Below are 288358 nucleotides of genomic sequence, written 5' to 3'. Positions count from 1 at the left end.
CAAAAGAAGAGCAGGAGCTCCTGCCTCCTTCCTGAACACTTGCACTGCTGTGAGATCTTTTTCATTCAATACTGATCAGTGGAAGGAGGTGCAAGCAGAGTAAAGCAGAGCCCAAGTCAAAAAATAAATTCATAGAATAGGGGCTGTGATGAGATCTTTCATGGAAATTGTCAGTATTGTTCCACTAGAAAATTTAAAATGCCACCAATAACTCAGTCCCTTGCACCCTGCTGCACTTCCACCACAGATAAGAGGAGTGCTGCTTCTTCATAGCATATTCAAAACTTCATCCACATGTCCGTGAAGAAGCATGAAAAGAGCAGGACACAAGAAGGGACCATGGCAAGTCCCCCTTCTGATTCTGCTAATTGTGTTCCAGGAGTAGCCCCTGGAGCTCAGGCTCAGGCCAGAGCGTGGCCTCACTGCATTGCTTCACACGGTCCAGGTAGTCAGATCCCATTGACATCCCTTGTGTCTCCATGCCTGGCTTGCCAGCTTCCTCGGAAACATTGCAAAGGAGAGTTAATTAATTCTGATCACTCCTAATAGTCTTCTAGGTCACAAATTGGTGATCCAGCTTCATTAATTTGATTTCTAACATTTCATCCTTTGCACTCTCTGCCCGATTAGCTGCTTGAAATTTAGTTTCAGTAAATGGGATGAGCAAGGCAGAAACTTCCAAAGAGATTTTCCTCACTGGCGTTTGGAGGACAAGCTACAGCACAAAACTCCAGGACTTGCAGCCATGCTGCGGTCACCTCAATTTTGCAAACTTCTGGATGATGGGGCAGCTTGGCCAGGCTGCAGTCAGAGCAGCAGAAGAGCTGATTCTCCTTTCACTCAGACAGGCCTAAACCAAGAAAAGCACCAGTGCAGACTGCACTGGAGTAAGACTGGTGCAGGCAGAGAATCAGACCACAGAATATTGGAAAAGAATGAAGAGTTATTTTCTCTGATAATATTTTTAAATAAAAACGTTAAATCAAAGCTTTAAATAAAATCCATTTGTAGGTGTGTGCAGAGATTATATATACTGAAAAGTTCTCTTTCAGGTATCTATAGATGCAATGTCAGGAAACAAAGCAAATCATGTCAGCTGTGCTCTAGGGCAGTAAGAATCTGTGTGCCACTGAATGCTGTGCCTTTGTCTCTCATCATTTTTAGACAGGTCAGCGCTGTAAGACCCCCTAAAAAGTTGATGTTGCTGGTGGAGGAAGTGAATACATTATCCTATACTTGGGATGTGAGTGAGGTTTAAAACCTAAAAGACGTTTTTTGAAGTGACCCAAAGATCATTATGGCTTTGTTTATGCTTTTTGGATGAGAAGGTTGTAACATGACATGTTTGTATTTGTCTCTCTGAGATAAGTCTTTATTGTATTCCAATGTACAGCATACATTTTCTAATGGGAGACCAAACTCAATTCTTCCTTGGTAGGACCTGGTCCTTCTTCCCAATGAATAAAAGCTTCAGTGTACTTACACATGCCTGCAAATCAATCCTGTACTCACAAACATCATTATTTCAGCTGAGGAGGGAAGAGAAAAGGAGTAGTATCAGTCATATTCAAAATACAGCCAGAAATCTGTGATGCTGAGAAGGTCAGAGGAAAACTAGAAAATATTCTGTGGTCCCTGGTGGTCCCAGCTGAAAAACTGCCTCCATATGGATTCCTGAGGAACATCTTCTAGCAGAATTAACCCCAAAATTCATTGTGAACCTCAGCCCAAGCCATTTTCAGCCAGGTTTGAATCAGAGAGGTGCATGTGGCTTTGCCACAAAACCACAAGACTGTACAAGTTTGGGGATATTTTAGCAAACCTAAGCCAAAGTTTATCACAGCAGAGAAATGTGAAAGCATGCTGGTCCCACCTGGCTTGTGGGTTTCACTGCAAACACATCACAGAGCTCAAGCTGCAAAAGGAAACAGAGTTCTAAGGCCAAAGGAAATCTTGGGGTGAAAATAGTTTCTAGGAAATGAGTTGAAACATGCAGATGTACACCCAGAGCAGCGCAACCTGAGAGAGAAAACAAACCCACAGCTGTGGCTGGAAAATAAACCTGCCCTGTCGGCAGCACAGCTTTTCACATCACAGGAGCCAATGAAAAAGTGCTCGAGTGTTCTCACTGCTCAGACATGTGCAACCTGGACCCTTCGCTGGGCTTATTGTTCCCTTGCAAAAGGCCCATTTACAGCAAGCCCAGCAAGCCTGAGAAGGGAAGGAGGACAATGGCAATCTCACCCATTCAGCAACAGAGGCCTAGGAAATATTTGCTACTCCAGGAGAGCAGCAGAGGCGCCTTTTCAAAGCTCCCTTTGCTGGGAGCTGAGTGACAGCTGAATCACAGTGCCGCTTTCCAAGAGCCAGACCTCAGTAGCACTGCCAAGAGTGGCCCGTTGTATTCAGAGCCCTGACACAGCTGCAGTTACTGGGAGGTCCTGCCATTGTCCTCCCCCAGCAGAAAGATGTTTCTGTCCCCCCTTTACAGACCTCCATCGCTGCCCAGTACAGGCAAGCTGAATGAAAATGTCAGCAGCAAGCATCGAGCAGATGTGAGCGGACCATGCTCTCTGACCTGGATTCACCCATCACGTGGGCTAACGTGGCTAGAGTGAGAATAGCTTTATCAGACAACTTCAGGGGGATGGGATGCTGCCATTTGAAACAGTGTGAATGTGGGGTGCAGATCTCACTGCCTCAGGAATGGTGCTTCAAGGGAGGCTGAGAGAAATTCTTCCAGGAAGATGTCCAGGAAGAGAGCAGCGCTGTAAGACTGGAGCAGGATTTGTGCACTCAGAGGACATTGGAAACTCTCTCCATCTAATTCCACACTTCTCTGCCACACAGTGCACATTGCTCACAACACAGACCCCACTTTTGGATGGTGGCTGTAGGCTTCAAGTCCAAGTTTTTTCAGAAATAAACCTCAAAAAGTGAAAGTTCTAGAAAGCATTAATAATACAGTATCTCCAGGAAGTACAGAAAACAGTCTGTGGTATAATTCTGTCTGCAGAATAATAAAATTAAATTTATTCAACACAAAAATAAGTGAAAATAACTAGTTTCACAGTCCAAAGTAAATAAGATGCAGAAAAAAACAGTACTGAGTAAGAGGAAAATATCATACATGTTCAAAACAAATTTTAAGCAAATTTTGTCCCCATTATGTTGGCAACATTTCTGCAGTGAATGCTGGAACTGCAATTCATTAGCCCAGTGCTCATGTCGAGATCTTAAATATTCATCTGAAGTGCATCCAACTGTCTGATTATCCAGAGATGCAGAACCTGCCCCATCTCCATGCACGTGCTGCCCCACCAGCACAACACACCCCCCTGTGACTCAGTGACTACCCGCGGCTGCTGCGAGCATATGGGTACAGATTTTCAGCAGCTGAAGAAAGGACCAAACAGCACGATTCATAGTTGGGCAAGAAAAGGAAAGGAAGGGGAAAAGACTTGGGAGGTCTGTCAACAGGGCAAGCAGTGTGGTCCAGGGGGGATTTTACTTCATTTGGGAAACAACAGGACACCTATGGAAGGGACTGTGCTCCTGGGGATAGTACAGGAGAGCAGCTGCTTTACACTGTCAGCCAGATCAGAGACAATTCTGCATCCAAGGGCTGGATGTGAGCCAGGTGTACTGAATGACTACAGAGATACCTAAAATACAGGGACGGTAATCTCTCACCAGGTTTGAAATGCAGATGAGGGTCTGCAGAAAGGGCAGCAACACAAATATCTTGAAGCTGAGAAAAGCCAACTTTGAAGGGAAATGAGACAGAGCCAAAGGAAATGGTAGGATTTAATAAAGCCTGAGAAAGCACAATGGAGAGCATTTAATGCAGTCAGAAAGCAATTCCATTAGAATAATTCTACATTACAGAATCTTGCGCATGATTGGGATTTTTTAATGTTCTCTCTCAAGCAGTGGCAGAACCCAACATTTTGCAAGGTGACAGTGTGGAAAGAAATCTCATGTGCCAACGTACTAAAGACATGGGATCCACGGGATCCACAGGATCCAGGCTTCCTCTCAGCCAAGAAAGAAGCACCAGAGTCAGGCCCAGCAGGTGCAGGCGCTGGTGGGACTGCAGGAAAGCTCTGTGGCAGTTTGTACCTGAAACTAAGCGCTGTCAGGTGTACAGGCAGGAGGAATAGCCACTCCATTCAAAGAGCTCCTGGGTAGAAGGTCAGTGCTGTGAGTGACAGAATAAAACTAGAGGGACGAAGCAACTTCTTACCCACACTTCAAAGCAAACAAAGTGCCAGTACAGGCAGCACAATGGGGCCATTGAAACCAGAGAGTGATAATGGGAGAGGAGGCGGCACCATACAGCTTAAAACCAAAGCAGATTCTTCCCAGAACTCACTCCCAGAGGCCTTACAAACTGAAGGGAAAAACAAGAGGGTAAAAATAGATTCAACTCTGATCCGCACTAATTGCACAACAGGGATAACAGGGATCTCAGAGGTGGAGATCATAAAGTGGCAGAGATTTAAAAGTTAAAACTGTAGCACCAAGAATTAAAACAGATGTTGATGAATCTGGGAACTACAACCTACAACGCTGCTTCTGGGCTGGCTGGGAACTTTCTCCGAATCCAAGAAGGGTTCTCCAAGGATTCCTGCCACCCTGACAAATGGACCCCTTGTGAGGAAAGGAGGGCATGTGCAGCCTATGCAGCCACTAAACCCGAAGGAGAGGGAGAAGCATTCTGTTGCTGACCCTGGCTGTAAACAGAGCAGTATGAAGCCTCCACCTCCGTCTTCTCACCATCTGTGTAGTTATCCTGATGAACTACAGTGCTTTCCAGCCCAGCAGGATTTTCCTATCTCTCAATTCAAGGGAGAGCTTATACTGAACAAACGACTTGCGCTCTAACTTTAAAAGCTTGCTCTTCCCATGTATCTGTCTTTGTTCTGATTTTATCTGCCTCAGAAGGCAAGATAATTTAGACTAACACAGAATAATTAAAATGAGAGACCAGAGTCTTAGACTACTGACACTAAAATTTCTTCCAAGTTACTGACTCCTAAATAGGTTGGACACATTGACGAGGAGACTTGAAAAATGAGCATGACCAACCCATGGGGTTTGGTGTGTGCACAAGGAGGCACATGGGGGGGACAGAGAATGATCACACCGTTCCATGGATGGGGAGTGCCCATCTAACTCCAGTCACAGCCAGTGCAGTTCCTGGTCACTTTCTCTCTCCTCTCACCAAAAATTGCCAATGTCTTCAGCCTCCCAGTAGAGGAGAGACCAGTGCCACAGAGCTTGGGCAAGTGCTCCATGTAGCCTTTTAGCTGTGCATATAAGCAGGCTTGGAACAGGAGTAACCACAGCATGCATTGACAATTTCATGTACTAAAAAAACAGTGACTCATTCTTCCTGCCCAAACCGATCACATGATAAAGAGGAGAGATAGACTTTGGTTTCTCTTTCTTTGCTTTCTGTTTTCTGATCCATTAGGCTGCATTAATTTCATGCATGAATTTTGCTCCCCTGAGACCTCACTTGGAGTATTGTGTAAAGTTCTGGTGTCCTCAGCATAAGAGGGACATGGAACTGTTGGAACAAGTCCAGAGGAGGGACATGAGGATGATCAGGGGCTGGAGCACCTCCCGTATGAAGACAGGCTGAGAAAGTTGGGGCTGTTCAGCCTGGAGAAGAGAAGGCTTCATGGAGACCTCATAGCTGCCTTCCAGTATCTGAAGGGGGGCTAAAAGGATGCTGGGGAGGCACTCTTAATTAGGGACTGTAGTGATAGGACAAGGGGTAACAGGTTAAAACTTAAGGGAAGCTTTGATTGGATATAAGGAGGAAGTTCTTTACAGTGAGGGTGTTGAGGCACTGGAATGGGCTGCCCAAGGAAGTTGTGAATGCTCCATCCCTGGCAGTGTTCATGGCCAGGCTGGACAAAGCCTTGGGTGGCATGGTTTAGTGTGAGGTGTCCCTGCTCATGGCAGGGGGGTTGGAACTAGATGATTTAAGGTCCCTTCCAATCCTAACTATTCTATGATTCTATGTCTTTAAAACTTGTCTCATAACCACAAAGATCAGAAATATCTTTTCTAAAATGAGAGCTCAAACTGCACAAAACTCCATTACTTTCAGCATTTGGAAGAAAAAATCCCACCAAAACCTGTGGGACTTAGTCCACTACCAATAGGACACCAGTGCCCTCTTCCAGCAGTCACTGCCTGATCTGAGCCCCTTCTTCCCAAGAACAGTTCTGCCTCAGGAATAACTAGGCAAAGTCAGAGAGCAAACCTTCCTCTTGCTGCCACTGCTGCCTCTACCCAAAGCCCTTAAGAACAGAAGCATGTCTGCTCAAGACTGATAGTTTTCTTGCACCTATAAGGAAATATTTCAAATACTACAAATATTACATGTAATTGTACCAACTGGTGATGCCTTCTATAATAAATAGTCCAATAGAGCAACCACACTTCAGGGACACCTTAGAAAACTTCTTTCTAACATCACTCTTCCTCTTGTCAGGGGAAAAATGAAAGTTAACCTTCCTAACAGAAGTATTAACTGTTATTTTCACATAACAAAGCCAAGTAAGAAAAACTGAACAACCACTAATGTGACAGCTATAGTGCTGGGAAACAAAGCTGGCCATTGCTGGAGATCATCACCAGAGTCCTGGTAATTAAAGAGAAGCTCAGATCTCCCCACATTTACAGCAAAGCACAGGCCTTCTGCTGAAGAATGGAGCATTGGGTCTCTCCCAGAGTCACACTAAGTGTGTACCTCAGAGTAGAGGCCTATGCCATTTTTCCATGATTAACACATTTCTAATATGATCCAGAGAAGTCTGACGAGGAGACAGGGTTTGGAGGGAAATGAGGTGGTTTTCATTCAAGCTCTGGCTTCCATCAGAATGCTGCGGTCTGCTTAGAATGTCTGTGGACATTACTTTACAACACACACACAGAAAAAAAATCCCTGGGGGGTTTAAACCCTGCTTTGTAGCAGGACCCAAACAAGAAATGTGTGCAACCAGACTGCCAGGGACAAGTAGGCATCTCTGCAATGACACTTTTAATGGCTGAACAAGACAGGACAGAGGGGTGACACTGGAATTCCACCCCCTCTCACAGTCACAGCTTTCAGGGGGCTTCGTCCTTGGTGTCCTGGGAAGTTGCACAAAGCAGAAATGGCCAAGCCACGTCCTCAGTCACAGTTGCTACTGCCTGCACAAGCTAAATGTCTTGGAAGCCTCCCACTTCAGTGCTAACCCTGGTCAGCCATCAGCCTTGCCTCGCTGCCATCTGAGGGCTCCCAGTTTCGCGTAGATTGGCTGTTGCCACAAGCACAACCATAAAGACAGTAAGCTGTGTGCACAGACACACAGTTTTTTTCATATCCACCAGATTATAACTAAAAATATTTCAACAGCTGTTTCTTTTTGCTGTAAGGGAACGCAGGGAAAGGGAAGCATGTGGCCCTAGTCATTAACTTAAGGGTACTTGCCTTAATGTTGTTATTAAAAGGAACAAACATAGTAAAAATTCTGTGTCCTGCTGCGGGCTGAAGACTGGCAACTTTCCCCTTTCACCTACGAGTAATTCTCAAGCAGCCATCTCATGACAGAGACTTTGAGGGCACCTCAACAGTAGTTCAGCTGTCCAGCACAGGTGAATCAGTAGTTCATGGCAGATTCTTTTCTCATTCTCCAAAGCACAGCTGTTACTGAAAAGGCACAATCAGAGCAGGCCCAGAGCCTTCAACTGTGGCTTAAGGAGCCACTGTTCCACCTTTCAGAAGGTGTTGAGATCAAGTGGTCCCTCACACCACGCAGGCTCCTGGCAAGACCAGGCAGGCACTGACATCTCTGTGCCCAGAGGTACCCTTTGGGCCTCTGCACTCACTCCACAAAGCCCATGCTGCCTCAGATCAGATGACGGGTATTGCTTTCAAGAGATTTTACAAGTGCTTTAGGACAAGTCTCCCTTAAACAAATCCTCAGCCTTGCTGCTTGCTTTAGGCTCCACTGCTGCTGCCCTGAAGGAGATGTTTCCTTCATGCTGGTTCCTGGTGTGATGCCTGAGAAAGCAAGGCAGCATCCCCTGAATTTTAAATGTCTAGTAAATATTTCAAATGCTTCTGGCTTACAGTGTAAGCACTAGAACCAGTCTTGTCCCAAGATAAGAAGCTACCCCAATCTATAAAGAACAATGGCTTTCTATCAGAGCACATGAGAGAACAGTAACGGAATGTCACCATTCTTAGCTAATTTGGCACTTCAAGCGGCAACAGGGCTTTTATCTCTTCATTATAACATGGTGAGACAAAAATTATATATCAATAAGTAACTAAGCTGGCTACAGAGGACAAAAAAATGATTGCAGGCGGTTGCTTGGTAAGTGATAAGCCTTTCTGGGCTTGATCACCACCTGTAGGAAAGCTCTGATTCACACACAAGATTATGGAAGAGAAAGCCTGGTAGAAAGCAGACATGTACAAGGGAGTAGCACCTGATGTCCTTGGTACCTGGGGCAGCAAACACAAGCAAGTGCACCTCCTGTAACGCCCCAGTGGGGCAGGAGGCAGAGGGGATTACACCAATGGTTTTCTTTTTTTCTACCCAAATTAATACATATTCTTTGCACATGTGCTCCTCCCTATTCTTACCCAGGTATACATGTATCTCCAATGCAATGGACCAAAACACCAGCCTCAGAAGCATTACCTTAGGGCAGGAAAATTAGGTAGTGGCAGCAATACAACAGCCTTACTGCTATTCACAGAGCCAGGTCAAAAAGAACCTGAACCAGAACCTGCTGAATATGTACAATGTGGAGAACACGGTTCAGCTTCAGGGAAGTGCAGCCAGGCTGAGATGCTTCTAAGGCCAGGAAGGAAACCTCGGTGCTTCAGCCCTTGCACAGCAGGACTGTTTATGGAACTGGCTCCTACTTCTAGAGGACTGAACCGGACACAAATTATTCCAAACTCCAGACTTCAGCCTCAGACCTCTTTGGCCTGACAGCATGCTTCACTTTTAAGCAGTGCTTAAATGTCAGATGGCTGCTAAGTCGGAGGGCAGCAGAGCTGTGAGCTGCACCCAGCGCAGCAGAAGGTGAAGTCAGGGAGAGGGCTGTCAACTTTTACTACTGCTGTCTTCTGTCTAGCGTGAGCAACAGAACCTAAACCAGCCAGTTTTAACAAGGGGGTTTTTCGGACTTTATTAACAAACATAGTAGCCACTAGATGGCAAACTCACTGCCAAAACTGAATACCGACTGCAACAGACTCAAATGCTGTAAAATTAAGGGTGCAAGAAGTCAATGGGAACGGGGAGATGGGGGGGAGAATGTCACACACCAAACACGGCAGGTTCCTTCACCAGGTTCAGCTTCTTTGTGTGCTTCTGTCCCATCACTACACTGCATAAAGATGAGCCATAAACAGTGTGCTGTCAACTGTGTAACCCTTCTCCTGCTATTAATGTGGAATTTCAAACATCCCTGGCACAGTTATGGCAGAAGGGACAAAACAAAATTCCAACACATCCACTAAAAAACATATTGCTTCAGCCAGAAAAAACCTGCAGCCTGCAAATAACATCGCTAAGGGAGCCCAGATTGCAGATTATGTATTATTCATTGCTACATCACTGCAAGCCTCCAGCCAATCTTGCTTTTCAGTGTGGGCTGCAGGGAAGGTGGGGCCACTATGTAAATCAGAAATATCTTACAAATGACTCTTACATATTAGCTGCATGTCTATGAAAAGAAATGAGTTGCATGGTAGCCAAAGCTCTACACAAGTAATCATCTTTGTCTTGCAAAGTGGCCATTTGTATTTTATGTCAGCCTGTTATTACCCTGAATCAGTTCTTGAGCAAAGATCAAAGCTGCTCTGAGTAAAGCAGTCTCACTCATGACATGCTGATAATTTTGTGAAGCAGGAGTCCTTTCCAGGAGCTGGAGGCTCAGCAATGGACACTGTTGTGTGCATGGATTCTGCACTAAAGCTGGGTCACACTGAGCCAAAATTTCAGCAAAGACACTGAGGGCAGCTCCTGCCTCCACATCTAGGGAGAATGGATGTTCAAAACTGCTGTGCATCTGTAAAAATACCAGGGCAGCAGTGACATAGTAATTTTACAGAAAGCTCTATGCTTCTTATTTAGCTACAAGGGAAAACATCCCTTACTTCAAGAATAACAGGAAACAGATATATTTTTAAGTAGCGCCAAAATGTACAAATTGCAGTGATTTTAACATGCTATTGCACAGGGCAGGATAAACTCTCGGCCAGTTCACTCTTCCCTTGAATGACTATAAAAAAGACTTGATCAAAACAGTTTTTATTTTAACACCAATTTCAGGAGCTCATTTTCCCAATAGTGGGGTTGTTTGCTACACTCAAAGTAGCAGCAGTGCTGAGTACCTAGACTCAAATAGTCCTTTCATCCACAATTACTTCAGGAATATCAGGAAATCATAAGCACACAATCCTGCAGCATTACTGAAAATATTTGCCTCACCTGATGATACTATTTCATGCCCCTCAGCAAATTCAGCCTAAATATGTAACTGTAGTTGATCCTACTGATTTCTGGGTTTGTATGTGCAAAGCCATTCAACAGAAGAATTAATTTCCTCAATTACAGTTTCATACAATTTATCGATAAATTGGGCACCATCAGGTCTGAATTACAGTAACTCCATTAGATCTGTGGAGCACCAAACTCAGGGTTTGTCTTGACCATAAAACTCACAATAAGCATCTGCTCCTTGCAGCTGTGAACCTCAGTTCCAGAAAAAGGTATTTTCATTGACCTACATTCCAAGAGTCCAAAATGAAGTACTCTGAGGTCCCCTCACATGGCTCATCCATAGATACCCTCTCAGCTTTGCCTTATTCAATTTCACAGATTTACATGAGCTGAACAAATTTCTCCTGAAAGGGAACTGTGCAACCTTAAGCAACAGCACATTGCTCCTTTTTGCTGTTCTGGTTCTGCTGTTTTCCTGCTTTTGCCCTCACTGCTTTAAACTGTTGACATATCTCAGAACCGTGTTCATTATGACCAGCATATTTGATCAGTTTGTTTCAAACCTGAGCATTGCACTTGACCATCTAATGAGCAATATTTTAGACATTTTCCAAACTTCCTGGCACCAGCATTAGCTAACACACGAGTGATCCAGACAGACTCTTTTGTTCTGAGCAGCTGTGCTGTAAAACAGGCTGAGGATCTTTGCGGCCACAAACTGCTCTCTAAGGTCTCCCCATCCCCAGGCTGCCATATGTTGCCCTAAAGTTTGTACAAACTCTTTCATTTCCTCTCTACCCTGTTGCATTTCATCAGGTTAAACTGAAAGCACACACCAACGTTCCAAAGCCCACCTGTTTGTGTTCTGTGTGCTCTGCTTGGTTTGCAAAGGGCACACAGCCTTTTAGGGAAGTTCCTTAGATGGCCTCTCACTGAGATCTCTGATTTTGAGTTTTCTCAGCCTTGAAGCTCTTCTACTTTCAAGAAACACTTTTGTGAGCATCAGAACCCACTCCTGTGGAGCACTGGAACACTGGAGGTGTCACATTCAAAGCCATCCATAGTAAGGACAGTGTTAGGTGGTTGTGCTGTGGTGGGGCTATCTCAGGTCAAAATCAATAAGCCAAAGAGATTTAGCTAAGGAAAACAAGCACAAAATTTTGAACCGTCCACTGAGGTTGGGGAGAGACAGAGCACTGGGAGCAGGCTGCGCTCACTGGTATTCTGCTGACATGCTGCACAGCCTGGAGTTCATCATGACTTCCTATCTGCTTCTGCTCCCCCTCCATCCCACTATGAATTGTTCCCAACTCTGGGGACAATTAATCAAATGAACACTGGTGCCACTAAAGATAAAAAGCAAATAAAAGATGAAGGGTTGATTAAAATGAAATGCTGATTAAAATACAATCCTTTGATCCCTGGTTGGGACTCCAAGTTTCAAGAATCCAAAACCCCAACATGATGAACAGCCAAAACTGGCACTGGATGCGGCTCCACAGTGAATCGGGTGAAGGAGATCTCTTCCGAATTCCCATGTGGGAGCCAGGTGACAGAGGCATGCATCACAGACAGGCCCATGATGTGGGCTCCTGCCAGGGATGGAGCCATTAAATGTCTTCCCTCTGCACCCAACAAATGTTGTCTCTGCCTCTGCTGAGTACCAACAAGGCTGTGTTCCCTCTTCTCATGCAGTCTGCTACACAAAGTGTAGCAACAAGACCAGTTACAGATACACACAGAAGGCATTGTCCTGATTTGGACAGAAGGAAGTAACTTCTGATGATCCCAGCAATAGTAAAAGAGCTATGTCATGCCACACTATCAGGCTTCTAGACAAACACAGCTCATCCATAACTACTGAGATAAAGGCTTGTGTCAACAGCACATTTTGAGAAAAGCAGAGAACTATAGGTAGCAAGCAGCCACTTGGAAAGGCAGAGGCTGTGCTCTACAAGGACATATGTTATTCACAAGGGGAGAGTTTGTGTCCTCAGTGCTTTACTGGAGGAGCCAGTGGGGCCTCGCAAACATGACAAGTAGCAATGGTGAGAGTGAAGAAATAGTCACAATCTCTTGAGCTCTGAATATGAAGAGCAGCCTCTTCAGTTCTTCTCAGTTTCAACTTTGGAGGCCAACAAGACATCAATACGTGTCAAGCTGAGTGTCAGAAGAATGCTAATGTGTATGTATAACCCGGTCTGACAGGCAGCCCTACTATCAGCAGATTTTCTCAACTCTGAACAGGCTCTTGCCATCCAGAAATCCTGCACCAACAGTCGCTGTAGTAAGCTCACTGCAGAGGCACAGGGCATTTGATTGGCAGCACTGCACTTTCTGCACCTGCATTGTGCAGCACATGCACATGTATTTCTGTTCGGATGGGGCCATACCCTCAGCCATGACCCAGCTGGCTGCACCCTGCACTAACTGGAATTTAGGAAACACCGTCCCTGCTCCAGGAGACACTGCCACACTGAAATCAGCAGAACTAGATCAAAATGCCATTTCAGTGATCACAGGGACTCACACCCCCTCCCACTGTGGGACAGCATATTTCCTATTTCTCCGAACAGTCCTACCAAGCTCTAAAGCATCAGCAGCACTAAATTCTGCTCTCTTTTGGGATGGAGCCAAAGCTGCGAATGTAAAGCACAGGATGTGATTTCCTGCCCTTTTTGGAAAAGGAAGCTACAGTCCAAAAGGTAGAGAAAGAACCATTTTAATGTTGATGGTCACATGATGCAGCTGCAGAAATACCAGTTCAATTCAAACAGAACTTGTAATGTGCTAAACATGGGGGACTGATGCTACAGAAAAGGAGACAGCAGATCTGTGTGCTAAAACGAAGAATTACTATTCACAAACCCCTGAGGAAAGATGCCTCTAGGACCGTTGCTCTTCTGACAGAACTCTTTAATCAAGACAATACTAGAAAACCATAAAAAACTAATGGCAGATTCTCTACAGAATCTTCTACAGTTCTACTTTATATTGTATATATGAGCTGATTAGATGAGGAGTCATGGCCAAGCTCATCTGAGGCCCTGCCCCCAAGCCCAAAGCCCAGACCCCACCTTTTTATATTCAATTTAATACATCAGCAAGGTGATGGATTCTTGGAAAAGGAACAGCTTATGGAGTGAAAAGAAAACTAACGTACAACTCCAGCAGGTTTATTTTTGCACAGGCTTTAAAAAGGGATGGAGAAGCTAGCAGTGCTATTGAGTTAGGGGCTGTACAATTCCAGTAGCTATTGCCAGTTTAAGCACAGCGAAACAGGATGAACAGAGGCCCTAATGTGGCTGACTCACGCTCATTCCCCAACAGCCTAAAGTGGTGTCTTCTGAGGAGATCAGAAAACGTATTTTTAGGTGTCTTAAGGTGTGATTCGGTACAGATTACACAGCCCAAGCCACAAGTGCCTGTTGTTTTCCATCTGTAAGACGCTAAGAACTCTCCCGTGTGCAGAGCTCAGCAACTACTTTTGTTTTCAGAGTGTCTCCAACCACTTTCAAAAGACTGACAGACATGCATGCACAGACACACACACTGTCATGGGGACTTGCCTTCTGTTCTTTCTCACTGTGGTTTTCCTCAGCCTAAAATAAAAGCATGTTATGCTGTGCCCTTTGTGCATGAAAACATAACACAGGGGTGTTTATTTGCCTATGAACACTGTAATCTTCATAGATCAATATTAAAACCCTTCACACTTATTTTCACTGCCTAGTTCAATTGAACTTAGAAACTCCAGTGTATCTTGAGAGAGTGCTGAACAGCTGCAAACTAGCCAAGGGATCACATTCCCACAGATGGTATTAGAGCCCAAAGCCCTTCATGTTTGACTGTGGGATATGTACAGGTCAAATGAGAAGTTACACTGTCTGGGAAGAAAGTTTCACAATCCTTAAGACACTGTTAGTTGTTTTTACAGTTCTTTGATTTAATACCGTTCACTTGGAAAATGCTGTTTTACACCAGAGGTTCTGTAGAGGTAATTCAAGGTCAATTAGCTTTCACCAGAGGCCATCTTCTATGTAAATTCTGGTATGTCCAAAATTTGTAGCTTCTCCACTGAGTGAACAAACACAAGGTTTGACATAGTGTTTTCAGCACTAATCTGACAGGTTTCTCAAGAAATGCATTAGGTGACCTAGTGGTCAAAGGAGGGGACCCTTAAACTCCAGTTCTGCTCAGTATTGTTAATTATGCTTTACCACATTTCCTACTCTCATTTACAATCTGTCAGAGTCATGCAGTGAATGTACTGGATGGGGAAGAAGGAGGACGTACATGATTGTTTGCCTCTTGCAGGCATTATCTGTATGGCCTTTGCCCAGCATCATGGAGTAAAGGTCAGACTGTCACCCTACCTCCAACTCACAGCTCGGGGCTGGTGTGAGTGACCCATGCAAGAATGGCCAGTAAAGGCAGAGTTTGCCCATGATAAGGCAAATGGATCATGATGAATATAGCAACTTGCTCTTGCTTGTTATTAGAAGTACCACAAAGGATGCTACCAAGTCCAGAAAGACAAAAAATCATAAAAAACACAGCATCTGTCTGACCAGAAACTGCTTCCATGTACTTACTGCTATACTCAGTAATCAAGCAATATTCTAGAGTGTCGGAACATGCATTTCTGAGGTAGTGACCTTCCAAATGCTGCAGTCAGAAGCAGGACAAAACTCAGAAAAAGCAGATCTTTTCATGATGGCTATTTCAGAAAGCTGGTGAGCAAGAAGACCCCAGGTGCCCAGACCCTGGGCAGCGCAGGAACAATTCTATGTTCTGAAGCAGTAGCAGCTTGTTCAAAACCTGCCGGAAGAGATGAACCCAGGAGTCATTTTTCATTACTTTTAAGTAAAGCTCAAGAGCTGCTTGGCAGACACAAGCTCTGGACTGCTAGGCAAGTGCAAGGTTTCATTGTCTGCTTGTGACTGAGATCTTTGCCTGACTCCCATAGGATCTTTGTTTCCCAACCTCATGTATTCAGCAGGGGCACAATGGTCAACGTGGCAGTCTATTTGCAACAGCCAGGGCAATAGGCAATTATGCTTTGGAGACAAAGCGATTGTATATGTGAGAGTAAAAGAAAGAGAGAAACAAGGGAAAAAGAACAGATGGGAGTACCAGGTAATTTCTCAAATCCCCGTTTTCCAGAGACAGAGCAGTGGGCCACCCCCTTCCTCAAACTACCCAAAGCAGTCATGGCCTTCAATGAAAGTGCCACCTTCAAAACTGAAGGAAAGAGGTAAGCACAGATGCAGAATAAGATCTGCTGTTGATTGGGTTCTACAGCCTTCCTTGACACTTGCAACCCACCCATTTTATGCTGGTGTGTCCTGAACACGTACTGTTCAGAGCCCATCTGAGCGTATTCCCACTTAGGGCTATCCCCAGGATGCAGAAAGACAAGAATTACCTAATCACATCTGGATAGAATATCTGCACTGCAGCAGAATGGGCAATCTCAGAGCTTTCCAGTGGTATTCACAGTGTCTTTCCTCATGTGAGCTTCCAGAATTAATCACCAGTGTATGAATTTGGCTTCCCATCCCTTTCCCCAGCTGACAGGAATTGATGGCACCAACTGCCGTCACCATGAGAAATAAGTGATTCCTTCACTAGCATGGCAGACATATGCCAGCTAGGAAGAGAAGATCTGATCATCAGACTTGCTTGTTTTGGCTTTTCAATGCACAAAAGGCTGTTTTTCTCAGAATTAGGGTGACTGCGACAATCTGTTTTTAGACAGAGTTAGAACCACAAGATAAAAGAGGCAGAAATCTTCTCATCTGCATATTTATCATCAAAATGCAGCAACTGCATAATTTAAGCTTAGCGTTAAAAATATTGTATGTATATTTTAAGGTTTTCCTACTCAGGTGAAAAGGAGACATGCTTTCACTAAGGAGGTTAATTATTTCCTAATGGTGTGAAAACAACAGAAAAAAAAAAGGAATCAAAAGGAATTTTCTTACCCTTCCCCCTACCCTGAGGCACAGCAAAGAGGCATCTCCATCCATATCCTTCCCAGACACATACAGAAAAATGACTCAGAACAATAGAGCAGAGGCATGTGTTGGTAATGGGGTCCTGCTGAGCCCCACAAGGGTCTGGACACTTGCACAAAGGTGCAAGTTCCAGGGGATTTGTAGAGAACAGAAGCATCCTCATTCACCTGAGAAGGGAAGTACTCCCATAGGCAGGGGATGGGCGCAGATACCAGCTGCCTGGCAGGCTCTGCCAGAGGGGAGAAGGTTCTCTGATACCAGGGCCAATGGTGTCACCCAACTGGGTGAGCACTGCACACAGCCCTCTCCAGCAGCGAGATGCCAAAGCTGCCTCCATTGTGGTCCTGAGCAGAGCAGAGCCAGGCTCTGACTGCCCTGTGCCATCTGCCCCCACCCTCAGGGGGAAGACAGAGGTGTTATTCACTAGGCCAGGCTCTGTAGGGAAGAATGAACTAAATACATGCTGCCTTTGCAGTACTCAGTCACAACTGAGCTCTCCCAGTGGTGCCATGGAGGTTTCCTCATTGTTCCTATTTCTGCTGTACATATGGAGCCTTTATATTCTGCAGAGCTGAAGCAACTAGCTAGCTGCACATGAGATCAAACTTCTCAGCAAGAGGACTTCTTCACCCAGAGTTGTCCTGGTTTATTGTTGTTTTTCCCACTGGCTGCTTCCTTAACAGAGATGTTTTTATGTGGCCTCTACTGCTGTCCACATAAACATGTGATGTCCCCAGACAGGACCTTGCTTTTAGACTAGGAAGCATCCTTTCCTCTCCAGCACTGCCCAGGCACCCTGCGGCACAATCTGTGACTGCTCAGACATGTCTCTGAGAACCTGGCATGCAGAGTGGGCTGGTCATGGACAGCTGGTGGTCCCCCAGCTGACACAGCTTTCCCATGCTCTCTGCTGGCTGCCTTTGCATCCTCACATGGCCACACAATGCATTCTGCTTTGACAGCCTCATCCCTCCAAATCTTGTCCCTATAACTACCTGATAGGCACATGAGCTTCTGTTTCAAGAGACAAGTTAGAAGGGCAATGTGTGACAACACACCACAATCTGAAGACAGCCAATCAAACCAATAAATCCCCACTCGCTCCCCAACAGCTGTAGCCCAATTAAACTCAACAGTTCACAGGTGTTCATGTAATGACTTTAACACAAAAAAGCACCGCTCCCTTTAGGGGCCTTTAAAAAAATTTAGAGCTCTTTAAATTTTATATACCAACAACATCAAACCAAAGTAGGAAATAATAAAGAAGTAAAGGAGATAGAGCACAGAAAATACACACAGTGTCAGCATCAGCAACAGCCTAATTAAACAATAGCCAACAGGAAAATGCACATTCTGCTCACTCAGCCACAGCCCTTCCTGAGCTCTGTGTGCTGGATGCAAAAGCAGTTTTCTGTGCAGCCTTTTCAGCACCGTCGCACCAGCCACACTTTCATTCATGAAGTCCCTGTGCCTCCCCAGAACAAAGCTGTGAATGAACTCATGCTAGCAAAGCAAAGGCCTGCATCTAGCATTTCTCTCCAACTCTTTGACTCCCTCCTTCACACAAGGTCAAGACTGGGCTGCTCTCCATGGTGTGCTGGGCAGGCAGAGCTGCACATCTCTGGAAGTGACTAATGACCCCTTGATTTTCTATGGCCTTGCACCACATGTTAGTTGATCCAGGGAGCCCTGGTGAAGCTGACACTCTTGCTGCTCAGGTTGTCTGCACCATCTGTTTTCTCTGTGCCAGCAGCAAGCTCTTGCTAGGTGCCTCCTTACTCCTGGGTTTTGTTGCCAGCAGTTCTGACCACATCACCATTATTTTCTTTTGTAGTTTTCCCATAGGTTGCAGGTGTTCCCTCTCCTTCTAACTCGCCTTCATCCCTCTCATTCCCACAGAGCTGCATACATGAGCCCCTACCAATGTCAGGATCAGAGCTAGGAGCTGCCACGTCTACTAATTGTGGGAGGGGTGGACAGAAAACAAGTCTCATGAACCTAGAGAAAGAGGCATCAGGCTGGAGAAGAACAGCTATTTTGGGGAACCTACATGGCCCTGAAGAGGCAAAGGATTTGCAATACCTTGACTTTGGGGGAAACTCAGTCCAAGACTTCTTTGTTGCTGCCCTTGGCTTGATTATGTGGCTGCTCTGTTGTAAGTCAGATGGTCCCGGGAGGGACCAGAAGGTCCTGGGAGGGGAAATCAGTTTCTCTCCATCTTACTACAAACCAAGAGCTTAAGAAACTGTAATATTTTGAGGCTTCAAAAACCCAGCTACAATGCTAAAATAATCAAAAGAATGTAATCTCCCTACAAAAGGCAGATTTACAGAGCAGTATGGAGGTCTTCACAGCTATGTATCTTATTCATGCACGTACAGCACCTAGCACACTGGGCCCCAACCTGGGAGATTCCCCTAGGAATTACCCTAATATAAATAGTAAATAAATATGAATAATTATCTGAGGATGATAACCAGTGATTTAGATACGAAAAGGCCCCAGGATGCAACTGCTAATCTCCCGAGATACTCAACCATCCTTTCAAGATGCATGAAGACATATAAGTAGGCTAATTACAAAGGAAAATGTCTCTTGTATATAAATCTCATCTATATTCAGAAGTGATGCAAAACCAAATTGAGAAGATACCCAGGAAAAGTTGAATGATGTTGCTGGGAAAGGTTAATTTTTAAAGATTTTTTTAAGATAACCCAAAAGAGCCTTAAATATAAAAATACTTTAACCTTAAATAGCAACTACAAGTGTCACAGCAGAAAGGCACTCTAAAAATGAATAGAACCATTGAACTGTGGAAGCATCACAGCAAAAAACACAATTTCATTTTCTTAGTTTAGTTTCAATTTATAATTCACACAAGTAGCTTAAACACGTCGATTTGAGATCAAAACAGAACTGCAGGTTACATAGCATCTGTTCTATAGGAGGGTGCTGTGTGCACTGAGATAATTTTAGATGAATGTGTTATAAACAAGATCTGTGGAACATTGCAGAGTAGCAAGTTTTCAGAGAGAAAAACATACAGTTTAAATGCATAAATTGTTTAGAATGTTTCGCATGTGGTTGTAAAGCAATCAACCAAGTAACCTGCTTCCCAGAGCAGGACAGCTCGCACAGATGAAACAGTAGCTTCCTCTGTATTTACTCTAAGACTGTTAGACTGTTCAGCTTTCAAAGAAACATCTTCTTACTCTGCGCAAACTTGGTGATCATAGAGATCATAAAGATCACTGCTTTTTTTCTTTTCCAACACCTCCCCGAGCTAATCCTGCAGTACCAGGCCTGACATATTCTGGCTGGAAAAGGCCCACTGAGGCCTCTCCTGGGACATACTGGTCAGTGCAGACACACACTTTGATACAGTTATTTTGGGATATGGTCACTTTTGCTGGGAAATACTAAGGTTACAGTTGTGTAAAGAAATAAACAATTCCTTCTTGGGAAGGGCAGTTTTGGAGAGACCCAGGAACCAAGCTACACCACTGGGGTGCCCTTCCAGATTCATTTATCCACACATTCTAAGGGCATCAGGTTGCTTGTTCTGCCTACAGCAAGGCAAACGCTTTTGGATACCACACTCACAGGACTGGTTTCTAACAGGTCTTCCTATTCTAGTCCTAGACTGAACATCCCTCCAGTACTCCAGTGCTGGGTCATCCCTGAGCACACCTTATCAATCCAACAAGCCTTATATAAACTCAGAGGAGACTAAAAAATTTGAAACTAGAAATGTAAATTAGATAAATACTGTATATTTCTTTCACAGTTCTTTTTTTCAGCTATATGAAAAAGAACAGGGGTGTGTGTAACACAGGAATTCCTGATATAATAAGCATCAAACCTAAAAGAGAGTTCATGATAATGATGTAGTTCAGGTCAGAAAAAGGCATTTCATATGTGAATGCAAATGAAGATGCGCTAAAAAGGCTTTTCCTTTTAGAGAAAAAAAAATAAAATAGCATGAAACAACCTACACAGTGTAAGACAAAAATCACCCCAGTTGGTTGATAATCCTCCTCAGGCTGCAGTGGAACCTCTCCCTGAAACATTTCCTCCTTTGCTGGGTTATTTATGGTTTGCTTTTAACCTGACTGCAGCAACTGACACCCTGCAAAGCATCAGTAAGAAGGGAAAGCAGCAAGCACCAGTTCCCTGTGAGATACTCTAACCTGGCTCCAAAGCAGATGCATCTATTATCAAGCCAACATCACAACTCACTACAGAAGCAATGTACTGTTGCAATACTCATGACTGACTCCATACTCACACTGCACTGCTGAACACAGAGCATGCAGGCACTCAAACTGCAGGGAGAAGGATGCAGGGTAGACTAGCTCAGCTCAACATCAATGCTTAGATGGCCCACTCTGGAGGTGTACTGAGGTCTCCAGTGCTGTATGAGTTCTCACCTGTGTGAAACCTATGCTGAACTGTAGTATTTTCCATCATCTATAACAAGGCTTAAGTATAACCTGCTGCATTACTAACAGCCCACTCTCACTAAAGCGCAAGAGCAGCCAAGCTCTTTCTTCTTCTACATGAACTTTTCCTGACATCCCTGAGCCTTCTGGACTGAAGCCAGACACAACCACATCAGGCACACTCCATTCAGTGAATGAAGCTGGCTCTGTTTTGCTGCTACAAAGACCAGCAAGAGATTGCAGCAGCTCTATTCTGCCCTATGGAATGGAGACACATAGGAGACACATAGGTCTGACTGTCTCTGTAGCATGGTCTCCCTCTCACTGTGACCTCTGAAAATTCCCTGCTGCAACTACACAAGAAAGCAGAGTGCAAGGGAGCATCAGACATCAGTACAGAGCCTGAGCAGCATTAACAGGAACACATACTCTTGCTTCAGCCAAGTACAACTACCGAGTGGGAGCACCTCCCAGTGGAAAATGCAGCAGCCTTGCTTCAGCAGAGCTCTTCTGCAGAGACCAGAGGTGGAAGGGAGATAGGTCACTGCGTGTGATGTGAACATACACCTCTTCTCAGCCAGCACTGGTCTCCTGCAGTGCTCTGCACAGGGAAAAATTACATCTATGCTCCAAACCAACAAAAAATTGCAAGTAGACTACCAGAACAGATCATCCATGAGGACAAGGCTCTGGGTATGGGCTAGAGCAGGGCAGTGGTGTTTCTTGGCTAGACAGACTCTCCACTCTGCTCATGTGTTTGCAGCCACCCACTGGCTCAAAGATCAGGCTGTAGAGAGGGTAAGATGCCCATCTGCTGTTTGCACCGGCTGCTCACAGGGCATGCTGTGACCTCCTCCCACCCTTCTCCAGACACCAGCCGCTTCCATGCATTCATCTCCTTGCATACTGAGCCAATGCGCTGTCACTCACAAAGTTTATATTTAAATAAGCCCTTCTGTTGAACTCAAATTAAATATAGCCTGTTTGAATCTGATACCATGAGAGAACCAAGGCTGGAGGCAAGAGGGAGAACGAGGAGGAGATCACAACTGAACAAATACATTTAAAGCTGCTAAGTTAACACCAGGCTGCACATCTGACTCTGGTACATGCTGGGTTTGTTTCTTTTCAGCTCAGCTATAGTATTAGTTGCAGTGAGGTCGCCCTCGCATGTCCTTCTGCTTTATATCTCTTACTAGACAGACACACACAAATCTTCACATTTTACAGACAGAATGAAAATTCAGACAAACATTTGTCTCCCTGACCTGTCAGCACTTACAGCAGTGCCTGACTGACAGAAGCACGAGTGGGGAAGTCAAGACCTCTGCAAAGGCAGGTATCTCAGGACTAATTTTAGAGTCTATTGACAATAATAACAATCAGCTCTTAGCTAATGTCACAGTGCAACAACAAAGCCTGCGGCAGCTTGTGCTTCCAATTCAGACCAAGGACTCATTCTGGGCTCTCTCCTGATGTGGGTTGCCCTTACAGGCATTTTTCAAGTAGTGCTTAAAAGCTGGTTGGGGAGAGGGGCCTGGGTGGCTGGATCTACGAAGGGATCAGCACTGAATGTGCATAACGACAAAGATGGAATTCAGGAGCCCAGGCATAAAACAAACAAACAAAACAAAAACATAAGTGTGAGCATTGCAGTAAGGGAGGAAAGTTGTACCACTGTGGTAAGAGAGTTCATAAGAAGTAACACAATAAAGTTAAAAAAAGGCCTGTGGGACTCAGGTGTTCAAATCCCCTGAGCTGGGTGCATAGAACGCTAAAACTTCTCATTAGACTTCAGGATGAAGAGCTTCTAGCAGCGGAACAGATTTCATCCAGCTCAGTCAGCCACGAAAAGCCTCATCAGTCATCACATGATAACCTTGATTGAACAATTCACATATATTTAAGAAACCAGTCCCATTAACTGAATTGTAAGGAACTAAGCCAAGCTGTTCTGTTTCTGTCCCAGTTTCCTATAAACTAATCCTAAAAGCTAGTCCAGATCTACTTTGCTCTGGCTGGCTGACTTCCTTAATGGTTAATATGTTTAGTTACAAGCTGGGCCAGGGCAAGGAGAAGCAGAGGAAAACAGGGAAAAACATGCTAAGCAAACTTCCAGGCCTTGAAAGGGTTAAAGATGCTGTGTGTGCCAGTGCCTGTAGCCTGTCTCCAGTCCTTATAAAACAGTGTGCGCTGAAACCCTGCTTTGTCCCTCTGCAATCTCTTCAATTATTTTTTGTTTTGTGTATTTTACAAAGGATAAATCAGGGAACATTTCAAGAAATGTTTTCTCATTCTAAAACTTATCAAAATATTGCTGACACTGATCCATGGCTGGGAATGTCATTCCTGAATAAACATGATGTCATTCTCATTCCATTCATACTTCTCCTGGACAGCTGCTGTCAGCCTCAGTGAAGAAAAATGCCACCTCACGGGTGACAGCTGCCAGTTGAGGTACTTTGTGTATCAGCCACCATAGGAAAGGGAAAAAAAAAGAGCCAGTCATGCACATGCTATTTAAAGTATGTTGCATCTTGATGCGAAATGCAAAAGTTAATATGGGGCAGGTTGCTCTGTGTCAAAAGTCTGGACAATGAAGAATAAGGAACTTTCCTGGTCTCACCTTTCTAAGAAGCAAGGTTCAGACAAGGCCATCCCTCCTGCACTGGATTTGCTTTAAAAACAAAACCAGTGCTTGTTAAGATGTGCTTTGGTTGCTTTACTCTTCCTTATTTTAATTTAGGCCTGAGAAGTCTTCTAGAGCTGACGACTTAGAGGGGACAAAGAAGCGCATGAGCAGACCCAGTATGGATGCTCACCATGACTTACACCATGTTCCAGAAAATACCCTAGAGGTGACAGTTCCAGTATGGTATCATCTGCAAACTTTCTAAGAGCATATCTTGGTAAGAGCTTGTCACTTGGCAAACCAGATAACCCTCAGGGAGCAGAGCTGGCCCTCCACACCCAGCCATATTTAGAGGAGACTGTTCATGTCAAGGGCATAGTCAGATTCCAAAGGGAAAGCACCAGCGCACCAGCAAAGCTGTGGTCCAGTCTGCAATGGACAGGCACATGCAATACTTTGCAACCACACTTAGAAGGCTTCCAGGACACAGGCAAATGACAAATCAGAGCAGACCAAAGAATGAATTCCAATGACAGGTTTTGTTAAGCTCCTAGGCCACAGACTCAAAACCTAATACTTTAATTTCCTCCTCCACCAGTAGGGAAGAAAATGAAGAATTTAAACACCATAAAGCCTGATATTTCCTGATGGAAATTGTTTTGAGGCAGATCTAATTGCAACCCTTGCACCAACTTATTTTGCCTCACTCTGTGAATGCATGACATGCACTTCTGATCAGTTTACTTGTCATGCAGTGATAGCACAACATGCAGATTTATAATAAATCATTGCTTTTTTCCAGTACCTCAATTACAACTTACAATTTTCTGGCAGCCACATCTCCTGCAGTTGCTCTAGGAATTGTTCTGAGCTGGTGTAGCTCTTCAGTTGCTCTCCAAGCATGGAGACAGACAATCCTTGCCCCAAAGAACAGCACAGACTAAATCTGTGTTCTGTTCCTTCTGGCCTCCAATTTGCACTGCAACTTCAGTGTCAAAGGGGCAGATGTATAATCTGGGAAGCTTTCCAGATGCATCTTGAGCAAAGCAAAGCAAAGCATTGTGAATCACTGGTACTAAGCAGGATCTTTCAATCTGTCACAGTACCACTGGCAGCACTCAGTACATGCTCACAGTACACCCAGGATAGAAAGCACCTCATGGAGAGGACACCAGTATTCACCAGATTCTCAAAGAACAAATAAGTAAGTTATCTTCTCTTGCATGCTGTGGGGTTTCATCATGCAGGCTGTGCCCCAGCAGCCCTGCTCTATTCCTGCTTGCCACAAGACCATGCTAGGCATAATTTGCTCTGCAGCCATAAATGTTGCATTAATAGGTTTCTTGCTATTACTGGGCCATCACTTTAACTTTTATCGCTTCTCCACTCCCATAAATGCTTTCAGGTGTTCTTCCAAGGAGTCTGTGCAGATTGCCAAAGAGTGGAGAAGAATGACAATGACACGGCCTCTGGCTCTCCCCTGAAACAGCAGCCTTTCTGTCATCCCCTGGAAGTGCTCCAGTTTCTTCACAGCTCTGGAAAAATGGCTCAAGCAAGGTTGCCAACACATGTTCCTCTGTGCGAGACATTACTCTGATTCTGGAGCCTGCGAGGAGCCTGTCAGCTATCATTCTGCTAGGAATTCCCTACCCCTGGCTCCTCTGCTTTCAAACTCAGTCTGTGTTAGGCTGAGTGAGAGGAGCTGTCAGGTACCTGGAAAACAATAGCAGCTTTTGCTCTAATTTACATGCCCAGTATTGAAATCCGTTGTCACTAACTCAAGTGGGCAGTGGATAAAAACTAAGTGAAATATAATGATGCAATTCACACAAATGTGTGAAGGGAGCATCTCTGCATCCAACCTCATGCTCACCAATGTTCTGGTGCAGATTCGTTGTGTCAAAGCATCAGAAAATAAACGGATATCCAGCACACTGGACTCTCCTGATCCAAATGACATTTATCAAGTCTCCTCATGGGCTGTTCAAGTGGCAAGTTAACAGTTCTTTCTTTAACCTGCTTTCCTCCAACACCTCAGTACGCCAACCTTCTGCTGGGACTGGCCTCCAGGCATGTCCCATGCCAGTTGCTCTAGCATTTGGAAGAGAGAAAGACAACCTCCATGCAGGCTTTATGGATGTTGTCTTTAACTGGCTGTTCTGACACAGACACCCTCTGCTTATCTCCATTTCCGCCTGTTACCCTGTGTATGCAGCCTTATTCCCTTCCCAGGTTTCCTCTATGGTCTGCACAGCAGATAAGCACCTCACACCTTGGGCAGCTGAAACACCCAGAACCTTCCAGGACTCTCAGCCCCTCATGCTGTGAGGCAAGAGGAGAACAAGGGAGCTCAGGGACTTAAAGAAAGCCAAAGCGCAGAGCACCCGTACTTTCACAACACTTTGTTTTAAATCAGCATTAGCAGGAGTAAAGCTAAACTTTCCTGCATGTGAAAGCCCTCTCCTGTCTCACAGAAGTGCTCCCCGCTGCTGTTTGTCCCACTGGCAGCAACAGATCTCCACGGTGACACACACCAAAGCCCCAGTCTCACTTTTAATTACAGACCATGCCCCTGCAGCCTGGTTTTCAGCAGCCCAAGCACTCCACACAGAGAGCCCCAGGCAGCACCCACGCCTCCACGGCCTTAGCCTGCTCTGTGCAGGGATGTAGCCCTCAGGCCAGTCACCCACTGATGCAGTCACCACACACAGTTTATAACAGAGGGGATACCACAGAGGGAACCAGGTGCCACACTTTAAGCACTAGTGTGCATGCACTAGCATGGCATCATTCAACTGGCATGATCCTGCTGCAAGCATCTCCTGAGGGGGATAATGGCGGCTCCATCTGCTCCAAGCCCCAAACGCCCCAGACTCCCCTTCAGCCTTACCTGGTGCCGTCTTCTGGGTGATGTTTCCTCACATGGCGCCCACAGGAGACCTCCTGCTCCGCAGAGTCCTCAGCCAGCACCATCTGCCCTTGTCTTCATGGGGAATGAGAATTCACCTCAGGCGACTCAGCAGCAAAACGCCGGTGCCTCAGCACGGCTCCCGCCATTCCCAGCAGTGGAGCCCCTTGGGTGAGAAGTCACTGTCCTCAACTGAATCCTGGGATTTCCTCCACTTCTGAGGTAAAACATTCCCTTTACAGAGGCATCACCTCACCAAAAGCACCTGAGGAACGTCCTGGCTTCCCCCCAGCAGCCTCTGAGGTACCCGAACATCTCAGCCCTCCGAAACACTGTTACTCGGAACATGGCTACCTCATAAAACTCAGTGGTTGCCCTAGGAACGGCTCCTATGGACACCTGGTGCACTGTGGTCAGCTCTGTGGTGGGTTGGCAGCTGCCGGCCCAGGCTGTGACTCCTCCGAGCAGGAGCCCCCCGGTGCAGCTCCAGAACCTTCCAGAGCTTTACCTCAGGAGGCAGCGGGGCCCTGCTGGGCCGTGCCGGGGGGGGCAACACCGACCGCAAAGGAACCCCCGTGCTCAGGAGGCTGGGGTGGGGCTCTCTGAGGAGGGGGCACCACCACTCACTCCTCTTGTCCTGAAGTACCAAAGATGGACGCTGTGGGAGGCAGGAGGGGACGGGAGCTCCCGCCATAGCTGAGCTAACGGTAGCACAGTGCTGTGAGGCAGCACCAACCTCCCCGAAGCCCAAAATGGCCATCCCAGAGTGCCGGCACCAAGTCCCGCCGAAGGGACAGGGTTTCCTCCATCAATAAGGCATGACAGAGCCTGCAAACCTTAACAAAGAAAAGCTCTAGAAAGGAGTTAATTAAAGAGTTCCAGTTCCCTTCAACACAGACCCCGGTCCTTTGTGAGCACAAACCTAAACCCAAGCATTCCCACTGCTAATTATGAATAAGTTGAGGCGCCCTTTGATAGGGCTCCTGTGGTTCAGGCTGCTGCCACATAGTGCAGACAACACCCAGATAAAGCCACCAGTGTGATGGCTGCAGGCTCACCCCTCCCTTGCTCTGTTCATTCCCATTGCTTGCAAGCTTTAGCAGCAGTCGGTGCATCTCCAGAAATAAAGCTGCAAGCACTTTCTCCAGGGAATTCCCCAGATTGTGCCCAGCCCTGCGATGCTGACAGGGACATTGGTGAGAGTTTTGTCCTATGAAAGGTTCCTGTACTGTTCTCCTAAACAAGCGAGTCCACAGGTGGAAATACAGAGCACCCAAACACGTGTACAGACGGGGCATGTGCTCCCTCTTTGCCAGGATCGTCTCACAGCTCCTGGCTGTTTCAGCACGCACTTGGGTTTTGCAAGGAGCTCCCACAAGGAATACATCATTCCTTGACCATACTCCAGAGACCACCTCTGCTCGAGGGCTGGCTGAGGGATGTGCCAAGTGCTGAAATACGTGGTCACCTATTGTGGAAATGGTGAGAAGGTGATGGCAGTCCCCAGATGAATGCTTCCTCTCACTGCTCACTGCCAGGTCATCCAGCATTGCTTGCTAACGCCAGGTCCATACGGGATGTTGAATGAGGACACGGTGTCAGTGGCCTGAGCTGGCAGCACGGCTTTCTGCTGGAGGTGCAGCTCAGTACACAGTTGCTATCACAAAAAGTAGAATTCTGGACTTTGGTTCAGTTTCTGGACTTGATGCAAATACACAATAGCCATCAGCTTCTCTGCAGACTGCGTGGATCAGCATGAAATAAAACAAAGCATGTCACAGATGTGAAAACCTGGAGCTGTTTTCTCCTGTACTATTGAACTCAAGGACTCTCTTTGCAAACAGACTCTTGCCAGCACATTACAGTAAGAGATCTCCTTACACCATTTGATCAGGTTAAGCATAGGTACCAGCGTGTAGTTGTGTCTGGCATTGATTCTCCCCCAAAAAACCCTGTAAGAACACTAAGAGCAGTTGTAAGATATTCCCTTGGGTTTGTTCCAGAGAGGTGGTACTGTCTATCTGTCCAGTCCAATAGACAACACTGGACTTGGCCTTCCAAGCTCAGCTAACCATGGCCATCTGCCAAGAAACCCTAATCTGAGGATCTCACTGGAGCATTACTGGGAAGCAGACAGCATTATCTGTGCAAGGGAACGACTGCTTCAAAGAAGAACAAAAGCAGAAAGCAGAAAATTAGAGCTTCAACCATAAAGTTCAAAGAACACGGGGAAAAAGCATGAAAAATAATTTTGACACTTTGAAGTAGAACTCAATTGTTCCATTAAACTGTATTTTTAATAAAAAATAACAATAACAGCATTCCAAATATCTATTTTATAAGCTTTACTAATGTATATTTTTTTTAATACATGTCAGAAATTCTTACTTGAGGCAAATGCAATATTTATAGAAAGCAAGAGACTTCAAAACAGCTCCAGAGACTTTAAGCTCTCGATTTATTCACAGATTTAGAATAACTCAGGAATACAAAATGACAAAATGTACATTTTTTATATTGTTTACTAATGTATTGTCTCTTGTCCCTGATCCGTCATTTTCCTGACTGGAGGAAACACATTCAGCTTCTTCACTGCCTTTAATGCTACACACTTCTGGAGGGAAATATTCCCATTTGGTGAAAATCTATCACAATTCTGTCTTGCAGAATATCACTCCCAGAGAATTATGTGAAGATCATTAATAAATACACTTTTGCAATGACAGTCATTTCTTCTTTGCTCATGATTCGTATCTATTATTTGCCTCAGCCTCTCCAGTTCCCAGAGAAGCTGCTGGTGAGAGTGAGGACCAGAAGAGGCAGTGCAGCTTCAGACCAAAGCCAGAATGAAGGCTGGCCAGTGGCTATAAAGGTTAACAAGATGTCAGAAGTCAGTTAACCCTAGTTAGACACGTCACTGGTTGTGGAAAGAAGCTCTCCCTGTCTGTCAAAGGCCACTTCCACAATATGTTGGCTGTGTTTGGAAGTGAGGAACACGCTTTCTGGAGGATGGCTTTGGGAGCCAGCAGGTCCATGTCTCTCCTCCAAGCTCAAACACTGTCTGGCTGTGTGGCCTCATGCAGGCCACAGAACCACATCACTCCTGAGGCTGATCCTAGGTGGAAGAAAAGCCCATCCTGTGCAGAGCCCGCTCATAGCCCCTGCACCCAACCCAGTCAGACACCCCTGAGGGATGCCACAAGCTGCCAACCAGCAGAAAATGGGTAAGAAGATGAGAAAGCAGTCAAAATATTCTTTCCGTTACCATTGCAAATCTTTAATTTTTCAAAAACAACAATTCTAGACTCACAAAAGCACATTGTTTAAAAAATACCAGATATTGGCTTATTTTGTCTATTCACTCTGTGTGATGCTCTTCAGTCTGGAGGCATCACTGAAACTGCAGCATTTCCACCGTTTCTTCCTTCCTCTTCAGTCAGCAGGTGGGCAGGTGAGCGTGTTTCCCTTTTCCTGTCAGTTTCACTTCCATTCTCATGTGGTTTTTCATTATATTACAGTGCAGCTATATTTTTACAGCCATACCCAAACACTGCTATAACAGAACACCAAGAAGTTTCGGAGCAGCCAGTCTATGACACCCTACCTGTGGCACAGGCACAACATCACTCCAAGAAGGATGAAGGGGCAACAGTGAGAAGCCTAAGAGAGCCCTGCCGCATGACCTCAAGTCTGCTGTCCTGGGCTCTGGTGGAACAAAGGTGTGATATTCAGTTGCAAATATCTCAGCACAATAGTGGAATTTTCAAACCAATACATTTTGCGAAGGAACCATAAACACTTTTGAACTTCTCCTTTTTATTTCAGCACCATGTTAAGTTTTAGCGTGAAAATTGTTTGATGTTCTTCTACAAAGTAATCTAGCCTCTGATTTTGGGGTGTGAATTTATTCCACATACTTCACTAAGTGCCTAGCAGAGGTCACTGGGAAGCAAAGGAATTTGTAACCCACATACACAAATAACTATACGCGCAGCATGATACAGATCTGGGCAGGCACGGGGTTATTTTTCTTTTCCAAGAAAATCCTGGATCAGAATTAGTCAAAAAGACAAGTTACCCTGGCAAAAGATAAGTCCAGAGCTCTCCCAAGTGTACTGCTGCTGAATCAACAGCTAGAGCTCTCAGCCAGCTCAGAGCTGCGCTAGACAGACAGCAATAAAGGATGTATTTTAGCTCCCCAAATTGCAGCAGCAAAAATAAGCCGTGAAATGAGTAACTGTTGAAAGATGATTAGCACACCAGTTCAGTGCACTGCTACAGGGTGTTTCTTTTCTCCTTAGACTTCCCCTGATGTTTTGAACTTCTGCCCAAGTCCTGCTCAACCAAAAGATTTTAGGACCTGATGAAAGACCACGAATTTTGCCTACTCCATAACCTAACAACTTTAAGGTTACACTTCCAGTTGGACCCACATGGGCTCTGCAAAGGCACAGTGTCTGCCCAGGATTGCCCGGGAACTACAGACCTCAACTGTAGTACATTGAACCACAGGTGTCATCACGGCTGCATTTCCTGTAGGAAAAACCTGCTCCCCCAGTGATGGCTACTGATGTTCAGAGAAACAGTTACAGTGTTCTGGCAAAAATCATTTTGCAAACTACAGTAAATGAACACTGCTGGGCTCAGCTGGAATCCACAGGAGTGGATGCGTTCACAGTCATTTCAGTCAGTACCATCCAAAAGTGTAACTCGGGGACTAAAGATCAACAATTTAAAAGTGAAAGTAAGTGCTAGGATCTTTATTTTCCTGGTGTCTCAAGTTCAGACTCTGACTCCTCACACAGGGCCTTGACTCCAGCAGCTGGGCTTTAAGAAAAAACAGAGACTGTTCAAAGGCATGTGACAAAATCATGCAAGTTGGTAAAAGCAGAGCCGGAGGGGTGGAAGAAACTGGTGAGTCAGCTTGTCACAGAAACGCATTTAGAATTTAACTGGCTGTAAATCTCAATAGGGACTATGTGTTCTGGGGCACTAGGCCAAAATATGCCCAAGAGCCTCCAGCTCCATATGACAGCAGTAGCTCTATCACGCAAACAAACACTTTTCTGAGCAAAGGATTTTAGTTGAGAGAGCAAACAGGCCTTTGTGAGCCTTTCACCACAAATGGCTGATGTCCAGTTTGGGATATTTTCTTAAATGTAAATAAGGAAATATATGCCATTAAGAATTCTGGTTAAACTGCACAATAAAAATAATGGGCATTTGTTCGTATGGAAACCATCTGGGGTCATAATGTCTAGGGCAAAATGACAACTGCCTCGGTATCTAGAAAAGTGGTTACCAGTGTTCCCCATGCCCACCTGCTGCCTGGGTAAAACAGAACTGATGCCACTCTACCAGACCCTGCAGAATCCCAGAGAGCTACTTCCCAAAGCATTTGAGCCGGTGCTTTTCACCAGAGCCAAACTCCTTCAGCTCCCGTGCAAGGGATGACAGGATGTGGGCTTTGGATCCTGGGGAAAGCTGTGCAAAACCCTATCCATTCCCCTCCCGTCTGTGACCAGGCCTGGCTGCTGCTGCTGCTAAGGTCTGTGCCTTGAAGTACTGCAGGGCCTTGGATTAACTCAGTTCCATCATTTCCTGACATTTCCATGTTCACAGCTGCTGAAGGAGCAAGGCTGTCATCAGGGCCCAGCGCAGCAACCGCGTCGGGGACACAAGGGAAGGCTGCTCATGCTTTGGACATGCTGGGTGAGCAGGACCCACAAGCTCCTGTGCCAAGGGAGCTCCTTTTCTCTCTGATACTTTGTCTTAGCAGGACCTCACATATTCGCATCTTGCTCCAGTGCTCATTCACAAGGCTGACATGTATGGCTGTACCCTGTGTGGCCCCTGCTAATTCATGACAACACTAGTGACTGACAAGAGCTGGCACCTTCCCCATCAACACACACTGTGGGCCAGCATGAGCAGCAAATCTACAGTCGAGGAATCTCTTAAAGTAAACACTGAAGTGAGTGCCTGTGGCTGTATCTTGCAAGCACTGCTCAACAGACTTGGCTCCTGGGGTTGGAGTATATCATCTCCAGTGTGAGCCTCACTGAAGTTAATATTAATGCTACAGCTAACCCAGCCAGCTGCTGCACAAGGCAAAGAGCAGTTTATAGCAGAAAAGTCCCTGCAGCCTATTAGTTCTCTGCAAGACAGCAGTCTCATCCTTCCAGATGTGCACTCTGGCACTGAGCTCCAGAGCATCTGAGCACTGCAGAGCTGGCAAGCTCTACACATGCCAAACATGTGTCAGAAACACTTCAGAGGAGCTTTGCTCTTGCTACTCATCCCGCGCAGCCTCGTGCTGTTCCTGACATGACCGCAAACAGCACTGTGGCACACCAGGGTTCTCGCTGTCAGGAGTGACAGTTTGAAGCCACCCTGACAGTGCTCAGTGCTGGCCCTGCTGAGCCCTGCACAAGCTCAGGCTGACGGTTCTGGCTGTGCTGAGGCTGAGCAGGGGGTGCTGGCTGCAGCATGCTCCACATCCCATCACCCAGGCAGGGATATGGTGCAGGGGGACCTGGCTCCCTTCCATGCTGCTTTCCCTCCCCACAAGCGAGGGCTGAAGTATGCTGCTGTGCACTGGGGTTTTGTGGAGTTGTGCAGCCCAGGTACAGCCCCAGACTGGGAGCCTGCTTTCCTGGGCTGGGCTTACAGATTCTGTCATCTCCTTGGTTCACAGGTATGTATCAGCCTATGCGCACTCCACTAACCATGGGTGTTATAACCATGGGTGTTATAACCATGGGTGTTATCCCCACCACCACTTGGTGGGTTATGTATTAGTCTGGTGTCACTGCCTCTAAAAGACCAGTATTTCCCACTCTTCCTCTCTTTCCACAGAAAGTTTTATGTGACATCTACATAGATGGAGAACAAGTTTTGTTCCACCAAGTTCTGGCACATTAAACCTAACAAACATACAAGAGATGCAAGAGCAGCTAATGCTGTGTGCTCATTGCCTTTGTGATACATCACTACTAAGGAGAGTGTAGAGGGGGCCAGCCCAGAGCAAAACTATTGTTTGCAATTGCCTTTTCCTTTTGACATTTTCATTGTATCTTCTTTTAGGATTGTAAATCTCCCATGATGTCTTTACAACACAGCTGCGAAGAGGCAATATCTAAAAGGCTGAGGAAGAAAATGTCCTGCCACCTGGGAGCAGCACTCTTTATCTCCCCAGTAACGTGCAGGTGTCTTGGGCTGGTCTGGCTCTCTTCTCTTCCACTGTGATATTTTTCAGTCAATGCATGCCTGATTCTTTTTTTGTTCTTTCCTGAATTGCAGGTAGCTTTGAAAAAACACGCATGAACCAGCCCTGCCAGGTGAAAAATAAAGGCTCCTGATTGCTATCATTATTGTTATACCACTAGACATTTTATTAACACTAAAGTGTGACATTTCCCTCCAAAGAAAGGCCTTCTTCTGCCCTTCTGCATGGCTACTTTATTGAATCCAAACTCCGTTTCCGAGGATCTTCACCTGTTTAAACGCTGCTGTGTTTCTAAAAGCAATTTAACCTTTCATCTTTTATGGATGGATCCTTTTTTAACAAAAATCCTATAGGGCCATTTTTCTCCTCATCTCCTTGTGATCTCAGTGATATTACGTGATGTAGCTTTTGAAGAAGAAATGCCGAAACAGCAGCTTCACCACCTGCAGTTAATGCAGCAGGAAGACGGAAAAGGCAACCTGGAAAATTCCCTTTTCAACATTTCTCTCACAAGCTCCTGGTAAGAATCCCCCAAACCGACAATGTCTCTTGCATAAAAATGAAGGGCAAGTGCTGAGGAAGGAGAGAATGACCCGGAGATTTTGCCCATGTAAAAGCCATCAGCTTGTTTTCCAGCCTCGCAGCCGCTCATTGCATCAATGACTCAAGCACCACCCAGCTTTAAGTATTTATTTTTGGCAGTGGCTCTGTGCTGTCCAAGGTAACTCAGTCTCCTGGGATGAAGAAAGCCGTTCTGAACACAGCCAGTGCCCGAGAGATGCAGTGTTTAGAGACAGAACTGTTTTCAAGGCATTGTTGGATGATTTTACTGCTTACTTACCTCATGGCTCACAGGGGATTCTTGGTTCAATAAAAACCAGACAACTACAGACACTAGTATGTATTTTCCTTTACTAAATCCTCTAATCCCAGTTCAGTCCAGACTACTCGGAGAAATTCAGCCTCTCTCCATGACAATACACGTTTCTCCTTCTCCTTCCTCAGCCCAGGCATCTCTCTGGGGAAGGCAGATCTGTTTGCACGGCAAGTCTAGAGCATCCTGACCCTTGCACGTCACCCAGGCAGGGAGTTACCACCAGGGACAGTGGAGCCAACAAGGCTGCACTGGTACGGGCCACAGCAGGTCCCTTTCTCCTTCTCCCATCTGCCTTTGGCACCAAAGCTGAATGATGGCTGGAGCCCACAGGGTCTTTGGAAAGACCTACTGCAAATCCTGCCCAGTTGTGATTACCCAGTACCACCAGGCAGGGGGAGCACAGGGAGGATGGGGGCTGTGGGAAATGTGTGGGGAAGGATGGGTGTCCACAGAGGACCCCAATGACCTTTACCCTCTACTGACCCTACTTTTGCACAGCAGCAGTTGATGTTTCCTCACCTAATGGCTCTTGGAGGCTGCACAGCTTCCCCAGCTCAAAGTACCAAGGTCTCCCAGGAGGCCTGATGCTGCAACAAGAGACTGAATTGGCTGAGCAACATAAACAGTGACAGCCACAGCCATAACAAGGTGCTCTGGCGCCTGCAGACTTAGGCCACAGGCTCACAAATGGCACCTGGTGCGAGGACAGTCCAGACGTCTCTGTGAGCAAGCCCTACCACGAAAACCCCATCACAGCCTGCTTTCCTGAGTCCCTGAGAAGTTTTAGGAGTTTTTTAAGCCATCTTGAACCAATGACAAGTAGAGAACATGGGTCTTCTCTTCATAAGGTCTCTAATTTGAGGATTGTCTGACAACTACAGATAGGGACTGCTGAGTGCTGTAAAAGGAGGTTTCCTTGGTGTGGGCAGCTGAGTGCACAGGAGCAGAGCTCAGTGACCCTGAATACAAGTTAGTTTGCAGATCTGCTTCCCTTTCCTCTCCCTTTCCCTCTCCCTCTGTATATCAGGTGTCAGTTTTTAGTTTTGGAGCTTTTGCCCCTGTAAAGCTTCTCCCATTCACACCTGCGAACATCCTCTTGCTGTGGAAGATGTTAATTGTGCGTTTCACCCAATGAAAGACTGTGAAGTCTCACAGATTTGCCTTCTCGAAGCTGTAGTTAAAATATACATTTATCTGTAATTTACTTCATAAAACACATTAACAGAAAGAATGAAAGCCGCATAGCCAGAGCATCCACCAGCCAAAGAGACATCATTAACATTCCCTGCACCTGAATAACAAGCAAGGAAAAACAACACAGGGATTTAGAGTTCAACTTGCAAAAGATAACACCATGCATTAGAAGCGAATGAGCCTCCCAATGGGAGCAGCACTAGAGAATGGAAAGAAAATAAAGTAGGGCAGTGTGCCAAATTCAGGAGGTTTAAAAAAAATAAGCAGCACAGCCATCACAAAAGAATCCCCGTTTCAGCCCAGCATGGGAGGAAGTATGAACTGAAACCCAACGAGGATTTCCATGTTACTGTCTTAATTTGTAAAGGCTTTGAAAAATAACACAATGCTGAGCTGGTCTTTCTTTTTTGGGAAGAGGGGAGAGGGTCAAAGGGAACTGTATTGGTTATCAAATAATGACAGAAAAAGCTATTCTCTCTGGCTCTCCTAAACTCCCAAGTGACTTGAAGGGACACAAAACACATCCAAAGAAACCCTTGCACAGGAAGGCAAAGCAAAGCCTGCACCTTTCTCCAGCACACTGCTCTTGTGTAGCTGTTCCCTGCCTCCTTGCTGTGCACTGACACATGGCTGCTGTCCCCCAGAGGGACGGGAACTGCACCTTGAAACGGAGACTGATGCCTTTCCTCACACAGGAAGACGAGCTTTGGTGACTATAAAGCATATGGCAATAATAGCAGGATCAGATGCTGTGCATTCAGTGACAGGCCTGGGCACACACCACCACGAAGGGCTCATACCTTACAATTTCTGGTCCAAGCTGGATGGAGGTTATGCTAATAATGTCTACAGGTACTGGACACAGAGCCCTTTTATCCATGTTGTTGGGGGATGCTTCATTCAGATCCACCTTTTCCTTTGCCCCCTGTTTCCAAACCTGTTCGGGATTTTTGCTTTCTCCCATTCTTATTCTGGCAGTTTTAATTGTAGAAATCCAGCTTTACCCCTTTTGTTGCTCAGTGGATACAGGAGAAGGTGAAAGGCAGGTAGAACACCACAAAAGCAAAAGGCAGGTGAGCTTTGAAGGAAAAGGGGTCTAGGAAAGGGATAAAAAAGGAGCACAGAAATGGAGGGTTGATCTCTGTTGTACTCACAGCATGTAGTAAGCCAAGCAACAGCTACTGTACCTTAACTAGGCAACCGGTAGAAAATCAAACCTTCCCTGTGATCAATAGGATAATGGTGAGAGTTTGATTAGCCTTGGAAAAATTACAATAAGGAGAGAATTTTTTCTCTCCATGGGCTGGGTGATTTCCCTGTGAAAGTTTTTACAAGAATGAGGCTGCAGATAATGCGTCTTGTTAACCCAAATTACATGCACTCGAATTCCCTCTCTTTCCCCAAAGAAATCAGAGAAGAAATCAGGCGTGAAATGGCATGTGGGTGGGGCGAGCAGAGCCAGCACCGCACTGTAATTAAATGAGACTCGCCGAGCCCCCTCGCTCAGAGCCCTTCAGTTCTTGTTCTGGGCTCTACTCACTACCCAGAAACACGGGGATACACTGCGTGTAAGGGTATATGCACTCTGTGCAAGACAAAGCTGCTGCAGGAAAAGGGGGGGGGGGGGGGGGGGGCTCCTGCCTTTCCCTAGGTCAGGAAATCCTCAGGCCTGAACCACTGCAGCCCAAGAGCAGAGCTGCCTGATGGAAATGTGGCTTCTACTGATTTATCAGGTCCACTCTCAAACAGATCTCAAACAGAAGGGCTTCTGTCCTATTCACTAGAGAGGACTGGACGGGATGGTGCATTGCAATTTAATTTCTCCTATCCTGGTCATAGTTTCTGCTACCAGATAATGTTCAAACTCCTCCAGCAGACCCACTGGGAGCTCCTTCTGTGCGATCCTCTCTTAGTGAGAGCCCACACTCTTGTGCTGCCATTTGCTCCGGGTGAAATTCCCTGCTGAGTGGCACCACTTTACAGCAGGTCATTTGCTAACTGCATTTCACTGATCAGGAGGCTTGAGAGTCTTTTGAGACTTAATATTGGGGTGAGGTTACAGTTTGCTCCTAGGAAGTTCTGCAGGAGCCGCTGCCGGCGCTGGCAGAGGACACGGAGGTGTCACTGCGGCTACCAGGGTGCCTCCCAGCAGGGTCTCTATTGCCACGGCATATTCAGAACTTCCCTGCGTGGCGTTTCTCTCTCACAGCCTTGTGCAACGAGGCTGCAGAAGCTCTGTGATTTGGAGAGAAGCAACTGGCCTAGCCCCTGATAGAAAACCAGACGTGTTTTCAGCTCCAGGAGGTTCCTGCAAAGCAGAGAGGGGCTTGCGCACAACTCTTCAGCCCTGGATGGAGGAGCGATGGCCCCGTCTGAGCTTCCTGCTCCGAAACTTCCTCTGCCGAGCGCAGCCGCTGTGTGTGCTGTTCCCCCGGTAACCCCCGCCGCCAGGAACCCAAACCCGGGCGGGTCTGCAGCACCCGGTGGGACCAGCGAGGGCGCAGCGCCACCGCCAGGGACCGGCCCGGGGACCCGGCATCGCTGGAGCCCCCGCGCCGGGGCCGGGCGAGGAACGGCCCGGCCGGGCTCCTGCCCTGGGGACGGGGCGCCAGGAGCGGCTGCAGCCGCTCTGCTGCCCGAATGTGTTTCCGAAGCTGCCGTTATTGTGCTGGTTTCTGATGGTCTGTAATGAAGGGTGAGACCGGCCTGCGCAATGGTGCGGAAGGGGGGCAGCCGGCGCCTGGAGACACCCAAGACTCAGCCCTACTGCAAACCCCTTCGGGGATCAAGGGATGAAAGAAAGAAGCCATACCAGGGATGGAGATAAGAGGCTGTACCAGTGATGCAATGCTCCTCCTGTACCCACTAGCTCTGGAGATGCGCACTGAGCACAGGAATGCTCAGGGGGATTTTGTGTGAGTTTGGTGCCAGATCTTGTTTCACATGAAGATACAGCCATGCCCAGCCCAGTCCCCAGGCCAAACCCAGTGAAGGCACCCATTTAATACCACGTTGATGCTCTGGTCTGAAATGCCTGATTTGATGCAGTTTATTATGGCTCAAACAGCAATCTTGTGCACATGAGAACTGTAATTCCTTATCCCTGTCATAAAATACATAGGAATGGAATCCCTGTTTCCCAGACAGCACAGAAAACAGTGTATTAGGTTGCTAGTATTATTAACAACAGGACTAGAAGTACTAATAATGTCGATACTAATAATTTGCACAGTAGCGGTGCTGAGTCTCTGTCTTGCAGTTGTGCCAAAGCATGAACCATACCCAGAAGATCTCACAATCCAAAGATGCTCAACAAAGCATAGGTGAAAGGAGCACTTGAGCCCCACTTTTCCAGCTGAAGACTGAGCTGCAAATGGAATTTAACAGCAAGATGGATGTTTGATTATGAAAAAAAAAAGATGTTGTGACTCTCCCTAACTTCTGCTTTGCTGTATGTTTCCCTCTGTAGGGGTAGAACCTGCCTCTGCTTCCAGGCTCTCTGGCTGTGGTTGTCCTTGAAGCCCACCATCTCCTCCTTGACTTGTGTCCCTCTTTCTGCTCTGGTGCCGGTGTGCTGGCACCCTGCCTGCTGGGTTCCTTGCTTCTCCCCTTAGTTTCTGGCTTTGTTTTCATCAGTGGTCCTGGTGATGCAAGGGAAGGCTGTGGTTGCAGTAATGAGCTGGGTAAGTAAGCCTTAGGGGGAGCAACCTGGGACTATGTGCTCATGGTGCTGCCTTCCTCCAGGGAGCAGAAACAAAGGAGACTAAGTGAGGAGAGGCGAGCAGGTGGCACTGGGGAGGCAGCAGGTGGGAGCGAGGCAGCCACATACAAAAGATGAAAAGAGGAACGTAAGGAGAAAATGAAGCTGAAAGAGATGCTCGATTTGGGGCAAGAGAATGCTGAAGAAGGCACGGTTTAGGCCTTTGCAACAATAGGTGGTGAGGAGGTCTGCTTAAGAGAGGATCAGCTCTCCTTCTTGACTGACAGCTGCTAAATGTGTCAGTAGCTCAACAGGAGGTGTTTTCAGTGCACGCACCTCAGGCTGCCTCTGCTGATCCGCTGCCTCAGGTCAGGCGTATTTTATACACTATAAAATAGCAGCATCCTCACCAGTTCCTGCAAATCTCCCCTCCTCTGCAGTCATCAAAATGCACTTCTCATTCACAGTCTCCTTCTGACACTGGGAATATCTCAACCCTGAGCAACAGGTGATGACAGGGCATGACATGTTATATCAGTGTTTCAGTCTCCAGAAGATTAAGATTAGATTTCTCCCGCTTTTGCATTAATGTCCTGTGAGATGCACAGGGCTCAGCTTGCAAGCGAAGTATCATGTTTGCTGCACACGGATGTACACTGAGCTCTGCAAAAAAACACTCACATATTGGTAATCCTTTTATCATCTTCTTTTCTTTTTCATTCAGACCAGGGGTGAGCTCTTCAATAACGCCTAAAATTAAACTATTTTTTCCTTAGCACCTCCTCATAAACAGCAGAGGCAAAGCTGAGTGATCTTAAAAGATGCTTTGTGCAACTGAGTTTACTACAGGCTGGAATCTGGGGCTGATGGCCCCATTTGGCTTAGTTTGGTGAGGAAACTGCCCAGGCTTTTTGGAAGTGCCTGCACTGCACAGTGTGAGGTGTGGGCTGCTTGGTCAGCAGTCATCTGGAGATGCGCTTTGGCTCCCTGACAAAGCTGATGAGGGAGTCACCTAATAAAAGCCCTGGAATTATGTGTGGAGACCAGTGCCTTTAGTCTTGATCAATGTCCAAAAGCAGTGAGAAGAATAAAGCAGAGGGACTCTGATGTTATTTATGTATTTACTTCTTGTTCTTACTATAGCCAAATGTTTTTGGAAACAGGAAACCTGAGCATCGGCCTGCTTCCAGGTACTGTGCCTCTGTGGAAGGAAAGACTGTAAGCCCCAAACTGGAGCTCTGGGGAAGGCTCTGTTCAGTAGAGGGAGAACTGGGGGAAATACAGTGTTAATCCACAGAACTTGTTGCAGGTTGGCCACATCAGTCCGTTTTCACAAGTTAATAAAAGTGTAGGGACAGAGAGGTTTGGCACTTGGGAGCCAAGTGGGGCAGTTCTGTGTGTGTCCAACCAAGGGCTATGACAGCTACAGACACACGCACTGCATTCCCCAGCACCCCGGATCATGTGCTGTGTAACAGTGAGCCTCCTTCAGCCTCCCTAAAGAATCCTGCTAACTGGATCAGTAACGATGATCAGCTATGTGAACGGCAAAAAAGGTAACCGGTTATGAACAGAGGACTCTGTCTCCAAAAATACTCCTGTGCAGCTAGGTGTTTTCTTGTTCTCTGTGCACACATTAAAAAGAAACTGCAGAGCAATAAACATTAGTATTTAAAAACACCCAACTTAAGAAGGGCACATTTACTATAACTTTCCTCTTTATGGAGGAATAACAAAGGATCCCTAAGCTTCTATGGTTCTACAGAGACTATAAAATGATTGTGAGTTTAACTGGATCTTTCCTGGTTTTGAAGGTATAAGATTAGTGTATATCAAGGGAATATGCTTTGTTAATACTTGAGGTTCAGTCCAGCTGCATTTTTCCTGCCTTTTATGGCATCTGTTTTTGTCACTTTCGACAGTTAGGTAACACACCAAGATAAGAAACATACCCCAAATTAAACTCTGTAAAAGGAGAGACTGGCCTTACAGTTTCCTGTTACGGGCTTTGTAGAGCTGGAAACTCAGGCAGCCAGAACCATGCAGCACTAGTGCAGTAAGTGACATCTTTCCTTGTTAATTATTCATACATAACAACAGTTCTACTGCTAAGTAAATACAGTTAATGAGGAGAGCCAGCTTACAGTAGCAAAGAGCAGTTTGGGATACAAAGGCAGCAAGTGTAATAGGCTGGGTTTGTCTCCTTCAAGACTGAAAGCTTGGAAGTGTGAAAGAGGACACTAAACCCTCCGATGTACTCTTGCCATCTTTTACCTGCTGTGATCAGCGAGGGCTGGGACGCTGAGCTGTTGCTGAGTGTTCAATGTCTAAGCGTTGTTACACACACTATAGATTGTTTTCTCCCTGACCTATGCAGCACGAAGCTGAAATCGTTCCTCACACCAAAAGCCTTCCCAGTGACTGGGGATGGCATCACCTTTAACACAGTAAAACATCTCCTTATCCCAGCAATCCTGCGTTCCTGACCTCCGGGCCTGGTGTTCTTCCCAGATTCCCTTACAGTGATTTTTATATAGAAACGCAGCTTTACCTTCTTTCAGTTGTAAAGTGCCTAGGGCTTTTACTGTCTCACAGGAAAGGAGAAAGGATAGACTTCTCATGCTCTCAGCCTTACCTGTTTTGACTGTGTTCAGTTTTCCACATCCCTGCTTCATAGGCCCGTGCTTTCTCATCTGCAGTTACCGAATGATATGATCTAGTGTCTCCTTTATGGAAAAGGAAGATTTCCTTTAGTACCAGCCACTACAAATTCCTCTGAGTTGGTTGCATGTAATTGATTTGTGCATTTTCTTATACCTTGCAAATCCCTAAATGGATATGCAATAGTTCCTGGTTTCCATTTTCCAAAATAACATAAATCATCTCCTTCTGTCTTCAGCACAGCCTGGCCATGGAGCAGTTAGGACTTGGAAGGTGTGACTGGAGCTACACACACATGGTGACACTCATCTGCTGCTGTTTCATTTTCTCATGGCTTCCCATGTGAAATGTAATGACTTCCACTTTGCAATGACATGTGTTTCGCTCTGTTTTGTTCACTCAAGAACATCAAAGCATTTTCTCACAATAATGTTAACTAACCTCTGGACAGCCTCACTGTGCTGGCCATGGAGTAAACTAGTGCCCGTGGTGGAAACAGGAGGTAGGAGTCTGGCCTTGATCTCTGCTCCAACCAATAGGCAGGAAAAGAAAGAACAGAAATAGCTGGAGTCCTGCCAGAAGCACATTCTTCCCTTTAATACCTGGCATCACCTCCAGTATAAATCTGGAATTAAACTGGATTATGTTTTTATGCAGATCCTGTAAAAGCCGTTTAGCTTTTGGTCCTGTCTGAGCCACCTGTTAACGGTGGTATCTGCATGTAAGTGGTAGCAACACACCTTACACTCCCCACACAGATCCCCAGGAACTGGAGCTGGTTTTTAGGGAGAAAGTAGTTCTACAAATAGCTGCCAATGCCTTTTCCGAGACTCCTCTATTGTTCTGGAATAGCCAGAAGGGACTTAAGAATCCCTTCAGTGCCAGCGGTGTGTGCAAGCTGTAACCTCTGGGGCAAAACAGAAAGGCAGAAAAAGAGTACGAACATGAAACATGGGTAGGAATTGCCTGCACTTGGGGAGCTAAAGAGTAAAGAATCACAAAGAGCATTGTATAGCTTTTATATTAATCTAAAGTGGATTCCTGAATTCTGTAGGCACAATAGGGGTAGAAGTGGAAAAGACATAAAGGTAAATGAAGGGCACAAATGGCCTTTATTACGTTAAAAAAGCCTTTCAGAGCGCATGTGGTTAGGCTTATTTCTGTAACACGAATGACACTGGCTGCAGTGTAACTTCTGCTGTCATTTAGCATGTTGGGTGAAGTGTGAGGAGTCAGTGCCAGTGTATATGAAATGGAGAAAGCCTGGGTCTGCATTAATTAGAGTTGACTGAAAAAGATGGTAGGAACATCCGAGATTGATTCCTTTAAGCATGGTATCAGCTCCAAAAGGCATCAGCAGCTGGCCAGGGCTGCAGCCCGATCCAAGAATTCTCTTATGAACCTTGCCCAGATGAAAGTGAGCACTGCAGACAGCGCTGGAGGGGAACAGCCACCTTTCAAAGAGCAGCGCAAGCTCATGGATGTGAAACATCCCATCTCCTGAGTCCACGGGTAGCTCATGCTTGTCTGCCGGCTTCTCCAGAAAAGGCCAGATCATACCGTAACACAAATGGATATAAAAGCTTTTTGAGCTACATGTAAGGGATCTATGCATGTGAACAAATCACGGCAGGTCTGTGGTCAGCAGGGTTAAATCCACGAGACAACAGTCTGCACTCCAGCAGAGAGCGTGCAGGGGATCTACAGCTGAAAAGGCTGGAACTGTCTGTCTGTAAGCAATGATAAATAAAGCGTACTTCCTGCCTCAGAGGATTTCATCGGATGGTTCACAAACTCTCGGAACCTCTGGGTGCAGGAGATGAGGTGTCTTTGGGGACTTGGTCCAGGCAATGCCATCTGTTCACCCTCGTGTCTGTCACAGGGTGACAGACCTGGCCTTTCAGAAATTGTTCTTCCCTGTGTTCCCAGAATCCTTGCCCAGCCTAGCCTGGCATCAGCTTCTTCCTCGATCACAGCCTGCAAAGCCACATTGCAGAGGATCTCTTTTGTCAGTCTTCATTTCAGGACAGCAAAAAATGACTGATCAAACACGTGGAAATGATGTGAGAAGGCAAATGAAATAGTTGCTGGAGAAACAGTTTCTGTAGGCTGTTACTTTTTCTTTTATTCCCATAGGTGCTGGGCTGAGCTCTGCAGGGACACAACAGGTTTCTCTCTTTAATGAAAAGCTTCATTATTTCTTTTTTCCTAGAGGTTGTTGCAAAACTTTAACTTCCTGTGAAGTGCTGGCTTTCACAAACTACCAAACTGATACCGTGGCATGTAAACAAGCTGTGTAAATGCCTAGGCAGAGCCATGCCATAGCGTTATTATCATTTAAACCACAACAGCACGCTAAATGATATTGCAAGGTCGGAATTCACTGTCAGCAGCTTGCATATTTGAAGTACTGTGCTTTGCTCAAAACACACCTCCCAAAATATTTACTGACCTTTGTTGCTACAAAAATCCAGTTGTTCGGCCAGAAAGAGCTGCTAACATCTCATGAATCTGATCAGAAAGCTATTAAATGTCCAGGATAGCTTTCTATGGAAATAGCTTTCTATTTCTATTTCTTTTTGAAAAGAAAATTGTCAAATTGATAAATGCCATTCATGGCCCTGATCCAGCACAGCTCCATTTTTACCAGGCTGAACAGTGAGAGGGAGCACATGGTAAATTAGTAGAAAAGGTGAGGGGGGAGAGTACAATTGTGGCAGCAATGGTAGTAATATAAATTTCTATCTATTAGGCCTGGCAAAATTTGCTGCTTCAGTGGAAATAATTTGAGAGGCTGGGTTCTAACTTCCTCAATATGGAGAACTTGTGCACTGGGTGAACTCATTCTGTGCCTGCTCACTGCCGCCTGTGGCCAGGCAAAACCCGGACGCGACTCTATGGCAGCTCAAATCACCTTTCAGCTGCACATCACTCCACGTAAAGAGTGAAGGCTCCCTATGAAACAGTCAAAAGTGCAACTAAACCCAGCTGACAATTCAGCCTTTTCTATAATGGCAATTTCACAGCTGATGTTTTTTTAACTGCAGATAGTAATATATGATGACTGATGCAACTCAATACTTCCTCCCATTCCTGGCACAAAGCCAAAAGTTTGGTAAAAGAACCTAAAAATGACTCTGTACACCCTGAGTGCTAAAAAGACTAACTTTGGATGGAGTTTTCAAACTAAGAAATGCGAGCAAAATGAGACATGGATCTTGACTGTGGTTATAAATTATTACAGTTAATTCAAATATCCATTCTGAGTTTCTCTGCTGCTCCCCAGGAGGTCAGCTTGCTTACTGAACATGTTTAAGGAAGTCGATGGGGTCCATCAAGCACATGGAGACTGTGAAGATGCCTTCCAGCAGCAGAATGAGGGGTGGACACTTGCGCACAGACCACTCTGCTCTTAGGTGCAGCAGCCTTTCTTCCCCCAGAGACTTTTCAAATTGCTGATAACTCATCAAATGTCATGAAAGAGTCAAACTTGATTCTTCACTTCCCACGTCACCTTAAGCATCCCAGCTAAAGCCTGCAATGAATTAAAGACCATCACCCCACTAAGAGGAGTGAAAACATGGGCACTCCTAGTCCAGCTGCTTTGCTGCGTGTCTTCATACCCACAGCAGCTCCTGTGTGTCAAAAACATGCCCTCTTTATTCCTTCTTTGTATCCTAAGGTACTCTTAAATCACTTCTTTTATTCACTGTAAATCAAGAATCTAATATTTAATCTTTTGCTTCTCTTCAATTAAAATGGTAGCAGACAAGGATCCGTATCACCCCTGTTGCTTACAGGGTAGTGATGTATGGTACTGGAGGCTCTGAGCAGCCTGAAATGCAGTGTATGGGAGGGTGCGGACAGTGTTTGTGGTTTGCTATACTTAGCTTTTCAAGCAAAGATACTGCAGACTCAGGCAAAATCATTTAAAGTATAGGATTACACAGAGTTCCAATCAAGGCACAAGCAGGACAAGACAAAAAAGGACTTGAAGGTCTGGGAAGGGAAATGTAATATTATAACCCTGGAAAGCAGAAATGCAGATAGCTAGCAACTGCATAATTATGTGCACCAAAGAGTGGATACAGAAGCGTTTCACACACATCCACTCTGGCTGCTAATGTGCACTGGACATGTTGCACTTAATTTCACCTGCAGTCTTTGCAAATGTAGGTAAAATTGATGTCATAAATGCACAGGCTGTTTATTACACAGATCCTTATTTTAGCTATGGATAAATTAATTGCTACCATGAATGGTTTAAATCCTTCTTATTCAGGGGGGGATAAATCCTGCAGAGGTAAGAAGGAACTCCGCCAAAGCCTTCAGCTGGTTGGAGGACTCACACTGTAGAAGCTGTGGACAGTCAAACTGTGGAAGGTAAATGAGAAGGGTTTGGCAGCGGCAGAATGAAGACTGGACATAAGCAGGAGGGTATAAACTGTGTGGCAGGAAGATGATCTACCCTTCATTAAAGTAAATGAGCCTATTGTCGGCAGTTCATGATGTGCTCTGGGGAAGAACCTGGGTTAAAAAGATGGAAAGAAAAGGGGAAAAAACCCTGAAAATACCTAGGCTTATCTCTTCACACTATAGTTGATGTTATGACCCTTTCCAATGGCAACTGAGATCAGATTTCATTTTAAGGAACAGCAGCAGAGCTGTGTCATTAGTCCTGGCTTCCTGAAGTAAACAAAAAATAAATGAAAAATTCATTAATCCTGTACTTGCAATTAAACTCTCTCCTTCCAAGCAGTATTAAGTCACTGTGAAGACCATAAGCACGTACACATGGAACTTCCTTTAGTCACTTGGATATCTCTGCTATCATCGTGCCTCAGTATGAAGCCTGACTCTTATTTGATTTGTGGTTTTTTATTCCTTTTGCTTTAGATGAAGATTATTATCTTCTGTCTAAGCTTTAGTCTTTACATTCCAACAAACAAGAAATAACTGTTACAGGAAAGTGCTCTAAATATGCTGGGTTTTTTAACAGCGAGGAAGAGAACATAGTTTGGAAACTGCAATATTCTGGAGGCACTTTCTCCATCCATTATATATTTCCTAAATTGACTTTTGCTTCCCGGGCAGGCATTCAGCTTCTTCATTAGTATAACGATCCTTACTCTTCTCTTCCCAAACTTTGATAATTTGAACGAAAAATAAGTTTTACACAATGTAGCAATTAATAGCGTCAATACATTTTGCATTTCGATTGCCTTACAGTAATGCTTACATCACTTACAGCAATGCTATCCCTGTCTACTGTGGATCAAAATGTTCAGCATTCTTTAACTCAAATATCCTTTCTCTTTGCTTGACAAGAACCATCCTGTGTGCTGTTGAGTACCAAGATGACTTGCAAGTTTTTCTAGTGTGTAATCCCCTTTTATATTCTGTATTATGTACGTACTCAAAGACAAAATATCTGCATTCTCCTAAATAAACTAGGTAAAATGTATTTCAAAAAGCTTCTTGAGTCAAAAAGTAGCAAATCATTGTATGTATTTTCCATAGTTGTATAGTTTCATTATATTCTCATTCTAAGTTACTCTTCAGTCTCTTTCATATTTAAAAAATGAACTACACACCTATCATGCAAAATGTAAAGAAGTATGTTCAACTAGTTCAAATTAGATATACAGTAAAAATACACTTCCAAAGAAATATCATTTCCATTTTTGTTCATGTTTTTAACAGAATTCCAGACTAATACATCAAATGTGGAACTGTACAAGTATGTGAAGAAACATTAGGATTGCAGTAGTAAAAAAATGTACAGCATTCAAAACCAACAAGCTCTAAACAACCAAACAATACCACAGGATTGAAACAGTCATGGGGATAACATAGGTCATCGGAGCCAGAGAGTGAATCCTAATGCACCTACATAAAGACCCTACATAGAATATTGTCTCTTATTTATATGCAAAATCCCTGATTTGATTAAACCAGACAATTTCTCTAATTGTCTCTTATAGGTTTTAGATAAGATTAACACCAGAGTATTCCCCTTCATAAACGTCAGTTATTTGAAAAGGCAATATTGAGAATTGATTTGAAAGGTATTTCCATCCGTGAGGATTCAGGTAGTTAAAACACAAGATCACAAATAATAGCACTGCAGTTTTAAAGAACATTTCAGTTGTTATCCGCTACATTTGCCGTAACACTTAGGAATTCAGGATTCATTTCTTTTGGAAACCGTTGACAACTTAATACACAGGTTTTTTAATTATGGGCTGTATCCATTTAACAGTGGACCAACATTGCCTTTTACATCAAGAAAAGATCCAGCTAAGCATGTAAAAAAATATAAAGTCTCCAAGGTAATCGACAGTGAACGAAACATTACATACAGCAGAATCTCAGTGTCCGAGTATCTCTGAAAGGCGCATACGTAGTCTTTTACAGTCCACTAACCAGCACAATTTCCTTATTAGACATTTATCTTATGAGGAAAAATGTCTTGGACAAACCTGTAACAGTTATTAATTCAACCCAAATTATCCTTTTTCATGGTGCATCATTGTGCATAAACTTAATGAACTACGCCAAGTCTATTGGTTTAAGTGACCAGAACATAATCCTTTCCACACATCTTAGTTGGTTAGGATTTTTTGAGGACTATCTTGCTTTTCAGATAACTCACCTGTGGGTTTTTTTTTTAAGATGAAGTGTGAAGGTTAATAAATGGCCTAATTATGCCAGCATTTCTATCCCACAGTGCTCATGCTCTGTGATCTCTCACTGATCTCGATAGGAATTTGGTGTGCACAAGAATGGCAAATTTTCAGCTGAGAAAGCTGAATAAACGTAGAGCTTTTTAAACCAAAACATTGTGACCAACGAGTCTGGTCTACTGAATCATCTTTGATGCACTGAAGAGGGCAAAGAACACGAATCTTGGCACCTATGTTGCTGTTTATTTGCATTAATCTTTTTGCAATTTTGTTCCAATGGGAATGATGGATTAGTTTTAGAGAGCCAGACACATACAAGCAAACGTCTGACTGAAATCCACTGATCATAACAGGTTTGAAAAGGAATAACCATATGCATCTTATGTACCACTCAAAATCTATAAAACTACTGGGCAAACAGCATGGTGTATACTCATTCTTGTACATATTCAAACTTTGCTGAGGTATTTCTTTAATTACAGAAAAGCATCTTTAAAAACAATAGAAAAAAAACTCAAAATATGAGTTATATTCTGCACAGATTTGGGGGGAAGAAGGAGTTCAATTGTATTGAAAGGTCCTTAATCATTAAAGGAATAACCACTTTCATTAGTATCCTTCATGTCATATTTTTCCTTGGTTTTTTATTCTTTCAAAGCATTACAAAAAATGTAAGGCTGTGACTTTATAAAACATAATTTTGCCTCGACTTTGCCCACCAGTGTTGTAAAATAACCTGAAACATTCTGCCTTTTTCCTAGGGAAAATTGTACCCAGTGTCTACCTCATAAGCGGCTGACTGTGGCCACAGAGCTGTTGGGTACCCTCATGCTTGCCTCCCCCATGAAGTGTCTTGCATAAAAGCAAGACTGTTCTCGTAAATGCCAGCTGAAGACAGATTTGTTTCACACAGCAAAATTAAGTATAGATTTTCTGCTTGATTTTTAACATTATCTGGTAAGTTCTACCTGCAACTAACAGTTATTTCTCTAGGCTGAGGATAACTACACTGTTGCACAAGGTGGACTTCTCACCCATATATGGGAACAGGAGGAATGCACACAGCATATTTAGAGTTTATCCTAGGCAGATACTGTGTTTGTAGAGCAGTTTTCTAATCTTTTTAAATACAATCAGCCTATCTTGATTGTGACACTAGTGTTAAATGTAACTGCAGCCATTACAAAGTAGTTTCCATAAGTGGTTTTATTACTGGTTAGATTTTACAAATTCTGGTATTCGAACAGACTTCGACCTTAAAATTCTAAAACAACAAAGCAACCAATGAAAGGCTTAGGACTATTCAAAGTAACAAACTCTTAACATTTTTGCCCTGGTCATAAATATACAGAGAGAAAAAGAGAGAAGTGGACATGGAACCCAAAGAATGTAGATAAAACAGTATATAAGGCACATGGCAGTCTTTGAAAATACAGAAGCTTTAGCCAACTTAAATTAATTGCTGTTTCCCTTGCTCAGTCCACAAAACTGTACAGTTACACAAATGTTGTGTTGCAATAGATCTTCCAAGTTATTCTTCAGTCCATACTCCGCAATACCAGAACACTACATTTCCTTCTGTTTTTTTTTAGGAGAGATCCTAATTGTGGTTAGTCAGTTGCTCAAAGCCTCTATTAAAATACACTTGGAATTTCAGCTAAGAATAATTTCTTTTTTAAAGAAATTATTAAGAAAGAGTCATCAGAAAAGATTCGTAAGAGTCGTCTGTGAAGGACTTCGAGATTCATGAACCTCAAGACTTCCGGGCACTGATGTCAAGACAGATGTCACAGTAGGCATAGTAGGATTAGTCAAGTCCGTTAAAGTAGTGGGAGTGCTGGATGGACTCATGGAGGCATTGGATATTTCTGAGGCAGGACCTGATGGGGTCCCTGCTTGGAGTGTTGAGTCTGAAGTCTTATCCACCCCTGTGTTTTCTTGACGTAAGAGGTTCCGTCTGAATTTGGCTCGAGCATTTTGAAACCAAACCTGAAATAGTTTAATATAACAGGGTAGCATTTAAAGAGCTGCAGCGTTTAAAAAAGCAAAAGCATATTCACAAATTCACCAGTGCTGGAATTGGAGAAGATGTTTTCACTGGTAACATGTTAGAAAAATAGCCCCAGTCATGAGAAATATCCTCTGCCTGCCTGCAAAGCATTCCTCTTTGTCTCTCCTACAATCCTGTATAAATGGTCTGCCTGGGACAGGAGCGGATTGAGGATGGAGGAGGGGAGTTTTTCTGTGCTTAGAAATTTGGCAGCCTGCACAAATCCTTAATTTCCCTCAATCCCAGAAGTATTTGTCTGGATTGGGCAGATATCGAGCATCAGATGGATATAAAAGAATGAGTTTCGGCACCCTCGTATCTCAAGTCCATCTCCCATCGTAGCAGCAGGCGACACAGACCACAGCACCCTGCCTTTCTGTGGGCCCCGAGCACTCTCCCAGGAACCTTCTCATCCCTCAGTGTCTGCAATGGTCTCACTTCTCTAAAAGGACTGTCCCTCTTTCCTACTCTTCTCTTACTCTTCTTTCTCAAATGCTTCAGCTCCATTCACCTAAGCCAGTCCCCCTTTTCAAATGTTTTCAGTGCTGGAATGATGTCATGAAAAGAAGCTTCAATGGTATTAAAGACCCACGTTGCATTAAAAATCGTCATTTCAGTAGAAATCATATCCACATACAAATTTTTTCCAACATTGCTAGTTCTTCCATTATTTGATTATTATCTAAGAGTGAAGGCCAAAAGCTACGACTTCACCTTTCTCAGTTAAATTTCAGTGTTTAGGTCCAAGATAAAAGCCTTCCACTCTCTGCAGGATTTCTTTAATGATAAAATATCTTTCTGACCTATTTGAAAACAGATAAAATAAAATGGATTTGTGAACTGGCATGAAACCGACATAAAGCAGATCCTTGTGTTCAACCTGATACATGTTGCTACCAGGCAATTTTACTGCTACAAACTAGCTGAAATTTCACTGTTCTTATTTATCAGAAGGCCTCTGTCAATCTTACATTCTTTACAATGGACTCAGTCTTGATGCTACTGTCCTCACTTTGACCTGCCAGAAGGAATAGGACCGAGTCTTTGCATTCCAGATGCAATGAGCCTCATCATCTCTTTATCTGTCAGAGAAAAGAACTGAATGAGTGAAGGGGTCTGCTTCATTGTACGGTATCTCCATCAGATTTCTCTCCTGAGGTCTGTAGAGGGAAACTGAGTGTGTGGAACTCTCAAGACCACACTGACCTGTGCAGAAAGTCTGACTGCGAAACAGCACGGCCCTGCCATGGGATCCGCTTTAAGTCACTGACAGAGGAGTGATATGTAAGTACGAGCAGTCCTGTGAGGTGTTCTCCTTGTGCTCTCTGCGTGCCAGCCATGGGTGGAACTGATGAAGTGGTCTGATCTGGCTTTCCTCTGACTGATTTTCTTCTCATCTGCGGATGCTCCAGCCCCAAATTGCCCCCAGTGAGTACTCCTACTTATTCTCTGGAAAGCTTTCTCCTCCAACCAAGGGTCTTTCATATGCACAGCGTCTCCTTTACACTCTATCCAGGGAATGCCGTAAGGAAATAATCCTCAGGCACAAATTCTAGCAATGGCCATGGGAGCTGCATCCATCGGCCATGCATAAATGACATCCCTACAGGTCCTCTTCTCTGAAAGCTTGGTAATTTAAAACAGTATGTTGGCATTCCCTTAGTTAAAACACTTGGTTTAAAGACTACTTATCAGTTTCATATATGACAAGAAAACAAGAATCTCCTAAACTAACATGGATAAAAATAGATTTGTGATTTTAAAACACAGTCCACAGTAAATGGGTAAACCCATTAAAGGCCAGTGATGTGTTTTACGTTAGGCAAAGCCCAATGTGGTATTTTTGCCCGACACCTTCACAACCAGCATCCTCTCCCGTGACTGTTCATTCAGAGCCTTCCACACAGGAAGGGAAGCATGCAAGGGTTCTGAGCAAGGCAGGGAGCCTCGGTGCAGTAGGTGCAGGTGAAGCAAATCTGCTCTGCTTGTTCAAGCCACAAAGTCTCAAGCACCAAGTAGTTAGGAATAGTGGAAAAAAACCCCGCAGTTTGGACATTTGTGGGATATTTTTACCTCTCATTAAGAGATCATTTATATTTGGCCCACAAAGTAATTTGCGTTTGATGTTTCTAATATACCTGCCAGTGATTGTAAAAACAGTAATACATACGGAGGTGAAATGGAAGTTTAAAGCCTGCCACTGTTGATCTGTATGTGTACCACAGTTACATAGTAATCAGAACAGGCAAAACCACTAGTCCAGTTGCATATACACATACTTATGCATAATTTCACACTTCTGCTCATTAAAAATACACATTTCTATAAGCAATAGTCTCAAATACGAGCAACATTTCCATCCCTGTTCCCCAATTTTCTTATTTGAAGTGTGTAAAACTGTAGAAGGCACCATAAGTATTTTACATTGTTCCTAAACATCCAACTCTTCCTTAACCTTAAAAGGGTGATAGATCAAATAGTATTTTTTCTGTTTGTGATTTGAAACATGTAGTATGTAAGGAAAAGTGGGCAAGACTATTAGTGTTTATGCATTCCCCTTTATCTTCCATTAAATATGAAAATCCATGCTCAGATGCCCTTGCCTATGACCATTCATGCTGCTTTCAGGAGCTGCACATATAACATGGTTCTCTCTTTAATAGTGGCGATTCATGTAGACACAGAAAATACTACAGTCTTGTAAGTCTTATTCAAAAATAGAGATTATATGACTACTTTCACTTCCTTCCTTGCTCTTTAAAATTGCCCAATAATAACCACGGAATTATTACTGAAAAGGCATCTAAATATTTAACTGAACTTCTGGGAATACTTTGCCTTATGATAGGGCTAACACAATTATCGCAATAGTGATCTTTGTTACACATGTATGATATGAAAGACTTTACATTGAAGAATAGTGAAGGAATTAAAACTACTGTTGTCTGAGTTATGGGAATGTGAGCCTGCTGCTCTGCTGCCCCATGTTGTTACCCAGAGCTGTGCACAGCAGCATGCAGGAACTGGCAAGTGAGGGCTGCCCATGCGTAACGGCGGTAGCGCCGTGTGCTCCCGCTCAGGCCCTGCACCTGTAACGGTATTCCAGTAAAGCAAAGAAAGAACAATCCAAACATACATAACTGAAAGAATTGTTCCAGAAGGACTTATCTCACATCAATTACACAATCAGGAATCGGGTCTTCAGTACTGAGGAATAAACAAAATCATTGGGAAGTATTTAGTGGTTTGCTGTCCAAATGTATCATCATAAGGCTGAGCTATTTCAAATCAAAGGGGAAAATATAGACCAAAACTCCTGCTGGAAAATAAAAGCAGCTGCAAGGCCCACCACTGCTGCTACCACATTCTGGCTGGCGGGGCTGGATGCTTGTAGCTGGGCAACTCAGCGGCGAGGGGGAATAACATCTACCATAGTTAAAATACTACACTATCTTTTCAGTGATCTGTGTAACTGTCTCCATCAAGTAAAACAGGAATAAAATAACATCTCCATATGACAGGGAAGGACTGGAAATAAACACACAAAGTATTGTACGAGGATTTGGCTACTGCACTGAATGGGATCATCTAATCACCTTAGGTAACTTTAGATTCTTGTTTGTAACACTCCCATTGTTGCAACTGTTACGTATTAGTTGTATGAATAGCTTGTGCTAGAACAAGTATTCACACAGCTACCTGGAGCCATTTATGTTACTGAATTTTACTAACTAGCAAGTAGAGAAACAAAAAATAACAGATGTTGCACCACAAAGCAAACTATGTTCACTCTTTGCACACACATTCTGACTACTCTGACGTAATTAGTAAACATCCATTCAAAGGGGAAGGATGGGATGTTTTAGGAATAGGAGCTTGGTGCAGTGTGCTAGCCCAAAGCAAATCTTCAGCATAAGGTAGTGCAGGGTACCCATGTGTGACTGTGGAGATCTTTATGCCTGTGGGCTACTGGAAACTGAATTAGCCAAGTCCAAACACATGCAGTAATCTTTGTGGGGTTTTCATAGCAACTGTACTGGGGAGCAATTCAAGAAAGAATAGGCAGTGTACATGATACCCACTGAAAAATAATGCTTTGTGTTCCTAAACTGCTTTTGCCATGGATAATCGCATCCCAGACTCCTGGGAGAGAAGAGGTACATTCCTATAGCCAGCAAACCAGAGCTTCTCAGGGCTACCTACTTCCAACTTCCCTTTCTGAACAAAAGGAAATATCAGTTCCCAAAAGAGGAACATTTGTGCCAGTTAGTTATCTCACAATTACCTGGTCACTTTAGTTATGAATGATAGCTTACAATAATGGGCTGGTGTTCCCCAGTTGCAGTACAGGAGGCATATGAATTAAATTGCAAATATAAAGCTAAATTGGAATGAAAATAAATAAAAGTAGGGGTTAAAACTTTAAATAGTCTTACTGTGATTCTATTGTGGCTACTTACAGAAAGTGGCCTGCATTACAAAGCCACTGAAGGAAATATAATTTATGAAGCAGTATGTTACATTTCTATGCCATTCCACTTCTGGGCATGTGTAGCTAATGACTATAATACAAAGCAAAGACAGAAGTCAGGTCTTCCAGATCTGATATCACAGATCATTAAGAATATGGCTAAATTCTCTGCTCATCTACAGACAAAGTACCCCCATTACATGTTATGTGGGACTGCCTATACAGTAAGGGCACTACAGCTGTCTCTAAATCCCTAGGAACTCTACTACTTGTGTTTAGGAAGTACACTGATTTCAGAACAAGAGAGTTTGTTTCTCCTTATCTGCTGCCTTGCATTTTCTATCAAAATATATTCTATGAAATATGCAAAGACCACAATCCTCCATCAGCTGAACTGGGATCTGAACATACAGAAAATACAGCAGCTTACAAATGTGCCTAATAACAACACGGGGAATGTGGAAGATGCCATACTACTGCCACGTGTGCACGTACGTCTGGGAGTCCATGCGCCTTCGGTGTATAAGACAGACTAATGCTAATGATGCCTGTTTAGATCAATAGTGTCAGTGAATTACCTTGTGTTCAATAAGTGATACAGACAGAATGCCAACGTTTCTGGCTCTAAAGAATTAACAAGTGACGCTGTCTCAGTAACCAACCCCAGGAAGAGTTTTCCCCAGCAAAGAGCAACCCTGAAACTCATATAGATGAACTTCAGTGTTTGAAAATTTGCCTCTCACAGATTAGAGATAAACCACTTGGGCACAAAGGTTCTAAAATAAAAAAAAAAAAAAGCTTGTTTTTTCATGGCCCAAATTAATTTTCAAACAAAAACTCCAAGAGTACAGAGAGTGCTCCTAACAGACAGAAAAACTTCAGTGACACTAGACAAAGTATCACTCTGAGCCATTGTCTTGAATTGCCTCCAGCAGCTGGGTACAACCCTCACCGCCAGCTATTAACCTTCCATCACTCTTCAGCTAAAGGAGCTAAAGGAGTGTTTAACTGTGAAAGTAAAAGTGAAACACAAAAATGATACAAAAAGTTTTGTAAGGGTCTGCCACCAAAAAAAGAGGAACCATTAAGCACCTTAAAACTGCATAATGTGGTATGTTTCATATGGAAACAGAAGCAGTGAAGAAACTGAAAGAGGAACTGAAGCGTAATGGAGGTGTGGAGTCCAATTTTGCAGAGAAGTAAATACATTCTGGAAAGGAAGGAAGAAATAGAGACAGTAACTTAGGAAAAAGGTGGAAGGAAAGAGCCAATAGGTGAAAAGAGAAGAGAGATGGAAGTCAAAGTTGGTGTGGAATGAGGAGAGAGAGCACAAAGATGATCAAGAGAAAGAGACTTTCTAGACACTGATCTCATTTCTTAAGGCACTATGTGAGATTTCTCAGATAATTCAGGTGTGAGTACACCGTAATGGACAGAACAGGTATTACTGAAGGGTCTAAACTCTGAGGGTAAAATAAAGAAGTGTCAAAATAAGCATAGACAAATGCACTAAATTACTTCACCCGTGTGTGTGGATAAAGGAGAGCTGCTGTAAGAGCCACTGTTTCAAGTGTTTGGATGTGCCCTGGCTGTATTGGAGGAATCTGCCACCACTGCAAAGCAGCCTCACAAAAACACCCCAAAAAATCCAGCTATGGAGGATGTAGCCAAGAGGAGTGGTGATGTATGGATTTTCATTAGTAGTTTTTACTGGGAAACCTACAAATCTTTTACTCCTTTTTCTATTGGGTATTAACACTGTAAGGTTCGGAATCTCTCCAGGGAAATCAGTTTTTCCCAATATATTTTGTCTATTGCCCTCCACTTGCCTGTGGATTTATGGGAGCTGCCCATGATGCTTTCCCAGGAGCCTGTCTCTGTGCCTACCTGTCTCTATGAAGCTCACACACTATTTTTCTGCAACTAAGACCTGTTTAAAAATGTCAGCAATAGATCCCAGCATGCCACAGTTCCTGTACGCTCAGATTTGTCTCTAGATGTAATTAGCTGGATAAGTTCCCATTAAAACTGACTTCTTGAATCAGAACTATAAATGAAAATGGAGCTGAATCAACTAATATTCTCACCTTTGCTTCCAGTAATAGTTCAAATGGAATGCATATCCGTGAAGCAAAAGAAATCCAGCTCTCAGAGAAAAAGTACTTTTAAAACGCAGTATCCTTTCATTCTAAGTTACTAAACTGTGAGTTAGTTGTTAAACTATGAGTTAATCTTTAAGAAAACAAATTTATATTCACTTCAATTATGAAAGAAAATATATCCTCCTTGTCCTGATCAAATGAACTCAAACTGCTGACTAAATTCTTATGAAGGTAAACGTTCACAGTAAGTTCTAAATTAAGAGCTCTCTGTATTTACAGTGAACACACTAATTAAAATAATTCACTTTTTCTTACAGCAGACTGGAAGCTAAACATGCACCAGAATTAACTACAGGAGAACAATCTGAGTAGCAAACCTTCCCAACTGCCATTAAAAATTAGACCCCAAGTGAACTGCTTGGGTTCTGAAAAGAAATCACTTTTCTCATACTTTCTAGGATTTACCTGAAGCTTCACAGAAGATATGAACAATTAAGAAAAGCTTGGAAATCAGCAAATCCCATGGCAGTTTAAATATAAAATTGATCTCTTATTTATTTTTCAAGACAAAAGACTGCTTTTCTTACCTGAAGAACTCTTTTGGTCAGGCCGGTTTTCTGAGCTAGCTGTTTCAAGTCCTTGGCATCAGGATTGTGGTTAATAGCAAAGTATGACTTCATTGTCCGCAACTGGTGGTGTTTGAATGATGTCCTCATCCGCTTTGTTTTTTGATTGCTGGGGTATTGCTGGTCTCTATCCAGGTGGTCACCATCGTTTTCATTGCAGCTTAAAGCTTAAGGTAACAAGAGGAAAAAGCAGTAAATACATTGTTTTGTGGCCAACACTGTTTGCAGTCTATCTGAGTGCAGCACTTAAAATAACACACCATGGCATGTATTGTGCTGGTACAAATCCTGCTTGTCTTCCCCTCCATTTCATAGAATCACAGAATCATTTATGTTGGAAAACACCTTCAAGAACATAGAGTCCAACCATTAACCCAGCACTGCCAAGGGCACCACTAAACCGTGACCCTGTGCACCACATGTCTGTATCTTATAAATGCCTCCAGGGATGGTGACTCCACCGCTTCCCTGGTCACTGTTCCAGTGCTTGACAGCCCTTTTGGGGAAGAAATTTTTCCTAATACCCAGTCTAAAGCTCCCCTAATGCAAGTATCACTTATTACTTGGGAGAAGAGACATCCCTCACCTCACTCCATCCTCCTTTCAGGTAGCTTCCGAGAAGCCTCATTTCTCCAGGCTAAACCCCCCAGACCTTCAGCTGTCTGTGTTCCAAACCCTTCACCAGCTCTGTTGTCCTTCTCTGGACATGCTCCAGCACCTCAATGCCTGTCTTGTAGTGAGGGGCCCAAAACCAAACACAGTATTCAAGGTGTGGCCTCCTCAGTGCCAAGTACAGGCAGATGGACACTGCCCTGGTCACCCTACTGCTGATACAAGCTAGGAAGCTGTTGGCCTTCTTGGCAACCTGCGCATATTTCTGGCTCGTATCTCTGCATCTTCTACATTTCCCTTACAATAACCAACCTGAAAGGACCCTGGCGTGCCTCTTTATGGCTTTTAAAATTCAGGTCCATTTCCTTTCTTCTACCCTGCATCTCCACACAGCCTTTCCTCCACTTTCTGCTTGTAGGACAGTAGCTGTCCTCAACCCCATAAAGTGTTCAGTGTACTTTATCATTATAAATTGTATTGAAGTTACAAAGCAAGCTGTACAATACAGTCCACTTAAATCTCAATGGAACAGACCAGTTAAAATTATAATTATTTCCTCCATCAAACTAAACCCTGTAGAGTACAAGAGAGACCATTAAATGAAACACTAGAAAAGAAATAAAGTTTGTGGGTACCAGACAGCAAATTATGACTATAATTTGACTAGCTAAAGGAATAAAGCTGCTAATACAATGTATCACTGCCAAATGAAAAAGATCTTTTTCCTTATTTATGTGTTTGGATTTCCTTTTTAAAATATAACTATTTGCAAATAGTAGTTTGAATGATCAATTCTGTTACAGCCTTTGAAATCATTGAATGACTCCGACAGATACATGTGCAAAAATCAACCGTCAAGCCTGTAAAGAAGGTCTATGAGCAAGAAACACTACAATAATTATCAAGTAGTGTTAAGTGTTGAGTGCCAAGTAAAATAATCTCATAGACCAAAAGTAGTTTATTTTTGCATAGAGTAAACCATAGAAAATCTCTTAAAACAACAGGAAGGACCAAGCTAAAATCCACTAAAAAAAAAAATCAGGGATATAACTGAAAATTAGCTCTGACAAACTGACATCAATTTGCTTTTCCTGTCTAACATCAATGTAGTTTTAATTGTGAATTATTGGTGAATTCCTTAAACAGAAAAACAGATTTCAGTTGTACTGGTTCCTTACAACTAAGTACATCTCATCGTCATGTCTTTATAGTCTCCCTTTAAATTCATGCTTTCCATCAAAGGTTTTCAGCCCTATTGGAAACATGCACACGTTCTGAAAGGCATGCATTAAAAACAGTTTTAAAAATAAATACATAAAAGACATGTACTCATCAGTAAAAATGCACACAGATTCCATAAACAGCAGGTCTGCAGCATGTCCAGGAGCTGCTTTGCAAACTTCAGCTTTTCAAACCCTTCTAGAAACATGCAGCACAGCATAGAGCAAAAATCCAACTCTAAGACCAAAGCCATGTTTGTTTCATAGAGCAAGAAAGTGTCAGAAAGCTCAAACTTTTCTGTGTGTTTCTGTACTCCTATAATTTAAAAAACAGCTTAACCCCCCCTGTGCTGTGCATAGAAATGTGTGTATGTGCGTGTGTGCATGCATCTGTGTACACTTGTATAAATCCTTTCCAGACCTAAGCAGCTCGTGCCAGATTCTAGCAGTAAGAAGTATTTCTGCTTGTTTTCCTGCGGCGTGGAAAGACTGGAAGCACCTGAATTTAAAAGGTGTAAGATGCTTAAAAGGAGATAGTAAAAATGTGGCATTAATGGAGCTGGGTGGAATGCAGCAAAACCTTTCCTGGTTTAAGAACTAGTTGCCAAACTGGGGTCATGGCATGTAGTCCAGTCTCCTTCACAGCTCCAATTCCTGATGGAAAGAATACTGGGATGAATAACTGAAACTATATTGCTCATAGCAAATTCTATTATGGAAATGTAAAACCGAGCAGTGCTTGGTTTTAAAATGTACTCACGCAATCTCAGGTATTAGTAATGGAAAAGACCTCTGTGTATTATCTGAAATACTTTCAAACCCTCCCAGAAATAACAAGACAGAGATTTAGGAGGAAATGCATCAAAATATCTGTCTGAAGGATGGAGATCTGTTCATGTTAACATGCAACAAAACAAGACCTAAGGCTGCAAGTAGTGGGATTTTAACCAGTTCTATAAAGAATGAGATACATCCAGGATCCAAGGAAATAAAAGTGATTTAAACCCTCCCAAAATGGAATGAGGGCATCAGCTTTCCATCAAGCCTTGATAGAACAACAAACAAGTTACTCCTTGAATTTCTCATAATTTTACCTCCTCATCTGCCAAATAAAAAGAGTAATAAACCAATAGTAAATAGGCACCATTTTAGACTGGAAAATAGTGTCTTTTCTATGCAGGAAGTTATAGAACAGATTTTGAAAGCACACAAGGGTGCTGCTGCTTGTTGTCTTGTGCAAGTGGTTTACCCCCAGGCATCACCTGGTATGACATAAATATCCCATGTCAGTGCCAATTCCCCTCCTGTAATTTGGTTCTCGTGCCTGGCACCACCTCCAAAAGTCGATTCTATCCGTGCTAATACTATATGTGTCTCCAACAGAGTCGGAAATGCCTATGAGCATTGCAGGCCCAGAGATACAGAACAGGCCAAGGCTGTATGCATGGGGAGGTTTTAAGAGCTGAGGAGTTTCTGCAAAAGTCATCCTGGTGGAAGACTAACACTGCACACACCCCTCATGCAACCCTCTGTTTTTCAGGCACTTCTTTCCTGCGCCTCTGTGGTGTCCCTGCGTATCTCCCAAAGGAACTGTTGCGCTATCCGTACGTAAGGTTTCCATTCAACTGCAGTATCTAAGGGCTCCTGCTGGGGGTTCAGAAACACAATTGATAAAATTCCAGTTGAATAGAGGAATCTTACATTAACTAATGTTTCATTCCTATTTCATGACAAAACAAATTCTGAAGGGCTAAGTCTCTTTTTTGACCCTAAAACATTTCCCAAGGCCCTTGTGCCCTTCCCCGGCCCCACGTGCAGGTCATTGCTCTCCTCGTCTCACCAGCCACCAGCTCTTCCATCCTCCTCCACCAGCATCACGACACAAATGGCCACTCAGCCACAAGATGGTGATGTCCAGGGAGAACATCACTGGAAACTGAGATTAAAACATTGTATTTTGACACCGGTGACCAAAATAGCCTCTGCAGAATACCACATAATACTGCCTCTAAAAACAGTGACAAGAGTGTAAAGCAGGATGTGCTGTTATCCTTGTGACAAACACTGTTTGAAGAAGAAAACTTGGGAGCACTGTTTCAAGCTCATCCCCACATGTTGGGATTTGTGGCGAAGCATGTGCTTAGGAGTTAGTAGGTCACTAAGTAAATGGCACATAGAGAAGATGGGAAAGAGGAATTTCCTCTGGGGGAACTTTTGTTCTTAGTAGTTTGTGTTTGACATGTTACATTACCAAAACCAAAAAAGCAAACTAATCCTGATTCTAGAAGAATGATGAAATGAGACATTTGGTGCATGCATCAGCTCTCCATATTCAGTGGCTGAGGAACATACACCCCTTTCCTTCTGTAATAAGAGACAAGGGGGTGTTTTAACCTCCTGCTGCCTGGAGAGGGAACTTGCGATTAACCAGACCGTGCAGGGGTGCAGCCTGAGTTGTTGTCTGCAGGAGATTTAAAGGACTTCGTGGTACCCGCATCCCTGAAGGGGACAAAAGTAAGACAGAGCCCTCTGAATGGTACCTGAGACAAGAAAAGAGAGAGTCTTTCTCCCTGGTAGAAGGAGAAGACACTTGGAGAAAGCAGATGCCCAAACTCCTTCCCACAACTGAGATCAAAAGGGGTGAAGCTGTGTCGCTTGGAGCAGACAGGGAGATATCCTCGCTGCTCCTGGGGCAGCACTGAAAAGAGGGTGCCTCTGCCAAGCCTTGGGAGTGACAGACACGGAAAGCGCTGCCTCAACCTTGAAATTTCGAGAGTGTTTCTAGGAAAAGGAAGATAAAGCCTGTCCTAAGGAGTGCCTGTCTCCCAGGCTGAGCATCACAAGGCCACGAGAGAGCAGAGCTGGGACTAGAAACCCTCTTTCCCTCCGGCCTTCCCCATACGTCTCGCACAAAGGCGCTGCGTGTCCCGCCGCCTCCCGGAGCTGCTGCAGGCCCGCCCCGGTGCCTCCAGGGACAGAGAGCTGCCCGGGCCGGGGACAAAGGGGCCGGAGCGGGGCCGCGCCGAGCACCGGCGGCGCGGGGGGAGCCGGCCGCGAAGGGCTTTTCCCCTCAATTAAGCCAACTGAATGGCGCTGAATAGCCGGTGCGAGTGCGCGGTAATTCCCTGAGCTCCACGATTAACCCGGGCAGCCCCAGCCGGGCCGGGGGAAGGGGCTGGCTGCAGGGCCGGGGCGGGCTCCTCCCGAGGGACCCCAACTCCACGGCAGCCTCCCCGGGGAGCGGGGTTAGGGTCCCGTTCACCCCTCGCGGAGCTGGCACTGTCCCGGCCCTGACCCCAGCCCCCGGGGAGGGGCCGGATGCACCGCGCCGCGGAGCGGGCAGAGAGAACTCTCATTTCTCGCAGGAAACCGCTGCAAACACCCCTTATTAAGCTGCAACTCCCGTTACTCGCTCTCTATCTGCAGTCACAGGAAAGCTTATTCTAAGCTTTTAGTCCCAGGGGAAAGAAGGAGAGAAAGAGAGAGTCCCTCTCCCAGACTTTCCAGGCTTTTCCCAGTTTTTGTCAGGATAAAATCAGCCCCACACTCTCGTGAAAGCCCGTTTGGAGGCCAGCTCCGGAGGATCCTGTGGGGCGAACCGAGCCAGCGGCCCCCGGGGAGGCAAACCCAGGCCGGAGCCGCGGCCACCCGCTCACTGGAACGCTCCGAGCCTTCCCGCTAGCAACGGAAGGAAATCGTTGTTATTATCGTCCCTGTTTGCACGGATTATGGGTACTTCATCAGCCCATCGTGCCCCAAATTTGTGTCACTTCGGAGGATATTTTAGTGTCTTCATGTTAAAGACAGACTAGATACAAATGAATAAAAAGCAGCCACTGGGGGAGGTTCGGGGTCTAACCACAAAGGGAGTATTCACAATTCTTTACAGGTGCTTCTGTGTTCAGCAAGCTTTCAGCCATTGATTTACTGACCTAAAAAAAGAAAATACCCCATCAAACTCCATTCCAACAAGTGAAAGAAGAAATTATGATCACAGGAACACGCTAAAAAAAAAAAAAAAAGACAGAAGAAAGAAAGAAAAAGAAGTCTTTTTGAAGTTTCTGCATCCTTCTAAGCTATTTTCCACTTGTCAGGCTCTATCCACATCTAAAAGCCATCATCCCCGTGCAAACGGGGTCTCGTTTAAGTAGGAGGGGGGTGGGGGGAAGAAAAAAGTGCGTCCCATCCGTGTTGCAGATGAATACTTGCTGCAGTTCACCAAATAATTCCAGCCTCTGCCGAAGTTTACGGTTCCCCTTTTCCCACCACCTCTGGGTGTAGGTTTATTTACACATAAACTATTCTACAGGAATTAACCAGCAACAGATCCCCTCAGAGGACAATATTGCGCCTTTCTGGGAAAGGAATTACAAGTTTCATTAAAAAGAAAAACTGTCCCACTTGAGAACGGTTTCCCTCTAAAAGGCACAAAATCGAAAGCTTTGCAATAATTTATTAGTTTGTGAATTTCTGCATCTACAAGCAACCCGGTCGCATTTCCAAGATCAATGGCACTTCTTATCTTTTAAAACAGTCGATTATTGGTTTAGTAAATAGTTAAGTAGATAAATAGTTTAAGCTCAGAAGCCAAAGGTTCCTCAAGGAAGGTCTCGCAAACTCCAGCTCTAAACACAAATGAAAAGACCAAAAATCGGAGGGCAAATATTTTGGAAACGAATTTGAAAGGACGTGGTTAAAAGCGGTTTGTGTGGGACCCAAGGAACGGGAAAGGCTTTCCCGGGTTCTGCTCCCAGCCAGGACAGAGCCGAGATTCGATTTACAGGTCCTTTGAATCTGAACATCTGCCTTGCACAGGGAGACAGTGGAAGGACAATTAAAATTTAATCCCTCCAAAAAGGAGACGCTTCTAGACGGGCAAGATGCGTGTTTTGTGTGCGTTTTAAAACTCAACTGTTACTCGCAAGAACACCACGTACACCTTTCATCAACCTTCACCACTGGGACCACTACTGATTTTTGCACCACTTCCAAATTACTCAGCAATTAGCTAAACCAATAGTAGCCGGCAGTTTTGTTCCCGAGGTGCGTTTCCCTGTTCGAGTTGCGCCCTTTCTCCCTGCCATTTTCAGGGCAAACCGCTCGATTTCGGCGCAATCGCTTCCGGTCCTCGGGCTCTGAACCCCGCATCCCACCCCACCCCGGCTCTGGAGCCCCGGGCGATCACCAGTACAACCCTCCCGGAGTCCCCCTGTGCTCCTCTGGACAAGTGCGGCCGGAGAAGCGGCCATCGGGGCGGCTCAAAACCCGCAGCAAACTTGGCCTTCCCCTAACGCCTTCTCAGAGGGAATTGAAATAAATGCTAAAGGCAAATCCGCGCCCTACGGGACACGTCTGAACTTCAGAGATTTAAAACAAAAAACGCGCTGGGGACGACGGAGAAGCGCAGCCGGTACCGGAGCAACACAACGGAGGCAGCAAACGAGTTCTGCTGGGCGGGCGGGCGAGCGAGCGTGGCCACCGGGGAGTCGGGGTCCGACCTGACGCATACAACTCACACCTCCTCCCCCCCCGCCGCCTGGAGATCTTGTCGCAAAATCAAGATTTACGAACTTTTTTTGTCCAAAACCGTCTCCGGGCTGCACACGACGAGCGGCGCTGGCCACAGGCGGCCACAACCGTTCTGGTGGGCAGCTACGGATCAAAAGCAGCGAAAGGATGGGGGGAGTGGGTACGGGGTTTGGAAGGGAGACTGGTCGGATTGCTTTGCCTGCAAAATTACAGTGCTGCGGGGGACGGGGCGGGGGGGGGAGGTTAAACGAGGAAACACAGTGAAAAGTTTGCAGCCCGACGCACAGAGCCCGAGACAGGGCTGTGGCCTTGTTTGCTCCTGTTCTTCTGAGTGCTTGTCCCAGTGGAAGGGTTGTGGGGCTGGGGAGGGGGTGCTGCAGGTGTCCCCACTCTGCCTCGAGTCACATCTGAAGAGCAAACTCCAGACGAACTTGGCATCGTGTGAGCAGCCCCCAGGCTGCTGGAGACACCTGCTGCCGGCCCCCTCATCCAGCACCCCCCCGTCACAGGGAAACAGCCACTTTCTTACTCCCCCCTCCTTTTTCCTCCCAAAACTGAGGTACAGGAGCTCAGGACAAGGGCAGAGTAATTCACCCATCAGCAGCCTTTGAGTGTAGCCACTAAAGAAAATTCACAGCTCTCTGAAGTGCTAACTTACAATCTCTGGTTTCCAGATTTTATTTCAGGCTACACTCCCCCTTCTCCCCCTCCTTAACCAGATGACCTTGCTTCAAAACATTTTATTTCCAGCTGAAGTGAAAAATGCTAACATATTAGCTTCTGTAATTGCAGTTTGACAGCACTTGATCTCAATAATTATGCTGCAGCTAAACTATTATTAACGGTTTAAGCTAAAATAAACGGAAATCCCCCTTTGGAAGTGAACAGAAACAAACCATTGGAATTGTTCAGGAGGAAGACTGGGGTCTCGTACCTGCGTTGTAGGCTGCCAGGTCCGCTCCAGGCCCTGGGCTCTTCCTTTTCCTGGGTCTCCCCTTCTGGACAGTCCCCACGCCGTTGTAGTAAGGCAGTCCCAAAGTGTTGGCAGAGCCCGCTCCCAGTGCCGGGCCCTTCCCAGCGGCTACATCCGAGTGGTTGAAGTGCACCTGGTACTCCCCCTGGATGAGAGTCTCGAAATGGAGGCGGCAGTACACCAGATTGTCCTTCATCCCAAAGTGGTCGCCGGTGGTCAGCATCTTGTTGCAAGTGGTGCAAGTGAAGCAATTTAAGTGATATACCAAATCCCTGGCCCTCATGACCATCTCGGAGGCAGAAATCCCCAGGTGACACCTCGCACATCTCTGCACCGAAAACCTCCTGCAAAACAGAACGGCCAGAGGAGACGGTGAGAGGCGCACCCCTCCCTCCCCCCCTTGTGAGGTCCGCCCGGAGGGCGGCAGAGGGAGAGGGGCTGTGGGGCCTGGGGCAGCGGCACAAAGCCGGGCCGTTTGTGGAGCGGCTTCGCTCCCCGGGCAGTGCCCGGCGGCCGGGCGGGCACCACGGCCAGGACCCCCGGGGGACTCCGTCCCATTTCCTGCCTCGCACCGCAGCTCCTGCCCCTCCCGCTCCCAGCGGAAAAACGCCCAGACCGCCGCCCGCAAATTCCCCCGGGGCCAGGAGCGGCCCCGCGCACAGCCGGGCCCCAGCGGGCGCCACCGCCACCGGGAGAGGAACCGGCTCCTAGGCCGTGCCCGGCCCCACAGAGGGACAAGGGCGGGGAGAACGATCCCTTCCAGGGTGAAGGGCTGCGCTCCGGCCTCGGCCGTCCCCTTCTCTCCGCGGTCCGGGAAAGCTGGGCCGCGGAATCCGGCTCGAAGCCCCCAGGGCCCACCTGCAGGCGTGGGGAGCTGAGGCCGGGCCGTGCCCCCTCCCGAACACGAGGCCCAACCCCACGGTGAGTTTCCCTCTCCAGTGGGAGGTTTTAGGAGCTCACAGCCTACCCCGTAGGGACGGGGAACCCCCCGCGGTCCCTTTAGGATGGGGTCTGCCCAGCGTGGGGGCCCTGAGCAGATCCCTGACATCCGTCATCCTCCCTCTCCCCGTGGCAGCTGAGGGCAGGCTGTACCTGTAGTAATCCTCCTTGCAGTAAATGCTGCCGTCCTTGCTGAAGCAGGTGAGCTCGGACTCCAGGTTGAGTTTGCATTCACAGCACTTCAGGCAGCGCATGTGCCACTGTTTATCCACAGCCAGGAGGTAATAACGGTCGGAGATTTTCCCCCCGCAGCCGGCGCACAGGGCAGCCCTGTCACTGCTGATGGAAGGCATGGTCTGTTGGGGGAAAACAATTACAGACCGTTAGCAAGAGGGACAAACTCCGGTGTGCTGCTGGGCAGCCCCCCCCTCCCCCCTTTCCCGGCCGGGGCCGGGCTTCATTCCCCGCAGGGGCTGGCAGGGGAGAGGGGCTCCGCGTCCGGAGCTGGGCCCGGGACCCCCACCTTCCCGGGGGCGGGACAAGGGGACCCCCGGGGGGCTAGAGAGGGCGTCCGGATCCGGCCACGCATCTCTTCCCTTTATTTTTTCTTGGTGGATTTTCCAGTCCCAGAACAAGGAAAGATGCTGTTCAACAACAGGCGCAACAATCACCGAACAGGGCAAATCACGGATAGTTAGTTTTCAAATTTATTGTTACGGCTCTATTGAGAGTGTCTGCGCTGTTACTGCTCTGTGCGTGCGTGTCTGCGGAGCGTGTCCGTGTGTGGTGCAAACTCCGAGTGAATGACGACTAGGCGCGGGGCCGGCTCCAAACGACCGGTGCCCGATCTGTGCCCCGGGGATCGGTGAGCACAGCCGTGGAGGAGACGAGCGGCACTGACCCGGGTGCAGAACGGTGGAGCGGGAAAACGAAATAGAGGGAAAGGTGTAGGAAAGAAAGCAAGGGGGGGGGGGGGGGGGGGGGGATAAAAATCAACAGAGCACTTTAGATTATGCCGGGATAAACTTGGAAGCAATAAAACTAAATGTAACCCCTATATAATTTAATAGTTTAGTGTCAAATCGCAATCCAACCGAAACCTTGCAAAAAAACAAATACATACATATTCTCTGTCGACTTCTAAAAAAAAAAAGTATCTGGTGCCAGTTAAGGACGCTGATTTCGTTTAGCGGGCACCTCAGGGCAGAGCTGGGGCTCAGAGCAGAGCTCTCTGCTGCCCACCGCGTCCCAAATGCCCCTTCCCGCCCCGCACCATCCGGGCTTGGCCTCGTGCAAGGGGACCTGAGCCATTCCTGCACAGCTGCGACAAACATGCGTTTGTTTTGATGCAGGCCAGGGGCAGAAGTTGCTTGTTTACTTCTACCTCCTCCCGAGCCCGAACGGGCAGAGCTAACGGGGCAGAGCCGAAGGGACCCGAAGGTGGTTTGCCTGCCGGCGCTGGAGCGGTATCAGCCTCCGGCCCCGCGGGAACCCCGCATCCCATCGCTGCCAGGGCTGCGGGTATAGAGAACCGCGGCTCTCCCCACCACAGCTTCTCTCCCGAAGGCACTGACCGAGGTCTGCTTGGGGATCCGTTTAGAACCAAAGCAGTTTCCACTTTAAACAAAATACAGTTTTCTGCTTTGCTTTTCCGGTAACAAAAAAATATTCTGAGATCCAGAAATGGTATTTAAGGAGCCAGTATTCCATCCCTCTATTTGTTACATACACATGTGTATGCATACACATTATATATAGATATATAAGGGTATATATTCCAGGAAAAATAATTATTGCTTAATTGTATGGAGAAATATTAACTTTCCCACAGAAAACCAAAACCGTTTAGATTAGAAATCATGTTCCACCCCTACAGCATAAAGGCTGATTTCCAGCCACTATTTCGGGTTTAAATATTCTGTCACCATTAAGTAAATTTCTACGTAGCATTAAGAGAAATAACACATACTGATGAAGTTCTAAAACCCGAGGACAGATAATCTTTCTTGCATGTGCCCGTATCAGCTCAGAGGACACCATTTAACCAAAGTAAGGGATTATTTCACTTCAGAATTATAATTTCTTAATTACAAAAAAATGTTGCCTCAGTTAACAAACTCCAGAAATCTCTTCCACTTTGCCAGCTTAACGCTGGTTAGAAGGATGCATCTTTTGCTTATCTAAATCTATTAATACACAAGCACTAAGCATCAGCAGGCACAACATAAAAAGTGGTAAAGTTATAACGATTTGCATATATCCGCCTCCCTGAACCATATCTTCCAGTTCTGCTCGCCAGGGCTGCAAACCCACCGTGCATATATATTAAAATTATTTTTTTAAATCGTAATTTAAAGGCACTCCAGCTTATTTTATATAGATATAAAGGCTATAAAGACTCCCTCAGCGTAGACATCCTACCTGAAAAATAACACGGAATTGGATTCTTTGGTGTTTGTGTTTCCATTCTGCAGACAAAAAAATCACTGTGCCAAAGCGTTATCTGTATAAAAGCATTCTTTGCCTCTTCCCCAAAACTTTGGAAGGCCGGACAGGCTGGGGGAAGGGAAGGAGTTCTTGGACGCTACCAAAAGGCTGGTCCCACTTTCTGTTTTCTCGCAAGAGCAATACCGTTCCTTTCACCCGAGCGTTACTATTACTATGCATATTATTAATAATTAACAGTTTCATGCCTTTCCCCACGGTTTTATGTAATCTTTTGGGGTACCTTTTTGCTTAATTTTCTTCTGGTTTAGCATTTTGCATAGGTTTCCCCCCGATCTGTTATTTCGAGACAGAAGCTGTATCTCTGAGGGGTTATTATGTTTAGGGGTGGAAGGGCTTCCCTTCCCCTCGCTTCCTACCGTTTCGGTCTCTCCCCTGTCTATAGCCGAGCTGATGGCCGGTGCTTCGCTCTTGGTTCTCCGATCCATCTCGTCGATGACCCCGTGCATTTCCGAGCCGGACAGACTGTGGAAAAGCATCGCTGAGGAAGCAGAGGAGGAGGCCCCGAGTTGCTGCTGCTGCTGACAGTTGTCGGGGTCCCTGCAGGAGCCCAGAACTTGCATTAACCGAAGCCCTCCCCCATGCATCTAGCACGGTCGCCCCGTCTCTCCTCAAGACACCGGGCTTTCCACCCCGGCGCAAGTCTCCGGAGCGCAGGGCAGGCACGAATCCGAGGTTTCAAGGGGATGGGGCGCAGAAAAGGCGGGCAGAGGGGATGAGGGAGAGGGGATAACTGGTGGTGTAAGCTTCGGGGCTCGGGTCTAGTCTGTTGCGCGGCCCCGGCACATCCCTCTAGGAGGCTTCTTCAGTGCAGGGCTCATGGCCCCAGGTGCAGTCCCAGGCTTTATGCTGTGGCCCAGCTGGCAGCAAGCTGGGAAGGTTTACGGTTGGGAGGGATTAATAAATAATAGAAATATAAAAAAAATAAACCATCTTCGGTGAGAAATAAATAATAATAATAATTGAAAGAATAAAAAGAACAACGACAAGCCCCCTACATCGTACTGTGCGAAATTTCGGGGTGGAAAGCGAGGGAGAGGGAAGCTGCAGCAGGCGGAGAGCGGGCTGGTGCTGCAGGGAGGATGGGGCGGATGCCCACCGTACGCACTCACAGTCCAGAGGGCTGGCAGCGGCGGCAGCTCGGGGGCAAAGTTTGCTCCTTCCCCCGCTCCTCCCCCAGCCCGCGGGAGCTCATTGGGAAAAGAAAGAGCCAAGGGGGAAGGAGGAAGAGTTGGACGGGCACCAGGTGGGACGGGCGCTCGGCGGCCCCTCTCCCCGTGACGCGGCGAGGCCCGCGGGGCCCGGGGCGGCTGCCGGCGGGGCGGGGCGTGGCGGGAGCGCAGCGGCGGAGCCGGAGCCACCGCCCGCCGCGGTGCCTGCGAGCGGCGCGTCTGCAGCCCGGGCGCCGCGCGAGGCTCCGCGCCTTTTCTACAGCCCCTCTGACATCATGTCCTGCCCCGCCGCCATTGGCTGCCACCGCGCCCGGGCTCGCCGGCATGTGCTCGCGGCCGGGAGGCGCGGGGCCCGCTCAGCCCCTGCCTCCCGACCCCGGGCGTCCGGGGTCCAGCAGCGCTGTCGCATCCTGCGCCCCGCCGTGCCCCGGGCTGAAGGCTGGACCGGCGCCCACAGCGGCTCCGCGGAGTGGTTTGCGTTTGCCGCTGGTGACAGCCCGCGACGAGTCTCGCCGTGGAGCAGCAAAGAGGCGACCGGGGGGAAGCCGCCAGCGCGGGAGAAGTAACGGGTCAAAAGTGCGTTTACGCTCCGAGATCACGGTATCCCCGATAGTCGTTACTAGTTGAACGCACACAACGACGCTCGTTACGAAAAACATTCACCGTTACAGCATAAGAGTTTATGTCATTCAAGTTCGTGGAGCCTTCCCCGACTGAGGCTGCCCGCTGCCTGTGCTTCCACGCAGGCTGTAGGAAAGCCAGGCCAGGAAGGTCTCTGAACTTGAGGAGAAGCTTCAGGAAGTCTCCAGAGAAGACAAAGAGTACACAGGGAAACGGTTTGTGGTGTCTAAATATTTACTCAGAAGGCGGGTAGTAAGGAAGCACTAATTAGTATTAAAGATGTCAAATATCACACTTCTAATGATGTTAGCAAAGGTAGCACAACGGAAGGTAAATGTGAATGCACATCTGAGACCATGAGACTCGCTACTTAATCCATGACTGCAGATCATTGCATCACAAACCGCAAGGTTTATTTCTAACACAGATTTGCCACTTACAGGTGCAGTGCAGTTAAGACAATCTTTGCTACAATTGGAATTACTCTGTTCATATTTGAACTTGGCTGGTTTCACATATTCCGTTCTTGCAATAACCTGGGCTTTTTGTCATTGTTCTGTTCTGTCGGGATGGCTGTGGGTGGCTGAATGTATTTGCATGTCACAAAGGAGAACAAGGTGTCTCCTGCAAAAATGCCCATGAAATAGCCACAAGAGCCCTCAGGACCCATACAGGATGCGAATTGGTTTGGCATTTGTTGGCACTACCCAAAAACTGGCTTAAAGTCAGACCTTGGAAACAATGGAAGTTCACGTTTCATCCAGACTAGAACTCTGCAATAGAGTTAGTGGAGCTGCAGAGGATTTATCTTGATAAAACGATCTTTCCCTTCCTCCATTAATTTACAAGGCATTTCACATACTGCCTGTGATGGGAGATTTGCTCCAGCAAGAGCTGTGGGGTGTTACTCACTGGGCATCCTGCACACCACTGTGGAACGCCCTGGTGGTCTCCTGACTCACACCGTTTGCTGTAGATACCCTCACCTCCATGTGTGCGGTACTGTCCATAGATGTCTTAGTGCCGGTTTAATTCCCTATCCCATACCTGGTTGCACACATTTTGCAGTTAGGAAAGGTCATGGACTCATGCACACTGTGTAAAATTGCTAATTATCAAAAAGCTTGTATCTATTTAACAGAATTACAATACAATATTCTATGTAACAGCCTTGCCTAAGCGGCTGGAACCAGTAATATCAATAGCCCGTTAAGAAGGGGTGGCATGGCCTCTGGTTCACAGGCTATCTCGGATTATCTTCCTAATGGATATACAAACACAGGAAGACACCCAACCCTTGCTACCAAAACACAGGGAGAGTAACAGAATGTAAACATAAAGCTGCTAACGTACACACTGACACGTGAATGACATTTACATTGTTCAGACTAAAATCCAGGATATTCTTGAATAATAAGCCACAGAAAAATTGCTATAGCAAAATAATGCTTAGAATGAAGATTCATTTGGAATGAGAGGGGTTTTTTTCATTAAAAAAATGGTGCAGCTAATAATAAAGTCTTTTAACCTGTATTTTGTTATAGGTGACAGGTGAACAAATCACAGGTCTTGAGTTTCTCTACCCTGCCTCTCTTGGTAACGTCATCTCCAGTACCATCTGCTACCTACCAGCCAAACAGACCAACCACATAATGAGGTACCAGCTTCCACCCAGCTACCGTGACTAAATCAGAACAAAAGATTCAACGCCTCCTTCAACAAAGGAACACAAGTCTAAGCTGTCTTTGCTAATTGCTGGGTTTCAGGTTGTCTGTTACAGATTCTAAGTGAGCTACAAACTTCCATCAAATACTTATAGCTGTTGGATAAATGTACTAAGAATAAAAGATAAATGGAAGCAAAAGGTAAGAGAGAAGAAAGCTTAGAAAATAAGTAACTACTTATGGTAATTTAAAGGCTGTGGAATAATATAAACATGAAAGACCAGGGGGCAGAGTGATTGATATCTCATATGTTTTCGATGCCCCTACGGTTATTAGACTGCAATATATGGGAACATACAATAAACTATGAATTAAAATGTAATTGTAGCTTCAGGCATCTTCTTCATTGTCTGCTGTGGTGTTATGTCTTCATGCACCGTGATTGACAAGGTGTAATTAATCATCTTACTCAGTTGTAAATATGGGCACCCTTCACAGTAGGCATCAGGAAGTGTGTACCAGCAAAGGAAGCAATAGTTGACGCTGATATACCATTAAATCAAAATCAGAACGCTTCTATGTTCAGAAATGTGTGTTTGGTGTGATGCTGTTATCGTTTATTTCTAAAATACTGTACCAACAGATTTACTTGATTTGCAAGTTAACTACAACATTAACTGGTTTTATTTATTTTGTCTCTTCTTCATTTTTATAGGCAATGATGTTGTTCTCCTAAAATGTGAGACAGTTTGCTCCTTGTCAGCAAGTGGAGCTCAGCTCAGCTCTTCATCTCCCCGAGCTGCTGCAGACAGCCTCGCACGCCTCGGGTTTGGTGCTCTGTGGACTGACTTGCAACGATTCAGGAGAATTAGTACTCCATTCATATATCACTTTTTGCACTTATTATATGCTGAGTTAGACACTGTGGGTCATTTTAAAGTGAAAGAGAATAATGAAAGAATGCATTAAGAAACACAGTTCAGTTTAAAAATAGGACACTTCTTGTCACAAATGCCATCCCCTAACTGTAAATGAACATAGTTTGAAGATTTTTTTTTCAGTATGCCAGGGCAAGAAACATTTGATATCTGTTTCTTTTTCTAAATGATTGCTATCCTTATCCAGTTAGTGAAAAAATGGTGTCTGAGTCACAGGAAATTTAAGTGGTTTGTCTCAGGGAAATTTGGTGGTATGCATTTTTTTGACGCACATAGAAGCTGCTGAATGAATAATTGGCAACCTATTTAATGTCCTTTGCTTTAAAGCTGTCTGGTACATTTGCTGTTTAAAAAAAATGTCTTTCAAAGCTGTTAAATATGTAACAAAAAGAGGTTGCTATCACCATTCTGACATGAACAAAGCCATACAGTGAGCAGCCTGGGGTACCTCCAGCGTGCTATTAATTACAGACACAATAATAAATGAAAATTCGCAAAGTTCTCAAATTCCAGTTCTTTGCAATAGCAGCTGATGAATGTTCTATAAAAGCATGCAGTGAAAATGTTTGTCCAAGAATTAGCTATTAAATATTACCTACGCCAAGCATTTTAGGGAGAGTATGGAATCTATGGGATCTATAATTTCACCGTTTACCCCTCATTGAGTAAGATCTCTCACTGTCTTGGGAGCAAACGGAGCTTAAATCAGCGCACTTCCAAGAAGATGATCGACTAAGAATGTGTTTTATTTTGATTTGAAAAACTGTCAATCATAGATAAAAAAAGACCAAATAATATTATTCTATAATATTAGCTAATTGTATTTGTCTGGTAAACCAGGAATATGCAGGGAAGATGAATAATACAGTTTAAAAGGGAAGTATTCCCAATGTTTTGCCCAGATGTTGTGCTGAAATCGTTTGTCACTGCTACAAGCAATAGATTTCAGTTAAAAATACAAGTACGTATCTATAGATGTGAGTGAGGAATGAGATGTCCAATGTTGTACATATTTCAGTTTATATAGCCACAGCTATTTAAACAATTCCAAAACTGCCTCTACGGGCGTCAAAGAGGGAGGGAAATCTTCAACCACATGATCTTCTCTCCAGAGTCCTGTTAAATCCACTGAACTTAAAACAGAACAAGAAGTGTGAAATATGGGTTTGAACATGTTATGTCAGAAATGTAAAGGTTGGGAGCCTTTTTAGTAACTGATATTAATATTGTATTAAATGTTATGAAAAGGTAAGTGTTGGAGAGGAGGGCTGGGCTCATGTGCAATTTTGTCAAGGTTTTTATCTGTGATTATGATTCCAGATGTATCTATTCCCCAAGGAGAAAAATGAAGTAAAGTTGGCATGTGACATGTGTTTTAAGGTGTTTGGCACAGTTTCCCAAAGTGATGACAAAATGTTCATTTTTATTACAGTGAATTGGTAAAGAAAATACGGTTCTGAAGGTCAGTAGCTGTATATTTAACATAGCTTCGGAGTTTTATTTTAAGGAATATAGGTTTTTGGCGGGATGTTTGGATCTGATTGCCTCACTTGAGCATCTACCATAGTAAATAATTTAAATAGAATAATTTTTACAAAATAGGAAGTAGTAATTACTAGAAATTCAGTAAATTCTATGCACCGAATATGGCAAAGTGTCCAAAAAAGTCTCTTTTGGCATCTAGTAGTGTAGCTGCTTCTTAATATTCCTTTTTAATCTATTTACTACAGACTAATCTTTTTGCTCCACACTAGGAGCTCCAATAAGTGTATGAACTCTTCTTTAGTGTAAATAGATATTTATTTATTTTTTAACAAAGTGAGGATGGGTTGTTTTTTTTTTTTTTTTTGTGAAAGCTATTTTGCCTAAATGCACATTAAGAGTTTAGATAAGAAAGTTCCCTGTGGCTCCCCAGCTCCCCTTCTCTCTGCCCCAGCCCCTTCCGTGTGTAATAGTATCAGTAATTCCATGCTGACAGCAGGGCACCCAGGGCTACATTACCAGGCAAACACTCACTCATAAACATTTTACAAGTTCAATATCAACCAATCCTGGAGGTTTGGGAGCCTGCCCTGATTGGATATATCATGGATTTGGTAAATATGGCTACACAACAAAAATAAGGTTTGTAGAGAAAGAGTCCAGTAATATTGCCTCTTTCCAATAATCAGAGGCTAAGAATATGATTAATTCCATATTTTATAAGTAAACTTGTACAGCTCTGTATCCATCTGCAAATATTCAGAGTGATGTGCTCAATACATTCCTTTCTGTTCTCCAACCACATTTCTTTGTGAATTTAACCACATCAGAAAGCACTTTGGATTTCTAACACAAATATTAGATGCATTTAATGTAAGGAAGCTTCCTTTATTGGAGGTGATTTGGACCATTTTGTATTTTATAGGTATATTTAAGAGGTTAGCAGTAGGGGGGAATCGTCTGTGGAAAATCTGTCTACAGCTGAAATTTGTAGATGCAGAAGTGTTGCTGAAATGCCTAATACATTCACATTCTTTTGTTAAGTAGCTCACAGGACTATCCTTTAGCTACCAGATACTTTCTTTTTTTTTTTTTTTTCCTAAGTCAAATAACATTTCTCCTTTTCTTCTTACTTGTAATTTTCAGCAGTATGTGCTTGGGTTTATATTCGTGTGCAATTAGAAGAAGATTTTAATTCTCAGGAGCTTTACTTTTTAATCTCTTTGGTAATCTTGTGTGCAACTTTACCTTATCTTCAGCCCATGCATGGGCAACATTCGGCCTCTCATTTCCTGGGAAATTACTGATAATAATTTACAGGTTTTCAGAGATTAATTTTCCATGGAGTAATTTTTCCCCAATAGAACATAGTTCCAATTAAAGAAATCAAAGTTTAAGGTATTTCAGAACATAATGCAGAAATTAATTTTTTGAAGTCCTTGTGCTTATATTTTAAACTTAGAATCCTGCTTATACCTCAGTATGAGAAAAATAGTATAGGGAGCTTGAAAATTAGAGGTCTGGTATTTTCCAGATATTGAAATGTGCCTAATGAAGGCAGAAGTCTTGCTCACTAAATTTATTTTAAAGCAGTGCTTTTATATATTCATAAATTAAAATGGCCGTTTTCAATGAGATACTTATTACTATTTTATTTGATATTTGCAAGATGCCTGACCATTTAATATTTATCCTTTATTTCTCTGAGCTGATCTAATTGCACCTCTCTATTTTGCATTTATTTCTCTTTGCAAACACTACATTATTCACTCTCTCCTGTGCTTATTAAACAGTGCCACCTGCACCAAATGAAACAAAGCTTCTCCATCAATCTATCCCAGCTAAAGAACCCTGACTATATATTATAATTAATTGAAGCTCAATTGAACACTTGAGTCTGAACTAGATACAGTAACCTGAAAAAACATTAAAAAAATTAGGATGTACTTTAAAGAAATCTTTTAAATGAAAATGTTCACTCTAAACTGAGAACCTAACCTTGTACCAAGCACTCTTCATCATCTCTGCACAGTACCTCAAGTAGCAATTAGCAGGTCCTTTAATTAATTAACTATTCCCTGTACATCACAGGGATTTTTGTGGCACTAACGTCATCCCTCATAAGTGAATACCAAATCCAGTCAATATTTTGTCACTATAAACCCTGATCTGGACTACCTGAATGGCCACCGCCTGTCTCTGAAAAATGATTTCGAAACACAGAAGGCAGGTATGGAAACCAGATGCAAACTTCACAGGGCTATGCCTGGGGAGTTAGCGGAGATAAAGCTGGGCACAGGGAAATAGATGCAGGGAATATGTCAATATTTGCAAGAAGAAGAAATCGGGTAAGATACAAACTGAAGGAGTGATGATGAAATCTTGTAAATATAGTGAAGGAAAAGGATTCTATAAGAGAAGCTGAATGTATTTTCAACTTTCAGAGTGCTGCAGACTTTGCTCTCTGGGCTGCCCATCTTTAGCACTGTCCGCTCCAAGGCAAGAGCAGATGAATTAAGTGGCAGGTCAGGCACAATGAGGTGAAGGGGCATTTCCAGCCAATCACTGACATTTTGCCAATTTTATACTTTACAAACTTCTTCTGGAAGCGTGAGTGTGGCTGATTATTTTCCATGGAATTCTCATTTGGAAAAAATATGAAGTAATTTTAAGGGAACTGACATCTGTAAATGAGACACCAAATACGGATTAGTGGGTTTAAGGTTTACAAAAGATGCAGTATGTAAATTTGTTTATATAAATATGTATAAGATATATGACTGTATGAGGCTATGTGTGTGTGTGTGAGTGAACATATGTGTGTGTATCCATCTATCTATTTGTAGATTCAGACACAAACATATGTTATCATTTCTTAGAGGCAAATATCTGCCGAAAGAATTCTTTGTGTTCAGTAGTTTTCTTTAATGTGTAGTAAGTTTATCTTGAGAGGTTTCTGTGTTCAGGAAAGATCTTGTGAATTTATGTAATGTACAGCATAATGAACTCAAATAAAGTATGCCTTGTGGTTCTGCAAGAATTATACATTAGCACTCTCCTTCAACATGTGTAATGTTTTGAATTATGGAACAAACTTTATAGGTAATTTTAAAATAATAAATGATATATATGATGGACTTGCAAAATAGATACTGCAGAAATCTCAAGAAAGAGTTATTATTCAAATAATTTGGGAGCTTTGCCAAATGATGTTATAATTTAAAAAAAAACCAAAACATTTAATTGGAACTACTCATGAGGGGTGATATTTATTCAATCACCAGAAGACAGTAAACTGCACCTCAGTGAGATTTTCTGTTTTGTAAGAGTAACAGAAATTTCCAGTTTTGCCTTATGGATTCTCTTACGTCACTGATACTGAAACTTCAGGTAAAAAAAATCTGGCGTGAGTAAAATGTAAGGTAAAATGTAAAGGTCAACTGATAAGCTAGGATTTTTGCTGTGTAAATCTGCTCTTATCAATAATTCACTATTCATGTTCTACAAAGACTCTGTCTTTATATTTTTTAATTAGCCCTTACAGTTTCACAAAGATAATTAAAACAAAGGGAATATTCATCTCTTTGCTTGCAGTCCTTATGTCATAATTTACTATGCATTTTTCCAATAGATTTGGCAAAGGTAACCTCTATTTTGATACATCAATCTCAAACAAAGGTGGACTCTGATGCAATTTTTCACTGTTCATTCCCTGAATCTTTTGGGATATAAAGAATCGTGAACAAATACTTAACAGTCTGATCAATAATCATTGACCGTGTGGAGCCCCTCATACCCTAACAAGCACAGCTTGATCATGTATATTTGATCACTGTAAAATTTCAAAGCACCTTGCTACAGCAGAGCAAGTCTTTCCAGGGTATCTTTTTGTTGTTTCATAAAGTACATATTTCCCATGATTTAGCTTTATCATTAATGGAAACTTATTGCATATAGATTTGATGAAGCTCAAGATCTTGAATTTTAGTGTTATATATCCATAGTATTTCATATCAATGGCAAATATACAGCACTATCCTAACGTTTTAGGATAGGAAACTCTGGATGTGCGTATAGATTCAATAGACCCCAGAGTGCAAATTTAAAAAGCCCTATCGTTATAAATCTTGCATTCCTGTTAAGTGTTGGCATGCACATTACACTGAGGTGTATTAAGTTTATTTTAGTGGAAAAATTATAGTAAAACCCTTTCCCTTGATATCCTTTTAAATATATGGTCACATGCATATAAAAAAAAAAAAAACAGGCAAGTTCACAGCTGTGTTAGCCCTCAGCCTTCTTAATATCATGTAAAGAGATAAAGATCTAAGTAAAAAATATTTACAGTGAAAAATGTCTTTGCAGAACTTTATTATTGCTAGTAATTCCACATTCAGTGCTTTTCATACAGGACTTGCAGATTATCATTAAAATATAACATTGATGCTGCATTTGTATAGCTGCCTTTTCTGCTTATAATCATAATGTTTATTCTAACTTTCTGGGCTTATTATTTTAGACAGATATCAGTTTAATTAGCTTAAGCTGTCATACTCTAATAAATACAGACGGGTTGCCTGGTTCGGGAGGAGGAAGGTGGCTGCAGATTTCAGAGGCAGAGACAGTTAATGCTTTGTACATTATCATGTAAAAAGCAAAAGGACAAAAATAATTACCTGATAAACTTTCCATTTCTGACTCTCCCCTATATGCTTTCTGAGCAATTTTTCTATAGAAAATCCATTCAAATTAGGCAAGTCCTCTAAATATCTGCAGCATCTGCTGGTTCAGACACCTTCCTTTATGCAGAGTACCATTTTCATATGATAATACATGTAATATGATATAGAATGACAGAATGCATGACAGTTGCCCATAATACATAGAAAGTCACTCAAAGGACAGAAGCGACATTTGGATAATTAGCATCCATTGGGCAGTCAATCATGCGAATAGAAAAAACTGAACAAAACCCACAATGGAGTTAGAAAACAAAAGGGACCCTAGCCAGTCTCAGGATTAACTGCTCTAAAGCGATCTAAATGCTTTTGTATCTAAAGAACTGAGGCTCCCAGGGCTGCCCTGTTCCCCTCTAGATACCCAGGGAACTAATTGTGGCGATCAAAGTTAAAGCATTCTCTCTTCTTTATAGACTGCTAAATACACAGAAAAATTATTTCGCCATTCGTGTTCATTAAACTATTTTAAAGTTAAAAAACTGATGCCATGTTCTTTTGCCAAGTGCAATGAGCTAGAGTATTGAGATTGTCCTGCTTTTATGGGAACACAACAGCCCATTTAATTTAAAGTCTGCCTTTGTTTGATTAATATGATTTTGCTGTTGTCCAGTCTGCTATCTCTTTCTTTTTGGATAACGAAGGCAATTGTCATTAAAACTCTGTGTGAGAAAAACCTGAAAACAGCCAAGAATAATAATGGTAATAACAAAGCCCATTAACAAAATCAAGGAGGAAAGGTCTCACGATTTCTTACTAACTGCCACTTTATAAAACAGATAAAATATTTTTTCACTCAAAATAAGCAGCTCAGAATATTTCCTTCCCCCAGATTAGTTGGAAGATGAGGGCAGCCTCCTTTAAAGCTCCATCTAACAGAAGAGAGAGAGAAAAAGAAGAGATACAGAGAGAGCCCCAGGATGTGGAAAGTCATGAAAATACCTACCCTGGAGACAGTATTCCCATAGGATCCTTTTCATACAAATTCCAACTTGCCTAATGCCCTTAATGAATGAAATAAAGAGAGAATTCAGAAAGGCCCATGCTGATGGCTCTTGCTGGAAAGTGTGTGGTTTAAGGCATAGCTGCAGCAGTTCTGGGAGGGAATCGGCTCCGGTCCCCATCAGCCAAGCAGACAGGAATCACTGGGGTGAAATCTTCCCCCTCGCACATTTGCAATTGACTTGAAATAACATCACGACACCTTTGGATAATTGACGCCTTCTTACCTTTCGTTGTCCTTTGTAATTAATATTTGTAGATCTAGAGGTTTCTCCCAGCCACAGATAACAGGAAGGTGGAAGGGGTGGGGAGAGAGAGTGCGTGTGTGTGTGTGCGTGAGTGTGTGCGAGAGAGAGAGAGAGGAAAAGAGAGAATCAGAGAGAGGGTTTGGTTGTGTGTCTCTGTTTGGAGAATGGTGTGTTGGTGTATTTGTGTGGATGTGTATCTGGGGCTTTCTAAACCTCTGGAGTTCTAAAGGCAAGACAGAAAGTGAGAAGGAGGATGAGCTGGCTCTCCCTTGTCAGTCCTTACAGAGTTTCAGTGGCAGTGACCTTCAACCCTTTTGCTCTGTGTCAGCCTCAACTTGAGCCCCCTTGCCCAGCTGCTGTGCCAGCGTCAAAATGCAGAGCAGGAAAAAGGGACAGCAGAGGTAAGGAGGCAGAGAGAGATGGAGATCAGAAGGGCTTTTCGCCCAGTCAAATGGGCCTCTGGTGACAAATCAATCACGGCCTGTTCAAACCAATGATGCTGCCAGTCTCCAGCTCACCAACCCCTTCACAACCTCCCCCAGCTCTTTTGGTTCTTTGACATGACACTCAGCTGATGGCTGGGGCTCCATTCAGAGAGGGGCTGCCTTTTTACAGGTTGATTCAGTCATTAGCATCATCTCTTCTCTATCCCCCTCTTGCTCTGTCTTTACCTACCATCTATTTATTTATTACATATTGAAAGCTAGTATTACAGGAGGGATTGTAACACAGAAACAAATGTGCAAATAAGTTTGTGTTCTGCCTTGTTAAAAGTACTCAGGTTTATTTATTTACTTGATTTTATGCACTTAGGAAGAGCTACCTGTTTTGATGTAATTAGTAGATCTGATCAGGGACAAAGAAAGGAGGCCTTAGAAGACCCTCCCTCCACCTCTTCTTTGCCCTTATTTATTTTACACTAGTAAAACTGGGCTCAGTAATTTTTTTTTTCTGCTACACCCATAGGACAGGAATTATTTTTCAATTATCTTATTTTCTGCAGATATTTCTTCAAATATGATTTTTAAGTCCTTTTTAAAGCTGAGGCAGATCCTGAGCTGGAACAAATTTACATCGACACTGAAATTCTTGTATCTCAAGGAGTGTGTAGTGACAAAGTCCTAACTAAGGCAGAAAACCAAACCCAAAATTATTATAATTGAAATAACTGAAAAATGTTTTAAAGCAGCTAAAGAGAAACAATCATATAAGAAGAGTAATTAAAAGTTTAGGAAGTACAAAGTACTCTCTTGCAGGTTTTGTGATCTTAGTAATTGCATTCTCTGTTTTTCCCTCTCTTTTCTCCTTGCTCCCCCCTCTCCTCCCAATCCCTAATACAAAGAGGGGAAAAAAAGGTCAAAATAAGGTCTTAAAAGAGCATATATTGCTCTTAGTACTTTCCAACCTTAATCCATGGAATAAAATCCTCCTAAATTACAAAAATAAAAAATAATATTGCACATTAGGAAAAAGGGAGAAGTCCCTTCTTGTCCTCTCTCATTTCTAGTGCCAACCTTTTAGCTTAGAGATACCTTGTCTGTATAGTCAAGCACATCAGGGTACATTTTTACTAACAAGTTTACATGTTGGCCACCTGAGAGCAACTGGCCAGTCTGGCAGTGTGATGGGAAGGAATGATGATGGAGATGAGTAGAATGGAGCTGAGCTCTTCCAGGCTCGGTAAAGAGAGCTTGGGCAACACGCAGCAGCATCAAGAATATAGCACAATATACTAAAAAATGTCTCCCCTCTCTCTAATATGACTGAACTCTGGGAAACTGAAGTGCATTGCATATAGTAGTGTGGGGTGTTGAACAGCCTGTAGCCAGAGTGTGTGCCAGTCTTTATCTTCAAAGCTGTCCTGTCAAATACAAGGTCTTTTAAACATCAGAGGGATAAAGTTTCTGATTCTGAAGGGTTCGTTTTCCTCTTGGTTTTCGTCAATTAGAAGTTAAGCCCATACGACCCCCACAGTAAGCTGGCTCCAGGATTTGCTGCCCTGCTATTTGCCCCATGATGTGGGGATGCTTGTATAGAGCAATCCTGACTTGCTCACTGTTTGTTCAGTTCAGGTTTCTTCATGTTAATTCTTTCTTCCACCTTACATAACATGAGGCTTCTGCTGTGTGGCACTGAATTGAATCTTATGAACTTAAAGGAAAATTGTGGCTGGGACTTGGAGAGTATTCATCTGTTGCAGAAAATGCTGAAGTCTGAACATGGGAGAATTGAACTAATGAGTTTTTTCCTCATTTCAGTCTGTCTCTTTTTTAGCCACCTTAATTGCAGTGTTTCCTGACAAAATAATCTTAGCACCTACAAAAATTTAAATGTGTACCTTCATTTCATTGCTTATACTTCCTTCTACCAACATAATAAAAGAAATCAGGATGACTTACAAAATAATGTGCCTTTCTGTCATCTTATTGTCAATAAATAGGTACTACACCTAAATCTAGTTGATTTCTAAAATGAAAATTCATTACATTTCTGGAAACTTGAACTATCAGCTCCATGCATTTTAATTACATCGTCTGTTTTTTCATTTATTACTAATACAGTCCTCTTAACTATGATTTATTTGTTAAACAAAGTGCCATAATCCGTCACTTATTCATCTTAATTTCAGCAAAATTAAAGTAGTCGCTGTTATATTACACCTAATTGCACTTGCAATGAAAAGAACGGAGATGTTAATCAAAATAAATTGAAGATAAACAATAAAATCATTAAATCTTTGCTGCAGTAAGTGTAACTAATCAGTTTTGACTTGAAGCGACCGAACACAAATAATGAATCTGTCAGTGAAGACGCGCTCATTAAATACAGCCCCGTCCGCTTGGGTCCTGCCGGCAGCGGTAACACACAGCCCTGTGCAACCCTCCAGTGCCTCCCCGCTATTAGGGGAAGCGAGGGGGGAAGAGGAAATTGTGCACCGTCTGCAGGACTAATGTATCTATATATTGCACTTTGATTAAGCCAAGATGCCAATGCCACAGGTATACAGTAACTCTTGTAACCACTCTGCCAGAACCAGTGAAAGATTATTTGTTTTATTCAGCAACCAGCAGGTCAGAGATTAGAAAAAAGGGGAAAAAGGGAAATAAAGCCCAGGAATTCAGAGTTATGAAGCATTTGGTTTTAAAAGTTATTAGAAGTATTAGTTTCACAGCAGATCAGTGAAGTTGGTGTTATGTCAAATAAGGTATTTTAAATAATATAAGTTAAATAATATGTTTTGCACTGGTACAAGGTACTGATTATAGTCCTCTGCTATACCCACAGAGTAGGGACAATGCTTGGATTAGTAATAAAACCTGTTCATACACTCATTGTCTTTCCCCCATTTACCACTTCCAACCTTATCAGCTTATTACAAGGGAAGAAATGGGCACTCTGCATATTTCCAAATACGCTGTTACGCTGGCAAGGAGTCCTGTATGTGAGAAGCCTGGTGAGCAGAGCTGAGCAATCCACACTTTTGACTGCAGCTTTTAAATTATTTACTTAATTATTTCAGTTTCCCCAATGGGGTATTTGTGAGGAGTCGTTGGTAAGCATGAATTTACATGGCAAGAAGCAATTTTTTTTTAAGACTACTTTCGAGTGCTAGGTTTTCATCTGCTCTGAGACAGCAGGTAGCTGCGGATAGAAAATACAAACAGCAGACCCCATTCTGTGGTCCTTACTTAGGTTGAGTTAGACTGAACCATGTCATTACTTTCTTGACCAGCGTTATCAGTTTCTAAACTGAAGATCATGTTTTGCATTTTTGTTTCCTCCTCTGTGTTATATCAATAATTTTATTTATTTACAAATCTTACTGCTCTCTATCTTAACCATTTATTAAACACTATCATTCAGCTTAAAATGTTGATCAGTGCAAAGGATGCCTTGCTCTTGGAATCACAACTCAACCAAGCAACATTTTACAATGACAGTGCTTTCTACTATATCTTAAAGAGCCGTCAGTACAAAGGATATAGTGATAGAGCAGCAGTTAATGTGCTCTAGCTCAAGCATATCAGAAAATTACACAAATTTTTCAGTTTACTTTTTATTATCTATGTATAAAAGCAGGCAAGAAAACCCAGTGCCCTCTGAGCAGGAAGCTAATTTCAGCTCAGTTTTCTTTTTTCTTTCTCTGTGTGTAGTTCATATTTAGGTCATACCAAAAGAAAATGACCATTGGACAACAAGGTTTCACAGCCTGAATTAGGGTCAGATGACTTCCTGGCAAGTTTTTCTCCTCTGTTTTTCTCATGTTAAAGTGATTTCTGTGAATATTTTTTTTAATGAAAAATCTAGCTGATGGAACTTCCATTTCGTTTCTGTTCTGCATCTTTCCAGCATTTATAGTGCTTAACTTGGGACTCAACATGTCTCAAGGCACTAATTTGGAATGATTTATATGGGCTTTGCTAGTTCAGTGGCAGATGGGTAATTCTAGAAATTAAATATTACCTGTTTTTTACTGATATAACTATAAGTACTTAAGAGAAGCAGTAAATATTGCTATGCCTAATTTATAGATAAGGTAATAAAAAAACAGACTGAAAAGTATCTGGCAGGATAGGAGCCAGGTAATGATAAAAAATTAACAAAAGGATGTACCTGATACTTCATTAGTCAGAAACTCTTACTGACTTCAGTCAAAGTCTACCTTGAAAATGATACAGGGGTCGTGAGCTGCATAGTGGCCTATGTAAAGTTAATCTGAGAATCATATCCCAGTTGCTTTCAGTTGGTCTCTAGAAAAAATTCACCTATACAAGTGGCACTAATTGGACCCCATGTTAGGAGAGTTCGCAGAGGAGCTTATGACTGAATGGGCCTTGGAAACTGAACTCCCTCTCCTATCCAGATGTGGCTCCTTGAGGTCACAGTTAAAGCACACTAGGGGGTCAATGAAGAAGAAGGTTGCTTGCTCTTGTGCTTTATCTTTTCTGAGGCTAGACTACTTCAATATTCAGGCTTCTCTATGCATCGCTTTCTGCTTGCTCAATATTTTAACTACCCTTTGGGTTTATTTTCTTTCTTTTTTGGACTTTATTCAAGCAAAATATATTTTCAAAACAGAAGCACTAATTATACATGTTTATGAACCTGAATGACGTGCAGTATGTGCACAGTGAGTAGGAAAATAGTGTGGACAGCCTGCAAAGGAGGAAAGACTGAAGGAATTCTCTTTAGCCCCATTCTGAACAGCAGTGGATGGTTAGGTATCTGTGAAGATGTTTCAAGAAGACAATGTGAGATTTCAGTTTGAATAGAAGGAGACAGGTTTGGAATAAATAAGTGGATGTGACAGTTGGCAGTATAGGGATGATAGCTGAATCTGTGTTTGACAATGAGATTACACCAAAATAAAATTTGGTTGGAAGGGGGAGAAGGCAGCAAAAATACAGCTTTCCTAAATACCTTCAGAAAGTTGGAGATGTGATGTCAGGATAAAGGATAAGTGAAGGAATTATTAAAGATGCAACAGAAGAGAACCATGAAGGGACAGGGTCAGGGAAATCAAGAGGGACAAGATGTCAAAAACTAGAATTCTGTCAACAATTCTGAGTGATGAAATGAAAAAGGAGGATGAAAATGGAATAGTAGTTCTTCTTTATTAGAGGAGAAGTCTGTGCTATATATAGATCAGACTAACTCTTAGGTATTCAGCTATTATAGTGATAGTTTGTATGCAAGTATGTAAAATAATAATTCCAGATATATAACCCCCCTCCCACAGACAGACATGTTTCTTTTATTTTGGCATGAACGCATACACACCATCTTGATGGCTAACCAGTGGTTTAATACAGCAGCACAATATCTATTACTTAAACTCTGACAGAAGGTAGTAAACGAAGCTCTCAAGCCATTGGAGAGAAGAAGGTGATTTCAGAGAGGGATTAATCCTACACATTTTAGGGTAAGATCACAGGCTGTGTAGCTTGTCTGCTTCTTTCTGCTACTAACAGAAAGTCAACTAGCCTAGACTGCTCACACTGCTCTGGCTCTTCACTACTGCAAACCTGCAGGTGAGATTAATCCTAGATACTGCTAGCATGTATCATGCCAAGTAATATAATCAGCTGTATTCTGATTATGAATATAAATGTCTAGGTGTTTGAGATTTCTTTATAAACTTCTGGAGCTCATAACATCTGTGCATGACATCTCAACCCAGAGAATTCATGGGTTATTTTAAAGTTGCACTAAAAAAGAACTGCAAACAATTTTGTATTTTTTGCTTCCATTTGGACTGGACAAGCAATTGCTTTTACATTGGGAAGAGAAGGCACTGGTCTGTAGGATCTGTTTCTGTCAGGTTATGCAGCTGTACCACATCTACTCCCATAAATTTTCTCTGTGAATGAATCCAAACTTCACATATCAACTGGAAATATGTGTTTAATAGCTTGATTAATTGTGTCTCTAGAATATCTATGAGAATGTTTATACTCATTGTTTCTTTTTAAGACTGGGAGGGTAAGAACCGAGTTCAATTATTAGGGAAGAAACAGCTTTTAGTTGGAAAAGGAGTAAATTTTAAATCATTCAAATAGCTTTGTAGCTGTATTGGAAGCAACTCTTTGTGGCGCGGGAGAAGCATCTTCTCAGGACAGGTTTCTGAATTCTGATCATATCATCCTATCTAAGTGATATGCAATTTTATGTTAAATGTTTTTTTTTGCTGATGTATATGGATTTCTGTGTTGACATTTCATACCTTTTAGAGGATAAATACTCTCAACTTTAGTATACACACTGATTTTAATCAGGTTGTATATTCTTGTTGCTAGTTCATAAATTTATTTCTTAAATCCCCTTAGAATATATTGATGTACTTTCCAGCCCTAGGAATGTGTTCTTATTTAATATGTGAATTTATTCCAGCACATCTTTTAATTCCTGTGTTTGAAAAAACCTCCTCTGTATTACCTAACAGGAGGAAACTTGGTATATGTGTTTTCCCAAAATTCTATGTAGAAATGCTAATGCAAAAAAGTCATTTACCTTCATTTCAGTGTCTCTGTGTTCTCATTAGCTTTCTTACTTTTCTACCAAATAGCCCACTGGACTTATAAAATCTCTTGCAGGCTTGCTGCTTCTTAATACTTGAGAAAATCTTGTTTTCATGTCAGGCTATCTGCTCCTCAAATCCTCTGTCATCCTTCTAATCTCCACCGTCTATCTTAGCCACTGTATTTTATCCCTATTGACTTCACAAGTTAAAATGCTACCTTCAGAAAAATACATGTTTGACTACACTAACTTCTTGAACCTTCCTGTAGCCCTATCTCTCATTTTCGCTTGTCAGATTCCTTTTTTGTTCAGGATTATGCGTGCCTTCTGTTACACTGTTATGGTTGCTCAAGTAGCCTCCATGCTGAGTCTAAGGATTTTAATTTCCTCACTTTTGACTTTAGGGTCTTTTTAACTAGCTTCCTCATTTTTTGTACAATCTCTCCCCTGAGGATGTTGAAGTTAATTATATTGTGGTCACTATTACTTAGTGGTTCAACTTTACTTACTTTATAAACTAACTCCTGTGTATTACTTGAGAGGCTTTTCTTGACTTAGTTCTTTATAGCTCTAAGATTAAAACAACTAACATACATATAAAAACATTTGTTTAACATCCTAGCAGAACTAACTGCAAAGTCTAGAAAAAGGTATGTACTTACAGGGAATTAGTAACAAGGACCAATAGCATTTCTCTGACACTGGTGAAATGCAACCTAGTCTTCATTAACTATAAGACTAGAACAAATCAAATCAAAAAATAATGGCTTCATTCAGAGGCAGAGGTATAGGAACAGACTGACATCCCCACCATATCATCTGAGATACCACAAAGGGGTTATAACTAGAGTCAAAAGAGCATTTCCAGCAAGATGTTATCCCCATTGTAGAGAAAGGGAACATATTTGCTGGTTTGCAATGCTATCTGCTGCAGTTTACTATTGAAAGTTCCTCCACTGGGGAAGAGATTGGTAGTTCCTAGCTCATGGTATTACCTCATTACATCTTGATGTTGTGTAATTGCAGTACTTTCATAAATAAAATTGACTTTTTAATGAATATAAAATGAGATCATGTTTAGAGAAGTGCACTTTGGCTTGTGGCTTTAGTTGTTTTGTGGTGGGGTTTTTTGTTTGTTGTTTGGTTTTTGTTTTCCCCACCCAATATGGAATGGAATCATTAGTGCCAAAGAATGATCAAAATAACATCTTAGAACTAAAAGAGCACTCTTACTTTTCTTAAATAATACCTAGAGTTTGGGAAGAAAGCTCTCATGTATTGTGAACCTGCAGTCTGTCAAAATAATGCTACATGTTTCAAAAAAATCAAGTAAACAACAGATACTCAATGACAATAAGCAGATAATCCTCCAGTTGGCCAGGAACCCCTAAATCCTAATAAAATGAGTAGGCTTCTTCCACAACCAGGTATTGGACATGAGGCACATCTTATTTGAACTTCTCAGACAAAAGAGGAGTACAAACATGAATGGACAGATCTGGAACTTGCTTACCCTTGTGTCAATCAGGGGTAACATTACTGATGTCTTCCGAACATCAATGCAGGAAAATCAGTAAAAGAAATATGTGGGCCATGAACTCCATTTTACATATGCAAGTTCAGAACAGCTACTATCTGTCTAGCACTCGCTGTTGGCAGAAAGGTGAGTTAGCATGTCATGCTTCAGCAATCATATGGAATTACACTAATATAAAGATTCAGTCCCCTGATATTTAATCACTGTTATGCTGTTGAAGATTGTAGTCACTTGACTATTTGATCAATTTTCCACATAGCAATATGAATTAAATCTTGATTTTTAACATTATGTAGTTAAATTTTGATATAAACATGTACCTTCCCATTGTTAAAACAACCAGCTGACATCCCAGAAGTGCTATTTGATGTTTTCTTAATACCAATTTAAAAATAATAGCTTATGACAACATCTTGTCTGATGATATCTTAATAAGTAATGGCCCATCAATAGTTATCATGTTACCCCATACTATGGCAGAAAGGATAAACAGATTGCCAGTAGAAGGGTAGTGAAGCTGACACTGCCAGTGGTGTTTTGGTCTGTGGTGATCGGAGTGATTATATTTGAAGCCGGGCTCAAAACATGTTTTATTTTTATATGAAAAAGTTGTGGTAATTGCTCCTGAAAACTCAAGACGGACAAACCTGAAAAAAACCTCAGATCACATCAACTCTGAGATGGGAAAAGCTGAGGAAAACCATAGAGCTTACACCAATACTTCAGGCCAAGATTGTATTGGTTTTATTTCTAGAATGAGTGCAACAAAATATAAAACAATGTTTCAAATAATAAACATTACCAGGTTCGAAACAGGGGAAGTCTACTATACAAGAGTTTAGTATCACATAAAGTAAGTAATTCCCTCTGCTCCAACAACTTATGTCTTGCTGTTCTGGATTTTTCCTAAGTATCCTTGCTCTTCCAGGCTCATTAGTAACTTACAGATACTTGAATGTGGCAGTCTGATTTTCATCAGTGATCTTACTCCTTTCAGCACAGGAGGGTTATCCTTTCTGTGACAAAAGCTATCACAGATATGAATAGCTATTTTCATACTTGGCTTTTTTTTTGTGTGTGTAGCTGAAATCACACCATCATAGATTTTGCCTCATAAATCTGACTTTGCTTTATAAAGCAGTAACAGTACAGTCAGCACTCTGCCATCACAGCAAGGTGAAGAGAGTAACTTAGGTCAGTTGCTTCTTTATTATTGGCAGATGAAACAGTGTCTTCAGCAGCTTCAGAGCAAGAACCAGCTAGGCAGTGTGTTTTCACTATGAAGGCAGTGCCATTTGGAGAAGCCACTGCAAGAGGCATTTTGCTAGATGCAAGGAGGGACATACAAGCCACAAAGTAAAGCAAACCACTAAGTAGGTAACCTACTGTTACCACCTACTGTTATTTTAAAGCTGCTTGGGTGAAAATTTGGAGATTGAAATATGTATCAGACATTATTGGGAAACAAAACTAGAGTTCTGTTAGCTCTGGTAGATGGCAGGAAGAAGAGGATAAGTACTGCAAAGCCAATTTCACCCAGTTGGAACTGTATTAAAACAAAGTCAGGATGAACACTGCAGAACCTCAGATGTCTCTTGGCCAAAACAGGCACTTAGTGTTTTCAGAAGATGTGATTGTTTCTGCTGTTTGACACAGTATTAAGTGTTCTCTTTGAAGAAGTGCACATTTGATAGGGGCAAGTTGCAGAGGGCCAATGTGGAGCTGTTTCCTCCAGTGGAAATTCTGGGTTTAATGATATTCTTTATTTAATCCACAGAATCAGGCTTTTTGAATGATACTTAATAAAATTATTGTTATTCATCATCGCTTTCCTCACCTTCTTCTCTAAATTTTTTTCTTTAGTCTATCTCCTGGTATCTCTGGTAACTTACATACATGTATGTTCATGGCCAAGCTTGATACGTGGGTGTTTGTCACGATCACTATGGGAAGTGACTCAAACAATGGAAAGAACTGAAAAGATTTTCTGACAGAAAAATCACTGCGCAGTTAAAGACAAAGAACAGAGAGTTCTGGCAGACGTTTTGCTACTTTCCCCAAAAACCTAATTAACCAATTTTTGATAATCATAAGAAATTCTCATGCGGGAAAATGCAACACATGAAAGACAGTAGCACAAGGAAATGTTCACCATATTTAGATCTCCTTTCAATATAAACATAAAGAGGTCATTTCAGGTCAGTCATCCTGTGCTCTTTTCTTTAGGGGAATGAGTCTCCAGCATGGCTCTTTATATTAAAGGATTTCATGGGCCTGAGTTATAGCTATTGCTATAATCACAGGTATCAGAACTAAGAATAGTTATTTCTCTACTTCTTTGTGAATGGAGAATGAAAAGGTCATTCAGTGTATGGCACTTCAAACACTTAAAAGGGAAGGTATTTTACAGCTTATTTAGATTTTTAAAGGAAGCCTACAGAGGGTGGAAGCAAGGACGGGTAGCCTGAGACAAACACAGAGAAACTGTCCAAGCAGACAGGGATAAAGTTGGGAAAGCTAAAGTCCTGATAGAATTAAATCTGACCAGGGACATCAAGGGCAAAAAGCAAAGCTTCTATAGGTATGTTGGTGATAAAAGGAAGACTAGAGAAAATGAGGGTCCTCTCTGGAAAGACATGGGAGAGCTGGTTACCTGGGACATGGCAGAAGCTGAGATACCCAACAACGTTTTTGTCTCAGTCCCCACAAGGAAGTGTTCCAGCCACACCACCCAAGTTGCAGAAGGCAAAGGCAGGGATTGAGAGAATGAACTGCCCACTGAGAGAAGTCCTGAGGAGAAGGACTTCTGGTGGTTGATGAGAAGCTCAGCATGACCTGGCAATGTACATGCTTCTCCTCCCCTACTCTGCTCTTGTGAGACCCCACCTCCAGTACCGTGTTTTCTACCAGCCTGTGATTAAACGGAAACTCCATGCCATGAAAGGATGCAGTGGATTCTAAATTATACATGGATTTAAAAGCACCTGAACAAAATAATGGAAGAAAAATCCCCTGAAAGCTACTATATAGTAGCACGTGTGGCTGAGAAAGTGCATTAATTTATTGAAGGCTGGGAGAGGATGCTACATACTTCCATGTTCTTACACTCTTCCTTAAACAACTGCTAGCATCCAGTTCTGGAGACAGAATTTCTTTGATTTAACTCATTGGTTATGTTCTTATGACTTATTGGTTGGGGTTTTTTTTTCAAATTTTTTGCTTTCTCCTGTGTTTTCCAAAGATTAGTTGCACTCTGTGTGATTACAGGCTATTGTTTCTTAATTTCTAACAAAAAACAAGTAGATGTAACCCATTTCAATCCATACCAGTACATAGCCTGATTTAGACATTTCGCTTGTTTCAGGGTATAAACTAGTGTCTCTGAAGGCTAACCAGCTTTCCTAACAACATCCTATGAATCACAGTAAGAACAGGCTTCTTTCTAAAGCAACATATGTGAACACTTCTGGCGGCTGTTTGCACATAAGATGGGCCAATGACCTGATCCATAACTTATGAGGCATATTGTTTGATAATGACAAGAATTACAAGCTTGAAGTTCATAAAATAACTTGTGTTTCACATCTAAAAAGTTATCTTTAATAAGCTTTCTATGAGTTCATGAAAATTGGTATTTTCCTAATGTTTAACCTCTGAGAAATTTCAAAAACCATACATGAAGATTATAATCAATATTATTCAGGTAGCAGTATATTCTCTTTCAAAGCATAACCTTTTAGGTGAAGCTTAACTATTGATTACTAAATGGCACTATTTCTTGCCATTTCCATTGGCTGAGATGTAGTGGAGAGAATTTCCTAAATAAATCCACATTGGAGCATGCTTCAGAAGGGTTACCACTGACTGGGAAGAAAGAGTTAACTGTGTTTTTATGCACATTTGTTGCTGTGGCTGCATTACATCTTAAAATATAGGTTCAGACACATTCACCCAAATCCATCCTAGAGTGCACAGTGTATGACCTCTATTTCTCTGGTACTGAACTAAGACTTTCTGGTCAATCTGGAAGCATCCTGAGGCTTTCATCAGTCTTTTAATTCCTGGATTATTTTCTTCTGCCTAAAGTTTCCCTTCTGCTTCCCTTTTGTTTGCTCCATCTCTTCTGGGAGGGTGATTCACAGTTAATCAGCTCATGTATTCTGAGACATTCAAAAATACTGCTCTGTGGACAGGCCAGCAGGCATTGCTGTCCCCCTTGTGTGGTTAAACCCTACTCTTTCCTTAGGGGCTTCACTGTCTCTGCTGCCCTGTAACTGTTACACAATAACGACCAAAGCATTGGACCAGCTGCAGACATTAGTGCCATAACTGCAGGAAATGTAATTTGGGATACCTAATGAGCAGGTTCTTTACATAAATACACCAGGAAAAGCTCAATTAAAAAAAAAAAATCTACACAAATTAACGTTAGGCAGATAGAGAGAAAAACTTCCTCAGTTGAACAGGGACATCTACATTCTGTTTAACGTTTTTGTTTTCCCATTATCTTTTAGCACTTTCATACAGAAAAGATGATTTTCACAATTTTAACAAATAGTTAAATATTCAGTCTCTAGTTAGGTGAAATTTTGCACGAATTCTCCTATTTTATCATTGTCAGCTGGAGGGTACAAGATGTGCTCTGTATCCATGGACTGGATACTGGAATGTACCTGACTTTACATCATATAAACATTACTTAACAACAACTTAAAACATCAGTGTGTTACCAGCACTGTTCTCAGACAGAAGTCGAAAACACAGCACTGCATCAGCTACTAAGAAGGAGAAAAATAACTGCTACACAAGAACCCAGGACAATACAAAATAACATTAGAGTGTACCATACTAATTCCATATTAAGTGCCTGTTTTATGCTTTAACTAGAAGAAATTCTGGTCACTCATCCTCTCCTTACCTTTCTGGTTTCCTGTGTCTCAGCATTACCGGATTTACAAGCTCACACTTTTTTATTAGGCAGCTTTTAAAACAGAGTTTCCACAGACTGGATTTGCAGTGTTCATGTTGCCAGACACACTACTGTGTCTTCTCTAGCGAGGACAGAATCTGACAATTTTCCATTCACATTCCTATTAATTTTTATTAATAATATTCCTCTCTATTAACTGTGAGTTTGAGATAAGTCATCCTCTTCTGAAGATACGCTAACACACTGTTTTTCAGCTTATCTCACACTTATCACATAACGTCCTGCTAAAAAGTTTCAGTGTGCACCCGCACATTATCCAGGTTGATGAACAGGTAGCAACATGGGGTTGCTGTTGTAACTTCTTCCTTTAGCGGTAGGAAAATACACTCATTGCAAATCAGTCACCTCCAAAATAGATGTTTCACTGAGGCACATTTAAAGGAAAATACAAAACACTATTTTTACAAGGCATTTTTCTGGCATTTGTTAGTTATCAGAGACTAGCATGCTATCCAGCAAACTGGATAAACTTGAGTATCCAGTCCTCTCGGTCTAGTTCTTGAAATTCAATGTTTACACCTTGTTTTCTCCATGTTGGGGTGAATGTGTACTTCCTAATCATTCATTTGCTCTGTGAGAGGGTTTAAATTGCTCATTTGAATCACCATTTTACTCTTTAGTATGTCCAGTCTAAAAACTATCACATGTAAACCAGTTCACTATTCTTGCATACTACATTGTCTCCATTAAATATTCAGTAATCTGTTCATATTAATACGTTTCTCAAAACTTTAAAAAGCACACTAAACAGAAGAGACCAAAACTAGAACTGTGAGTCTCTGCTTTACCTCCTATGTTTAATGTCAATCCATTTTCCAAAAAGAGTGATGTTTGGGTTTTGGCGTGAGTTTTTTTTCTCTTGCTTGAGTTATTTTATACTGCACCAGCATTGTATTTACCAGCTTATTTTTTTCCTCATTACTGACCATGGTGTTTTGTTGTTTAGTTTCTTCTTTTGTAACCATTTAACCGATACTTCTATTAACTTACCTTCATTTGATGGTTGTATGTATAACCCTTAGTGTACTGGTTTATTTAAAGGGGAAGAATATCCCTGGTCTCAACACAGTAGTTTTGGTTAAAAAGCTACTTCATACTGATACTGGCATTTCTGTATGAGACAGGGAACACTGATATGGGTCACCTTTATATAACACATGTCAGGAAGCATCAAAACCCTAGGGACAGCTGCAGCTGAGGGTGATCACAATGCAGGATGGGCAAAGAGCAACGAGGCATAGCCCAGCAGACGAGCTAGGTGGCTGAGCTGGAGTGCTGACAGCAACAGATCCTTACGACTGTCTGGTGGCCGCCAGACAAAACCAAGGTAACAGGTCTAAGGTCAGCCAAGGAAATCTAGACAATAATTCAGGGCTGGATACAGGTACAGCTACACAACTGAATGCTGAGGTCTGAGCTTACGTAGGACTCTTGCGGCAGAGGGCATGAGTGGAAGGCTGTGGTGGAAGCACCTCAAGTACTCAGATGAGTACTAGAAACACTCCTCATCTACCCAAACATCTCTTTGATAACTGCGAATAAATCTTCCAGGACTTTTTGCATAAAGGTTTACCGTATTTTGTACTTGTTACTTGAATAAGCATGATACGATTTCTCCTACCCAGCCTCTCTGGGGAGCAAATGGGACATAAAAGTTATCTCAGATAGGATATTCTCTCTCCTGTCTTTTTAGCTGACTAGCTTCTTCAGCCAAGAGGTTGGCTCCCACAGTGATTTTCAATTTAGAGGTCTTTTTAAGCCAAACTTCCAATCTTTTTATTCCCTACTGCAGACCAACTCTAACTCTACAAAGTTAGTTGTTAAATTACACCAGAAATTGTCCAAACCTTCCTGAAAACCTCCTGTAAAACATGTTTAATAAAATTGTTGGGTACCTGTTCTTGATCCTGTTTCCCAACTCCAACATGGCATGTTTCAAAATCTCTCTCACTGCAATTTTAGAGGCAATGTAAGCTTTGTTTTCAGCAGACTGCACTTCATCTCTCCTTCGTTTCTTTGTGAGAAGTCTCCAGTCCCCTTTATGGCCCTACTGGGGCTTGTAATTCTTTCTAGCCATCCTTTGCTGCCTTTTTAGCCACTTTGGTTTCTGTGACCAACAGTGCAAAAGGTTCTATCATCACTCTGCAAGAGCACCATCCCACAGCCCCTCTTTCTGCCTTCTTTTCTTTGACTTTTTCATCCCTGGGCACCAGACACATACAATGGGCCTGGGACTCCATTGCAGGTCTTGCCAGGCTGGCTGCTGTCGCTGCGGTGATGGCTCACCTGGATGGGCTTTCCAGGATGGACATTCCTGCTCCTCATGTGCTCTGGATACCAGTCCTCAGTGAGCTGCGGGCTCTGGATCACGCTTTGCGGCGCGTTTTGGCCCAGGCCACGGTTTAATTCCCAAACTGGGACGCAAGGCGCCATGGCAGTCACAGACACAGCTCCCCCTCCACGCCCGGCTGCTGGAGGGCAGTGTCCCACTCAACCCCATTCCCGGCGATCCTGCTCAGTGTGGCTCTTGGCTGCCTTTTAGCCGACTTTTAGTCGCCTTTAAGGCGCAGAGCGCGGCTGAGGAGCGCTGCCCCCCGCCAGGCGCAGGACACCCGCCTGAGGCACCCTGAGGCGGGAAGGGGGGACAGGACGGTCTCCGCACGCGCGCCGAGCGTGCGTTGCCAGGCCAACACGGCGGGGCGCGCGCCGGGCTCCACGGCGCCAGCCGGCAGCTGGCCCCGCCCGCGAGGCTCCCGCCGGACTACAGCTCCCAGCAGCTCCCGCTCCGCGCCGTGACTCGGCTGAGGCGACGGCGGCGCTGGGCGGGATGGAGTGAGGGGGCGAGCGGCGGAGAGAGCGCAGCCCACCGAGCCCCGACCCCCTCCCCCTTGCCTCTCTCTGGTCCGGGTCTATGCGGCCCCCCAGAGACCATGGGATCCAGGATCAAGTGAGTGCCCCTCGGAGCTCTCCAGTCCCGCTCGCAGGCCCTCAGGAAAGCGGGAGGGCTCTGGAGAGCGAGAAGGGGACTTCCCCGCCCTCCGTCCAGCTCCGTGTGAGGCCGCGCGGGCGAGACCCCGGCCCAGCCTGAAGGCCTCGGGGTAGGGCGAGGAAGAGGGGGAGAAAGAAAGGGGGAAAGTGCTTCTCACCCCGCCAGGCCAGCTGGCAGGCCGGGGAGGGAGGAGGCGGCGGGGCAGAGGGCCTCACTCCCCAACTGCCTGGGCGGGGAGTCCCCACGCCGTCGGGGGGGGGAAGTCGCTTCCCGCCTTCAAACCGCACACTGGGTTGTTGTCGCTCCCGTTCTCCCTATCTTCAGCTCTCCGTGTGGCAGCGGATAGGGGCAGGCTGTGAGGGCAGGTTGAGTGTTATCGGTGCAGGCCTTGAGGAGGATTGGGGCTGCTGGAGTGGGAAAGTCTTCGTGGCCAGCACCGGTGAACTCTGTTTTGGGGTGTGGTGGGTTGAGAGAGTTCAAAGCCTCCTTGCCTAGAGTGCGCCGAAGGAAAGATGGATAGTCTAGCTAGGATATCTTGAAAGTGTGTTGGCAAGGGGATTTGGGGGGAGAAAAGTGGTGCAAGAGGCTAATGTGTTGGGCCTGCGGATGCATGCCCTCAATATTTTTTCAATTTTCATAAAGCTGGGGGCTGATTTGTTGGTAAGCCCTGCTAGTATGTTTGGTATTGTTACATTAACGATCTCAGTTTGTTCATATGCCATTCCAGGCGAATTCTGTTCCTCTGAGATAGGTAGAGGTGTAATAAAGCTATCACCAAGCAGGGAGTGCTGACATCTTTGTGCATGAAAGGTGTGATAGAGTGGAGAGACCCAGTTAGATTGTATTTTATTCAGCATTTTCAGTAGGTGCTGTTGAGCAATTGCTTTTCCTTCTTCAGTACAGCATTCTTCAAGATTACACAGGGCTTTAACTTTTCACCTCTTGTTTAACTCGAACATGAGACTGGAGGAGACATAGTTTGTAGCAGCTTTAGTGTGATGACACATCTTCATGTTCGCAAGCCCACAGGCTGAATAGACATAAGTGTGTGTCTATCCAGTCAGGTGTTTTAGGAAGACGTAAGTGGATAATGAGTGCTTGTAGTGATACCACTGAGATGATTGGTTGGTTCTGGAAAGCAATCTTCCTTCTTCAGGAGACACTGTGGGGATAACTTTTGCGCTTTTCTGGTGTATGGGTTCTCAGCTGTTGCTACAGTAAATGAAAGAGAAGCTAGTTAAACTCTTAGCTTACATTGAACTACAGGTAAAACCTAAAATGTGTAACTATTTTGACAGCAGAGCAGGCAGTGTCTGTAACTTGCACTTTCAGATCATAGTAGTGGTCCCCATTGCTTGGGTCACTTCAAGATTATGATCTGAAATGATGTATCATGATGACCTTACCTTAAAGCTATTAAAAGGCTGATGCTCACTTAACATGTAGTTTTTGTGTACTTACTGAATCCACAAGCTATGCTTGCCATTTTGGGGGTTTTGGTTGCTAATTCGACCTTTAATGGCTTTGCATATGCTTTGTTGAATGTGAATGTAATTACTCAGATGAGACACTTCAGCTGAAAACCTTCGGGTGGGTGTTAGTGAGATGTAGCAGTTAGAAGTATCTGTTACAGCCAGTGGACTTCAGGACTTTTGCTGTGCAAAGTCTTTCAGTGTGAACATGTCTTTGTCACCAGGAAAAAGACAGGTGATAACGCTATATAAACATAACTTTTCGTTCCTCTTGGACTTTGTGAGAAAGAATTTTGACCAGTGTGTGATTAAACAAGACTTTGTCTTGAGCAACAAGTAATAAATTGCCTTTTTGCACTTTGGACAGAACTTTGTGCCCATGTAGAGTAAGGACAGTATTTCCAAACAATCTTGAAATGTATAAAGAATGAGTGAGCCTATATGAGTAAGAGGCTTTTCTGATCTGCTCTTCTGAGCTGGATGTTTAATCCAGCAAAGGTTTTCAAGTTGATAAGTAGTTCCTTTATTGGGGCAGGTGGGAGCATGAATGAGAGAACTCTTTTATGATTGGGTATGCTCAGGTATGCCCCCTTTGGTGGTGTCACCAGTATGTTGTAGCCCTAGCAAAAATCCAGTAGTCAGATCTGTTGCTTGTTGCTGTTGATTGATAATTATGAGAGATATTAAACTCCTTGGCACATGATCACTTGCACACGCTGTCTGCATGAAACCTGGACATATGTGTCAGTTAGATTTTTGATGGATTTTTAGTAATGAGTCATTTGAATGAAAGATCGCTTAGAGAAAATTATCAGTAGCTGCATCAGACTGACGTGAAAGAAATCAAGAGATTGCCAGCAGTCCTGTAAACTTTTGGCTTGTGTATAGCCGCAGGCGACAAAAAGGTAAATTGAGTGTTGGATGACACTATTGGGTTAAGCTTCATGTTGGAGCATGTCATACGGTATGTGCAAGGCACTCTGTGCCAGTGAGGTAATGTAAAATAGGCATGGAGTTAACCTGGCTGCTAGTGCTTCTTGGTAGCCTTCAGTACTCAAGATGTTACGAGAGAGAGAGAGGAAGAAAGGATTCTTTTTTTAATGTGTTAATATCAGTCTGTTTAGCAGAGTTGCATTGCATCCTGAAGAAATTTGACGTGTTCCTTTCCAGAGGTAGTTGTATTTCAGTGATGATAGAAGAGATCCCTCATATTAATTTGGGAATCCTTTCAGATATTTAACATGAAGTTTGCTATACACTGAAATGTAGTATTATCTACCAAGGGAATACCAGGCAGAATAACTTAAATGTATGGAAATGAATCACAGTTTGAGGTGCAGTTTCTGAATTGAATTAGCAGTTACAGCTTTCTGCTAATAATTTTTTTCTGCAAGAGTTGAGCAACTGAGTCTTGTTACGAGACAGCTAATTATCAGGCAGTGTCAGGCTCTTCTCTCATGCCTCAATTTTTAAGTAGAATGATACTTTCTGTCATAAGTGCTATAGATACTGTAAATGGTACATATCTCTATGTAAAATAGAAGTTCTTATGGATTGCTTTGATACTAAAGCTACTTCTACATCAAAGAGATTTTAAGTAATTATACACAAATTTATCACAAATGCATTTTTTTCTCGTAGAACTGCTTCCTAAATTTATATTTAGAAAAAAATCCTTAAATTATCCAGTTATCAAATATATGGGCTACTATGTATTTTTGTACACATTTTGTACATATATATTTTTTAATTGCATCTGTATGTTCACTTGATGGCTGACCATGGATCTTTAAGTGATTATTGTGAGGAAAGAAAACTTTGTGTGTTTGTGTTTAAGGGTATAGTGCTGTGGATGATATCTGTGGGTTGAGGTCTTAATACAATGCACAGGTGCTATCAGATGCAGGTTATTTTAATAGTCAACAAAATGGACTGCAAAATATACATATTCTTATGCATGTTCATGCTATATTTGCAAACTGTATGAAGTCTCATAGTGACTTGTTGCCTTAATTCCACTGCAAAATTATAGAATACACAGAATTCAACAATGACTTCATTCTCATGCTGAGGTGTTGGCTGCTTGAATGCAGCCTTTAATACTAAGTTTCTGACTTGGCAAAGTTACTTTAATTTTGCTGTTCATAGAAATAAGTGGACGCTTGTCATGGAATATTAAAATACAAAATATGATGTCTTTTTGTCTGAAATTTTTGGTATATAGTATGTGCTCTTGCCAGCTGTGTTATATAGTGTTTTTACAAAAAAAATTTGAACAAAGACTCTAGCATAATACTAAAAAGGTGTTTGTTATTTTATCCATTAGCTGTAAGAAGATTATAAAATTCATAAACTTTTAATTAAGGAGATAGGGTGCTAAAAATAAAAACATGAACAAGGAGGGTAAGATAAGGCTGCACGGCAGTATACATGTAAGGAAAAACACATTTCTGGTGTTACATGGCTGTCATTTCATCCTCATCCTGTACCATGATTTTAGGAATGTAGCTGAGAATCTCCATATTCAAAGCAGAATATATGCAGCAACTCTTAAGTAGCACAGACAGAATTATGCAAGTTTGTTTTATAATTTAAAATAATAGTTGATTTATTGATTTTGGATTTCTCAGAACCTATGAGTATAGTTATCTGAAAAATGGATATTTAAATCAGATGGGAACTGGTGGCAAATTAAATTAACGTTCACTGAATTGTGAACCATTGTTGCTCCTGAGAGATGCTCTGTAAAACTGCAGAGCATGATCCTGTACTACTGAAACCAACAGTAGCTTTCCTCTCGGTTTAAATAGGTGTGGGGTTTGGCTTAGAGCCACTTGAGTTATACTAAATGGGCCTGTGGCATGGTTAGAAATGTTTTATTTAATCCCTTTTGGTGTTAAAGTAGGATTAAAAATAATAGAAATTCTCTGAAAAGTAGGCTGAAGTCCTTGACATGTTTATGTTTGGTTTGAGGTGCTGGGTAAGATGAGTTTTATTTTTTAAATGATTATTCAGGTAGGAATTCTAGCATGTATATATATATATGGGATTTGTCATAATTTTCATCCTTAACTGTAAGGAGGCTAACAAAATTCACAAGTTAATTATACCTCAGCCATTTTCTAATGTTAGATAGTTTACATTAACACCTAGGAGACAATATTATCACTGTACAAGCAGCCATAAATTTAGAGCAGCAATTATGCAATTTTCATTCGTGGTTTTAACCAGAAAGTCTAAGAATAAAGTGTCACATCTTGAGACTTACAAAATCTTTATTTCAGTAACTAAACAATTACAGCCCAATGTGTGATTCTCTTTAATCTCATAAAAAATTTTGGAGTAGCTAAAATTGTTAGAGTCAGCAATTTGACTCAAAATATGCATGCTTATATAATCACCTGCTGCCTTTACATGGTTCTTATGAAATGTAATTCCAGAGCTTCACTTCTGGAGTTATATTAGTGAAAACTGGAACTGTACGCTTAATGTTTTGTTGTTTTCAAATCTCAAACTCATTAAGTTTTAGCTTTATCATTAGCTTTTAACTTTTATTACTGGTGTATTTATAACTGTGGAGCAGAATAAGTCTCCAGCTTCATTTACATTTTGTAGCTGAATTTGGTATAATTTTTGACTATCACACCTGTTTCCTTATTTCATGTGCATGTGGAAGCTCTCTGGATTTAAGATTCTGGAGTCTCATGAGGTGAAACCTTGTGCATTTGCAACGTTCTTCAGCATGGCCTTTTTTTGACAAAGAAGTAGAAATATTTTGACAGGTATTAAAGGGTGGAGCTGTCTTCACCCTAAATACAGCAGCTGAAGTTTTCCAGTAATGTATGCATAAAATGACTTTGCATCCTCGACTGCAGCTTCCTTTTTTCTCTTCTGTCCTGAGCAAATGGGTGTCATGAAACCAAACTCAAGGGTCACAGTAATGATAATGTGAATCTGTGTTGTTTGTCCTGTGTTGGACAATGCAACTGTTTTCAGTTTGGTGAAAAGGGTATTCAGGATTCCTTTGTCTTTTAAATCCCTGTATTTAGCACATAAGTGATTTATTTTCTTATTTGAAAGTAAAGGTGAAATAAAAAGAACTTGCTTTTGCAAGTTGGTCATGTAATCAGAATTACTGTTGTGGCTAAAAGCTGAAATAAGTGTTGTTTTTCTGTCTGAGTAGCATTCTGAAATGTGATATAGAAGGCATGGGTTTATTTTTCTGGCAAAGCTCTGAACCATAGGCCTGTGATATTTTAGTATCTAGAAATGCAGACTAGTCACAACAATGACTTAAAGGTTGTGTGTGCTTGATTTCTATTGTTCTTACCTGTCTTTCTCTGTAGAAGTTTGTTAGACACCCTGTTCATACCAACTCATCTGAGTTGTCAGTTGTATCTTGTTACAGACTAGTAAGGCAGAAAGATTTGATGTGAAACCATCACAGACGATAGGTCCAGAAATTTAGTTTATTCTGAGATATGCATTGTTAGAACCCTTTTTACTGTGTAGTTGAAAGTACACTTGGAAAAAAAACTTAATGTGCTAAACACTGGGTTTTTTTTTTTTCCTTTCAGGCAAAATCCGGACACTACCTTTGAAGTGTACGCAGAAGTCACCTACTCGGGAATCAGTTGCGTTGGGAAAGGTATTGTTTTGCACTGTAATTCTATCTATTTATTGGCTAAACCTATTCTTAAGAACCACGGACTTTGAAATAATGAGGCATATTTAATACTGTGCTGTTCTAGCTTTTAAAGATCCCTTAATCACTGGTTCTGTGGGATCTTTCACATTTAGGACTAACAAGGAGAAGTTTTTGTCTCCGTCCCTGGTTATGGGCAGTTTTCTTTGACTGTTTTGCCTTTTTTATTTGTCTTTTAAAATAGAAATAACTCTTGGTTCATTAAGTTGAAAAAATAAATGTATTTCAGACTTGTATTTGCTGCTCATAGGAGGAATGGGTAGTTTTAAAACAAAAAATACTCTCAAATTTCTTGTGCGGAATTTACATTTGCTTCCTCTTTCTTACTTGCTACAGAAGTACTTTTATCTGTTCCCAGGATTTTTCTCTCGATCAGATGCTTTTATCTAGAAATAAGGCATGAATACAGCATATGATTTGGTTATCTATTTTTACCAGACATTGTTATTAATCCATAATTATGCAAGTATTTTTTTGAATATTATTTCTGGCAAGTATTCCTGTGTTTGTGCTAGAGAAGTCTCATAACTGCTGAAATCAACATGTAAATATACCTTTGAATTTTTGATGGTGCTTCTTTCTAAATCTGAGGGATTTGGTCAAATAAGCAGGAAAACCAAAGGCTGAAACTTGTAATCTCAGAATTTAGTTTAAGATGCTGTTTTGTGAGATCAGTCTCTAGAATGTTATGAAAAGGGGTGGAGTAAAAATTAAACCATGATGATGAGTCAACAGATACTGAAGTAATATTTCTTTTATGAAGTTATCATGTGTATATTGTACATATGTCTATCCAGTAGAAAGGATTTTTGTGTTTTCTCAACTGGAAAGCCACTTACCTCCTTTTATATTTGTATTTGTTACAATCGACGAAAGTGGAATAGCTGCTACTCTTTCCTTTACTGCCAAGGCCTCCATAGGAGTTGTAACTGGAATACAGTCTTGGCTTCTCCTACTGCTATATGCCATGAAGACTATTTGATGTAACTGCAGGAGCCTTTTTAATAACTAGTCTTTGTTTCTGCACATCTGACCTGGATTCTAGTGCCAGAAAATCCAAACAAATTTGACCATAAACATTACATTGTACAGTACTAGTGTCTGGGTATAATCTTCTCTTTGAAGTTTGTTTGCATCCCCCTGGAGGGATTAGTTCCCTGCTGTGGGAAGGTGGGTTAAAAAGCAAGGAAACTACTTTACAGGTTTTTAATTGGAGAATTTAGTATACATTTTGTTCTATAAACCAACTGATTTTGTGGGAGTTTCTCTTGGTTGGGATTTTAGGTTTGTTGTATGCACTTGTAGGTGCAAAATCATAAGAAAATGTTTTTAGTGAGTAAAAAAATGTTCTAGTAATTGCTTTTATAACTCGCATATTCTGAAGTTGATTCTCCCTGAATAATTTTTTAAAAGATCTTTCCCAACCAATTGTTATATATTTAAGAACCACTCATTATTTTCAGATTTGGGTATCCCCAGATATTCTGTCATATTCTAAATGAAAGCTGTGGTTTGGTTCTCCTCATTGTCAGCTGTCCTTAACAGCCATTCAGTATCCTGGGCAAAGGACCATTCTGGAAATACAAACCTAGAGACCTCCATGTGGTCTTTTCTAATTCTTGGTAGAAAACCAAGAATATGTATCAACTTTTGGGCTGGTTTTTTTTGCAGTCAGTGAATGTATGTTACATGGCAAGCAGCAGTTATTATTAAGAAAAGCAAAATGTATAAAAGGTGTATAAGGAGAAAATTATTAGTTTTTTAAAAAAACCTATTTCTTCCCATGTAATGGATCCCAAAATTAATCAAGACAGCTGGTTTTGAAGTTTGTGTGCTGTTCATCACTGACAGTGCTCTTAATTCTTGTATCAGTCTTCTGGCATGGTTTTGAGGAGAATGAATTGCTCCAAAGCTGTGACAGCCCTTGTGTGGGAGATTGTGTGGCTTGTGGGATGGTAAAACATGCCTCTTGTTGTATTCAGAAGTTTGTGTAGCTGTGGTTGTTAAACCCCAGCCGGCAGCTGAGCACCACGCAGCTGCTCACTCCTCCCTGCTGGGATGGGGGAAGAATCAGAAGAGTGAAAGTATGAAAGTAGCAAAGGATGTTTTCCATGTGTCTGTTAAATATCAACTGAAATTAACATCTTTAGTTCACTTCATGTTGCTGTAAGGGGAGATACTCGTGTTATTTACTATTTATAATTGTACATTCAAGTAGTTTTACTGCTCCCGTAATTGTTAATAATCTTGGCTTATATGTTTATTTGGTTAATTACTTTTGAAATTAATGAAAGCAGCATTATCCATTGACTATCGTATAGAATCATAGAATCATTTAAGTTGGAAAACTCCTTTAAGATCATGGAGTCCAACTGCTAACCCAGCACTGCCAAATCCACCTCTAAACCATGTCCCTAAGTACCACATTTGCATGTCTTTTAAACACCTCCAGGGATGGTGACTCCATCATTTCCCTGAACAGCCTGTTCCAATGCTTGATACAGAAGGCTCCCTCTTGCTTACCAAGATAGTGGACTGCAGAAGGTAAAAATCTGTTCTGGGCTTCAAGAAAGACTTCAGTAAACTGGAACAAGTTCAATGGAGGGCCACCAAGATGGTGAGTGAGCTAGAGTACTTGCACCATGAGGAGAGGTTCAGAATGCTGGGCTTGTTTAACCTGGAGAAGACTTCAAGGAATCTGAAGAGTAGCCTTCCATACCTAGGAGGAATTCATCAAGATTAGATATCCAGGCTCCTTAAGATAGTGTGTGGCAGGACAAGAGGCAATAACAGACTGAATCAAGAGGCGTTTGAATTGAGTATCAGGAATGTGTTCATCATGAGGACAGTCAAGAATTGGACCATGTCACTCACAGAGTTTGTGCAATCTCCATCCTTGGAGGTTTTCAAGACCGAGCTGGATCGCAGCCTGAACAACCTGATCTGACCTTATGCCTGGCCCTCCTTGAGCAGGAGGTTGGACTAGAGACCTCCCAGAGGTTCCTTCCAGCCTGAATTATCTGATGATCATAAGATCTGATTCCTAGAAACAAAAGCTTCAGGAACATCTGGAGGATGTTTTGTGTTCTTAATAGGGTATGAAGAGAAAAACTTCAGTGAAACCAAAGAAGTTGAAAAAGCAAACAGTGTTTTATTCCAGTCCAGGCAGAACTCTTCCAAACCACAATGAAATGTGTGAACTGTGGAAGGAAATGATCCCTAGATCACCCCAGCTGTGGTCTCTCTGTCCTTTCCCCTCTAGATTGTTTAGAAATAATGATCATCTGTGCACAGCATTGGTGATTTGTGTTTTTCTGGCACATGAAGTCTTTGGTACATTATACAATTCCAGCATTCAGTTGTATCTAAAAGCTGTGGTTTCTGCTTTTTCTCTGTTTTGTCCATAGACCTTCTTTGGGGACTTACAGATTTATTTCCTTTTTTTTTTTTTTTTTTTTACTGGGTCACTTTACGTTAATGTGTATCTTTGTTTTGAGAACTGTGAAGCAAGATATCTGCAGTTGTGACCGGCAGCATTAAGATGAGCATTTGTTATTAAGAAGGTATTTCCTTGAGGAAAAAGACAATTGCCAAACCATTTTTTTCACGTTATGATTGTGATTTCCATGGAAGCTGGGAATTCCCCTTAGCTAACTGAATCTAAGTTAGTGGTGTGGTTTGTTTGTGGTTTTTTTTTTTTCCTTTAAAAGAATATTTGACTTCCTAAAATTGAATAAAAATACAAAACTGCTTTCTTCAGTTTGTTCCCACTTTTTTTTTTGAGGGGGAGGGGCTGTCTGGGATTCAGAATTTCTTCAATTAGTATTTCAGTGATGCTTTCATTCATGTTCTAATTTTCAGTTTCATCAAATAGCACTGTTCTCTTGTCCATATCCTCCTATAATAACATGGTGATGTGTTCTCACCAAACATCTAGGGCAGCAAAACTTAATAGAAAGAACGGAGTCTGCATCTCTACAGTGACAGTACATGGAACTTATCTAGGGAGAAATCTGTGGTGTGTGTGTCAAGTCTTAAGTATGTCAAGCATAGGAACTTTGCAAGTCCAGTGCTTTTCACCAACTCCCACATACTTTGTGGAAGAGAGGAAAAAGTAGTCATGGTTTTATTTTTAAAATAGGATATTATTGTAGGGAAAATATTGACTAAAACTTAGAGTGTTCTCTGATTCTTTCAGGTGAGTGCTGGGTAACGACTTGTGACTCAGAGGAAAAGGTGCAGTTTCAAGGTTAATGCAGAAACCTGGCTAATAGGCTGACTTAGGCTAAATAGTTTTAACAGGTGCCTTTCCTGCAGTGGTATAACTGGATGGAGTAAGTTGCTAATACTGTACACATGGGCATGACTAAGTCAACTCTTAGAGTATGTCTGTTTCAGCTTTGGCTTTCAACCACTCTAGTTGAATAGAAAGATTGTTAGGACTTAAAAAAAAAAAAGGATAACTAGGACAAATTCCAATTCACATATAGGGCTTTAATGTTCTATAGCCTATGTGATGGGTTTCTGTCTTTGCTGTTATGCTTTTATTGCTCTGTAGTTCCTGCAGTAGGAGAAGTTCTAGCTTTCCTTGTCACTTTGATACAAGGAGGCCATCTGCCAGTCTGGGTGTATTCCTTTTAAAAAAACACAGCCAAACAAAAAAACTTTAGAGATTCTAGAGGTTTCACTGTTAGAACTTGACTTTCAGGAATTTAATAGAATAGAGCCTCAAAAATTGCAAATAGAGGGGAATAATAATATCATTTATTGCCCAGAAGATACCAGTAGTATAGTCTGGATGTAATCTATAATTGCATTAGTTTTGCCTTTCTGCTGTGATACTTAAGTAACTTCATGTAAAGGAAAGGAAAATGCATTTTATGAGGTTGTCCTTCTAATGGAGGGCTTGGGTATTTATCATGGCATTTCGTAGTAAAACTTCACAGAAATTGAGGTAGTGAATTACAAAGAACTTGTATTGTTTCTTGGACTAGTTAAAATTGCTTCAGTTAGCTTAAGCACTTGTAGAAATTCAGTCCTATACTACTGACTTGCTGTATGCTTGCAAGTGGAGTGCATTGGAACTGCATGTCCTTTTTTTAAACCTTAGCTGAAAGATTTTGTTTTTTTGAGATGCAGAAGTAGAAATAGTCTCCTTGCAATTTTAGTTTAAATACCTGTATAAAGAAAGTGAAAACATACTATTTAGCAAATATTTCTTTTAACTTCCAAAACACTTTATGATCTTAAAACTGCTGCAGATCATTTATCAGAAGTATGATGTGATCAATTCAAGGATCTTGCTGGACCTAAGCCACAGATCCTCTCTTGTTAGATGGGCCTGCAAGGAGAATTGTAGTCTAACTGTCAAACTGTTCATGTAGAAAAAGAGAATTTGTTAGTCTAAAGTAACCGATCAAAATAGACTCTGAAGTATGAACATTTGAAAGTAAATGCTCACAGAGTAAGACACCCCCTTACACCCTTGTCTGAGAGGACGTAGCATGCCTTTGTATAGGGCTTTTGTGTTCTCGCCAAAGCAGACAGTATAGAAGTATGTCAAATCTGTAGCTTTACCATGTAGTGTGCCAAAAGGCCTTTCTCTCCAAGGACCTCATCTTTCATCTTTTTGTGAGTGTAGCATAAATTCTTGCTGTGTGTTCAAGGAAAAAGCTAAAATGGTTTAGCACAGCTAAAGGATTTCTTTCTTTTTTTTTAAAACCCATGGTAAGTTAGAAGCCTAAATGCAATAGCATGGACAAAGTGTAAGTGTATTAGAGTTTAACAAATGTTCACTGGATTAGGAAACGAAATGTAGTTTATACGACTTCTTTTATGACAGAATTTGAAAGGTCTTGCTGTAAGACTCACCATGTGCTTCTTTCTTTTCTCGAAAACATACCACTAAGTTGAAAAGGGAGATGAATCTTAGAAGGAAACTATTAACTCTGAGGTAGTTTATCATTGTTTGAGAGAAAGGATGAGATTTGCATTTGAATTGGCTCTGAGAGTAGCATGTACTACTAATCTTGTTCCTACTAGAAGCTTGTGAGTAGTTTAAGTACTTCCTTCTTTACTTTTCATGTTCTAGCCTTGTGTTGTAATAGCTCTTCCCCTTCCTCCCCCCCTTCCTAGTACATCACAAATGTTATAACTTAAACTAATCGAAGTCCTTAACTCTACTGGAGAAGTCATGATGTGCCCTAAAATTATTCTACAGTTGTCACTGTGGTTTCAATGATAGGACTTTGACAGATAGAGTTAGTGGGTTTCTTTCTCTGCAGAACAGACATACTGCTATTCCTTATCGTTACCTTTTTGTCATAGGTTATATGCAGCACCTCCCATCCAGATGAAGTATTTTCTTGAACAAAAGCAAAGTTACTGGAGTAGGATTAAGTTCTGAGTTGGTCATTCAGAAGTCTGTAAATCTTTCTTGTGCACCTCTCAGAGTAACCTTTATTATTTTATGGTGAAAACATTTTCTTGGTTGAAGTTTGCTGTTCTGTATTGAGAAATAGATAACATACTGAAAATTTAGGAATAACAAAGGAAGTGTGAAGCTCAGATCTCTTTCCATTAAATAAAGTTTTCTGTTGAACATATACTGTAATTGATGTATGTCAAGTTTTCCTGTTCCATCTTTACAGTATTATGTTGCTCCAATGAACTTCCTATAGCAGGAGTGAAAAAGTATCCAAATCTAACTGGATAGGCAGTATTTGGGAATTCTAATTCTCTTAAGCTGCTGCTTTGTTTTTCTGTTTCCATTTGATTGCTTTTCTTCTAAGTACAAACAAGATGGAAGCTTTTCACAAAGAACTTACTGGGACTGCAGTGCCCAGATCAAGGAAGTAGCATGGGCTGAACTGTGTCTTTTGAAGACAGTTGACAGCTTGGCTTTTACAGTATAAATGAAACCTATAAATCAGTTTGAAGAGAAACTCACTTTATGAAAAGATACTAGAATTTGTCATGTTCCAAGTAATCACAAATTTTATCTAATGCATGTTGAGGTGTGTTATTAGCTGATGATACTGGATTTAATAAAACCCCCAAATGTTAGTATCAAGTATAATTGAATGTTCTTCAATTTCTACAAGTTATTTTGTGGGAAGAGATCTGTTTGTTCTTTTTGCTTCATGCTTTAACCACTTCTGTCTACAGTCTTTTCTATTTCACAAGTATTTACTAATCTGCACTATATTGCTACTGCTGGCACTGTTTAACTAGACAGAAGAATTCAGCACAGAAAGTCTCACTCACAAGACTTTAAACTCTTTTGTTGATTTATATTTTTTTAAAGGAGCTTGACATCTTCATCAAGTTCACAGTGGGCCTGCTTTGTTTGCTTTCTCTTGAATGCTTGATAAGATTTTTTCTTCTATTGTTTTGTGCAGCAAGGACAGAACTTGCCATGGCTGAGGTGGTTTTTTTGTAAATCCACAATATGGTCATTGTCTGCTGCTGAATAATTGTGACTGCTTTTTGTACAACCAGAACTAAGGCTTTGGCTGTGAACAGATTCCTTCTTAGCGTGAAAAGAGACTAATCCATGTAAATACAGCCCCAAAATAAAGCTTTACAGAAAAAGGGAAAGGCTGCTAAGCAGGAGGGCAGAGGTCAGCAATTTAACCTTTAACCTAACAAATAAGAAGCATGAAAGTTCCCGAATTGGTTTACAAAGGCAAGCTCCTGTGATCTGTCAGTTTTTCTTTTCATGATAGAGTTGGGTGAGAAAACTGACTGACAGCTAGTGCCTTTTTAACTGCAGGTTGAAATTAACTGCTAAACTGAAACTTTTCTAGGGTGCTTTTTTAGTGGTTTTAACAAATTACTTTCATTCACCAGCTGTACTTAAAATTTTCCTTGAATTTACAGAGCAGTTTGAGTGGTGGCTCTTTTAAATAAGAGTTCTTGAGAGACTCAGTTTAGATACCAAATACTGAAACATTTAATATTTCAGCATTTGAAGCATTTAAGAATTTGATGAAGCACTTGTTGCGATTAACTCTCCATTAATGTGCTCCTTTAAGAGTAGGGCTGTTATTCCAAGAACTGCAAACAGATTGTACTTTGAATAGGGTCAAAAAGTTATTAAAGGGGGTGTCTGTGACTGACTTTATTTAAGGGAGTAGTTTTAACTTTAGTTCATTCTCAGTCACAAGAATTTCCAAGGTGGTTTGTTTTGATTGTCTTTATTTAATCACAACAGGTAATTTCATTAATGAGTGTTAACTTTTGCTTACAGCTTAATGCATCTGCAATCAGCTGTTAATCGAGAGAGAGACATTTCTGTAAAGAACTTTTAATTAGAGTGTCATTCAGATGACAAAGAAACAAAGTAGTAATGACTTTAAAGTAGACTCCTGTAGGTTAAGAATAGTGGTTTTGGGGGGTTTTGTAAGCACTGTTCTAGAAATGACTGACAGTTGGTCCATCCACAGTTGTACTGATACTCCCTATTAGTGTTTCTAATAGAAATACTGGAGTTTAGAAATTGTGTCTGTGTTCAGGCTGTTAACATTCAGGTTGGTAATTCTACCTAGAGCACTACTTTAAGTTTGATGTGCAAGCAAAGCAAATTTGGCAAAGCAAAAGATGACCTAGATCTATTTTTATTACTGGTTCTTTTTGTAGTGGTAGTTCCTTGCAAGAAGAGAATGTAAACTCTAATTCAAAAAGAGACCTATCAGAATGCCCGAGGCAGTATTGGTCTGCTTCTCTTTGGTGTGATACTTTATTGTCATGAACAAAAAGAGACATTGTCAAGTTTTCTTGTGGGTTTTTGTTGTTGGCGTTGGTTTTTGTTGGGTGTTATTTGTTGGGTGTTATTTGTTGGGTTTTCTGGTTCATTATCTGTGAACAAGGTGTATCTCCTGCTCTCCACTGGATTCTGTCTTTGGACAGAGGTGAGGGAATGCTTCTGAACCCTGATGGAGGAGTAGAGAGGTTTTTGGCCTTGCTGAAAGTACCAAGTTTTGGTAAACTGTCAAAATTCCAGATGCTAACAGATTGTTGGCTCTTGGGAAGATGATTTGTATGTCTTTTTTTTAAGATGGAAACAGCTTTTGATAGTTTTTTTTTTTTTTTAAATAGGATTTATTTGATGGAAGAGTGGGGTAGAAACCAAGGAAGTTGATCTGCAATATTAAGGATGATAACCTTGGATGGAGGGGTGGGAACAAAAACCTGGCTGTGATAAGCAGTTATCTGGAACGGGTTAAAGTCTGGATGGTTCATTTGCTTACCCTTCTTTGGGGATTAAAAAAAATCCCAGCAACAACAAAACATAGAAAAAACCAAAGCCCACCAAACAACCAAAACCTCAAAACACCCAGTATTTAAAGTTGGTTGTGATTTTTGTGAACTCTTTCATGTCTGGCTATTGGTGAATGTTTTCTAATTGATCAACTAACAAGTAAAATCAAGTGATGTATACTCTCAAATAAGAGTCAAATAATACAAGACTGTATAGAAGCACCCTGCAGAATCTGGGTGGAAAACACCAGTTAAAGATGAGGAGCAGGAATGAAGGGTCCTATATTTACTGTGCCAAAAATGTGTGGTCTGCCCCAGACTTCGTCAACTATTACAGTATTTACACATAGGGAAAGAATGGGGGAAAAAGAACCCCAGAACTTCCAGTGAGTACCTTTAAGGTTGTATCTTGGATACTGTAAACAAAAGATTTTTCACGCTTAGAATTTGTGCTAGGGTTTGAAATGGTGGTAAAATGAAATACACTCACAACTCCCATTGCATTCTACTGGGATTAACTGGATCCCATCTTTAGTTTCTTTGAAAGGTATTTGCATTGAAACTACATGAGTATAAATAGTGGTAACACTACCTTTTTAAAAAATTGATTCTTGCATTATTTTGTCTCTTAAGTAAATAGTTACTCTTCACATATGTGTAGTTGACTGAAAGATACTTTTGAGATCTTCTGTTCCAAAGATTGTAAAAGCAGATCATCAGGTCTGTGGTAAAACACCTATCAAAAACAATTAATAGACTCAAATCCATTGCTAAGATGTGAAGACAAAACAGCTGATGTAAGTATCTCAGTGTAGGTGGACAGTAGAATCACACTTCTGACTTTTCATATTTGTAAACTTCCTATATAACTTAATGTTATTTAAATCATGTGGTTTATCTTTTTGAAGATACTGTACTAAGACAGTGCAAGTAAGTAGGGAAAGATACCGAGATATGAGAAGCAGCTCAGAACTGAAATTAGCTTATGCTGTCTGTTCAGTAGAAAAGAGATGGTAGAACAGAACTGGCCTGTTGTGAAGGGCAGGATCAAATAGTAATAAAGCATGGCAGAGTGGAAAAAACCCCACCTCCACTCCCCAGACCAAATCACAAACCCCCAAACTTACCTTTGTGTTTTGTGTGAGATTTTCTTCTAAAGTTACTCCTCACTTGCACCTAAAGCAGTGCCTGGTTTTAGCTGATAATTGCCTGTTGATCATTCACTCAGTTTAATTTGAAGAGGAGTTTATCAAACATAGTAAAAAGATTTTAAAGGATAAACGTTACTCTATTAGAGCTATAACCTATGTCCACAAATGCATTAAAATTAATACTTACAATAACCACAGACTAATATGTTGATCTTGTCTCACCTCATTTTATCTAGAGGTAATATTTGCACATGGAAAAATATTATAGATGTGTTTATTTTGCCTCATTGTGATTAATGTTCTGCTACAGTAAAGATAATGTTATATTTGTCCTGTGTATTTGCTGCTTTTACTTGATGGCTTAAATGCCTTCTGTTTGTGATAATCTATCATCAGCTTTTGTATACAGTAGTGTTAAAAATTGTTTTGATTATGGTTTGAGGAAATTTACTTGTAAATTATTCACTACAATACACTGCAGTGTATTGTATCATAGGTTGTAACACTGATGGAATCTATCTGTGTAATTCAGTAGCTCTTAAAGATATTTTCTGCTGGAGAAAACTAGTGTGCTAAAGTAGAAGTATTTGGCCTTGTGTGTACCTTGGCAGTATTTGCAAACAAAACTAGATGCAGTGGGTAAATAGAATTATTTAACTTGCTCAGTATTTTATTCCTTAATAAACTGTAGAGGTAAAAAGTAGCAGAATCTCACAATTTGCCATCTTTCTTGCATGCAGACTGCAAAAAGCATGTTTTGTTGCACTTCCAGATACCAAACGTGGTATCCAGTAATGCGGTAATTAGAGCACTTTTCATTTTGATGTATTCATTGATTGTTTTGCTTTACCCTGGGTATGGGCTTAGGTCCTTCACTAAATCATCTTGAAGCAATTCTGTATCTCGACCAAACCCTTAGAATACAGTGGGTATCAATCACATGGACAATTAAAATTGAGTATTGACGTGTTTTTAAAATAGTCATACATCTCAATTTTGTTTATCTCAAAGTTTTAAAACCTAATGACCTCATTGCAGCTTGACTATAATTACCATGTTTAAACTTCTCTGCATTTTTTAGTTTAAACAGCCTTTGTGTTTTTTTTCTTTTTTTTTTTTTAAACCAAAAGAAAATTAATGAGAAGAGACAAAGAGACATCAAAGAGGTTTTCCCTCTGATTGCAGTGTTAGAAGTTTTGCCTGAAAATAGGTTACATTTCTTCTGTTTTCAGCTGAATCCTCATTAACTTTACATTTTAATGATGTCCAGAGCAAATTATACGATTATGGTAGATGCCTTAAAGGGAAGCTTAAAGGACACCTTTTTAATGTTTGTTTCTTTATTGGTGGCAGTATTTGCACCAGTATTATAAACAACATTAGAATGCTAAAAGTAGTCGCTAAACATACCAGAAATATCTTCCATTTTTGCCATATATGTGGTATAAGTATCTTTAATATTTAACACAAGTGAAGCATGTTAGGGGGATATCTTCATCTTTGTAGAAGAAAAATGTAAATCATGTTCTTTGAAAGAGTTTACAAATTACTTCTGCACCTTATAATCAGTTTAATTTATAATGATAAAATGGAGACAGATGATGTAACAAAGTCTCTGAATTGTTTTATTTTCTTGCACCTTCAGTGGAGAAGATGAAATGTTAAGAAAGTGATAGTCTGTATTTTAACAATTATATACAACATTATTGGTGGAATTTCAGTTTTTTCCATCTAAGGGAATACTGTTAGCGACAGTTCTGTGTTCTGATGTACTCTCCTACTAAAAAATAAGATTATATAATTGTGTTATATTAAATGCAGCAACAGAGCTTGTATTTGGTACACCTTCAACAAGGCTAACTGAAGCTGGCAGTAGCTTGAATGGAATCGTTCCTCATATGTTCTAGACTCTTAATTCCTGAGTGACTGGCTGGCTGCTGTAGTGGTATCCAAAGTTTGGTGTTGCTGTTCATCTTCAGGTCTGTGTTCTGTATTTGAGTGGAACTGTACTTGTATATGGTCGTGTGTTGTAAGATGTTCTGGGGAGCTCAGATTTGTAGTCATGACTCTCAAAATAATCCTTTTTGTCCCGAGAGCTCCATACAACTTTATAGTCTGCTCTTCCACTGACATTTGTGTGGTGTTTCAGTGTCTTGCCATACATACACACAGCTCTTGCATAAGTAAATTTTCGAATTAAGATAAATAAGTTTTTCCTAATAGTTCCTGGTTGGCTTCTTCATCCTTGATTTAGACTACTGTGTTCATGGAAGCATTTGATGTCCATCATTAATAAATAATTGAATAATGTAAGAGTCACTAGACAAATGGAAAAACTGAACCTTTCCATTTCAAACTGAAAACCTTTCCATTTCAGTATGATTTTTACATAGTCTTTTTTATATTAGTACATTTTCTGTGGAAACTGTTCAGAAATCTAAATGGTCACAATTGCCTGGGACTTGTGGCAGACCCAAACTGTGCATCCAGCTTGGGGTGCCTCAGGTGAGTCCTTGTTAGGAAAAGGTTTTAAGTCTTTCAAACTGTTGGCACTCGAAAACAGCTTTCAAAAGTGGTGGTTTAAGTTCTTAGTTTAGCTTCAGTCTTTTAGGTTTGATGCCTTCTAATGTAACTTTATTTGAAGAAAAAAGAAAAAAGTTGAGTGCAGTTCCCTGCTTCTTTCTCACCTTTATTTTGTAATTACTGGAGAATTTACAGTAACCTAATCTTTAGTTGAATAATAAAAACACTGATTCATAAGCTGTAGCTGACAGAAGATGTATTACGCTATTCTTATTTCCTTGGCATGCAGGATTTTGTATAGACTCATACTAGCACTAAAACCCTGAAACGGTCTTCCTGGTAACTTATTCTGCAAGTATTTGCGGTGTGGCTATTTCCAGTCCGTTCTGTGTTAATGATAGTGCAAGGTTGCAACATTCCAATCATTCATACTCCTGTCCTCCCTTTCTCATATGGGTTTCTTTGCTCAGTGTTTTTTGCCTTATTCATTTTGCTTTGTTGTGGTCAATTCAGTGAGTATAATAGCAAAGGCATTGCCTTTTTTTTTTTCCTTTAAGAAAGAGTTATGTTGGAGATATACTATAACAGAGATAAGAGCTATTTATGTCCCAAGCTATTGATTTTTAATTAACGTTGCCTGGACTCATACATGTTGGCAGAATTGCTAACAGCTTGTGGCATTTTTTTAATTCACATCTTCTTTTTTGGTATTTTGACAGTGTCATTCATATCTCATGAAAAAAGTACCTTGTCAGGTTAAATGTGTTAAAACACCGAGGAAGAAAAAAAAAAAGGAAAAAAGGAGAGAATGGAACATAGGGCTGCCTAGAAACCTTGATCCATTGCCAAAGTATTTAAACAATTTAGTGTTTTGGTTTTCTAGCTCCAAGCTGCTTCTCAAATCCCTTGCTAATTAATCCAGTTAATTCTTTGTAGACTAACTGTATGCAGGGCTTTTTCTTGTGCTTCTATCACTGAGAACCCTGTTTTGTTTGAAGCAAACCTAAGCTCTGTTATAAAGGTTTTAGTAATAAAGTGAGTACTTGCAGATGTAAATACAGTGTTTTGAGCCTTTTTAAAAGGAGTTGTGTTTGTGTGTGTAACTTCTAATTTAATCTTTCAGGTTTAAAAATTCAGCATATATGCTTGTGTAAAACGAGGGAGAGAACTTTGGCATTAAAGAAAAGGTTATGGAACAATTTTGCCATGAACTATAAGTGTTGTGATACTATAATTGTTGAAAAATAAGTGTTATCACTAAGTAAATTATTTAAATGCTGTTCACTTCTGTACTACAAAATAGACTATTTGATGTAGGGCAAATACGAGAGTTGAACAGGAAGGACAGTTTTTAGAAATGACCTGTTGATACTTTGAGTTCTTTTAATGAGAGTACAACAGGGGTATGAATTCAGAACTGCAAAAAGCAGCGAAGAAGCAGAAAGCTTAGAAGCCCAATTAGGCCTGGTATGAGATAATGAGAAATGAGTGTACGCTCCTCAAGGTATGCTTCTCTGATGAAAGCCTCCTCAGCTCTGGAGCTTACTTCCAGTTTTTAGGATTTGTTGATAACTGCTTCCCTCATCATTCTGCTTATCAGTGCTTGGCATAGGATTGCGTGCATTGGTATGAGTGTAGCTCTAGCTTTCAGTGATTTTTCTACCAAGTACTATAGGAAGATCTCAGAACTAGTCCACTGTCCCAGAAGCGTCGTGATAGCTGGATATGTGCTGTCACACATCTTGGAGATTTCAAATATCTTAAAGTGTTCCTAGTGCATTTCTATTTTTGCAGTTTAAGATCCTTTTGATACCCTTGCCTTTTCTACAGTAGCAAAAGATTGTTAATTTTTTTTGGTGAAATGATATATTTCTTGTCTAGTTGCACTGAGTATGAGCAAGCTCGTCTTTCTATAAAACATTATTCTTCAAGCTGATAGCACTTCTTTAAATGTGCTAAACTTAGTTTAGACCTTCTTTTTATTATAGCATCACACATGGCGTAAAGTAAGTGTTGTTAATAGCATCTGAAAGTATTGCAGATATGAAGCAGGTCAGTACTGCAAGTGTAGATATACCCACCATTCTCTTGCAGTGCTTGATGCTTTCCAGTTAATGAACTTTACTCCAGAAGGCAGAAGTCATTCTGAGTAGCTGAACACTCAGTGATTTTTCTCTCTTTCATCTCGCGGTCATTAGCTATATGAGGTATGTTTTGCCATGTTAAGACCTCCTTCCCCTCACCCCCACAAAGGTTTTGAATTCTGTTCAAGAGGTTCAACTTCTGTCATCAACACATCCGACTCCACAGAAACTTTGTTTTGCAGGAGAGTATATTGAATGCTTTTCCTGTTTTTACAAGCTTTCATCTAATGCAGCACCTCAGTGACGCTGCAGCCATAGCTGAGGCTCAGTGTGACCAATTTTAATGTCTATTTTTTAACTTGCTTTCAACATAGTGGCCCTTACAAATTTTATTTCCTATTTCATTAGAATGGACAGTACTAATATAACTGATAAGTTGAGATGGGCATGTTAAACAGCTGAAGCTGAAACAAGAAGGTAAAATTGAGTACTGAAGTGTGTACAAGGCTAAATTCTGAAGTGTATCAACAAAATAATCATTGCTGTCTTCTATTATGTGATCTTAAACACCTTAAATCTTAGGAATGAGTTTCAGGTAGGATCATTTAATACCAAAGATTTCTGTAGTTGTAAATGTATTAAACCTGAGGCTCGTTGTAGAAACCACAACAGTAGTATTGCTCTTTATATAATAATGTCTCCCAGAAAATGGTAGCTCTGTTTGATAGTCTTTTGTTGATAATGAAACCTATATGAATCAGGCTCATTGTATGATAGATATGTTTATTATACATTCCAAAAACCACTTATGTTAACATTTCCACTAAAGAAAACAACAGAATTAATGTGATTTTCACTTCCTGTGTCAAAGATTTCATCTTTGATAGAATCTGTGTTTTTTTTTTTTTTTTCTTTTCTGTTTCAATGCCATTTGAATAACTAAAGCATCCAGCAATAGACAGGGATGCAATAATAGAAATTTTGAAGCCATCAAACCCAAAAATGCTTCCGAAGAGCATGTTTGCCATAGAATCTTGTATAGCTGTGTACAGAGATTCCCATAGGAGGTGGTGTTTGTACAGATCAATAACGCAGAGCAGTGTCACTGGGAGCCTATGGTACTCTACTGAAGTAACACCTGGGAACTTTGAAACTGAAAACAATTTGAGACTATCAATATTGAAAGTATGAAAGTAAGGTCAGAGTTTTAAACATTACAAAGTTACATAGCTTGAGGCTTAGAAATCAGTATTCACTGTTGCGTGTTTAACAAAGAAGGTATTCTCTGTGTAGTTCAGGCAATTATACAACTGCTGAAGACTGAAGAGTGGGGTTGTGGGTTTTTTCTATTTTTGTACAACACTTCAAGAACTTATGGTTGGCTTAGAACACTTTTGTTCCAAGTGCTGTTAGTCAGTTCAGATTAAACCTGAAATGTGACGGTCCATATAACAATGACTGTATTTCTGCAGTACTTGTATGTATGTGCCTAATAACATGTCTGTCTGAATTTATTATGATTGGCGAATTCTGGAAAGAGATAAAAAAAAAGTTAGATGATTGCAAAGTGTTCTGTAGTACATGGAAAACAGGTTATTAGCAAATTAAAATGGCATTAATAGCATTAAAATGAAAGACAAAAGTGGTGAAAATAAAGCTGTTTGGAAAATGTTTCTAAAACTGAAAGTGTTTTCTAGCAATGAAAACCTGGCGCTATGTTGGAAAATACGATTTTGTTTTCGTTAGGTTTCATAATGTAGTTGAGTGATTGCCATGGCCACGTTGTGGTTTTAAATGAGCTCCTTGTAATCTAGTATTTCTAAAAAGCAATATGACATTGAAATGTTATTCCTGGCTTTCTTCAAAACAACAAACAGCATTAAAAATGATCGGGTTGACACAGGAAAGTAGAAAACGTGACAGTGTGTAAAAAATTTATCTTAAAATTAATTGAAGAAGGATTTTTTTTTTTGAATGAAGGTGCTTATTCATATCCTAGTGTTAGGTATGAGTTAGGTTGGCAATAAACACTAATTTTACCAAATATGAATCTTTTATTTTTGCTGTAAAAAATGAGCTTAGAGAAATTGTTTTAGGCTACGTATAAGTGAGCCTTCAGCAGAAGCAGTAATCTCGGGAAAGCAGATAGGCATACATAAGCAATTTGAAATACGTGTCTTGTAAATATTAAAGGGGGTGACTGTTTCTTGTAAAAATGTCAAAACTCTGGTTGCTTTGGTCTTATCTTGAGTAACTTGAGAAATTTGCATTCTGGAAATAGAAGTGAAATTGGCAGATTTACACAGTCACCGCTTGTGTCTCGTATTGTTAAGCTCTGGGTGATGCACTAACTCTGGGGTCATTTTTGTTGCATACTAGCTACATGTGATGGAGGTTTGTTTTATTTTTCTACCTCTGTTGCTTCTGAGACTTGAGCAATCTCATCTTGTAAGTCCTACCCTGTGTGGCATTGGCATTTCCAGATTGTCACATTTAAATCGTAGCAATGAAATATTAGTTAACTGTTTCTTTCATATTTGCAGGCCAAGAAGGGCTTGCCAGCTGCTGTTGAAGTGAAGAGGCTGTCACCAGGCAACTCTGCTGTCTCAAATATAAATGCAAAGAGGCAGGAGAGAAACAAATTCAGTATTCATGGCCTGAGCACTTGAAAATGTATCTCTATTAAATTTATAGAGTGGTGAAAAGATTATGAGAAAAAAATTATACTGATCAAACACATATATATTTTAAAAAATATTAAACCCCCAAAAGCTTCCTTAAAGTGGCTGTTTCTGTTCAGCTTCCACGTTTAAACTCTTTTGTACAGTTATTACAGGCAGCCTGTAAAATGTTTCGAGACACTTTGTATTTAATTCTGTAAACCAGGCTTTGTGGATTTCTTGCCCACTGAAGTGGGATGTTCCCTCATTGTACTTTTTGCACGTTTTAACTGCTGTGTAATTTGCTGACTAAAATTACGGAGGAGGGGGAAGAATTAATACCATTATCCAGTCAAAATTTGCTCCTTGCAGGGCTCCTGGAGTTTGCCTTAGGTTTTCCGTAATACTAAATTTCTGGGTTGTTTGAAGAGCAGATGGTTATGAAGAGAAATATCCCTGTAAGTGCGTAGTAAACCAAACTCAAAAGATTCATCAGCCGTGATTTCATGTGGACTTGAGGTCTCACCAAAGTAATTAATTGTTGCATGGACAGGATCTGACGACCTCAAATGAAGGTAGGAGAGCTGTGTAACATACAAGACTTGAATTAAGTAGTTTTTTGTCTTCTGCTTATGATCTCTGTTATTTTAGCCTTGGCTCTGTCCTGTGCACCCTCTTTTTATAGTTCTAGCTTTAGTTATGTCAGTATCATCAGTTTAAGAAGTCATTTGGACTGAAAGTTGTCTACTCCTGTTTGTAAAGAAATAATAGTGGGTTTTCTGATCACTGAAGACACCTTATTCTTTCTAATGTCTCCTTATTCTTGCAGTTTATAATGTTACTAGAAGAGAATTTAATCTCTACTCTTATACAGCTGACTTTTAAAAACTGATTTCTTGGTGTGGATGAAACAAAAGGGCTAAAGGAATTAACATAGAGGCAATTCCCCAACCATATTCCATATATTGAGCACCCTGTGCTTGCAGCACAACCATTTCACAACTTCCATTAAAAGAATTGGTAAAGTTTTGGTCAAACCTGGCACCATTCCATGTGAGAATCTAAATAATAGCAGTTCAGGATGGAACATGTGACCTTGTAAAAAGGTCCTAAGTAGTCTGATGCATAACTTTTCTGATATCCTTTTACTTACCATTTATCAGATCTTGACTTGTGACACGTGCCTTTTGTTCAATCCACTGCTACTTCATCTGCTCCTATAACAACTTAATGCTGTGGGAGGGGGAACTAATCTTGTTCCTTGGGAGAGAGATGACTGACTTCACACTGCAGAAGAGATTTGAAATAAAATATAAACTGAACTGACTCTTCAGTTTCTTGTGGTTATGTCTGTACTAACATTGAGATCAGAGCTGACTTCAGTGATTGGGTTTTTGTGGTTTTAGATCTCCGTCATCTGTTTATTTTATGAAACTTTAGCTCTTCAAATGGTATTGAGACCAAAACCAGATTATTTCAAAGTTGGAACTGTGCCAGAGGAAACTGGAAATACCATTTTTAACTCTACTGCTTTTGCGTAGTGGAATGCCCGTGTGATGATAAATGCCTTTTAAGTGGCAAGCTGGGTGGTTCAACACCTTGACATGACACCAAATAACTGATGAGTAGTTGCTAAGAGGAAACTAAAGTAACCTCTTCTTTCTGTAGAAGGCAATGACTGTTTTTGCTGTTGTTTTACCCAAGGAGTGTTGCTCCTGTTTTGCACTTACTGTACTTCAGTTTTTTAGCAGGATTGTAAAATGAGTTTAACCAAGACTCCTGTAGGTGAAAGGTTAGTTTGGATGTTAGAAGCAAGCTCATACTTAAGGTTTACTCTGAACGGGTCATAAAGCTGCTGGTGGACTAAAGCATGCATCGGGAAACTGCTGTGAGGAGGTCAGTTGGGAACCCAGCCCATAAGGGCGACTTTGACTTTTTCCCATTCCTGTATTGTGAAGGGTATTGTATTATTTCTGCATATCTCTTTATTCTAGAGAACTGTATATAGCCTTAAGTGAAAAGATAAGTAAGATATATAGCTTAATCTGCCTTATTTTGGAAGGGTTTTTAAAATACATATGTATATTGCTGCAAGCTGTCTAGGAAAGCTTTGCTCCTCACTGACCCTCTGGCTCTTGATGTGTTAATAATACAAAAACCGTTATGAAAATCATAGTGACTTGCTTAATCTGTTCTGGTTTTCTCCCTTCCTTCCTGTTTTCTATGATGTATGTTTTATGTTGCCTTTGCTCTCAGTCTTCCCTGCGTTTGGATCACTTTACCGAACTCTGAACAGCATTTTGTGCGAGTTGCAAATCTTAGATTCTGTTTCTAGATTAAACTCTTATGAAAAGCATTTTCATATTACCAGTGAGGCTTTTGCCACTTGCAGGGCAGACTTCCAAATGCTCTGTTGAGAGAGAGAAGCAAAGTTGCAGGTCTGGTTTTTATTGTCGATGGGCTCATTTGAACAGCATCTGTATTTGCAGATTCACTCAGCTGATTCTGCGTCATTCACAAAAACTTCAGTAACTGAGAATGGTGAGTCAGTGTCCACTTAGCTGTGCCTAACTTGTCAAAACGATGTGGACTGTATCCTAGAAATGTAATATTTGTTGGGAATGTGAACTGCTAGGTGAATAGTTTCAATGCATACTATTCACATGTTGTGGGCTGTGGTTTTGAATATTGAACTGCTATGTATGCTGACTGAGCATATTGATATTTTGGGGTAACTTCAGTTGCATGCATTGTGGTGCTGGCAGGGGCTTTTTGTGTATGACTTCTTAGTGTTTTTTTTTTTTAATACAGTTTTTAAGATACAGAAGTTTCTGTTGTATCTTGGTTGTTTTCTGACTTGCACACTTTTAGAAAGTGGAGTACTTTAAGAAGAAAACTTCAAGTCTTAAATCTTCACATCCAGAGAAATGAAAATGTTATTCCATACGTATTTTGTGCCAGACCTTGTTCCGAGGTTTCTTGTCTGTCTTCTTGTGTGTGTAGGTTTTTTTTCTCTCCCACATTTTCCATTTTCTCCACTCCCCACCCCCCTCATCCTTTTTCCCCTCCTCCCCCTCCTGCCCCATTCCTTGATGTTCTCTGCATGCCAAATCTGCAGCAGTTTAGGGCCAGCAAAAGTGTGCGGCTGTACTGAATACAGGACATCAAGGAGTTTGCAGAGGTTTGGAAAGAAGTTTACATTACTTTTTAGTTGTGCTGCAGAAGTTGCTCTGAATGGAATTCCATTTCATTTAGATGGATTGCAGCTATAAAGGCTTAAAAGAAATGACTAAGGTAAATCATTTAGTTAAAGAGGAAAAATTAAGTAATTTTCACTGTATTTTTCAATTTGGGATTAGTATACCCGAATGATTTGTAGCCAGTGTGGATTAAATGGCCGGCTTTTATCAGAAGAAGCAGGTTGGTACCTATTGGTTTGTGGAGTTTACTCTGGGAAGGATTTTCTGGTAATTTTTTGGAAGAACGTTCCTTGTTTTATAATTCCATACACTTCAAATACAGACCAGTGTGAGTTGCTCTATTTTTAGAAGTAATTAAGCATGCCTCTTTTAAAAGCAAAACTCTTCAATTTATGATGTAAGAAAAGTTGAAAGAGCAGCATAGTTACACTAATATGCCATTGTAGCATGTTCCCATCCTGTCATCTGGAAAATTAAATCAGGTTACAGCATGGATTAACATCTAGACTTGTGAGGAGGGGAAGGTAGTGTCTTAAATGCCATGAAATTGAACAATGGGATTATACAGTTCACAGCTAATTTCACTATTCTTCTGTATTTGGCTTTTTGTTGAACAAGTTTCTGTAGGGAGAGGCAGTAACAGCTTTCAGGACTTGGAAACTTTCACATCTTTAGTAAAATACTAACAGTAATAACTTGAATATGGTTGAGTAATCACTACAGTGCTCTACATAATGTGTGTAGATGTGAGGTAGAATCTCTGCTACTAGAGGGAAGAACTAAATGCGTTAGCAGTGGAAACTGTATTCACCCAGTGTGGAATCAATGGTTTGTTTTATCCATTTGTTGTTAGTCTGTAAATGCATGGCAAGGAGTCAAAATGCCACTGTGACAATACCCAAGAGTTTTACTCTTGTATCACTGAGAAACAGCATTATCTTCTCTTACCTCTCTTCAGAATAAAATACATGATCAGTTACAAAGATTTCACATATTGTTCATAGAATAAGGAGTTCAGTAGTTTCCCTCAAAACCACCTCTTAAAATAGTTGCAAAGGAAACTGCTTCAAAACAACCATGTGATCCCTTTTATATGTGTTTTTCCTCACTGGCCCTCCCTAGAACAGGCTGTTGGTCGTGAGCCATAAGGGCTAGTGAATCTCCAGGCCTTTGGCCAGCCCAGGCCTTGTGGGCAGCAGCTGCTCTGTATGGAGCTGTATCCACTGGGAAGTGGATCCACTGTGATGAAGTGCTAGGTTGGTAAGTGAACCCACTCTGACTTCAGTGAAGTCACTCATGAATCTTAGGAAATTTATATGACATGCCATTGGTTTGAAAGCTTTTTAAAACTGAGTGTAAGCATTAGGAATAAAATTGGCTGTCTTAGCACCAGCAGTTTAATTGTAATTTGTGCTGTGTATGTACTGGACTTGTGCCTGTACAAGATGTGGAGATTGCAGATAAGATGGTGTGTTTTAGCTTTGTTTTGGAAAGCTGTTGTTTGCATACTTTCTGCTTTACACTTGTAACTTACAATTACTGGTGCTATCAACATTAATACATGGTTATTTTCTGGAGAAGTTTGTTGGTGCTTGCTTTCGGCAGAAACTGCATATCTTGTCATCTTTGGGAGCTGAAACTGCAGAATCAGATGTAATGAAAGATGAACAGGAGATACTAAGTTACGATCAACATACAAGTTCAACCTGTAGCACAACCTGAGTTCATGTTTTGGGGTTGGGAAAAGTTTAGTTTGAGAAGCAGCTCCATAATTCACGGGAGCTTCATAATTCATGGTTTCATCTTTGTTGTTAACTTTCACTTTGTTTGTCGGTTTGCAGTGTCGCCTTTCGCTGACCTCGGCTGAGCTTTTAATGCTTTATGACTTTATAGGTGACTGGTGCTCTGGAAACCTTCAAGCTCTGTTCTTCACTGTAACAACCCAAGAGATTGGGTAGGATTTTGGTCTTGTCCTTTCCTTATGTCAGCACATAGATTCCACTCTCCTGAACTTGAAAAATGTATTTTACATATTTACTTTGCCTATGGAATATCAAAGTAGGAAAATATTTGAAGATAATTTCATTAGAAAAGCTGTTAAGTACGTAGAATGACAGCATTCACTGTGTTTTGAGACAGTAAGAAACTGCAAAGGGTTTCTTACCATCTGTAGGAACTGTGGAGCTACAGCTGTTTGCAGGCAGTGTGCAAAACAAATTACTGTTAGTAAAAGTGTTTGAAGTTTTCAAGCTACTTTAGTTTTATAGGCAGAGTTGACAGTCAGTTATGTTCATGTCTTTACCAAGTATTTTGTATGAGTGCGGGAGTATGTTTTACTGATAGTAGTGGTGCTGCTTAAAGCTGAATTCTGAGTGCTTGGCAGAGCTCCCCTCTTGTATTTCCTCTGTTTCTGTGATTCTTGGTTTAGTGAGGGTGCTCCAGCTTCCTGGCTCTTCATGTAGTGGCCACAGAGAATTTAAATATAATTGTGAATATATGTAGGTAAGCGTAGTTGAAAACACCTTTCAAATGAACATAGGTTAACAGTGAAGAATGGGTAAAGTGATGAAGCTATAACAAGATGTGATGCAGTTTCTTTTTCCGTTGTGTAGTGTTTTCCAAATAAAGATACCAAAAGTTTAGTAAATATTCCCAGACCGTTTAAAAGCTGAAGTGATGGAGCTGATGCAACGGCAAATATAAAGTACTTGTAAAAACATGAGGAAGTGTGAACAGGTGGCTGCTAGGCACGATTTAAAGGTGGTTTTCTTAACTGTAGGGTTCCAGGTTATATGGATTAGCTATTCTGATGCTGTTACGAGATGTGTCATCAAAAGCAGACTGTATACAAACTGTATATCCAAACTGTATATTAAAGGCAGTTTGGCTTCTGAATGTATCATAACACCGAGCGCCATTTTTTGGATGAAAATGTAATTGTAGACTGTGTGCTTTCAGAACACGTTCATCTGGAACCTATAGAAACTGACTCAAGTGGGGACTCTAATCACATCTTTTCCTAAATTGCACTATGGCACTATTTAATCTGTTGGGTGAAATATGCTGTCTGCGTGAGGATATCAATTCACCAAAGCCCAGATTCAGGTGTTCATCAGTTGCTTGGTCTTGAAAGCAACCATAACTGCTTCAGTTGCTCGAAGTCTGCAGAGCACAGCAACCATCCAGCACATTCTCTCCTGTCTTCTTACTGTGTATGTTTTATTGTCTAATTTTAGAGAGGTAGAAATAATTTATCCTTTATGATGGAGATCAATAGACAAGCAAAAGTGGAATGGTACTAGTTAAGAGATATAAAAAAGACTATCTAATAGCAAAGTAAAATTCTGTGCTGATTTAGTTCCTCATTTCCTTAAAAAATGGTAAATGATAAAGTTCTGTGTATTTCAGTTTGTGTATGTATATTTATATTAACCTTGAAAGTAGATGGTCAATAGAAAGCATAGAGGTGGGGAATGTCAGTGTTGTGTGTCAGGCATCATTGCAGATTTCTAAAGTAATATGTACTTGGATTTGTAAACTTCTTTCCTTGATTGCTCTTTTTATGTGAAATCCTGAAAGCTTGGCCTCAAGCAGATAATTCTAAAAATACTTAAGAACATGCATCATGATAGGTGTTGCATACTTTCATCTTACCACTGATACTGTGCCTGCTTTGGTGAAATAGGAAACACTATTGTCCAGTTAGTTGTTAATTCCACTATCCAGACTGGTTTGCGTGTTTGGACACTGCTTAGCACGCTTACCTGCATAGAGATTTAAGAATTTTGAAGCAAAAGCTTTAAAAGGTGATCCCTCGCTTTGCATTACTACTTTGTTGCATTAAAGTAGAGGGTTTGCTGGTACACCTATGTAACTTTTGATATATTATGTATGTCTTTGTGTATAATGGCGGAATGTTAAAACTAAGTATCTGATTGTCTGGGAAAAGTTAAGTTCAGAAACTTACAAATGTATGGTTTTACTGTATTTCTAATGTGAAAAGAACAGACCTTAATAAAAAGCGTGCATCTGGTAGCAATGGAATTGCTCATCAACTAATTGATCACTAAAACAAGCTTTGCTGATGAGAAATGTAGGGTGGAACTAGTCTGAAATAACAGTGTAAGGTGTGTATGGCCTGAAAATGACTCTTTTTCCCTTCAAGCCTTAGCTACAGCAAAGTACAGCAGTAATTGAGCAGCAGAGGTGGGGTATGCAACCTCACTCCCTAAATAACGATCAGAATTTGTGAAAACAGTGTATCCAGTGAGCCAAGCATGGACAACTGGACCTGTCTGAGCACACAAAGGGTAGAAGCTGTTCAGGACACCAGCTGGTTTTTCCATGCATTGCACTTCATTCTGAACTCTTGTGTGATTGTTGTGTGGTTTGGGTTTTGTAATTAAAAAAAGTCATTTGTGGAATGGAGTCTGGCCTTCTCAGCTGTATTCCTTTGAAAAATGGATGGCTTTGAAGAGTTCCGCTTTAAATCGGTTGTCGTATAAATAATTTCGATGATGATACTCTGTTGTTTTATGAACATCTCTAATTAAATTTAAGGTAACTTCTCAGGGAATACTACCATGTTATTTATTCTGACAGCCAAAGGAATAAGGAGGCTGCATCAGTCTTGAATGCTTGCTAATCTGAAGCATTTAATGTTTGCTTGCCTGATGACAGAGGTTCCAGGGCTCTGTTAATTACCTCTTTCGATTTTAGGATAAGTACTTTTGTTTTCAGGGGAGCGCATCTTAGCATTTCTATAAAGTAATTCTGAGAGATTTATAATCTGGTATCACTGGAAACTACCAATGTTAACCAACACAGTGTTTGTAGCTGGCAAAAGTACTTATCCAATTAAACCAAAAATCTAAGTGCATTTGGTAACCATTTTCTGGTGACAAGCCTCACTGGCAAATTGCAGCCAGAAAGATATTGTACAAGGTAACTGCCTAAAGTTCAGTGTAGCACCAGGACATCTCTTATAAGATAACGTATCTATAATGATATATTTATATGTCTGTGTGTACATGCAAACATACACATGTATATTTGTGGTTTCGTGTGTTCTGTGTGTATGCTTTATGTGCAGTTTTTGTCTTTCTGGAGGAGGGTAAAGGGAGAGCCTTGAAAAGTCCTTCCCTGCTCTTATCAACACAGCAGCCTCAGCTGCCCTCCTTGGATCCCCTGCCAGGGTTGCTATCATCTTCTGATCAAATATTAATGTGTGATTCTCTGCTTGCTCACTAATCCAAAGCCAATTAATATTATCTGTCAATTATTTACAGATCCTGAGGTGCGGAGGCAATTCCCAGAGGGCTACAGTGACCAGGTTTGGAATGCGTAATTAATTTTTTACATGACAAAATTTATTTCAGGGTTGTTCAACATATTATTGCTGCTCTTTTTACTGAAAGAGATAAATGCATTCTTAGAAAGAAAAAGAAGCTGTAATTAGGAGCAGAAGGATAAAAACATTTTTACATGTAAAGCAGAGAAGGGAAGAATTTTGGAGCTCATAAGATTGTTTTACAATCTGGGTTTTACAAGCGAACATGAGAGCGGGAAGGAAAATTGATTAATAAATTTCACTTTTTGCCTTTAGGTGCCACAGCCTGCAGTTCATTTGGCAGTGCTCACTTCATTGTCTGAAAGGTTTATAGCTATATTTAACTGGGCACCTGGCATTGCAGCACATTCTAAAAAGTCTTGCCTGATCATGCAGTCTCTAGTCTGCTTGACAAAGATGGTTTAGAGATCCGAATATGCAGGTAGAGCACACAGGTATTTATCATTTAGCTTATACACAGATTGAATCTGGGATTTTTCACAGGTTTTCTAGCTGTCTTTGAAATCAGCAGCTTGAAGTTACCTTCTATTTTACTGTGTCTCATTAGATGCAGATTGGGCCAGGGGACAGAGATTAGGGAGAGGGGATTATTACTGTGCTGCCTGTAAGTGCTGTTGTTAGTGGTTGGGGTGACTCTACATTGGGGCTGGGGGCACAAGCTGATTCTTGCACCTTTATTTCTGGGAGGTACTGAAGTTATGGCATTGTGTAACTATTTAATAGAACCAAATTTTGCCTCAGTCAATGAGTTAGGGTCAGGAGAGCTGTTTTATTTCAGATCCTTTCCCTCTCATTGTGTAATACGAATTTTTGTGGCATTTAGACTAAAGCATTAAACAAGCTATTAGAAGTGATAGCTCATCAGGGCCAGAACAAGTGTTTTCATCTTTGGCTCTAATCACTCTATGCACTGGGACCTTGACCAGGGCTTCTGGCTGCTTTTGTAGTAGTAATAATATCTGTTTTCAAAGCAGCTGTTCAACTACCTGACTGCTTTTCACTGTAGTTTATTATTAGGACTTCTTTTACCCATGCAGTGTGGTATGGAACTAAACTCTGGGGGGACTACATCCTTATTGCCACTGTTGGTCAGTAATTTGTGAATAAATAGGTCCCATAGTTTGTATTTACACTATAGACCAACTACTTGTCAGCGCATTATAGCGTGTCATATTAGTCATATGTGAACTGGTGGTCCTCCAGAGCTGCTCCAGTCAACTGTGCCCATAATCAAGGTATTACAGGAGAGTCTTGTACATGAAATCGACTTAAAAAAATTCATAACGGTCTTTTTCCTTCTGCAACAAATGATTGGACTTGTGTAATAGTGCTATGAATATGCAAGACTGAATCAAACTGAGAGGAGCCACAGGCTCATATTTAATTCTTAAGATGTTCACCCAGTTGTAGTCAAGCCCCACAAAATACACAGTAGTGTGTTTGTGGGCATGGATTTTTAAATCATCACATCTTTTGCACATGGAAACTTAAAGGAAAGCAAAAGAAAGGAAGCCAAACTTCTCAAACTTAGTGTAGATTTTACAAACATTTCCCCCTTGATGCATAGAAGGAGTATTTTCTGTGTTAATAGCAGCTATATGTTCTCTAAAAGAACGTGTCCGGAGTTGACAGATGCAGATTTGAAAATCACTTATGAATATTCAGGTGAGCCAGAGGGAAAAAAAAATACAGAAAGGAAGAGCTACAGCCGTGTTTTTTCCTGATTAATGCAGGACTCTGAGAAATGTCAAGGCTGCAAATCAGTCATAGGTTTATTTCCTAAAAATTCTGGTTTATTGGGCTTTTATTTTAAGGGAAAAGTTTTGGAAGTGCTCAGGCACTGCAAATAAAGATACTTTGAAACCCTGGATTTTTCTGTGTGTATTCTGTATGCAAAAGAGAGCTATGATATGCATGTTAGTGCAGGCAAAAATTGTTTCGAGCAATCAAACATTTATGATTTAATCCATAAGGAATATTTGAGTTAAATCAACACAAGGTAAAGGAGTTATTAGTAAGGGGGGAGAGGAAGGGGAAAAAAAACCCACCTCAAGTTTTTTTTTATTCATCTAAACTATCAGTGCTTGTTTTTACATACACTGTATTTCCCATGTACCAGCACATCTGATCAGAGACCCTCGCTGCTGCTAGATGTTTTATTCTGTGTGTTCTTTGTACCTTACAGTAAAAGAATCTGTCACAAATTATTGTGCCTCACTGCTTTAGAAACTGAGAAAAAAGGGAGGTTAGATTGACATCTGTGACTGAATAATGATGACCAGCCTTTTGGCTCCCCTTGAGCCACAAAGCTAGCATTGCCTTTAGAGAGGAAAAAGGAGTAAGAAGAAAGGGGAGCGATAAAAGAGAGTTACAAATCTGTGGTCCCGGAGATGTATTACTGTTGGGCCAGTTGTCTGCGTGGTATGATAATCCATTTTGATCTTCTGTCTTAATTGTCTGCTAAAGACAAATGGGCAGTAAAAGTTCATCAGTTTCATCTTTTGCTTCTCATTTAGAGACAGAATAAATGATCCATCGCTACAGAAGAAACCTTTCTTTCTGACACGGAAGTAATGCAGACCCAACACATTTTATTAAAATATTTCTCCCTCATTATTTCAGTCCTCTCAGCTCTGATAGATCTTACTGTTTCATGAAAAATGTAATCTGAAATGTAAATAAGGGGTTTGATACAAAGTAAGGAAGTAATGAGCAGGCTAGCCACATTGTAGGAATTTTGATTGTAATTACTGACAGAGTGAATTCTGCATGTCCTGATTTTTTTCCCTCAAGTTATCTTTGACATGTTCAGACCACAATGACATCTATGGTTTAAATCTGTTAAATAACTGTATAACAGAATATTTTATAGAAAACGTCATAGACAAGGTATCTTAGGAGCCTTTCTAAGGGAAGAAAATGCTAATGATTGCTCCAGGCCACTTGAAATGGTTAAAACTAGGGGGCTTTTTTGAATGGCAGGAGGGGGGCTGAAGTAATCTGGAGATATACATTTTTAAATATAAGAGCATATTAACTTGTTAGGGGGTTTTATAATAGCTTTTAAGAATAAAATGTGTGTTTATGTATATGTGATTGTACCTAACATGAAATACAGTAATTGTTGGCATTACAAACAGCAGTTTTTCAGTGCTAGCTTTTTAGCAGTGGTCTCACAATTCGAAACAGATGAGAGCTCTCAGTTATTCTTTATAAAATGCAGTCACTGTGGATGGAAGTATCCTTTAAAAAAAATAGTCAACAGTCTAAAAGGAAAATCCTTGTGTATTACCACATTTGCTGGTTTGGGTTTGTAATAAAGCTGTAGTAATGAAGTTCTGTTTTTGTAGGTGAAATTCTCTGCTATTGGAATATTATAAACACCAACCTATGGACAAGTTGCTTTACCCTTACTACTGTATGAATTTTGGCTCTCCACTGCTTTGAAGATGAATCCCAAGATTAATAGCTATCCTAGGCTCATTTTAATATGAGGAAGTTTGTTGTAGATATATGAACTTTTCTCAGGAACAGTGTTTCAGCAGAGAGTTGATGTATAAATATATGAAAACAGTCAAACAATTAGTGAGAAGTGTGGCAGGAATTACACGACTTTGTAAAATGCAATTTATTTTTATCATGTTTTTTTTGGGTAGTACATCGTTCAGTTCCTTGCTGGTTTAATCTTTATAGCTCATCTGGAAGGGAAAGAAAAACTGATGTGATAGTTCCCATTTGTGAGCTGCTTCAAGTGGGTATGATGGCTCCTCTATAATTTGATGAACTATTGTATATATCAGTTAATTACTACAAGAATGACTGAGGTCTGCATGCTTGCAAGCTGGTACTTATGCAGATTGCTACTTCTATTCTGCTGGTAATTTTTCTTTCCACTGGCATTGAGACCAAGTTTATAATGAAACCAGCAATCTTTGTACATTTATAGATAAACTATAAAACTTTTATGGCAGTCTTTATATAGAAACTAATGGTCTGTCTTGTACAAAGTCTGTGAGCATTGTAGAAACACTGCACACAGGGAAAAATAAAAAGCACCCTTTCTTTTGTCATTGTAAGAGTTGTGTGATTGGAGAGTATTTATGCAGTGCTGGCCATAAATGAACCATAAACCCCCTATCTTGCAAAATCCTTCTGTGCTAAGCAGACTTAGTTGCTTAAACAGGGCTGATTGTTACCCATTTTGATATTTCCAAATTGCACATAGTATTCTTAGTATAAAGTTTTTGCGTTGCAGGTTGCATACACTGCATGATAAAACTGGTCTCAAGTAATTTAACATAATAGCTGTCCGTTCAAAAGTAGATGAAGAAGTTGCATTGGAAAAGTTAAGTCATTTAGAAAATCTAGAAAAGCAGTTGTAGTGTTCTGAAAGGCACTTTATAGTAAATCCAAGGCAGTGTAAACAGTAAATATATGAAGTATTTGATACTTCTGAAGCATTTGATACTCCCAGTTTGTATAGAGCCATCATACTGCTTTCATAGAGGGAGGCATTTAAAGTGAAAGCCTAATAAAACTTAATGTAGGACAATTATAAACAGTTTCCTCGTACAGTGACCCCTATTGACTAGGTAGTGTGAATGGAAACCTTTGTATGGGGGAGGCGAGCACTCTGTGTAATGTGTAAGGAGATCACCTTATACTTCATGTGCAGATAGTACAGCTGCTGTTTCACTGAACCGTTCTGGAGGCAACTTACCCCATGAGGACAAAGCTGGGTTCTTTGGCTCAAGTCCTGAGAGATAGTGGGTGGGACTAAACCGTGGGCTTTGTACAGCAGAGTGTTTTCTGAATTCAGAGTATTTTTCTAGACCAGTTGTATATCCTTTAATATAGGAAGTGAAGAAAATAGCCATTCCTTGTTTACTCTCTCTTATTCTATCATCCTTGTGTACATTACAAGCTGCTTTTTCATTATATTTTCTTTAGACCAGGTACGTGAGAGGTCAGTATACATATTTCTATTTATGCCTTTCATTTGCTTCTCTAGTATAATTTAATTGCAGAACCTCTTCAAATCTAATGTCTTTGTGTATGTACTAGTGTCTACTATCCTTGTTCTAAGTCTATTACAAGAGTTGCAAACTTTGAGGAATACATGAAAAGATTTCCATCTTAATAGAACCCTTGACATAATCTTTTCATTGAAGTTCCATTTTAGAATTGAAGTTAGTAAATCTAAGGGTTATAGTAAAGTATTTTTATGATGAGAGAAGTCAGCCAGAGTATATATTCAACAGTCTAAGAATAGCTGTTTCTAGTAATCCATCAGATCTGCGCAGAATTTCACGTAGCATCATAGCGTTCTAGGTTTCTTTATTTTTGTGTGTTTTACTGCTACTTGGTGACTGGCTGCAAAAATCACTACAGTGGGTTTGTGCAGAGCAAAATAGTGAGTCTCTGTAAGTATCCCTGTAAAAAGTTAGTCCTGAAGTCTAAGGCATGTGCAGTGAGAAAGTACTCAAAACTATTTCTTTCTCTTCTTTGTCTTTAAGCTAGTGCTCAAAGTAGCTACTCCATTTGCTCCTGTCTCTGGAAGAGCTGAGGTTGGAGACTCTCTTTCCTCAGCTTGTTGCATCATTAATTGAATGTTTTTCCAGCTATGATATCTCTGTTTCAGGAATCCTGGTGCAGGGCAGCAGTGGTAAAAGTACAGAAAACAAATAGTAATTAATGGCCAGTTGATCTTTTGAAGGAGTCCAGGAAGTGACTTGATTTTGGCCTGAGAATACCTGAGGTGATGTTGGACCCTGAGGTCTTTGTGTGAAAGCCATGTCAAAAACTGGTGTCCGGAGCTGGAAAGATTCTGAATAGAAATAGAGGAATAATTGGGTTCAAGCCACTTCCTATACAATTTCAGTTTTCTTTCATGTAAAATTGGAATCAGTTTTGGAAGTTCGATAAACACAATCTGATTTCACCACAAATTATTCAGCTCAGTGCAGATATTAGTGGATACAATCGTATGGCCTTTGTTACACAAGAGGTCACACCAGATGATCATAATGGTCCCTTCTGGCCTTCAAAATCTGTGAATATATGAATAATTGAAAACCTGTCCTGCCAACCCTTGTTCCTTGAGGTAGTCATATTGAAATCCTGTGGGACTACTCGTGTGAGTAAAGGTTGTGGGATCAGGCCTGAAGCGAGAAATCATTATCACTTATGTTTAAATTTATCGATAAAACTAAAATATTCACTTCAGGTAAAAAGATGGGTTTCTTCCAAATGTGAGGTGCTTGTGTGGTAATATCCTGCTTTGGCTCATTAAGCCAGTCCTTGTCAAATAGTTTTAAAAGTTGTCTTGCTTCAGTCTCCTGAACCATTCAGTTCTGTACTGGTGCTACCAACCAATTCAGAAACAATTTCAAAAATACTGTGTAGAATCTTATAAGAAACATCTTTGGTTTGTTTAAAAATAAAATTAAATTCAAGGGCCTAAACACATGGTGAGTATAGGCATAGTAAAACCACTGCCAACACATCTCAATGCAGGTAGCGGTCTTCCTCGCTGTGGCTGATGATGTTGATGTTTGCTTGTACAGGAATACTGGGATGTACTGTCCTTTGCAAACAGTAGGACTTAGTTTGAAACATGATTACAGTAAGTGTCAGCAGGTAAGTGGTGTGTCATCCAGGTTGGAGTTAATGTGTCAGTCTCAGGTGTGCCATGCCTTTGTATGAACATTCATAAAGCAGTTCATTTCTCAGGTGACTGACTAGAGATCAGTTTTAAATCAAGAGTTTAGCGGATGGGATGACTTAGTTATTCAGCTGAAAAATCTGAGTAGCTGATGACTAAGACAATTCTGGAAACTATGCTACGAAATGAGCATTGATAATGCTGCTGCCTCGCAGCTTTCCTCCCCCTTAACATGTTTTCTGTTGCTTCTTTAATGTAGCTGTACTCTTTTAACAAAGTAAGGAGCATGTTTGTTTTGTAGCTCCTAAAGTAGTCATTAATGCTTCGAAGTTTCCCGAGCACATAGAGGAGAAAACAGTTTTTCAGATTCTTGCTCTTGTGACTTGGCTGCCCATACCCCAGTACATTAAAAAAGGTGCTAAAGAAGCCAAAGCTGTACTGGATGTGCTGTAAAGACAAAAAGCAAGTGGGAAATTAAAGCGTGTGTGTGTGTATATATATAAATAATATATATACAATATATATATAATATATATATAATATATAATATATAAATAATATATATACAATATATATAAATAATAATATATAAATAAAATATATATATATATATGTTATTTGAGAGCATTCTGTGGCATGTAAAAGAGCATCAAAACAGCCAAAACACCTTGTGCTTTGTTACTGAAATGGACCGGTTTATGTTCCTGTATTCAGGTGCTGGTGCATGAACAGGGTGTGAAAGGGAGTTCCTGGAGATTGTAGTCCTTTCATTTGTGTTGATTTCCAAGGGGGCAGGAGATTTCCATGACTTACTCTTGACAGCAGAGGGACTTCCTAGAGTTTGGGTTTGAGGTGATATGGGTGGAAATAAAACTTTTGGGGATTTTTCTAACCAGAGAGTCTTGGTGTGTGTCATACTTTAAAGTAGACATGACCTTTTATTAGCTCCACACCTCCCACCCCCAGGTGATGAACTGCAAGATCACATAACCTGTGCATTCTTCTCAGGAGGAGGGATTGTATATCAAAATATTGTTCCCCATGAAGTCAGGTGGTGATGGTGTTTCTTCAGTAATAACAAGTATTCAGTTGTAGTCAGATGCATGGTTCTGAAAACCTTGTGCCGTCTGTGGAGGAGAGAGTGTAGGGGTGGAGTGCCCTGTAGAATACACGATGTGGAAGATGTGTGTAGGAGCACTGGTGAACACATGAGTTCACTGTAAGTGGTAGATGTACTGAATTCCATGTTTTAGTATAACACAGCAAAATAATAGAATTCATGTTCTAGAAGGTTTGTATTTTTTAATACCTTGCTTAGTTGTAAAACAAAACCAGCCTATAAGAGTGTGTATAACTGGAATTTTGACTTTCTTACATATTTTGATTTCCTGGTACTGCGTTTCCTCACAGCCATCGTCACGTTGTTGGCATATTTGCTGTTAGTTTTGGTATAACTTCTGAACAATTTCATAAATATATAGTGCAAAGCATTTAGATTGCATGATGCCTGAACTGAATTTTCCAAGTTGCTTTGCAGGCATTATTCCCTATTCTTTTCTTAATTTATTTTAAAGGAGTGGTTGCAAAGTAGCCTGAAAAGAAGGATTTGTTTGTGATTGATAGATGACAATAACTGATATTCACATACACAAATTCTCATGTGTGTCTGGGCAGCAGCATAGAACTGATAACATATTATGGAGAAAAGTTGGAAATGTTTCTGTGTTAACCCAGGGAAGTCCAAATTTCTTAGCTTTATACTTGGAAGGCTTCAGTTTCTAAGTTCAGTCATCTCTGGGCCTATCTACTGTCTTTTCTCCAAATAAAAACTGCTTTCCACTGCTAATGAGTGTTTTTGTAGCTTTCAGGGTTTTGATTGTAATTCTCTAGCATATTCTTGTATTTGAAAATCTAAAAGTTCTGAAAATACTGATGAATTTGAAAGCTGTATCCTCTTACAGCCTTCAGGTGTCTCAGGTGATCACTGACTCCTTCTTGTCTTTGCCAAGTTCTTCCCCTTGGGGTGCTGATGTCCTTACCGTGTATCATCATTTTTTCCTTCTTGAGAGAGTTCTCAGGTAGCTGTGATGGGAATGCAGGTTTGAGGGACCTGTCTGAGGGAATACCTGTCTGAGGGACAAATACTCCTGAATTTTAAAAGCTGGTCAGCCCTTTGGGATAGTTGGTTTGTTCTATTTCCTCACCCACAGGAAGCAGGTAATACCTGCGTAACTGAGTTGGTAAATAGCTTCATTAGTGACTAGCTTTAAGACTCTTCCACAGCAGCATGTTCTTCTCTCAGCAGGAAGGAGGATCTTGGTCATTGCTATTAAAAGACTTTAGTGAGAAGGCAAATCCATGAATTGTATCAGTTTTTGGTGCTTGATAATACTGTGTAGGTATATCCATGCCATTTTTCTTAGCAGTCTTATTTTAATTTTTAGGTAACAATTCTAAACATGTTCTTCTGTTTTCTTTTAGGTGCAATAGAATGAGGGAACTGTTTTTCTCATTACTTCTCAGGAATTATGTATTGTTGGTTAGGATTCTCAGTCTGTAGCTTATTTCCTGCTAAGGATGTCACTAATGGAGAATTTATGATATGGAATGACTAACAGAATTCAGTACATGCTCTAATATTCTCTTTGGTAACCAGTGCAGGAAGGAATTAGTCTGTTATTCTCATACTTTTTAACACTTGGAATTTCTGTGAAATGGCTTAATTTTACAGTGGGAGATAGTAGAATTTCTGTGATATGAACATGACAGGGAGGTGCTGCTCAAGTTTTGCTTTGCACAAAGGCAGAGAAGCTGGTGGTGGCAAAATCTTAACCTTGGTTTCTTAACCATAAAATTCTGCTGCTGTCTTTATTTTGGCAGTTTTCAACATTCCAAGTTTTTCACATTGTTTTTCCCAAGCACTGGACAGGAGTTGTTTTTTAGCAATATTTGCTATTCATTGAACTCAGTTTTTTGTTTTTCTTTTGGGGTGTTTTGCTGGGTGTTTATTTATAACATCCCAGCGATTATTTGCTCCTTTAAATTCGTTTCCCATCTGTTGTGCCTGGGTGCTGCAGAAGCATGTATGAGAATTTGCACCCAGCTCTTGGAGATTACAATCTTTAAAAGCCCAAAGTAGTGTTTTTTCTTTCTGCCCCTTGAAGAATGGGTAGAACCTCCTGTGGGAGCTGAACTACAATGCAGATTTATAAAGGTGTAATGGAGTTACATGGGTGGGATTTGATTTTCGGTTTTAATTTATGTTTGGAGCTCTGGCCCTTTTCTTAACCTGTTTGTGTAAATGAATTCCTGAGGTTTGCATTGCCTGCTTATGGTAAAGCTCAAATCTGGCCCAGTCTTGTTGTATGACTGAAAATCCAATTGGAATAGTGCCGTCATAATAGTCTCCTGTGATCATAAAGTTCGTATTTGATAAACAGAGCTCATTTAGCAGATGCTGCTTTAGAGTATTTACTTGCATATATTTTTAAGGAGATTGGGCAGTGGAAGCTACAGGAGTGATTAACAAAGCGTTATCTCGCCCATTTATGTAAACAGGGTATTTCTTTTGTGAAGGTGTCTTGTTAACTACCCGTTGCAGACCTTTATTGGTGCTTCTTGAATAATTTGTTTAAACTATGCAGTACAGATTCCTTATTTTAGCACTAAGACTTACAAAGGCTTCTTTTAGCAGCCTTTAATTTTGTACTTATGTATGTGACATAGCCTGTGGCTGTGATCTCTACTGTGAATCTGCAGTTGTTTTGGGATGAAAGAAGAAGGCAGCTGGAAACTCAGTAGCTACATCTAGCTGTCTACCTAGAGAAGGCCTTGATTTCAAGTTTATCTAAACAAGCTCGACTAATCCCAACTATCTAGGGGGATCCACTGTCAAAACAAGCAGCATGGCCCTAAGGCAAACACAACCATACAGAAATGAAGGCTGGGACTTCCAATACTCCAATGACTGCATACTGGAGGCTTTTTTTCCTGAAAGAGAGTAAGAGAGGTAGCATTTGCATAATGCCTTTTCATCGGAAACTTTTGGAAAGCTGACAGAGGTCCAGCTTATAGCTCTGTAGCCACAATACAGAGTCTATAGGAGAATCCTTGAATGACCTAACCATATTGAAAGAAAAAATGAAAGCATCGAAGTATAGCCAAGTGAGTGTGGAAAAGAGGGCTGCTGCATTGTCTAACATCTGCTCTACTTCTCGTTAGTTTTGTTCTTTGGTATTCTATGTGGACTTTGGAGAAACCTAAGACAGCCTAACATGAATCCTATAATCTTCCTTCTGAATATTTATGTAGTGTGCCAGCCTCTAAGCTGTCCTTTGCATCTTCCTACTTCCCCCTCATTTTCATGCTCTCAAATGAGGCCAACATTTCAAAAGCTAAATAAATGTTTGTGAATGTTTATAAAAGATTTGCATAAATTTGTCCTTGTTTGACAAAGATCACTTTTTTCTTATGCCAGTTCTGAAATTTTTTAAAGGTTTCAGTGCTTGTCTTGACAACAAAGTCCTGCCTCAGAGAACAATGATTGCTGATTAAGTGGGTATGCAGGGGTAGCTGAATAGAGCATTTGAGGCGACGGCTAAAAGCACCAGTCATCATAAGCCAGAATTATAATATTTAACAAATGTTAACCAGTGTAGATATCTAAAGCTTTGGTTCGGAGGCACTATACCTGGGCAGTTGACTCATGTGATTATCTTTTCATAGTAAAGGGAAAGGAAGTAAATATATTCCTCATTTTTAGTCACTAAATGTTTCAAAAACTGTTAATTCAATCAGTATTCCAGCTTCCTGGTACTGACACTTCTTATCTTCACCAAGTGATCAATGTTATGCACATAATTGGACCTGATTTGGTTTTTTTTCTATGCCTGTTTGCATCATTTTTCCATTTTTTATGATTTAAGGCTCGAACAATTATTCCTACAACAGTAGCTGCAGCTTTTTAATTGTTTTTTTTTTTCCCACATGTTAGCTAAAACCCCTTCATCTTCGAAAAAAACCTAAATCTTAATTTTATTGTAGGGGTTTAAAGACATTTATTATGTAGATCTCTTTAAAAAAGCTGCTTAAATATTTAGTTTCTCTTTACTTTCTGTTTTTTTTTTTTTGTTTTTTTTTTCTACTGGCAAAAAGTAATAGTCGTTTCTGTTCTTTTGTTCTATTAGTTGAGAGGTTGAAGTTGTCATTAAGGCAAAAACTAGAGCTACTTCTCTGACACAGTTTTTATCACATCTGCTAGGCCTGTGTCCCAGGAGGAGCTGTGTGGAGCAGTGAATTCAGCACAGGCCCATTATCTACTGTTTTTGCGTATGTTGTAAAAGGAGTGAGACCTCAGGGAGGCTTGGAGCCTCCTCCCGTGTAATGTCCAAATCAGATTTGAAGGACTGGTGGCAGGAAAGCTTTGGCCTTGGGGTGTGAATTCTAAGAAACAGAGTCACAATTAGGTTTAAAAAATTCAGGGATTTTGAGCTTTATCTTGAAATATGTTTTTAGTAATGCAAGTAGAAAAGTTGCCCATCTGTGCACATATTTTGTGCGTTTAAAATATTTAAATGATAGCAGGCTTCAATATGCTTAGGAAATGTTATTTATCTCATGCTCTTCCTGTTACCAGGATTGTGTATCTGTGTGTTGGGCTTTTCGTTTGCTTTTAGAAACCAGCATTTTCCTGAGAACAATTAGTTGTTACTTTCAGTGAAATGATGCTTCAGACTGGGTACCATTCCCCTTCTGACCCCCATACAAGAAGAAGGGACTTTTGTAGAAGAAAAACCCTCCCCTAAATCAAGCTTTGTAATTGCTCAAAAAGAGCTAATGGATTTTTAGAACACAAAGCAAATGGATGAACTAGTGCTATAAAGTTGTATTGGAATACTAGTTGAATTTAAGAGGTAGGGATAAAACTGAAGGTAGTTTAAATTAATGCTATTAAGCAAATTATGTTTGTGGAGGTTTTTGTTTGTTTTTGGGGTAGAACATTCTTTTAAAGAACTGATTAATATTAATTCTTAAAACATTTTGACCATTATAAGACTCAGTAACGTTCAGTACTGGTGCAAGATGTAAAAAGATTATGTCAAAATGAATGCAAAAGGATATTTGACATAAGTATTTGAAATTATTTTTTCAAAAGAATGTGTTGTATCAGGTATTTAAAACCCTTTAAAATCTAGAGCAGCCAGCCTGGATTGAAGTTTTAGGGGTTGAAGTTTATTGTTCTTTGCTTTTGCTGCTTCAGCATCTTGCAAAATCTCAGCTTTTTGTTGTGGCTGTGTGACACTGGCTTCTGTGTGCATGATCTTTTTAATTTGAGAATTGGATTTTATAAGCTGCTTGAGTGGCAGTGCTCTTCCTGATTTTTAACTACATAATTCCATGGCATTTATTAATTAAGAATAATATGTGATAATGACTTTAGGAAAAATGTAAGATAATATAAACTTACAGTAATAATAAATGCAAATTTAAGTTTAAACTTTCAAATCAAAAGATGTGCTGATCCCTCTTTGTTACTCAGAGCTGTGTTCAAGTGACTGGTTGAATGTTTTGTTACTGAGGTGCTTGTTATTGTGTGGAAAATGCACATGAATTTCTGACCAGCTCTGCACAGCTCTCAGCATTTGTGATGTTCTCAGTGGCTCTGTGCTTTTTCTTTCACCACCCTGTGGGTTTCAGGCAGGGTTGTTGTCATGTTTAGGTTGCTTATTTGGAGGCACTGACAACTTTTTTTGTATTCTTAAACCTGTTGTTCCCTTGGAGTGGATGATTTAATGAATTGTTGGCTTAAAATGATTCAAACAGATGAATTCAATATAAGAGCAGTTTACAACTTTGTGGCTATAAGATAGATGAATGTACAAGGCAGATATAATTGGATAATATTTTTCTTCAGCTAATGTCTTAGCACTTATGCTATAGTAACATTTTGGTAATGTTTAAATTTGATGTTGTTTCTAAACATATAAAATGATCCCTAGTTGCTTGCTGGTTAGGTTGGGATCCTGTCCCCTTTCTCACTTGCCTTGGTGCCATAAGGCTGACTGGCACCATCTTCTTCTTCACCCTTGTTGCTCTTCTTTCTCTTCCTTCATCAGTCTGTTGATGTGTTCTTGAAACTCTCTCTGTGCCTCTCCATGTGAGGAGGATTCCATGTTTCGTTCATGGATTCAGCAGGTATTTCAAGCTGGATAAGGTGAAAACTATTTGTCTTTCCACCCTCTCTGTTTAGTATTTCACTTGCAGCAACCTCACCTGTAGTTCACCTCTGGTTTGAGGTCAAGGAAATAAAACAGCATTCGTCTTTTTCATCACTGAGCCATCTCTTCTCTCCATGCAAAACTCATCTTATTTGCAATGCTCCATTCTCTTGCAATATTTGAATTGTTCCTCTGTAAAATGTATGTACTTCCTGAAAGAGGGTTGTGGGGGTTGTTTTGTGTGATTGGTTTGTTTTCCCCAAGAATTACAGCTAAAGGTCTTGTCTGTACTCTGGGAAGTCTTGTCAACTTTATCCTGGCTTTTCCCAGGTTTCCTAATAGGATTCCAAGTACAGGTCCCCAACCTGTTGGTTTTTATGGTGTATCATTTCTGTTCTCTGACTCACATTTATATGTGAGTGTTTTGCTTTAATTATTCATAATTTACCACAATTGTTTATAATTTTTCACCGTTTCCTGCCTCTATTTTAAGTTCTTTCCCTCCAGCTTCTTGTTCCACTTTGAATCTGTTGTCTCACACGTCTTTCTAAGAGCAGGTTCTTTGCAACAGTCTGCAGTTCTTGTGTTAGACCATCAATTTGCATTTCATTTTATTGGTGTGGTTTTGTTTGATTGTAGCTGCAGCATTGGACATTTGTTACTAATGTTCATTTGAACAAGAGAAATAAACTACTCCTGTATATTGAAGAGGCTCTGAAGTTGTTCCATTGTCTTAGAAATGGGAGCATACAGTGAAATGTTTGAAAAGAAAAAAGCCTTGAGTTAAGGTAGGGCTTGCATTTTCCATTTACACGTGAATATGCAAGATTTGTCAGCAGTGTTGAGCTTTCTTTACTATTTCATCTCATAATTTGGGCCATAAGCCAAGTGTGCATTGTGTGTTATTTAACAGCTTTGCTTTCCATAAACTGCTCAAGTCTCTCTCTTGTGTGTGTGCATAGGAAATCCTTTCAGAGACTGCCTCACCTTCATAAATCGCTGCGTGACACAAAAGGGCTGAACGCTGTATTCCTGCCTCATTTATTTGGCAAACTTTGCTACTGAAACCAAACTTAATCAATGAGCTCTGTGTTGTCTCCGATAAGTTATGTACTGGCTTTATTGATTGGGAAGGATTTTAGAAAACCCATGTGGGGTTTATAATGTCAGCAGTGTTTTGATTATGAAAAGAGTTGGAACCTTGGGACGAGGAACCAGGTGGTGTATGTCCTGAAGCCACGGGTGACACGGCTGGGCTCAGTCCCTCCGGGAACACAGTTCATGCCCTGCACTTTAACTGTGGTGACTGGCTGCTATAGATGCACTTTTTGCTCATTAAAATGTTAAAAATCAAACTGCATGTAAAAAGATTTGTGAAAATATAAACTTGGGGATTGATCCAGAAAACTGGCACGTGAGACCCCAGAGACACTGGTTTCAGCTACTGGGTAATTTACGCTTCTCAGCTGTATGTCCTGGATCGTTCGAGGGTTCTGTTCTTTTTAGGGGGTTTTGCTTTAGAGGCATTTTATGTAGGTTTTTCTTTAAGAAAATAGGCATAGGGGAATAAAATAACAAATGATCTATTGATACTTCCTGAGTTTCATGTCAGGTAAGAACATAAAAAGGATTATAAGATACCAACATGGAGTGATTCTGGGTTTGGTTTTGTTACGGTTTTTGTTTGAAACCATAAAGAAATGATGATTTTCCTAGGCCGTAAGTAACACCCACCTAAAGCGTTCTGGTAGAAAGTTATGTAGGATTGCTCATCTTCCAAACAGAGCAGTTTTTAAAGGAAAAGAAAGGCATTACATTTCTAGTAATGAGTTTGCAACTTGGGCACAAATTGAATACTTCTCCAGTGTTTGTATTTCTAACATGCAAAAGATCAGCAGTTTTGTTAATTAAAAACTATTTCTCGATATTATTTTTTTAATAGTTGAAATGCTGACAAAATTTGTCTGTGGTTAACCCGGACTAGTCTCAATTTTTTAGTTGTAAAGCAATGCAGGTCAGTATCGGTGCATAGTGAGTGGTAAATTATGTGCAATACATTCTAAAAGCCACATAATAATATCACTGTAAAATCTTCTTTAACATACAAAGCAGTATATAATGGTACAAATTCAATATATTGCTTCTTTAAGTGGAAATTTCATTTTCTGTGTTTAGGAAGCTCTAATATCAAGAGGAAAGTGCAAAGTAAGTTTTTAGTAATACCCTTACCCTACAATAACACAATGCTGCTGAAATGCTAAAGTGTTTTATTATGTGGAGGTTTTTACTTGCTGTTACTGTAATTATTTAAATCATCAAAATAATGGAGAGAATATATTCTGCTGTTCCGAGGTGATTGCTGACTTGTTGTCTTTTAACACTGTTTAGTTCAGAATTTATTTAGCAGCTACATGGCTTTGTTTCTGAAAACTAGATGCACAGTCATTATTTTGAGGACAGTTTGTATTGATAAGACAAATAAAAATGTCAGCACTTTATCCTCCTGCAGTTACAGTCTTGATTCTTTTAAAATTCTGGGGTTTGTGTGTGGGTTTTTTGTGTGTGGTTTGGTTTTTCCTTTGTTTTAATGTTTTCCACATCAGGATTTCAGTTGTGGGTAAAGGACAACTGTGTAGTAGTTACGATTTGTCAGGATGTTGTTTTTGCACACAAGCAGTCAGTTGCTCAGCACACAGTCGATCTTGTGGAAGCCAGTGGGATTCGGCACAAGGGTGAACCCAATCACAGTAATAAGCCCTTTACTATCAAGGCATTATTTTGTATCAAAATCCATATTTCTGCAGAGTTTACTCTGAAACCTCTGTAGCTCCTTGCCATGGCTCTTGCTGGAAGCGAAAGGAGGCTATTGCTTTGCTTTGCATGGCATTCTTCAATAGATTCTTTCTTGTTCTTTAAAAACAGGAGGTTGTTAAATAATCTATCAATAAACTGTCAAGAAGTCAAAGTTTCCATATCTGCTTGTGCCTGAAACCTTAAGAACTTGCCACATTTTAGTTGTCAAGAAACCTCCAAAGAGGAGTCTGTGAGCAGTTGAGCCTGAAAACCATAGCGAAGAATGGGGTGTGCTTATTTGAATTATGTAGGAGGAACATGTTCTTGCAAGGGAGTCAATATGTTTTCTGCTTCATTGAATAGGTTATTAGATTGATGTAGTTTATTTGTTGAATGATGGCATTGGTTTTAGAAATAAATGAAGCGAGAAGCATCAATTTAGTTATTGGTGATAACTTATTGTTACTGATCAGAGAAGTGTTGAATGTTTTGGAGGATTTGTCATGTAATCAGGGTTATCTTGTTTCAGCTGAAAGCAGAAATATAGGTTACATTTCAGGTCCTGAAATATTTAAGTGTGAAGGAGAATGAACAGTGAATTGGCTGGTAGCAAAGGTCTGAAATCTCTGTAGACCTTTATGGTGGGAGGTGTATTATAGAATTCAAATTTTGAATATCATGGAACAATGTAAATGGGTTGCTTTTGTCTGTGAACACAACCGTTTGGGGACTGACCTGTTTCTGTATTTATTTAAAGTTGTAAAGTTAAAAATGATTAATTTCACTGCTGAGCATGTTTTCAGTTTTCATATTCGTGCTTTTTATTTGATGTCAGGCAAAGGCTATACTTGAAAGTTTCTCTGTGGTGCTGCTTTGTAACTTTTAGGAAATGGTTTGTAGTTTAACCAATTTGTATTAATTTTAATGCATATTATTTTAGTCTTTTAACACTCAGATTTTCATTCTAGTTGCAGGAGGCAACGTTAAACATTCCTGCTATGAGACCTATTGGCTTTATCTTTTGTTATTTGTCTTGCTGATGTTAGGAAGTATTCTCTAATCCCCCGGACCTCTGTTCCTAGGTAACAGTCAAAAGCTGTGCCAGCAGAAGTGGTCCTGCCAGGCCAAACCCATGTGGTTTGGTGTTATTCACTATGATCCATATGGTCAGGGTAGAGACTGTCCCCAGAGAGGTGTTAACACTCAACAACCCAACCTCCTTCTACTCTTTGGAGAATTGCTGGATGGCTCCTGCTGCCTGCCCATGTGTGAATCTTGATTAATTTTTCATTTTTAATGAAGTTTGATCATGTTTATTATTTCACATGATTGACTGCCTGGTACTCCTTCCATGTAATTGATAAAGCCCATATTTCTTCATCTGTCTCTTATTTCTTCAGGGTAAAGTTGTGAAATTGTGTGATGTGGTTAATATTAGATTTATTGGTCCCGACAGATGTATAAATTATCTCTTTTTCTCTCCACAGGAAGTTCTACAGACTTTGACCAAGTTTTGTTTCCCCTTCTATGTGGACAGGTAGTGTTAGCTTTTCAAACTTTACAAGAAAATAAGCTTGTCAATAAAACCACTGTAGAAAATAAAAACCATACCATTCTTAATGTTCTGTCTGCCTGGCTGTGACTTAAAGCACCCAAGTGCAAATTATAGTCTCGGAATCACTTTTTCCTGGGGTTTTTATGGGCACCATCAAAAAAAAAGAAGTTTTAAAAGTTTGAGCTGTTCAGTGGCAGCAGTAAGAACATTTTGTTTTACTTCTGTGTAATGCTTGGTTGGGAAAATACTTGGGTGGTAATTGTCAAATACCTGTGTTAATATCAGAGCTTTGTGTGTGTGTATGTATTTTATTTCTTAATTGCCAAAATCTGGGTAGAACTATGAATTAAATGCTTTACATTTAAAGGCTCTTGACCTCGCTAGAATGTTGGTGCTTTACTTGGTGGCCACTTAATGTGGCTTCTAATTTTGGAGGGGAAACTTGTAAAGTTACAGTGGATTTGACAGGAACTGGGAATGTTTCATTCTTGTCATTTAGAAAACTCCAGAATGTTTTTAGGTTTTTTAGTTTTGCTTTTACTGTGGGTTATTTTTGATGGTTTTGTGAAAGAACAAGGGTTCGAATGTTGAAAAGATGCACCACTGTTTGTATCCTCCACGAGCATCATTTAATTGGTCAGAATCACTTGCCTTGGGTCAGCTTACACACTGAACAGTTGTGATTGATGGAATTGACCTTAGCTGTGATTAAACTGCTAGAAATCTTTCTCATTTCAGTGAAATCGGTGATATTTACCATAGAAATTGATTTTCTTTATAAATCAACATCTGCTTCTAATATAATTTCTTGTTTGAACCCTTATTTATATATTTATTTACATACTTGCTCCTTAGGCAGCTGCTATTTCATAGTTCTCTATAAATGGAGGTGAAATCTCGCTGTGCTTCTCTGGAGATAGGAGTGTACATAATAAAACCACTGCTACACTTTGTAATCTGGGGCTTGGGGAAGCCAAAAGCTTGAATGGATCGTGCAGATGATTTGTTCTTTCAACCTGCTGGGTGGTTCCTGCGGATCAGAGTTGAGAGCCATGGGTGAGGCTCAGCTGGAGACACCGGTGCCTCTGCTGTATCTGCTTTGTACATGAAAAGAGAATCTGGATATCCTGGGCTGTCAACATGAGCAACTTAACCAGCGCTCCTTGACTTGCATGACCTTTAAAAGCCACAAAAATTTATGATTTGGAGTTACTTTTTGCTGATCATGTTTTTCTTTCCCCGTTCCCTCCCCTTAGGAAGTATTTACATATATTTTTCTAATGTCTGTGTTTCTACTAGAAGTACTCATGCTTACTGTGTGTAGGTTTATTGTACCTAGGGGGTTTGTTTGTTTTGTTGTTTTTTTGGGTTTCCCCAGCAATATAACATTTTGAAAGATAAGAACACTGAAAACCCATATGGGTGCAAATGAGAACATAATGAACACTGATTCCCATTTCTGGATTTGCTTATTTGTCTGAATATCACAGACTGTCTCTGAAAAGACTGTAAGCCAACAGTTTTGAACATAAAGGAGAGATCGTAACCCATAATTTAATAATTTAAAAATAAGGATCAACTTTCAGTACTCCAGAAGGTAGAGGACATCCCAAGTTAAGAATATGGCAGCAGAAAGAGATGTGTGTGATACTTCTCTTTTTGATGTAAAAGTACACACGTACACACAAGTGTGCATGCATGCGTAGGTGTGTGCATAGATATAAAACCAAATAGTTGTTGTAGTCCTCTGTGATATAAATTTGACATAGTTCAAAGCTAATCTGCCAGTAAGAAGGTGAATAGTCTTAGATCACTGAGTGCAAGTGAATTTAATGTGACTATGATAAGGAGAAAATAATACAGTGCATCTGAAGTGCAAAATGTTCCTCATCTTTTAGCTGCTTCCAAGTTCAGAATGGATTGAACACTGATTATTAGAGGCTGTTCCTGGAACACAGCAAGTGATGAATTTGCACTAGTTAGTCCCTATTTACTCTTAACCAACTACTGATTATTTATTTCTACATTTCTTAAATCAGATTAAAAATAAATAAATAAACAAAATAATAGCCCAATAACTAATTTATGTGCTTATTTAAGGTAGTGAGCAGATAGCCCCGTAATGAAATTAATTGGTGCTTTAATATTCCCCTCAATTTTCTCAGTAAACACTTCTTCTACATTGAGATGAAAAGAAATTGCTTCTAGAAGCAGCACTGTCTTCAGTTATATGTCAGAGGGGTCTTTACAGTCATGTCTTACAGAGTTGACTAGCACTCTCTAGTGGGACTTTATCCCTCTGTATGTGTCTGAAAAGTGGTGTGTTGGATCAGAGCTCCAGTTACTGTAATTCTTAGTCTCCAGGGCTGTTTTTTTTTTTTTAATATATATATATATATATATATTTTTGTTCATTCTGAACAAAAAGAGAAAGAAACACTGAAGTGGTTTCAGTAAAGGCCCTTCAAATACTTAGTAACTACTCCCAGGTAACTTGTGTGCCTTGTCGGCCACGACCATTTGAGTATTAGAATCTCTGCAATATTGAGAGGTTGTACAATTATTATTCTTAACATAACATTGGAGATACTGGCTCATTGCTCTAATAACTTAGGAACATGGAATAATACCTTCTGTTGGAGTAATACTCTGTGTAAGATATATCTTCAAGATCTGTGGAGAAAGGATCAGTATGAATTGTGATAAAGAGACACTGATATGAGCAATCAGAACTGTGTAGTCACTAAAGAATAGACTCTAACCCTAACCTGAGTTTCCTTTCATCAACTCAGAGCCCAAAATAGCATCATGAGTCATAGAACTTGAGTTTTCAAGTCCTGCTAGAGTGTTGTCCCCAGTTTATACCCCGTTTGTGAGGACTTTTACTTGGGGAAATTTAATTTCTGTAACTATGCTCTGTGTTATGTGCAGTGTTGTGCCACGCTTTCAGTGGAAACTTCTCGATGGGAGATGTGTGCTCAGTGTTATTCCAGCTGAGTCTTGGTCTTCTGACTTTGACATGAAGCAGTGGTATTTCTTTGACAAGTGCTGTGAAAGGACATAAATCTTCACCTCCATGTGTGTCTCTTCTAAGGCTGAAGGTTTTCTAAGGCAGGTGGCATAAACTGAAGAAGTTCTGTTGCCTCTGCCAGATCACTTCAAATGATGATCGGACACCAAGATCTTTAGGATAGTGAAGATCATCTGTGTATCTTATCATTCTCTGGGCTGAAGGTTTTGGCACTCATTGACACAGATTCTTAATTCTTTATATATTGATTCTTTTTATGTGTTCAAAATCACCAGGGACTAGTTGGCCCTTCCTTTAGTCAGTGAACCATGAGTTTTCTGTTCTTATGGCTGCAGGATCAAGACAGAGACTATTCAAACTGCAGGAGTGAAGAACTCCACCTGAGTCAAATTTCCTAACACGATTAATTTGTGTTAGTTAGATATAGCTAGCTCTCCCTTTCCCTCCAGTACTATCTTCTGCCTGCTCATTTAGAGGTGAAATTCAAGGTGCTTCCACCTTGTTAAGCTCTCAATAGACCTTCTTCCCGTTTGAAAATAGAGCTATGAATAACAAGCATCAATATTAAGATCTTAGGAAAAGAACTTTTTATCTTTGGAAGTTTATCCTTCCATGTGAAGAACTGACACTTGAGCAAGACCTGTCAGACACATTTAGTTTCTGCAGATCACCTGAATGTAAGAATCTTTGGTTTTATTTTGGAGGAACTTCCCAACTTGTCACAATTGTTCCATAAGCAAGCTTTTCTCTGCCACAAATGAAGCATGGATTTTTTTTCCCTGTCCCATAATTTTAATTGTCAGCTAGAATTTCTCACACATGCTCTGCTCTCAACCTTGTTAAAATTAAGCATATAATCCCCTTTTAAAACACCATACTAAAATCACCATAGTAACATTACATCCAAGCTTTACAGATAAAACACAACAGCAGTCAGGGATTTTTTGGTATCCCCTGGCAGCTCAGTGTGGTTTATGGAAATGGTTGCTCTGTGGACCTTCACATTTCAGCAGGATGATGATACCCTGTCTAGTTCTCAGACTGCTGAAATGCTTTTAAATATCCGTCTTTTTGTTCACCTGTGAATTTGGAGCACTTTTTCATCTTTATCACTGCATGTTTTCCTTCGCTACGTGGAATCTACTGAAGGATTCTTCTTTAAACTGGACAGTGACTTCTTTCTGATTTGGATTCAACTTTTATTACTGGAAGTCAGTAAACCCAAGATAAACTGGAACAGTAACCTGAAATAAGTGTTAATTTTGTATCATTATGAGATCTGAAATTAGATTAAAAGTCATTACATCATTACATCAGTCCCAGCTTCACCACTAAATGTCAACATTTCTGTTAAACACTAAAACTACATTTCTGCTAACTGGGAGGTGAATTGGGCTTGGCTTAGGTGGAGTTTGGCATCTCTGTACTACTGAAGCACTTGATTAACTTTAGACAAATGGGGTCATATCTCAAGAATGTTTTTCATTTTGTTAATAAATAGCATTAAGAAACTGCCATGCTTTAAATGTAAAGCATCTTAATTTGAACTTATTTCAAGCACCACTTATTAGTGGTCAGATACAGATGCAAATTGCAGTATTTTTAAGGACGTCTTTTTAAATGCTCAGGTTTGGGGCTTTTTGCTTGTTTGTGTGGTTTGGTTCTTGGCTTTTGTTTTTTTTCTTTTGTGGTTTTGTTTTCTGTCACTGTGTTGTTCCAGTTTGGGCAAACTTTCCTACAGTGATGCTTTCCCCTGTGGTGTGAGTAGGAGCCAATGTTTGAGAATGTTATTAGCTCACTTGTGCTATTCTTGAAGAGCTGTTAAGATCTTACAGTTGAGGCAAATTACTCTTAATTGTGAAAAAGCATGTAAAAGTCCTCCAAGATGATTTCTATAGTCATGGCTGGCTCTAGCACACTGTATTTGTGCTTCTGGTTTGGCTTATCTTCCTTTGCACACTATTCTAGGCTTTAGCTGTTAGAGTAAAGGAGAGTCACCTGGCGTGGTTCCAGCTGCTGAACATTTTGGAATCATGTATCTGGCATACATGCAAAATTGGTAGATAGATAAATAAAGCTTCTACAAGTCAATATCCAAGTGTTGGAGAAGCTTAGCGTGTTATTAAACATTGACTTGCTCTTGGAGTAAACCAATTTTCAAATGAAGAGTAATAAGGAAATATTTTGGGTTCTATGAGAGAACATGGGTTTGGTTTGCACAGTGTGTACTGCGCTGACGGTGGTTGATAGTCATAACCATTTTCATTTAAAGAGAAACACATTTTTAGTATCCTCCCACACTTAAAATACAGAAAAGCCAACCCAAGGCCCACTCCTCCCTCCCCAGGCAACTTAGAATATTCAAGTTTCTAGAGGGTGTATACTCACAAAGTTAATTTCTCCACGAAACACTTCTGAAAGAGGAAATGTTACAGGTTCAATGACATTGACTGCATACTTTTGACACAGTCAGCTCAGCATTAATTTTTTTTTTCCTCTTACTCTCTTTATTTTCAGCCATGCAGTTAACCAAGTTGGGCAGAACTTTACATTTGTGCTTACAGACATTGACAGCAAACAGAGGTTTGGATTCTGTCGCTTATCTTCTGGGGCCAAGAGCTGCTTCTGTATCTTAAGGTAGGTCTGTGTTTTGGCTTTTGGCTGACTCTAGGAACCAGTGTTTGACTTTGCTGTGTTACACTGCAATTATAATTTCCAGCTGTTCAAACTTATTTTCCTATCTGGTCCTCAGAGTCACTGCTCTTCTGCAGAAGTGATGCAAAGTATCTTGCACTTGGAGTTCCTCTGTAGATAAGTGTATTTGTTTGTAGTCAATGTTCTTGAGTTAACAATGTGCAAAAAAAAAGGTCTCTGCAGTAATGTGATATGACATAGCATGGTGGCAGCTGTTATTGTTAGCTGTCACAGCTGATCTTGTTAAGACATTTTGTGGACATTTGTATATGCAAGTTTTATTAACAAAGCATCTGTTGGTAACTGAGAGAATGTCACTGATGCTGTCCACATCCTGGAAATTTGTATGGGTGAGCTTTACTCTGTTCCATTGAGGTGTTTGTGAAGTTTGTCATAATAAAGACTGTTGTGGAAGCTGGGAACAATGCATTTCACATAAAATGGGCAAAGAGGCTCTATCAGAGTGGGTTTTGGTGACCTCCCACGGACATGTTGAGTTACAGTCTGTAATTTTCTTTTTTCATTTGCTGCAAGAAATGATGCAAATAAAATCAGGTTTTTAGAGATTTTATTAGATCCACTAAGAACTCTGTTAAGAATTATGGATTGAAGATTTATACACGGCCGCCAGCCTGTTTTGTTTTAAATGGTCTGCCTTGTGCTTTCTGCATATCAGTGAGAAATTGGAAGTTTTGGAGAAATAGCTCAGGTAAAGATAGCTCAGATTTGATCTTATAAATAGACTGATCCTTGCTCAATCAGTCACAAATGAGGACAGCTTCCTCTGTGAGCAATTGTAGACATCTGTCTCAGTCATTTCTGTTTTGCTTCTCACGTGAGAAAATCCAGTGTAAGAACAAGAACGTGCCTTTGTCCTTTGGATACCATGTGTTGCACGTGATGGAACAGGACCTTCTTTATACATGTTACTGAGTATGACCCCTCTGGAGAATGTCAGGGTCAATGTGGTAAAATACAAGAACACCTATCAAGTACAAGGATGGATTGCATACAGCAATGCCACAGAGTAGATTCTGGGTTGATTAACAGGTTTAAAATGAGTGTCTGTGCCATTTGTGCTGGCATTAGGCTGGTGAAGATACCAGATGTGTGTTGCCATGTACTGCAGCATTATACTGATGGCAGTGGTCTAACTAGGCCTTCATTGAAGAAGCTTGGCATTTGGAGAAATTATTGTGAAATCTACCAAAATTGCTACCTGACTGTGTAGGAGGCAGGTGTTTTCTGAGTATTTTCATTCTTTCTTTTCTCTAGTTGACAATTCAACTATTATTAGTGATGGCAATCCAGCAATTGGGACCATGTACTGAAGACAGGAGGGTATTTCCATAGCTCTTTTAGGGTGCTGATTCACTCTCATATGGGAAGTGTCTGATTATGTAAAGTAACTTTTCTTGATTAAAGACAAATTAAAGGGGAAGCACTTTAATAAGAAAATCTGAATGAGGAGTAGTGTGAGTCCGTTCTTGATCTCTCCTGGATAAGAGTTCTTTGCTGTCAGCTCCCTTATGTTGAGTGAATGCCAGGAAGAAATGGAGGAGTTATGTTGTAGTTAAATGCCTTCTGCTTCAACTCATAACCAAAAAACAACAACAAAAAAGAGACTTCCGTGCAGTTACAGCAGTGGATGAATTGGAACTCCTGGTTTCATTCCTATCACTTCTTTCTCCCGTGAACTAATGAGAAGATCAAAGTTCATCATTAATGCACATGCCAGTAAGTTTTGGAGGACAATTAGTAATGTAAATCACCATTACACAGTTTCACTTGCTCTGTTCCCAGGTCTGCAGCACCTGTTGTTGATGTGACTCTTCTCAGTGTCCATTATGGATTAAAGGATGTTGCATGGTAAATGGATGGGTGAAAACATGTTGAAGAATGTCAGAATGAGACAAAAAAGCAAGTGGGGATGAAAAAATGTTTATTTGCTTTTCAGTGACAGGTTGGATGACAGCAAGCTTTGAGATGATGATTTTTATTATTAGAGACGATAGTCATGTGTGTATGAGTCAGACATTTAATGGGTCTGGTCATGGTATAACAGTTTGGAAGAATTCATCACATTCATCATCACAGATTCATTATTGAAGAGAAACAGGAAGAAAAGGAAATCCATTTCAGTCAGCCAGTGCTATAAAAAAAATTCTTCAGCAGTCAGGAAGCACAGTTTAAAGCTAGGCGCTATTTGGAGGGCCAGAAGGCAAGGTCTGGACTTGGAGTTTTAAAGTGAGACTTTTTCATGTAGATGCAAAGTACAGTAAGGCACTTCTTGGAGTTCAGTAGCAATGATTTTATCAAAGTTATCCAGGATGTGGCTCCTGTGGCCAGCAGAAAGGCAATTCCATTTGAAAGAGTAACTCTTTTGGCTGTTTTAACCAGTACTGTTTAGAAATCTGCTTTCCAAGGTAGTTTTCATAGTTTTGTTCCCCCTGTGGTTAGCATCGTTACACACATCTATGGAAATCTTAGATTAAGTTTAAAATCTGCATCATTGAGGTGTTCCACGATATTCTGTTAATGTAGAACCACTGCGTTTTGCCTCTGTTATTCCGTTTCCTCTTTTCTTCAATTGATTTCTAACTGATCATGGAACTACAATGATCAAATGTGGTATTGTAGCACCGGTGACAACTTTCTGCGTTTCAGACAGCAGAGGGCGGACAAAAGCACAGAACCAGTGTCACGGACGGTCTGGTGGGGTTTTGGAGGTTCTAAGCGATGGAGTGAATTAGGAAAAACCCACAAGCTCATGTATCACACATCAAAATCTCCTGGGTGACTTGGTTTCTGGACTGCCATTTTCAATGCAATATATTACAAAACGTAGAATCTGGTTTTGAAGTATTTTCTCTTCCAAATGATGAATACATAGAAAGTTGAGAGCTTTTTTTTTTTTCCCTGAGATTTCATTGAAGGAATTTGCTGAGATGAAATGAATCCTATTGGATATGCATTAAGAAACTAATTTGTTGTTGTTGTTGTTGTTACTAGAGGTTTGCTTTAATCTAACCGGTAATGTCCTTTCATTAGGACAAAAGAGTCTGGAAGATGGTAGAGTTTCAGAATTTGTTCTTGATTTGCTGTTTCCTCCTAATTACAGTTACTGAAACATAAATGACCTACGAGTGATTAAAAAAAGGACAGTATAAATTTATTTTTCTGCTTTCTTATACTCTTAAGGTATATAGGTACATTCTTATTCTTAAGATTTTTGCATGCTGAGGCTCTTAATTTTCATGTCCTCATTTTTTGATGTTAGATCTCCTTCCTGGTTTGTTCATTTTTTCACATTTCTAGCAACTCCAGCTGTATCAAGGTGTCCAGAAGCTGGTTTGTTGGTTCTGTTATGGACACTGTTGCTTAGTGGCTCAGCTCTATTTGCTTCTTTGGCTGAGTGCTGTTATCCAGAACTCTTTAGGCTTTGATGGATTTCAACATTTTTTGATGGAAAAGTAATGCATAAACCAGTTTGTATTGGTATGAGGAAGTGTACTAAAGGAGTAAGGTGTTTTATTTTGCAATCTGGTTTCTCAAAGTTCAAGTGGACAAACATGTACGTGGTCTGCTCATAATGGGAGATAGTTAAAACCTCATAGCTGAAATTACAGTGAGTATGATGCTTCCACTTGTGCTGCTTCTAATGGTTGAAGAAGGGTGAGGAACATGACAATAGGGTATATACAGCTGTGAGGAGACTGCTGAACATGTGAAATCCTAAATTCTGTAGAGAAATTGGAGCATGAAATACCTTTATATCAAGTTCTTGTATGAAGACATTACTTAAAAGTGCATTTCAATTTTCTTTGTAGCTGTTTTTTTGTCCTGACATTTAGATGTTGTAAAATCTCAGACTCCTGACAACTTCGTCTTTCTGTGCAATCAGTTCTGCTTTAGGAATGTAAAAAATGTTGTTAACTCGGTCTGAATCCTTTTTTGATACCCTCATTGCAGAATGTTTATATAATAAAGGGAACAAGTTGAATTTTTAGAAATATTTTTATCTTTTGTCTTCTGAGACATTTCCAGAATTCAGGGGAAGGACCCAGTCAGTGGTGCTTGAAAAATTCTTCAGGTTCTAAACAGACAGAATCCAGTCATTTCTTTAAGTGCCTGTTTATTTTATACTCTTGACTATTTGAACTTTAGAATAAGCTATGTGTTCATGAAGCACACTGCTTTGAAATAGAAATAGTGCCAATGTTGACTGTATGGTAACCTATTTAAAGGTATGGACTGCTTTAAATGTGTTAAGTCAGTGTAATGATTTCAGATTATATAAGAGAATAAAATGGTGGCCTGAGTATTCATATAGATAAAAAGAAATCACAGGCCTGTTCACCAAGTTGACCCTAGTATTAAACATGTGCTTCTCTTATGGCAACATATTTTTGAGTTTAAAAAATACATTAAGCCTTTTATCTGAGGAATAATAGACTCCCAATGCCCCAGCACTTCTACAGCAACGCTAATAAAACTGGTTTTAACATTTTTGAAGAAATTTACCAGGTTGTGTAAAAGATCACATTCTTAATCTAGTCTGGATTACTAGTATGTAACAGAGTATTAAAATCTATGAATGGTTTTATCTATGATTCTCCACTGGTTGTATTTAAATATATTTTCCAGGATGTCACTAATCTCCTAAAATACGATGATTCACTATTTATTAAGTTACAAGATTACACAGAATGTCTCTTCCAGTTCTCTGTTTCAGCAGAAGTCAGACTCAAAAAAGCCATGGCCATCAGCAGCCGGTGGTACTTGCCCATCTGTGCAGATGAATATGTCACCCTTTAGCTGCAGTTTCTCCACAAATGTGATTTTGGTCAATTTAATGCTGTATTTGGTTTACAAAATTCCCCTTTTCCAGGTACTGTACAAACAGCTTTGGGAGATGTTAGGTGAATGCAGTGTTAGCTGTTCATTAGGTGAATGTTAGGCTAACTGATCCAAATTGTTTAGCCCTCAGAGGCTGCCTATGTGCTGATTTTCCCCTTCCTATCAAAAAGAGCAGTAGCAAATAGTAGAAACTTTGAGAACGTGTCCTTTGGTGCCTGCCTGGGGTGATGGTAGTTCCTGCCCCAACAGCAGTGGAGCAGCCCGTATTCCCTGGAATCCCTGCGATTGGGAAGGCTTATGTGAAGTAATCAGACCTAGTGGACCAGGACTCTCATCCTGTAACCCTGTCATAGGTACCTCACAATTGTTTTCATTAATAACCATCAGATTTTCTTTTTTATCTGTTAAACTGTGGCCCACAGCACCTATTTCTGCTTGAATGAACAGTAATGATAGAAATCAAAGAGTTTTGTCTTGCTTCAAGTTTTGTTAAAGTAAAAAAGAAACAAGAAAAAACCCCAATCTCAAACCTAACTTTGCATGGTTTGGTTTTGCTTTGGTTCGCAAACTTCCTGGGCAGAGTTGCAGATTTAGAGAAGGTGCCACAACCATGTGCAACTCTGATTTCAATTTCACTTAATTTGAAGTTTTCACTGGGTATTCAGCTTTTGTACCCAAAATGAAAATCATTCTTCTGAAGTGAAATGCAGAAACATTTGTGTGGAAATCCCTGTTGGCCAAAATAGCTAAGCTCTGCACCACTCTTTTTCTAAGATAAAAAGAAATGAATCTATAATAGTTTGTGACAGATGGCAGAAAATGTAACTAACTGAATGTGATTCTGTATGGAGTTATTTGAGGTTTTTTGGTGTGATTTGTTGTGAGTTCCTCTCCTCCCCCCTTCCCTTCCCTTTGATTGCAGTCTTTGTCCATTTATTCTTAGGGTAGAATAAGATTTCTGAGCAGGGGCCTCTCTTGTGGTGCAAAGTGAGAATTGTTTTTAATTGAGCAGAAACATGTGGAAGGATCAGGAATATCTCAAGGGATTACAGAAAAATTCCAAATTTGTACTACTTACAGCTTGTGTTTAGAGCAGGGTCTGCTGGGAATAAATGTTAGTTAGTGTGACCTGTGACCTTAAAAACTGTTGACATGGATTTCAGCCAGAAACTAGCCACAGAACTCCTTTGTTAAGCTCATTCATAGCTCCTTGAAAACTCTAGTCAGTGAAAGTTGCCAGCTCAAATCTAAGGAAAGCAGAGCCCTTTTTTTTCCTCTTCCCCCCCCCCGCCCCCCCCTTTTTTTTCCCATGCTTTGGAAACAGTGGCCGCCCCTTAACCAGCAAGACTTCTTTAATGGGACTGCATCGCCTAAACTTGATTGGAATTGACAGCTTCCTGGCTCAGGCTTGCCAACTGGCAGGGCATTGATGCATAGGGGACAAACAGCTTGAAGGGCCTGTGTACACTGTTTGTGGATGTGCCTCTGCAGTGCAGCACACTTCTGTTGTGATACCTTCTAACGTAAAGGAAAAAGTCCCAAGCCCTGAACACTGCCTTTAGTTCCACAAAGCTTCCAGTTATCTGAGGGAGAAAATCAGATTGGGTATTTATTGATACTGGATTCCAACCACTTTTCCAGATGACTTTGCTTACAGCAGAGAGGATTTTGTTCATGGTAATGAGTCAAGTTGGAGTAATTCAGCTCAACAGAAGTTAAGCCTATGGAAGTTTCATAATAATCTATGGAAATTATTAAATACTTTTATTGGAAAGACTGATAGATTTTCTTGTTGCTGTTCTGAAATGTTCCACAACTGCTGTTTGTGAAGGAGTGTTTTGCAGATTAATAAGGAAGGACATCCCATTCTCACTTTATCTGGATGAAAGTTTGGGACATTAAAAAGCACAGATTTATAATGCATGTTTTGAACTAATGTTAATAGGAATTTTCTTCTGTGGACTATACAGACTCTCACATTAAGGACAAATAATTTAACATACTTTTTAACAGTCTGATATAGGGGAAGGCTGAGCCTTAGAATTCTTCTTGTTAACTAAGAATTCTTAAAGTTCTTAGCTGATTTACAGTTTCTTCATGCTTTGCGTTTTTCCTTTGCATACGTAAAAGTAAATTTATAGGGAGGCTATTTTGTGCTTGGTAAGAAAGTAAAGAGTACTCTTTATTTGCTGCACAGTCAAAACCAGGGCCTTGATCAGACTGCCCGCTGCTTTGAGGAGCATGTAACTCAACTGTTGTTCAGGCTTTTCCTGTTTTCCCACTTGTGGGTTGTATAGGGGTGGTTGCTTTTTGCCTGGTTACCATTCACAGGTGTTCATTTAGAGAAGAACAACTACAGGGTTTGGGTGTTCTATTTGTGTTGTGTCCCTCTGCCCCATAACCAGTCTTACCATTCATACAGGCCACTCAAACAATTGGAGGATGGAGAAGGGAACTAGCACAGAGGACAAAGAGGAGTGCTAAGCTCTGCACCCCATTTGCAGTTCCACAGATGCCCTGAGTGTTGCAGGTGCTCAGCTGTCATCTGAAGTACTTTACTGTGGCTTGTATGAGATTGCTGCTTTTGTCCATTTATGTGATTTTATTTTCTAATTACTGTTTAGAAGAAGTTTACGTATTACTCACTTTTTCGAAAGGAGAGGAAGAGAGCTGGTAATGAAACTAGGCTTGTCTGCAGCAGCGGAGGAATATCTTTTGCTAATTTAAAGTTGTAATTACAAGTCTAGGCTGCAAGCAGTGACTGTGCATAACCCCAGAGCAGAGATAGCCTTTAAAAAAGACTACCTCTTTTTCCACCCAGTCTCTCTCCCTCTATATCTTGATTTTTTTTTTTTTCCCTTCCCCATTTTGCTTCGGTGTGGAAATATTGTTCTCTAATTAAATAAGAAAAAACTCCAGGCTTTATGAGGATTTGCTATAGTTGTATGTTGAATAAAATGGCAATAAGCAAAATCAATGTTTTGCTTCCATGTGTATGTACATGATCCTTTCAAGCCTTGCAAAAGATGTTTGGTAATGGCTGGAAATGATATGGAAGACTTTTTGGGCAGTCTGTTTGGTCCTTGTGGTGTATCGACCTGGAATCCCTGTACTACTTAAAACGCTTCGGAGATGAAAGGAAGTAGCAAACTGGTTCTGTTAGACATTGGCAAAGGCCATGAAAAATACATGTATAAATCATGAGAAATTGGATCTCTCTGATTCAACAGTACAACAAAATTGTACCTGATAAAAATGTTGTTATTGAGCCTCTGCCTTCTTCATAGATTTTTTGGTATTGGTTTTCTAGCAGTGGATTCCACAAATGCATTAAATATAAGTAGGAGCTGAAGTTGCAGACATTTCTCAGTTCCTTTGCATGGACCTTACAGAGAACAGAAGAGAGGGCAGGCTGGACTCATGGCTGGAGTCTGACTTTCTTTCACAGAAATCCTGCTTTCTTACAAGCTTCAACTGAAGCAAACCAGTTTGACTTCCTCTCCTGTGTATGACAGGAAATTGAGCTGAAGTGGCTTAGAAAATGTGAGAACGCCATGAATGTAGTACTTGGGGTTGGAAGGGTCTCCTGTTGTTGCAGGCATTTTGCTTTAACTTGACATGTTTATAAAACAATTTACATCTTAGAAGTTTAGGGGGTTTACCCCTGCTGATTTGCTTAAACAGACACTGGCTTTTATTTTCAGTTACTTGTCAGAATTTATACGGAAAAGTGATGAACCTAGTGAAAAGAGAGCTTGACATCAATTAAGTTTAGCTATCTGCTCTGTGTTTCTTCTTTCTGATACACTCTTTCCAGTTTAGTTTTCCCAAACTTCCTGTGGTTTTTCTTTATTGTCCTTACACATTTTACAAGATAGAGACGAGCTATTTAAAAACACTGTTCCAGGAAAAGAGGAATGGAATTTTGTATTACATCTGCTTATTTGTTGCTTGCCGTTTGCATCTCTGCCATTAAACTTTCAGACTCTAGAAACTTACCTCAGGTAGTCTGTAAGGCTGGGTTAGCATCTTGTTTAAGCATCTTTAAATATCAAGTTATCCAGTATCTGAAGGGGGCCTATAGGGACGCTGGAGAGGGACTCTTCATTAGGGACTGTAGTGACAGGAGAAGGGGTAACGGGTTAAAACTTAAACAGGGGAAGTTTAGGTTGGATATAAGGAGGAAATTCTTTCCTGTTAGGGTGTTGAGGCACTGGAATGGGTTGCCCAGGGAGGTTGTGAATGCTCCATCCCTGGCAGTGTTCAAGGCCAGGTTGGACAAGGCCTTGGGTGACATGGTTTAGCGTGAGGTGTCCCTGCCCACAGCAGGGGGGTTGGAACTTGATGATCTTACGGTCCTTTCCAACCCTAACGATTCTATGATTCTATGATATTATCTTCCTGAAACTATATTCTCTGCAATACTCGATAAAATACACTTACCAAAAAGTCTGTAAAAATAAGAGTATGGGATAATGCATTTTCTTCCCTGTCCTGTCATTAAAAAGCTTCGATTGAAGTTTATTCCTAGGTTTTTTTGGCCCTCTTATTGATCATGAATGAGCACAATCGTTATTGATCATGTCCCTTAGTATGTGCACTCATCTTTTTTTCCTTTGCCTACATAAATTTATAGGAACATGTACATGTGCAAAAAGGTTCTTTGTGTATTTTCATGTAAAAATGCGCGAAAAAGAAGAGAGGTTTTGTATATGTTCATGTATAAATGTCTGCTTAAAGAGCAGTGTCACAAACCGAGTTGTAAAGACTCCAGTTGATACTGTATGAGGCTTGTATTTTCTATTTTAGTAGTACGTGCAAAGCGTGTACAGTATTTCCTCTGAACTGTTTGGTTTTCCTTTGAAATTGTATACAGCCACATTGCAGTTGCAATGATAGAAATGAATTTCGGTGATTTGAGTTTTAAGACCAACATTGCAGAGAGTCAATTCCACTGAACTCATAAATAATGAATTCTTAATTTCAACTAGATGTAGTCAATAAATAACAAGTTAGTAGGGAAAATACTGAATGACCCGGAGTGAAAAGCTTTGGAGTTTTCATTGTGGTGTCAGTAGGTCTGCTACAGGCTTTGCTAGCTTACCTTTAGGTTTTAAAGCATGGCTGAATTGGTTTAAATATTTTTGTTGAAATTTAAATAAGGTAGAACCTTGCTAACCTGCACACTTTAGGATCACAGGTGCCAAAATGGCAAGCTGCATGGCTGGCCCGGCAGAAATGGATGGAGTTAAGGCTTCCTTCCTCTAGCAAGTTCCCAAATACACTCAGTAGGTTTGCTATATTAAATTCTATTTGTGTTACTTATCATAGTAGCAAAGTGAATCCATCAGGAAAAAGGTACTTTGTTTCTTTTTCCAGCCTTTTTTACCCTCTTGTTTCACCTTTATGTACATTTCCAAAATGTTACTGGTTGTACTGGGTCCTCTAGTTGCAAATTACCTGATGTTGAAGTGCATTAAAACTCAAATGCTAAATGCAATAGGAAGAAGATTAAGAAAGGCAGATAACATTACAAGTTCTGTACTCTGGATTTTTCTGTAATGACAAATGCTCTGAAAGAGAGAAATGTCTTTTAGGGTAATGTCAGGACACTGGCTACATTGCTTTAAAATGAATTCTGGGCTTTCATTGTGCCTTGTTATGGACACCTTCATTCCTGTTTTGTGTTCACTGGTGACACATGCCTTGTGGTTGGAGTAGGGGATGCAAAGTCAGATGAATGTGACCAGCTGCTGCTGCTGTTTGAAGGAGAAGTTCCCCTCTGTTTCTATCAATTTTTCTTTTATTGTATTTATGTCTTTGTGCAAAACGTGAGGTTTTATCTTGATTGCAAAAAGAAAAATAAAGGTAGCATGCTTAAGGCAACCAGTTGAGCCGTACTTGCCCTGGTCCAGCTGGGGCAGGACGTGTGCCTGGAGTAATGTGTCAAATACATAAGAAGTTGGTTCGTAGTAAGAAAATAAGTTTTTCCCACTGAACTTCCCGGATAAACCGGACCTGCTGATGGATAACTGTGTATGTGAGCTGTACCAAAAAAAGGTACCTCCTCAGAATTACTTATATTAGAAACAGTAAAAGTCAAATTTTCAATAACCAAATTTACATTCCTTCTTACTTGTAAATAAGAGGTTGCAAAGACTATCGATATGAGTACTTGATTTGGCTGCTGTTCAACCATTTTTAATTGTTCCTAGGCGGTGCTTGGCATTGGAGAAAAGATGTTTTCGTTTTGGTTTTCACTGTATGTGTGCATATATATACCTCATTAATTGAAAGTTTAAGTGTTGTCCTTTAACACTGGTGTTTATTTCTGTACATATTGATTTTGGTATCGAGCCTGAGCTGTGTACTTGCATTAATTTTATAGTGGGATAAAGTTATACCACTTTTGAAGTTAGTGGCAGCCACAAAGTACTGGGAGCTGTTTACAAAAGAGTCCCATCGATTCCTCTTTTCTGTGGAAGCATTCAAGCAGGAAGACCTGCACAGTCTGTTTGGCACAGTAGCTGCTCTCAGCTGGCCTCGTGCCCTCCTGCTGTTAGTCAGGGCAAAGGATGTGCCAGATCCCGGGTTGTAACGGAGCAGAGCCTGCCTGCAAATCTGTTTGTAGTTAGCCTGGGGCCTTTTGGCAGCAGACTACAGCCGATTGATTTAGTTGCAATCCTTTTTCCTTAATATTTTCCATCTGGCCAACAATGACCTATAAAGACAGACACAAAACAGAGTTTGAATTATGAGGAGCGTAATAGTAAAATGCTTCCAAATCTCACTCTAGAACCTGCACCAGTGGATCCCTGCCCCTGGGTAGTGCAGAGGGGTTTGTTCTAAAACACTGTTGCAGCAGCGGTGGTAAAAAAAGCATTGTAGTTCTGAAGCTCGTAATGATGTAATAGGGAAATGTACATTTCAGTTAAACTCTAGATGTGTTTCCCTTCTTGCTCTTTCTTGCTTTCTATTGATCCTGAGTGGGAAGTGAAATGTTGTCAGTGTAAGCTTCCTAAAATGGTGCTGTGCCAGGCAGACAGGGAGCAAAGCAGAGATAGGGAGGACAGGGATGGGAATATGGGTGTGTGTTACAGCTGAACCTAGGACAGTATGGCAGCACTTTAAGGCACATAGCATCAGGTTTGGGGAACATCCATTCTCATGGATGTGAATAAGGAGGTGATGTGTCCCAGGCTCTCAATTCTGCAGGCATGGGTTAATGCTTTCCATAGTGAGCTGTGATCTGGGCTGTTGGTCAACTCTCCCAATTCTTCCCAATTGTCAGAGCAGAATTCTTGCCATCTAGGCCATTGCTCTAAGTCAAAGGTGTTATTAGTTTGTCTCACCTGTGGCATCCAAAGCACAAGGAGTCTGTGCCGTATATTGAAACACTTGGCAGTTTGTTTCGTCTTGTAAGGTAATGTTGCAACTATTCAAAGTCGCAGATCTTTAGAACCTAGAACTCTGTATAGTTCTCTTGAGGGGAAGGGGTGCTGCGTTCTGTATCTTTTGTTTCTTCTGTCAATAGACATTTTCACTTGCTGACTGAAAACAATGATGAGATGTGCAGGGGCAAGGCAAGGAAACTTCTGCTGCCCTACGCTGAGTTTACCACAGATTTCAGTTGCTCCATACATTTCCTGAACCTGTTGACCGTATAAACTAATGCAGGGCTCCTACCGCAAGTTGCTTCTCTGCTGACAGTCCTTTCTGCTGACAGTTCTTGTTTCATCTCGGGCTGCTGCCTGCTGCTTTTCATCATAGTGGCAGTAAAATGGGGGATCCCAGTTCAGGCATATTGTGTTCATGGAAGTGCAGTCAGAGGCACAAGTATGTTGGCATCAGGGCACGTGCTGTAAAATAGAGCATTCCTTCAGGAAACAATAATAATAATGTATAGTAAGTTCTATAACTTATAAAGAACTTATAAATAAATTAGTAAGTTATTAGTAGTATTAGTAGTAGTATTAAAAAGTGAAGGGCAGTTTAATAGCATAAGGAGTCTGTGTAGAAGGGAGGAATGAATCCTTATGGTCATTTTGGGTAATAGCTAAAGGTAAGGGTGGATGGGTAAAAGATTCATCATTGATATTTGGTTGAAGAAGAAAGACCAGTTAGGATTTTAGCTGTCTGTTATAATATTCCATGCATGATTTTTGGTCTTCCCCCACACCTATATCTTAAGGTAATTCTTGTCAAAATAAATAACTTTAAAACAAAAGAAATCCTCTTGTGTAAGATCAGAGATTAGATTTCAGATGGAAATTGGTTTTCAGATGAAATAGTTACTGTCATGTAACAGTCCTGGATTGGAACTGTCAGTTGATTTAACTGAACAAACCTGATTGTCAACTGTCAGTTGATTTAACTGAACAAACCCTGGGTAGTTTTTATAGCTGTGATAGGTGCCATTCATTCTGAATATTCCCTCTCGGAGCAAAATATTAGGATATTGGGGTAGTGAAAGTAACATTTCTGTGCTGTTGTCCTGCTGTTTTGGTTTATCTGTGCTGGTGTGCCTCTGGGAAATGAAGGGTTCTGAACTCAAATTTATTGACATTAACTGGTATCATTGGAGTTGTGAAAATGCGAAACAAGAACAGTATTTGCTTTCAGAATATGAGTAAATCTACAATATAAAGTTAGTTAGGACTTAAAACTACTTCATCTTAACACAGGATCCCTTAAAATGTCCCCCTCTCCTCCCTTCTCCTCTTCCCTCTACGTGACCACTGCAGGGCTATGTGAATTTAACTGCCTTTTAGTGAATTTAAGGAATAGTGAAGATGCGTCAGAGGAAGTTTATTGCAGATTTTGCCAAAGCCTTAATCTTGACCGCAAGTCAAAACGCTTTTGTAACATATCAGTGAGAAGGATCACAACAAAAAATGTCAAGTGCTAGTAACACTAATGTATTGCTTCTGGTGGAATTGGAGAAAGCTGAGAACGCTGCATTCTAGTCCACTAGTTCCCTGGGCTTGCCTACTGACCAGAAACCAATTTTAATTAATTAATTAGGGCTTCATGTCACACCTTCTTTAGTTGCTGAACAACTGTAACAGAAGTAATTAAATCATGTCACTTTTTATTACCTTTGGCCCTGGCTGACTGGCTTGGAAACTTCCATTTTAGGGCTAATACAGACCGAATTAGCGCATCACCTTGGGGAAAACTCAGTTCCCTGGCATCAAAAACGTATTGAGGAAGTAGTTAAAGTGGAAGATGGATAGATCTTCTCTTCCACAAACAGACCACTTTTGGGTTGCTGTCTGAAGGCTTACAAAGCATGTCTCTCAGGAATGAGACCATCCTGTACTTGCTGACAGATGTGTACAACATTCTCCCAACGAGATTACATGGCAGCTTCCTCCTTCAGAAATCAAGATGTGGCAGGAGCCCTCTGGTTATGCAGTGGTAATTGGAGAAGCAGGGGCTGTTCTGAGAGGTAGAACTGCTGAGAAAAGCTGCAGGAGTTGACTTCTGCATATTGTTTCAATAGAAAATGTGATTCAGCCACACTGTAATAATAGGAGAAAGGCTTTATCTGGGTTCATTTGAGGCAGTGTTGTCTGGACTCTGCACAGATCTGAAATAGAAATCTTAATTTGTAACCTCAGCTGTTAATGAATGTGCTTGATAAGGGACAGATGTTCCTTCAGACTATACAATACAAATATTATTTACCTTACAGGAACTTCCCTCAGTGTGTTTTAGAATTAATTGGTGCATCAGCTTGAGCATTCAGAGACTGTGGGCAATCTCCTGTTTTAATCATTTGCTTAAACTGATGGTTAGACAAGAAGTCTCATAAAGAAAAACTGTGCCCTCTCACCAGTTAAAGGGCCAGAGAGTCTTTTCTGTTCATTTGTGTGCGTGTTTCAGGAAGTTTGTTGATCTGGCTCATCAGCCCTGTTTCTGCAGGTATAGAGTCAAGTTCTGTCATACATCCATAAGCTGCTTTTTGCATCTAAATGGTTGTTGTGAAGCCTAAGACATTGTACATTGTGGTCACAGACAACCTGAAATCAAATATCGGACTCACTGACATGATCCTTAAATAGTCTTCAGTTCGAGGACTGTATTCACATCTTGTATTTCCAATGCTTATTTGCTGTAAGTAAAGTGATTCTTATGTGACTAACCCGGTTTCTCACATTCCCAAATTATGAATTTCAAGTGCTACCATAGCACTGAAATAATCATGAATTTCTTGCTTGCCTGTTTGAACTGTGGGTGGGTTTGAGTTTAATTTTTATGACTTGCTACCAACTGACTTTGGGACCAGACTTTATTTATTATTAGGAGGCATGTCTACTACCACTGAATATGTGAGGATTTCTTCACAGGAATGAAGTTCCTGCCCTTTGCAAGGGAACTAAGAAAGATCTTGCTGCAGTTAAGCTTGATTCTTGCCAATAGGAAACAACAGGAGAATATTCCAGAGCAGGAAACATATCATTGATTTCTTCTCTCTCTGTTACTGAAATATGCTCATTCTCGACCCAAATTTTCTCTCAATTTACTAAAATACAAAGAATCAACGTAGTATCCTAGAATGTTGCCTTATGAACATACAAGGATATGAAGCTGAGTTATCCAGCTTTGTTTCTTCGGTGTTGGAGTGAAATAATGCTATGGGGGTGGTGGTGGTGGTGGTTAGAAAAAGGAGCCACTGCAAAACCATCTGGGCTTACCAGTTTTTCTGAGGATACGTCTTCCCTGTGTAGTCAGAAATGGGATACTTCCTGTGTGATCCTGAACTTTTCCTGTATTTATTGATATGATTCTCCAAGCTTTTCCTCAGTCAGCTCATGGTGCTGATCCATTGGACTGGGATATTTACCACATGGCGTGCTTTTAGTAAGTAGATATTCCTTTCTGTGCCTCAGGGCAATTAATTCTTTCATGTGACAGTGTGATTAGGCAGGGAAGACCCTGGCCTTCCTCCTATGATTTAGCTAATTGATACTTTCCTTCCTTAAATATTATTCTGACAGTTCTTGTTATTCTTCTCTAAATGTATCTTCCTGTCCTACTGAGTTGTTCTTTCCCACAGATGGGCATTGGTGCTACACAAGGCAGATACTTCTAGAAGTGTAGTGTGTTGGCCTGTTGGGAGTCATCCTCTGAACCTGCTACAGTAATGGTGTGCATGGCTTTTGAGCTGTGTTTATTACATTCAAAATTTCTTAACTTGGAGTTTTTGGCACTCAGACCCTTTTCTGTTTTTTCTCCTTAAGTTAAGCATAGGTTAATGGCTGATTCAAAATGTTTGGGTGGAAAAACCAGTCCTGGTTCAAGAACAAAAGGCCCTGTGAGAGACAGAGACTATAGAAAGCACAACTGGTGCTCAGCTTCAACTTTTAAACATGTTGAAGTTCTTAAGTAGCTGAACAGAAGTCCCTGCCAGCCTTTCAGTGGGGCTCCTGACCACAGAGGTGCATAAATTTTATCTTCTCTTCAGGAATTTATTGGCATTACAGATGGTGATACAAAATATGTGGAAGCCCTGAGGCTTCCAGACCCACTGCAGCAGTGCTCTGCAGCATGTTGTGTGTTTTGCTGATAGGGAGCGTGTTTGATTTAGAATAAAAAGTTCATAATTCTACCGAAATTTCAGCTGAAACTTTAGTCCTTACTAGAGGGCAGAGCTGAACAAGCTTGTGGGGTTGGAGCCTGTAATGAAAAGGAGCTGTTTCTCTGGTCAAGGTAAAAGGGTTAATTTGCATTGGGATGAAAAGGCTGTTCAGGATCTACTATTTCAACCTGTGATAGACTTAGCAGTAGTCTTTGATCCCCAAATGAAATGTGATGGATTTCAACTGATGCCAGATGTCTCAAACCTAGTGGGATCTCAGATTGTCTGCCACATCCAGAATTCTCTCTTCCAGCACTTTCATGTGTGCTTTTAGCCGTGGGTTGAGAAGAGAGATTCCTTGACAAGCTAAGCCTTTGGAATCCCTTCTCTGTATTGTCACTTCAGGGGTGATCTTTAGGCTCTCATGCTGTCTAATGCATCCTACTGTTTTAAAATCAAGCCTCGTGTGCCAAACTCCTCTAACTGCTTCATAACGGAGTTTTTTTTAAGTTCAGGAAATTTAGTGCCAGAATAATCTGTCACTTTTCTCAGTTTAAGATTGTTCTCTGCCCTCTTATTTGCTAATCAGAGCATTTACCCTGGCCAAGTAAAAACATTGTTCAGTATATCCCTGTTGACATTAAGTGGAACATAATCATTGTCTTTTTAACTCCAAGACTATCTCGTTGCATTTCATAAGCCTTACTGTACACTGTCAAGCACTTCAGTATATCCATCTTCTCACCAAGGCTGCTTTATGGGCTGTCCTTTGCTTGTGGTTTTAATAAAGACATGATCGTTAGTGTTTGCCTTATAAATGCAAACAAACTTCTCATGTACCTTTATTTCATGTCTCTACTTTGGTCCTTTGCTCTTGAGCATGCTTGAAAAGTTTCTTGCTTGGTCTTAAACTAAAAAGCCCCAAAGATACACAAATTTCCCTTTGGAAAAGGAACAAGAGACATTATGATTGTGTTAGGGAGTTCATGGAACTTCCCATTTAATTTTACATCTACTAAACACCATTGGTTGTATTGTCATTATTATTTTCTAAGATAATGCCCTTGATCTCCTAGAGTTAATCATCCTGGCATGCTGAATTTGAGGTATACCTGGTCAGACCTGCCTATATTAGCTGGCTACAGTAAGAACTGCAGCTTTCTACTCCATGAAAGCCTTGTGTAGTAGGGCTTACACTGCTGTAAAGCTGATCAAATTGCACAGTTCTTCTGTCATCAGCCTGTGCCCCAGGCTTTAGAGATGTATGTACTCTCCAAAATCTACTCACACTTCTGCATTTTGTTTCAGCAGACCCTAGGTTTTTTGCTTTTAAATGAATTCCTTTCTCTTTTCTCTGTGTGGACTGACTGGAGAAATATCACTTGGCAAGTTTTCCCAATGGTATGAATAACTTGTGTGTTAGAAGTTAAAAATCTTTGATTTTTAAAGAGGAATGATCTACCAGAGGGAAAACAGAAAGTCCCCAGCAACAGACCAGACCTTAAAGCTACTTCTGAAATACATTAAGCACAAACTAGTCTACCATAAAATTCAGTAAACTTCCGAAAATTTTGCAGTGGTCAGTAATTCACAAGAAAAAAGCCTGACTACTGAAGATACTTAATTTTGTATGTTCTAAAATACGCCTGTATTTATGCGCCTGTGAATGTGCATTATCTTTGTACAGAATATAGGATGTTAATGCATGGACTTTCAGCCGAAAGATACGTATTCCTATTGTCCAGTTTGAAGTGTAATGCTCCAGGTAGTTAAAAAACAGATTCTGCCTGTATAAAATGCTTTCCAGTGGAAGTCCAAGGCATGTTTTTCATGGAAAAGCTATTTCTTTTTCAGCCTGTAAAATTCTGTTGTTTTCTTCCTTCTCAGAGGGCTCCCACTTGAAGCGGGGCGTTCACTGTGTGCCGGCTTGATAGGTGGGTGCTTCATGATGTTGCATACTGTAATGCTAAAGGTCTGAATTCATTTTATTTACATAAATTCCACAGTGCAGCTGCACTGGACTTCTTTTTTCCTTCCTCCTAAGGTTTTAGAGTGACCACAAAGAATCTGAGAGAGGGTGACAGCTTCGTCAAACTCAGACTTCAGTTCCATTTGCGATGTCCCAATTAGATGTTAGCACACTAACAAAAGCCCCTTGGAATGGTTATCTCAAGCTGCCCTTGCACTTTGTAGCTTGCCTAAAATGTAAAATTGTTACATCATAAATCTCTTTGTCACAGTTTTCTGGCTTGGTGTTGCTGAAGGGGGTGTATTCAGCGCCTCTGAGCTGTCTTTTGTGAGAGGTGCTGCTGCTGCGTTTCAAGAGCCACTGTGGCTGTTTGGGGAGCAGTTGGGTTCAATAGTGGCATTTAGTGAACTTGGGAGGCTTTGTGCAAGAGAGACTTGCTGTAACTGCTTCTCCTTGGTCACACTGGGTGGAAAAACAGGAAAGACAATGTTTTAATTGACTTTTATTATTAATACACAGTGGCAAGTCACCAAAGTAAGCACTTGCTATTGACAATTATACTATTAAGATGCCCCATAAGATGAGGTGCACAAGTTCGGTGTGAGGCGGTTCTGTGGGGTGAAAGGCTTCTGAAAAATGTTCGTGAGTCATGTGCTTAAGCTGCAGAACTTTTAACTGAATCATGGAAAGATCACTCATGGGTGATAACGAAAGAGAAGTTGTAACAAAATTGGAGAAAATGCAAAAAGGCAAGAAATCCTGTGAGTGAAAAAAGGAAAGGATTTGGGTGGCTTTCCAGTGTGGAAGAGGCACTTACAAGCGATTGAGGTCTAATGCAGAGACAGAACTTTGAAATAATAAAAACCCCAACCTGATGTTCAAAAAGGCTGTTGGCTGATGCTGTGGAAGGTGAGCCTGCATCTCATCAACATGCACAGATGTTGCTGTGGAGATTTGGGGTATGTGTGTATGTGTTTAAGCTTACAAGTGTGAGAATGTGTCAATAGTCTGTGTCTAGAAAAGAGAATAATGATGTACTGAGTTTCATAAGGTGTAGGGGAAGACACACTGGAACACATAAATGGCTGAGCTGGGAATTTAGCCTATGGAAATTCCCAAATGAGCACAGAGATGCCTTGGTGCTTTCAAATGTGTTTTGTAAAAATGCTGGAAACATTGAGGGAGATGAGGGGGTAGGAAAGGAGGGGGAAAAATGAATACTGTATTCCTGCAAGGGAAATAACAGGCTCATCTCTCCTTGAGAAGGGGTTATTTAAAAAAGATGTAGTTAAATGACTTAACTTGGTCTTAGCTGTTAAAAATCAAGGTGGAATTTGGGCATCATTTAAAGGGAAATCACACTTTTAATGAAGGGAAGAAGTCTTCTGATGGTTGTACTTTTGCTATTTTAATTGTATCTGGATAAACCCACTGAAGAGCGTGGTGCCTGCAAACAAAACTTAGTTCATCATTATAGACTACAATCAGCATTATTAACTTTTAATAGAACATGAACGGTTGGTACGTTAATAATAGTGGTAGTAATAATAACAATAATTAACTCCATCTTTTTCCAGTTTTGCTGGATCTTACTTGAGATTTTGATCTCATATATTAATCACATAAGGACTTGAAGTGTGGGACAGTGACGTTGCTTGGAGTAAACATGGAGAGTGAGGAGTACGTACACCTAATGGTAGAAGTCACTCACATCATGTGAGCATGACCATGCAAGGAGAGGTGTTTCTCTCATTAGACCAGCACTTTGGCACATAAGAACCTGCTGGGCTTTGTGGTGATTTCACTGCCTCAGCTAAGGACCAGGTCATATGTGTTTTGCATTAATTATTCAGAGTCCATGAACTGAAACACCAGTGTGTTTTACTGACACATGCACAAGTTGTGCTGGCAGAAGAAATACTTGGCCTGAATTTCCTCTTCCTTACACTTTTGTCAATCAGGAGGATTTCCAGTGCAGTTAGTGATGATGCCTACTATGGTTTAAGTAAAAGCCAAGCTCATTATTGGCAGAATTAAATATTCCAGGCCACTGTAGGTTATTGTATTAAACAAAAGGTCAAGATTCAGGAGCCCCCCAAATCCAATCCTGGCTAATACAGACAGATTTTGTGAGCCTGTCACTACAGCGAAGCATGCCCATCTGTAAAATGGAAATGACTGTTCTGTTTAGCAAGGGAGATGGCAGTTGGTTATGCTGTTATCAAAATATATAGTATGTGTTATAAATAAATACATGTTAAAAATTCCACTTCTGATCTGTGTGAGTGGAAGGAATAAAAGTTATGTGTGCTTACAACTTGGTCTATTAGGAGATGCTGCATTAAATATGTTGATGTTAGACTCGGTCTCATGAACTTCAAATGCCAAAGCTGTGTTGGTCAGAGGTGCAGTTCTGCCTGTATACGGACTGGAAGTTGTTCCTGTATTAGGGTGGTACTTTTCTTTGTAGGGTTCAAAGGAACCCAAAGGTACTACAGCGTAAAGGTACAGGTTCCTTTCCAGAAGTGTTTGCTTTGCTTTTTCATGGTGTCAGCACTCCAGTAAAATTGAGCGCTGGAGCTGTTAATGTTAAAAACAAGTTTGCTCTGGTAATTAGCAAATCTTCATAAATCATTTCACAAGGTACCTGTTGCCACTGGGCTTTGCTGCTGCCACGCTGGAATATGGAGGGGTTTTGCTGCTGAAGTTCTCACTACACTTTGAAACTCTTCACTGCTCCATGGGAGTTTATTTAGATGAGTTCAGCTTTCACAACGTTCTTGCTCTTGCTTTCTCCTTCATTTGTTGTCTGTAACAATCAACACTGGAAAATCTGTCTCTTTGTACATTGACTTCATTGGAGATGTACTTTTCTAACAACAATTCCTAGTTCCATACCATGTTTGCCCAGCCTCTCTTTACCTTTGTCCTTGGATGTATATGGCATTTGTGAGATAGCTGCAGTGATTTAGTAGTGCATGTTATAACTTATAACTCTCCTTCATGCTAATGAGTGCTCAAAAGATATCAAAAGAAATGATAATGGTGAAATTTTCACATTTCAAAGAAAGTCTATTTATTATCAAACCCTCTGTTCATTAGTAATGCTTCAGAAGTAGATGAGAAACAGCTGCTTTTCCTGAGGAAGGCATCTTTTACTTGATAAAGAAATCAGCTGGATGCCAGTGTAGATATGTTGCTTACACATTTCCACTTTGCTGTTCTGAAAGATCTTGCATTTTCTTACTTACTCTTGGGCAATTCCATTTGATTAAATTAGCCTTTGCATATAGACAGTCTCTCTAATGGAGTTATCATTCTTTGGGCTGATGTGTCTGTTGGAAGACAGTCTATATTCTGATGGAGATAAACCAGTAGCTCTCATAAGTTTGTTCAGTTTCAAGTCCAATAACTACTGAGTTTGATTCATTTTACATAGGGCAGCAGCCAAAACCCTGTACTGAAGCTGTGTGTCTGATCTCATTGCTGTTGGCAACTTGGTATCACCAAAGGGAGTTCTGTTGGCTCATCTCTTAACTGCATCCTTCTTGCTGGGTAGTGGCAATATGCACACATGTATACATGCATGGTTTATGTGTGTACATATGTGCATAGAAGCACAGTTGCTTTATTTCCAAAGCACTAGCTTAATGCCCTCTGTTGGTTGCAGTGCTTTCTGGAGGTCAGAAAACCTGACCTCACATGTGTTGCTGTGATGGGGTTGTTTTTTATCTTTCACATGTTGAAGCGCACGAGTGGATTAATCTGTCGAAAAACACAAAGCTGAATTGACTCAGTGCAGCAGCTTCATCTGTGGAGCAGCCAGTATTGGGTGATGACATTTTCTGGTGAGTGTAACTTTTGAAGTATAGGTCAGGCTTGTGAGCACAGTGCTGGTTGGCGAGTTGTTCCTTCCGCAGCACTGGCTGGCTACGTCCCTCCTCTTCCCCCATCCCTGCATCTCCCTCTGCAGTCCAGGTACAAAAGCTCTACTTGTTGTAAGTCTACTCCAGTGAAGGTGAACCTCCTCATAACTGCAAACACCCTATGCAGGGGTTTGTTATCATGCTAATGTGCTCGTTTTTACATCTTTCCTGTTGTCTCAGGCTGGCCTCCCGGTGGTTGGGTTTGCACCACTGCTCTTTAAACACCACATTTTGGAACCATTTGTATTTACAAGCTGCAATACAGTGCTGTTGTCTTAACGTTCTGACTGACCCTAATTGCTGTGACACATGTAACTAATGATGTTTTGTACTTTCAAGGAGTGCACTAAAAAGGTGATGACATATGAGTTACTGAATAAGGTACTGTGCAACTTGTGCTGTAGAGTTTGTGCAGACCTTATGGAGCATAATAAGCAGTTTTCCTGTGCTCGTACTTGCTTCCCATCAGACTGGCCTCTCTCCAGCACTGAGGCTGCACTGCACACTGGAGGCTCAGAGGGAGAGAGCAGCAGAGCCCCAAGCGGGTCTCTCAGCTTGCAGAGGCCTAATTTGATTAGGCTTTGATTTGATTCGCATGATTTGTGGCAAATATGTCACTGTGTGTGCATGTGTGTGTGTGCAAGGAAACTGAAAACAGGTGTAATTTAGCAAAATGAACATTTCAGATTGCCATTTTATTTTTGTTTACTCTTCAACCACAAGCTGATTTATGCTCATTGGAGTCTTTGAACTTCAACTCCCTTGAAGAATCTCCAGTCTATCGCTTTTTGATGTTGCTGGAAGGGGGATGTGTGTGCGCGGGTTCATGTGCTCCCGTGCCATGGTGCTCTGGGCAGTCTCACTCCAGAGCGCTTCCCTTCCTTTGTTTAACCTATGACCTGTGAAAACAAGAGTTAATCAAAAGTTCTAAGGTAGCTAAGAGGAAGGGGAAGTGTTTGGTTACAAATTAAATATGAGCAAGTCATAAGCCATAAATCTTCAGTAGTGCTACTAGTTGTGCTACTTAAGTTGCATGTGGTACAGAAAGTTTTTGGTTATAAATTCAACCTCCATTTCTTTGGAGGGTTGTTTAGAGCCTGCCTCAAGGATTTGCTTTTTGTAAGACAACATCCATGTCTCTTTTTTTCCTTTTGACAGCAATTTAGGAACATGCAGATAACTGTATTTCCTGATTTTAATGTTTGGGAGAGGGGCAACTGGAACTGGTCACAGTTTGGTCTAATAAAAGCAGGATTGTTTCACTCTGAGTAGTAAACACATGGAATAAGTGATGAAGTAAAAGTGCTGAAGTTTTCTAACGTATCCAGGGGTTTCAGGGTGAGAGACATCCTGAATTCTGTGAAGGAGGGAGGTGAAAATTGCTGCGAGATCATCTACACAATTTACACAATATTGTGTTGGGTTGATTTGTTTTATCTTGTCTTGCACCTCCCTCAAGCAAGAGCTACATGGCTTCCTGTGTATTGTTCTGTGCTGAGGTCTCCAAATGCCCACTAACTTCTTCACTTCAACACAGAAGACATCTCTCCTCAAAATGGAAAGGTGTTCTTAAAATGAGAAAAAGAAGTGCTTATGCTGTGATGCGAAATCATTACTTGGAAAACACTGATTAAAAGAAGGCGGAGTTAGTGTTAAACAAAGGATAATAGTGAAGTTCAATGCAAGATACAACACTGAAGAGAAATGGGAAAGCCAACAAGGAGTGTAGAGAAATAGGGCTCTGCCTTCCCGTCTGGTGGATGGAGGGTTTGCTGATGCTTTGATGTTGTGTGAATATGAGGCTTGATGAGAGTCATAGAAGCTATTTTCTAGGTGCTGAGCTAAAGAATTAAAATTGGATGTGGATGGAGTATTCGTGGGGATAGAACGTGCAGATCTGTCACGTTTGGTGTGCTCCAGTCTGTAGTGAGGTGAGGTTTGGATGTGAACAAACAGGTCCCAGCAATACAGGTGAGTAAATCTTTGAAGAAAGAACCCGACCTTGGGTTCAGAACAGGCATTGTCCCATTGGGTACAGGCACCACGTGTCGCCAGCGGTGCTGGGGACGTGGTCTGGGTTAAGGCTTCAAACGCAGTGCAGCTCTGGCAAAGCGGACACTGCGGTAACTCACATTTTTTTGTTGCTGTTACAGTACATTATACACATACATTATAAACAGAGTAATATTTTAGAAGATTCTTATTGTAATTCCATCAATGTAGTTTTCCAGGAAGGTCCCTGAGCAATTAAGTAGAACTTTAAATATGCCTTCCTGAAGCAAGGTTTGGTTTCATAACATCAGGGAGCTTTCTTGGTTTTCTGTCTTTTCAAACTCCTTTGATAGCTGCCTTGCAGGGATTTGTTTACCAGGTTCTTAATCTCTACTTAGCAGATAGGTTTTGAGAGGATTTCTTGTTACCCTTGTAATGGCTTTTAACTCTGCTGAAGTTTATTTAACAAAACAGAGAGAAAGAAACTTATCTTCTAAGTAATCCTTCTTGATTGTTTACAATATAATGCCAAACTTAAATGCTGTTTAAAGTGGTAATTGTCTGTCTGCTCTATTCTAATACATAGTTTGTAAAGATGCTTAGAGCGTATTAATTTAAATGATAATACTGTCATATAACATGAAAAGTTAAGTTGCTTATCAGTATATTTTGATAAGCTACTTACATTTTACAGTAGCATTTGCAGCCTTCAAACAAATGTTAATGATGGAGTGCCATTCACTTTATCTGTCTCATATATAGCTTCTCACTTCATTTATTACTAAAAGCTGTACAGTTAGGAACCATGGGGCACTTAATTCTTTACAGTTGTCAGGATGTAGTCATATTTTATAAAAGCTTTAAATTCTGTCTAACTATATCAAAATAGAACCCATTTGCTTCAGAAAGCATCTGTGATTAAAAGAAGAATCTGTTTGTGCGTCATACAAACCTGCGTTGCTATTTGCTACAGCTGAGGGGAGATTCCTCTGGTATTTAACAGGAATTGAAATAAAGAACCATGCTGTGAAAATAAGGCACAAAATCATACCAAAGCAGACTGTAGTGAAAAGCAGCATCTTAGCTCTCTACCTTATTTTATGGAATGAATGTGATATTTCTGCGTGTTTGTCTTAATTTTGTTTCTCTCTTTCTTGTGTAAGATGAGTGCAAATTTACTAAGGGTAAAGTTTCTGTTTGACCTAAGGGCTGGCCTAAGCACTGTGATGAAATAGCATTTGACAGCAGTTAAAAACTGAGATACTGGTTATGCAGTTTAAAAGATTGAGTTGTATCAGATTTATAACTGTGTGTCTGTGGTTTGCTGGGCTGTACAGAGCTATTCCACATAGACTTTGGGAAACCACTATGATTACAAATGTTCCACCATACATGAACATCAGTGTGCATTTACCTTGCAGTCTGAAAACTTTCTTTGGGTTGTATGTTTGTTATATGGGGATGAGGAGGAGGGTGAGCTCCTTGCTTCCACTGGGAAGGAGGAAGCACTGAATCTCAGTCCTCAAAGGAAAGGGTTGCCACAACCTTTGGCAGTGTCCTTCAAATGGAAGGTCTCATGTGGCTTTCCTAAGAGGTATTTGTGAAGTGCCATGTTCAGTGAAGGGTGTTGGTAGGATGCATCTGTATCATAAAGGCCAGCAATGTTGGATTTAATAACTGAGATTTTGCAAATTAAATGTAGGTTTTTGCTTTCTGTTTTCTTTTTAGTTACCTCCCATGGTTTGAAGTCTTCTATAAGCTGCTCAATGTCTTGGCAGATTATTCAGCAAAAGGACAGGTAACGCACTAATCCTTCTTTTCCCTGCTTCAGTATCGAATGAGGGAGAGAGGATAAAAACAAGCCGGTTTAAGAAGTGCTTGTATCAGAGATGACCATGGGAATTACTAATCTGTACGATGCAGTTACACAGAAGGTCATATTCAGCCAAGCTGAAAGCTGGGCAAGTGCCTTTGCAAATAAATTATTTTGGGGAAAAGGTGAAGTCCAAGACTGTGACTGTGGATCCAGCCCAATTTAGTGGTTTTTCTGCAGTCACCCATACTGCACATACCTGAACTGTATTCAGCACATCCATGCAATTCCCATATTGCAGTTTGAACTAAGCCATTAAAATTTGCTTGTAGGTTTATAAATCATAATTCATGATACAGAGAAATCACATATATGTGATTGCAGCACCTAGCCTGGTTTCATGTATTTAAAGTATTACAGGTATAATCTTCCCAGTTAGGTTGATTTATTACCAATTTGTGGTAATAACTGTATTTTGCATTTGTCAGAATCATTCATGTTTAAGGTAGAAGCACTCAGGATCACATCTTCATCCAAATGGATTATATGCATTTGGCTTTACCCTAGAGCCAGTGAGATGTTACAAAGAAGTTGCGGTAAAAACTGGCTTGCTCTGAGCTTAGTAACTATGTAGTGCATAGGTTGTGACTCTGTGTTGCAGAAATATGTAGAAATACATCTGAGAAAAGTAGTATTCATAAAAAATCATGTTGTAAAACAGCTTTCAGAGGAAACTTCATAGTCTAAGGTATAAATCTATTTCACATTTTTCTTTATATTTGCAAGTTATCTAAGCCCCCAGTTCCACAACTGTTGCCCTTCTGTCTTGGAGTTCTGCTTGTTACAGCTATGGCTACTTAATATTCTTCTTATTCTTTTTTTTTTTTCCTTCTTCTTATTTCAGGATAGTCAAAGGAGTGAGCTCCTAGAAACGTTTCATAAACTTGCCATCCCTGAGCCAGGAACCTCTGTTCATCTTGGAGTGGTAAGTGGAGTGGGAGAGACATAAAGTGAGGTGTTCACTTTTCATTACGTATCACAATAGAGGAATGTCAAAAGCAATTCTCCTTTTTGGAACTTGGTACACAGATGTTGTTTTCCTGTGAGGACACAGAGCTGTGAAATTCCACTTTTCACATTTGGGGCCCTCTGTTTCCCTTTCCTTAACCTCAAATATCTTTGAAATGCTGTTCTTTGATTGGAAGAAGATTGTGTATATTCCCCGTGGAAATTTCTCGCCCTATCGTCTGTGACCTGCAAGAGGTCACGGAGCAGCAACATGACATTTATTGCCCACACTTCTGCAGAGCTCCTAGATCTTGCAGGTTTGCAAGGGGGACAAAGCTGGAAAGCAAACAGTCACCTACCTGTCCTAGCAGCATTTTGAGTATTAGCTGTTTAGCACATCTTTTGATTCCTTTTCCTCCCCCAAAGAAAAAAAACACCCACACCCACAAAAAAAGGACTTATTTAATACTTATATCTTCTAGGAAAATTAAAGAAGACCGAAAGAATAGAAATGTGGGCTTTTATTGACATGACTGTATTTGGAATTTAGTCTTTTGGGTTTTTTGTCTTCATATTAATTTTTGCAGAACAACTTTGTGTTCCAGCCAGTAGTGAAAAACTACTTGAGATGCACATTACTGCAGTTGCCAATTAGTCATTTAGAGTTCACATGGAAACCAGTGGTGTGTGCAGCCACAGTTCTCCCTCTCATTTCCTTTACTCCTTCTAAAGTACTTTTTGGCAACGAGCAGCTTACTCTCATCACTTCGCCCTGTAATGTCAGTCGACAGGTAGCAGTTGTTTGGCCTCAGTAGGTCACCAGCTGGCAGCAGCAGTGTCCCAGTCCTCTGGAGGCAAGCTCTTTTCTGAACAGCATTTCTGTTTAGGGGGCGAGCTGTCTCAAAAGGCAATGATCAGTTGGGATATTTCAGGTTTTTCATACCAGTGGTTTCAAGGAATGCTGCTGGTCTCCCCTTGTCTCAGACATTTCATGGGTGATGAAGCAAGAAAGGATATAAAAGAAGCAGCCAAGGGGCTGTTCACTGGGGTGTCTTTACACATTTTCTTTTGACTGTTTACAAGCCTGCTTTGGGGTCAGGGTGAGGTTCCTATATGTGATATAGTTGTAGATAGTGTTCCTGTATCTTTGCATTGCATCTTTTGAACTAAACTGAAACAGTGCTAGATCAAAAAGCGAAAAATTGTGTTTATACATTTAGTGTCTATATTCAGTGTGGCTGTTATAGCCCCTTGCTATTTTGGGTTATAGACTGTTCATGAAGCACTGAAATGTCTGAGATATATATATATATATACACACACATACATATATCTCCACAAGAAAATTGTGCCAGTTGTGGAACTATGCCAGGAATAAACCACCTTCAAAGCTTCAGCAAGGAATTAATCAGTAGCCCTAAAACAGATTATGAAACCCTTAAAAATAATCTAAATTGTATACAATGCTGATTTACAAAAGCGATTGGGTTGTATTTTCTCTTTTCCTTTCTCAAAGACCTAACCAAGGATCGTGCAGGTCATGCATGGTCATTGGGAACTAGAGTGAACCTGGTCTTTTGGAATGCAGACAGTTAAAAAAGGTAGCAGTATCATGGATTATGAGATGTGGTCTTTCAAAATGTGTTTTTTGAGGCATATAAAAGTGATGTAGAACTTTAATAATATTTTCCAGGTCAGTGGGCATAAAAGTTAAAAATTAGGAAGAATTTTTCAGCAAATTTCCATACCTTCACCATTTTCTTGAATGAAATTTAGGGATGCTGTAAGTCAGAAAGGGACCTGTGTGCTGATGTTTCCTGTAGTCCATCATGCAAGATGTGGAAAAGATGTCTTGAATTATAGACTGCCTTGGAGTTTCCTTATCATATGTCAAACATTGTGTGAGTCTGTATCGGTGTCTCTGAAGAACAAAAAAATGTACTACGACTTTTCAGGAGCATTTGATACTTTCTGTCCTAATGCATTTCGTATTGCATGTGTGATCTGAGAATTGAGCTTTGAAACCCATGACAAAGAAGTTATACTGGTAGTTGGTAACAAATGTTCTGTCGTTTTTACTTAGCTGAGCAACTGCTATTACTGCTCTTACTAGTACCAAGCAATACATTTAGATTGCTTTTGACAATATTGCAATAATAAATATTTGCTCTTCTTTTTAGCACTCTTACTTTACTGTGCCTGACACCAGAGAGCTTCCCAGTATACCGGAAAATGTGAGTACTCCAGAGGACCTTGCACTTTGCCTTTTCTGTTTAATGTCAGCAGCAAAAGAGATAACATTTGTTACCTCTCTTTGGCCTAGTAATAGATTATATTCTGTAAAATACTGCTAGGTGTTGTAGTGAACTTGCATGTTTCAGCGTGCCTCAGATTTCTAGCCAGATGATAGGTCTGTGGGAAGACAATGCGGCATTTTCTGCTCTTAAATACTCTTTACTATGCTCCTGCTCTGTCTCTCAGCCAAATTTTTATGCCGGTTATCTCCGTTTCCTTTCTCAAATATTTTGCTGTCTGCCTTAGCACCGTAAACCTCGGTTCATGGCATGAAAGAAAGGAAGAAAAGGGAATGATCAAGAGATTTCATCTCATTTGTAAATGATTTGTATATCAGATTACATTTGGGGCTTTTTGTTTCTGTGTTGTAACATTGTTGCTAGCTTTTTTTTGTGTTGTAGACTTTCATACTGACATGTATCCTGTCAGCAAATTTAATAGATGTGCTCTCTCTTCTCAGGTACTTAATTTTGTAGAAATATGATGCATTAGGAGTAATTCAAGAGTCAAATCCTGTCCTAATCCACACATGAAGTTACTTGTTTAGAGGGTTTATATTTTATGCTCATCTCTTTTATGCTAATCTGCTCAAACTTTAGCAGTTTTTATTTGATAAGCCTCAAATCACCTGGAGAGCAAAGAAGGCAGCTTATTTCCATTTTATGGGCTGGTGAATTGGAAGGCATTGAGTAATGAGCTAGTAATGGCAAGAAACCAGTGGCAGGGATTAAAAGTAGATTGTCTGCCTTGGTCCTGCTTTAACTGATATGGAACAGCTTAATAACACAGTACGTAGTAAAGGCTTCAGGAAGTATAGCTGTATTTATGCTCTGTTGGTTATATCTGCTGGTGATGCTCGCTTTATATTTGAAGGTATGAGTCAGCTTCCCAAAACATTTGAGCAGGAGACATGATGAATGTTCATGAATCAAAGGCTGTTATAAAAGCAGAGGCCTTGGGCCAGAAGGAGTTGGAAACCCTTTGAAAGCTGAACGCTCAGCCTTCACGGGTGGGAGGGAGTGCCATGTGATGCTAAAAAGCATCCTCTTTGAACCATTGAGTGGTGCTGATGTGCCTCATAGGGGCTGTGACTGTTTCCTGGGTATCCTCTGCAGCCATGTCACTGCCAAGGGTGCACTCAACAGTGTCTGGGGGTGAACCAGGGCACCTCTGGGAACAGAAGGGGAAAAACATTTCAGTTAACAAATATATGTGCCCCTGTACTTATATACATGTACACACGCATATACCTAAAGTTAAAAAGCTAGGTCTCATTGTAAGAAAGAAAGGTATTGAAAATCAGATCCATTGATCTGACGGTTGTTGCAGTTGACTTCTATGTCTCAGGCATTTTGCGTGCTTATGTTTTTCCTGATGAGTTATGTGTAATTTCTTATGTGTATTTTATCAGCCTGTTAATGCAACTTTCATGTAGAATTGGAGCATATTAGGGAATAATACAAGGACATTAAAGGAGCATGAATCTTCATGGTTTTTAATCAGTTGGCCTCATTTATTCAAAATTCTACATATCTTATCAGTAATTACATTTAAAACCCGTATTAGGAAAAGTTTTAGTAGTGCCAAACTTTGAAGCTGTATGTGATGATTAATGGAGAGCTGCACAGAAGTCTATTTGGAATGTTAACAAACTTTATTATCTGACTTCATGTCAGATCAATATGTTTAATGAGTCACAAAAGCATTTAGCATGGACACTTTCATGTAGCAGCTAAGCATTGACTTTTCCTAAAGATTTAAATTACATGAAAGATTTGTAAATGTTTTGTGACTTCAGAAATAAATGTGGGTGCAGTGCAGGAAATACAATGCAAGACTGTAACTTCCCTGGTAGTATGTGTAGTGTTTCAGATACCAGGCAAGTTACCAGTCTGAAATGGTGACATGTTCTTGGTGTGATGTTCTGGTGTATTTTTGTATCACTGAGTCCTATATTTCAAAATGCCTGATTTTTCACTTGTCTATTATAGCACATCTTTTGCTACCTGTTTTTCTTAAGCCCTTTCCCTTTTATTTCTGTATTTACACCATTTGATAAAGTGTATTGTCATTACTTTGTTCTCCGAAACAACGTCATGGCATTATAGAAGTGTTAGCTGCACACCAGATCACCTACCCTGTGCTAGATTCTGATTATGTGATTTTTGAAAGAACACAAGCTTCTAAGTAAGATGAGAGATTTCCAAAGGAGAATAGAGAAGGAAACCTGACTCAATTCTGTTGACTTGGTCTAAGAGGGAATTTGCTGAAGTCTTCTACATGAAGCTGTTGGAGAGCAGACTAAAATAAGTGAGCTATAATCCATGTTTGGGCTTCACTCTTTGCAGAGAGGGCTCATTGGCTTGTTCTTTCAGTGAGAAATTCTTCATTAGATGATGGAGGAAGAAAAGTGCATGAGATTTTTTCCTGTCTCAAAAGTCAGTGTGCATGTGTGTTTACTGGTATTAGCAGATGATCAAATAGATGATTGATCTAGGAATGAACTTTTAAAGGAGTGTGAGGGAATTTTGTAGCGCTCTCAGTGAGGAGTGGGGGATACCTGTACCCAATTTTATCTTGAAAATCACACTTTTACTCCCCCAGGAACAGCTTAAATCCTGGGAAACAAAATACACAACAATTATACTGCAAATTGGAATGCTTTCATTTGTATTTATTTAACTCATTCATGGTTTTGTCACTTACGAGACGTATCTTTCAAAATACATGTGTAAGTCCCAATTCCGTCTTCAAAGATGACAGCTTTCTTATAAATAAAACTCCGAGCTAACACGTGAATTTCCTCAGTATCAATACATTACCATACAGCCCACATGCTTCACAGGTGTCACTGGCAACTTTCTGAGAGCAGAGAAGACTCAATCCTTACAGATCTTTCCATCTGAAGGTACATCTCTGTGTCAAAGCCAGTATTTCACCAGACTAAACTTGATGAAAGAATAATTGCAAACGACGTCCCTGGGTCTGTTTTCCTCTCACTAGTGGATACTGTTGCCTTACAACCAGTCCATGCACACACACATCTACATCTCCAGGCAGAACGTGGGGATTATGTGCTCCTTTGCCATGCCTCTGATCTGATTGGCACCAAAGGGTGCTTGTGCTATACAAATACTTCTAATTCACACTGTTTGCAGTGATTGTGTCGTCATGCACCAGTGTTTTGGCGTCGTGGAAAGATGGGTGAGAGGGGGAAGAAGAGCCATAGAGAAGACAGCTTATGTTTAGACAAAAATATCATGCTAATCAGCACAGATGGGATGAGAAATACAGAAAAAGTACATGATAGTTTAATAGGTTTTTGGCAAAATATGTTGGCTTCTAATTTCCGCCCCCCCTTTCTTTGAATATACCTGTCTGTGGCTCCAGCTTTCCAGTAACAAAGACCTGACTGATTGCTTCATATTAACATGTTTGAAGCTAACCACAATGAGCTCAGTTTTTCTCTATCTACACAGTGCTGCAAAAGTCTTCCAAATACAATGCTTAATTTTTCTTTAGTTCTTTGTGTTTGGATGGCAAGCTGTGGAACATATTTTTGCACAGTATGAAGCATCTTGGCAGACTTCTCAGGCCAAGTATTGGTGGTTTTAGAGTTATCTTTGGATCTGTCAAAAGTGCTAATAGGCTTTGTTGAGCTTCTTTAAGTTTCTAAATCATATTTGCTTTTTGCTTTTCTGCACTTTTTTATTTAACGATGATTAAGATTGCACTTGAATTCATGACTAATCTAATTTTGCTCTCCCATGTGCTTTTTGTATAATACTGTCTTTAGCATACAGCAGCCCTTCCATATCTGTAAGAAGCTATTTGGAAATGAATTAATGAATTCCCTGTTTCAGCATTTTGGACATTTACCTTGTCCTCCACCACCTCCCCTTGTTTGTTTCTTTAATTCTCTGTTTTAAGACGTGAAAATATCCTCTACACACAAACCTCCTTTTTTTTGTAGTACATTTTGATCAAGTTACCTACATTGTGGCTTTCTAGTTTTGTTAATAAAGATCTTAGGAGCACATTCTGCTGTTTATTAGAAAACAGCTTAAATATTTAGTAAATGATAGATTATTCATAACACTGCAGCATGTGCACAGGGCAGTTACATTGGTAGTGAGGAATAGATGATGTTGTTGGCTGATGGGGTGATGTGGGGAATGAACTGGCTCTTGTGCAGTTTGCTCAGTTTCATTTCCTGAATTTCAGTTATTTACAGTATTTTTTACATTGGTGCTTTTAAATATTCGGAGCAGCAAAACCATGGAAGGAACCTGTGTTGTCTCTAGGCAGTGTATATCTAACATTTTGGCACTGTTACCTGTTTGTGTCTTGATCTTTCTGTACTTTAAGGGCAGATTGCAGATGTGCTTTGCTTACAATGTTCTTCTACTGCTGTTAATTTTCTTTATCCTATATAAACCTACTGATGACTGAAGTAAAATTGGGTGTTTGAATCCTGCCTCTTCACCAGAGATGGGCATCTGTGAATTTTATCTCCTTCCTCATTTCCCCAGCCCCAAGGAAGTGCTTTCTTGTCTTCCAAGGGGAAACCTGTGTCTGGGTGCATGAGGTCAGGAGCTCAGACAACCTCTGTAACTGTTTGTAAATTGCCTCTTAAATGCCCCTATGTATTTCCAGTCATCAGCATCGCTGTAGCATAGACTGAGCTTACATTTGCATTTATCATATTAGAATTGTCCTCTTAAGGGAGCTGGGTTTATTGTTGTGATGTGAAATGGGTTTTTTTTGGTACTTAATCAGTCAACTTCAAAGTTACCATAGAAGTGACAGAACATGTTTTTTCTCAGAGAAGTGTCTTATCTATTAAGAAGCTGTATGTGAAGCATCATCCATTTTATTATGCCAGGACCTAGCTCCCCAAAAGTTAGGGGAAAGATACTGCAGTTAAAAAGTACTCTGACATAAGGTGACATACTGCTTGCTTGTGTTAAGCCACATAGTGGGTGTTGCATAACAGGAGGATGAAGTCTGGTGGGGTTCTTTTTTTTGTGAAGGACTCTTGCTTTTTGAATTTTTGTAAAAATTCACTTTGTAAAATGAATCAAAAATTATTCTTTCTCTTCCCAGAGAAATCTGACAGAGTATTTTGTAGCAGTTGATGTCAACAACATGCTGCACCTCTATGCCAGTATGCTGTATGAACGCCGCATCCTCATTTGTTGTAGTAAGCTGAGCACTGTAAGTAAAATGCAGAATAATTTCTTCTATTCGCAGTGTTTCTTTATAATGACAGTCATATGCAAGACACGATCTGGTGATCTCCAGGTCCCCCTTCCAGCCTCAGCTATGCAACCTCAACTCAATTCTGTGGTGCGGTGTGATGATTTTACATAACCTCTGATAGCATCTAGTGATCAAATGAAAAATGGTCTTTTGGATGCAGGAATTCTTGGGGTGTTTATTAAGAAATATACAAACATTTATGCCGAAGTGAAGTCCCTTTGTCATAATTCACTTGTCAGGAAAAAAATGGATAAATCATGATACTGTCAACTGGATGTTCCAGTGACCTTCTCTGGATGGGCTAAAATACATTGGCAATTCAGATTTTTGCAGTTTTGTCTGATAAGGTGTATCCTTAATGCTACTTAGGCTCCATCAAGTGTCTGAGAGATGAAAGCTGCTGAATACTCTAGAGTCCTCTCCTCTGAAAATGGCTGGACATCAAAACAAGCACGCAGCTTGATTCAGTTCAAAGTTTTGTGTTATGCATTTCAAGGTTTATCCGTCAATAAGATTGTGATTTACTTTATAAAAGAAAATGTTCGGTTTTCATTCTGTTTGCTCTGTAAATGGCTATTGATTGCTTTCCTTTATGAATGAGGAGTATAAGATGGTTTAACTAATTTTGCTTTCTAGTGCTACGGACTAAGTACTTGAGTGGTCCTTTCTAAAATACAAGCTTTCATTTCCATTTTGTATGGATTTAACTAGTCTCTTACTGCATGACCATAACCCACTTTATTTTGAGACTAAAACTGCTTCATGGAATTCTAATTACAATGGAAGTCTGAAATTATATACATAAAATCATGTATGGATGATCTGTTAATACAGGGCAGAGAAATGAAAGAGAGTAGGACTTCCACTTAATCTCAGAATAACTATTACAACATTGCTTTGAAAGGTAAGTGAAGCCAGGAGAGTCAGAATAATCTAAGGGACCTGTTAATAATTGTTAGCAGTTTACAATCAATCCCACATTTAACTGAAAGAATGTAAGTATTACAAAGTTTAATAGTGTAGAAAACTCGTAAAATCTTAACTTTTCTATCTACCAGGTGTTCTGTGTCCTCCCTACTAAAGTAAGGGAAAATACATCCACTCCTGGTAATGGAATAAAAGGAGAAAGGGAAGTGTTTATTTCAGAAACCTAAAGAATGAAAAGAAGAGTAAATTATCAGAGAGGGAGAAAGAAGAGAACGGCCATCCAAAGCATTTCAGAATTGGTGTGGTTGGTTGGTTTAATCTCTCCCTTTGTGACAGAGCCTGGGAAGAAGAATTACTTACCTGTCACTTTGCCTTCCTTAATGAGCCATTTCACAAGTAGGGTTGTGTTTTCCTCCCTATCTTTGTGCTATTTCTCTTCCTTTTGCCTCTGTCCAAGATAAAAGCATGTCGGGTTCTTCGGTAGGGAGGGGTATTCATACTGTGTGTTCTTATCTTACAACTTTATATATAAACTGCTCCAAGATTGGAGTGACAGTGTAAGACAGGTTTGAAGTGTTGGGCCGGAGCCAGCGATTCCTTCCCTGCGCGCTCTGCTCTGCATGTTCCAGCAGTAGGAACAAGCTGCATTATTTTATTTCAAACTGTGCTCAGTGGAAGCCAAGACCTTGTAACTGGAAACGTACCAAGCTGAGAATTCTCAAAGTAAAGTGAGGGTGGGGTGGTGCTGAGGGAGATTGGGTTCTTTGTTTATAGGTTTATAACTAAAAAGTGGAAGGGACCTCTTTGTGGTTAATTCCAGTTAACTTGGTGATAACACGGCACACTTCGTACTTAAGACTTGAATTTAGTATCAGGTAAGAAAGATAATGAAATAGTCCTGGATAAGAAAGTCTGTCATAATAGAATAAATTCTGTGCTATAATACATCATATCAAATTTTAATTTGGAATCTCCTTAATGTAGTTAAATTGAATGAGATGTAGTGGTAACTGAATGAGGCTGTGTTTGTCACCTATTTTATAGACCACATGTACTGAACCTGTGTAAGAATTATTGCTCTTTTCTTGCATTTTTTTCTCTTTTTTTCCTACAAAGGGAATCTCAGATAATTTCTCAGGCTGTTAAAGCAATTATTTATGTTAAATTTCTTTGTGTTTCCTGTGATCTACTCAAGAAAGCCAGATCCGAACCCAAATGCCTAAAAGTGCTTTGCAAAGGAGCACCTGCTGGTGGGAGCATGCTGTTGCAAAAATGAAACAAGCTTTCCTTGTGTCCAGTATTCCCTCTTCCATGTGAATCTGCTCCTGCTGCCTTGCTGCAGCAAGCTCGCACAGTTCTTGTTCTACAACAGCCTTACAACTACTGTTGCAAATGTACAAGCTCTTCCTTCCCAAGAGCTCTGTCTCTGTCCTTAAAACTTGCCAGTTAAGTCTGGACCTTCATACACAGCCTTACAACAGCCCTGCTTTCATGACTTAATTGTTGGATAGCTCAGTCTTAAGCTTTCTACTTTGTTTTTAGCCCCAAGTAATGCAGAGAAATTATCTTACAAGCACGCCAGAGGTAGTATATGTTTACTAGTATATGTTGCACATCTGTAGCCATGTACTGCACCTGTGCATCAGGAGAGAGAAACGTGCGCTGGAAAGAGCCCTGTTGTAGTTCAACATCATTTTATAACTTTTATGTGTGTGCCAAAATCCCATTGATTTCATTTGCTGAAACAAGGCTTTTAGAGTATTAAATACAGAACTACAAAACGTGCATTAGTGAATCAGTGTCTTTCTTGCATAGCTATCTTTTTACATTCTCTAGCAACAGCTGCAGGAAGCTGAGGCAGTGGAACTAATCTTATTTCCAAATGCTGGATTCCTATAGTTTTGACAGTTGGGCATTTCTCAGGCTGCCTTATTATTAAGTGCTTGGTTTCTGTATGGCAATCACTAATCAGGTGAGGTCTCCAGCAAATACGCTATTTCTTTTTTATGAGCCCTTATCTTGGCAGAGTTGAAGGACAGTGCTGGTGCTTACCCATGGTAGTATGTTATTTGAATTCCTGCCAGATAGCAAGGTGGGAGTACATCTCAAAAATAAGTGACAGGTTCTGCTCAGATGTCTGCAGTGTTGAGCATTATGTCTGTTTAATCTTTTCTTGCTGAGTTTTAAAACCAATGGGAGGGGGGCTTGGAAGCGACCTCCTTGGATTAGCGAGTTCAGTCCTCTACAGCAGCAGCCATGTTAGATAATAATGCCAGGAAATAATCCATTTGATCCCGGCAGAGCAAGTTTAAAGTAAGAATTAAATTTACAAATGGTATTTTTTCCATCTTTTTTTGATTTGGAGAACAGAAACAGCAAACATAAATGATTTAGGAATATAGAGGAAAAAACTACAGTGGGAAAGCAGGCCCTTTTTTCTGCTGCGTATTTGGAGCTAGGCTCTGGCTTTCATCTAATCTGCAAGAGAGGAACATCTGCTCCAGTAGGAATAATATAATGCTAACTTGAAAAATAATGGGATAGGGATAAATCTTTAGACTTTCATGAGTCAAAAATACAGAATAAATTCAGGATTTCTTAGCTTCTAACTTTTGTTTTAATTAGCTTCCTAACATATTAAAATTTCCATTCCCTATGGACCATAAAATAATGTTCACCTGCTAATAAAGGCCTTTCTTATTGAGAAAGACTGAACAGGTACTTGTTCAGATACTTGCTGTTCTGATCATGCTGCAGAGGAGCTCAGTAATCCTCCCCCAAAAAATCTGGGGAGTTTGGTGCATTCTCATTGCTTATCCAGATCTGTATTGTTCAGAGGCTTAAATATTATGTATTATTATACATATAATATATGCCTGTCTTCCCTCTTCTTGTCTAACGACCTGCATTTTAATCTGAAAACCGGGTTCTGTTACTTACAGAAACTGCACTGGAATTACATAAAGGCTTTGGCATTGAACATAAGCCAAATTGTGTCCAGGATTGTTGCTGATTTTCCCTGAAGAGACTGTGTTAGCTCATCTAGACCACTTTCTTACCAATCGTGGGGTCCTACGATAGGGTATATAACTCACTGGTCTGTCTTAATGGAAATCAATAATAATGAGGATCTTCTGGTTTTTTAAGGTTACACCACATCTAACTGAATGAGAATTAATGTCACGATTTGTCTTTCTGTTGTCTTTCATCTCACACAACTTCAGGCCACCACAGGACCTCAGTCCGTTAGAATTTGTCTTTTTGGTATTTGTAAGCCGTGTTCTCCCTGCTTTCTCCAGTCCAGCCAAGCATTACATGCTTGATTTCATCCTACCTTCAAATAAATGATAGCCTTTTGCTGAGTATTGTTTTCAAAATGTGTCTCACAAGCAAAACACATTGCACTGCTTGGGCTGGGTATCATTTGAGATTAAAAGACACTCTAAACTGCAACACACTGTCAGGGTGGATGTGATTGCCTGTCACCTCTTATTCTTTCCTTGTATGTGTCTATTTGTATGAGTGTTTTTACTTATTTATTTATTTTCTCTTTTTCCCAAGTGTGTGTGTTCATACCCTCTTTGTATAGAATTTTGACTGTAGCTTTTGCCGAGAGATCCTTATTGAGGATTACCACCTTCTCCGTTGTAATATCCTTAGTGTAACAAATATCCTGCTTAGCTTCTTTTCCAAATTATTAATTACAGCTTGAAATAGGATTGAGAGATGTAATTTCCTCCAGTGCTCTGCAAGGATTCTCCCCACGGCTTAACTGGTAGACTTGTGGTTGCTATTTGTGATCTTTTTCATTCAGTACCTGCCAGCATCAGAACTGTTCTGAATGAGTTTTTAACAATATACCTGAGATATTCAGTGGATCAAGTGATTTGGTGAAGGGCAATTAGATGAGAATCCCTTTTAAACAATAGCACGTTAATCTCTGGGTTTGGCATGATTCGTTCTTAAAAAACACATGCCACATTTTTACAGTTCTGTAATAATCTCAATGCAGTTTTATGTTATTTAATGAATGGTTACTACCAGGATTGGGGGCATTTGCTTTTAGTATTTTTAGTCCCCTTTGTGTTTTCATTTCCATGTTTCTGTTGCTTTAGAGAACGCTGGGTATTCTTTTCAGGTCTTGGTTGTTGAATGGATCATGTTCTCAGCTGTTTACAGAGTCAGTCCAGTGACAGCCACCATAAACCAGTCATGCTTCACCCACCAATACCCCTTTATTAAGCGTACTGTATATTTTCAATAAAGCATGTTGGTATGAAAGCAGAATTGATTTTTTTACTGATTTTTCTTCTAACTTTGCCTTTCTAAACTTGTTTTTTGTCTTATTTATGATCCTGTTTTAATATGTGTTTTTCAGTTAACTGCCTGCATTCATGGGTCTGCAGCTATGCTCTACCCGATGTTCTGGCAGCATGTTTACATTCCTGTTCTGCCCCCACATCTATTGGACTACTGTTGGTAAGACTATATATATGTATGTATATATATTATATAGATGTATATATATCACTTAAATTCACAGCAGTTTTCACATTTCTGTATAGTAAGTCTGAAGTCCTCTTATGATGCAACTGTTACTCTAAAAATATATGGGCATATTAAGGAAGCAACCAACCTAGTAAGTAACAAAATGTATTTTTATGGCAAGATATAATTGTCTATCAGTATGTTGAAATACTCTTAATATGTGTGGTTACTCTGGAATGCTGCAACGCAGATATTGTGTAATTAAAACTTGTTTTCAGCATATCTGTATTAAATGTTGAAATCTGAATTAAGACTCTTAACAGTAGAGGATACAGTGGAGAAGAATTGGCCTTGCTTTAGGCTTCTTAGAGCAGTTATACTTCCAAGCCCTGTTAGGGAAATAATGGAGTTATTGCCTGGGCATGCAGGGATGGAACCGGTAAGGCCAAAGCTTGACTGGATTTAAACTGAAGGATGTAGAGGGTAACAAGAGTGGAAGTGAATGGGAAGCACCAATCAAACACGGACCTGCTGCTGCATGGTCACATAGGCAAGTGATGAAGGAGGGAAGGAAGTGAGAAAGCTGAGGGACTTGGTTCCTTTGTCTGCACTGGCAAATCTGCTGCTTCCCCACTAGGTCTCCAAACAGCAGGAACATTGATGCGAGTGTTTTGCTTAGTGCACTTTTGGGAAGGATTTGGAAACAGAAAAGCAGCCTCCCTCTGCCCCCTGGCCTCTTAAACAGTCCTCAGAAAGCAAGACAAACTTAAACTTACTGTGTCACTTTAAGTGTGGCTTGGTTAGCTGTTTTTTTAATAACAACCTCCAAACAGTGTGGAGGTTGGCTGGTTTTTTAATAGTGATAGTGTTCTATGTGACGTTTTCTCTGCATTTAAGCAGGATTAAGGCAGCAGCTGGGATAAGCAGCATTTTAAAGTGAAGTGCTAGGAACGGAAACATGTAGATTTAAAGGAGGCTTGCTCCTCTGCAGACGATTTAAATGTTAAGTATGTGCCTATGTCGAGGATACAGGGAACGGAATCTAAAAACTGTTATCTCCTGTAGAAATGAACCTTCAATTTACTGGGTGAGCAGGAAGGGCAGGCTCTAGTCATTTGCACTGCCAGCAGGTGCCCTTTCTCTGCATAATGGGCTTCGCATGTGTAATTAACACATGAAGGCTGCTGCTGCCAGCTTTTTCTTCAGGTACATGCTGCTAGGAGTTTTCAGGACAACGATGTGGACCACAAGAGGCTTTTACGCTGGTGGGTTTGAAGATTAGGTATTCATCGACTTTCTGACAAAGGCACGTTAAAAGGGGCTAAGTCCAGATCCCGCAGTCGGGAGCAGAAGTGTGCAAAAAGCAAACACTTGGGCAGTGTACCCAAGGAAATAAAGACACATGTCATTGAGCTCTACTGAATGAATTCTTTCATGGCATAACACCCTGTCCATATAACGAATGAGCCAGCTAGTGTGGGAAAAATATAATTTAAAAATGCAGAATTATTAGGCAGATTGTGAATGCATGCTCACAAATACAACTGATTGCCTTAGCCAGCTATGAACTTTAATTGGAGAGGTAGCTACACACACTATAATTGTTTGAATAAGCTAATTTAGCAACAATTTATGTGCCATAAATATATTTCTCAAAATAGAGTCCATCTATTTTGTAACCATGTGAACTTGGAGACGTCATTTTTGCCAGGGAGCACTGAGCAATCAGCTCCGAGCTCTCCTCTGTAAGGCAGGATTATTGCAGTGTCTGCCTCTTAAGGGAAATGACCTGAGATTATTTAAAATAGAAGAGTTTAGTTTAATTTTAGTTATCGCCTGGTTATTTCTCTTGCACTTGTGGCATAAGGATTTTAAAGAGCTGAAATGGAAACAGAACGTAAAGGGAGAATTTTTCAGTTCTTATGAATACAAAATAGCACGTTCATTCACTTGACTGTGTCCATTTATTGACTGTGCTGTGTGATGCTTCTGAATCTTCTCCTGCCCTTTTGACAATCACAGAAGGGTGCACAGACTGCATTGCTTGTCATCTTTGAAAGTTTTGAAACAGGTCTGTTCCACTTGTGAGTATTTGCTTTTAATCGTTTGAGTTGCACTGGAAACTTTTCATACAAAGGAAACTTCTAAGGTCCCGACTGATCCACTGACAGCTTCACAGTTGTGAAGCTTGAAATTTGATGTAATTCCTGGGGAGGAAAAGGGGACGCAACCACCACTGGATCTTTCCAGAGATACAAAAAGGTAGAATAGCTCCCTTTGCAGAGAGTGAACAGGTACAGAGAGTAACTAACTCTCCTCCTGCCACTTCATGATCCTTTTGGCCAACATCACGTAAGGGAGACATCAGGCTAGGTGAGGAGAGTTCCCTTTAGCTGTCAAGAGAGGTGTGCCAAAAGCCTGTATCTTCAAAATGTTTGTTCTTAATACTCTTTGTACTGAGGAGGCCAAGTTAGTACTAGCGGTGGAGTACCATGGACATGAATGACTTCAGTCATCCAATCCCTGTCATTTGCATTCACTGAGGGTAGGAGTGGATGGGAAGCAAGGGGAAGAGGGCTGTCCTTTACTGTTATTTTTTAATTAGGTACCTTTCTTTGGTATATTTTCAGCCCAGGGAAAGAATTTTGGTGGAGAAGACTGAAAATTGGTGGGAATCCTACCATTAGATCATTAGTTTTCACACCTTAAGGCCCAATTGCTTGTTCCTTTGGATGGAGAACAACAGAGGAAACATGAAGCACTGCTGGTTGGGTTGGGTTTCTGTTTAGTTGGGTTTTCTGGGGGGTTTGTTGGTTGTTTTTATAAAGTACATGCAAGCAGGTGCACATAGTACTGGTTAATGAGATACTGCCACCAAGCATCACCACCAGCCAAGCACATATGACCACTTAAATTTGAACAGGTCTTGTCCATCTATTTTGTTGTTGGAAATTTAAACATTTCTTGATGTGAAAGAAACAGCCTATTAATTTTCCTCACTTTTTCTTCCAGTTTGTTTTTCATGTGGCATAAAAACACTCCCACTGTGTCTGTTTTCTTCCTTTTTTGCTCTTGGTGTCTGTGTTTAAAATCAACCTGTAAGAAAAGCCTGTCTTTGCTGATTGGTAGCACAGCTTAGTGTGTTCTCTAAGTCCCAGAGCATTGTCACGCAGGTTATTCTGTGAGCTTTTACCAGAAGCAACAGTATATTTTCTAGGGTGATTAAACCAGGCTTTTAAATTAGATGGACTGCTTAGCAGCCAGCATTAATATATTCTGAGAGCCACCTTCCTAAAGCACCCTGGCACAGCTGCTGAACAAATGCTTCTATTGGTGCGGGTTTCCCTTTCTCCAGGAGTTTTTTTAACTCCCTTTCTCCCATTTTCTAAATCTGCATATAGTTCAATATGCTGCTGTCAGTAGGTGGAGGGGGTAACTGGAGGGCGAGTACTCCTGCTGCTCTGGAAACAATGATTCCTTCCTCAGGAGCCTCTTGGTCGGCATTTCTATTTAGCCTGGTACATCTGTGTACTCACTAAAAGCTCTTGTAGTTGCTCTTCTGGTTTCTTAGCTGTATGTTTTCTACATCATTCCAATTTATGCAGTCAAGTTCCTTCTTTGCATCAATTACCCAATACGTTTTGGACTGAATTCTGTTGCATTTCAGAGAGTAATCTTGAAGAGAAATCAGGAGACTGCCGTAGAGAATAAAGTACTACCAGTGTGAGCGAATGATGGATTAAGTCAGTATTTGTACATCAAGACATGAACTTAGTAAATGTGATCAAATCAATTTTCCAGGAACAGTGAAGCAAAATGCTGCAAATCCCTGTGTAGCTGTAAACTATGAACCTTTTTGAGATCCTTGGGTTTTACATTACTTGTTCTGGTGAATTGCAGTATTTTTTAAGGGTGTTTTTTTTTCACTTAAGAGGAAATGTCCCTCTATTTCACCTGCTTCTCTTCCAATTAGTAGTTGCCCACCTCTTGGGAGCATAATTAAGAGGTCTCTAGTTAGCCTAAGGAAAGGAATTAAAGAAATTGTAAAAATGCAGCTGTAATAAATGGGCAATATATAGCCATTAAGTCCACAATATCCATATTCATGCTTATGCATTGCTACTTTAATGATTTGATGTTTACCTATATAACTCATTTGATTATAAATAACGCTGATTGCATTGGGAACCCGTGTAGCACAAGAGGAGTAATAACCTTTCTCTTTGTTCCAGAGGACTTGGGCAGGCATTTTGTTCAAGCAGTAAATACACACAGTAGAAATTGATACTTCTTAATTTTGCACTTCATGGATATTGGCTGCCATCAAACAACTTTGAGTAATTAGTACTTGTGGTTGTAAGAAGCCCCGAGAGTGATGAAGTGTCAAGCAGTAGGTAAAGACTGGTCTGAAGGGCAGTCTTTAATCTGTCGTGGGTCCCAGAGGATTAAAGGTTGTGTGGAGTGTTCCTCCCATTTATACAAGCAATGTGTCTTACTGAAGTTCACTTGAAAGTCTTGGAAATACACATCTCACCTGATAAAATATTAAAAACTGCTTGAGTGTTTCATGTCTCAGGACCTGAATAGCAGTTAGGAAGAGCTGTGATGTTATGCTCTGAATGGGAAGAGGAGGCACACACCATTCCCTTGTACCAAGGGTGGCTGAGTATTTAAGCAATGGCATATGATCAACACATGATAAAGAAAAAGGATGATAAAAGCAATTTATGAACCCTGACATAAGCCTTCAACGTTTGCTTTTAGGTGTGTTTCCTTTTCAGTCATCTTGGTGGGTGATGACAAAAGAATATAATCTCTCTGGTAGATCTGTTTGGGAGTATTTATGCTCTTTACCAGAATTTTATTCTATTGAGGTTATTTATGATGGTTGCTTAGTTAAACTTTTGGGAGCATAAGGGGCTATCATGGTGAATTGTCCTTAAAAACCTCTTCATAAGCACAAATATTTGCAAAGCTAACACATTGTACTTTAACAAGTTACTGCTTCAAAGTTTCCTTTTTCATATCCTCAGCAAAACCAGAGCAATTTTTCCTGTCAGTGGGTATGCTGAAACCTCTCTTTGTAGTTGTATAGTATCAAGTTGTTGCTCGTTCTGTCTCTTCTCTGTCCAGGTGTATGCCCTGTACAGTCCATTAAGCACTGGAGGACTGGAGTCCTTGAATATTTAGTAATGCATGTTTAAAGAAATAACAGATTTCAGAATGCTTTTAGAAGTCCAGTTACTGTAGCCTTTATGCCGTCCCTTTAGTAGTTTTATGGGCTGTATTGCCTTTATTTGTAATGTTTGTTACTGGAAAACTGAAAAGATTATTCATTGCATCATTATGCATTGAAAGGTGGACATGATACAGTTAAGTAACTTTTCCAGGTTCAGGTTTTCCTGTGCTTGGTGACAGACTCTACTTTTGGGCATGTTAATAAATGGCTGTTTTTCTGGAGTACTGCACTGTTGCTGCTTCCTTTCATTACGTTAGCCAAAGTTCCACTAGATGAGACATTTGCAGTCTTAAGACTTCCTGCTGAGGTTCAGACTTTGTATTTTTGAGATTGAAGCTGTCGTGTTCATGAAACTGCTTAATTAGAAACACATTCATGGCCGTGTACACTGGAGGAGTCTTGAGCAGCGCAGCCAGGCACATGGGGAAGTCGAGCGTTTGTGCAGCTGGCAGCTGACCTGGTGGTTTATACTTTGGATATAAAATTACTGAGTATTTCCTTGCTCCTGGAATGTGGCCACTGGAAACGATGAGATGTGGGTGAAAGAGATAGCGTTTGTCACAAATAAAACATGCAAAATGACAAGTAGACCTGCCCAGCAGCATGCAACGATCCATATGTAGCAAGTGTGTATCATGTTGCATGGAAAAATTTCTAAGAACTTGGATGTATGTTCTCATCTGTGACATTCCCAGGGAAGCAGAGCCTTCGGGATGTGTATCTCTCTGGGCTGTCATGAGGTGCTGTCTTGGGTGAAGCTGGGGCAGGGACATTCTCACTGAGTTCAGTGAGTTGTGATGTAATACACAGCACTGCAGGATTCCACAAGTGAACTTGTGTGGGGCTTTTACATTAGATTTGTTTAATGTCTTCAAAAAGTGTTTTCATGTGCGATGTCTAACACAGAGGCTGTTTCCATCTCTTGGTACAGCATCCAACAGAGTAGCAGTTTTAGGGGGTTTATTAATAAACTGATAATCATTAATATGCCTGTCAGTAAATATAGTTTTAAAAGGTATTTCTCATGACAACTAGAAGCAGTGATTTTTGCTGGTCTGGTGCCTTTCAGTAGTTTTTTTCAGCAGCGTACTTCTCTTACTGAGCAGTAGGTACCAGTTTCTAAAAGCAATATGGAAGATATTTTAATCCAAGGCAGTACAGTGACATTTCTCTCTCTTTTTTTTTCTTTTTTTTTCTTTTTAATCTGAAATTGAAAATGAGCTCTTTGAGCTGCTGTATCCAAACCAAAATGAGGCTATTTTAAAAGTTGTGTCTGTCTGTGTGCTTTCCGTTTAACAGGCAGTATATGCCATATTTGCAATTAGCAGCTTTGGCATCCTCTTTGATGTGTTCTAATAAGCAGTGCAAATATAAGCTTTCCCTGATTAGTTGAGTGGGAGTCCTGTAATAGGCTTAATATTAGCAATACTGTATACACAAAGATACAACTTCCATTCAGTGTTCTTCTCGTGTTATGGAGCCCATGTTGGTGTTTGCTAACATCATGGAAGGAAAACCAGAAAAGATCAATCTTTCTCTTAAATGTTAGTGTGCTGTTTGAGGGCAGTGGCATCACACCTGTGTCTGAGGCTACAAATTTGGCCAAAGAGTCTCTTGGTGCATTTAAGGTTTGTGTTCTGGAGGATCTGATGGTATTGGTGTATGTCCCAGGAGCTTTGGAGTTCATCAGAATCTTCAACACTATTTTTTGTATTTTTCTTTCATAAATGCAAACGTTTTAAGATTTATACTTAAAGATAAATTATTTAAATGTGTCCATATTGAAAGGATTTAAAACCTGTGTACGGGGCGATACGTGTTTAATGTATTAAATTAACCACTTAACACTGCAATAGGATGGGTTTGTCTGAAGAATACTCTTAGAAGAAGTCTGTGTATTTTTATTTTTAATATTGTATTAACACATTTTGTTTGGTTTTTAAGAACAGACCGAGATCCTTTACCAGCTCTCCTTAGGTACCTGTCTTAGCTGAGCCACTTACAAATTGTGATGTCAAGAAAAATGCAAGTCTTACAATGGGGAGAGGATATTGCATCATAAAAAAAGTCATTAAAATATGGAATAAAATTTTGTTCATATGTGGTTTCATTATATAGATATTATTATTTTAAGCAAAATCTAATCCAGTATCCCAGTATTTTCCTGTAGCTAATTTTATAAGTCAGATGTGTTAATCCACTGTGTTATGAGAAAGTAAAGCTGGATTTCTTTCCTCTTTGCAGTGCCCCAATGCCCTACCTCATTGGAATACATCTAAGTTTGATGGAGGTAAGTCTTTCTCACCATTTCTGAAACTTCTAATGTTTTATGATTTAGAACTAGTAATTATACATTCATTCATATGCTTGAAAATAAAATAGTCCTGTTAATTTGGGAGTACTGAGAGAACCACAGTTAAGCATGATAGTGTTAAATCTCAGGGGCGTTTGATACCTGGTACTCTCTGGGCATACTTTGTTTTTAGTTCTGCAGTTGGCGACAAGCTCATGTTGTGTTCCCCTCTTCATCCTGTTGCTTCACTTCAGCAGTTTCCTGCCTTAGTTTGACTATTCACAAAGGCAGAGTCGATATTAAACCAAAATGTTGACAGTTACAGTTCTCTTTTAGGCTTTTGCAGACAGATTGTAATTTTTTTAATGTTCAGAAGATCTGAAAAGAAGGAACTTGCTGTTAATGTTAACACAAAGCTGGCAGCAAACCAGCCCTCACAGAAAGCTTCACATATAAACAATTCAGAGTAATTCATGTGACTTTTTAAAAAGTCTAAAAGTGGAAATAGCACATTTGCGTTTGCTTCCAGTACTGGTGAAACAATTGATGGTTTTCCTCAAAAGTATCTGGAGGACAACATAAGCTATTAATTTAGTTCCCTGTGAAAATCAGAGTCCTTATTAATCGTGCCCCTTTAGACAGGAAGCCTGAACAACGTGTATGCTCTGTGTGGGAAGAGGCATTCCTGCCCACAAAGCCCTGCCTCTGTGTAGGCTCTTAAATTAGCCACACTGTTGAACTGGTGGGAGTTGCAAATGCCCTTGAAACTTAATTGACTTGTGTCCCTGGTTTAGATGCCCGTGTTTGGAAATTTAGGAGTAGTGTTTAGGATACGTAACAACTCGCCCAACCGAGTTTTATATCGCATGAAGTAATGCACATTACTAGAATATTTGTACTTTTATTCTCCACCAAAATGTGTCATTTCTCTGGAAATACTGATCGAACATATTCGTTCGCTGGGGTGTGTGTATGTAATAATGATCCTCTATGTCTTTGTGTGTTAAAACTGGGACTAGCATGCTGTCACTTCCCTCTTTTTCCAGCATTAATGTGAAGTAATTTTAGAAGTTGCTTTTTTTGTGAGGAGCTCGATGGAATGTGCAGGACCTCTTTTTCCTTACTCTTTTTTTCCTTACTATCCTGGGTACCGATGACTTTTTATGCCCTTTATATTGCTAAATGAAGTACAGAATTGCAGTACAATGTGGTAGTGAATAAGCAATTATTTTAAAAGTCAACATGTACGTTTGTTTGCACATCATATGCTTATGTTAGAAGGATTTCTGATAATTACCCTTCAGTGCTGCATAGACGGCACCAAAGTAATGTCTAGGAAGAAATAGTCTAGCATATGTTTTTCAAGTTAATCAGGAAGCTTTCTGCCCCATGTCTGTGCCAGGTAATGATTGCATGTGTATTGTAGTATCTATAAAAAAGAAGGAAGAGACGTGGTAGAAGATGGGCTCATATCTCAGTGCAGATACTTGTCAGCTCTCACAAGTAATTCTGCTCACAAAGAGCTACGTGGTGAGCCTGGCAATGGGTATAGAAAAATAAAATTCATAATTACACCTTGGAGTTGCTTTGTGTGATGTCCCACTCCTGCCTTGCTACACAAACCCATTACCTCTCCCTTTGTCTCCATGTTTCAGATTGCAGGGCTCTGCAGGCCTCCAAACTCCATCTGTAAAAACTCAAAAAAAGGAGTTGTTCTTGGAGAAGCCAATTTTTATCCATTTTAGTAACTTGTGAAAAAATCTGTTTAGTACTAAATCCAGTATGGCTTCTGAATAGCCCGAGATTCTGGAACACAGACACACTTTGGCAAAGTACCGTGATTCAAAGTGCCTTCTGAAATAAATTAAATAAATAAAACAAACTGTCTTCTCTCCTCCCTCTGCTCTTATGGATAGATTGAATAGTTCCAGATAGAAATGAATCTTCCAACTAGCCCTGCTTTTTCCCTTGAAAGATAAAAACACAGAGGCTCGTGGATCTGTTGTATGATTTCTCTGTGCCTTGGGCAAAGGAAAGGTGATGGGTCAGATGTACCAGTCAGTTTCTCGTTTACCTCTTTGCCTGTGTTGGATGCTGAAAGCTTACTCTTTGTCTTTTTCTTCATCTGTACGTATCGAATTGTGTGGTTTATTTATTAGAATAACAATTTAGTAGCAACAGCAATTTTTTCCTCGTGATCTAGCAGTTGTGTATTTTTTAAAACACAAGATACTAATTTTTCCATATCAAAGTAATTTTTTAAGACACAACTAAAAATTACTGCCAGTCTTGAGTATTAATTTTTCTTTAAATGCTGAAATCTCAGCAAATACATCTCTGAAAGTGTTTTGTTAATTCACATGTTCTAGTTTCAGGATGAGGGATTAATTCCCCAGTCCTCTATTGAAGTTCAGGCAGGTGGACTCTTTATCTGCTGGAGGGCCCCACGGGGGCGATTGCAGTTATATATAGGCTGAGGGTTCTGCTCCAGCAGCTCCGATTGCAGAATCTGTCATTGTTGCATAAATGTTAGTGGAAGCCTAAGCTTGTGTGGAGCAAGCTGTGGGGAGGGTGGGTTTGGGATAAAGGAAGAAATAGTTTTCTGGCTTTGGTGGTGTTTCTGTGGGGTTTTGCTCTCCCTACTTTGGAACAGGTCCTCTTGAAGAAATACAGCAGCAGTGTTACTGATTTTAAACTAAATACACACTATCCCTCGCCTCAAAAGGTTTTCTTCCAAACCATTTTGCATCTTAAAGTTAGTTTGCAGTTTCCCATGTTACACAGGGTCTCTGTACAAGGAGCAGTTATTTTAATGGAAAATGACAAATTTTTCTTATGATTAAAATATCAAGCATATCCATTGACTGTTAAATCTAATTTGCTGTGACTGAAATGTTCTCCAGTGAGATAAGATAATCTCCTGTTATAGGTCAGAGGGCGCCAACTGATTTATGAGGGAAAAACTTGGTAGAAAATATAGAGCTGTGTTTTGTGCTCTTATTTTTCAGCTTTTCTATCATCACCTAGTTAGTCATTCTTTATAAGATTTCCATTTAGCAATCCATAAAGTGACTTCAAAGAAGGCTAAAAGTTTATAAGCTGTTGGATAAGCAAGGCTGGAGCTATCACATGAATAATGGAACATGCTTACGGAACTAATTGAATTCATATTAGATGAAGATAAGTACTTAGTATTGATAAATAATGAGATAGGAAAATGAAACCCTATCAAATGAACAAGTCCCTTTCATAATCTTGTTTCATTTTCTACCTGCATGCTCTGTGCTGGTTTACTGTTCTAACTATTAAATTGACCTGCATGCTATGAGTGGTGTCAAACTTCGCAAGAAGCCTTTTACATTTTGTCATAGTAAACGATTGTTTCAGCAACTGTTTCTGTGGGAAGGTTATTAGTGTGATGGTGCTGATGGAAGAGGAATGCCCTTGACCTAGTAGACTACCTATTGGAATCTAGACACATGTGGGTTTGATTAACTGTTGTGGATAGTTCTGTTCAGCTGTCAGACACGGAGTTGCTGGCACTGTGTTCTTCTGTGCCAGGCTGCCAGTTAGTTATTCCAGTAACAATAACGCCCACCCTTTCCATGGGGGACAAATACAACCATCAGAGTTAAAGTTCATCATCAGAAAAATACTTTTTATGCCTTTTTTTTTTTTTTTCATTCCTGTCACTTGAGGGCTTTTTCTGGGACTTCAGGATTTTAATTCTTACAAGATTATCCGGGGTGAAGCTGTGTGTGAAACTTCACCTTGCATTTGTCAGAATGTTTGCCTAATATTTATTCCTAAGCATAAAGGACAGTTGTGGATATCATAAAGCCTATAGGAGCAGATTTTTGTTTCATTTCAACCTGCTATGAGTAAATATGTTAGGAGAAGGTTCAGTAGAATTCATGCTGTGTTTAATATGGTTAGACGGGGCAGCTGATCTCAGTAATGTCGATAGTCTCTTCCTTAGGCAGATGAGCAGAAAGCTGTGTGCTCCCTCCACTGAACCCACACATATTCTGGAAGCACTTTTGGGCATATTTACCTGGTTTTGTTCAGGTTGGCAGGAGGATGCACTGTTTGTGATCCAGCCTGATAATACACCGGTTACCCTGAGCAGAGTCTGAGATAATGAACTGAGAAACAGGTTTCATCAGCTGGGGGTTAGTCCTGACAGTGCCCTGTGGTTTCTCCATGCTGCAGAAGACACCCTGGGAATTCATTGACCACTGGCATCTTCCAGTGGTAGTGTTAATTGTTAATTATATCTTTTGGTTGGGGTGAGGAGTAATAACTAGCTTTTTCCATCCATTTATACTTAGTTAATCACTGCCTTTTCTAGCTATACCTTAAGAAGTGTAGCTTTTTCACAGGGTTTAGATGAAGGGTTATATATATGTGTATGCTTAGATCCAGGTCTTAAACTCAGTGTAGTTTAGTCACAAACATTATAAATATAGCTGTACATGGTTTCAGAAGTACTAATAGAGTGCATTTAAAATATGATGGAATTGTCTTTTATCCAATTATTGGGAAAATGAAAATAATACCTGTGTTTCAGTAAGAGATTATGTGTGCAAGGAATTTTGAGACAGACAAATAAGATGGTACCAAGTAGAGTTACCAGTAAGCGTAGAAGGTTCTTTCTGTTCCGTTGCACAACAGCATTAGAGCAGCAGTAGTGATGTTTGTCACTCAGTTGGCAACAGCTGCTTATGATAAGGATCTTGAGAATCACCTGTGCAGGATCAGGGCACTGCACATCAAGGTTGGGACTGGGCGGAAGAGTGGGAGATGCACAGGAGGGGGTCGCAGCCCACCTGCTGCGCCCGGATCAAAGGGCCGGGGGGTCAGGGGGCACATCCCGCCTAACCAGATTTGTCTGCTGAATAGCCATTTCAGATTGTAAATCTAAGGGTGATTTCATTAAGTCCTTCTGGCTGCTGTTGGGGCATGAAATAATAAAATTTTATATCCGTTGCCTTTCCTGCTTCTGGCAGCCAGATTGACACATTGTTGTCTGCGGTGGTGTGGTGTTTTTCTGAAGAAAATAAAGGGAAACTATTAACTAAGTAGAGACAAGCCATTAAGTAAAGGGATTTTCGACTTGTTGTGAGCCGTACTTTCATAAGAATCTCAAATATAATGTACAAAGTAGCTACGAAGAATATTAGGCTTTGCTAAGAGTTTTACCTTTCCAAAAGGATTCCTTTTTTCTGTTGCAACATTTCTCAATACCTTGATCACATTTGTATCTGGTTATAAAACCTCACAATCAGCTTGGTTTACATTTTGGCACCAATTTAACCATGAAGTTATGCAAATTGGTTTTGGGAGTAGGAGGGGAGTGTTGTTGGTTTTTAAGTGAACTATTCAATAAAATTGTTCATCTGAGAGAAGTTTAACTTGGGGCATTTTATGGTAGGAAATGCAAACCTGCCAACTGCAGACAGCGATCATAAAATAACATTTAGTATAAACTGGTGTTAGTATTTTTGATGAATATTGCTTCTAGCATGTGATCCGAGTGAGACAGAGGAGCACCCATTCATACTCCCATTCAAATGTAGTTTCTTGGTATTTTTGTGAACTTTCACATAAAACATTTAAATTACTTCAAGTGTTTGGCTGCTTGTGAGCCGGACAGGCGCTCTAACTGCTGCTTATTTACTGACCTGGTGTTTAAGGCCCCCTGGAGTTTGTTTGAAAAGTTAAGAGATTTTCACAGCAAAGGTGCCATTTCTGAAATTTAAAGTGCTCTTTTCACCAGGAGATAAGTTCTCTCTGATTAAGTCAGTAATTCTTACTAAGCCATGTTTATAGAGGCCATAAACAATGGGTTCAGTGTGCTTGTTAAACCAGCTTTCTGTACCTCTCCACTCTTTTAAAAAGAGACATTTAAAATAAAAGGCAGGTGTAGATGTTAGTTCAGTTTGATGGTTTTTAGATGATTAATTATGGCTACAAGTAATTCGGTAAGGATGGTTAAGAAAGGCTTGCAGTAAGTGATACATGATGCACATTTTCGCTGAATCACTTCTTTTGACCCCAAAATCCCCAGTCTGTAGTAAAATTAGGTAAGGAAACTGTAATGTTCATATTTCCTCTTGTTCTTTGCTTCTTCACGTTTTTTTCAGCAAAATACGAACATAGTGAATATAGTCCATTCTGTTTAACAGGTATCACTTTATTTGTAATATTTTTCTTGATGTTCAGGGAGTTGTGAAATACGGAATGTGACTGTATATGGCTTAGTGGCTGTCCCTTTGTGCTTTGGGAAAATTACAAGAACGCACATTCTAACAGTGAAAATTATCTACATGGAGTTGCAATTCATAGACTCCAATGGGATTGCTGTGGGAAATGCAGTTGAATGCTGGAAATTTTTACTAAACTTCCAGCAAGAGAGTAAATGCTTTTGTTTCCGAGTGACTTGGGCTGATAGGTGCTATGTTTGATGAGCCATGTGATTATTTGACAGAAGCCTTTATAACTATCTGATGATAGTTTTTCAAAGATCTTTGTCAAAGATTACAGTGAAGAGAAACAATAAAACCAGGTAAGGATTAAGATTAACTGGTCAGTTTGCATTTCTCTAGGATAAGCCACAGTTGGACCACTGAAAAAATATATTTCTTCAAATGCATTGCAAGATAGATGCTATAAATCACGTTATTCTCTAGTGTTTTATTAAATTTGAAGATTTGTCCCCAGGGAAATCCCCTGTCCTAATACAAATATTGAGAACTTTTGAAGTAATGGTGTCCTCCTCACAGTGTAAATATATAGCACAGCAGATTTTAATGAGCCTTCCTTTCAGTACAATTATTTCTGGGCCGTGTGTGGAGGTGATCAGCATTTATAGTCCTTGTACCACAAGAATCATCCTTTTGTACCGGACCTGTGTCAGCCAGCCCTTGTCACAAGCCTGTTCTTTGCTACAGAAAAAGATGTTTTGCTGAAAGGAAGGTGCAGATTTGTCATCAAAGTTACAAAAAACACCCATTGACAAGTTCAAGCACACGTTTGTTGTTTCTCTGGCAGGAATCAAGAGGAGGTTTTAATTCCTTCTGTCTTGTCCTGCTAGTACTCGATTTTGACAAGCTTCTGGCTTTGGTTAAGTACATTGCAAGGCCTTTTTGTTGGTGCTTTTTAGACTCCTCTGAGTATAAGTGAGATTTTTAATTTTCTGAAACAGGAAGGAGCAAATCAGTTTGTCTGGTGCTTCCGGACTCCTAGAAGGAGCAAGACTCCTGGATTGCTTTAGAGTTTATCAGATGCAGCCAACAGAGTGACCTTTGGTTCCTGAAATGTAGAGGAAAGTACCTGGTTTGTCATGCAGTGCTTGTGCTTTTTATATGAGAAGCATTAAATGTAATATTCCTCCATTTAAGTTAAAGACATTTCTCATGGAAGACCTGAAATTAAATGTCTACAAAGTGGTTTTTATAGTTGTTGCCTTCCCCCTCTGCCCCCAAGTACACAGCAGTTTTCTTTATAGACAGAGGACTGAGCCTTGAAAACCAAAGGTAATTATTTAGATGCCTAAGGCTCAACTTTGCCATTGTTTTAGAGCTTTAGTTCCTTTTTTATTTTAAAGGAAACAATTCCCCCCACCATGCAAAACCTCAATTAAAAATGGAGTATGGTTTTGTTCATTTTCCTCCTCAGGAACTTGCATTTGGTCCTATGTATAGGTGTGTTGGAACTTAAATATTTGTTTACAGTTTCACTGGGACATTTCCTTAATTACTGTATTCTATAGTTCCACTTGTCCTGATTTTCAAAGCTTTATTTGAAGAGGGCTTAAATATGTATGATCAGTCAGACAAAAAAACCCCAAACCTCAATTCTCCTGTTAATGAAAAAGTGTTAAAATAAATATTTCAGTGCTGCTCTGTTTCATATCAGTGATTCATTTACTGTTGTTTAAGCAGGGAAGTAAAGGCTGACAACGTTTAAATTTGCTTAGATCACCAGTAGCTTTAGACACTTAAAGTCAAAGGTACTAATGATCACTCTTTTGAGAAATGGGTTGTGTTTTTCTTTTGTGTGTCCATGTACTGTTACAGATGATGTTAACACTCAAATTAGATTAGAGCCATTTCTTTCTTTCAGTTCATGGGAAAGGATAAAGACTTTAGACTTGCTGAACTTTAAGTGGCGAGGATATGGTGGTGTTCTTTTTCTCTTAGCTCTTTTTCATTTTAATGATTTGTTTTTTTATTAAACTCTGGTAGCATCCATTTTACTTAAATACAGTCGTAAATTTGCCTCTAAAATTCAACCTGGAATTTGGAAACCAGTTCCCAACCCCGACTTACTGCAGCTCTTAACTCCTAGAAAGGCCACTGTTTGCTGTTATTTGACTCAGTTAGAAACTGCTAAATGTGCAAACAGGATACCAGAATTAAGACAAACATTAGTGGAGGTGTTTGAAATAAATCTTCGCTTAAATAATCTCAAACAGTAACACTCTAGTTTCAGAAATTTCAGTTTGCACAATGTTAAGGACTTCCCTCTGTAAATTGAAGGGTTATTTTTTAGCAATATAAAATGTAAATGAATAAAACAAATGGTGACAGAAAGACAGGAATGTTGGTTAGTTTTAAAATGCTTTTGTAATGCCGTGATGTTACACTATCACTTGTGTCCTTTGTGCCTAAAATTTAACTCTTCACTCTTATATTTTCCTTTACCTTTTCTTGAATTTGCTCATATTTAGAAAGTAAGAAACATGGCCCTGGAAGATGTAGTGATTCTTAATGTAGACACCAACACACTGGAAACCCCTTTTGATGACCTTCAGAGTCTTCCTAATGATGTGGTATGTATGAAATGATTTATCCAACTATTCCATTACTTAAAATATTAAGTCCTTGTGACCTGTTCGTTTTCTAACTGAGGTGTCTTGTTCTGTTAAATTATTATGAGTAAATTGCTTTACCTCAATTCTTTCCTGTTTTGAAGTGTTAAAGAATGCTTGTTTGAACATTTGCAGTCATATTTTTTAAGGCTCCTAATGAAAATTAACTAATGCTCACATAAGATGGCAATGCTGCAGCAACCCAGTTTCAGTTTTGGAATGGCACAATCAGGTTTCCAGTCATCTGAAGAGTTGGTATTCTGTGGGTAAAAAAAACAAATGAAAAACATGCAGGTTATGGTACCACCAAACAGGAAACAAAAATTCAGACTTCTTTCTTCATGGTGTGAAAAAGTATTACTATTTTAAACCATTTCACTGAGGGAAAAAAAGAATCCATTTTTAGATACCTTTCGTTTCCAGATGAAATTGTGTGGGTGTTTTCCTGTGCCTTCTTCCAGGTAGGCTTCCATGAACTTTGTACATTTTATATCCTGAGTTGTGATATCAAAAGGATTATTTCATGTTAACATCTAGCCCTGCTCAGTGCATATAATTTGGAACTTTCTTTCTCATTCAACATTTTTATTAGTAATTTATTTATTTTTTAATTACTTAATGGCAATGGTGTATAAACACTTGATCTTTCCTGTTAATGGAAGAAAAATACACCCACCTTGCTACTTGCTGCTGTAATCATCTACACTAAAGAAGCTGTGAGGGAAGAACAGTAATGTAAGAGTGTAAGAAGTTATTTTTAAGTCAGAGGGTGACTGTTTAGGAGGAAATGGCAGGGGGAAATCTGGATTTCTTTTACTAGTTCAAAATATTGTGCTGACAGTTAGATCTATGCCTTTTCATGTGTAGTTGAGAAATAAAATTGATACGCAGGGAGCTCAGTGTAAGCTGGGTCTGTCTGAGTTAAAACACAAGTAATGGTGAATATACCCCATGTGAGTATACCTCCTCCTGTGAGATCCCGTCATTTCTCTGTGATCCGTTCTTCGAAAACAGTGAGCTCTGGATGAAAGGTCCGTCTTGATTGTGAACATTTTGGCTTTAGTCAAGCATTTAGTCTATAAAAGTTACTTCCACAAATTTTTTTCTGGCTTTATATAGTTTTTCATTTTGATTCCACTCCCAGCATCCAAATGTGCCAGCTGGTCATCGCTCGCGCCATTATCCACAGCCCGGGGAATGACAGACTTGTAAATTTAATGGAATTATGTAAGAAATGTCTGGATACAGTGAGTGCGGGGCCTCAAACATGTATATGATTTGTCAACAATCAAGTATTATATTAGATTTTATGAGACTTCATTAAAGGAGCTGTTGTAGGCGCACTGTAGAACATCAGAAGAGACTTCACCAATAAACGCAGAACTTCAAGCTTTGGAATGTAATAAATTTTAAGAGACTTCCTTCCTTTCATTATTTACTTTTACTCCACTTTTATAACAGTAGAGAGTTGTGTTTTATTAGTTCAGATTTCTTGATTCAGTTTTCCACAGGTCTATTTAAAAGCTACATTTTATCTTGGAGGATGTTTGGAGCATAGCAGAGGAAGTGCTGCCAGCAAATTCAATTAACTGGCATGGCTCACAAATAGCGTACATGGTGTATTTTTTTTCACAACTGCTATATAAATACAGCTGGGATTAATATTTGTCGCAACAAAGCCTTAACTTGAATCGTGTTGCGTTGTGTAATTAATGTTTGGGATCAGTGTTTATGTCTTATTTAGCTTTGTTTCATTATTTTAGTTACCTAGATAATGAAGTATTCTCCTCTAGGTCTTTTCCTTTCCTTCAGACTGCTTAATATTTGGCTTTGACCACTAGAGAGCAGCTGCTCTTCTTTGCAAGAATTGAATTTCTGTCAGTTCTTTCATGCATCATGTGTTTGGAACTGTAAGTGGATCAAGTTGTTCATCTCAGCAGGGAGACTCTAAAGCCAATCCATTATACTTTTTTTTCCCTTTTTTTTTCCTCTTCTTTTACTTGTCTAGAAGGATGGGGAGATTCTGGGAGCATGTCTCCCTACTGGTCTCAGTCTTAAATAGATGTATGTATGGTCTGAGGAACTAAAAATATCTTCAGGAGTTTCACGATCATAAATGGCTCTTATGTCAGACTATTCTGCCAGTTTTGCTACTTCATGTGAACAGTGAGCAACTGATGCAGTACTGAATAGACACAAAATTTACTTTGCTAAATTTGATCTATCTATATTCAACAGTGAGGAAAAACATCTGTGCGATGTCATCGCCATCAGGTAATTAATCCGGGGGAGAATCTTTAAAGCTGTTTTCCCCTCTCCTTGACCAGCTATTTTAATCAAGTAAATGGAGTCCTATGGTTATTTTAGAGCTTCAGATAGTGAGTTGTGCTTGAGTTTAATGGTAGTCAGGTTGCAACCTAAACTGTTGATTCTTGGGAATCTAGAAAGGACTATTCTTTAGTCTTTTACTCCCAGGAACCAAATGAACATAGGCTACAGTGAAGTGTCTTTCCAGTTAACATTTGTGCCACACGAGCTGGCTGGCACTGAGGCAGTTCCAGCAGAGTCAGACTAAGCCACTTCTTTGCCCAGTTTACCTCGGCAGTCCCTGCTGGCACTCAAGGTGTGTACTACTGCGTTTCTGATTAACTATTTGAAATGTGAAAAACTGTCCCTCAGTCACCTTCTGCTTCTGATATTTTGCTGAAAATCTGGCAGCATGAGAACGCCCTGGGAAGTAACTTTCCTTTTAAAATAGTCAATATTAAAAAAAGAGATTTATTAAGGACTGTGATTACAATAAGTGCATCTGCTGCTGACAAGTCTCCTACACCACCGTCTGTGTTGCAAGGAATAGCGAAGAGGGGGTAGTAATTTTTTTTTCATGCAACCCTTATGGATTTTTCATGTATTTCCAAATAAGTGTCATCTTCTAGTCTTCGTTGTAGTCAGAGCTTCTTATTACAAAGAATAAAGCGTAAGCTTGCTCTGTCAGATTGCAGTTTCTATTAAATGAAGCCCTGATACAATGCTGTGTACTGGGCCAAAGATATCTTGTGTATCTGGTGGCTCTGAGCGTATTGTAAATTTGCACTAGCCTATGAATATCTCAGGCTGTCAATAATTTCCTTGTGTATGCTGCTGTTGTCCATTCATTAACAAGTTACCACAAGTAGGAAGCCTATGCTACTCTTTTTCACTTAGCAGGAAATTAACTGCTTTCAGGACAGCACGAAGCACTAAGCTACAACTCTATAGCACAGCCGTTTCCTTAAAGGTGAATCTGTTTTGATTTCTTACACTGTGTTTGCAATAGAATGTTCCTTGCTTTATTCATGTTGACAACAGAAAAGCCTTGGACCTAATTAAAAGAATTTTCACTAGCACCTTTACTGAACCGTTTCATTATGCTGCAGTGCACAGATTGCATTTTGAAACATGGTGATAGTTTAAATCGGACCTTTAAACCTGAACTGCCAGAAGTATAAAAATCGTCTTTAAAAACACTCTCAGGATAGACTGCATGTATATGTGTCTGGTTGGCTAGAAATAATCTTCATCTTTGTGGTCACAGCCTGGTTTTTAGGATTCCTGCCTCTTTAGGCAGGAAAGAATCATAGTTGTGCTTGTATAATCTACTTTGTCTTATGTACTAAAGTATTCCAGAGTAAACATGAGTTATTTTTTTCTTGTTAGTCTCTTTAAGTATGTTGTTGTTAACAGTTTTGTCTTTTTAAAAAGCACTATGACATGCCTATTGCCATAATCCTGATTGAAACATTAAAAGTGTACACACATGAAATAGACATCCGACAGTGTTTGATTTAGTCTTAAAAGAGAACAAATGATCTGAAAGCTTTAGGAGGTAGCAAAATACATATCAATATTCTGCTTCTATACCAAATAGGAAAGCTGAAACACAGAAAGGCTGTGACTAGCTTCCTGAACTTTGTTGTAAAATGGAGCATAGAGCTCTTCTTATATAAATGGGAAGTTCTTTATCTCTACATGAATGTGAAAATCACTTTTAACAATGTTTGAGATGGATTTGGAAGTTACTTAGAGCTGTGGACATTTTATTGCACTTTAAAGAGCTACCTTTAAATGGTTTACGTAAATTGCTATAGGAAGTACATGTGTATTTCATCCCTTCAGCATCAGACCCCTTCAAACATGGAGAAGTGTGCCATTCAGGTTTGAAAATCTAATGAAGCTTTTAGATTTCAAGAATAACAAAGCTCCTTGAGAAATGTTCTCTCAGTGAATAGGAGTGATCTTATTTCATGGGCGTGATTGACTAAATCTGGTGTCATGTACTGCATGCTTTTGAAAAAGGCAGATTTGCTGGTTATTGATGGAATTATTTCTGTTGTGTTCACAATATGGGTACTTATGGAGTCATGAATGTTCTTCTGCAAATTCAGAGGGCTGGGGATTTCCTGGCTTTCTGCTTTCCTTCTGGAGCTGTGCTTCCTTCCAGTCTTCTGCAGAAGGTCTCTCATCAAGCTCAGGTTTTGCACAACATGACCACAGCCTCTAAAAGCACGAAGTTGGATTCCTTTTAAGAACCGGTGCCCAGACTGTTGGGTTTGTATTGCTGTGTGTTGTGTGGGAGATAGCTCAGACCTTAGCTTGTCCTGGCTCTGTCTGCGACACTGAAAAATGGAAACTGACATAACTATTTGTTAATGATTTAAGGTAACCGGAAAGTGTTGCAGCACAGACACAGCGAGCTTGATGTTTGTGTTTGAAAGGGGTTTTTATCTCCTTTCTCAGCTTGTGTTGGAAAAGAACGCTGTCACAAACAATAATATATAGATACCCAACCTTACTTCAGTATTTACTGAGCTCTGAGGACTAGAAAAGAGGCATCAAACTTAAGTCACAACCTTCTTGAATGTGCGAGAAATTCTGAGGCACAGAACAGTTGTGGATAATCCAGTAATGGATAATCCTCTAAAACTTTAGCTCTTGGTGTACACAGAAAGCAAAGAGTATTCAGGTAACCTGGATCGTGGTAGTTTTAACTCTGCATGGATGTGTTCGTTGGGATTTGTTGTGACTGGTGTCTGTGGAAACGGCATTGAGACGCTTAGGGCTGCGTTTGCCTTACGTGCAGCTCTGTGAATCCTGAGGTAATCAAACACCTCCACGGTGGGAGAGGGCAAGTGAGGGTTAAGAGCAGAGCCATCCGCACACAGGTGGTTCACATGTAGTGGGAATCAGGGAGAAAACCCCCCTTCGGTCGCCAAAATGTCGTTAAATCGAGACTTGCAACACCTGCGGGGTGTGTGCTCTCTATTGCACCGGCTGCTGCGGGGAGGCGTCGGCAGGGCCGCTGTGAGGAGAGGCCGGCGCAGGATAGAGCCGGTTCCAGCCGGTTCCGCGGCAGAGCCGGCCGGGCACGGCAGGGATGGCGCTGCCCCTCAAGCAGGTGTAAGAAGGGGCGTGAGGAGAGTAAAAGGGTGAGGAAGAAAGCTCGGGGGCGAGCTATGGTGGACTCGTATCTCCGTGTGCCGCTGAGGGAGGAGGTAGGAGAGTTGAGAGGGAAAAAGGTGGAGGGGAAGAAGGTGTTTTAGTTTATTTCTCAGCACCCAACTCTATTTTAATTGGCAATAAATTACATTAGCTTCCCTAAGTTGAGCCCGTTTTGCCAGTGATGCTTAATTGGTGAGTGATCTCCTTATCTTTATCTCTGCCCACAAGCTTTTTCTGTGTGTTTTCTCTTCAGGTCCTGCTGAGGAGGGGCGTGAGGGAGCAGCTGGGTGGGAGTCTGGGAGCCAGCCAGGGGAACCTGCCATATGCACAAATAAAGCTCTCATTTCGGTGTTCTCCTCTGAAATACAAGGCAATATAACCTTAAAAGAGAAAAAACCAACAAAACCTGTATTTGTGGCAAACACGTTTTTCAGTCGTACAGAATCTGTTCTTACCTTTGGTGGTGATGGATGGCCTGATTGCGCTGAACAGTTTCCCTATTAATGTGATGTTTGAAATGATGATGTTAATTTAGCTGAAATTCTTCCATGGATCCTAATCAAGATGCAGAACTTCATGGACTACCTGCAAGAGAGTACTCAACGGCATGTTAACAGCTGATTATAAGTAGGAGGGAAGGTTGAAATGGAGCTTTTTATTTTCCTGTTGGTTTCTGAATAGAATCCAACCGTACCTTAGAGAAGCAAAAGAGCTTAAAAAGTAATGCTTTTAGAACTGAAAAATTCAACTCTGAATTCACCATGTCACTTTTTGTCATAACTGCTGCTGTGGTTAGCACATTTTTCATTTAGCAGTGCCCCAATGTGTCAAGCTTTGGTTTTGATAAGAGCGTGATCTGGTCTTCTTGTGTGATTTCAGGTTTCTGCACTGAAGAGCAGATTGAAGAAAGTCTCTACAACCACTGGAGATGGTGTTGCGAGAGCATTTCTCAAAGCACAAGCATCTTTCTTTGGGAGCTACAGAAATGCCCTGAAAATTGAACCTGTAAGTAAGAACTCAGTAAGCATAAGATATGTAAATCTGCAGCTATAGTGGGGAAACTAACAAGGTTTCAAAGTGTAGTATAGCCTGCTTTTACTAAGGCCAGCACTGTGGCTGTCTGGCTGAGTAGTAGTGAAAACAGTGTTCCACTTTCCAAACCAGAAAGAGGTGTAGCAAGCATGATCAATCGTGCAGGGAGAAAACGACTATGGAAAGGTGTTGGTGTTGCTTGGGTTTGAAGACAGCTAAGTTAGACAAGAGATGATAAGTGTGTAAATTAGTGATCATAGGAGACTAGTGCAGAATGGACAAAGTTTCCTCTCTCTGCAAAACCTGGGTATTTGCTGTATTATTTTAAAGTTAATAAGATACTTTTTACACTATTTATGCTTAACTGTGATATGTGCAAATTTATAGAATCATGAAGTTTAAGAACATAAGTAGTAAAGAAATTATGCTTTTACAGAAATATGAAGAATGTCTGGAGTTGTAACTGTTGACGATAAATGATCTGTTAGGAAAATTCAATCTCTTGGTTTTGTTTCAGAGCTGATTTCTGTTTTGCAACGATTAGGTGCCATCTGAGAAGGGAAGGTTTTTTCTGTACTTCATCATATGTTTTATTGCTTCTAGTGAGGCATCTGTTCCTGGCTTACTGCAAGTAGCTTCATGGACTTTGATACGAATCAGTGCAGACAAATTTGATGTATTTCCACATGTTTTGTGACACTCTGCTTTTACTGTTGTGTACTTTGTGGGTTCCTTTTAAAGTGTGTATCTTTTGCTGATAGTCAGAGACTGGGTCAATAGTATGACGAATATTCAGGTGTAAGTCATGAGATATGTCCCAGATATATGACGGATGAAAAGTACTAATTACAGAGCAATCCACAAAATATTTCCAGAACATCCTAGTATCCCTGTTCCAGAAGCAGGTGAACTAAAATGTGTGCACCACAAATGCTGATTTGGAGTACTGTTGTTTAAGACCTGTGGCTGCTTAACGAGAAGATCTCTGTCAAGGACAAAACATACTTTTGTCTTAATACATTCTTTCATCTGCAAGCATTGGGAGGCAGAATGGAACATTGCTGGTAGCAGTGGAGAGTTTCAGTACCCCTGGGAGAAGCTGAGTTCTGAGTGTAAGGGGGGAGGCTAAATGAGTGGAGTGAAAATGAAGGCTTACTAGTTGAGGTGTTGTATTTTGCATTCTCCTGCTCTGTGAAGATTAATGAAGAAATCTGCTAGCAGACAAATAATATATCTAATTTTAATCATGGTGTTAAAGGGGAAAAAAACAGTTGGACTACAATCATAGTGTTTCTTCTTAAGGTTGAGGGTGTTTCAGTAACTAAAGTCTCTTCAGTACTATAGTTTGTGTTGTTATTTTTACAACCAGAAGGAAAAAATAGCTTACTCTGAATTTTAAGCCGTCTAGTTATCACCATCAAATAAGCATCATTCCAGCAATTCATATTCAGGGTTCAGAAATGACTTTTGAAGTCAGCATGAGTCCTTCCATAGCTTACTGGGGGAATCCATGTGTTGTGTCTGTATTAAAAATAAATTGTTTTGACTTGTCTGTGATTGTCTGGGTCTAAGTATTGGGTTTTTAAAGCATCTAAGGTATAATAATGGGAGGTGTTTAAAATGTTGTACATATAAATAACAAAAATTAAACTAGCAAGGCACTCTGGCTGTAAGCCTCCTTTATCTGTGCTGGGGAGATACTGACTTCCCTTCATCCATGCAGGCTTCCTTGTTCTCCCATGCTCCTCCCACTAGTTGCCAGGCAACTCTGGGAATATTGGTGTATGCTTTGCCTGAATGTGTGTGTGAGATTAACTAGTTAAGGGATTTGTGAAGAAAAATAAAAATTTAAGTTGCTTTTCTGGAAATACCATCTGGTATTTTGAAGGCTGAATGTTAAAGATGAACATTCAAAATCAGTTGACAATGGCACACCCCTGGAAAGTGCAACTTTGAGGGACAGCAGTCCTGAGGAAGCAAAAGAAATTGTTTTGCTTATCATTCCATCAAGAAGACTTGTAAACGTAATTGCACAAATATGTCATTAAATCCAATTTTAATAGGAAGCGGAAATTTTCAGGGCTTTCTTTGCCAAGTCCTTCTATACATTAAATTAATTCAATTTCTGATTATACATTTCTATATTAAGATTTAGATAAAGAAAATTTGCAAGTGTTTCATGTGCTAAACGTGTCAGAGTGAAATGACTAGCATTCTGTTTCCAGTTTTACCACAGACATCCTGTGAGGTATTGGACAGGTCATACAACTACTTTATACCTCACTTCCAGTTTAGAATATACCAACAATAAATGCTGTTGCCAAGGGACTGGTGTTAGTGCTAGGAACATCACACTTAAAAACTAGTTCAGTACCCTTGGAAAAACTGCTCTTAAGAAGATGCAGCAAAACTCCAAACAATAGTGTGTAATGAGTAAAACAAATTAGGAAATGTATTGCTAGCTTCAGAAAAGAGAATGGGATTTTAATTTAATAACAGAGTATTGTAACTGGCAATTAGTAAAGGCACCTTGTAATTTAAATCCCTGTGTTTCTCTCTTGTGCTGCACTTCAAATGCTGCACTTGAAATAGTCTTCTGTACTCTCGTGCAATTCCATCTTCTATACAGCAATTCTGTTCATTGTTATTTCCTGTCAGCTGATGAGCTCAGTTTGCTGGGTTTGTGAATCACACACTAACAGGTACTCGGAGTGGTCATGATACACATCTTCATGTATAGATATGGAGTGATGGGAGTTCTTGTTGAATAGTGGAAGGGTATTAAAATGTATGCAGCAGCTCTTTGATTGTTCTCCACTGATGTATCACAATCCACAGCCCACAGTGGTTGTCATAATTTGCTTTAAAATTTTAATGTCTTGGAGAAAATAGTTTGAAACTGTTACTGGTGTAACGGTTGCAAGTAAATTCATTTCGGTGTGTCCGAGACAAATAGAAACCCAAAAAGAAAATATATTCTAAGAACAGTACATATTTTCAAATGCCTCCATTGTGATTTTTCTCTTGCCACCCTCACGTGTGGCAAGCAACACGTTGCATAAGCAACACCAGACATGAATGTGGTTCTTTGCATTTGATGTCCCATAATTTGAAAAATCTGACTGTTCATTTAAAATCATTTATAATTAGGAAATAAATTAAAAGCAGCAGCAGCTTTTCCTCCTTTCATACTTTTTGTCTCAATAAGACAATTTAATTTCATAGTCCATCTCATCTAGTACAAGTTGACTTTTTGGGATAAGTGGTGTGAAACTATTTTTCATTATTCTCTGTAGGCTCAGAATGTGTCACAGAGCAGACTTTAAATTCACATTATACTTCAGCATAATAAGAGCTCCTACTCTGTTCATAAGCTTTTATTTTAAAGATACAAATATATTTTATGTATGTATGAACCAGTAAACCAACAGTGCATGAGTTAGTGTTGCCATAAACTTTGAAGCTTTCAGTAACTAGAACTTTTGCCTGTAAAGACGTATCCAGCTACTGCAGTTTGCAAGTCTAATCATAAGATTTAGGTAATGAGGTTCAGTTATGTTTCCTACTGTATATTTGTTTTCTGTAGTTGTGTTAAAGCCAGATTTTAAGTGTGGAAGAGTATTTGTTGCATGTGATGTACTTACAGTCTCCACTGTCCTCTTGTTAGTAAGTACGGTAAAACATGTTTAGAAGCAGTGTATTTACTTGTATGTACTGAGGCAGACTGTTATCTTCATGAATATTACCTAAGTTTCTGACAGTGACGCTAGTGTGAGCATTTTGTTCACTTGAATCACTTTTTCCTTAATTTGATTTTTTGCTGTTTGCAGAAGGAATGTTTTTATCTTCTAAATATTTAAGTAGGTAATCTTCAACAGAAATAGCTGTTTAATTACTGTGTTTGTAAAGGTGGTTTGTAGCACTTAATAGTTGTGTATATACTGGTAACAGGGGAAATGAGACTCAAGTTTCCTGCATCAAAGACGTTGGCTGTGCACTTTCTTCTGCTGACACCTAGTGGTTAGAGACAACATTTTATCGGTGGTGTTTTTAAGAGCAATCTTTGTTAAGAAACAAACATCCTAACACCTGTGAGTAAAGGTACGCTCAGGGTGTATGCTGACTGAATGCAGTGGCATGTAGGGAAAGATACAACAGTGGTGATAGAGTTGGTGCTGGTACAGTTAGGCTAAGCCCCGTGGGTGCTTCTTCACCAAGCTGGGTAGCTTCACAGTGTGCTCCAGATTTGATGTAGTGTTCTCAAATGACAAGTTTTGTCTGTTCTCTGGGTGTGTGATCACTCCAGTGAGTTTTGCCTGTGCTTAATACAACACTTTGTAGCCTGACAGATTTGAAAAGCTATTTTATTTGCACTTTGCTTTAAAAGCTGTAGATTCTGAACAAATATTTCTGTTTCCACATTTTGGTTCATTTTATCTGTATTTCATTGCTATACCAGAAGGCGAAAATTATTGCGCTTATTTTGCTTTTGCAGTGCTCCTGGTTTTTGTACAGATAATTAAGGGGGAGTAATTTTAACATTCTTAACCAGAAAAGCTGTCAGTATCTGAGTGCCTCTGCAGGCAGTTTTCACTTTAACTTTGCTAGTTTGCCTTGGTAACTTGTATGCAGGCACTGTAAAATTTGGTGTCTCTTTCACACCACGGTGTACATGGTATACTGAGGTGAGAGGTGTATGTACTGCAGTGTGAGCAGAAGGAGCCCGTTTTAATTCTAATGCACTACTGAAGAGACATGTCTGTGCATGAGATTCTGGCATTTGTTTCGATTTGAATCAAGATGTCCTGGTTTGTTTTTAAAAGGCTGAATTAGTTATATGAATTTATTAATCTAGGTATGAAGATGATGAGCTCTGCGTTCTTTGTAAGATGGTTTCTTGTGTGCATTGTCATGTTAACTAAAGCTAGACCTTTCTCTCATTTATAAAATCTATGTAAACCTGGTGTTAGTGGATTGTGAATTGTGCTAGGTATTTGAAAGTTTGTATTTGATACTGGATTTATACACTTGCAATACGTGTGAGTATTTCTGGTATGTGCTAGTCTGCGGTAACAAAGTCTCTGATTTGTGGCAATGTCTCTGAGAAGATGAACAATTAATACAGTTGCATTACTTGTAGCAAGAACTATTTTCCTGATTATTTGGCTCATACTAACTTCTGGGGGCTGCCCAGCAAAATTCTTCTTTGCTTTGCTTTCCTTGAGAGGCCTTTTCTCTCTGTGAATGAATTGGAATGAAGTAAGAACAGGGCTGTGATCCCTGTGCATTGCTGAGGGGGTGTTGTTGGTTACTTGTTAAGCAGCAGATTTTGCACTGTTTCTAAACAAAGTAAGTCTCCAAATAGCCAGGGAGGAGAGGGCGAAGGGAGCTGTGATGGTATTAAAAGTTTAATTAAATTGTTTGTGAGGATGTTTTGAAATTAATGTCAAAATACAAACAAAACCAGAAAAAAAATCTAACTATTTTAGCATCTTATTAGTTTATTGAGGATCCTCAATACTTTATTGAGGATTTTTTTATATTTTAATCAAACATTGCTTTCAGTGCTGGAAAGGCATGGCCAGTAATGGTCACTGCAGATTCCCTGGAAATAGTGGTGTTCTGTTTTGTGATGTTTACCACAAGAATTAAGGTATCTATATCTATCTCAAACTGAGGAAATATGTTGTTGTGGTTTAAAACATCTGCTGGTTTTCAATGATATTTAAAATATATGGAATAGTAGTTGGGAGCTTACTGAAGCTTGTAAGATGCTAATAACAAAACAGAACCATTTAAGGTTACAGGTACTGCAGTGATTGTGGTACTTTTAGTAAATGTTGCAGAGTGTGAAAATTCCAACATAACCTACATCTTTCAGATTGAACTGGAATCATAAATAGTTACCAGTGCTAACTGGAATGCATTGGGAATTACTTACAATAAGGGAATCTCTTCAATGAAGCAGCAGTTAATTTCTTTATGCCTTCATGGCTGGTTATTCAATCTTAATCAGGTTTATTAGCCTGAGCAACCATTGGTCGTATGACTGGGTAATTTCTGATTACCTTTAATAATTCTGAATTGCTTTGGTTTAAATTTAACCAAAATCTTCCTTAGATGCGTCCATTTATGAATAAAAATCTCAGAGGCAGTCCGCATACTTTTCTACTTCCACATTTTTTATGTGCTTTCATTGGTGAAGTTACTTGCTAAATTGTGAAGTGGAGAACAATGTGCTTAAGACATTACAAGCATTGTCTAATCTTAATATGCTTTCTTTATAGAAACTTATGTATCTGGAATATGTATCATATTCCAGTTTTCAAAGTGCTGTAGCTGAACTACACTGGACATATGCATATATGGGTTTATGTGTATACACTGCTGCCTGAGTGCTGTTTTCCTGGCAAAGCCTGATCATTTATATTTGCATTCTAGAGACGACAACATACTACCAGTTTTCATAACTGTAACTAATACAATTTTTTTTGCAATTCAAGCAACAGTGGGGAAAAAAGCCATTATAGGTAGCAGGAAATTTAAAGTTAAGATTTCTTTTTCAACATAACATTCAATTCAACTGAAGAAAATAGTGTAATATGCTATAGGCTTGTTTGTGCAGGAGTGTAGAGACATTACTGGAGAGCTCCTTTATACCCCTGTTCTCTTCTGGCTTTCTATTATCCATCCTAGTAAAGACAGCACTTGTTTGATTATCCATGCTGCAGCCGTGTGTCTGCTGCTGTGTGTCCAGTGCTGACCACTGCACCCTAGTCCAGGCTCAGCTGGCGTGTGTGTCCTCCCTGTGGTGCCTGCAGGGCGCTGCCTACCTGATCCCACTTACATCAAGTACCAACAGCAGCACTCTGTCTGTAGAAGGAAGCATGAGGATGCTCTCCAGTTCTTTTTTTCCAACATTGTATTGATGTAAAGCTCCTACAGTGCAATATATGTAAGATTAGCTGCTGCCTTATGTATTGTTAGTAGGTATTAGTTTTGATTCCATCCCTGTTACGAGTTCCTTCCTCAGAACCTGGGCCCCTGTATTATCAGTATCACTGTTTGGATCTTTCCATGTGCTTGATCATTCCGTGCTGCTGAGATACAGCTGAACTCTAGAAACGTTAATGTTTCTGGTTAATTTATTCTGAATTTTAACCTTGAGACATAGGATCACTTTCAAATGAGATGTAAAAGTTTCTCAAAATTTTTTAGGAAATGAGGTGCAACTTTGCAGTTTAAAGTAATTTTTAAAAGGCATCACCTGCATTCTGGATAGGACACAGCTTAACAAGTATCCATTAAAAATTAGTGTTGTAATTTCATGTATTTGTTGTAACCTCTTACTAGAGAACCTGCCTTAACAGCTGTTGCTTATTCTTGGTATCAGTACCCTGATGCAACCACTGAATTGGTACCTTACTTCTACAAAAGTAAATATTTTTTCACAAATGCACTTTTAACAGTTGCAATTTCCTACTATCCCAGGGTATTATGTTTAACATCTCATCAATCTTGGTAGAGTTGTTCCTCATATGAGCTCTGAATGGGTTCTTATTATCCAGGCTGCTGTAGCTAATCATAATGAACTAAAGTATTAATGTTGTTCTGGCATTGTATTTGCTGTCTAAGGACTGTGTGTGCTTTATAAAAAAGCTGTTACTCTGTATGTCTGTTTAAATTCATGGCCAAGGAAGGTAAAGTTAAGATTAGTCCCAGAGATATTTAGGTCTCCAACAACAGTGGGAGTTTCAAAGTGTTTTAAGAGGACAGTTTACTTTTTGGTTTAGGTTTTTAGACTATTAACTTCTTTTTGCCTTTACGGATTCATAAGTAATACCATGATTCCAGTAACACAAAGTGATACGTTTCTCAGGGGACATTTAACAGCAGTGTGATAGTATGACATAAGGCCACTGTATTAATTATTTTATATCAATCTCTTGCCCAGACTTAACACTATAATTTCTTTCAACAATTGAGATCTGAGTAGGACAGAAGTCGGAGGAGTAGATGGTGTGTGGTACAGAGTAAAAAAGCAAATGCCAGTTGAGTCCAAAAGGAAATTTTGTTGAAATATGTGTGCAGTAACATAAAAAAGTGCCTCTTACATACCGGCGCATAATTCATTTTGAAAAGGCTTTGCAGCATTCAGTGCTTTATGTGCTGTGAAGTATGATTGTTGCCATGGTGAATTACTTTTTTTAAGTTACTCGGTGGAAGAGTAAATAGTTGTTTCCAACTCCCAGTAATTACCACATCCCAGTTGCTTCCTCTACATAGCCAGCTTTTGCATAGCTTTTTATTTCTGCATGTATATTTTAAAGGTATACAGTATGTACAGATGAAATCTTGCCTTTCACCAGAGCTGTCTCCATAGTTTAGGGGTTTAGGAGTGTTTGGCCATATATAGAAAAAAAGAAGATTGCTAATGCTTGTGTTGGGTGTGTATAAACTTATTTAAAAAAAACAACAAAACCACCACCAAACTGTAAGGGAAACAGTGAGCAGAAGCATGTATTAAATAGAGCTTTTTTGTTTACTTGCAATTTTGTTATATTCCTTGTAAAATCAGTGCTAATGTATACGTAATAGAAACTTTCTCACCCATCTTTACTCTTTTCCTCTTCAAAGTGCTGTTCACTCTCAAAGATATGCCTATATAGACGGTCTAGTAATGCCTAAATGACGGTAGTTTCTAAATTTCATCCTGATCACTTTACTACCAGATAGGAGTAGACAATGACAGTGACGCTGACAGTTTCAGTGTGTAAAACCTCATGTTTGTATGATAAAAATAGAGATAAATCGGATTTCTCTATATCCTAGAACTGAAACTTTAGACTCTTTTTTTCTAGTGAAGATTATGTGTTTTGTGGCATTTTGAAGACCCTAGTTTTTGACAAGTTCTCTGAGAAGCTACCTGTAGCTATTGTTAGGTTTTACCCTTCAGGGGAAGTGTTCTAGAAGACAAACCACCCAGAATTCAAAATCCCTGACTGAAAAAGATTTATTGAGGAGAGACAGTTCTGTTTGTTTTCTGTGTGGTTTTTGTTTTCATTTCAATACTGGTGCTATGTTTTGTCTCTGAGCATTACTGTTGCTACAGCCAAGTTTTTGCTTTTGCTTTTGCTGTTGTAAACCTTAAAAATGGCTCTTTTTCTAACAGGCATTTACTGTTCTTCAAAATGCATTTAATATTTTACATCTAAGTCTGTTGAGATTCACATATGTTAATGAAACCAAAAAGACATTCTCTTTAATCTCTTATAGCAGTCTGTTATGTAGTAAATAGAATTGTTTTGTAATTTCCAAACTGTTACAAGATACTGTGTTGTATAATTCTGTGTGCCATGCTAGGGAGGGAAATTAAGATTCTGAGGGAAAGGTAATAAAAAATACTTTTTGACAAAGTTAGCATGAGCCTCTGCTGAATATGGTATTTCTGCCATGAAAGAGTCAAACTTTCCTGCCCCTCATATGTGTTAAAGTGGAAAAACCTCCAACACCCAAAACTAACCAAACTAACAACCCCTCCCCCAAAACCCCAAACCCAGCATGGGCATGAATTTGTACTTCAGTCTAGACACATTGCCCAAAGTGAGGGATCGGATTGTCTGCATCTCTTGTTGTACTAACAGCAGTAATGGATGAAGCACTGAGTTCCTTCAAATGTGCTTCTCATAATGCTGATGTTCATAGCACTCCTTTGGAGATTATTAATGTTTACCTGCTTCATGCTGACATTTAAGTGTTTGTGCTGTGTCAGTTTGTTGGAATTCATGAGCAAGCTGAAGAGAGTATCTAGTGTTTCACTGTAGAAGTGACTTTGCAGCCTCTGTCGCAACCATTAGACTGGATGGGGTCACTTGTTGTCTTCTGTGTTGGTGCTGCAGAAATAAAAGTAGCTTTGTTCAAAAGCCTCTAAATCTTCCTATTACCAGGAAAGGTTGTACAGTGAGGAGCAGCTCTGTGATACCACAGCTTTACTGTGGATAGATTTGTACATTCAACTGACAAATTATTTGTCTGTGCCTTTCACACCTGATTCTCTGGTTGTTTTGTGTTTTTTTTTAAGTGCTATTTTATACACATGGTTTTGTTTCTTCTCAATTTGTTTGAAGCCTCTTTTTGTGTATTTTAGCCTGGCTTTTGCCTGTGTTTTCATTGTGTGTTCTCCTGATACTTTGCTTATAATTGAGAGCTCACAGTCTCGGCAAGCAATGAAGCAGTGTGCAAATGCCACCAGGCAGGAAAAGTTGAAGATATTTCCTGAACTAATAAAGCGCAGGGGACTTAGAAGAGAACAATGAAGCAAGTAAACAAACACCAACCATAAAATAATATGACTGCTGAATTCAGCTTCTGTGTAAGGCACTCAGTGCCTGTGTGTTTCTTAAATGAGTTGTAAGTTGCATTTGGCATTAGGAAATAAACCCCAAAACAGCACCACCCCTCCCCATAAAAAAAAAACAAAAAAAAACAAAACGCTAAAGCCCCTTCCCCAAAAGATTGTTCAGGCAGGTAAGGAAAGAGCAAAGTTCACACTCTCACTAGTATGAGCAGCTGTACAATTGCACGGAAAGTGTGACTTCCCTTGAAGGAGCATGGTAGAAGAGATTTTGGTGTTTGGATTTTGAAGTAGATGGCATTAGCATGTCTTGATGAAATAATGCTAAACATTAAGAGTATTTAAGCAGGTTAAGAACAAATAGAACAATCATTCCACTCTGGTCTTTCCCCATGTACATCAGAGATTGTGTATGAATTGGACCATAGAATTTGTAATCTTACAGCATAAAAAGAGTAAAGTGAAAAGCAGGAAATCAAAATTACTTGCAACGATTTGCACAGATAGGTGATAGAGCTCCTGCAATGAAAGCCTGAAATGCTATAGGGCTAAAGGCACAATGAGCCGCTTGTATGTGTGACAGAAGTGACAGTTCAGTTTGATTGCTTCCCATGGCAGGCAGCACAGGAGACCTGCTCTCCTTCAGAGTTGTCCTTCTCTTCAGTCTCACATTGAGATATCCTTATACTGCCCCCAGGCTTAGCGAAATCATGTGTGAATGTAGCTTCAGTAGTATGCCAGCTCCATTCTTCAGTCCTGGGGAGCATGGGGGGATCCAGCTTGTACTTGCTATTTTTGTTTTCTGGAAAGGGAAAATGGCAAGGGGACTATGCCCCTTTTCCAGTTTGCCTCTTGCATATCATCAGAAAATTGGGCAACTTTTTATCCAAGTATGTTGATTTTTGTATGGGCAGAGCATCAGTGAAAGATAAATTCTGGATAAATGTGTTGTTCTTTAAAACACACATTACTTCAGTCTAGTAAAACATCAAATGAAAACATTCTGTCTTTTTTTATCTTTCCCTAATTTAATTCATTGTTCTCTGTTCTTTTCATTCACTGAGTAGCAGCTTTTGGTAGTGACAGATACTGTATTGTGACTGAAATATGCATTTTGTAAGTCATAACTTGACTTGGTATTTAAATAAACTGTGTATGTACAGCGTGCAAGATTTATGCAGAACACAGCTGGAGGTATTCTGCGCAGAATTCCTATGGTTTAAAATGTCTCTTTCAAGTTGGAAAATGTGTTGTGAAGTAGATCCCATTATGATAATTGGACGTTCAGCTTCTCTGTCTTGCTCTATTATTTTTTTTGAATACAATTAACACATCACATACACTTCACCTGGTCTCTCCTCATTTACCTCTGACACTTCCTTGATATTTATTTAGACACATGTGGTGTCTTTGCTTTGAACTCAATAGTTGGTATATTCACTAGATTTTTTTTTAATAAACATTTTTCTCGTTTAGAGATATACAATTAGTTTGTATTGTTAGAGAAAAGTGTATGCATTGATGTTGATTTTAAGTCTTTTACTTATTTGTTAGATCATCCAGACATAAATTGTATAAAGATTGTAGAGAAAACTGTGATTATTTTCAAATCAAAATACCTGCTGGGAAGTTGCAGAAGCAGCTCATTTTATTGTAGTTCTCACAAGGGAACAGTACAGATGAGATGTGCAAAAAGACATCTAGAGAAAAAAAAAAATTAAAAAAAAAAAAAATATATATATATATATAAAAGAAGACTACCTTTAGTTTGAAATTGTTGTATTTAAGGTGGCAAAACCAGGAAGCAGAAAACTCAATGTTTTGTTTGAATTAAGCTTTATTCTTTTAGATTCAGCTGCAATGCTTTTATTTCTGAAAACAAAAGAAAAGAGAGTAAGTTATTTTTCAAAATAAAGCCACAGACTTAACCAGGACTTAATAAAATACTGTTGGCAGAGTTTTGATATCTGAAATAACAAAAGTAGTCTGCTGTGTTGTGTAACATGGGTAAACTGTTAGCTACATAATGCCATTATCCTCCAGAAGACAACTTGAAATTGTATGAAATAGTTTTGGTAAATTTTGGGGGGAAAAAACCCCGAACCCACAACCGAAAAAAAACCCACACAAGGAAAATATCTGATAGATGAAATTTTAGTGATTTCACAGGAGAAGAGAATATGAAAATACCATTATGGTGTATATTTCATTTGTGGAAATTAGGTTTGGAGTTTCCTTCCTTTTTTTTTTAATTTTATTGTAGCTTTAGGAGCACTCCCAGGGCCTGGAGGTTTAATAAGGAACAAATCAAAAATCCAGTCACAGCTTGATTTTCACAATAAAGTAGGAAGTTATTCTGGATTATTTCATTAATTTTAGCTGCAGTTTGGAATAAACTGGGACTGTGTTTTTGTCGAGTTCCTGTTCACAGCCCATTCGCATGGTAGCTGTTTTCCATAAAATTTTCACTACTCATATTACTGAAGATAATTGTAAATTAGTTTATTACAGGAAAAAGGTGTCATGTATTGAATAAGAATTCATTTTCTTTGTTTTAAAATTGAATTTATCAACTGTAAGATTTTTAGGTCTAAGACTCCAAGGTTTTCCTATGAAAATTCAGAGCTATTCAGAAAAAAAAATGGGAAGTAAGCTGAGCCCTTGAATGAGTTTTAGATAAAGCATGATTTTTATCCTTACGGAAGGTTTGTATGAGTTCTCATGCATGGCAGAGAGTCTTCCTTGATTCCTGCAGCACCCCTTAGTTGTGAAATGGAAATCTGCACAGTGTGAAGGGTTCTGAAATGGTGTCCACAACAAAGGGACCATGGTGGTGACAGAGTACAAAAATGAGGTGTGTTTGGTTGCTTCACCGTAGCCATCACCATGGAGAGATCCATTGTTCTACCCTTGCATCTTTGCTGGGTTGCTTAGGGAAGGGCGTGATGCAGAAACCATTAGAACAGAGCATTTCTAAAGGAGACCTGTGTCACAATAATGCCAAAGGAAATCAGTGTGTTCTTTTGAGATACCTTTGACTTTGGCTTCCAATTTTCAAAATGTACATTTAAAATTATCTCTATATAGAACTACTTGGAAGACTATTTTATTTAATTTTTTTTTAATGAAATCATTCTATAATAAAATATTTCGAGTACTGGCTAAGCTGTAAAGCTTAGGGCTGATAAACAAAGCATCTGAAGCCAAATGGCCCCTTAGCTAACCCCAATTAAAATAAAGATTTCATTGCGCTCTGTCCTGACAGAGAGGGAACATATTGTTGCCTTTAAGGGAGTTTGGTTTAGTTAATGAAAGAATTTATTTCATTTTTTTTTTTTCAAATACAGAACCTAATTAAATAAGTTTCAACTTGACTTGTAGTTAAGGACATTTTAACTCCTTAAAGGATACTTTTGTGTCCAGGAGTAGCTCTCTTTTGAATAATTTCTGGTGCAGTATTTAGTTTTGTGATTTATATAATAAATTTTACAGCAGTTCTCATGGGAGTAACATGCTTTAAATATACATACATACATGTTGTTGGTACTAAAAGTGTTAAACTTGGTATTGAGGTTATTCTCTTCAAGTAGCCTACTTGGTGTGAATTATTACTCAGAGATAGTAACTTACCCTAGATTCTTAAAAGCAATGTGGAAATGGAGGTTGCATGGTTTTGCTCTGAATGCGCTTTAAAAGCTGTAAATGATATATGTACATTGCTTACTCCTGCTGTTCAGTGAAAGGAAAGATATATCAAAGAATTATTTTTGGTGAAGCTCTCCAAGCAGTAGTTAAAATCTGTATCTCTGGAACATTTTTTCTTAGAGAGGATTAACGATGAAAATGAAAGCAATTTGTAAGGATTACAAAGGTGGTTAGCCTGCCTTTCTTCAGGATCCGTCTGTACTTGTATAGGTAAAGTTCATCCCCCATTTGTCAACTAATATAATAATTTATTACATATTCTCCACTAAAAATGTATGAAGAATAAAGAACACTTTTATCTAAAGGTGCTTTCTTCTTACATGCAACGACGTTTTCTACTTCGCACTTGAAGGCAGTCAAAGAATGGGAATGCTGTCACTTCTCTTAATTTCTTACCTGGAATTTGAAAAATGTCAAATGGCTGCTGTGTCTGTGGTAGTAGAATCCTGTGAGATAAGGCATAGTCTCTGTTGAATAATAGTGAGTTATGCTGCTGGGCTGTGTTGTTCATGCTTTGTTCATGTACCTGTAATTAAAGCACCAGCCCAGCATTGATCAGCAAGTGGTGTTTACAGTTAAATTACTTGGTACAAAAGCTGAATCTAGTCAAGGATGTTCATGCTTAAGATAAACAATTTTTAGTTGTAACAGGTATGTAACTGTTTCCCGAATGTATCTATGAAACTGTACATACATACTGGTTTGGAGCATGGCTTTCCAGTTAATGGGGAGGATTTCTTGATCAGAATTTTAAAAACATACATATTTTGCCTCCTGGGAGTTTTAAGCTGATGTTTGGAGTGTGTGTGCTTTTCCAAATGTCACTTAATCATGTGTTCTTCTTTACATGTTGAATAAATTGCATTCCCGCTCTCTTAAAATGAGTTTCCAAGGTGAGCAAAGAAGCTGTCTCCAACTAAGGGCTATTGATTTCCCCTAAGTTAAAGCCATTCCCAAGGCTTTTGACTACTTTTGCTTCAGATGCTGGATTTGATTATTACCTTCACCTATGGAGGTAGATGATACTTAAAAGATTTCTACCTGTGTGAGGAAATAAATTTTATTTACAGATAAGTCACAAATACTTCAGGTTTCAACTTTTAATTGAAAAAGTGTGTTGTTTGATGCAGGTGTGAATTTGAATAAAAGTAAGGACTCGATAGTCCCAGAGTCCTAAAAATCTTTATTTGGCATATGTTACAGATCTTGAGATAACTGAAATGCGGTGCTGTTCTTTTCCGTGAATTTCTGTAGATCATTATAATTAAGATGTTTTTCAGAAATCTCAAGAATAGTTGCCAAATATAACCCAAAATAAGAGTTCTCGATATCCTCGTTCTGCCCTACAGCTACATTTCCCATCCGTTATCTTGCCATATCTTATTGTGCTCAATTTTAATTAAATTACAATAGCAGTTTTGCAGTCATAAGTGACATGAAAGTTTTCCAAAGACTATTATACCCACAGGATATTTCCCTGATGTGTTCTTCTTGTTTTTCACCTTGTCCAAATTCTGTTCTTTGGTGACAGAGAGCATGGAACAGAAAATGAAGAACATGGTGTAGTGACTTGATTGACAAGTATCAGTTTACAGCCAGAAGTAATCAGTTGCACTTTGTTGTCTTTGGGAATATTTATTCCAATGGTCATATAAGAATTCTTAAAAACTGATGTATTTGATCAAGATCTTGGCTTTCACTTAATTTTATTTATGCTCAGTGTAACACTGGGTATTCTGTGTTTAGGTTTCAACATACAGATGCTGAATCTTTAAATACAAACCCTGCGTTTGCAGTGCTGCAACCTCAGTTCTTGCTTTTCTGCCTTTAAGGGTGTTGTACTCACAAATGTTACCCACACATTTTACTTTGATATCCCACAGTCTGAAAAGTCACTTTTTATGCTTTTAAAAAAATAATATTGTTGGATCGTCAGTCCTGTAATATTAATTGCTTGTCAAATCCCTAAGAAATAATGAATTAATGTGCTTAATCATAATGCCCTGTTAGGAGTTGAAGTTTGCTGATGTCCCCAGCCTCTCTATTTAACACAATTACAGATACACATTCAGGACGTTTGAGTGGATTGCATTTCATTAATACGATTTGAGCAGACAATACCAAGTTGCTGTTGGGCCTGCTCTGACAGCTAATTACTGAAATGAAGTGTGTACATGGCTAAGAAACAATGGAGCACTTGTCAGGAACATTGAAACAATGCAGAAATAGTGCCAAATCTTGGAGTCAATTCTATTCTATGTAGGCTAGGTAGTAATCCTGCCAAGCACTTTATCAAATGGTATTGAGGAAGTTTGTATTGGTTTGGGGGAAGATTGGAGGGGTACTTGGGAGAGGATTTATTTAAGACACAAGCAAGAGCAGACTCAGTAAATTTCTTGAGATGAAGGCCTCGGTCTGATAGAGTCGAAGGGGAGAGATAACATTCAAGCTTTCTACCTTCCTGGTCTTTCCCAAACATCCAGATATATCTGCAAAATTATGAAAATTATCATGAAGATGGCTACAGAACGTTTTTTTTTCATCCAATTCTCCTGACTTCTGTGTTGTAAGAGAAGGTGCTAGTTATTATTGGAGATTTTTTCCTGTTCATGTTAGGAGAACTCTTGGATTACCAGCGTGGTTTATCCTGATGCATGCATCCATATCCCCGATTGTAACAAGAGCCACCTCTCAGTGGCTCATGTTATTTAATCTGTTTGTCTTGAAGTTCACAGGTAACATGGAGACAAGGGAGTTTGTATTAAATACACTTGAGCCTTTATTACCTCAGTGGCGCTTGTTCATCTTTCTGGTTTAGAAAGGCATTTTTCTTCTTAATCCTTAAATATTAGTTAGTAAACAAAAACAGAGGAAACTGAGATGTGTTTTTCATTCCAGTGACAATAAGGAATGTGTTCATTTAATCATATTTGCAATCTGGTGAGCTGTACAAAATTGCAGCTTAGTTTCCTGGTCGGTATGAGAAGGCATCTTTTAAAGTGCACCAATTTTAAAAGCTCCACTGTTACAACCAAGATGCTTGAGAGGTTTTGCTTTAGTGTTCATTAACGAGTAACTCAAGGATACACTACAGGCCATACCATCAGGCAGTAAACTAATTGCAGCAGAAAAATACTCTATTTCTTGTTGAATTTGAATTGTGAATCAGAAATGTTTAGATTCATCTGCAGCTTCGGTTGAAGACAGAAAGGACAGTGGCAGCTTTCCTGTAAAGGGTTTGTCTGCCTGATCAACTCAAAAATCCATGGTGAGGTGCTGGAATAGTTTGCCATTCTTGCAATTCATTTTACAAAACAAGTTCCAGACTGAGCTCTGCTTTCATGTATTCTCTCTCCATGGAAATTATGTCCTTTTTCTCATTTCAAATTAGATGAGTACAATGAAATCCTTATTTTACATATTTATTAACAAGGCTTTCATCCCTGTGGTATTGTAACTATCCTCACTACTGTATGCAAAGAAATTACAAGGAGAACTCTCAAACCTTTAGGAGGAGGTATATGTGATCACTGTTTTTCAAGCTCATATCTGTATTCTTGCATGTTGCTCCACCAGCCCTTATTTGTTCGCCTTCCTTTCCGTGCACTGTTGATGGCATTGATTTTGTTTTTCCCAGTTCTGAAGTAAATCACATTACAGACCTCATGCCATGCTCAAATCCCTTTGGATATCCATTGTTAGAAAATTGACGAGTGAAGTGACTCCAGTGCCTGGTATTTGGAGGGTTAAGGGAATTTTTAGCCTCACCAAAAAGTATTTGGTCAGGTACTCAGGTGCTGGAAATTTTCTTAGCAACATCAGTCACTGAGGAACACAATCATCTGCTGTTCTGGGGTAGAGATTACAGAGCTTAATCATTAGCTACTATAAGCTGCAGCTGATGCCAGACTCTACCCCCTTTACACCTAATTAGCCTCATTAATGAGCTCTTCTGCTCTCCACAGAGAGGGCTTCCTCCTTGGAATAGAAGGCAAAAATACTTCACCCAGGTAGATGTGCTGAAACCTTTAATTATTGCCCACACCTGCAAAGCGTTGTGTCTCTGACAGCAATATTGCTTATCTGAAATTGTGCTTACTTCCAGTGACCATAGTACAACGTGTTAACTCTTTAGCACCTTAGGAACAGTTTTTAAGTATTTATAGGGTATAAGCCTATAAGCACTTGAGAATTATATGCTTAAACAAGTTGGGTGTGTTTTATAGGGGTAGGAGGGTTGTATGTCACAAAATTGTTTCTGAAGTTCCCGAGTATTTTGTTTAACCCTGAAAAATGAGTTGAAATTGCTGTTGAATGTCAAGTAATGCATTTCCAGAACTAAGAACACTGTTAGGCAAATTACATTCTTTAAATGAGCAACTTTTGCATTTGGAACAATGTAATTTTGTACTGCTAAAATTGAAATATGGACAAATCCTTGTGTAGTAATCAATGTAGGTGAGCTAATTAAGTGTTCTGGTGTCATTCTCAGCTGCAGCAAGTATTGGTAAATACTACAGCCTAGTGTTTAAATTTATTGAAATCTGATAACATTGTGTTGGTTTTGTTGTTTATTTGTGTTAATGCTAAAGGAGCTATTGAAATATTTCTGTGTGCACAAACTGATTGTGCCCTTTAGAGCAAACGTCTATGTCAGTGCTTACGCTAGTTTTTCATGGGTAGAGTTCAAAATCTTAATTTCTCTGTTCAAATACTTAGGTTATTTAGTAACTTTTACCAGAGTAGCTAGCTTGCTTGACTTTCCAGCAGGAAATGTCTACTGTGAAAATATCTGTCATCCAAGATGGCATCAGATGTCATCTATCTCTGGCACCAGAAAGAATGTGATCCAGGCCCATGGGGTGCTGAGCTTCCTTCAAGATGAAGTGAGCAGGGGGAAGTGTTTCCTTTTACTGCTTTCATACTTACCTTAGCTTTCTCAGCTTCCAGCTTGGCATTCCAGCACGTGAAGCAATTGGAGAGAAAATCTTGCACTATAGGGTGCTCCAAGTTTGCAGGCAACTGTAGCCACAAGTTATGGTTCTTTCTGAGGGAGTTTGAGCCAAGAAAGTTCTTTTCCTGGAAATTCATCTTCTAAAATGAATAGACGATTGTGTGCCTCCTGCAAGGTGAGTTCAGTGCCTGTGCAGAGTGACAGGGCTTTTCTGCCAAAGTTGAGATATTGTTAGTTTTAGCCAACTTTCCCTTAAAGATGTTCTTAGCAAAATGCTGAGCTGATGTGGGCTAAATTAGTACAGTTTAGTAGGAAGTTGGAACAGAAAGTATATCCATACAATTGAAAGAGTATGAAGAAACTGAAATTAGGGTCTCAAAGCTGTGAGGTAACGGAGATAATAGACATCATTATTAGCAGTTCTTGAGAATATGTAGAGCAAAGTTTGTTTCACTTTATTAATAGTTAAGACAACATCAAGCCTCACCATCCAAGGTGTAGTAGTGTGCTATGTAAATCAGAGAAATTCATGTGTATTTTCCGTGACTGCAGTTTGTATTGAATGCCAAGATAAAGCATCAAAATTAGTGATTTTTTCAAACATTTGGATAACGTTTTGTCAATTGTTAGTGCTGCTCCTAACTATTCCATCAATGGAATTGAAGTCTGTGGACTCTTCTGATTGAAACCTTGGCAGGTGTGGTTCTGTTTCCTGGGTGGCAGAGCCTGAGGCTCCAGAAGGACTTTTACAAGATAAAAATTATCATTGAGGGCATGTGGGTCTGGAGGGGAGCAGCGTTGGTGTTGTTGGCCCAGCGAATACCTGCCCATCTGCTCTCTGTCAGAATACGTTAGAAGTGCATCTGGGTCCGTGCCCCAGAGTTGCAGCTCCGAGCGGGTTATGTGCTTGTCTCCACGACAACTCAAGGAACTGTGTAAACTGCTGCGCTCTGAGCCAGATGCTTCCCTGCACATGTGGTCTAATTAGATGGCATTTCCCCCCCTTCCCCGCCCAGAAGAGTTCAGAAATTTTGCATGGTTTCCATGTCAAAAATGTGTCGCTGATGTAATGGGAGTCAGGAGGAGTCATGTGGCCAAACACTAAATAATTGCACTTGCTGCAAAGCTCGGCTTCAGTGTGTGTGAGCTCTGGGTTTGTAGGAATGCAGAGCAAATTCCCTTTGGTTGTTTCATCATGGATTGAGCAAAACCTGTGGGGAAGTGTTGAAAGGAAAAATCTAGGGTTTTTTTGCATCCTAACACTGGATGCAACTTTCTTTTTGTGACTATACCAGGAAGGAATTGGAGGACTGAGGCAGATTACATGTCTTGCAATAGATGCTTGCAAGACATAGCGTTCTCAGCCTCCCAGAAGCAGGATTTCTTTACCTTGTTTCTTTTTTTTCAAGGGTTTGAATAGAAACTGCAAGGAGTGAAATGTAGAGAAGAGCTTGGAGAAGTAAAACCAAACCCGACTTATAAAAACTAACACCATCTAATATGGCGGTATCCTCTATCTGTTGTGAGATGGGGCAAAGGGCTTCCTTTAGTGCCAGTGGTCGAGCAGCTCTATGAAAAGTAATGGAAAAGTAGCACAGGTTTTGTGGTTATACTAATGTGGCTTTTTCTGTGTCTTGCCTCCTCATGTGGTAAAATCTGAGCCTTTTCCTAAAAGTGAAAGGAGAATGAAGAGTTCTTATTTATTGTAAAAGGGGAATGCTTTAGTTTGCTTCTTTCCATCTGTGAGAAGTATCCTGAGCAGTTGTGGACTTGATTTCTTAGTTCTTTCCCAGAAGTTGCTTGGGCATACATACAATATACTAAAGCTCTGTATGAACAGTGTAGAGGCAAGTGTGTTTGGTGTGGCAAGTTCTAGTTGTTCCCAGGAGTGGATCCTGTTGTGTCTTTAAGAGTCTAATGATATATGTTACTGATTTATAATCTCACATCTGTGATAAATAACCATAGCAAGCAGATGTGCATATGCATTTTTATATTAATCCTTGACCACTTAGGCTTCCCCAGAGACTGTTACATGACTCGAGCGGAAAGGAATGAAACTTTTTTTTCCAGTGTCCCTAATCCAGTGCCTTGGATTACCTCTCTCAGGGGACATGATAAATCCTTTCTCTAAAGTGACTTTTTCTGGCTGGGTTTGTTCATGACACTAGTTGAGGCTTCCACACCAAATTACCAAGTGGCATAACATGATGACAAATCAAACCTCAGTGAGTACTAGCATAGTAATAGCATTTCCTTTGCAGATACTATATGGAGGTGGCATTGCATATCATGTTATCTTGTATGCTGTGCATTAGTGTATCTACCAGAGACTGGATGTCTCTAACTCTGTGAAAACTTAGTTTAATTTCATTATATCTATTTTATTTACAGAGATGGGGGCTTTGTTACTTAGCTGAGAGAGTGGGGTTTTATGACCTACGTTTATGACTAAAGCTTCTTTCACGTGTCTTTAGTGAAGCTAAAAATATTTTATTCTCCTTCTACATCTATATTAGCATTTAAATAGCATATTAAAATATTTGGATTTTGAAAATCGCTGGTTTATTCAATGTGCTTGCACAAACCCATATTTTCAATGTACTTGGGTGAATCCTGAAAGCTTCATTGATTTAGATGAGTTTTGGCTTTTTACATGCATCTAAGAAATCAAACCAAAGCAAAATACTAACATTTGTGACTTTCAGGCCTATTGGTCATTTCTAAATCTTGGCCAATCATTTATCATTGTTGCAGACATTTATTTTTCCATATTTTAGCAAAATATTCTTGAGTTTTAATAAATGAAACAAAAAGAAAAAGCTTTATCTTATTAAAGTCATCTATCTCGTAGAAAATACTTTGTGTAGATTGTGTTTCCAAGCACACTTCTCTATTTTGTCATAGTATAAAATAACTCGTATAAAGAATTGCACTGTAATTTTTTTCTCCTTTTTTTTGTATTGTCACTAACGTTCTACAATAGCTAAAGTAGGAAAAGGCTGCTTTATTATAGGGAGCCTGAATTGGTAGCTGCTTTGCATGCAGAACATACCAGCTTCAATGGGAGTATTGCTCATGGAATGATTGCAGAACTAGGCCCTGAAATTACCTTGCCAGCTAATGATAAAATCGCATGCAGGCCACAGGGGTTTTTGTGGAATAAATATAAGAGTGGAACAATATACAGTACACATTATACCAGTAATTTAAAGCATATTCAGGACAAAGAGAGAGTTCCTAGTGCAGGCAGCATCATAGAGATTTGCTGTATCTGATAAAGATTAGGTTTCTCAGCTCATAATACCATACTATTACTTTTCTTTTGTTAGTCTTTCAACACCTACACTCATGCATTGACACAATATCAAGTAGGAAGAGGAAGAATAGCCTCCTATTTAAGGTACTGAACAGGGATTAAAGAAATTTCGGTTCTTTTCCCTGGCTCTGCCAGAGACTTTTGTGACCGTGTACAAGTTACTTATTATTTTCATGCCTCTATTCTTGATCTGTGAAATGGTGATATTTTTTCTTATCCCCCTTCCCCCCAACCCTAAATGCTGGCTGGGGGGCATGGAGGGAAATCTCTTTTCTTGCTGGCTTCTTTGCACTTTGTCTTCCAGGTTTGTGGCTGGAGTTCCAGAGACATGAAGCTTAGGGATAGAAAAGACTGGCTGGTGCTGGTGATTTGGATGTCAGGGCAGACAGTGGCTTGAATTAGCTATATGAACACTCTGAAAGGTGGTTTGCTCTGTTACTGTAAAGTAGTCTTGTTACTTGTGAATATGACTATGTATTATTTACTTGTTCTAACATGAGAATGTCAGGTATCCTAATAATCTAAAAGGGTTTGAAAGGAGGAGCAAAAAAGTTGCTATGTGACATAGATTTTTTTCCCAGTTATACGTTTTTTGTTAGTTTCATCTTTTATTTGAAGTCGGTTTTGTGCAAAGTGTGTCAGATCCTGTAATGGTGTTGGGTGTAACTGTCTGAAACCATGTGTAAAAGGGGTGGTGTTGGACTTCCAGTGAATCTATCAGTGTCTGAGCTGCTTTTCTTACAATGTTTTAATGCAAATAAATTTTATTCTTTATTTTTTTCCCCAAAAAGTTTCATGGTAATTTTAACACACCTAAAGTTTTTGATTTGAAGGCAGTTTGGATGTTGTAGAATTGATTGCAGTTTAATGATGCATTGCATTACAATAATACATGTATTACTTGGCTTCTAGAAGAAGCACTAGCCGCAGAGTTCTTATTACAGTGTTTTAAGTTTTTGATGAAGTTTGAACATGTGGACATTATAATTTCCCATTTAAAGTTGTGTGTTTAAATTGCTGTGACTGTCTAGTCCTGTCCAGGTTAGGAGTTTGGGAAGCACATTGTATAAGTTAATTTGTGCACTGTACGATTTGTCTCACCTCCTGTGAGTTGTCTGTCAGGGAATGTTTTGGGAAAGCAAGCTCCAGGCTCTTATAAGGGTGATGCCTCTGCTGGTGCATACAGCTTGCTGGGTGTGCCTGTACCTGCCATCCACAGCACAGGTAGCAGCTCAATTTCAACACATGACATTTTGAAGGGGATGTTGATGTGACTAAGTGTTATGATTGATGTCAGCAATTTGACTGACTCACAGTCGCCTTTCTCCCTTTTATTTCTCCTCCAATGATATTGTAACAACTTATTAAAGGAGTTATCCGATCACATGCAGAAGAATGACAGCTGTCAGAAATTCCAGTTCTCCAGCAGCTGCAAGGGTTGAGAATTAAGAGAAATGACCCACTGTTGGATACTGTAAACGATATAAAAAGTATATAGCCTGTAACTATTATAAAACCATGGTAAGGATATTCACTCTTGTTGTCTCTCTACCAGAGGTTTTATAAGCTAGCGAGGAATGTGAAAAAAAGGTCTGAAATTGGTAGTAAAAATGGGCATCTACATGAGACAGTGTCTGGACAGTGCAGTCTGCATTGATAAATAACATGGCTTTTAAATGCTTTTCAAGATTACACTTAGCAATAATAATTTATCTGAACTGATAGTCTCTTTTTGAACAGTTTTAATTTAGTTTACCTTAGAAGAAGTGTGGTCAAATCTCTGAGCACATGATTTCTTTGTTCCTGAGCAGAATCTTGAAATGCTAATAAAGCTGTGGTATCATTTGCTTAATGCAGAGTATTTGATCTATGCTTTCTTTATTCCATTATGACTGAGGCAGATGCAGAGAGCTTTCCTGTGCTGAACGTATGTACCAGTTATGGGGAGGTTATTTGTCGTTGCAATTGCAAACGAATGAGCCAATGTCCTATCAGGTGTCTGTCACCATTTTCAGGTTTTCTTTATGGAATCCTGCTGGCTGACTGATGATCCTTCTTCAGCTGTGATGAGCTAATCTTTCCTTGACATTGTAATCGCAATTCCTGAAAGGTCTGCAGAGCAGTTGCTTGCCTTTGGTTGCTGTTGTGCCTGACACTGACATATATATCCAGATCAGTAGGATCATTCTCCTATCTTAGTTTCATTACAATTCTGGATGGAATTAAGGATGATGATTCGTAGGATATCGCTACAGGCTTTACTTTGTCATTTGCAACATAACCAATTTCAGTAAAGGATGTGGTTATTTGCAACATCTAGGTAGTAATAAACCAGTGATACATGAATCTCTTGCATGTCTGTTCTTGTGGTGTATTTGGGGGTTGCTGCACAGATACTGACATCAGGCTTACAGCTTGTAGACTGTCAGATTGTCATCTTGTTCTGCACCTTTAAATTCAACCCATCTTTTTTCATTTTGTGGCTGGTTTACAGAGCAGCTCTAATGGCTTGTGTGTTTATTAGAGAGGCTTCGAAAGAGCACCTACATGGTTTAAAGGCATGCATACAGAAGCACAAAATTCATTACCCTGAACCACAGGCTGACCATGATAATGCAGAAGAAATTGTGTATATCTTCTATGGCATAAGTTTTAGCATTGTCTAAACAAAAGTCTTCAGGTTTAAGTAGTTGGGGAGTTTTGTTGGTGTTTTGGGGGGGGGGGGGGGGGTGTCTGTTGGTTTTTTTTTACTTTTAGGATCAAGTTTTGTGAAATCTTTGCTTGTTCAAGAGACTCTCACTGTTGACCTAACTCTAACCCTGCCTCTATTGTCTTAATGTTTTCTCCAGCAGTCGCAGCTTGGCTTTAAAATTCCATTACCCAGATGCACGCTTTGGTATCCCATCTCTTACAGAAGTGGGAATAGACAGGCTTCCATGAGTTACATGGACACCTGTGTGTCTTTCCAGAAGTATCATTTCTGTTTGGCTCTTTCCCTTCCTTCAAGTCCCTCTCTAATCTGTGCTGTCTTATGTCCTGCATATCTTTGGTCCTTTATAGTCACTGTGAAAGTTACTGCCATGGCCTGGCCTATCTGTGAGTTTGGCAAGTCGGGTAATTCAGATATGATGCTTCTGACACAGATTGTCTGAACAAGGTCCTGTGCCCTCTTCCGAAAGAAAGATCTTGTTTCTGAGGAAAAGTGGTTTCCTTGAAAGATGGGGGATCTTGGTGATTTTTTTTTTTTTTTCCACCATAGCTGATCAAAATCAGACCTACCTTTCACTTTGCATTATGGCTTCTTAAAATAAAACAGCAGTTTTCATGCAATTTCAGAACAGTTTGACGTTAAGTCCCAGACTCGTTTTGTTTTTCACTTGCTGCCTTAAGCAGTTTTAAATACTAATTTAGAATGTAACAGAATTCTAATTAAAAATAGGGCTGGCAACAGATCAGGTGTGGCTGAAACTTTTCAGCGTTTTCAGGGGTTGTGAGATAGCAGCACTGTCCTGATGAGCTTCATTTATGCCATATGAATATAAAATATTCATATAAAGGGAAATTTACAAAGGCATAAAAAAGGTACCTATGTTTTCCGTGCACTGGGAATCTTAAATCTTAGTTTTATATTTTGAGGTTACTTCTCTGTGTTAAGATTGCAGATTAAACGTCTTTGAAATGTGCAGATGTTTGTACTTAAGAAATAATTTTGTCATCCAATCTTGAAATATATGTGAATTATCTGATATTACAGATCAAATCAGATTCCTCAGAGTCATATTGTGCACATATTCAGAGCATTTGCTATGCCGTATCTTAGTCTCTATTATACATTTATAGTTGGAGAGGGGAATAGTGGGTATTTAAAGTATTGATGAATCAAGGCCTAAAATCTAATTGTTGGAAACCACAAGTTTAGGATTTGATGGGTTTATCAGGACAAGTTATTATGATTGTTATACATGTGAGCAAGACCATTCATTTCACAAAATATCTGCAGTTCTTAGCATGTCCCCTTGTGCATAATGTCATCTGTCAGTAAAAGCAGAGCTGATCAGCTTTATAGTTTACAGTTAACTAAGTCTGTCAAGAAAATGGTCTTATTGTCCAGCTTATCTTTTTGTAATGAAGCTGTGGATGGGGGTGAGCAACACTGTGTTCACCCTCTTGGAGGTCAGGGAGGATGGAAGGTGCTAATGCATTCCAAGCTGAAAAGCTCACGCTTGACCTTGGTGATTAAAGTTTTTCCTATCATCTAGCAGCAGTTGAGCCTGAATTGTCTTTTAAGAAGTCAAAAGGTCTAATCACCCTAATGAACAAACTCAATCATTAGTACTTTGGGGAAGGAAGTGTGTTAACATTGCAATAACACTGGTTCCCCCCGCTGTAGTGTGTGTGTTTGTAGGAATGGTACATAGCTTGGTGGTAAGAGGAGAAGCTGGTGTCATTGTGCTGGATGTTCAGTGGAGTAGAGGAAGCTTCTGCTGGGCAGGGTGTAATTCTTTCCACCAGGTTCATGCTCTTTGGCCATGGGAGAAATTTTGGGGGTTTGTAAGTGAGGATTAAATGAAAGCTAAACCTGCCCTTGGTGAACTTCTCTGATCATGGACTTACCTACACTTGTCTTCATGTATTCCTCCTTACTTGTTTCACACTCTAGATTGTGTCTATGTCAGACAAATATTTTTCATCTGTTATGTTGTAGTAGCTGAAACTACTGAGAAAGCCTTTTTCATAATGGTCAAGTAGATGTTACATGCTGCTGTTTGTGGTACTGTTGCCCAGGCCCTGCTTTGGAAGTGTCTGTCACTAGTTTCTGTAGTCACAGGTACATTTGCAATCTCCTAAGATTTTCCCTCCCTAATGTTAGTGCTATGTAGTGTCCTGACTTATCCTTCCTGGTACCTGAAAGAGACTTTCATTTGCCAAGTTATCTCTTGCTTATTGAAGTTTTGACACTTCCATGTCATGCAGAAGTTCTGTCCCTTTCTGATACTTACTAACATGAGTGAGTGAGCTGTTAGTCTTTTAAACGCATTAAAACCTTTCAGGCATGCCTTGACTTTTGGGACAGAACCTTTGTCCTGGCAGTGGTCACTGTGTCATGGAGACTGTCACCAGTGTCTTGCTTACCAAGCTTATGCCAGCCAGACCCATTTCACTGAACCTTTTTCCTCTGTTCACTTTGAAACATTGACTTGTGATTCATTCTCCCACAATGAAACCAAAGCCGCAGGGGAAGAAAAAAAACCAAAAAGCTTTTACTCACTTAAGCTTTTTGCCTGGAAAGATCTTGAAAGGTTGTTGGGATTTTGTTTTACTCTGTAAATACCTGCTCGAGTAAATCAGAGAGCGTGTTATTATCCTTAAAACTAATTATCCTGAAACTGTAGTTGCTGCATAAGAAACCTGCTTTGTTTTCCAAATCCATGGTATTTCATTGGGCCAAGGAAAAGGTGACAGGAAGAGTGACTTCTTCCCCCTTTGAAAATGCTCCATCCTGTGCTTAGATCGCTAACATGAAAAGCTTCCCAAAACCGGAATGAAACCACCATTTTAAAGGGGGTGCTTGAAGGTTTTTTGCTGTCTAATGTTGATTTTGAACACTCAACAGATGAAGAGCCCAAATGTATTTTAATACGAGTATGAAAAAGCCTCTATATTAATTATGCATCAGTATGATTTTATCATTCTTTGTTACTTTCTTGATTTTAATTCAGTAAATATATATGCTTGCTACATAGAGTATTTGTAGATTTAAGTGTGGGGGAAATTTGTGCCCTTATGGCAGATGCACAGCAGACTTCAGCATTAACATAACTCATTAAAATAAGATAAAAGTAGAGCTGCAAAACAATTTCTGTCTTTTGCCAACAAGATTGTGAAAAAGGGATATTTCCCTCATTCAAGAAAGTCTAATCTGAGCTGGGGAGAGAACAGAGCAGACATTCCTGACTTGTTTCTGCAGGTTACCTGGTTGGGTCTACTGAGGCAGAGAAGCACAGTATAAAAAATTAAGAGGACTGTGTGTCATATTTTGGGGACATTAAGTAAAATTATCTTTTTGAATGATGAAAGTTCCTTCACCAGTATCGCAAAATGTGCATAAAGCGAAATGTGTTTTATCTTGATACGCAATTTGCTGGTTTTCAACCTGTTTCTCCGTCACATGGTTGAAACCTGGAAAATAGACTACAATTTACTGGATGATTTGTAAAGTCTATTAATCTACTTATTTTGGAAGGGTAGTAGATAAAAAGGGGACTGGATTCAAATGGATTCAGAGAAATCTTTTTCTGTTTCAATGCTCTGAACTCTACAGGGTGAACCCATCACTTTTTGTGAAGAAACGTTTGTGTCCCATCGTTCTGCTGTCATGAGGCAGTTCCTTCAGAATGCCATTCAGCTCCAGCTCTTTAAGCAGGTACCAGCTTAATTGCTCTAATGTAGAAGCAGATTCTTTCACAATACAACTGTTTTTTTGTGGGGTTGTTCCTGTAGTCCTTGATCTGTCAGCCGCATAATGAGGAAAACTCATATAGTTGTAGCACCTTAATTCCTGCTTGCTGCCTTTTCTCAGATTCAGGTGATGAGCCTTTCTATATTTTAAGAGGTGTGTAGGTTTTCCCCTAAAGGTCTCTATTCTCAGTTTTGATCTGAGCATACCTAGACCAAATATATCTGCTGTAAACTTTGTACAGAAAGTGCATTCCTGTTAAACATGACATTACTGCTTCAGGGAAGCTGAAAACATACATGCGTAGGCAACGACATGAGTGCTGTTTTTTAAGTGAAGCAGCATTTTGCAGTGGTAAACATTTTGCCAGTTCAGGTTGTATTTTCATTCGATGTAGACTCTCTTCCCAGTAAGAACATTGATTTTATTCTAGCAAATGCAGAATAAAGTCTTTCTGGAAAGGTAAAGGATGGGGTGGTTGATTTATGTATACTCTCTTTTAACACTGGTGTAGTTCATTGATGGCCGTCTGGATCTTCTTAACTCTGGTGAGGGCTTCAGTGATGTTTTTGAAGAAGAGATAAATATGGGGGAATATGCAGGTAAGAAATTCAGTATTTGAAAGTAATTTCAGACTTGTTCTTGACTTATTGTTTGTGGGCCATTGTGATGTAATGGGTCATAGTGGTCACCTAAATAATAGAGGCTGCAATAATCCCTATAGTTTAAAGTGTCCTAAATTTTTGTTCTTTCCTCTGATGAGAACTTTGAGTAATGTATTGTAGTTTGAATGAAGTCTGGTCAGTCTTAGAAAACCTCAGCTTTCCCACTTGGCTAAATACAACTAGAAGAGTTCTTGCAGTGGAGGATACTGAAAAACTTTGGCTTTACCCAGAAGTACCTCACATTTCTTTTAGCAGTCTTAAAAACAAAACAGTCAGTGTTCTCAAATGTCTGAAGGACAACCCAGCTAAACCAGAAATGCCTCTTAGCAAGTAAAAGAAAAGTTGTAGGTATCTCCTCAATTACTTGTTGTGTTTCCCTGAAAAGAAAAGGATGGTTGGTTGTCTGTTTCTGTACTGTTTATGCTCCTAGAACCACTAAGTGCTAACATGTCTGGCTTGTTTCTATTTGGTAGAGAGTTATAGTTTGTTTAATTTTGTGATTCTTTCTAGGTAGTGACAAATTATATCACCAGTGGCTCTCTACAGTAAGGGTAAGAACCCAGTCTTCTTCCAACAGGCATTCTAATTCTTACTGGACCACTGTACAGTTCTGGGTGGCTGTTAACCTCAGGCCTCATGCACAGGACTGTGTTGTATCCTTCAGTGTTCAGCTTTTACCAGTTTGAGTTTAGCTGTGAAAAGCCAATGCCCTCTTCAGATGCAGAGCAGAAGAAAAAATACACTTAAAAAAAAATCATAATAGAAAAAAGATTTAAATCTTAAGAATTCCTAATGTCTTAGAGACATCCGGAAATAGGTTCTTGTCATTTTAGAAAATAATGTGTATATCCCTTTTCCTGTAACAGAACAGGAAAAAAAGGGAACATTGCCACACCACAAAGCTCATTGTAAAATGGTGCGAAGTGCTGAACAGGGTCAGCCCTGTTTGGGAGGGGGGTTGTATCTCTTTAGTTTAGTGCTCCAGTTTTATAAAATAAAAATCTAGATACTTATGGAGAATAATATCTCGTTAGAGCTGATTTTGAAAGTCTCTTTTGATGCATAAAATGCAATATATTGGAAAGCAAAATATTTCTTGCTTTGGGTAAGAGTCAATAAGGAAGATTGAATTTTTTTCTGACAGAATTGAGTTTTGCAGCATTCCATTTGCCTACTGCTCTGCTTACAAATGGAGTTGTGCTCCTTACACAGAATGCTAAGCTCAATGTTATCTTGGTAATTTCTAATGAAACGTATTTTGTAATAGTAACTTTAAAAAGCCTATCTCATAGTCAGATAGTTAAATTTACACATAGGTGTATATAAATATAGATGACAAGTAACTTAAAAATTAAGAAAGGGAATGGCTGAGAGTGAATATAAAACTGTGTAATTAAATTCAACAGTTTATCTTTTTTGTGAAGATTGTCATGTAGGAACAGAAGTAGCAAATCTTAAAACTGCATCTGATTGTATCTGATCTCTGCAAATGCAGTTTTGCATTGAAATAAGAAAATAAAAAGTTCTTTAAGGTTTTAATCCTTTGATTTTGCCCATCTCCTGTATTTGCCAGGTAAGGGACTGTACAGCAATGCTCAGCAGTGTGTGAAAGATGTTTAAAACACCAACCAGGCTAACATATTATTCTGCCTGACATGTTGCTGTCTTGTGACTTCTATTATGTTCACCACATGCAATTCAGCTTTTTTGGAATTAATGTTTATGACTGTAGTTAGATTTCATTTTCCCTCAATTTATCCCTTTATCAACTACTTAGATGCTTTTGATAAATAGTATTGTGGGATCCTGAAAAGGAAAATAAAAAGAAAGGTCTTGCTTCTTCAGATTGAAGATACAGGCTTCCCTGAAGTGGAAAATTCACATGGAGTATTTGTTAGGATACTTCTGTCTTAAACTTGTTTGGATTTTAATGTAATGTACAGGACACCCTTGAGGCTGAGGGAAGCAGTCACAGGACATGGTTTTGTGAGATGACCTGTCAGATAAGGGCTCTTGGTATTAGGAGACACTGATGTTTTTCCAGTGAAAACTGCTGTATTGGGGTTCCTCTGGAAAACCAGAGAAATATTTAATATGATTTACTTATGTTCTGTTTCTTTGAATTTACCATTTTAACTTAGCTCTGCTAACAAGCATAGTTAATGCTTTGTTATTTTAAGAATGGTGGCGTTTAGATTGCTGTTTGCTTTTAAAGAGCTTTGATAAAATTTGTTCTATTGTTACTATAATTATAGAAAGGAAGTGGAGCCATTTTAAATACAGTGAAGACCAAAGCCAACCCTGCCATGAAGACTGTCTATAAGTTTGTAAGTATCAAGTACTGGCTTACTACTGAGATTAAGAGTCTAATTATGATTCTCTTTTAACCTTTCAAATGCAACTCAAGACTTACATTCATTCTTATTAGACTCACAAAATGACTTAAAATACACATTCATTTAAATCTCAATTTTCGATGGAAAAGTCATTTTGAAATTCAAACATAATTGAAATGCAAAGGAGAAGGGGAACTTGTGATTTCCTTTGAAAGTATAGATGATAAATTCTATTACATAGAACTATTTCTGAGAAATAATGCCTATATGCTTTACTGAGCCACTCTACCATCTCATCATTACTCTGTTGGAAATCATTGTTACCTCAGGTTTCTCTGCTTGCAGTTTCATCGAAATAAGGGAATCCTCTCATTTTCCAAATTGTTTCCATCTTTTCTAAATGTCAACTAATTTTCCCTAGAGATTTCTTATACGTGCTTATTTAGACCCCAACTTAGTGAGTTATTCTTTAAATGAAAATGTTTCCAGTTTTGTTAACAAACAGCTAGTACAGTACTGGGTTATCACGCATGGCTGCCAGTTCCACTGTGCAAGATAAACCAACAGAAACAAGTGAGGATCAGTGTAAGGTCAGTTTTAGGAAATAATGCCACAAAAAGCATTAAGGGAACTGTTTGAACTTTGTTTTTCTGCTGCCTTTCTCCAGCCTGAGAGAGATGAGTAGGATGAGATTAGCTCTACTATATGGAACTGGCATCTAGTGTCCTGCAAGGAGCAAGTTTGCAGCCTTACCATTCTTGTTGATTGTTAACTTACAGCAAAGATAACTACTGAGGGAGGAAGACCAAAGCTGTGGAATGCAAAAAGCTAAAAGATGTGTGTGGCACCAAAACAGAGAAAACTGAATTTTTGCAATGAGGGAGGAGAAGAGAGAAATAGCGGGTTTGTTTGCTTGGGATTTTTTTAGCTTTCTATTTGTTTTAATGTGTTTTCAGTATCCTGTTACAATTTCTTCCTTGCCATTTTTAGTAACTAGAGAAGGTGAATCCTGATGCACTGAAATCACTGCTTAGTCACTGCTAGAAATAGAAGGGGATTTTAACTTAAATTAATTTTTCATGCAGGCAAAAGATCATGCAAAAATGGGAATAAAAGAAGTGAAAAACCGCTTGAAGCAAAAGGTACTTGAAGTTCTTACTCAAAATGTATAAGCACCATGTATGAAATACTTAGCCACAAAAAGCATTATGTGATCAATGGGAAGCTGTTTGATACGGTGTTGTTAGCACACTTCAAAATGCATTACCAGCTGTCCTGGATTTTTCACACTGTTATAAATATTCACAGACACACACAAAAAAATTGTCTTCAGACACATTAAGGCTCTGACTCAAACCCACGAAAGCCAGAAAATTGGGTGTTCTGTTTGGAATGGTCCCTCTCGTGTCCTTCGTGCTGGGGCATTGTGGAAGCAGACTCTGTGTGAACTGGGAGAGCTTTCTTATGGCAGTGGCAGTGAACTTTTTGCAAATGGCAAATTGTTGTTATTACTACAGTAATTGGTTAGGAAAAAAAGTGTATGTCCTTGGGAAAAGGGTTGATATGTTTCTTGAAGGTCTATTGCAAAGTTTAGGCATAAAGGAATTAGAGCTGGTGTTCATTTCACATTTGAATTATTACAGAAAAAATACTCAGGCTGTTTGTTGTTTTCCCAATCTGTCTTTGTTTGTAAACAGCACGATTCCAAGAATGCTGAATTGTGTTTGAACAATGTGTTATGCAATACTAATTGCTTGTTTTAAGCCAAAAGTATGGTCATATCGATACATACCTTATGAATGGATGGTTAACTCTACCTTGGGTTTATTTCAGGTATTCTATTTATTCTTTGAAGCAGAGCTATTAGTCTTTTTGGAAAAACAGGGTAGCTAACTTTCTCCTAGAACTGGAGTTCTTACTCAGAAATCTTTCTTCAATTTGTCCAAATAGTTTTGGGTTGTTTGGTGGTTTTTAATCTGTGACATCTCAGTAAATTTCTTCTCTAAATTCCTAGACCACTGTCTTAAGACATCACTGCAAATGTATTCCTGTGACACAAACAGAAATCTACCTGCATATGTCAATAAAGTGTTAATACACAGGGATTGTTGTGCAGGCAGGTTACCGGCTTATCAAACTGCGTGTACAATCCAAAGGCTGCTCGCTCTCAGATACTGCAGCAGATTGCTAAATGTTTTTCAGGAGGATAAAGTTGCTTCAGATGCTTTTAATGCTATTTTATGTTATTACAGCTTTTGTATGACCACTTAGGTATAGTATGAAAATACTAGAAACATGAAGCAGTTTTCATGTACATGGAATTTTTTCTGTAATTCCATACATACCACTTCTGGATATAACCTTCATGAATAATAAAATGTTTGGCCTTCTCATGTGCATTTCTGAAGCAGTTGGAGCTGCATAAAATGACCAGATTGTTTTCCTGTGTTTTAAATGCTAATATAATTGTGTGCTATTCCCTGACATTTGTATGAAAGGCTGAGAAATGCCTCATTCATTCTTTGCATTCTTTTCTTATGATGGTTGTCTTCCTAGTCCTTCAAGCAGCAAGCAGTCTTTAAAAAACACACCTAACATTTACAAAGAAATGGCCCAATTTTGTTTCACCTTCCTTCTTATGCGGCCTTTCTGTAAGTAAGGTGGTTAAACATGATTGTACAGCCTGTGCTTTCACAACAGCTTAAAGATTTCTCAGAGCAGTTGACACATTGCTCTACCTCTCCTTTCTTCATTAAGTCTGTTCTTTTTTACCCATCGTCTTCTCCATTTTGAACACAAGGCAGGAAGAAAACTCTAAAATGAGGTATTGCTCTGTTTGAAGTGATAAAAATAGCAAAAATTGCTTTGGCCACCCTCATTTTTAATCTAAATGTCTGTGCTGCTCTGTTGACAGTTCTTTTAGTGCATCCTCACCAATTTTCATGTTGAGAACATTGTATTTTTCATGCATTTACTTACTATTGTGTGCAAGTGTTAACAGTTTAAAATTCTGGCATCATTAAATCCTTAATTTTTGCTAAATTTGGGATGCTACTCTTTCATCTTCTAAGGATAACCTAAGGTTATTTTTAAACTGAACTTACTATCCAATGCATTTTAACATACTATTTTCCATTATTAATACAAAAAGTATGCAGGCCACTAGTAAAGAAAAGTCAAATATAAACATCCCTTTTCCAGTTTTCCTGCCAAATATGAGCAGCTTCTGTACAAGATAGAATTTAAAAATGCAATAAAGCTAGAGGTCTGCTTCCTACAACTCTGCATAGCAATGGTGACCTCTTAAATATAATCAAGAGCCCATTTTGCCCTTGGTCTGCTCCAGTGTTGGGTTTGAATTGCAAATGAGAAATGCAGGATTGACCTGTTGAGAGGTCACTGTGGTGTGTGTAAGGTCCTTCTTTAATATGATAGTAGAGATTGAATGGGGCTCTATTTCCATCCCTTGTTCATTTGTGGTACAGTATTTCAAAGCAACAGAAATAGTTTTCAGAGGATTCTTATGAGTGATAGCAAATAATTGTTAATAGATACAGCATGGCAGCTTTATTTTGTATCTGATACAGTACCTTTTCTTTTTCTTTCTTCTTTTTTTTATTTTTGCTGCTTCTTCCCCTTTTTTTTTTTTTTTTTTTAAAGGCTGCTCTTTCCATTTCACAAATAGACCATGGTGGTCAAGTTGCTCACTCTGTTATTGGCTCTTTTGAAGCTTAACTACATAGAATTAGGGAGAAGGAGGAATATGAATGGTACCGTCCTCAACTTTCAGTAAGGAGAATGTAACTTACCGAAAGCTTCTGGAAAAGACAATTTATATAAATGATTGGGCATTTGGCATTAATATATTCAACAATATTTTACTTAGAGCCCTGTGTGGCTTCAGTTAATGTCTGTTATCAATGAGCTACTGTCAGTACTCATTATCAGTACAACTAGAAACAACTCATTTCAAGGTTTGTAAAATAACCTGGAGAATCCTCCTAGACACTCTGGAATGTGCTATTTGCTCTTCTAATAGACAATATTTGTAGTGCATTACAAAAGGTACCTAGAAAGATTACTAATCCTTATTTAAACAGAATAAAACCTTGCTCAGTTTACGGGGTAAACTTTACATATCATTCAATCTCTGAAGTTCTTCCTTCAAAAGGTAGTGAAGATTTCACCTGAACAAACAGTTGTTAGGGGAAGCACTGTTTATACATTGAGGTAATTATGTATTGTGGTTCCCAGCTGTGTGTTGCCTTGGTTGGAGCCACAGTCTCAAGTGGAACTCTGAAAGCTCTGATGTTCTGGGAACCTCCACTATTCAGTGCAGGTCAGGTGGCTTTGAATGTGCTGGACACCCTTAGAGCATATGCATAGAACATCTGAAGCTTGGTGCCCGTTTAATATGTCTATGCTTGTATAGAGATGAGTACATCAAGTTGTTATTTAATGTAGAACAGTGTAGGTTGCTGCCATAGGTTCTGTGATTCCAAAACTGACCAGATCCCTTGGTAGCATGTTGTTGTTTTGGAGCTAAAGTATGAGTTTGACAGAAGCTTACCTTTCTTGTCATTGAGTTGGTTTGGGGCTCTTTGTTGCTAATCCAGTGCCCTTTGTTGTATTTTTTAAAGACAAGGTAGCCTTGTTCAGCTGGAGGATGGGGGGAGGAAAAAGTTTTTCTCTCTAGTTTGACCAAGTTGTTAATTTCCCCACGATCCTCATGCCCATGTTGGTGAACCACTGCTCTGCCAGCTGGATCTAAAAAGGTCTCCCGGCTTCTCTGTGGAGCAGACAAAGCCCCTTAGAAAGTCCATCTAGCTTTTTGTTTCATTTGACCTAAACACATTAGGTCAGTCTGTGTCCAAAAGAACCATTTCTAATTGGCCATCAGCTTACATGTCTCATTATTGTACCTTCGCAAGGCGGAAGCTCGAGGGGGCATGTCAAAGGTCAGTGAATCAAAGCCATGGCAATGTCAGCAGCCAACCTTAGGTCAGTCTTGCAGAGCTACAGTGTGTGCAGGTTTCTCTCTATATTTACCCAGCATTATTTCCTTGACATTGTTGCAAAGAGATGTAAGGTTTGGGGCCCACTGCGTTACAGACTATTTCTCAACTGACTTTCAAACTCTTTTTCTTCTGATTCCTTATGTCTGCATGCCTTTGTCTTTTTCAAAACCCATGTTACATATACCATACCTCCACTTGCTAAGTCTTCCAGCCTGGGTTGGTGGGTCACTTCTGAAGATAAGGACTAATGTCAAAAGCAAAACAAAAAAGCATTCTGCTAGGCAGCAGTTTGTTTTATACAATCTCATGAAGGCATATTCAGTATACACAGACTCAAAGATAAAATGCAAAGCTAAGTTGTGAGTTTCACCTCCTTACCACTTCTAAAAGTAATTGTTCTGCTGCATATAGTTCATGAAGTACGTAAAGAGAATGACTGTTTTCATTTAGGTTTACAAAAAGAATAGCCCTGTCCCTGAATTCCAGTTGAATTTGTTCCTAGAACAGAAATTTTAAGCTGTGGGGTTTTTTTTTCTCCTTATGTATTTTCTGGCTTTCGCATGTTTAAGTCAGACATTTTATTGAATGTATCTGTGTGCAACATTGCTATTAGGAGCAGAGAGTGATTGTGTACAAGCTCTGATTGACAAAGTACAACAAAATGTTTTATTCTAATGATGTTTTCTTTTTTTGTACTTTGGTGTTCTTTTCCCCTAACATCAAAATTGTTAGTCAGCGTTATCCTCTAGTGTCTCCTTTGTTCCACTTACCCTTAATCAAGAATGTTCCTGGCCATGCTATTCACCTTCTCCTACCATGCAGGACATTGCTGAGAATGGGTGTTCTGTGACACCAGACGAGTCCCTACCAAGAACAGCACCTTCACCACTGGTTGAGAAGAAGGACCCTAAATTAAGAGAAGACCGAAGGCCAATCACAGTACATTTTGGTCAGGTATGTCTTAGTGTTAGGTGTCTTTATATTGTGTCACTCAGGGAAAACAGTTCAGAGAAAAGTCACAATAATGAATATGACTAGTGTTTAACTCTTCTTTGTAACTGAATTGCCTTGTTACAGGTTTGTTTCTGATGTATCTGTTTAAATGGGGTTCTAAAACCTGAATTTTCAGGGGTTTACTGATTCTTTTTGTTCATATGATGATTTTGAGGAAAATAAATTCTAAATGAATGGGGGAAGGAAGCATAATTATTATAGCAATTTTGTAAACTATTTTGCTGTTCTTATAGCATGCAAAGTGCAATAGCCCTCAGGACTGAGGAAATACGATTTAAAATGTTCCCTGTTATCTAGCCAGATCATTAGTGTCAATATAGAACATCCAACTATTAAAACATTTTAACATTCTCTGAAAATTAAATGCTATGAACTAAGATGGAAAAATCAATTAATAGCTTATTCTCTGTATTTCAGTATTGACAACTGAGCTATGCACATTAGTTACTCTTATAGGATTTCTTTTGATAAGTCTGCAAAAGAGTGAGTTTGGTCATGTGGCTTTTTTAAGAGCTAGTTATTTAGAAAACCTTGTAGTTGCTGTGATTTTCATGGAAAACGTACAGTATTTATTATCAGTTTGCCAGTGTTCTCCTGTAAAGTGCAGCCTGACTCAAAAAATAACATTATTTGTGTTCACAGTTCTCTCTTCTTTCTCCGGATCTATTTTTTGCAGTATAATGATCAGAAAACAGGAGTGAATATCTGATTTCTTCAAAGGAAACATAGTGTAACTTGAAAACAAATGTGAAATATTGGGAATTTTAAGATGTAAAGTAAACCAGCTCTTTAGCTAAGTGTCTGTTAATAAAGTTGGTATAGCTGCATTGACTGTTCAGGTATTGGACAGGGCTACACGAGATAGAGTCGTTGTTCAGAGCAATGTTGTCTGAATCATTTTAGAATTAGCTTTTTTTCTTGCAGAACTTTCACCACTGAAATTTAAGTTCTTGGAGACTTTTTTTTTTTAATTTATTTAAACCGATTCTCTTCCAACTAAGTGTTTGCAGGAGTGATTTATTTTTCACTTACTGTCAGTGCCAATACACTTTAGAAGAATTGGGGCTACTGGAGAAATGTAGCCATCTAGCAGGAAAACCTTCCGTTTCTTTTAAAGCAGTCAGAAATCCAGATAATATTATAATCTACATTGTGTTTTTTTTCTTTAGGTTTTTATGCAGTATGGGTGGTTCAGATGTTTTGGTGGATGAATGAAATACATAATGGAGTGGAAAGTGCAGGTTTAAATTCATGAGCTTTTTTTAGCGGTCACTTTCAAATTTTTTAATGATCACTTTCTCTGTGTCAAAAGAAACACACATCAGCTTTCCTGAGCCACTGGCTATGGTGAAGGGCTCACTTGCTAAACGCTTATTACTGTCATTACATTACAAATGTTGGTTTCCAAAAAATGATCTAACTTAGCAACTGTAGGGCTCTCCCACTTACAGCCTTTGTCCTTTCACAGGGCTGCTTTTTTTTTCCTGCTAGCCCAACTCCAAAAAGAAAATGAAATATACTTTCATTCAAAAGGAAAAGATGTTCAGGTTTATGAAATATAAATTAAGGCTTTGAGGAGAAAAAAAGCAGCAACATTTACTCTTTAAATGGGAGATAGCTTCTAACTAGTGATTAAAGGGAGAGATTTTAGTGTCACTTTTAACTCTGTCTAGAATACAGTAGGTGGGAACAATTAAAAAGCCACAAGAACTCTGAAATAAGGGCTGTTTGTGCATTCACAGCTCTTATAAACTGAAGAGGATGAAAGAGGCTTTTTTCTCATTGTCACTTGCTTTCTACGTCTGGTAGTATTATGCCAGTGTATATGGCAAAGGCAGACTTTTTTAAAATGCATGCATGCGGATTAGGGTCAAGCCCTGTGTATCAGTAATGCAGTAAGCCTCGTCCATAGCACTGCAGTGAGAGAGCCTACCAACAGCAGCGAGATGCTTTAATTGAGACATGCTGTCAAAGTGACAAACACATTTGCATACAGTCTATTTATTTTCGTTGGAAAGGTCTGCAGTCTGCTGTTGGTTGAACATTCTTAATCAGCTCGCTGTAAGTGAGCCGGCAGCTAGCTGTCCTATGCTAGGTGCTTCTCTTCATTACATGACAGATTAGCTAAAGGGGGATGGGCTAGCAAGCCAGCAGCAACCTTTAATTTTAACTCATTATCTCTCACCCTATAGTGAGGTAGTTTCTAGCTTTTCCAAATACAGTTGTGTAGCTGCAGTTGTTAGGCTACAAAAAATACCAGGAAAATCTCTTGCAATGTCTTTGAATGCACAGCACCTCAGCTGATTGCTCTCAGAGATTTAGCAGCAATTACCTGGCTGTGTGAGGTTTTGCAGTGGTGTAGCTCATCATGGCCAGTGGTTATCAGGCATTGTTTGAGAGGATGGATTGTTTATTACTGAATTGTTTTAACAGTGGTTTCTGTATGACTAGGACATTGTGGGAAATCTCTCCTTGAATGGTGCAAAGAAGGATTTAGCCTGACAGCCTATGGCAATGCAATAAAGATTTAAACAAAACTGAAGGGAAAGTGTGACCACAGCTTTTTCTCCAGTTTGACTTTGTGTGCTTTTTGGTTTGCTTGGAGTGTACCTTTAATATTGACCCTCAGATCAGTCAAATATAGGGAACTGTCATCATGGGCTCTGAGGCAATACAACTGTACTCAACAAGTAGCAAGAGCAATACAGGCGACCAAGGTTTAATGTGTAGGGAGAAGAAGGAACAGTTGTCAAGCCAAGAAAAGGATTCAAATGAATAGTAAGTAGTGCTAAATAGTACTCTGTTTTGGGTAAAAGTAAGGTTAATTATAAAAGATGCCATGCCATAGAAAGCATCCTTTGCAAAAGTGTTATCATTGCTTGCTTCCAGCTTTTTGTCTTAAAACCTTCTTGTGGTGTAAAAGGAGCACTGTATTTTCCAAAAATATGCCTGTTTTAAACACGTCTTTCTCCTAATGAAGCTTGTGCTTCTATCCACAAACCTTCCCACCTCTCTGCCCCTAACTAAACCTTCATGCTATTCCTTGGAAGCACTGACTGCCTCTACAAGAGCCTTCTGGCTCATACAGGATCACTGCCAATGCCGAGGCATCCCATGAGTTGTTGAGAAGAGGTGTAGGCACAAGGGGGGCTGAGCCCAGAGTCTGAAAGGACAAAGCTATACCTGGGAACATTCTTTTCCCTTAGCACAACTCATCTAGTACAATTAAAACAACAAATGATAAGCTGCCGGAAACATCATTTGTTTGGAAAGGCTATCATTTCATTAGGCGTATGTTATACTGGCACTTCTGTTCAGCACTTTAATTGTTTCTATTATAATTAGAATGTCTTTTGTCAGCTTAGGTGTGTTTATGTTTCTGTGTCTTGCTTTATTTACCAGAAAATGGAATATTTTATTCCATTTATGTACCAAAATGGAAAGCTTAATAAAATACAAGACTCTTCCAAGTATGTCTTTACCTAAGAGTTGAAATCATATTCCATTCTTGAACAATTAGGGGGCTAATGTAAACAACTGTGAAATAAATGAAAGATATATACTACAGCAGCTTATCTGACACTGAAAAGACTTGTCCAAATTCTCTTAGCTGATTCTTACTGCTGTTCAACTTTACAGGACATAACATGGAAATTGCCATCTTATTTGCTGGTTTGATGATTTGCTGTAAATGAACATACTTGTTTTTCCCATTCATGATCTGCACTTAGACGTGCAGAACAAACAGCTCTGCTTTGTAGGGCAGGTTTCTTCTTCAAGAAGATTAAATGGCATTAAGAGGTCAGGGGAAAGATGGGGAGAAAAACAGGCAGCTACATTCCAGAAATGCAAAACGGGATCACTGAGGCCAGAGGCAGCAGGGAGGGATTATCTCCAGGGTAAAAGAGATGAAGCAAGGAAGGGAGGAAGGCTCCTTTGCCAGACCCTGTGACTCCCTTCACACCCAGGTGCATTGGAACAATAGCAGATTCCCCTGGATCACAGCAGGCATTGTGCGGCACTGAGGTAGAAACCAAAGGGGAAAGGGGAAAACAAGTTCATTTTCTAGTATTCCTGCAACTGTATGCTCTGGTTGCAAAGCCAGCCTCCTGTTCTTGCCACTCTGAACTGTTCTGACAGTAGAGATCCTTCATTAAGAAAATGAGCTTCCATTCCACTCATCCCCACTGATGAGCAGTATGGTCTCCCTGTTCCTTTCTGCTGAGCCATGTGGAGTTCCCTCCCGGTCTCCATTTGATTCTTTATGGATTTAGCAAAAGTATAAGCCTAGTTCTTTAAAATTATTTTGTCTTCAGAAAGCATATTTTCTGCCCTCATTGCTTCTCACTCCTTTCTTTTCCTTTCAGAAAGAAATTCACTGTTGCTTAGTAAAAGTCACCTTGCAAGAAAGGCAAATGTATTGGCCCGAAAACACTTGTGCATCTAGTGCCTATTTGAGACTACTCAGATATCCCATCAGATTCTTAGGGGACTGTGTTCTTAGTCAAGGGAATAAAACCAATGTCAATAATTCATTTGATTGGAATTCTGCTTTGTGGTGTGCAGGATTTGTGGAAATGGCAATCCGTGGGACAGGAGTTAGCTAACTAAAAAGGCTTGCACTCTTGTCATGCGTGTAAATATTTGACAAGTGAGACCTGACGCTCTCTTTAGTAAGATGCACACTACCTGCAGAGCAGCCCCAAAGGTTACTGCCTCTCATGCACTCACTTGCAGTGTTTTCTAATGAGCAACAGGACAACTGTTGTCTTCTGCAGTGACTACAGCAATGTAGTATGCATGTAGCTCATGCTATGTAGAAATTCATGCTTTGCCATAAGATTATGTAGCTTCAATCCTGCATCCAACAGATGTATTCATCCACAAAAAAAGCCCATCCTGGGCTGTTGCTTTTAGTGTTTTCCAACTGTCTTGGCATTTCAAGCACTTCTTAAACAGGGATGTTCAGAATAAATATACTGCCCTGGGTACATGTGAGTCAGATGCCATAACACTTGGACATATGAAGGAAATACTGTGTCTGAGCCAACCTCCTAGGGCTCTGTGACAAGCAGCAGCAGCTGTAACATGTCTGCAAAATTTCCTTATTAGTCCTGTTATGTTGAGGAACCCATATCTTGTCTCTTGGTCCATCACTGCTGGCATGTGGAAAAAGAATTGTGCTTTATAAATAATACATACATATGAAATAAATACATCAGTACATGCAAGGCTAACCAAATCACCTAGATTGACAACTTGAGAAAAGCTCAGAGTGTCTTATGGGTGACTTACTTGGTCTATCAATGTAGATCAGCATCCAGAAGCTTCTTATGTATTACTTACAAAGTTGATACGTGCAGTTACGCCAGAACTGCCTGAATTGACCTCTGGGCCCCTGGATTAAACTAGAGGATTAAAGGGAGAGAGTAAGTGAAACATATGATTCTTCTAACTGCTAACCCCACTGTGATTGCTAGTTCGGCCAGGCATTTTTGGGATTTGCCTTTCTGAGGTGGACTGATTATTACCTAGTAAAACTGTTGTGGAGTGCCCTGCTACAGACAGAGAAGCCATGTACTTTTGTGTGTTTGTGTAGAGGAGTATCCCCTAATTTTGTAGACTTCTTCAGTGAATGATGAAGCTGAGTGAAAGAGTCATTGCTGTTTATAGAACTCTTTAAATGAGAGACCATCTTTTTTTTCCACCCCTGTACAAGTATTCTGCATGCTAGAGGAAAATAGCTCTTAAAGCATAACGGATATACCCATTTGCCAACATCTTAAACCATTTGTTGCAGGATCTTGATTAGATTTCTAGTATTGGGCCAACAGAAAGGCCAACGCAAGGCTGACAAAAGGACCAGTTTAAAAAAGAAAACACACACAAAATAGCACGGCTTTTTTCTGTAAATTTAGTATTGCATTACTGGATTTTCCAGTATTTTAAATGAAAAATATATGTAGTTAGTTCCATGTTGACAATGTCCTTGAGGATTTGACAGTGAGATTTTCCAGCAGTTGCTCTTCGTTAGAATCCTGGTGATGTTTAATAAGGCAGCCAAACTGCTGGCACCTTCGGTTCTTGTTTGTTCTCCGAGGGCTCGGGGCTGCTGCAGTAAGCACATCGACCAGGGCTGATCATTACAAGGGCGTACGCCACCATGAATAAAAATGTCACACGTTTTCCCATCTCACAGCGGTACAAAATGTCAGTCCTGTCAAACAGACATTGCAGGTAGCAGTGAGCAGTCAGTACAAATTGGGAAGCCGAATATTCCCCCAGCTTTCTGATATTCTTCATCTGAAGCAGAAGAAAAACAGTTGTTAACCTATTAGCTGTGATTTTAAACTCTGCTGAGATAGTAGATGGATAGACTTTAACACATGGGGATAAATATATTCCTGGGGTCTGGGATTTTTACATGTCTCTTCATCCATGTATGTTGAGAAACAGAATGAAAACAAGCCACTGCAAAATACACCTCATTTTGGTAGAAGTTCTTTGGAAATTGGAGCATCATCTCAATGAGATTCTCTCTCAAACCCTTCCCTCGTTTATCTCTCTGAACAATTCTGAACAAAACCTCCTTGGTGTTTGGCTAGTAATCCCAAAAGGGGACATGGTCCAGTGAGTTAAGGGAGCTTTCTTTCATGGTCCTTTCATCATGCAGAAAAGTAACAGACAGTTGTGATTTATTCTCCTTCTGTACACATGAAAGTTATGCTGCTTTCAGGCTAAGCAATGTAGAGTCCACAGGATATGTTATTTTCTGGGTGTTAGACATGCCTTAGTACTGTGAACATACCTGTGTGTTCACAGAGTTATCCGCTACAGTTAAGGCATGGGCATTGTCAATGCAGGATTCTGCTGTTACTGCAGGATCCAGGAAAAAATCTGGTGTGGAAGGTGAGGTGTAAAGGATGTGACAAAATGTCAAAGAAATAACAAAAAATGATACTAAGTCACCAGTGGTTTTCCTGAAGGACAAGGAGAGCAGGTAAAATGGGCTGTGGGGTTCTATGTAGAAGCAAGGATCTCAAACTCACTTGGAAGTCTATTCTGTAAGTAGAATGTCTTGGTTTTTCTCTGATACCTTCTCAGAACAAAAAATGGTATATGAGTTGAAGCTTGTGAGTCATTGCAAATTACCCCCTTCCCCAGACAGCACTGCTGGTGGAAGCAGCCTGCAAAAGGAAGGCTCAGCAAGGGACAAGTGTGTCAAAACACTACAGAAACAGAACAGACCAGTCAGAAACTGGATTAAGGAGTGCTAGCCTCCTCCTGGCTTGTATATTTAGCTGTCCTCAGTATGATTCTTTGTCATCTAAGACTTCACTATGTATAAACAAAAAGGAAACAAAATGTGTGAGGCTTTTTGAACTAGAATGACTCTAGATTGAATTCAGTATTTGGTGTTCTGTAGGCATCTGTTTCCTGTGGGAAGAGATGCCTATTACATAGAGCTTAACAGTGGTTTTCAAACTGTGGTCTACAGGCAGCTGGGATCTGTGCCAGGTAAATAAGAGGCTGTTGACAGTTGTCTCCTTTGTAAAATGTCAGGAGTCTTCAAACTGGAAAGTGTTGAATAATATCAGTTTAATAGGTTTTTTTACGGTGTTTTAGAAGACCTGAATGCACATATAGATGGGAGGATGTCAGGATTTATTTTCAGTTGCACAGCAGATAAAAAGTGAGATAAAAGAACTAAGTGGTCACAATCTCAAATTGTATTAATATCATCTTTTTGGGGTTTTGTACACCTTTTTTGTAGTGTGTGAACTTTCCTGTCACTGGAACTCAGAAGTAATCGGAAGTCTTGACAGGTCCACAGATAAACCATAGATACCATTACAAGTTAACCGCTGCTACATAATATTCCTCCCATCAACATCATGCTGCTTTGGGGCATGGCCTGAATCTGTTGGTCTGCTCAACACTTACTGTACACATAGAAAAATATATCCATTTAATTCTCAAAGTCCTTCCTTTTTTCTGTAATTGCAGACAAAAGAAATAAAATACCATTTATTTCTACAGCCAAGGGATTTATTATTTAAGCCCTGTGTTTTTAGAATAGCATCAGTTATAAACAATAATAATACACAGTAGGGTTACCTATGGTTTTAGGATTTGCTGTCCCTGTTTATAATACATAACAAGCAGATTATAAGTTGTAGCTAAGAGGCCTATTTGCCTCATCCTGGTGGGACATTTTAACTTGACAAGATCTATGTGATCCTGATGTCATGCTCCTGCTTTCATTCTTGGTTCCAGCAGAAATCTATATCGTGTTAGCATCATGTAAGTCCTAGGTGTAAAGCAAACTGTGGTATGTTGTACGTTATAATACCTAGTATTTTCAAAAGTTAGCTATTCTCAGTTTGTTTGCACAGTATTGAGATTAATAGATGGGCATTATCAGCGCTGCCAAATGAGGAGGAGTTCTCAGTGCTCTGTGTCTAGATGCACCATGAAAAGGTAATTTTACCCTTAATGAGAATGGACAGAGTTTGTCTCAGCCAGGAGAAAGAATTGGCAAAAGTAGACATGCAGAAAACCCCTTTCTTCCCCTTTAGTAAAGAGTGAGTTTCCTCTCAGTGGCTTTGGGATGGACCAGTGCATCTTTGGCAGTATCCCATGACACTAGATATGACTCAGATGCCTGAAATAAAGGTTCTTACTCAGTATTATGGAAAACAGGGGTTTATAGGCACTAAGCTTTCATTTCCTTCTCTTACTGTCTACTTCTCCATTACGTAATGGAAGATTCCTGACTAGAAAGGTAAGGAAAGAGTTCTTGTTTTTTCTCATTAAACTAATCAGTGTTTAATTGTGGCAATTTCTGCTCCTTTCATAAATTCTTGGCACAGCTATAGGCATTGCTACATTTTTGCCAGATTCATTCTACCTTCCCAATCTATGAATATGGCTTGAAAAATAAGGCATCCCTTAAAACATGGAGATTATTTTTATCACAGCACCCAGCAGATTTCTGTTGAAGTATTTCAGCGTGTAAATTAAAAATATATACTGTAAAGCATGCACTGTTCTTGTCATCCCAGTTTGTGAGCTGTACATATGGGAGTATGTAAAGAGTAGTGTGCGTGCTATTATGTGGATGGATAATAAAACAGCTGCCTCATAGATTCCATCTGCTTTCTGTACTGAGTCTTTGTAGGTACCATGCATTTTTCAGTGTTGTTATTTTCTCCCCTGTTTTTTTATTGAGTGTTCAGTTGAGGTCCAGCATATTCTCCCAAAGTCAGCACTTCAGATCTTTTGCAGCATGAGGTGTTTGAGCATGGGTACATTCAGGACAGTGCATCTCTCCTGTGTCTGAATGTCTGAAACATGCTAGCAATTTTTAAATCAGACCTGAGTTTCTGAAGGAAATAAGATATTCATGTAGAAAAGCTTTGCTTTGGAAATTATTAGCAACACCCCTTGCTACTAATTGAGAATGAAAACGCTTGTTTCTATATGTACTGACAAACCGCTTTTCATCTAGTTGTGTTTCCTTGTGCATTTCTTCTAGTTGTACTTGTTGCTGCACACGAAATAGCACCTCTGATTTACTCATAAAGACTCTGTTTTGAATGCCACTTTAAAAATATCTCAACAGACATCCACAATTAGTTTGAGATAATATTCTGCTCGCAAGCTGTTACCTTGCAGGCTAAAAGTTATCTTTTCGTAATGTCTTCTTTAGTATAAAACCCCTAACTAGCTGTGTTGTTAAAGTTGCTTGCATATATAATAGCTGCTTTGAGATGTGAGTTCTATAATTTTTAAATTAAAGTATTTTTTCATTGTAAACATGAAAGTAAGAGTTTTCTTCCCCCAACCTCTCATTGCTTAAAATCACTTGTCTGATAATTAGTAAAACAGTGCCAGATCTGCAGTGATAAAATTGGCTTTCTGCAGATTTTCTGTCTTGTACCTTCAAAAGTATTTAGAACAGACAATTAAGAAAATACCTAGATTAAAAGGTATGTTGGTAAACAGCTATTGGTGAGAAAGTGCTAATTTAGACATTTCTCCTCTTCATAGAAAAACCTATAGTATATACATTTAGAAACACACCTAGAATAGCAATTTAACAGCTTTTAGCAATGTAGCCATGTGGTGTTTTGTACCCATTCATCCTTACAGCACAGGTAATTAAGTTGATATTCCAACACAACTTCCCCTACTGACCTTTTAGAAACAATGTGTTTTGCTGCATTAACAAATTAACTTCAAATCAGTGGCTTTTCCAGTAAATATGGTCTTCATATAGTTCGAATATACTTGCTTATCCCACTCTTGTGACACATTAACATCAACATTAAAAATGAAGCTCTGGTAAAGGGCAGATAACTGTTATCTCCTGGTGCACCTCCACGTCAGTTACTCCTCACTGCCCTTTGCCTATTCCTTTCAATGCTTCAGAACACTGTTTTAAGCCATGCTATTTCCCTATCTGTATTTAATAGAGAGAACACGCTGCTGTGAATGTATAGTTTTGTCTTACCATTCTATTCATATCTCTTTAGGGTTCAGAAATGTAGTATGTGGTGCAACTCTAACTTTATTTCTCATAGCACTTTGGTGAATAAGATAAATATAAATCTGAGTGTTGAATGTGACTGTGTTGTTACAAGTACTGAGGACACAGCTCTGAGAGTTAACAGAATGACTGTTTAGAAGTTCAAGAGATGTAGAAGTTCCTACACTTCTAATCTCTTCCTAAATCTGCATTTTAGATGTGTCTTTATTGTGGAAGCATACAGAATCATTTTTTTCCTCAAAGGTGAAGGCTTAATTTAATCATATGTGATATTTGTATCTCAGCTGGAAAAAATAATCCAGTGCCAGGATAAAGGATACGAATGCATCAGCTCCTGCAAAGGAGTAGTTCATTGTTGCTGAGTAGGTCTGCCTGTAACCATCACCCAGAGAAAACTGCCTCTGTCTGATCAGAAATGCCTGATGGACATTCTCACCGAGTATTTCTTGTGTCTGGTATCTTGTCACTTGCCGGCTGTTCTGGAGGAGAAATAATAAAATTTTCAGTAGATAGGTGTAGAATTTTAGCTGCTGTTTGAGGAAAGCTTCTCAAGATGCTGGTGCAGCAGATGTCAGTGAGATAGCAGCTGTCCATCCTTTCTTTTGCTGGCAAATCTTGTAGCAAGGTCATGAATTTGAATGATGATTTTTTTTTCTTAAGGTAGCTCCATAAGGAGTTTAGATTATGACTCTTCAAAGGTATGGATTTATCAGTAAATTGTGCCTGGACTGAATTCTACCTGGAATTCAAGATGTCAGTCTGTGTGGCATTGATTTGTCATGTGATAACTTCAGTAAGGGAAGGGGAGAGTTCTGTCAATGAAAAAAGTAAGTTTAGAAGAGCAGCAAGATGAATCAATGGTGATAGCAGCAGAAAGCTTAGTAAAAAGGAGAAGAATGCTGGGAAGAAATGACTGCAGGTTTGACATCACAGCTGTGCTTATAGGTTTAGATTGTGTTAAGAAATAGTCTGAATTGCAAATAATCAAGTAAAGATTATTTTCTTTGTTTTTAATCTCCTATGTCACTTCATAAGGCCCAAATAAAATGGAAGCTTGAGGTAACCTCAGTAAGTGTATATGCATGTATCATAAACTTTGACAAAGTCTGTCTTCAGTATTCCTTGGTCCTAGAGTTGAGTAATGAAATGAGAATCACAGATCATATTAAAGGGAAGAGTTTTTACCCTCTTGAACTGAGAAAATATTGGAAGCAACATGGGCTTATGCTTACCTTTCAGAGATCAAAAGGAAAGAAAAAGTGCATAAAGTTTTGAGTTCTGGCCCAACACCATGATGTTTTAAGGTCCGACTTGTAATTGTTGGTCACTTAGGACTAATGGGAGTGAAATATTAGTGCTGTGTGTGGTTTGGCTGATTCCCAAGTCAAGGAAGACACTGCTAGCCATGGCTTTAGGAAAATATTTGAATTTCCCACCTAAATAACCTGCTTGAGAGTTTTCTAATGTAGAAATGTTCACAATTTCTAGGTAAGTATAAGAGAAAAAGTAACAAGGGGAAATACATATGCAGGAGGCATAAAAGAATTGAAAAGAATAAATGAATAATAATTGTATCTTGGTTTCGTTCTTCATCAGATACTTTGCCTAGTCTGTTAGGTAGTAAGTGAAGCCCTCTAAAGTAACCAGAAAAGTGCAGATTTCAGGGTTTTTCAGCTGTTTCATTCTGCTTCTGAAGAATAATAGGCAATAAGTATGCTGTGGTGCATAACAAGTTAGATATATTTCAAGATTGTGCTCTCAGCCTGAGCAGATATGATGGGAAGATACACAGCAGCCTAACTCAGCTCCTGTGACTGACCTGATTAGTACAAGGTGCAGAAGAGAAACAGCTAATGGCAACCATCTCAGCTAGCCACCCTGCCATGTCTCTCTTTGTTCTCTTTGTTTTCATAGCTGCTTTCTTGGAAAATATAGAGGGAAGCTATCACATGGAATAATTCTGGCCTTGGCTCTCCATCCCAAGTGTCCTTTTTTGGTTGTGGATTGTTTTTTTTTTTCCTCCCCCACCCCAGAAAGCTGAGCCAAGTACATGTGTGCAGTCTGGCACTCCTTCAGTGACAACACAAGTAAGGAGAAATGAACCAAAGGATGCAAAAATATAATTTAATGGGAAATTTGAAAGAGAAGTCTGAAAAGCTGCGAGAATGAAAATGGTGTGAAAAAGGGTAGGCTGGACTTGTACAATTACGCAGTGTAAGGGTAGTTGAGAAAAAATGTCAATCTAGAATAAAGGCTATGATGGTAAGAAGCTGAGAACTGCTAAGGTATGAATCTAGAATAGTTTTTGGAAAGAACTACAGTAATCTGCATAAGCTCTCTTTTTCTGTCTGAAGAAGCTGACTCCCACTGCCAGCTCCTGTTCTCTGTATGGCTGACAGGTTCTATCTGTGGAAGGCACCATGGGCTAGGGCAGCAGTGATGCAGTAATCGGCGTTCAAAGACATTCCCATGTCCTCCTCACTGAGGACTCCACTGCTCTCTGGAAGTGCCAGTATGTGTACAGAAGCTGCCACAGAGAGGACGCTAACTGTGATCTCATTCTCAATATCAAAGCTGTACTGTAGGATGGTTTTATTTAGAATCTCATTAATCGCCAGTGGATTCCTTGTCTAACAGAGTATACCTTGAGATGCCATCTGTGTGAGGAGAGTCATGCTGCTGACTCAGTCAAAAGCAACTGGATTGGAATAGCTCCAGTGCTGTTACAAAGCAGTGAGTTGGCCAACTGCTAATTTTAAAAATAAGAGACCAAAACAAGCATCTTAATGCACTCTTCTGTCTTCATTGGAACTGTTGGTGATGAGGCTTTTAGTTTTCTTTAGAATGACAGTGCACACTTTGCTCTATGTGTTGCGTGTAAGCCTTGGTCCGGTACAGCATCTAAACATACGCTCATGTTTAACTGTGTGAAAAGTTTAATTGACTTAGGGCTTTTTCTTGTACTCTTAAAAGTCTTTTCTGGTTTGAGGCCTTTACCATGAATTTTCACAAGCACTAAAATCACTCTTGAGATTTTAGTGAAAGCTTTTTTGAATGTCCTGCTTTGCAGGTTTCTTTCTATTTGCCTAAGTGTTGTCTAGAACACTTGGACCTTGAGTTCTAAGAATCCACCTTGAGCATTTTATTGTCTCAGTAAATTTTAGATGCTCTGGTCTGGAGTGCTGATCCTCCTACCTTTTGGCTTATGTTAAGCCTACATCAACAGGCAGCTATGGCTGTGGCACTCTGTAGGTCCTGAGATTTGTCACTGGTTTTAGGGGTGGGGGGAAGGAAAAGAAAAAAAGAAAAATTGCATTTTGTGAGGTGAGTATGAAGTTAAGGTAATTTCATGTTGTCGTCTACTCATACTGCTTTTGCCACAAAATCAGAGGTGTTTTCATGTAGGTGACTTTAATTTAGTTTCCACTTTAATACAGCAGCAAAGACTCCGTCCGCCTCGGCCACCGCCTCCAAAGATACAGCGTTCGTCTAGGCCCGTGAGTAGTTGGTAGTTTTGTCTCACTGCCACAGCTTAACACTGCCTGAATTACGCTCTTAGTAGCATTACTAAACCTTGGTAGTTTGGATTGTCAAACTTTGCAAAAAAGCAATGTGTGAATTATGCTCCTAAACTCCCTTCTTCTCTGCTGCGGCACAGCCCTGGGACCTGCGTTTGTTCTGCTTTTCTTTGACGAGTTCTGCAGCTTTCAGTCAGTTCTGCAGGTAACTGATGCTGCTCTTGCAACATTTGGTTTTACTTTTGCGGTGATTTCTTAGAGTCTTGCTAGGCCAGCATAAGTTTTTAGCCAGTGAACTTTTGAAGACTTGCACTAACCTCAAATATGAAAGGAAGCAGAAGTCTGAAGAGACTTAAAATTAATTTGGGACACTTAATTTTTCTCCATAAAATAGAGGTGCGAATACACATGAAGAAAGCAAAATCCGTATTAGGGTGGTAGAACATTAGTATCACATTATGGATGATATATGTAGACTCTGTGTAATGTAGTGTAAAAAATGTAGGCACAGCACATTGGCGAGAGGAAGTGACTCTGGAAGAGAAGAACTACGCAGACATTCTCAGCGCAATACCTGCGCTGTGTTAGGCAGGGATACCTTATCTCAGCAGGTTTTCATTCAAAACTAACTGTAGGACAGTTGTCACATACTAAGTATACCAGATGGCTTTAAAGCTGGACACTCTGCTGCATCAGTGTTTCTTTATTTTTTTGGTAGTACAGGCAAGCAGTATCAGCTTAGAAGGGGTGTTGGGTTTTGCAGCAGCCTTGGAAGATACTTATTTCTGTTTCGGACTGTTGCTTTATGAATACAGTTTCCCCAAAGGCAAATACATCTTACTCCTTGCTTCCATATTACATACATGTATGTGCATAAGAAATAAATGCAAGTTTTCAAATCTAATCTCGCTAAAACTTGTTAAAGATATGTTTTGGATGAGCAGGCAACCAGTTAACAAGTGCACTCGGGTGTGTGTTAACTTTTGATCTTTGGTGCATGTTTCTTATGTTACATTTCAATAGCATGTGTTTCTTTCCCTCCCTCTTTTTAACTCTGGGTGTTTAGCCTAACAGAGTCACTTGTATGGATTCCTGCTCTGAAGATTTCTGTTTTCTGTGTTTAAAAGGTAGCATTGACTATGCTTCTATGTGTTCTCTTAAATGTAATTAATGTGGGAGACACTAGGAATGAACTTTCCATGGTACTATGGGGTTCCCATAGCCCTCTTGTTTTGTGTTTGGCAGGTGTATGAGGGCACACTGTGACTCTTCTGTACAAAAGTTGCTGAACAGTATTGTTCAGATTGAGTAATTTATTTTGCATCAAGTCCTGCTAAGAGTGTTTAATCTCCCAGCTGTAGTGCATTAATAGTCCTCACTATAATGTGTTTGTGTCAACTGTCTTTGCTCCCAATGTGATTGATAAAAGGCTGGAAATGTAATAATAAAAGCTCCTGTTGCATTCATCTAGCTGTGTCAATAAGTGGAACAGAAATGCTTCATTCATCAAGAGGAAATTCAAGATAAATGCAAATGATTATAATCACTCCCAAAAATATGCTTGTACCAAATATACATAAATTTGTTGTTGTTCAGAACTGTTATTTGGCTTTTAATAGTTGAAACACATTTTTTGTGTGTGTAAATAATACTTTGTGCAGGCTGCTTTTTCCCTCCCTTAGTCTTGGCATGTATTACAGAGGTGGGTATCAGCAAGTAATTTACCCCAGGCTTTTACAGCAAGCACTGAAAGAGGAGACCAGGTCCTGCTCTTCCAACCAAGTCCATGTAATACCAGAATTCCTGAGAAATCCTTACTGGTTTCAGGACATATCTGTTAAGAGGAGGAATCCATGGGCACTAGTCCTTGCAATATGAGTCATTGCTAATGCTAAAAACAAAAACACAGACCAAAGAAAGGTTAAGGAAGCAGAACAGATATGTTCTTTGCATTCTGCTGTTTTGGAAATGTGTTGTAGTGGTATTATGAGAGAGAGAGAGGGTTATTGCTTATAATTAATAGAGATCTGTTTGGATTAATAGTGGCTGTTTGGAAACTTCATTCAATTAGAAAAAGTTAAAATATAATAATTATGCATAAAGTTGATGGAGACAGTAATAAGCACATTTAACCCTTCTCTACTGGATGTTTACCTTTATTCTTTTAGCTGTGGGCTCACATAATTGGATTTCCTTCATACTTTTGCATTTGATAAGCATTTAACCCTGCCTATTTGGCTACATAAGGCTCCAGATCCAGCAAGGAATTGGCTTGATTCCTGGCTTTCCCTGTAGTCCCCCATGAACAATGCTCTAAATCCTGCTTAGCATGTCACCCTGCACTTCACTGGTCTGGTGGCCCCTGGAGCCATCCCAAACTCTCATCTCTCTCCCCCATCACCCTCACTCCCCCGAGGAACCACCCAAAAGGTGAAAGTGTTCACAGCATGATGACAAGCCCGCTTTACACATCATCTTCCAGCTCAGATTTAATTAAACAGGTTTCTTTCTTCCTCTCTTTTTCTCTTTCCCCTTCTCGCTCCCTTCTCCCCCCAGTCCCTCTCGCTCCTCTCCCCCCTCTCCTGCACGCACTGGCTCTCTCTCGGTCTCTCTCTCTGTTTTATCAACCCTAATGAAGCAGTATTCTTCATCGATCCTGCTGATTGCCAGCCCATTCCTTTTGTTTGTTGGCACCGAGCCATTCTGCCGCACTCTGACAGCTCAGCTCGTCTAATTAGCTCTGTTGTTCTTTTCCCCATGTTTCACCACGTTGCAAGTTCAGTTGAAGTTGCCACAAACTTAATCCTTCCATTCCTGCCATAAATTCACATTCTTAAGCCGTCTTTATTGTAGAGAGGAGCAGCCTCGTGTGGGGACTGATCTTCAAGACCTTAACATCTGACCTTTTCATAAGCCCTTTTTCCTAAGAAATAGTGGCAATACATCTCTGGATTTCTTCATCATATCTGCTGTACACCATTTCCTTTGAAATGAAAATTCAGTACAATAATCCTCCTGCTATCTTCTGCATACTGTTGTGTAGTGCAGAAACATGACACACATTTTGGTGGCTTTTTCCTGGCAAGAAAATTTGAGGTTTATGTGCCTGGGAAAAGGAAAGAAAACCTAAAAGCCCAGAAGCTCCCTATCCCAAATAATAAAAACGCAAAACCAGAAAAAAAAAACAAACCAAAAAACCCAACAAAAACTTGCTGAGGTGGGAGGAAATCTTCATCTATTCTATCATTGCACACAAATTCATTAGTCATCCTAAGAGTGCTTATGCTGTCGGCCTAAACAGCTTCCTTTATATTGTGGCTATTAAGGGAGCACAAGCACAGGGAGGTCAGGAGTTGTATTCCTAACTTTACTTGAGGGATTTGGGGATTTCTTTTGAAACTAGCATTTAGCTAAGCCAACAAATCGGACTCCTTTTCAGGTAAGGTAGTACTTGTTTAACAAAAAATGGAAAGCTGCTTTGTACAGCCTGACCCTGATGCTGCAAATGTTCATTCCCACAGTTGGTTCATAGGGGTAGGTTCATCAACAGGATTACTCACTAGCATGGGTAGGCACATCCATAAACTTTGCCTATATAGTAATCATAAGCATTTGTACCTTTTCTTGAAGTAGAACTTGTTTGCTTGTGGAGTTAATGTAAGTAAATTAAGTTTGATTTCTGACCATTAGAAGGTGATGGATATGTTATTTGAGATTGTGTTGGCAGCAACATCATCTTCCACAGAACAGCTCTAGATTTTATTACATGACAAAAGATAAACTAATGTAACATTAGGGGTGACAATGATAATACATCTGGCAACGGTTTCTGTTCAGCTACTGAAAGGAAGCAGATTTTTAATGAAGAATGAGCTGTGTTTTCCTGTTACGACATTTATTCTAAGTACAGATTCTTTCAGTGCTGCCTTACACAGAGGTCTTGACTTGAGAAGTTGGGTTTTATCCTCTTTGAACAAGAGGACAAAAGGATCATGATGTCCAAGCTGAGCTCCAGTTTCCAATATAATGTACAGCAACACACAGGAGTTTCCAGTTTTACTCTATCAACAAACTGTGTAACAGGAAGCTCACATTTAGGGTATTTTTCATCAGAAATTTTAGCCCACACCAAACAGGACACTGGAACAAATTTTTGTTGCTTTGCTAATAGCTAATGGGCAGTGACAAGCATATATATTTCATTTGCTAGGCAAAAACGTGGGGATTTTTTCTCCTTACACAAGTTGAGTCCCTGTGGTTTATATTCATGCTTTCTATTCATTTGTATATCTACATTAATTTGTAACATTGTCATGGCACAAAAAAAGACACACTGAATGGAGGGTACGTGTAAGATAACAGTGGTTACACGTTTTGTTATTTATGTCTGTTGTTTGATCTGTTTGATGAAATGTCTTCTCTATGTGTGTGTCATAGGTTCGCCCACCAAGACCTCATGTTGTTAAGAGACCTAAGAGTAATATTGCCGTGGAAGGACGAAGGACTTCAGTCTCCAGTCCAGAACAGTAAGTACTGTGCTGCTCTTCTTCTCTCTACTTGTATCAGCAAGCAGTGTGTTCAGAACTATCCAAAGGAGAAATTAAAAAATACTACACATCAAAGGTTTTTGGTTTATGTTTTATTTTTATTAACTAAGGAAAAAATTGGTTTTCAAGTTTTGGAACACTTTAGAGGAAGTGTGAAAAAGCAAGAAACTGAAGTGTACTTCCTGGAATATTCTGGATTGGTAGGTTAGACATCTGATCAGCCTTACTCTGGGAAAGTTTTCAGGTTTTGGAGATTTGTTCATTTCTTTATTGTTTTGTTTTGAACTATGCTTTAAATGCAATTGTGAGCCGCCTCCCTGCAAATCCACTCTTCCTGCCAGGCTTTATCTGGAAGATACAGGATTATTTGTTTCAGTGATGGCAGTAAGGGTTGTCGCCGTTAACAGAAGGTCTGTAATGAGCTCTATAGTGAAGGCTTATAGAACTTAACTGTCTTGCATAGTACTAGCAAATTTACCACCTTCTTATATTTGACTGTCATGTAAACAGGGATAATGTTCTAAGGAAGTTGTACTGGTGTAGCCTACTGCTCATGTACAAAATGTGTTGGTTTCCAACATCTCTCTTGCTCATAGGAACACGATATTCTGTTACCTTGCAGATCTGTTTTTCCAGATAGTTTCATGAATGTCACATATTAAAGTACTTTTTTTCAAATAAGACAGTGCTGTGTATTGCTGCAGATACTCTTAACATGTTGCTATAGTTGAGTTAGCAATAGGCCATCGAGTGAAAGCCTGAAAAGAGAATGGATATATTGAACCTTACCAGTATAGCCCAAAAGACGTTATAGTGTGTGATAAATGCATGTGTAGGCTGCATCAGTGCACATATTGGATTTAAAATAATTTGGATTCTTCCGAGTGTAGCTACTTAACTGCTCAGAGGTACAAAAGAGTCACCAGCACTATGTTCTGGTTGGGAGTGGAGTAGCATTTTCCAAATGTCCAGTGTTGTGGCATTGCTTCGACATGGGAAGTCACACTGGAACTGCTCAAAGACTAAAAGCAGAAGACTCAGGGGCTGCAAGATGGTGGCACAGGTCTAGTCTGTCACAGAGTTTTCCTTGGAAGTTGTCTGCACCTGCAGCGCAAAATAATTGCTTGTATCATAGCCACTTTGCATTATTTATGTCCCATACTGTGGTTGCTTTATTGTCAGTAAAGTGAAATGCTTTAGGTGATAAAGGTTATGGGATATTTGTTGTATTTGAAGATACTAAAATCCCATAAAAGGAAAAATGGTTGGTTTCTTTAGACACACCTTTTCCCCACATGTGTGCCAGTTCCCTGTCACCACTGTTATAGGGTAGAGGTTGGGAATAAGCGGTAGAAGTTGTCCTCCCAAAGTTAAGTGCATGGCTTGGGTTTTTTTCCCAGCCACTTTAGCATGGGGAGGTGTTCTTGCTTTTAGCTTAAATGAATGGTCACTGTTCAATTCTACCAGATTATTTATCCATTTTGTAGTGGAATTTGGTTGCCCTCTTGTGGAGCAGACTGCAAAGCCTGCAAAAGGGCTTGTGTGGTTACAGGGTGGTACCTGGCCCTGCACAGATTATAGCAATTCTTAAAATAAAAGGTTTGTTCTTAATTTCATATGATGACTCATTGCATGTAGGTGAGAGGTAATTGAGTCAATTTAACCATTATATGTGTTTCATGGGAAGAAATATGAATCTTTAGATTGCCATTCCAATGTGGTTTACTGCTAATACATATTTTCAGTTCCTGCCAGTATCAGACCAGCAACAACCATAAACCTGAATTATAAATATAGTATTTATAGTAATGTTAGCAACACATTGAATCAACATTATTATTTTACTTTGGTTTAATTTATTGTTGTTAAGTTTAGAGTCTTTCACAGAGTAAACTAAAAAACAATTGTGAAAATAATTTACAATAATCTACAAAGGATAATGAAGATTCTTGGTAGCTGTAAACTGATTTGTTTTGCTTCACAGGCATTTTACAGATACATTTTTCTATCTTGTAAGTGTGGAAGAAAATGAGGTAATATGCTCAGACCACTGACACTGGCTATAGGGTAGTACCAGTTGTGGTCTCTTCCTGATCTTTCACAGTTTTCCATATTTTATCCAGTTCAGATGCAGTGTCACAGCAGGATTGGATGTATTTTCATCCTTTGCTGTATCAGCTTCAAATGGCAAAGCAAACTTTGACAGAACTACCTCCAGTCTATTGCACTCTGCTAGATCTCCTGTAAAGTGTTTGCTTAGGGTGTTCTAACAAAACCAAGTTGGGGCAATAGGGAGACAGGACACACAACACACACTGATGATGAGAATAACACTAAAGTGGTGAGTTTGGAAGTACAGGTGGAGGAAATATCTAACCGTGTACTTAAATAAAGCTCAAATAAATGGCTAAACTAAGAAATAACTTCAGGTGAATGCATTTGGAACAGGTAATGATTGAAATCAAAATGACATTTTGAAAAAATGGGAAGTATATTTTCAAGTAGTAATCAAGGATTTTCATCACAGGTTTCACAAACTTTCTTCTGTCCCAGGAAGAATTTCCTCTATTGTTCTGAAATAAAAACATAAAGTCAGGTATTGTCTCTTAAAAAAGTCCCTTGTTCTCTGTGAATGAAAGCACCCCAGTATTGTGTTTTCACTCATTACTCGGTAGCCTTGGTGTACCCCTGCTGTAGATCAGAGTAGATTCCATGGAATCAGCAGCACTGAGAGGGTGTTTTTCTTAAATGAAACTTTACCAGAACTAATTAATTATTAGCACTGGTTCCAAAACCAAATTATTAGCCAGTTACTTTTTCCAAGTACTCGCATATGGGATATGTTTATGAGTAGGAGCTTCCGTTCAATGAGAAGCTTCTTTTTGCATGTAAAACTAACACTGTCATTTTGGTATTGAATGACTACTTGAAGGCATCAGAGACTTTTCTCAGCATATCTAACTCATCAGCCCAGGCTGCCCTTACGCATCCTCCCTCCAGTCTGTGGAGGCAGGATCCTGGGACAGGTACCGCTAACCACGGACACCCTTGTTGCCCAAGGAACATGTTCCACAGGGCAGCCTCTTCACCATTTGTAATGTTGCATGTCACCTCTGAAAAGCAAACCCTTATATAAGTGGCCTTTCAGTTGTTACATTTGTTAGTACATTTCTTATGGTAAAAGGAAACTTGTATCTTCAGTTACATAAGTTAAACTTTTTTATTTGTATAAAAGAAAACTGTTGGTTTGGGGTATGTGTGCTCATTTCTAATCAGCCTTCAATTAAAACACAGGAGGGTGTGAGCAGTGACTTAAAAGATCTCCCAAGATGATGGCTAATGTCTGTTGTTAAACCACTGTAGAAGAGCTGGTGGAAGAGCTGTTGTTTCCTTCATCAAATTGTTCAGTAGGGTTTTTTTTTGCTATTTCAATAGGAAGATTATTTTTCTACAGCTTTATTGATAATTCAAGGTTTGTGATGTTTATCATTCGTCAAATTCTGAAATCTAACATAAACGTATAATTTTTTAAAAAAGTCTTTTAGTTGTAAAGTAAGAGGAAGGATTTGTAGATGAGAGGTCAGACAATGCTGGATTACCACCTGGGGCAGTCCTAGACACCTGGGACATTGCTCCTTAAATACAAATTAGTTGTTCACAGAAATACGATGTTGCATTTTTAACAGATAGGCAGGTTTTTGAGAGCTCTCTTTTACACCACAGCAAGATTTCCTATTAAATGTAGAATAGGCTTCCAGAGGACTCTAGGATCTGTCTTCTGTAAGTACCAACTAGCTGGCTTCCAGGGCATGCAGAGTGGGAGGAAATTAAAATAGGAAATCAGAGGGTCAGGTTCACAATTAACAGCATGTCAAAAGGCTCTTGGGCTGGCTAAACTCATGTCAGTGCTGCAGCAGTTCATTATGGCTTTCCACAAGTCGGGTAGGACTTAGTAGAGAAGCTAATGGCTTTTCCTTGTATCACCTGAATGAAAATAGGCTGCAGTGCAATAGTGGGTTATTACACTGAATTTAGTATGAAGTCAGCATGATGGCAGGGTTGAATGATACAGGCTTATAAAGTACATTAAATTCCAGTTGTTGTAACCAGGCTCTTGGAGCTCTGACACACAGAATGTGTGTGTATGGTAAAGGTTTTCCATAGCACTGCTGCAAGCAAGATCTCTGCTTAGGAAGAAAGTTGAGCCAGCAAGTGCCCATATGAGCAAGGATGGCTGCAATCAGAAAGAAAATACTGCAGGGTATAGCAGACAGGGCTCACTGTGTGTGCTTTTGTTCCTCCCCCTTGGGAAAGCTGGTGTAGGGGAAGCTAGATACAATGAAGGTGGCACCAGGACAGCAAAGGAGCAGCAAACGAGAAAGAAACATTCAGAGAGCCATCAGGTTCTGTTGCAGGCCTTGCCGAGCCCGAACCACGGCACAAGGCAAGCAGGGCTGCCCTGGGGAGCCTCGCTCTGTCCCAGTATGATGGTTTAAAAGAAGCTTTAATTTTGGGGCCTATTTCCACTGTCTGCTTTGGAGTGAACCTCCTAACTGTACGAATGTAACAGCCTGCCTTTGTCAAGGGATGAGATCGCTGCAGGGGAAATGGGTGAATAGATCCTTAGTACCGAGTAATAGGACAAAAACGCGAAATGCCTTTGTAGAACCTCACATCTAGATCTGTCAGAGCAGGCAGAGGTGTCATCCAGCTGGTTCCCACGTTAAATTCTTTGTTAGTATTTCCAACTCTCTAGAACATTTGTAAAAAGTTCATAAAGACTATTAGTTACTGCTGTTCCTGGGTACAGGGATCATGAGCTGGTGCTTTTGCTGTCTGCTTGGATGACTTGTGATACGAATTGTTTTGTCGTTTCTAATTTAAAATATCCTTTATGCTGATGTTTTTGGTTTTCTGGAAATGCTCTGCTCCTGTGAACATTCACAGTATACCAAGTGGCACTTTAAAAATCAAATGGATATTTTGCTATTTGTGTTAGCTCGCACTCAGGCGTCCCGAGTATTCAGAGTAAGCAGGAAGGAATTCCAGTGATAGGTCTGGGCTTTGTTCACATTGAATAGTTACTGGGTAATCCCCTCAGTCCCAAGTCTCCTATTTCATACTGGCAAGAAAAAGCCCGTGCATCCAAATTCCTCATTCTCTTCATTTTACTGTCTAAGAGGGGCAAATTCCTTAATTCCCTTGAGCTACTGTAGAGTCATTCTTAAAAAAAAAATTAAAAAAAATAATCCTCCCTCCAAATTGGGAAGCCCTTTTTTAGGAGGAAAATGACAACAAGTGCGTACTGCCCCTTTGTACCACGATCTCTATAATCAGGAAAAAGCAACATGGTTGTTAAAAACCACAAACTTAATTTTCTCATGACCAAAATCTCTTTTTAAATTATTACAGAATTCTCCTTATTAATTCCCATCCCCTACACTCACATTTCTGTGTATATTTTTTTTTTCTATCTCAAGTACATTTAGGTGTCAATTAAATTTGAAATATCTACATTTGTCAGCATTTCATTTTTGGCCAGTGTGATGTGCTGCTGATTTGTCCATGCATCCTGACACATGAAAAAAGCTCCTGAGATGCAGATCTTCCTCATTAAAAAAGAAACCCCTACTATCATAATGGTGCGCAGAGCCATGGAGCGCATCCCCAGCTTTATTGCGCTGTGTTTCTGACATGATATTTAAAAAGGAACAGCCACGGCTGTCAGTACTGTCATATGCTGGTGCTAACCGAAGACATGTTAAACTAAACATTAGAAAGAGATCAGCAAGTCATCTGCATGGTAACTCAGCGAAGAGATTAGGTAGGCAGGAGCTGGTGCAGTCATGTGGAGATGATGAGGGTTGTAGCGGTGACGGACACATCCTTTTTTCCCTCTCAGGCTGCAGCCGTGCCTGCCTCGTAGCCGGGCGTGCTGTGACCTGCCTGCTCAGAGACGGCTCTTTGTGCAGGGGATTGGAGCGAGTGGTGGGTGGCAGACGGCGGGAGAGTTCCCGAATTGGGTTAATGAGGGAATAGGCACTTTTTTTGGATCCGACTGCCTCGAGCTAATAAAAAATTTAAACTTGGACAATTTTAGATTGTTCATCCCTTCTCCTGGACCAGGATCATTACAGAGCACCCCAGCAGTGCAACTTAAGCGCTTGCTTTCTTCTAATTAGGAGATCCCACTTTCATTTAAGGAATCTTGCAGCAGCAAGCCCGGTATATGTGAACTTGCTCTGTACATAATTCAGTTTGCACTGAGCTGCACTGAAGTGCAGCTGATGATCTGGCCAACAAGATCCTGTCTTGTTGGTTCAGAGTTTGTTCCCAGTTTAATAAATGTGTGCACGCAGACGCAGAACATTTGAATTTAGCATAGTGTGAAGGCAAACAAAAGGTATCAGAGGCAGTGCTTTAAGGGAAACTGCACCAATACATTTGTTCTGTGCAGTTACCAGACATTTTGTGTACTGGTGAGATATGTAGAAATTCAATATCGCTCTTGATTTCTGGAAATCATTTTAGATTTTCTGGCATCATGGTAAATGGTAATTTGTTCTCCTAAAACAAAAAGATGTGTATGTAAGTTCAGCAATATTTTTGAAGTTTCTTTGGTTTCTGATTTATTTTAGGTGGAGCCTTTTGTTAATGTAAAGTGAAAATTTTGGCCAACAGTCACTTTCTTAAAAAAAAAAAAGAAGGGATGGGGATTAAAAATAATGTTGCAGCAAATTTTTCCTAATGCAGTGGCCTCACCTTGCTTTCCCCAGATGCCTGTTGTAGCAGAAGAGAGGAAAAGAACAGCTATGCCACAGCTTTACCTGAGGTACCCCAGGCTAGGATTTAACACTCTCATCAGCATGTACTGCCACCACTATTTGAGACTTTCTGTTAATGAGCTTTGACCTGATTGTGGATAAATATTTGTTCAGGGTGGCAGCTTGGGCCCTCTGAGCTGCCTGTTGCTGTGTCCAGCTTCCCTTTTTCTGACATACTCCTTTAGCCTGATTTTCATAACTTTATCATATAGTTACTTAGCAATTGAGATAAAAGAACTAAAAGAGTGAAGGCTGACCATGAATTCAGATGCCATTCAAGGTAGTTTTAGTACTGTAAAGGCAACAAATCCAATTCTTTCTATGCTGTTGGTCTTGTTCTGATATCAGCGTATCCCTGTCTTACCTAGAATGTACACGGTGTGTAATACATCTACATTGCTCTGTGATGTCTACAGGATCAGCACCTGTCCTTTGTTCACATGATGGGCCTGATTCTGTTTGCACTGAAGAATTCCATTCTGGAGCTCAGTAGTAGCAGAAGTAGGCTTCCACCTCAATTGTGTATTGCTTTGGGTAATTCATGGAGTATGTTTTGATTCACTACAATAACTAGGATATTACCAGTGGTGTGTGATTGGTAAAATGGAGATGTTTGGGAAAAGACCTCATTCAGACAGCCAGAATGTTTGCTTTTATAACCCTAGCCATTTCTTTTCCATTGTAGTGATGAGAGGAAGGAAGGAGAGACCTGGTGGGTTTCTGCCTTGGCTTCTTTTGCAGTGTGGCTGTAATTGTAGGTCTTGGTACCCTCCCCAGCTAGATGGCACCTAAATGTTTTGAAGAGTTGTGTTTTCTGCCTGAAAAGCAGAGCTCCACAAACACCTGCAGAGCTCTTTGCAGTGCAGCCCGTCATGCTAGGAAATGATTGAGAGCCTGTGGACCGCTGGGTTTCTTCTCTGGAGCTTTGATTGTGACAACTTGATAACTTCCTTTTCTCTTCCTGTTTCCCTCAGCCTTGTAAAGCCCATGCGACACTATACAGTCTTCCTCTCTGAGGACTCTTCTGACGATGAATTTCAGCAGGAAGAGGATCCTGTCTCTGGCTTCTCTGAAAACTTTTTCTTCTCTGCTCCTTTTGAATGGTCTATCCTTTATTTTTCTGTTGTATTCAGTCTCTGAATGATGGTTTTGGCATTGGTCAGGGTGCCTGCTCCTGGGACTCTTGGAAATGCTCCTGCGGTCTCTGTACAGCACTTGATGAATGTTCAGCATTTCTCCTGCTTGTCTGTTTGAATATTTAGTGGCATGCAAAAGCATTCTCCTGCATGAAACACTACACAGCGATGCAGAGTTTATGGTTTCACATCAGCTCGAGCTCTGTGGGATGTAACCCTTCCTCTTGCCCTTTGTTGCAATGTGCTGCTTGTGTTCCTGTCCACACCTTCTGCCATCTGGGCTTGTGCAATGCTCATTGTGCTTTCTGGATTGTCCTTTGAGCCTTATTGCAGTGCAGTCACCAGCTTTTCCTACTTTCACTTGTTTGATCCCAGCCTCTCTGTTCTGTCAAGTACCACGTCCTCAGTGATGATGGGGATTCACCATGCAGATGTCCTGTAGGGGTTTTGCATACAGTCTGACCTAAAATTATTATATGAAACAGGAAGCATTTTTGTTGGGTTTACTCACTGTGTTATTTGTATCCAGCATTTTAATTTGCAAATTCCCAAACCTCTGTAACTTAGTCTTGCCTAGTTTTGTCCATGGTGCTGAGAAGCTTGGCCGTATTGGAGCCACCAGCCTGTGAGAGATATGCATAAGCATTGCCTGCAGAGCTCTGCCCCATGCTGGGGGAACAGGAGCTGACAGGCAACACTCTTTTACCTGGACAGTCTTCACAGGAGCCTGACCGTATTTCTTTGAGGTGAGAGTAACACTGGAGGTGCACAGGGACTCACGTGTAGTAACTACCTCTTCCTGTGTATTTGAACATACCAACCCTGAGGCAGTCTTGAGCTGAGGCCTTACTGATTGTCATCCAGAGGGTTGGTTCTTTCCTAATCTCACCTGCTCAAGGATTTCTAGGGAGAAACCGTGATAAATTGCATGGAATTACACTCATGCTTGTAATAAATGCTGTTATTGGCTTGACCAGAATCTGTAGAAGAGGTGCAAGGGCACTGTGAGCCACTGATTCAGAGGTCTGTGTGATGCCAGATCCAGGTGGTTCCAGGAGATGGGACTGTGCCCAGCCACATCAGAGAGCTGGAGCTGAATGGAGGTGTGTTAGACTGGCTGGAAAAGGAGGCTGCTGGTTGGATAGCAGAGTCTATTTGCTAAAATCCATTGTGTGATGCAGAAGGCAGTTCCAGGACTGACAGGGAAGTGATGGGCCTGCAGCAGTTGGACATGGGGAGATGGACAAACAGGTTTAGTAGCAAAGGGATGGATAAGTGTTCCCACTCTCGTGTTTGGGGTGGCAGGGGCCAGGCTGCTAGAATGGTTTGTTTGCAGAATATTCCTCAGGGTTTTTGCAGTATGATCTGTAGTGCTTAGCAGCTGAGCACGTACTGTGGGAGAGACTAAAGATACAACCAGGATTTGCAAGATTGCCCTCTTCCTAAGGACACGTACCATCAGCTGTCTGTTTGTACTTGCATCATACATTCTTGTGTTGCTAGCTGAATGCCTGCGATACGTGTTGATGAATGACGATGGGCTGTTTATAAATTTGCATGATATAGATGTATTATAATAAAATAAGGAAAGAGGAAGCTCCTTCCATAGTGTCTGTTTTTGCAGGTCTCACAAATATTTTCTTTTAATTGAAACCTTGTTTAAATGCCACAGTAAAACTGGCTGCCAGTCAAATGTCAATCACCACAGATACGTGTGGCACTTCTAGTTATTAATTGGCTGCACATTATGCTGCTGTTCTCTGTACACAGAACCAATATGCAAATCTGCTGGTGTTCATTTTTTGCTGAGGTATGTGCAAGGAAAGCATCCCGCGAACTCGGCCTCGGCTGTAAATGTAAAATAGGTGTCTCCATAATGGATTGTGTTGTTTCTTGATAAGATGACACCAGTGTAATCATTGGAACTCTGCACAGTGTTCCCAATTATTGCAGGAAAACACTGAATTATGTTCTGTGCTGAGTTAGCTTGGAGCAGGAGAATGACAGTGCCTGCAAATCACAGGGAGCTTTGCTATGTGCTGGCTCTGACTTGCTGTGTGGAAGGGCATGGGAGCAGTGGTCTGCTGAGGGGGGTTGGTGCCGAAAGGGAGAGCTGGTGTCCAGTTATTCCTGCTCCGAGATGGAGATCCCCCCTCAGCCTGTCTGCAACTGCATGATCACAGCTTTCCTCTGAGTGCTTCCCATTTCTTTATCCTTTCTGAAAACCCTCAAGCACCAAGTCATCTGTGTGTGTTCTGCCCTTCGTCACTGCTCACATTCATGTCGTTCCCAAGGCACTGGAAACTATTTTGCCACCCAAAATCCTTTTGTGAAGCCATCCAGCTCCTTAGTAAATACTTGTTAAAAAAAATAGTAATTAATTAGACCGTCATTGGCAACCTGATTTTTGTTTCTCCCCAAGGCCTCAGCCATACCGGGCCCTGAAAGAATCCGACAGTGCTGATGGGGAAGAGGCGGGCAGCCCAGAAAAGTCCAAAGAGCCTCTGCCCCCAAGCCCTCTCCTCTCAAGCAAGGCCGCAGAAATCAACCTCCTTGAAGACATCTTCCCAAACTTAGAAGTAGAAACACAGCCTCAGCCTCTCAGCCAAGCCAAGAGCCTGGAAGACCTGCGGACTCCCAAAGAAGAGGGGGATCAGCGGTGTACATTTGATTACCAGGTTTGGCTGGGGTTTCGTGTGTGTGCTGGGTTGCACAGAACCAGGGCTGGCTGTCTTTCCATTATTCCATCCCTGGCAGTGTTCAGGGTCAGGTTGAAGGGGCCTTTGAGCAACCTGGTCTGTGGGAAGGTGTCCCTGGATGTGGCAGGGAGTTGGAACTAGGTGAGCTTTAAGGTCCCTTCAGCCCAGACCGTTCTATGATTCTCTGAGGAACCTTTTCATGTCATTGAGTAGATGCATCCATTTTCCAGGCATTTGTTCATGTGTCAAAATTCATGTCTGGATTAAGAAATTACTGGGATGGGACTCAGTTATATGACAGTAACTTTTTCCAGTAAAGCCTCTCAAGAAGGAGGTGTCTGCCCTGCTCCTCAGAAGGTGTTTTGTCCCCTGGGTGTCACACACAGTGATCTTTGAAGCTGATGCTTTGCAGTGAGCAAAAATACCTGGGAAGTTTCAGGTCCCCTCCAAACTGTATGTTTTTTAAATGACCTTCATTCATTCTGGCCAGTTTGGTTGAGGTGTCATTTGAACAACCCAGATTGTAGAAGAGAGATTCTTCATGAGGAATTTCACTGATTATGTGCAGCTTAGAAAGTGCCAAACTAAATCAGAGTCTGAGATCTTCATGTGACATGAAAGAAGAGAATGGCATTTCCACCTTATAATAATACTTAATTTAGTGTTACATCCAGGTACTTCATTTGACAGCTTTTCCTTACAGCAATTAAAGCTTCTCAATTCCCATATCTCAGATAAGGTACGTGCTCCTTACTTGGCTAACAACAGATGCCACAATATGTCATAGCTGAGCAGCTTGTTAAAGGCAGAGCAGAGTCCTGCTTCTTATGTCCTGCCTGTCCTCCTAGACTGCATGCGCCTTCCCTCTCCAGTGTTGGCAGCCTGTGGGCAGATCCTCTTCCACCCATAGCTCAGCAGCCTGGCTTTATGCTTCTTTATGCTGTGTGTTGTGAGGACATCAGTGAAAGTTAACGTATTTTTTTATGCTTTCTTCAAGAGAATGGATCTTGGCGTGTCTGAGAGGAACAGGATTGTGCCACCCATGAAGCTGTCTCACCCTTACAACAAGCTGTGGAGTATGGGTCATGATGACATGGCTATTCCGACCAAGTATTCCCAAAGCTCACCGGAAAGGCCCCTGAATGCACTTGGTAACATGCCATCCATCACAAGGAGACCCCGGAGCAAAGACAGCATCTTGGCCCCTGCAGAAAAGGATGAATCAAATCCTGCCATTCAAGGGAACATCACCATTCCTAGGCCACAGGGAAGAAAGACTCCTGAACTGGGGATAGTGCCACCACCACCAGCACCCAGGGCTTCCAAGCATCAGACTCCATCTGGGCCAGCAGAAATTCTCACCCCAGGACGTAGCCATTTGGTTTCAGATCTAATCCCAGAGCCCTTCGGAGCTGGTAGCATGTCCTTAGACTCTGAAATCCAGCAGTCTGTAAATTACTCCTCTCGTCCGTCTCAGCTTTTGCCCAGTGCTACCAGCACTGCTGAGATGCTCCAGCCTGTCAAGGTGCAGACAGAAAACACAGGTAACGAAAGCGACTACCTTCTTGATCTACTGGATCCATTAAAAACAGCCAACTGGCAAAGCAGTGGCCCACAGCAAGGGCCCCGCAGCCTGCAGAGCTCAGCTGCTTCACCTTCTGCAGCTGGCTTCGCCTCGGTGGCAAGTGACTTCGTGCCTACTCCAGCTACACCATTTGTCCAGCCACTGGGTTATCCTTCCCCAGCACCTCCTCCCTTTTTACAGTCATCTCCTAACCCATTCACACAAACAATGCCAGGAGCCCTTTCGGTGTCTCTAGTTAGGCCCCCAAGGGGCTCTTTTACCCCCTCTTTAGGTCACGCCTATAGCTCTAGCTTCATAACCCCTAGTTCAAGCTTCTACCCACCACAAAGACCTCAACCAAACATTTCAACACTCTCCATGCCAAACTTGTTTAGCCAGGCTCCAGCCGTGCCACCGGCGAGCTCCTTACTGCTGCAGAGCCCTTCTCCTGCAGGCTCTCTGCAGCCAGCACGTCTGAGTGGTCCTTCTAAAACCAGAACTTTACAGGTGGGCCAGGCCAGCTCAAAGGTAGATCCCAAACAAGCACTATCTCTCCTGTCTAACGAACCCCCTTTGATCCCTGCCAGGCCAGCTAAGGGCTTAGAGTCAGTGTTACTGTCCTCAAAATCTGAGGAGACAAAAGATCCATTTGAAGATTTGCTAAAAAAGACAAAGCAGGACGTGTCATCCGCACCAGGTAAGGTTGAACAGCTCCGAAAGCGATGGGAAACCTTTGAGTAACGCTCCCGATGGCTTTTGATGTCCCTTTGGAATTGACAGAGGATTCTTTGGATTTTTTTGAGCCAGCATAAAACCAAACATTTCTTTCACAGAAGGCTGAACCAGGAGAGCTGCAGGACCATCACTGTGCTGCAACTCACACACGAGTGCTTTTGGCCCAGAGTCCTGTTCCCTGCAGCTGCTTTCCTCACTCTCCACCACTGGAAACCCCCAGGACTTGCACTGACCAAAGCATGAGGGTAGTGGGATTGGGTTGGGTTTGGTTTTCCACACAAAGCTTCTCAGACAACATTGCTGAGGCAGAAGTTGCTCCTTCCCTTGTATTTGCAGTCCTTGGCGCAGGCGGGAGCTTGACATGGCACGTACACTGGTGTGCTGTTCCCACAGGGGGAATGGTGGTGAGTTTTTCCCGTGTTACACAATAACCAGAATCTTTTTGCTTCCACGTGTAAAGAGCAGCAAAGCAACCCAGCCCTGTGTGCTGCACGGGGTGCATCTGTTAGCCTCTGAGTTCGCCCTGTCTCGAAATGCATCCGTTCATTTAGGTTACAATATTGGATGAGCTTTCATTGCAGACTTTGGATTTCCTCCCTGGTATACTGAGAGGTAACAGGGACTTCTCTGGTGCAGAGGTGTTGTAAGTCCTTGTTGCAACAAAACCATGGCACAGAGCAGTTGCTCAGGGTTTGGTCCTGCATCTCTGTTGGGAAACTGGAAACACCAGCAATTGTTTTAATTTTGGGGGGTTTTGTTTGGTTTTGTTAAATCCGTCAGAAAATAGAGGCCATAAAGAGTATCCTAGTTCTTATATCTGTGTATGTTAATATTATATATAAATGCTATAAATGGCAGTATATGAATGGAATGTAACAATATCTTACTTGGTTATTACAAACAAAAAAGAGAAAAAAACTTGGGGTATGACAGTTCCCAGCTCGTGAGTTCGTGTTAGAGGCCAGTGTGTGGACACGCCGGCAGCGCGGAGCAGGAATACCCGCGCCTGCCTTGGAATCAGGGGTTGGATCTGGCCTGCACCTGGCTCTGCCAGCCTGTCCTGCAGTGCTGAGACCCGTTTGCTGGTACAACGCGACAGTGACTGGATGAGGAAATGGACTGTGAGGCCAGGAAGGACAGCCAGGCCCTGGGAAGTTAACGGGTACGTTCAGTGGGATTTTCTGAGACAACAGTATTCTCAAGAAACGTCACCTTCATCTCGGCATCCCTCCAAGCTGCTGTCCCTGCAGTGAGCATTGC

The 288358-nt window shown here is 40.3% G+C and overlaps 2 protein-coding genes and 1 long non-coding RNA gene across 9 annotated transcripts; 2 read left to right on the top strand and 1 right to left on the bottom strand.

Moving 5' to 3' along the window:
• The first annotated feature begins 27904 nt into the window (after nt 1-27904).
• LOC133281306 (uncharacterized) lies at nt 27905-34646 on the top strand. 2 transcript variants are annotated; one of them, XR_009747457.1, is made up of 3 exons: nt 27905-33225; nt 33615-33736; nt 33831-34646. It is a non-coding gene; the product is annotated as an uncharacterized LOC133281306 (long non-coding RNA). The 2 variants fall into 2 exon arrangements; XR_009747456.1 differs by having other exon boundaries at nt 33615-34646.
• Nucleotides 34647-47679: 13033 nt separating this feature from the next.
• Nucleotides 47680-71184, bottom strand: LHX2 (LIM homeobox 2). The gene is made up of 5 exons (XM_061476563.1): nt 70261-71184; nt 67550-67752; nt 66419-66801; nt 58085-58290; nt 47680-50863 (listed from the first exon to the last, which is right to left on the bottom strand). Exons 1-5 carry the CDS (start codon nt 70486-70488, stop codon nt 50576-50578), a joined length of 1308 nt encoding a protein of 435 aa, XP_061332547.1. The 5' UTR covers nt 70489-71184; the 3' UTR covers nt 47680-50575.
• Nucleotides 71185-98081: 26897 nt separating this feature from the next.
• DENND1A (DENN domain containing 1A) lies at nt 98082-287900 on the top strand. Of its 6 annotated transcripts, none has more exons than XM_061476663.1 (24): nt 98082-98258; nt 104350-104420; nt 130645-130688; nt 148868-148917; nt 154484-154603; nt 180720-180789; nt 181709-181789; nt 183993-184046; nt 189214-189324; nt 194675-194775; nt 202268-202313; nt 211051-211152; nt 217549-217674; nt 246356-246457; nt 247005-247092; nt 247666-247706; nt 249411-249482; nt 250577-250633; nt 255332-255463; nt 269516-269572; nt 274031-274119; nt 281939-282067; nt 284523-284778; nt 285797-287900. In XM_061476663.1, the coding sequence occupies exons 1-24, from the start codon at nt 98242-98244 to the stop codon at nt 287102-287104; spliced, it is 3324 nt and encodes a 1107-aa protein (XP_061332647.1). In that variant the 5' UTR covers nt 98082-98241; the 3' UTR covers nt 287105-287900. The 6 variants fall into 6 exon arrangements, with proteins under 6 accessions (XP_061332647.1, XP_061332646.1, XP_061332650.1 ...); XM_061476662.1 differs by having other exon boundaries at nt 269513-269572; XM_061476666.1 differs by lacking the exon at nt 281939-282067.
• Nucleotides 287901-288358: the final 458 nt, after the last annotated feature.

Source organism: Pezoporus flaviventris, unplaced genomic scaffold (genome assembly GCF_033815535.1).
Source record: "Pezoporus flaviventris isolate CSIRO_AGI_PZ_B2104156 unplaced genomic scaffold, CSIRO_AGI_Pfla_v1 ptg000097l, whole genome shotgun sequence".
NCBI lineage: Eukaryota > Metazoa > Chordata > Aves > Psittaciformes > Psittacidae > Pezoporus > Pezoporus flaviventris.
This window is presented reverse-complemented; position numbering and strand designations above follow the sequence as displayed.

Bases quoted from the DNA above. Each gene is read 5' to 3' on its own strand.
- LHX2 (XM_061476563.1), bottom strand. From the start codon at position 70,488: ATGCATGGGGGAGGGCTTCGGTTAATGCAAGTTCTGGGCTCCTGCAGG. The intron at 66,802-67,549 runs GTACAGCCTGCC...TCTGTTTTGCAG, and splicing joins TGCAAGGAGGATTACTACAG to GAGGTTTTCGGTGCAGAGAT. The intron at 50,864-58,084 runs GTAAGAAAAGCA...AAACTATTTCAG, and splicing joins TGACCAAAAGAGTTCTTCAG to GTTTGGTTTCAAAATGCTCG.
- DENND1A (XM_061476662.1), top strand. The intron at 217,675-246,355 runs GTAAGTAAGAAC...TGAACTCTACAG, and splicing joins ATGCCCTGAAAATTGAACCT to GGTGAACCCATCACTTTTTG. The intron at 269,573-274,030 runs GTGAGTAGTTGG...TGTGTGTCATAG, and splicing joins TACAGCGTTCGTCTAGGCCC to GTTCGCCCACCAAGACCTCA.